This window comes from Callospermophilus lateralis, unplaced genomic scaffold, assembly GCF_048772815.1.
Source record: "Callospermophilus lateralis isolate mCalLat2 unplaced genomic scaffold, mCalLat2.hap1 Scaffold_286, whole genome shotgun sequence".
NCBI lineage: Eukaryota > Metazoa > Chordata > Mammalia > Rodentia > Sciuridae > Callospermophilus > Callospermophilus lateralis.
In genome coordinates this window covers 156,789-445,146 of record NW_027513546.1, presented here as the reverse complement: position 1 = coordinate 445,146, position 288,358 = coordinate 156,789, and the positions used below count along the sequence as shown (strand labels likewise).

The window sequence follows — 288,358 nt, the reverse complement described above, 5'->3', positions numbered from 1 at the left end:
TAATCCCCCTCCGCCTCAGTGGAGCTTCACTGTGCATTTGGGATGGCTGCCTCCTCTTTCCCAACCCCATCTCAAGGTCAAAATTTGAGTTCCAAGTTTTCTCTGAGGAGGTTGGGGTACGACCCTGAAGACAGGTGGCCGTTCTGGGGCAGGAGCGGGGGTGTGAGGGGCTTCACTTTCTCCCCCCACCACCGTGGTGTTTTAGGGCTACGATGCTGGCCAGCTGACCCCAGCCCTGTGGGCTCTGGGCTCAGGGTCAGGTACTGCACCTTTTAGGATCTGCTTCCCCAAGTCTTTTATTTTTTTTAAATTTCTTAGTTGTAGATGGACACAATATCTTTATTTTTTTATTTATTTAATGTGGTTCTGAGGATTGAACCCAGGGCCTCATGTGTGTGAGGCAAGCGCTTTGCCACTGAGCCAACCTCAGCCCCGCTACCTCCCCCCACCCCATTTTATGCAGTGCTTGGGTTGAACCCAGTTGGAGTCATGATGCGAGGCCAGTGCTCTCCCACTGAGCTAATCCCCTGATCGCTGTCATGATGCCAGGTCAGCCTCCCTGCCTCCAGAAGCCCTGGGAGCCCCGCCCACCTTGGACCCTCCCCAAGTGGGCACTTGGGATAGCAGGGCGTAAGCCACTCACGTCGTTGAACAATTTGTCCAGTTCCTTGGGGTCCATAATGAAGTCGGGGTAGCCTATCATGTTGTAGATGGCGTCCGCCTGGATGGGAGGGACACAGAGGACTGAGCACCCGCGATGCTGACCAGCTGGCCCCAGCTTTGTGGGCTCTGGGCTCAGGGTCACGCCAAGGGGCGGGGGATCAGGCTCCTCCCCACTTAGGGCTTTCACATCTTTTTGGAAACATTCCCCCCTTGCCTAACTTATCTTTTTTTTAATATTTATTTTTTAGTTATAGGTGGACACAATATCTTTTTTTTTTTTTTTTTACTTTTATGTGGTGCTGAGGATCGAACCCAGTGCCTCACATAGGCTAGGCGAGCGCTCTACGGCTGAGCCACCACCCCAGCCCCCAGTTAATCTTTTGGGTTTCTGATTAAATGTTGCTTCCCCAAGGGAAGCTGCTATGGTCCAAATGTGTCCCCAAAGTTCAAGTTTTGGAACCTTTGGGAGGTGATGAGGTTCTGAGATTCTGAGGCTCTGTCCCCTACTGCTGGGGGACTGGGAGCTGTGGAGGGAGCAAGCACCACAGTGGCTTGGTCCACCTCTCTTGTGCGTGCTCTCCTGCCTGTCCACCTTCAGCCAAGAGATGTGTGACACTGGGCTTCAGGCTGTCCCCCTAGCCTGCTAGACTGGTCACAAGGCAGGACAGCATCCATGCGTGCCCAGGGGACAGGCTGGCCTCTCCTAGCCCTGCTCTCTCTCTGTTGCTCTTGCCCGGTGCAGGAAGCCTGGGTGGCCCGAGCTCCCGGGCGGCCTCACCTTCTCCTTGGCTGATTTCCGGGTGTCCTCATCCATCCACTTCAGCATGCTCAGGCTCTCCTCAAAGGCCTTCTTGATCTCCAGGATTATCTTGCTGGCCTGAGGAGACAGATGTTGCATCCTCAGCTCTGGGCACTGGCCCCCTGGATGCAACCAGTGCCCCAGGCAGGATGACACTGGACCCGAGGTCAAACTGAGGTTGGCTCAAGGCCTCAGGTTCTGCAGAGTGGGCTAAGAGGGTGGCCATGGCTGTGCTTCCAGACCATGTTCCTAACATGGACAGACATCCCTCGAGACGAGACGGGCCTTCCATGCACTGGTCTCTGTGGCCGAATGAGCTTGGACGTGCCTTGGGGAAGCGGAAAGGTCTGCAGGAGGACTTTTCGGAGCCTTTAGAGTGGTAGAGTGCTCTTTTGGAGCCGTCCAGAAGACATGGCCTCTCCCAGGCTGATGGGATCCTTTTTGATGGAATAGAGCTTTAACACCCAGAGAACTTGATCTGAGGGGCACTCAGAAAGGTCTCAGGGCACAAATGGCAGCTGTTGAGGGTGACGATGCAGGGCAGACCCGGGGGCCAAAGATAGAAGATGGAAGATTCTAGGGAAGGGGAAGGCAAGAGCCATGGGGCTGGGGCCAGACAGACCTGGACTCAGATTCTGCCTCAACAGATTAAAAAAACAAAACAAAACAAACAAACAAACAAACAAACAAAATATATATATATATAAGTTGTAGTTGGACACAATACTTTTATTTTACTTATTTTTATGTGGTGCTGAGGATTGAACCCAGGGCCTCGCATGTGCTAGGCGAGGGCTCTACCGCTGAGCCACCACCCCAGCCCCTGCCTCAGCAGACTGGAAGTGCAATGCTGCCCCTTGACTACAGATACTAGTTACGCAAACAATACCATTAGTGATAAACTATCGCTGCCATTGACTGTAGCTTATTTTGGGCCAGGTGTTCTTTATGTGTAGCATCTCATTTTGTTATGGTCAGGCTGTGTGGGCAATGACCACACAGATTCCATTTTGCCCTGAGACCCCACATCATGTAAGAAAATCTTCTCCCGTGGGAAATCCCCGTCTCTGCACCCATCAGTGAGCGGTTGCCTAGCACGGCATGTTAGGCGACACAGATGGCAATTCTTATACAACGTAAAAGTGTCCCCTCTTCAGTTCCCATTTTTCTTGGACAAGCTACCTTGTCAGAGGTGTAGATGTTAGTAGCCATTCTTTAACTTGTTCTCAACTAGGGACGTTTTGGCCCACCCTCTTTAGTGCTTATGATTTTAGATCTTATGATGTTTGCTTATGGATCTGAATCATAGCAACAGCCACTTATATGTTAATATGGTTTTGGACTACAAAAGGTGTGCTCGAACCCTGGGAGTGGTCAAAGGGTGTGGACTAGCAGCCTGGCCCTTGGCCCGCCAGCTGGTGGATCCAGACATCAACTGGTGAATAAAGGTTCCATCTCTTGCTTTAAGATCGACTTGGTGGTTTATTGCTGTCTCACCTTAACACCCCTCTGCAGAAGGGACAGCCCCACTTTCATGTCCCAGGTGAGGGGAGAACACCGCTCAAGTCACCCAGCCAAGTGACAGAGCCAGAATCTGAGCTGGGGGCTGGCTGTCTCCCTAGCACTCAGCCATGATGATCCTCTACCTGCTTGAATAATTCTGTCACCCTCAGAGTAAGAAAAATGTCACTTCCAGGTCAACATTACCTGGTGGGGTCCTTCGCAGCCCCAGGAAGTGGAGATGGCTGTGGTAGCCTCATGGGGTCACTGGGAAGATCAAATTAAATAACACAAACAACTGGCCTGGCCTCAACCACGGAAGTCATTTAGCAAGTCACGCCCTGCAGCCTGAGGGAACGGCCTCTGAGTTAAAGAAGGCCTGGGATCCTGTGGCCTGGAGCAGGAAAGGACCAGGGCAGAGCAGAGTGTGGGCTGTCAGGCTGGGGTGGGGGGCGCCCAGTAGATGCGATGCCCACTCTGTCCACAGGGGAGGTACTTACTATGTTCTTGCTGTCCTCGGCGAAGGTCGCTTTGACAAACATGGGGCCCAGGGCAAAGCCCAGGTTGTTTTCCGTGTCACTCACGCAAAATTTCCAGTGAGGAAGGCAGGTCTGGAAAACACGAGCGCAGAGGGTCACTGGGCACAGTCCTCCTTCTCCCAAGGCCTGCCTGGGAGGTGGCGCCATCGGGGGCCTGTGCTTCCCCCCAGAACTCCAGGGAGACAGACCTCTTCTGACCGCAGAAGTTACTTTAGGCCACCGACACCCCTCATGGCCACCACCTACTGTCTCCTGAGTGCCAGTCTCCATGATTGGCACTTCACGAAGGTCTGCCACTGAGCACCCGTAGCGGGCAGGGATGAGCCACTGGATAGACGGGAAGCAGAAATTTAGTAAGGGCAGTCACTGGTCCAGCAGGTGACAGTAGGTGACAGGGGTGCCACAGGGATGGGAACTCTGACATGCCTGGCCCTCCATCCAGGGCTCCCGCCAACTCCACCTGGTCCTGCTTCCTGGAGGACACAAGGAATCTTGGAGGCGCAGAACCTCGGGAAGCTGCCCATCCACCTGAGCAATGGGAACCTTCCTAGAAGGCCAGGGGCCCAGCCCCATTTACAGCCTCCTAGAGACAGAAGGCCACAGTGACATTGCAAAACTTCAATGTCGGCTTTTTTTTTTTTTTAATGTGCTAAGGATGCCAGGCAGTGCCTCACCACTGAGCCGCACGCCCACCCCAACCCCAGCTCTTTCCTTATATTTTATTTTGAGACAGGGTCTCTCAATGCTCACTGCGCAGACTGGCCTTGAATTTGCAATCCTCCTGCCTCAGCCTCCCCAGCAGCTTGGACCACAGGTGTGTCACTGCGCGGGGCTTAAATTGGTTCTTCCTCAGTCTCACCCACAAGCAGTGCTAGCCCACAGGATGCCTCAGTATGAACCAGAAATGGTCTTGGGCTGCAGCTCCCCAGATAAAGAGCTGATAAAGAGCACTGGGAGGGTTTCAGCCCACTGGCCCCCTGCCTGGCCATCCCCCCATGGAGAGTGTGAATGACCAGGTGTGATGACCCTGCTTATGGAAACCGGTCCAGCTGCAGGGTCCTCTTAACCCTGAGGAACAGGCGTGACAACCAGCTTGGGGCAGCCTGCTTTACACCAGCCCTACTGCGAACAACCCAAATGCACATCGGCAGACAGATAAATAAACAAAATGTGGTGTTTTTCTACAGCGACATACCACTTGGCAGCACGGAGGAACCAGCTACTCAGAGATGCCACAACATGATGAATTCCACAGACTCACTGAGCCAGGCAGCCAGGCAGGCAGCGTAGGACTCGGCTGCCCATCTGTAGCACCTCGGGGAGACGCAGGGAGGGGCCCGAGGGCATGCCGGGTAACTGGGCCATGGAAACCTTCTCTGTCCTGACTGGGCTGGTGGTCACACACACGACTTCATTGTCACAAATCAACCAACTGTATCCTTCACCCACACTCTATGCATATGTGTGTGCATATTGTTTTTAAGCGCCGGGGGTTGAACCCAGGGCTTCACACATGCTAGGCGGGCTTTCTTTCTTTTTTTCTTAATGGGGTGCTACGGATGGAACCCAGGGCCACCCTAGCATCACACTAAACTGGTCTATGTCTCAAATTTTTATTTTGAGACAGGGTCTCCCTGGAATTACAGAGTGTGCCACCATGGCCAGGTATATTGAATACTCTATTGTATGTAAATTATGACTTAAATTTTTTTTTCTAGTCAAGAAGGAAGGGAAGGCCATTCTAGTCTAAGTGTAGCCCCTGGATTCTGCTTAGCTGTCGCAACCTGTGTCCGTTTCCAATGGCTGCTTTCTGCTCCCCTCTCCCTCCTGCCCGCTGCCCTGCCAGTCATTGGGCAGCCCACAGCTGGACACAGACTTGGCCTGGATATGCTGAGGCCGAGCACATAGTGGGTCACAGCTAGGGAGCCTCCAACTTTGACGATGGGCAGAGGCTCTGACGGCTGGATCACGGGCAGATTCTTACTCATCTTCTGCCCGCGTCTCTGGAGAAGCCCATTCACTTTACACACATGCATTTGTCCCCTGAGTGACTCCCCTGCTCGGGGACTGTGCCAGTTCTCAGGAATTAGAGCTGAATCAAACGCAGGCCTGCCCTTGAGGACTCTGTGGAAATGCCCAGAACATCCAGCAGGAGACAGAGGCGCAGTAATGATGTCAACAGCCGTGACAGCACTAAGCGCCTGAGTGCCCAGGGTGTGTAGGCCCCACGCCTAGAATGGTCCATGGAGACTAAGGGAGAGAAATGAAGCACAGAGAGGTTAAGTCACTGGCCCAAAAGGAGCACTCAGGGAGCAAGTGGCTGTGGTGGGTTTGAGCCCAGAGAGTCTGGCTCCAGTGACTTCCCGCAAAAAGGCCACTCTGACTGGCTACGACAAAGGTTTTGGAATGAGGAGAAAACTCTTTGAAAAAAGAAAGGGTCAGGCAGCATTCATCTGACATGGGGGCCACCTCCAGGCAGAAAAGGAGGGGCCAAGAGGCCCCTGAAGAGGCTGTGCGACTTGTAACTTCTTCACTGTAACCGGAGGAGCCCAGCAGGGAGTGGAGAGGGGTCCCTCCTCCCAACAAGAACTGTAGACTGTAGGCAGGTAGCACGAGGACAGCCGGCCAGGCACCCAGCAGAAGCTTCCACCTTTGGAACCGACTTTACGGCCTGAGGAAAAGGAGCCCAGGGATCAGTCACCCCTTTTCACAGATGGGAAGACCGAGTCCCTGGCCCATTTAAGTGACCCGCCCAAGGCTGTGTGATAAGAAGCAGAACCTCCCATTCAAATCTCTGCCCAGCCTCCCCTGCTCTGCAGCCGGGGCACACCCAGCCATTCTCTGGGCCTTTGGTACATGAGGGAGGTCAGCCCTGGCACCTCCCAGGCAGGCAGGGCTCCTGGGCACAGACCCACCCCACCCATCTTGGTATTCCCACACTGGGCTTGGGGCCTGGCCCATGTGACAGTGCAGGAGTAACTGTTTGCTGGATGCATAAAAGAGAGGTGACGGCCTCATTCTTGGCATCAGAATTCCTACGGGAGGCAAGCTTCCCCGGCGGGAAGGAGGGAGGCCTGGGGCCTCCTACAGAAGGACCCGCAGAGGTTTGGGGGCACTCAAGATGGGTGGAGCTTACTGGGTCTGGGGCCTGGGACTCCTGCCCCGAAGAGAACCTGAGGCCTGGATCTGGACTGGGGTTCCCCCGACTACAAACAGGGAGGATAATAATCAGGGAACCCTCGTGAGCAGGTGTTTGATGTGTTTGATGCTTCTGAGGAAGAAGTCCCCACCTTTAGAGTCACAGTTACATAAGGAGAGTGCTGACATCTCCACAGCTGGAGTGTCAGAACAGAGACTACCTTCTCTGCAAACCAGCTGAGTTGCTAAGACTCCTCTTTGTGCTTGGCTTAACCACCTCCTTCCAGAAGCCTCTAAGCCACCTAAGTCCCCATCAGTGTTCCCATGACCCCAAATGGACCCTTCAGTGGCCTCTTCATTCTCCTCCTAGACTCAGCCCTCGTAAGTGCCACAGCCCTGAGGGTACAGTGGTCTTTCCAGCCCCCAACCCAGGGCAGAGCACACAGTAGGTGCTCAGCATGAACCTGGGAATCACTGTCACAGCTCACCTTCTTGGTCCCGTACATGACTTCCATGAACTTCTCATCGGCGTCCTAAAAGCGCTGGTCGAGGAAGGAGCTTGTTTTCCGCACCAGGTTCCAGATCATGTAGTTGTTCAGCAGGCTGGGGTGAGAGGACCGCTGGCTCAGAAATGCCCGGGGCTCCCGAACAGCCTCACCCCAGCCTCCTTCCTAGCCTATCTGGGTGCTCGGCTGGCGGCTGCCTTCCAAGCACATGGAATGTAACTCTCCGAGGAACGCCTGGCGCTCCACCTAGAACCCCCCAGTGTCCAGTGCAATCACTTGCATACCAGCAGTGCTCAACACATGCTGCTGCTTAGCTGCTTTGTGTCTGAACCTGTGAAGCTGCTGCCTAGAGACTTGCCTGGTGGTGTATGCTACAGTGGGGAGGAGGCTGCCATTCCCTGCTGAAGGCCAGACAGGAAGTAGAGGCCTTAGAGCAGCAGGGGCAGGAAAGGAAGCTCTGGCCACCAGGTTTCCATGAATGACCGTTCCCATGTCCCCCACCCACAGGGCACAGGAACCTATCTGTGGCTGAGTCATGTTTGCAAAGATGTTACCTTAGTACAAAGATGTTCACTATATTGAACATCTAACCTCAACCGGAATCACCCTAAAAGCCTGACTACGGGGAGAGTGTGGCAAATATTGTATGAACAGTTGACGGAATACTATGCAACTATAAAAATGATCCTCACAGAGGGTTTGGGATGGCACTGGGAAATATTCATAATGAAAGTCAAGGCAAGGCTTGGAGCGGTGGCACATGCCTGTAATCCCAGTAGCTCAGGAGGCTAAGGCAGGAGGACAGTGAGTTCAAAGCCAGCCTCAACAACAGCAAGGCCCTAAGCAACTCAGTGAGACCCTGTCTCTAAATAAAATACAAAAAGTTTGGGGATACGGCTCGGTGGTTAAGTGCCCCTGGGTTCAATCATCAGTACTCCTACTACTAAAATAAAAATGAAAAGTCAAGGGAAAAGTAGATCATCCATCTAGTCACGTTAATGAGAAAGAAGAGCTATGGATTGGAAACCTCCCTTCCCTCACACCTTCTCTCCCTGATATGCACACACACAAACACCCCCCAAAATGACCAAGAGTAATATTTTGAATAATTTTACATTTTTCCTATTTTTCTGTAATTTTCAACATTTTTATAAGCCTTTGAAATAAAAAAATAAAATAAAATAAAAAACCCGTAAGTATTAACCAAAAATTATGGGTGGTATTGGCGGAGTCCTGTTCCATGACAGGCACGGTGTTAAAACATGAATCATTTTGTGTGACTCTCACGAATCCCCTGCTTGGTAGGTGCTATCTGATCCCCATCTTATGGGTGACAGTATGACCCCGACAAAGGACAAGGGACATGCCACAGCTACACAGCTGGCTGAGGGCAGCAGGATTTGAAGCTGCCCAGGGGACCAGCACCCTCTGCTGCCTCTCAGGGAAGCCCACCAGGGTGCAGCACCCTGCGTCCGGCCGCCCTGCCGCCTCCTGCCCCTCCTGCCCAACAGGGCTGCCGGCCTCACCATCTGTCCGTGGCATTGATGAGCGCGGAGGCCTGCTCCAGGTAGTCCTTGTCATAGACCACGATGGGCTCGGACGCGTTGATCTCCACGGGGTGGAAGATGGCGTTGAGGAAGGGCAGCCAGTTGATGGCCGGTGCCAAGGTCTGCAAGGGAAGGGGACAGCGTGAGGCTGGAGGGTGGCTTCTCCTCAGCCCCGTCTTTGGGTGTCCCTCAGAAGGTGTCATTGTGCCTCTCCCTGGGACCATGGTGCTGATGGAGCTCCAGGCAGAGGCAGCGTCCCCAGGAGCCAGAGGCAAACCTCATCTGAAGCGGAACCAGGGTGGGAGGAGAGGCTGCAGCAGCAGCAGGCACAGCAGCCGCCACCGTCACCATGCCCTTCCCATGTGGCATGTGCCACTGCCCAACTGACCAAGCAGTGGCCACAATTATCCCCATTTACAGAGGAAGAATGGAGCCTCAGACCCCTAACAGTTAAGAATCAGGAGCTGGACTGGGCTCCTGGTCTAGCTTCCTTGCTTATAAGCTGTGCAACCTTTAATAAGTTAATGTGCCCATCTGTGCCTCAGCACCTCATATGAAAAACAGGGATCATCATGACAATGAGTCCCGTGTATCTGGTAACTGGGAGGGTCACACACAGAAGCCAGCACTGTCCCACTCAACAAGAGTATCAGCAGCAGCAGTCTGCTGCAGAGGATCCAACATTCAGGAAGGCCAGCATTGCGGGGGTAAATTGTGGTCCACAAGAGAGGCTGCCGAGTGGGGAGCTGGGACAGCAAAGTTGGTGATGACTGCAACAAGAAGGGAGAGGCCTGCAGCTCAGCCCTGCACACACCAGGCCCCCGGCTATTTGCACTTGTTTGTTTTGGGGAGTTATTGGGGTCTGAACTCAGGGCCACTTTACCACTGAGCCACACCCCCAGCCCTTTGTATTTTGAGGCAGCTAAGTTGCTTGGGGCCTCACTAAGTTGCTGAGGCTGGCCTTGAACTCTTGATTCTCCTGCCTCAGCCTCCTAAGCTTCTGGGATTATAGGCATGCACCAGCATGCGCCTGCTCTGTTTTTTTTTTTTTTTAAGTATTTTTTGAGTTGTGGGTGGACAGGATGCCTTTGTTTTTATTTATGTATCTTTATGTGGTGCTGAGGATTGAACCCAGTGCCTCACCCACGTTAGGAGAGCGCTCCACCACTGAACCACAACCTCAGCCCCAGCAGCTCTGTTTTTAAGGTGACCCAAAAAAGACCCTGTACCCAAGGGCTTTCCAAAGAGAGACTTGGCTTTTCATAACTGTCAGCTCCCAACAGATCTCGCTTTCCCTTTGGCACCCCAAGGTGCCCTGCGCAGAGGTTTCTCCCCCAACACCTCCACGTCACGGCCAGCATCTCCTGCAGCAGCAGCCTCCAGCCATGCGAGCTATTCCTCTTGAGGTTGCAGATTTTTGTTATAAAGTCCTACAACATTTTAAAAATAAATTGTGGTAAAATATCTTGCACATTTATAATCCCAGAAACCCAGGAGGCTGAGGCAGGAGGATCTCGAATTCAAGGCCAGCCTCAGCAACCTAGTGGGACCCTGTCTCAAAATGAAAAATAAAAAGGCCTGGGGATGTGGCTCACCCAGCTGCAGATGACTTTTGCAAGACTTGAACTCTGTGCTTTCCACTTCCTACCCCCACCTGTCTCTGTGAGTCTGACGCCGGCCCAAGCGGCCCAACTTACGTGCAAACACATAGGATTCGGGCTTCAATGCTGGCATGTGTCCCTTGGTGTCACCTCCTCAAGCAGAGCTGCACAATGTGTCTGCTCTGGCCCTGTATTCCCCACACGCTCAGTTATTTTTAGTGTGCAGTTTTACAGAACATGAGGCTTTGGGCTGCATATCTCGTCTTTTAGCAAAGACGCCTCTATATGTCAGTCACTTGGATGGGCACCTGACTTAGCTAGCAATCCCAGAAATTACGATCATCGCTTAAGACCCACCAAAAGTGACCCTGGGCCTGGCAGATTTCAAACCCCATTCTCTATTCTCTTGAAAGGGTGAAATGTAAGACAAAAACGGGAAGTGAGAAATGCATTCCCTTCATACAGGAAAACCGTACCCATAAAGCCACCTAAGATCCACCCCGCCTGCTGGGACAGGCAGTCAGCCACAAGACCCCCAATTCACAGAGGCTGAGTTTGCTGATCAGGGAAGGTGACTTTCCTGAGGTTATATGGCTTACTGTGGGTGTATTTGGCGGGGTGCTGGGGATTGATCTCAGGGCCTTGAGCAGGTAAGCACAGGCTTTACCACTGGGCTCCACCCCAAGGCCATTGTTCCTGGGTTTGTTTGTTTATTTATTCATTTATTTTTATTTATTATTATTTCTTACATACATGACAAGGTTTATTTATTTTTATTTTTTAATTTTTTTTGGTTGTAGATGGACATAATACCTTCATCTATTTATATGTGGTGCTGAGACTTGAACCCAGTGCCTCACACGTGCAAGGCAAGCGCTCCACCACTGAGCCACAACCCCAGCCCCTGCTCCTGGGTTTAAGTGGACATCGTATCTATTGGGGAACAAAGATCTCAAAGGACAAATGAGGCTGGGGATGGAGCGGGGGCAGCTCCCAAAGGCGGTATTGTGCTGGTACAAGTCATAGACCAGGTCTCAGTAGGGGGCTGATTGGCATCATCCCTGGGTGAATGTTCCCACCAACACTGATGGCAAACCCCCACAGGGCTGGGAAGAGAAGCACACAGTGGGCCCTGAGCCAGCAAGCGCCAGCACAGCCCTGTCGCCCAGCTGTGACATGAGCTGGTGACATGAGCTGGGCATTAGGAGGCCTAGATCAGAGTCCCCAGCAGGAACCAGCTCTGGGCACTGTCTATCCTTTTCCTAAGATGGGGTCAGCGACCCTGCCCCCAGAGCTGACTGCTGTAGGCCTCTCTGCCTGGCCTCCCCTGTGGCCCAGAGCCTCCCCTCTCCCTAGCAGGAGACTCTCAGGCCAATATCTACATTTCTGTGGCCACAGAATTCAGAGGTGTGTGATGAGACCTTCAAACTGGGTCCAACAATCAGGGTCACCTGACTGCATGGCCTGGGGCAAAGACCTGGGAAAGTGGGTTAGTTTCCTGAATGTCACCAGTTACAGGGCTCACGAGAGCTTCATGAACTGAGGTGGCGGATCCTGGCACAGGGTGAAGCATCAGGTGGGGAAAGCCCAGGATCTGCTGCATCTGGGGCCAGGTGGCGCCCTCACCCCCGGGGCCCAGCAGCCTCCCCGCTGGACCATGTAGTTCAGGTATCCGGTCAGCCCTGGGACTCAACACTCCCAAACTGCTGTCCACTAGGCCAGGGTGGAGCAGGGCTGGTTGTAGTCCTTTGTCTGGGGCCAGAGGGACACACACTTCACCCAGGAAACCCAGTGGAAGCACGACTTCTGGAATGAAGCCTACGAGGCCCTGCACACACCAAGGTCCCCGCGGGGCAGGTGTACACTCAGCTTCCCCAGCCCCTCCCCACCGGGCCCCAGCGTCCTGCTTCTCTCGCCCACAGCACTAGGTAGGGAGACTGGGATTGTTTCTTAGTGTCCCCACTAGACCAGAAGCACAGGAAAGCAGGGCCCAAGGTGGCTCCTGATACATCTGTCAGATGGAGGAGGAAAAAAGGGCAGGAACTTCCTCCTCGAAGGAAGAAGGAATGGATGGGTGAGGAGCGGGGAGAAGACCGGCCAGTGGAACCCACTGCAGGCGCAGGGTCCACCCCAGCAGAACAGCAAGGGCCACCAGGTGCTCCTGCCTGAGGGCAAGGAACTGGGAGATACGTGGGACCACTCTGCTCATTCCTCGGAGACCAACAGGGCCCAGGACAAGCGGGTCAGCAACAGCACACGGGCCAGAAAGAAGGAAGCAGTAGAAAGTCCACCCCAGGCCCTGGAGGCCTGAGCAGCCACCAGGGGGCAGCCTCGGCAAGGCTGACCTTCAGAGGGGACAGCAGGTCTCTGGTGAGTCACACAGTTTCACAGAAAGTGCAGGTCTGACTCCCCGTTACGCTTCTGGATATTGCCTAGGTACATGGTCAAGAGCTGAGCCAAGCCTGAGTCCAAGGGCCAGCACCCCTGCCCTCAGGAGCCTCCGGGACGTGACCATGTCTCTCCATCTCCTGTTCAGCAAAGGGAGAAGCAACGTAGGAATCCACACCCCACCTTTACTTAGTGCTCTGTGCTGGATGACTGGGAATGCCCCGGTCCGTGTGAGCCTTACATCACAACCATGGAGCTGCTAGGGAAACGCTGTCACACGAAGCAGCCCGGCGAGGGAAGAAGCCTGGCTCTGGAGTCCCTTTGCACTCTGTGGTCACTAGCAGGTAATCTTACTTGTCTGAGCCCCAGTTTATCTGTAACCTGGGCATAAACACCTCCTCCCAAGGGTGGCTTTATGGTCATGATGAAGTTGGTATGACCCCTCCCCCCAAGAGCCCTGTCCGACTCCAGTGGCCCTGCACCTGCAGTAGCCGGTGCACAGGGTACCTGCAGCTCGGCGGCCGTCACTTTGTGGTAAATGAGCTCCTCGTCCCGACGCTTCTCCTGGGGAATGGTGATATTGGCCACCGCCGTCTCAAAGTCCAGGATCTGCTGCATCTGGGGCTGGATGGCGTCCTCATCCCCGCCGCCCAGCAGCTTCCCCAGCTGGACCATGTAGTTCAGGTATCCAGTCAGCACCTGTAGGGCCCAGCACCCCCAAACTGTTTGTCTGTGGCTGTCACCTGCCACCCAGTGGGCCAGGTGAGGCCGGCCTAGCTGCGGCCCTGTGCACGGGGCCCAGGAAACATGCTGGAAAATAGCTCTGGGGAGGATTCTGGCGCTGTGTGTCTTCACTGGTGTCCGTGGCGCTCCTGGTAAAGCCCACCGCCTCTGCACACACACAGGTCCCTGAGGCTGGCCCCTGCTGCTCTGGCCCTGCCTTCAGGGCTCATCCTCAGCCATCTTCCTGTTCTGGAAATGCACCTTTTCTCAACCACCCTCTGCCACCACGTCCCTAGAGCTGAATCAAGTTCTTTGTCGGCTCCCTCTGCCCTGATCACAATGTATACAGTTGGCATCTAGTTGGGTGGTCCGTTAAGTAATGTCTCCCTCTCCTACTGGACCTCAAGCCCCGTGGACAGGTGAGTGAACCTCAGTGGGCCGGGCAGGGGAAGGGAGAGCTGTGAGCGGTTGGAGGTGATCTGGTTGTGGCTCTGGATCTCCCCACTTACTGGCTGTGTGACCTTGAAGAGGTCACTTCTGTGTCTGAGACTTATTTCTTCCTCTGTATAGGGCAAGGTAAAATGAATATCCATTTGACAGATGAAGAAAATGATGTTCAGAGAAGCTGAGTGACTTTGGGGTGACTGGGAGGGTTAGAGGTGAGGTATATATAAGGTCTGAGACCCTCAAATGGTGGGGGCTGCTACTGCCACCTCTCTACAATGGGGACAAATGACACCTAACCCCTGCCCTTTGTGCCCACAGTGCCTGCATATGAACTAGCAAGCCTGGGGGCATCCCTCCCCTGCCTGGGCTGCCCGTTGCCCATCAGGAAAGTGATACCCCTGTGTTCCCCCAGCTTCTAAGACCTGCCCAGGTATGCTGTGGAGGACACGGTGGGAGAACCACCGCAAAGACGCACTCACCTTCTCGTTTTCAGTCTTGTTCAGGCAGTAATCTCTGGAGGGCAGGCCCAGGCCAGACTGGTCCACCTAAAGAGGGAGGCAGAGTGAGAGGAAGGCCCTGCTTGTGTGTCTCCTGCGGCCTCTGCCTGCCCCAGGACTTCTCACACCAGGCACCGAGGACCAGCTCATGTTCCAGCAGGAGCACAAGCTGGTAGCCGAAGTCACAGATGGGATCACTCAGTGATAAGACAGACACGTTCCTGCCCACCTGTGGGGTCAGCTGCAGGGACCTGGGCCTTTCTGAGGGCTGGACAGAGCCTCCTTCCTCTTTAAACACCCCTTGGCTTCAGCAATGCACCCTACTTCTCTAAACCCTTCCCAAGTGGCGAGGAGCCAACACAGGTGACTTAACCTTAACCCAAGTTACTTAACCTTTCTGATCCCCAGGTTCCTTGCCCAGAAAGTTAGGGAGATAATACCTAACCTTCGGAGCTGGAATGAGGATTCGAGAGGACGGTGTCAGTACAGGGTTTCCTGAGAGTGGGGCAGGCAGAGGAGGGTCAATTCCTGATGGCTACCATTGGAACCTTCTGGCTATACCTTGACGCACCTTGGGTAGCTGCTATTATATAGTTCATTAGGGTGAAAAGGGAAGTGTAGCTCAGTGAGGTTGAGCCTCTTGCTAAGGTCACACAGTGAGTGTGTGGCACATTTGGGGGCTGAGAACTAAGCCTTTATGACCCCTAATCTGGGGGCTCTCCTGGGCGTGCTGTTCCTCAGCCTTGGGCAGGCTCTGGTGGGAGAGATGGACCAAAAGCATTCCAAGCAGCACCACAGAGCCAGAGGCTAAGGGAGGGGACAAAGAGGTGGCTACAGCTGTGCACAGAAGTTGATATCACTCGTCACTTCTGAGGCCCACGATGAGCTGCCCACCAAGATGGGTAGTCTGCCCTCTCATAGTCTCTTGCCTATAAAAATCTCACTGTTTGGGGCTGCCAGAAATAACCCCGGCTTAGAAACCAGAGCCTGCTGCCTCGGCCCAGGGCAGGTCTCCCTCCACCCCAGGAGGCCACACCCTTTCCTTGGCCCAGGCCTGCTCACCTGGATCACATTGCTGTTGGAGTTCTTAGAGTCTGCACTGACGTAGACAGAGAAGAAGGGTGAGGTTCAGTAGTGGGCAGTGACCACCTGCAGGGTGTCCTGGAAGTTGTCCTTGGACCAGGGACTTGTGATATTCCAGCCTCCGAGCTGGGAGAAGGCAGAGCAGAATAGGGAGGGGAAGGTGGTAAGGAGACTGTATGCAAATTCTGGTCCCGCAGCTGACTTGCTCTGTGACCCTGGAGCAGTCATCTGACCTCTGGGAGCGTCCAGGGCAAATTAAAGGGCTTCTGACCTGTGACCTGGAGACCCAGGGAGGGAGCAAAGACTCATCCTTGACAACTGAGCTGTGAATCCCAGAGACTTTGCCCCATGTGCTGTTCATTTGTTGGACAATCAATCACACAAACGTGATTACTATTAAGACATAAATCCAATTGTGACTACGGGAAATAAGGCTCTGTATTTTTAAAAAGGCTGATAAGCTATGGTCTACCTTGGTCTCTCTCCAAGTTGGAATTTAAAAAAAAATCTCTTTGGTCCTCCAGGATTGGCACACACTGGCACATGGGGCCTGTGCCAGAGAGGAGGGACTGGGAGAGTCCCCATGCCTGCAGCAATACCTTCCACGAACTGAGATAGGATGGCAAGCCCTTGAGCAAGCAAGGGGTGGCCAGAAAAGCCACAGCCATCTCCGTCTGTGCCAGGCAGCCTGGCCCAGAGGGAAGATTTCTCCTGGGCTCAGGAGCAAGGTGAGGCCTCCAGCCAGCAGGTCTGGCTCTGTTGCTGGCCTAAGACTCCCTGTGGGTTTCTCTGGAACAACACACACCTCTTGCACACTCACACCCACCTCCTGAAGAAAATGAAGTGGCAATCCAGAGGAAGAGATTCCCAGTGAATACTGTCCCCAAGACCCATGCAGATGCACTGAGACACTTAGATGTCCTCAACAGATGCTGACACACAACCCCACACATTACAACAGACAGTCCCCCCACACACAGACGTGCATGTACATGCAGTGGCAGACAGACAGGCTGCATGTTCCAGCTGGGTGTGGAGGCTGGAGGTGTGGGGGTGGCTGAGCACCAGTGGGCCTGAGAGCTGCAGCCAGAGGGGCTGGCAGGAGGCACGGCAGGAGGAGGAGGAGAGAGTGTGTCCCAGGGACTCACCTTCTCAATCAGCTCCATCAGGGGGTTGGCCCTGAGCTCCTCGATCCTGGTTTCATCCATACATGCGCAGTAGTATACTTGGGCCTTCCTCTTCACTCTTTTCTAGAAGGATAAGAGATAGCAGATATTGAATAAGCCCCCATTTACCTGCTGGGGATCCCCAGGCAAGTTTCTTTTGGAGCCTCGGTGCTCCCCACTGTGAAGCCGTCAGGGCAGCTGCTGTCAGGCAGGAGCAGCCAGCCCCAGTGGGTATGAGTGCCCCCATCCTAGCTGGGTGCAGATCAGGAGGGCATGCCCTGTCTCTGCCCATCTGCTGATTGGGCCTGAGGACCTGTCCCTGGCATGGCAGCCCAGGCCCACCCAGCAGGACAGTTGGCATCCCTGCCAGCCAACACGGGGCAGGAATTCCCCTGCCTGGTGCTGGGACAGAGCCATGTCTTGGCTTTCAGATCCCAGCTGACCTTCCTTGTGAGAAACACTGGGGTTGAGTGAAGCCTGAAAGGCCTCATTCACTGTGAATTGACTTTCCGCTTCCTCCTCGGGGGGCCAGGTGCAGTCAACAGACCTGCAGATGACTGCAAGGGCTCTTTTCCCCATCCCTCCCCAGCTCAGGCAAGCAGCACCTCATCCTCTTTGGTTCTCAGACCCCCACCCACCCACCCACCCAGAGACTTTCTTCCCATCCTCCCTTTCCTTAGCCCCTGGTCCAGAGCCGCCTGCTAAAGGCCACCCTCCTGTGTGAGCACAGCACAGAAGGTCCCCATCTGTACCTGGTGAGTTTGAGTACTCAGGTCCCCAGGACCTACTATGTGCTGGGGTTTCTGGGCCTGCATGTCTGTCTCAGAGCTCCACTCCAGACCATGCCAGATTCTTGGCCCCTGCGTTCATCTGGCCACTTGTCCTTCTCTCAGATTAGTTGTTCTCTGACCTTAAACCTCTTCCTTTGCTTTCTCCCAAGATCTCTCCAAACCCACCTCCTCCACAGGCACCTTTCTCGTGGGGCTCTATCAACCCACCCATCCATCCATCCATCCATGGGACGCAGATCAAAGGGCTGCTCTGTGCCAGGTACTGTGGGTACTCTGGGACCAGACAACAATGTCTTCAACCCCAGGAGGCTTCGGCATGGGACCCAGCTAAAACCCCACTTGCTTCCATCCTTTCTCAGACTATTTTTTTTTACCCAGAGCCTCTCCTATGATACTCCTTCCAGAACATTCTCAGCACTCTGGGCACAAAATTAAGACCTGTTCTCTATCCCCAAAGAGCTTACGGTCTAGCGGGGACAAAGATGTGCGAAGGAAGGAATACAGTACACAAAAGTGCTTTAACACTGCAGAGGCTCTGGAACACATAGAAGCACCCCGCTCTGCCTGGGGGTGGGGGGGCCTCCAGAGGAGGTTCTATTGGAGCTGGGTCTCAAAGAGAAACAAAGGCGGTCTCCAGGTAGAAACAAGGGGAAAGGGCACTGGGTGGAGGGAGTGGACAGCGTGGGGCCAAGGAAGGAAGCAGGAAGGGCCTGCTGCTGGAAGAAAAGGAAAGAGTGTGGCATTTGCTGGGTGCCAAGGGCATGAGTCACTTCCTGGCCAGTCTCTAATCAGCTTATCCAGTCCTCACCCCAGAAGGCTCCCTGTCCCTCCATTCTGGCATAAATAGCACCATGGTTATCATTGGTCAGAGGGCATCAAGCCCAGTCTAGCTGAGGTCTGGAAGGTAGCCCCGGAAAGGGGATGGGCATGCGGGGGGCTGGACTGAAGGCAGATCAGAGCCAGAAGGCCCTGAGCGAGAGACGGAGGTTGGGGGCTTGAACAGGGAGGGGCAAACCCTGCCCTGGAGACCAAGGGCTGCCACTGGGCTCTGGAGACACCTGTGTGAGGCTTCCTGGGGACAAAGGAGGGAAAGTGGGCGGAGCTAGGGTTGCTGCCACACCTCAGACTCAGGAACCAGAGCATGGGGGGGCAGGGGGGAGTCCCTCACCCCAGGGGCCTCAGCTCTGTGGTAATACTTCTCCCTTCCCAGCAGCTAGGCTCTTGGAAGGACAAGCAGGAGAACTGTCATCATTTGCCAGGCCCAGAAGCTGCGCCTCACCATCCACATCTGGCTCCAGTCATGACCCTGAATGCCAGGGCCACTGTTAGGGGAGGTGCTCTGTGCACAGCTAGAGGGCCTGGCATCTCCCTCCTCCAGAGCCCAAGGCCACCCAGATAAGAGGCCCATGGAAGGCTCACCAGGAACAGCCTGGCTGTGCTATCACAGCACATTCTGAGTTCCAGCTTGAGGCTGCTTGGCCCTTCCTTCCCTAGCACCTGGAGGTCAAGGACACCACCTTCAAGCATGGCCTCCCTCTCTCCTTTGTTGAGAGGCTCCCCAACCAAGCTCAAAGTTCCTCAAGCAACCTGGGGTCCTGCTCACTGACTTTCCCACAGCTGTGTGTTTTTGGCGTTTGGTGGCTGCCAGGCTGGGTATGGAGATGCATGGACCCGTCCGCGGAAGCTGGCAGCCCAGTGGTGAACAGATGGCAACTAAAGTCACAAGAGTGTTTGATTCCACACAGGGGAGTGTGAAGAGAAGGTGCCGGATGCCATGAGAGGATGGTGGGAGAGGCCTGGGAAGGCGGCCAGAGGAAGCCCTGCTTGGGCAGGAGGAGGCTGACGTGGAGCAGGAGTGGGGCTGCGTGGGCTGCCTCGCCCCACATTGTGTCTTAGTCATCCCTGTGTCCCCAGAACCTGAAAAGGCACAAAGTAGGCCTTCAGCAACATGTGCTCAAAGAAGAGAGCTCAGTGTCCGTGGTTAACAAGGCAGGATGTCACCTCAGGGGAGGAGGGTGAGGGGCTGGTGCCACCCAGCATTTGCATGGAGAGGAAATGCAGGTGTGTGCTGTGCTACGCCCCCTCCAGGGGTACCACACCTGGACCCTGCTTCCAGCTCTGGCTGGGGCAGGAGCCCTGGTGGAAGTTCAAGTGCCTCTTCCCACCTCTGCTTCCTGGAGACCCCGGGATTCTCCCACCTCCTCTCCTTCCTCACTCAAGGGCTCCAGGGACAAGTGCTGAAGCAAGATGGCCAGGTGAAGGCCACTGGAGTAGATCAGATGGGCCAAGATGGGGGCATGGGCCAGCAGAGGAGGGGTGAGAGTGTCAGGAATGGTGCCAGGCTTCCTCAGCCTGGGCAAGAAGCTGCCTTTACCAGGATATGGAGCCCAGGGAACCAGTGGCAAGTGAAGAGTGTCGGTCTGAAGTTCAGGTTCAGACACTTGGGGATCTCTACCAGACCCCCGAGTGGACCTCTGCCCTGGGCCTCAGCCACTGACTCCACTGACTCGTGCGACCTCCAGTAAGTTACCCAACCTCTCACCTATAAATTGGGTATGGTACTAGTAAGAGCCGCAGTGGGAACTGTTAGGATGAGATGTACACACATGGCCACACCGACACAGGGGTGGCCGGTCCCCAGAGAGGCCTAAGCGGCCTGAGTCCAAATTCCAGCAAGCCCAAGCCGCTGTGGGCTCTGCCCTCCGAGGCAGGTGCCTCCCCTCCCCTCCCTGGGCCTAACCTTCTCCCAGTCTCTGAAATGCGAGGATGATGCTGAATCCCCATGGGGTGTCCATGAGATCTCGGTGCAGGGCCTGGCCTGCAGTAGGCACCAGGAATGGCAATGACACATGGTATCCTTATTTTTTTTTTTCTCCTGCAGAACAAGTCGCCTTCTTTATCAGCTCCCCCTTTCCCCAGCAGGATGGGGCTCCGGAGGCCTGTGACTGTTGGAACTGAGTCTGTGGTTTTTATCTAAAACAAACACAGGTCCTGCCCTGATGGCCAAGTGGGGGCCCCACACGTCCCTGGCCAGGCAGTCCTGCTGCAGCCAGGGAGACCATGGAATTCCCAGCTCCCCCCCTCCCTGTCCCACAGCCCCCCGGGTCACCGCCCTGCCCCCCTGGGTCACCGCTCTGCCTGCCTGGGCTCGCGCAGGCTCCTGAGGAGTGATGTGGGAAAGGGCGTTCCAATAAAAACTCCCAGAGGAAGAAGTGGCCCGATTAAATGGGATGCTGTCTTTCCTCTCCGGGACTTTGGGGAAGTGACTGGGGAAGTTCCTGGAACTCAGGGCCCCAAGAAGGAAGTATCCAGGCAGTTGGAAACTCTGTGGTCTGGTCTCAGGTTGCCAAACAACTTCTATGCCCTTGGGACCCCAGAGTGACCCCATCCTCAGAATGTGCCCCGCACAGAGCCAGCATTTCAGAGGCACAGCCTGTCCACAGAGGGCAGGAAGATGAAACAGCAAATGTGGGAAACATAAAAAAAAACAAAACCATGAGCGATGACACAGGGTGACCTGATTCATTGCCAGATCAGTGACGTGGACACATCTCATGCTGCTGGAGTAGCGTGCATGTGTATATTGTGTTTGAGATAGAAGGAAGGAGGCTGTAAACTTTTCCTTATTGTCCTGGTAATGCTTGAATTGTTACAAGCTTGCATTACGTTTTTTTGTTATGATTTATGATATATATGTATATATATATATATGTGTATATATATATATATATGATATTGTAGAGTAAACCTGGCAGCACCATGATGCACGTGTAGCTCAAGCCCTAAGAAGCCCTTGGAAAACACAATAGAGGCAGTGGGTCGATGGGGTCTTGAAGGGCTGGGTGGGGGCACTCTAGAGGCTGGAATATCTGATCCAAGCACAGTGGGAAAGCCTCAGGCAAGGGCCAGGCTAAGGAGTGAGGGGCCTGTCTCTTGGCTTCCCCGATGATGTGAGGCCACACTTTTATTTTTTTTTTTGGTACCTGGGACTGAACCCAGGGTCGCTTAACCACTGAGCCTCATCCGCAGCCCGTTTTCTTTTTCATTTCGAGACAAGGTCTCACTAAGTCGCTTAGGGCCTTGCTAAGGTGCTGAGGCTGGCCTTGAACTTGTGAACCTCCTGCTTTGGTTTCCCAAGTGGCTGGGATTACAGGCCTGCACCCCTGTACCTGGTGAGGCCACACTCTTGTCTCCCTTAAGTCCACAAGGTAGTGCTTGTATGTCTCTTGGGAGAGTGGCAGAGTGCAGTGAGGCGCCTGTGTTCTGAACAGCTGAGGTCGCTCCCTCCAGCCAGCAGGCTGCAAGGAGGACACCCACAATCCTAGTTCAGCCCACCTGTTCCAGGTCTCTGGATTTCCTGAGGGCCTGGGATGAATTCACCCATGAAAGAAATGCACAGCTTGCCCAAGCTCACTTGGCACATGGATGGTAATTGCTGTCCTCTGGACCAGTGGACGCCGTCCTTGCCGGCACTGCAAATATCCTTTTCCTCTGTCCATCTAGAAAGAAGTCTGCTCTGGGTGACCTCAGAGGAACCTGAGCACTCTCGTTCCGGTGTCCACCCAGGTATCGAGGCCCACAGGTGAGGGGCTGTTGTACACTAATCCCCAGGAGTAACCCTGATGGGGATGGGACCCCAGGATGTGCCTTCCAAGCCTCTGGTCAGTGTGATGCGAAGGTGACCCCAGTACTGAGTCAGGCCTAGGCCAGGGCTTGGCTGGCCTGCAAAGCTAGACCAAGCAGCCACTGCAGATGGGAGCCGTGAGGCCAGAGGCGCTGCCCAGCCAATCTCTTGAGCAGCGACACTCAGGGCCTGTCTATGGGAATCTGACTTCAGGAGAGCCAGGAAACAAAGGACAGAAGTTTTGAGGCCCCATAGCTGATCCCAGCTCCACCTTTTCCTGGGAAATACATTTCTTTTGTCTTTGTGAGTCTCATCTGTAAAATGGGAATATACTGGTGCCTACTTGAATGCACCACAGGAATAAAATGAAGTAACCCAAGAGCCTCGGTGGCGCGGAAGTGCCTGTACTGCCTGCTCTGGAACCAGGTCCGCGTCAGTGCTTCCCTGAGAAATAAAATAAGCAGTGATCCTTTCCCTTAGAGTATCCTTATTAACCATGTGAGTTAGATGCCACTTTACAGGTGGAGAGCTGAGGCCTGAGAGGCTGGTGGCTCTCTGCAGTCACACAGCTTGTCAGGATGAAGTCAGGATGAAGGTGGGGTGGAACCCACCCCACCAAGAAGGGCGCCTATGCCCTGCTGAGCCCTCGGTGGGTGCCAGGCCCTGTGTGTGGCCCTCTGAACCACACGTGCCAGTCAGTGTCACAGCAGCCTCACTCTCGGTGGCACTGGCTCCTCCATTTCACAGAGACTGGGGCTCCGGTGGAGAGAAGCAGGTCACTTGGCAGCGGCCAAGCTTATGCCAAGGCCACCAGAATTCGCAGCTCTCTGGTCTGCCTCCTGATACCATCAGCCCCTGGCCCTGGGGTCAAGGGTTTGATCGCCTGGTGCTGGCTGTTCTGTGCCCGGCTCAGAGCAGCTTTCCATGTCCAATGGGACTCTCAGGGACATGGTGATGTAAGGCTACAGCCCAGGCCTGGAGGCCACTCCTCATGAGCCCTGCCAATGTACAGGGAACAGGACAGGATGGATCCAGTCTTGGCACAGGTCTAAGGTCCTCCCAGTAAGAATCAGCTCCAGGCCAGTGGGAGGCCAGCCCCCTTGACCACAAAGCAAAAGGACTGGTTCTGGGCCTAATTGTCCATCTTTCTTCCTCCCCCCCTCGATGCTCTCTGCCTCCAGAGCACGAGCCCCTTCCATTATCTCACATTTCTGAGCCTCAGTTTCCTCATCTATAAAATGGGAACGATAATCCCTAAGTCCCAGGATGCTAATGAGAATTAAAGAGGCAGTGGATATAAACAACCTAAAACATAATAGACACTCAAAAGATGCCAGTGTCCTTCCCACTCTCCTCCAGCCCTCAGTGTTCTGTGCTCCCTTCAACGCAGTGACAAGGGAGCTATGTCTGTCCCTCATACCTGAGGAGAGGGCATGGGACAGGGGAAAGGGCACATGACCAGGAATCAGGCCAACTATGAGCCTATCTTGAGGACCTCTCTGAACCTCAGTTTTTTCATCTATCAAATGAGGTGAATGATACCTCCCCAGCTCCCACCCTACAGGATAAAATGGGATGACAGTTCAAAAGCATTCTGTGAACCATACAGTCCTGTGCGGGGATTAATGTGAGGAATGAGAGTACTACCACTGCAAAGAGCAACCATCATGTGCAGACTGAGAAGAGCTCTTTATACATATTTTCCCATTGAATTTTACAACTTGGAGGAGCGCAGTTGCCAGTGTGTCAATGAACAACCAGGCTCCAGGACTGGCCCAGACCCCTCAGTGAGAGTCGGCACTGAACCCAGCTCCTGCGGCTACCGCAGGGGGCCAGCCCACCTTGCTACATGTCTGGACACCCGCAGCTTCGTTATGGTCCTGCCAAGGCCCCGGCTGTGTCACTGGGCTCTAGGGAAGGGACTGTCCTGAGTTGTAGCCTTGAAACCACAGACATATTTGCCACTTGAGCTTCCAGATCTGAAACAAAAGGCAGCACCCCCTTTGGAAGACACCTTTGGTGGCCTCAGATGGCCGGGGGCCATCTCAGGCTGGGGCTTGGCCGTTTTGGCCTGCAGAATTCCTTTACTCTCAGTTCGCGTACCACCCTGCTCCATCCCTGGGGGACCAGCAGGAGGCTGTCACTGCACTGGGTGCTGAGGGACATCCCACCCAGGAACTGCCCGGGTCAAGGAGAAAGGACAGGTAGGTTTACCTGGTGGCAGCTGTGCCCCAGCATGAGGCACGAGCGAGTCAAGGACTCCTTCACCACCTTCACCAAGAGCCCCAGCTGCCTTGATTTCATAATTGTCAAATTAGAATCATTTCCTGTCTCATAAAGAGATGACTGTCCTTTTGAGAAGATTTGTCCCCTCTCAGGTAGCTTCTTCCATTTTACCTATATTGGGTGACTTGAGTGGTTTTCAAAAAGTTAATGAGTATTGTCAAACCCAAGGTCTGTCCAGCATGGTTGCATGGATTGTTTTTTTCATAATCTGGCCCTTCCCAGCATTTAGGGTCCCAGGACAGGGGACAGCAGGGGGCAGCAGGAAAAGGTCCCTACTGCCAAGGGGTTTGAGTCAGGACTGGGGTGCAGCCTGGCGCTGGAATTCCCTCTGGGTTCCGTGGGGCTGATGGGAATTCAACAAACATGAACCAGAAATATAGCTGCACACAAGGCAGGCGGGGGATTGGAATCTGAGGATGAAACCATCAACCCCAAAGTCAAAAGTACTTTGGAGAGTCTGTGAGGTCACGGAAGACCCCTGCCTACGTGGACAACTTAACTCTCCGATAAGCTGTTACAACTTTCGTTGGGCCGTAGCCTTAAAGTCTGATGTGGTATGTCCAGCCTTGACTCCATTTGCTCACAGCTTTCAAAACTCAGTCAATGCTAGCCAAGGACGATGCTGCATCCTGAAGCCACAACATAAACTGACCACAGCTACCAGCTCCTGTGTACCTGGTATAAGTCACACACGGGCTGACGCATCACAGTGTGTTCTGTAGTGCTCAAATCTGCAGTTTGGGCTGAGCGCAATGGTGCCTGATTGTAATCTCAGCTCCTTTGGAGGCTGAGGCAGGAGGATTGCAAATTTGAAGCCACCCTGGCCAATGTTGCAAGTACCCTGTTTCAAAACTTTGACAAAGCACCTGCCTAACATATGCAAGGCCCTGAGTTTGATTCCCAGCACCTCTACGGTTTGGATGTTATTAGTGCTGTTTCACAAAGAAACTGAGACTAGAGATGAATAACTCACACAGCAGGGCCCCACAGCAAGTGACAGGGCAATGCCCCTCCTCTGACCAGGCCTAGCTGGCAGGTGCAGTAGGTGGCGCCCCCTGCAGCCCATTCCTTAGTGTCCGCATTGGTGCTTACCCAGCAGGTACTTGATGATGGCTTGATTGTGTTCCTAGAGGTTGCTGAAGGTCCCCCAGCGTGAGTGGCCATCAGGCACAGGGTTGGCCTTGATCCAGCCCCCACAGGCATAGCTGAAGAAGTCCTGGCAGGGGTCCACCGTGGGGTCCATGGAGTTCAAGATGGAGCTGGTCACCGAAACGCAGGCCTCGCTCAGGCACACTGGGGGTGTTCCTGGAGGGGTAAGGGAAAAAAGTCAGTGATGGGCAGGGAAGAGGGTTGGGGAGGGCAGTGCAGGTGGCCTAGGGCCCCAGCACACGAGCTCCACCCTTGCCCTGACCGAACAGATTTGGAACTGGATCGTCACTAGACCCCAAACAAGAAAGGGTTCTAGTAGCTTCATGATCTTCTGCTTTGTAAAATAAGACTTCTGCCCGTTGCCTAAAGTCCCTTCTGTGGCTTAAAAGTACCTGGAGCCCAGGTGCTTTTTTCTCCTTCTAGGGATTGAATCCAGGAACTCATCACCCCGGGGCTACATCCCCAGCCTTTTTTACTTTGAGACAGTTTTGCTAAACTGAGGGTGACTTCAAATGTCCTATCCTTTTACCTCAGCCTCCGACGTAATCTGGGATTACAGGCGGGCACCAGCACACCCAGGGGTGGTTTTCTCTTAATCAACCCTTCCCTCCACAAAGATTCTCTGACTTCTTATTATTCCCCTATGCTCAACACACTTATCCACTCACTCACGCACTCATCTACTCCACAAAATCAATACTGGGGCCCTCTGCGGAGTTCAGAGTGTGTGTGAGGCGGGGAGACAGGAGGCTGTCCTTCACTTCAGGAGCCGACCCTTCTGCTGGGGACACACGTGTTACAAAAGCAAAGTCAAAACACCAGGAGAAACTGCCACTTATTTATAAAACTAAACTGAACCTTGACTAGGAGCCAACTGGGTGATGTGGACATATGGTACCAGGACTCAGGGACAGGGAAAGGACTGGGAGAAGCCATTCCCTCACCAGGCAGGAGAGCTGGTTGTCCCAACTGAGGGTGGGGGGCAGTGGCTGAACAACCCTAAACCAAAACAATAAATAAATAAACAGAAACAACCTGAGAGGCTGGTTTGCCAAAGGCGTGAGCAAAGGCCGGACCCTGCCTCAAAGCTGTCTGATGAGCTCTCGCAAGGGACCAACCTAGCAGGTCCCCAGAGGCTCCTTGAGGCCACAGGACGAATGAACCTGCCCACCTCATGGCCTTCCCACAGGAGCCACCCAGGCCACAGGGGGGACTGCTTCCTGAACAGGCTGGGCACCAGGACCACCACCCACGTTCACGGTCTTCCAACCCTCGCTCCAGCGTCAGATATGGGTGGAATATCCCTGAGGAAATTGAGGCTCTGAGAGAGCGACCAGATCAAGTTCATCCAGCCACACGGGAGAGCTGAGAGCCAACGCTGCCCTGTCCTGGCCCAGCAGCCCCAAGGTCGTGTTTTCCTGCTGTTCGTCTCTTCTTTGGTGGCCACAGCAGGGGCTGGAGTGGCCTGACGGGCAGGATTGTTTCCTTCACCACACAGGGAGGCAGTGAGGCTGGGTAGATTTGGAGACTGGTAGATCTGGGTTCAAATCTCAACTTTCCGCTTCTGCCTGTGCGGTCTGGTGCAGAGACCTCCTTTAAGAGCCTGGATTGGGGGCGCAGCTCGGCAGTATGCACTCTGCCACCGAAGGCCCTGGGTTCAACCCCCAGCACTGCCAAAGAAAACCAAAAACAAAACCTCTGAGCCTCAGTTTTTCCAGGGTCCATTTCACTGTGACGACAGGAAGACCTCCCATGATCCCATCACACAGGGTACATCAGACAGGTCTGAGATTCCAGACTAATCTCTAGAGAGGAGGAAAGACACAGCCTTCAGCTCACTCAGAAACAATACCAGCAGGGCTGGGGGTCTTGAACAGGTCCCCCAGGGTCTTATCCCCCTCAGCTGACAAACACCAAGTCCTTCAGGTGGATGAAGGGCTCAGAGGAGTCACACAACAGCAAGAAAATCAGGGTGACTTAATTTTGAGATTAGGCAGTAATTTAAAATGACAGAGCTACTGTGCGTGAACCCAGAGCATCTCTTCTACGGCAGGACTGAAGCTGCCATTTTCAATATTTCCGAATGAGCTCCTCATGAGTTTCAGAGTTGCATGTCCCCGTGAACAGCCACAGCGACGACAGGACTCTTTATGGGGGAAGGCAGAGGAGAACTTGTGTGTGGCTTGACAAGGCCTATTCATTATTATGATAAAACTTCATATTTGGGAAAGAAAAAGAATACCTATTGTTGTTACAACCAAACTACAGGAAGTAAAGCTTGGTATGATCCTGGCTGGTGGAAAGACCCAGAAGGCAGAGTGCTGAGGGGCTCAGGGTTGAAGACAAAAGCAGAAACCAGCACCTAGAGTCGGTCCTGCAGGTGGCATCTTCAGCGGGTGCCTCCTCTGCAGACACTGCCCTGGGTTCCTGGCTGGGTCCGGGGAGTGACTGTTGGGTTATCTAACTATTCTAGGGTTGACGATCTTTAAACAAATAGTCTTGGCCAAGCAGGTGCTTAATGTAAATTTGGTTAGTTAATTAATGGTTTCCCACCCTGCTCATCCAAGGCTTCCGTTCCTTAGGGAAACCTTTCCAGACTCTCTTCCCCTCTGGGTCCCTTGCTGTCTGGGTGTTTGCCATCTCAGTGTGGGCTGCACTGGGTCACGACCGTATCTCCCTGTCCACCTCCTGCACTAGAATATGAGCTTCAGGGTGGGTCTGCTATCTCCCTTGCTCCTCTATGTCCTCTTCTTGTCACTGTGCTTGGCATCCGGCAGCTCTTCAATACATGTCTGTGGAACGAACAAGTGACTGAATGAAAGTGCCTTGCCCAGCGCCTGTCACCACCTGCAGCAGGGCTCATATTTCTTCCCTTTAGGATGTGTGGTCAGCTGAGAAGCAGGAACCAGACCCACGTCAAAAGCATTCATCTGGATAGTGCCATCAAAGATGCTTTGAAATATTTCCTGGGAGAACTTATTGTTTGTTTGGCGGCTGCTGTTTGCAAAGCATCTGAGAGTTTCTGGGAGGGAGGGCATAGCAGGAGGGTGGACGGGAATGCACTTCACTGGCCAGACATCACTCACTGGCGGGTCTTGTAGAATCACCAGAGGATCTGCCTTGACTGGCCTGATGTTTGCGCATTCGTGGCCAATGTCAGCACCTACTGCTGTGTAACGAGGTTACTGTCAACATCCGAGGTGGCCACTGCTTTCTCAGGTGGCCCAGGGTCACTGATCCTCTGCCAGGCTCATTCCTCTCCTGGGTCCAGGCCAGGGAAAATCTGAGGCCCTGAGAGCCACGAACTCAAGGTCGAAGCAGGATACTTCCGTGTGGGCCCCACTTGGCAGAAGTGTTTTGGGTTTGATTGCTAGGAGCTGACCCTGGGGGTTCCCTTTTGGTTCCCAGTGAAGAAACTTCCTGGGCAGGAACTCCTAGGGATGGTCGAAGGCAACACTGGCTGCTGAATCTGCCCACTCCCCGTGTCCTGGGCCATGAGCTGAGCAACGGGGCTGGCCAGCTCCACACTGACTTGCCAGTTGTTCTGGACTGACTTCGGTGAGGTCAAGGTAAGGTGGCAGCTTCAGGGTGAGGAAGATCTGCTTGTGCCCTGTTGACAGAGAGGTGCATGCACACACTCGCAACTCACACCTGCACAGTCAGGTACACACGCACATTCGGCAGAGAAACGCTGTCCCCAGCTTAATCCTCCTACTCTGTGGTTCACTCCAACTTCCAGTTCCTAGGCCAACATGATGGAGATTAGGTGCAGGATCTCTAAGAAAATTTCGTCTATTCAATTTACTGCTTGCACAGTTAAGATATGCAGGCACGATGCCAGGCACATATGGTTAAAAGTCTGGAGATTAGTAATTAATGAATCAAATAGGCATTAAGCACCTGCTGGGCCAAGCACATTTGGTAAAAAGCCCATAAACCATTAAAGAGTTAAATAATCAAGTGATTATTTCTTAAGTATTACACAGGTCCTTAGCTCAGTGCCTGTACACAGATTAAGCACCCGTCATGTTTATGGAATGAATGAATGATATGGGTCTCATACAAGAGGGATGCAGGGGTGACTCAGATGAAGTCTCTGCCCTCTCCTCAGGCCCCCAAGGGCCCTCCCCACCCCAGCCCAACATGGCAACCCTCACAGGTCAGCAACTTCACAGTGGCAAAGGCTCAACACAGCCATGAGCTCTCTGGTGGAGTGAGTGACCAAGTTGGTGGATGGAACCCCTGGGGCTGCTCACCAGGTGGACCAGCAGAAAGCAGGATGTGGGGGTACAGGAGAGTGGGCCCCTGGCTTTGGTTATAACCTGAATCTACCCTATTGGGTTGCATAAGGGCTGAGCAATGAGGCACTGACTGGATCTACACAGCTGGACATGAGATCCAGCCTCGGACCCCTGACCGCAGGACCTGAGAGGCCCCATGGCATCACCATGTGGGATGGAACAGACACACCCACTTACAGAGCGGTGCGAAGGCCTTGAGTCACAGAGCTGAGCTCCTCTGGGGTCCTGGTGTGCTCCGGAGTGCATCCTGATTACAAAGCAGGTGGGCAGGGCCTCAGAGCCCTCAGGAACCCGCAGCCTGTGCAAACTTCTCCACTCAACCTGCCACTCGACCCCCACTGACTGCGTAAGCTTGGCCAAGTTACTTGGTCTATGCCCATTTCCTCATATGGAAAAGGACCCAAAGCAACCACGCCTTGCAGGGGTGCTCCGAGGAGGACAGGAGGCAACAGCCTTAAATGACAGGCGTTTGGCCCACGGGTGGTGTACAGTAAACAGAAGCCTTTGTTGCTAGTCTGTTGGGACTGAGGACAGCAGGCAGTGGCAGCCTGTCTAACCGTCCCACGTCCTAACAACAGCAGTGCCCAGAACTGAGCTGAGGAAGTCCTCTCAGGCACCAGGTACATCCTCAGAGCCATCTCCAAATTGGGCACTGCTTACCCATTTAAAGTAGAGAAGACGAAGGCTCTGGGAAGTGACATGGCCTGTCCAGGTCACACAGTTGAGAACGTGCCAGTCCTTCTGGTTCCAAGAAGTCCTTCTGCCTTCCCTTTGAATTCCAAACCTGTAGATTTCAAAGATTTCAAAGCAAACAAGAAGCATGTATTTTTTGCATTAATTTCCACCAAACCTACCCAGTCATCTACAGTGAACCTAACCAGAGCTGTGTGCTGAGAGCTATTCCACACCCTGCCCCAGTCTCTGGGGCCTCTTTCCAAAGGACTTGAAAGCCCCCTTTGTTTTCCAACACAAGTTCTGCCTTCAAGGTTGTGAAAAGGAGTGAAGAAAAACTGAGAGCCTCCAGGACAAAAGAACTTTGTGTCTGGGATATTCTTCCTTCCTTAAGACTAATCAGTTTGCTGAAAGGTTCAGGTACAAGTTCCAGAACTGTCTCAAAGCCACGGCGAGTTTGCACAACTTTCAGTCTCCCCATCCTGAAAAAAATTCTTCTTTCCTGTACATTTATTCTGACTGGCCAAGGTTTTAATTGAAGCTCTACTAGGAGCCACGCACTGAAGCAATGAGTGCACACAGAGCAATTGGCATCCCAGTTGTCCATCCCCAAATTCCCTCTGTGGGCAAAAGAATCCCTTTCCCTGTGAGTTCTGAGGGAGCTGCCCTGCCATGTGACTCAGGTCAGCCAGTTAACACACTTGTTCTGGCCACAGTCACTGGGCCCAGTGATCCCAGGATCCACACGGGGCCACCAGAAGACTCTTAGCCCAGAGCTGAGGAGTCTCTCCTACTGGAATCTCTCTGAAGAGAGGATGACTTTGGTCATCAGTGGCCACCTGCCTGTCTGCAAGAGACCAAGTGAGCCCTGACCTAGAAGGCCCTGAGACAGTAGACCTACCCTAACCTGAAGCCAAAATCAGACCCGCTCCTAAGATTTGACATCAGCCCACTTTTTTCTCTTAAGCTAGTTGGAACAGCGTGCTCCCATCTGAAGCCCCAGCTGCCTCAGTCTACAAGCCTGACTGTCTCAGATGGAGCTTTGGCTCCTGTCTCCTTCGGGGCACATCCCATATGCTGAAAAACAGCTGATTCCTCAGAGACACCCTAGTTACAGGGACAAACTCCAGACCTTGGTACCTAAAGCTGTCTTCCCAACAGACTCCCCTTATCAAACTCCCCAAATGCTCTGTTCCCCTGATTCTGCTGACTGAGATGTGGTCTAACCAGAGAGAGGCCACCATGTGCTGGTTTGCTTGGGGCTGTCCTGGTTGATAAATTGAAAACTTCCTGTGTCCCAGACAATTGGGATGGGTGGTCACCCCGTCTAGCAATCAACTCTAGCAAGCAGATCTCCCTTTACAAGGCAGTATACTCATGCAGCTTAAAGGCTCAACTCTCACAGCAGATGCACATGTTTTTCTATTAAATAATTAACTGTTAATTCTTTGGCCCATTGTTCACTAGCTCAATGACCACAGTAAATGAGAGCAATCTTGTGATCTCATCTTCAGTTGGATCTGGCCTGTGTCTGGATGACACCCGGTGCTTGATGGATACATGGCTTCCGTCTTGGAGCGAAAGGCCTTCCCTCGCTTGGTGCCATTGTTACGGAACACTGCTATATGACTCTGCTTCTCCATGGCTGTTTCTCAAGGACCTAATGAATGAGATGTCTGGACAGAGAATGGCAGGTCAGCTCACGCTCCCTGCCTCGACTCCAATTCTGCACAGGGCCTGACTTTTAATGGGCATCAGGAAGGTGCAGTTCACCGTACAGTGACATCATGGCCAAGGGTTCCTGTGAACCAACAGAGGCTTTGTATTAGGACCACCCTGCGGCCTGCGCAGTCCCAGGCCACCCTGACACCCACCTCCGTGAACTCTGAGGGCAAATGCTGGAGTACAAACACAGCACTGACGCCTCACATGAGGGCCAGCGTCAGAAGCTGCTTGTCAACAGAAACCCAAACTCTTCATAACCAGATGGCCTTGGAGACGTCTGTGAGGACCCTGAGGGGCTGCAGGTTCTGCCTTTGAGAACCGTCAGAGAAAGTCTGCTCTTATCACGTGTGTGTCACAAATGCTCCCGTGTACTGGTGACATGCTAATTCTTAGGAAGTGGTGGGGCCTCTACTCAGCACAGCATCTCAGCTCCCAGCCCGCCATCCAGCAAGGAGGCCCAGAATCCAGCAGGAGGGCTGTAATTATTCCCCTGCTTCCTTTCTGCACTGGAAGGTAATTACCCTGCTAATGACAGATATTTGCAACACATTAATGACCTACAATATCACAACTCAGCTCCTCTCATGAAGCCCTAACATGCACTTACTGTTTGTTGTGACTCCCCTTTCCTCATCAACCACAGGCGAGACGGCAGTTTAGAATGGTCCCATTCATTTAGCAAAGCAAACCTTCACTATGCCTCTGCCATACGTCAATTATTGGTCCAGGGAACAGGGACATAAAAGTGAACAATGTGTGAAGCCCTGTCCTCTGGTTGGCAGATGAATTAGTCTACTCATACTGCCATCTTCAAATTAGCCATCACACAGAGCTCTGGCTCTGAGGTCCCCCTACCTGGCCGGCCAGGAATCCTAACTTGGCCACTGAAATGCAGTAGGCCCCAACTTGAGCCTTGGTTTCTCCCTCTGTCGGTATGGAAGCAATGATCATTTTTCCCTGAGGATGTTGGTTGTGTTTACAACTGGGTCTGGCACATAGGGTGAGCTCAGAGTTTGTACTCCATAAACATTACTTATCAAAATATTTAAAGCAGTGTAATTCAGTTAGCCCTGGCAAAATGTGGAAATGTGGATGGTTTATGAATTTTCTCAAGTTTCACAAAATTCCAGGGAATTCTGCAACTAATTCCAGTTAACTTCTGTCATATTTTCTACAACTTCAAACACCCAGAACAGAATTATACAGAACTTGAAGAAAAAGGAGACCCATAACATTAAAGTCCTTCACAGGAGTCCAATGCTGCCCCTCTGGGGTGTTTGGAAATGTCTGGAATCATTTTTGACTGTCCCTACTGGGAGTGGGGGTGTCCCTGCCTCCACTGGGTAGAAGCCAGGGATGCTTGTTGGACATTCCACAGTCACATCCTACAGTGCACAGGAAAACTGCCACCATGCTAAACAGCCTGGCCTAAATGTCCAGGAGGCCAAGGTTGTATAATCCTGGCCTAAGGCAAAGTCAACTAGCACAGAGCCGCCCTGTGGCTTGAGATGTTTACAATATGGAATCCCAGAAGCCTGGATGGAAGAGCTATCCTCAGCTATTAAATCAACATCTACTGAACAGGATTTGCAATTAAATTTAAGGTTCCTGGTTTGCTAGCTAGGAGATTTTGCCTCCGCTGCCAGTTTCAGTTCTTTCTGAAGACACCAGTCAATTAAATGCAGTTCAGTGTCAGGGGAATGGAGAGCCCTGCCTGAAGATGACTCATTGCAAGGTGACAGCCACCTCCTTAAAAATCAATTACTGAACTTAAAGGACAAGCACCTGATAGAATTTAGTGAAAGAGGAGGTACCAGCCTCAGAGATGTCACCAAATTGTGCCACACTGCAACATGCAATATTTATAAGATGCCTGTGAGGAACCAGGAAGACAGCACATTTGTCCCTTTCTGGTTAATAATACAGGAAAATACTTGAAAAATTTAGGAGAAATTTTAATTGAGAGTTGTTGAAATAAAAAGTTAGATTCTTAAATGTATGATTTAACACTGTAAGATTCATTCTACTATAGCAGCAAATTAACTGAGGATTAATGTAATTTTCTCAAGGTGATGAAGTTATGTGCATCATTTCTTTACCTTAAAGAATTAATGCACCTAACAGAGTAAGTTTTATGAAAGATAAATGTGGCAGTCACTAAGACTATAACAAAGAGAAAACCTGACATTATCTATTTAAGATCAACCAAATAGAATTTCTCCGCTTCGAGAGGATGGAGGAAATATCTTATTTTTTTTCCGTGTTCTTTTCTCGATTTTCCTCGCAAAGAAAAAAAGATATAGAAATAGAACTTCAAACTCTGGCAAAATAGAAGGCATTTATAATCCCTAAATTACACTACATAAATATCTGAGATCAAATGGAAGAATCCTGGATGACTCCAGAGGAGAAGGAATGCAAACCTCTAAGCAGCACATGGAGAAGCAAGCCACCTAAACTTTAGAAAAGCTCAGAACTTACATTTCAAGGTGTCTTTCGAAGGTGACCTGGGACTGAAACAGGGGATTGCTTTCTAATGCATGTCAGAAAACAATTAGAGCCCTACATCCTTACCCTCACTCCACAAAGAATTTAAATTCTTTTTTTAATCTTTCTAATAAAAAGCAAACCAAAGAGCCTCTGGATTTGTGTCTACTAGGCACAGGGGAAGGCAGGGAATCTGTGAAGGTCTCAGGGGTTATCAGCAAAATGAGAGTAAAATGCACCAGCTCCCTCTCTCAATTCAGCTAGAAAACTATGCAGTCATGCTTATAACAAAAATAAACAAACAAACAAACAAAACTATGACAGAGGATAGAAGAAAACGTCAGATAAACTGTTCTTCACGTCTCCAGAAAGAACATCTTGCCTGCCTAAAACAAGAACAGAGAAAGAAAAAGCAATAAACAAGAAGGGGTCTTGGAAATTAGGATTGGAAAGGTTAAAATTTGTAAAAGCCATAAAGAGAAAATTGGAAAAATCTCACAAAAAGATAAGCACAGAAATAGACAATAGGAAAGAAAGAAAAGCAGTGAGAAAAAAAATCAAGAAGAATCTTGGGGGGGGGGGGTGTGCCAAATAAAAAACTATAAGATCATTCCCATATCTGAAAGATTTAAGTCTCCAAAATGCTAACAAAAGAACACAGCATGTCATTATGAAACTTCAAAATATCAGAAATAAAGAGGAGATTTTAAAAGCTACCAAAGAAGAAATAAGTAGCAAAGCAAATGCATATAAAACTAAAGAGGAATAAAGATGGTACCAGAATTCCCAACAGCAGCATCTGAAGCTGCAAGATTAGAGAGACCAGGCCTTCAAAATTCTGAATTCTCAAAAAGATTTTTCACCCTAGAATTTTATGCTCAGCAAAACCAATCAGTTGTGATAGTAAAATAGATTCATGCACCACTTCCATGAAGCTACTCAAGGATGCACTCCACAAAAATAAGGCAGAAAACAAGAAAGAGGAATCAATGGGATCCAGAAATCAAGAGTTTCAACATAGGAGAGTTCTCAGAATGATGGTGAAGGAAGTCCCAAGGCAGTAGCTATCTATGCAGAAGACCCAAGAGGAATCTGCTCAGAATGCAGCAGGCAAGGGCTCCTCGGGGGATGTCTACAGAAACATAAAAAAATAAAAGCAGAACTAAAAATTATTCAACAGTTTTGACCTTGTAGAAAATTATATTGCCAGGTGTTTACAGGACCCAGTCATTATAAAGGTATGGAGAGATTTTTTTAAAAAAATTGAGGTAGTCCTAGGAAAACAAAATGTCTAGAAATACGAAATGACTTTTTCTAGGCTCAAAAGTATGATACTTCTTGATTAAGTTAAAAAAGTCATATTTATACTATTATAATAATAAATACCTTGAATGTGGATCAACTCAAATACTAAGATAGAATTTGATTGGCAGCATTAAAGAGGGGCAAGAGAATGATTAAAAAATGAACTGACAGCCTCATTCTGCATGGTAAGAATCCAAAAGACATAGTCAAAAATTCACAAATGATTACATGGCACTCTGCTCATATTATTTAAAAATAAAGATTAAATTTCCCAAAGAAATAAAAAGTTTAAAGAAGTTGTCCCATCCATAGAGCTTAAGGACTGTCACTGATGGTATGGAATGGGGAGCGCATTGGACAGGAACCCAGTTTTTTGTTATAATTATTTCAACACTTGGATTTTCTACTTTCTAACAAAACTGTTAAACATACTTTTTAACTTCAAAAAGCAAAACGAAGGGATATGTAGCTATCCAGAGTGGCAGGCAGGAAGGCTTTTGTTTTTCTTTGATGTTCCAGGTGTCTACAGAGAACCTACTGTGTGCTAGGCATTACTCAAGGTGTTTTGCTGTATTGTCTGTACAGAAAATGGTACATTCCCAAATCCTCTGCTTCAGTGAAGCCATTGGTCTGCACTGTTCCTGTCTCATTTTCATGAGAAGCAATGCAAAAACATCTGGAAGCAAATTAAAAAGTCATATCCAAGTGAATGTAACTATTTAGCAGTTCTAAGATAATTGACTTACAGCTGTTCCTCTGCAGATGTAGCCCAGGGCTATCCAGACAGAAAATAAAATGTTGCTTATTTTAAAATATTTTTGAGAAAAAAAAAATAGAAGCAATGGCTGAAACTTTACAGGTTACTGACAAGCTACCACTTTGGGGGATGGTGGTAGGGTTACTTAAAAAAGTTAGATGTGACATCTGATTAGTACAGTTGAGTAACTAATCTGCCATCAAATGGCCATAATGCCATCTGAATTGTCTGCCTTCCATAAATCTCTGTGATAAACCTATAAAACTGACCAGGTACAAATCAGTTGATCCTTCTGCAAATTAGCAAAACACCTTGTCCCAATTCAGACCTCAATCATCAGTCAAGTCAGATAAAAAGAAATACTTACAGGTTTTATAGATGTTTTTTAAACCTCAAAACAATTATGTTAATTATTTCCTTGCATTGGCCCAGAAAACCAGTATAGAACGAGAGCTTGAAATTAAAAATGCTGAAAAACGAAATCTATTAAATACACCATAAACCATTTGTTAATTGTTTTATAAAAGGAAACATAAGGACAGAAATATACTAATTGAAAAAAAACTAAAGAATATTTTTACATCAACATTCTAACTCAATTCAACTAAAATCAGAGAAACACTTAGCCCATTAAGATTGGATAACTGTGGGATAAGTTGAATTCTCAGAACAAATCATCAATGGTTCACTTCCCAGCAATTCATGGAAAGAAAGGCCAGGCTCCCTGCACTCCAGGGAGGCGGCTCCACATGGAATGCCCCTTGCCGTCCATGCTGTCCCAGTTCAAGTCCTGGTTCAACAGTTCACGTCTGAGTGTCTCCCATTGCATTTACCTGTCCCTCAACTAGGGTCAGCAATGGAATCTACATGATAGAACCGTTGGGCTGGAGATACCAATCACAGGTAAAAACTTCTCACAGTCCTGGCACGAATAAGCACCCAAGAAATGGAAGCCCTTGTGGGTACAGGCATGATTCATCTTTTCTGAGGTCCACTTCTACTGTGGCCTGGGGTCACATTCATTTGATGACAAATCAGTTTCCTTCTATTACTAGGTGAATTTAGTCCATTGACAGATATTCACTAAGTCATCAATTTTTCTTGTCTATTTTTATTGTTGCTTTTAGCTTTTGGTTTTTTAAAATACATAATTATATTATATATTATGTATAAATAATATATAGATATTTTAGTTTTTATTTTATTTTAGCAATTGACATGTTTTCTTTGCTCGATGTGCAAATTGCCTCTGGAAATTTTAAAGGTTTAATCTTTTAGTGGTTGATTTAGTAGCCATGCCTTTTATGTAGCATAGTTATTTCTGTATTTTTTTTAGAAACTTTCTTTTAACTTCTTACTACAGACAGTGAAATCGTGATTTCTACTTCCTGTAGCCTCTTCCTTTACCCCCTTCATCATCTCACCTCATTTATTACATTATTCTTACATTCATTTTATATACTTTTTAATTTTAATTGACTGGTTTTTAATTTAATTATGATATATGTATAATGTAGTAATTATACATCTATTTATGGGGTCCAGAGTGACATGTTAGTATCTATATACAATGTACAAGGATCAGATCATGGTAATTGGCAAATCTAAAACTTCACATACCGTTTCTTTGTACCAGGAGCGTTAAAATCCTCTCAAGAAGCTATTTTGAAATAATCAATTAATTGGTGAAAACCACAGGCATCTTTCAGTGCTACAGATCATCAGAAGTGATTCTCCCATTCGACAGCACACCTGCACCCGTTCACCATCCTCGCTCCATCTCTCTCTTCCCCACTCCCTTGCCAGCCTCTGGTAACCACTATTCTACTCTCTACTTCTTCAACCTCAACTTTTTAGCTTCCAAGACCATGCAGTATGTGTCTGTGGAATTTTCTTCGAGTGGTTTCACAGTGCCAGGCCTTACATTTAAGCTTTTGAGCCTTTTCAGTTGATTTTTGTACATGGTAAAAGATAAAGGTCTACTTACTGTCTTCTGTATATGCATATCCCACTTTCCCAGCACCACTTATTAAAGAGGCTTTCCTTCAGTATTTGTCTATTTGAAATGAATGCCTGATTCATTTCACTTAACACACATCCTCCAGTTCTATCCATGTTTCTGGAAACAACATCCTTTTATGGCTGAATAATATTCCACTGAGTATATACCACACTTCTTTATCCATTCACCTGTAGATGGTCACTCAGGTTGATTCCATCTCCTTGGCTGTGATAAACAGTGCCACAATAAGCAGGAGAGCGCAAATATCTCTTAGACGTGCTGACTTCGGTGCCTTCGGCATGCATATCCAGCAGTAAGACCGCTAGGTCATGTGGTTGTTTTTGGAGGAATCTCCATGCTACTTTCCTTAACACCTGCACCAATTTACATTCCTGCCAACAGCGATGAGAACTCCCCTTCTCTGCAAGCTCACCAGCATCTGTTAATGCTCACCTTTTTGAATAACAACCCCTCTAACTGAGGTGAGATAGTATCTCTTTGCAGTTTTGACTTGCATTTCCCTGTTGATTAGTGATGCTGACTGAGCATGTTTCATGTATGGTGCTGGTCATTTATGTCTCTTCTTTGGAGAAATAGCTATTGAGGCCATTCACTCCATTTTTAATTGGGTTATTTGTTTTTTTGTGGGGGTTGTTTGTTGTTTTTGTTTTTGTTTTGCTATTGAGTTACTTGAGATCCTTATATATTCTGGAAATCAATCCTGTTTGGGATGAATAGTTTGCAATTGTTTTCTCCCATTCTGCAGATGAACTCTTCCCTCTTGATGGATCCCTGTACAGAAGATTTTTAGTTTGATATAAACCCATTTGTCAATTTTTGCTTTTGTTGCCTATGCTATTGGGGGTCATAGCCCAAAACATCTCTGCCCAGACTAATGTCCTTAAATATTTCCCCTTCCTTCTAGTGGTGTCACGGTGCCAGGCCTCACATTTAAGCTCTTGAGCCTTTTGGGTTGATTTTTGTATATGGTAAAAGATAGAGGTCTACTTTCTTTCTTCTGTATATGCATATCCCGCTTTCCCAGCACCACTTACTAAAGAGGCTTTCCTTCAATACATACATTCTTGCTGTTTCAAAAATCAGTTGGTTATAAATATGTGAAGCTAGAGGGACTGCATTCCATCCCAGGGGTCTTGGTGTTGAGTCTCAGCTCTGCACTTAGTGGCTGTGGAAGAGGGCGGCTCCTCAGCCTCTGACTTGGGCTTCCGCATCTCTAAAGCAGGGCTTTCCCTCTGGGGATATTGAAGGCTATACGAAGTACTAATTTCAAGACATTCAGTGACATACTAAAGAAAAACTCCCGTGGTAAGCAGAATAGGGGCTACGCCTGGGCCAGGTACCTGTGGTTCCTTCACAGTCCATGACCACAGGTCAAGGCTCTGGGCTCTGGGCCCTTGAACCTCCACTGTAAGAAACAAGAGCAGCACACTGTCATCATTTCGGTAAACACACATTTTTAGTTTTCTGGGGCAGTCCAATTTTAAGCATTTGGTGCTGCTATTTTCATAAAAATCCAAATATCAAAAATTCCAGGGTTTTGGCACCCAAACTGTCTCCTAAGACTGTTGCTTGAAGCCAGATGTAGAACAAAGGCCCTTTATCAGAAAAGATGCAACATTCCCAGACTCAAAAACGACAAGCGCCGCTTTGCCTCCGCAGCCCTGCCCCTACTAGCCCCTCAGAAGGACTTGCTGAGTCACAGTGAGATCTGTGCAGGCAGAAACCAAAAGGAGGCTGAGCTTAGAGACTCAGGAAGGTCGAAGGTCCGGGCAGGCTTTAGGGTCCAGGACTTGGTGGAGGGTCCAGCGTCGGCAGGCACAGGACCTGCAGGGGCAAAGCTGAGAAAATGACTCCAGGTTCTTCCCACCAGATGAGGCATGGTCGCCACTTTGGCCAGGGGGCCCCAGGTACAGCCGGGCCGAGTGTGGGCTGTGCCCAGGCACATGAACTCCAACCGCAGGATAAAACTCTGTTGGTTCCCTATTCTAAAGCTGAGTTCCTGTCGTCAGGAACAGAAGGCACCCAGGAAGCCACAGGCATGGGCTACATTCAAGGCTTACCCTTCATTTCAGGTGAAAAGAGATCAGAGTGCTGGAATTGGGTCCCAACACCAGCATCCAGGTGTTCTGGAGATGTCCCTTAAAGGACCAGAGAGAAGCCATGCTGATACCAGGGTGGAGGGAGAGAGAGGTTCTATTATATCCAGACAGTTCAGGAAAAAGGAACAACGTGAGGCCAAACTGAGCGTTCTCTAACACTCAAGATGGGGGCCACCAAGTGTCCGACATGGCAGCCAGACCATCACAGAGACAACGGGAGGTGTGAATGTGGTGCCACCTTCCATCTCGGGACTCTAAGCACTGGCCCCTCCCTCCCAGCTCTGGTCTGAGCACCAGCTTTCTTACATTCTCAGCTGTAGGCAGGAACCTAGGGATACCTGCCCCGGGCACTTGTTCAGGGTTCCTTTGCTCCTGGGTTGGGTTCTCCCAACCATAACCTTGAAGACTTACAAGGGAGATAGAAACCAGCCCTTCAAAACAGCCAAGGCAGGAAGCTCAGAAATCTCCAGCTAAGGAAGCCCCAGCACCCTGGCAGTTGTGAGACACCTCACTGAGCAGGGGGCGCTACCTCCGAACCCCCTGCCTTAGAGTACAAGCATGGAAAGTGGGTCCTCAGAGGATGCTCTGGGAAGGGAACAGGTGAAGAGCTGCCATTAGACAACCCATCTAACTACCGGGCTACCTCTGCACAGTGACTGCAAGCAATTCAGAGGCAATTGTCAACGTGCTCTCCTGGAGACTCGGAATGTCAATTTCCAATCTGCGGCTTCCAGAGCAGGAGAGCCCACTGATGCTTTCTACATGAGATCAAGCCTCCTCTCAGGACTGAGTATAGATGGTCCTGTGCACACTGGAAGAGTAATCAGAGGGAGAGGACAGCCTTCACTTTCCGCCTGCCTGACTCTCTCCTGAAATTCCTGGAAAATCTATCTTGTGCTGGTGTCCTCTCTGAGCTTATATTATTAAATTAACACAAGTAAAAGTCTACTTGGAAAAAAAGGAAGCTGTAAGCTGAGCTAGGAAGATTCTTTCAAAGTCCTCTGCTTAAAATGAGGGCAGAAGAGGGAGGTGCTTCTGCTACACCTTGGCAGATGCTTTCCAGTAAAAGGTCACAGTCTGCAATATCTTGCACCACAAAAACCAAGTACATGGAGAAAACCAGGTAATAGCCAGACCTTCCAAAAATCCACGCAGCTCCATAATCAGAAGACTCAAAAACAATCAATTATAACAATATTAGCACAGTTTAGACAGGTAGAATGCAGCAATCATGATAGGATTCGGCTTTAGAGAAGCAAACAAACAGCACAGGCAGGTGAGGGAAGGGGCAGAAGGCAGAGTGGAGCTGCTGAGCTGCAGGGACAAGGACAATGCTTACAAAGGATCAGAACACAAGGCAGCACATGGCCACTCTGGGTCAGAGGAACAGGAGGTGAGAGGATCCTGAAGGACCTTGTTCCCTGCAGACTCTGCACTCGCCCAGGCTAGTGCACTCCACGCTCAGGGGCTGGGACTTGATCCCACCAACATTACTGCACACTGGGCCTTCTGGCCGATTCCACCAACCATGAATCAAAACCTTTCCAAATCAGGATTTGTGTTTGTGCTGAACACATACATGTTTCTTATCATTACTCCTTAAAAAATGCAGAATAACAACCATGGAGCCTGCATTTACACTGTATTGGGTATTGCAAGTCATCTAGAGAGGATTTAAAATATATGGGAGGATATGGTGGGTTGCATGCAAACACAGCCGTTATTTAAGGGACTTGAGTAGCTATGGATTTTGGAATCCAAAGAGTGGGGGGCTGGAACCAAACCCCCACAACATCAAACGATAGCTATAGTAGCAAAAATCACACATGAACCAATGCTACTTGTGTGTGTCATGATGACATCATTCCTGCGTCTGCCAATCACATAGAAGAAAGTGTGTCAATGACAGCAGACCCTCCTTCAGGACAGCTCCACTGTCGCTATGGAACCCATATGCATGGCAGCAACTGTCCCAAAGCCCGTGTGAAGCACGTGTGCAGACACTGCATGGACACTGTGCAGGAGGACCCAAGAAAGCAGGATGCACATGATTGGCAAGGGGCTCATCACCTGGCCAGGGGACAGATGAGTACATCTACATGTGCTCCCTGTCAGAAAAGAGAGGAACACAGACAAGCCATCATTCCAGATGTTGTAGCTGGAACACCCCAGCTGCCACCGTGGGAAGCAGCTTTATGGCACTGGCTGGGCAACAAATGGAGGTTTCAAGCTGCTGGGATTCATAATCTACCCCTCCTGGGAAATCCTAGCTGAGTCACTTGAGCACCCTGTCCCTCCTGTTGAGAAATAAATGAAGCCACATATGCTAGGTACTGAGCACAGTGTGGACACCTCTCAGGGCCCTCCTGTCACTGATCAAAGCCTCTGGAAGGTGGGCAGTCAGCAGGAGCTTTCTGTGCCTGGCCAGAGGAGGCACTCTGCAAGGTCCCCTGAGAGTATGAACAAGGCCTCGGAGGGACAAATCTCCTTCTTTACTCCTCTTTGTCCTCACACTACCAGGACAGAGTCAGAGGTGGGACTCGTGCTTTCCTGATGGTGACACTGAGTCTCCAAGGAGGTGGGCATCTCACTAAAGCCACTCAGCTAACTGGAGCCTCCCAGCCTGTGCCTCTGTGTGCTTCAGCCTGGACTGTGGCCACTGTGTGCCCAGAGAGCCCTGAGCCCATGCAGGGCTTCACTCAACATGCTCACGTCCCACGAGCGCTACAGAATATGTATTTAAAATACGACTTCTAATTCTGACACGTTGCTGTTTCTCGCACTTAAAATCCCATTAGCTTGACACGCCTACAAAATACTCATATGTGAGACAAGATGTAGTTATTTTTAAGTTGCATTTGAAACCGTGATGTGTGGGGAGAAGTATTTTTGGATTGACTTTAATTGTGCACCTGCGGCAGCGGAATCACGAAGCTTATGGAGCTGACGGGGAGGTACAAACCCCAGTGGGGGCCCGACCTAGTCTACTTGCTGTGGGGGTTGGAATCGAGCCTGCTGCTGGCCCATCTCCACACTCTGGGGCCAACACCAGGTAGCACAGGTGGTGTCCAGAGGCTGAGGGATGGGTGGCCTCACCCTGGCCATTAAAGCAGCACATTCACACTCTAAGAGCAGGTCTCAAGATGTTCTTGTGAGGGGACATCAGGGCAAAGAATCTACCACTGAAGAGAAAAATCCCCATAAAGACAAATGTGACTTCCATCCACCCTGACGGAGGGCAGGGGAGTGGGCTCTGCTGACTCACTCATGGTGGGGAGCCTGGTTGCTCCCTGCACTCTGTCTCTCATGGGTAAAGGACAAAGGAGGAGGTAAGATGGCCAGGAAGTGAGCACAGGACACATCCACCAGGGGCCTGCTGCACAGCCCAGTGAGGCAGGCCATGAGCACTCTGTCCACGTCAGCCAGTTCTCTGGCCACATTCTCTGTGTGCTTCAGGGAATATTTTGGGGCATCCGGGGAGAGAGGAGCTGAAGACCAGGCCCCTCTCATGGAGGATGGCTCAGATAACACCATAAAGAAACATTCAGAGACAGGTACACACACAGAGACCGAGAGGGCTCGGGCACCCAGGGACTAACTGGGGGTTTGTTCAAAGAACAGCTGGGAGCCACCAGGCGTGTTCAGCAGAGGAACGAGGTAACCCAGCAAATGCTTCAGAATTGTTGTCCCTGCTCAATCAACCCTGTGGACACTCAGGAGGCTCATTTTTCTGATGAGGCAACTGAGGCTCAGAGACATGAGGTAATCATCCCAAGACAAGCTCAAACATAGCATGTCTGACCCCGGCACTCTTGCTGCTATGCTCTGCCCATCTAGCCTGCTGGTTGGCAGTCCTTCCAGGTCAGCACCCCACCTTCTCACTCCAGGCCCTACAAGTTTAGGGTCAACAGGGCCTTGCCATTGATGGCAGACAGCATGAATAAATATAGGCTCCTTTATTTAAAAGATAACTTCATTTGTAGAGAAAGCATCGAAGGCATCAGATGAGCCCCCCTTGTCGATGCACAAAACAGCCCCACGCTCCCATGTGGATCTAACCCCTTGGGTCTGACTCTGGTTCCCCTTTGGAGGCCCCCAGGTGCCTGGGGCACTCAGGGATTGACAGCAGGAACTTCTGGTCAAACTCCTTTCAGAGTTCCTGTGTAAAATACAGGAGTTTTTTGTTGTTGTTGTTTTTATTTTTATTTTATTCATTTTTTTCTGAAGTTTCCAGTTGTATAAAACCAAATGTTTCTTCACAGTTTTTTTTAAAGGAGTATTTCTAAACCAATCTGGATGGGCTCAAGTCTTAGAAAACCCTGAGCCCCTGCACTCCCTGGGAAGGGGCCTCTGGCACAGCACACTTAAAATGACCGCAGGGTTCCACACTGCCACTTAGAAGTCACTAGCCTGAGTGTAGCACGGTTGGAAGGACCTGAGCAAGATGGCACTTGTGCATAAGGCTTTGGAACCTGCATCCGCTTTACAGAGTGGATGGGGAAAAAGAAATGAAATGTGGAACAGGAGAAAGCAACACAGGGCAGGACAGATCAGACGTTTCATTGAGAAGAACTGACCAGCGGGAGCCAGGGTCGGGGAACGGCACCCGAGAGAGGTGGGCAAAATCGTGTCCCCCAAGAGACCCATGTCCCGTGCACATGTCAGGCTACATGGCAAGGAGGAATGGAGACTACAGATAGGATCTGGGTTGCAGAAGGGGAGGGAGAGGGTCCTGGAGCATCTGGACAGGCCCAGCATAATCGACAAGGTCCTCAAAAGTGAATAGAAGAGAGAAGCAGAGAGACAGCTGCTCCCAAGGACTCGGCCCGCCCTGCAGGCTCCCAAGAAAGAAAGGCCGCAAATCAGGAGCAGGTCGGCCTCGGGGTGCTGGGACAGGGAAGGAAACACATGCTCCGAAGCCTCCAGAAGGAACCAGCCCACCCACACCTTGACCTCACCCAGTGAGACCTCCAACTGCCACACTGTGAGGGAATACATGTGGGCTGACTTAAGAGGCCAAAAGAGTTGTTGGAGCAGGGACAGCAGGGATCAGCGGGGATTTCTACTGTGAGAGGCAAAGAGGTTCCATGCAGAGAAACCCACCTGAGGAAAGGTGTGGAGTCAAGAACCATGTGGTGTGTAGAGTGTGTGGAGCCATCACTTGAGAGGGACACTTGACAGTATGGAGGGCCAAGGTCACAGTGGCCCTGGAGCCTCAGGGAAGAAAGAAAGGCGGGATGCACCCAGCCCCAGAAAGCACTAAGGATTCGACCTTGAGGGACCTTTGAGGTCACTGAACAGCCTGGAGGAGGTGGGCACAGTGGAGATGAGAAGAGAATAAGATTGGCAGGGAGCCAAGGAGGAGCAGGGCCACCACCTCTCTGTCCCACGCCTCAGCCACAAGCAGGTCCCTAGGCCTGTTTCGCTTTGCTCCAGCTCCTCCCAGACAGAGGGCCTGTGGAGGGACAAGCTCAAGAGGGAGGCAGACCCACCTGGTCTAGGTGCCAGGGACCTTACTTCTACCAAAGGCCATCTTTGAAGAAGACACGCCCTCTCTGCATCTCAGCGTGCTCTCTGCACAGTGAGATTTTCGCAGCGATGCCACATTTGTCGTGAGAGCCCGGACCAACAGATTTTAAATGCCATGCATGGCATCCAACCCGAGCTCAGTGAACCCTGGCCGCATCTGTACCTGGATGTTGAGTCTCCCTCGATGCGCTCCCAGGCCATAGCGCTTCACCGTGGAGGCATGGAGCTGGAAGTCTGTGATCTTTAGGGTCTCCTGACCAAGAGGCGGGCAACCTGGAAGAGCAAGGCGCATTATAAACAAGGCCAGCTGCTGCAAGAAACCTTCCTGGTTTTCTAAAGGTGGTCATGTGCTTTTCCTTTCCCTCTGAGCCCTGGCCTCCGGCACACGTGTTTCTAGACAGATAGGGTCACCGTGACTGTCAGTGCTCTCGTCTCTTGCTGCCACCTGCTTTCTGGTGCTTCGGCCCTGGTATTCCTTCTCTGTAGCTGTCCCTGCTGCTGTCTGAGCCTGTTCCCAATTAAGGGCCCTTCCACAAGGTGACTCAGTCAGGCAGCAGCACTGGGTAACAATTTCAGAAGGATCCCATGGTTGAGCTCTGCAAATTAATCAGAAGTTGTTGATTTTGCTTCAGTAACTCTGGCCTCCGCATTGTGCATGCTAATGAAGAGGACGCCAAAATAGAAAGACTCTATTGTTGTCTGCTCTGACAACTTTGAAAACAGCTACTAGTTCACTTTGCCCCTGGAATAAAATGCCAGTGCTTAGGCAGACCCTGGGGATTCCAAATTCAGCCCATCATCCCTACACATGGGAGTACTAACAGCAGCCGGGGCTGAGCCATAGGCCTCCCCCATTGGAGCTGTCATTCTTACCTATAGAGCACTGGGTGGCCGTCATCTTGCCAGGCTCTCCAGCCCCCTGAGACCAGCAGGTCTTTTCCAATGGGACTCCTCCTGGATATACAGATGCCCCACATCCTCTGGACTGCCCTGAGATCCCAGGGCACTTCCTGCCCAGTTGTGACACACACAACTGCTTGCACCTGGTGTGCTCACCTGCAGACCTGCCACTGTGCTGGAATCCAAGTCTCCAGTGGCACCTTCACCTTAGCACCTGACTTGGCGAAGCCCACAAAACTCCCAACTAGGAGTGAACCAACCCATCCCTACCAGAAGTTAGACAGCTCCAAACGTAATAGGGTAAATGCAAATAGTCATGTGGGTCACCACTGAGAAGGTGTCCCAGGATCCCAGGGCCCCCAGGAGATGTGGGGCACCTGAACATCCCGGATGACTCCCCTCAGGGAAAAGCCTGCTGGTCCCAGGGGGCTGCAGGACTGGCAAGCGGACAGCCAGCAGGCCTTCTGTAGGCACTTGACGGCCAGGACCCAAGACACCACCAGGCCTTCCTTGAGTTCTCAGAAAAGGAAACCAAGGCCCTGAGAGCTGAGGCTGGTCACCAGAGACAAGCCTGCTGGCCTCAGAGCTCCGGCTGACACATGATGCCACTCGGCTCCCTGGCCCTGCTGACACCCACTGGGAGGAGGCATCCTGGACCAGGAACTGTTCATTTGCCATCTGCACTGTGCGTGGGAGGCAGAGGCACAGGGTCCTGCCATGATGAGGAGCAGGAGCTCGCAGGTGAGGTGTGGCTGTCCACCTACTGGGCACTGCAAGAAGACAGGGAAGCTTCCGGTGAGCACTAGTGCTCTAAAGAGGTTCTCTGAAAGTATCCTGCAGCAAGGGGGGGATGGAATGGGGGAGATGTGAGTGGGGCAACACGTGAACGGGGGTCCTGCCATGTGCCTGGAGAGAGGCATATAGGAAGTAAAGGGGCCACGGGATGGGGCCACACAGCAAATGGGAGCCATGCAGTGAGCCAGAGAGAGGCTGTGCAATAAGGGATGACCATGCAGCAAGTACCCAGAACCACCAGAGGCTGATATGCACTACCAGGAGGGGCACAAACTTCAGGTGAGAGCTGGTGGAAGGAAGTGGGTCCTTGGAGGCATGTCCTTGGGGATTATGTCTGACCCCTGATTCTTCCTCCCTCTTTTTCTTCCAAGCAGCCAGGAGGAAAGCCTCTTCCACACACCCTCCCACCCAGATGCCCTGCCTTGCCTCAGGCCCAGACACAGCAAAGCCAAAGATGGGCTGCACTCTGGACCCCAGGCCCCAGACACAGTGGGTGACAGCTGCTAACAGCACAGCTGCAAAGCCTGCTTCTCTGGAGCAAGAGCAGCCTCGCCAAATCCACAGCAAGGATGAATGGCTCCAAGGACACCTCCATGTCTCAGAACCAGAAATCCAGGAGGACAGGGGAGACCAACGGCATCCCCAGCTGGTCCTCCTGTGACTCCTGGAGAGGACAAAGTGCAGTCATCAAACCAACAAGACTCCTCGTTGGCAGTTCCTGCATCGAAGGCTTGAAAACAAATGAATTGGAATCTGGGCTCCATTACCAACAAACTACCCGTCCACAATCAAGACAATTAAGGGCATTTTAAACATATGAGTACTCGGAAAATGACCCTCCCATCATAAGCATAGACCTTCCTGAGATAGTGTGCTGGGATAACGTGCCAGGGACAAGAAGATAAACCCTGGGGACAGCAAGAAGTGAGGACCCTGCCAGCCAAAGGACTCCAAACACAACACAGAATTGGAACAAGAACTTAGAATTCCTTTAGTTTAAATTCTCAAAGAAACATCTGTCCTTGGCCAAGGACATGCCAATCACAACACTGCCTTTCAACAAGGAGGCCTTTCCTTCAACCTTCAGGACACAAAGCGGAGGAAGACAGGTGCATTAATGATCAAGCAGAATGAAGGAGGAAAAAAGGGGTTTCAAAGCAATTTAAACATCTATAAGCAGAAAGCAAAAGACAAATCTTGGATGAACTATAACATATTTCTATTATTATGTCAAGCCATGAGAGAATTGTTGTGCTTAAAGAATGCTTGAAATAAATGGGAGTCTCATTCACAGCAATTCAGCCCTCGTCAGTGTTCTGCTAAGCTCCCAGCCAGGCTGAGGGAGAGCCCCTTCCCTGGCACCAGGACCCGGCTCCCCAGCGGATCTGGGCCAGCAGTGCCATCCACTTCCTCAGGCAAGCTCCCCCACCATCTAGAAAAACAAGAAGTCATGTATTTTACCATCAAATTACGTTTCCATTGCTTCTAGGAAGAAAAAGGCTCTAATCCTGAGAAGCATGTGGGTGAGCAGAAAGGTGTGAACAAACATTTCAGGAATATATTATTTAAGATCTGAGATGTGTCACAATTTGGAGAAAGGAGAGTGACAGTCATCAAGGATGAACATACTTTCTCTTAAAGCAAGCGGGGCTGTCTCCCAACACCTCTATTGAGTAGGGTGCCTGCTGTCTCCCAGCCCTGGGCTCTGTTCCTTGGGAGGTGAAGATGGGCCCCTGCCTCACCCCACCCTGTTCACCCCATGCTTCATTAGGTCTGTCCCTTGCTAGCACCCTCTGCACTGCAGACACTTTGCAGTGGTCCCTACTACCACCTAAATCACCCCATGGGTACATCAGCCCTTGAGCCAACTGCGTGTGTGCATCATCTTTAATACCAAAGAGGTCTTTGTGACCCATAAGCTACAGGGCACAGTCAGAACATGGCATGTGAGTCCTGAATCAGGGGCACCAGTCCCAACACTCCACTCCCAATATCCCAACTCTGCTAGGGTATACACAGGTTGGAGGGAAAGCTATTATATGAAGGTTGAGTCATAAGAAATAGCTGAAAGGGTAGTGATTTGGAGGCCATTAGGAATGTGCAAACAACCTCCAGGCCCTCTGGAAGTTTCTTCACTAATTCATAAGAATAAATCTTCATAATTACCATAAGACATGGGCATATCATTCCATTCCCCACAGGAACAAATGGAAACTCAGGGAGACTAAACTGAGCTTAGCAGCTACTAAGTGTCTGAGTTAGAACCTGAAAATCAAGTGCAACGCGGATCCCATATAGCCTTATGCCTTCTGTTTGACTTGAAAACTCCAAACTATACTACAAATGCTAATTGCTTGTTGTTGTTGGGTCACACCAGGAAAAGCGCACTGGAGCTAAGACAATTGTCACCAAATTGGCAGAGGGGACCTCAGGGTCCTTGTCCTTGTGGCCTGCGGTGGCTGCCTGCTGGAAATGGAACTGGAAATTTCTAGGGGCAAGGGACAGGCGCCTAGTTATAATTCCCAGCCCTCCTGAACTTTTTGCTTCCATTGTTGCCTATAAGTGGAAGAACTGTGATTTATGGAATGCCTTCCTTCCCCTTTCTGAACTTGACATTCCCTTTGACAAATGAGGTGCACGAAGGCAGCTTCCTGGTGCGTGGGATGTCCTTTGAGTGGCTCCTGCCCGACAGACACCACTGACTCCAGCAGGGCATAGGCCTCTCAGGGTGTTGGGAAATCTCTGAGCTGGTCTTTGTTTAATGTTAATGGAAACACAGGAATGTAAAAGGAAATTTTATCACCAGAAGGTGACTTAGGAAAAGTCCTCAAGATGTTGGGGGAGGCAAGAAATACTTAAATAAAGAAAAAGCACTAATCATAAAACCTTTATGATTTTTTAAATTTAAAATTCACATTTTAAATTTAAGAACATCTTTTATTTAAAAGATGCCATTGCTGGAGCGATAAGATAAGCCGAGGAGTGGGAGAAGATACTTGCAATGCACATATCCAACAAGGAACTCATATCTGCAGCATTTTTAGGGAAAGCAAATAAACAGAAAACCCTCCTATAAATGAGTAAATGAGCAAAAGACTTGGATGAGTAGTCACAAAAGAAGTCAGCCTGATGGCAAGTCATCAAGAAAATACCAATTAAGACCACTGTGGCATAGCAGTACACAGCTCTAGTACACAGCTCTCAGTACAAATAAAATCTTAAAAACTGATAATGCCAAAGGTGGGCCTCTAAAGAAAAGAAGCAACTGGATTCTCATTCACTGCTGGTAGGAGTGTTAACTGGTCTAATCAATCAGAAAAAAATTTCTAGCAATACTAACTAAAGGTAATACTCACACCCTAGGACCCAGCAATTCCACTGAATGCATTCACACATGCACCTGAAGGCGGGCACAAGAATGACCCTGACCTCATCACGTGTAATAGCCCGACACTGAAAACAACCCCAATGTCCATCAATATGAAAATGAATGACAAGGTCAGTCTTGCAAGAGAATACTGTAAATCAATGCGCCACAGTAGGGCGAATCTCCAAAACACAAAGCTGAGCAAAAGCAGTCTGGTTCAAGAGTTTATGATGAAAACTGCCAAGTTCACCCAGGCAGGTCATCTCTAATTGTGGGGATCTCTGAGGAGAAGCTGGGGAGTGCCAAGCTGGGGCAGCGGGAGACCCCAGAGGTATTGCTGGTTCCTCCTCCTTCTAAGCCATAGTTTAATGGCTCATTCACACAGTGTGCAAGTGGAGTCTACGACAATTCATTTCTATGACGATTCCTTATGATTTCTATAATCTTCTGTATACATGTTACACTTCAACAAATTTTAAAAAGGCCTCAGCTTTTCCTAACTCAAACACCATACTGATTACAGACTAAACCCATTTTTCCAATTCAGAAGGCATAAAAGAGAATTATGTTGAATGTTAAAAAAAGGCTATTTCAAAAGTTACATACTTATGATTCCATATATCTAATTGTCTAAGAACAAAAAAATTATAGAGAAGAAAACAGATAAGTGGTTGCAGGAGTTAGGAACAGGGTGAGGGACATGCGGCTACCAAGCAGCAGCACAAGGGTGCTTTGGTGGGACAGTGGTCTTTCCACAAACCTGCACAGGACTGCACTCAGGCACACCGGCACACGCACAGCTGATGAAGTCAGATCATGCTCCATGGCTTGTACCAACACCAATGTCTCAATTGTGTTATTGTACCACAGTTGTGCAAAATGTCAGTGCTAAAGGGGGAGAGTGAAGGCTGTACGCGATTCTTCTCCCCAAAATCTTTTTGCAAATTCCCGTGGTTCTGTAATTATTTCAGGAGGACAAAAATTTGCATTTTTTAAAGAGAATTTAAAAGGAAAAACTCTCTTACACTATGTTCAAGACTATTTAATATATCTCATAAAACCACTGGTTGTTCACAGACTTTGGGGAATTCTCATTTAAAATTTTGCAACCTCCCCCAAACTTGCCCAAAAACACATGAAAAAATAAAATAGGAAAGTCTCCCGACAGGGCTTCAACCTAATGCCAGATGTGCATTCACATGACAATCTGTCATAAAAATTTAGAAACAAAAAAGGAAGCTTAAAAAAAAGAAATCAGCCAGGCACAGTGGCGCACACCTGTAATCCCAAAGGCTGGGGCAGTGAAGACAAAAGGATTGGGAGTTCAAAGCCAGCCTCAGCAACAGAAAGGCGCTAAGCAACTTAGTGAGATCCTGTCTTTAAATAAAATACAAAATCGGTCAGGGGATGTGGCTCAGTGGTGCCCCTAAATTCAATCCCTGTTACCCACCCCCCAAATATCTAAAATAAAACAATGATGTCAAGCAATCTAAGTAAATTTTCAAGAATGAGTGAAATAATTATTATTATTTTTAAAAGGAGTATTATCTTTAAGGACAGACTACAAAGATTAAGGTGAAATCCTAAAAGTGACGAGAAGAACTCTGCTTTCAATATGGTCCAGAAAGCTCCTACAAATAGCTTCAATAAATCCTGGAGGGCAGGGAGGGGGGAGAGGGAGGGAAGGAGGAAAGGAGGGAGGGAGGGAGGAACACAGTTAATCCTCAGTATATATGGGGTACCAGGATGAGTGAGTTGCTCTTTTTAATAGGTCTTAGAGACCAGAACAGGTGAGTTTCCCATTCCAAAAGCTTTGTCCAGCAGGCAAGCATCCATAACCTCAAGCTATTACACTTACAACAGGAAACCCATTATCTTCCTGGCCTGAAGAAAAAGAGGACCCAGCCAGGACAGCCACAATCACCAAAAAGTCAGGACAGAATTCCAAAAGGAAAAAGACACCCCCACCAAAAAAAAGCCAAATTTCTGGTATATATTTTCCCCAGTCTTTAAGCCCACATTAAAGGACAGGCCCAAGCCAGTTTGCAGCTGAGGACAGACAGACAGACAGAGATCTGAGCAGGTGCTATCCTCAGCCAAGTTAGAATTTGAGTTTAACAAAATTAAAGGCTCACTAAAACAAAGAAATAAAAAAAACCCTTGAAAACAACCTTTGAAAGAAACCAAAATTTCCACAAATAACACTGATAATATGTAAAATTCCTTGGTAAAAAATGTGATTCAATCTCAAGGGAAAAGATAGTCAACAGAGGGTAAGTTCAAAATGATAGGTTAAGATTTTTAAACAAGGACATAAAAACAGATACTATAAATGTGCTCAATGAGGAAAGGACACAGGAAGGTAATGAATGAAAAGAACAGTAATCTAAAAGAAAACAAAAACATTTTTTAAACAGCAAATTAAATATCTAAAATAAAATTTCCTAGAAGAGACACAACAGGGAAAAGAATAAGTGAATTTGATGACAGATAAACAGAAATTATTCAACTGAAGAAAAGATTAAAATAACCAGGGCTTCAGAGACCTAAGGGGAAGATATTAAAAAGCTAGCCATAGATAGTAATGACAGAACAGAGAAAACAGAGTAGGAAAAATATTTTCATAATGACCCCCCAGAAAATTTACAAATGTGACAAACTTGCCCATTAAAGACTCTACTCAGTCCAACTCATACAGGTCAAATACAAAGAAAACCAAACACAGGCATATCATAATCAAATTGCTGACAACCAAAATTAAAGAGAAAACTCAAAAATTACTAGGAAGGGATATATTTCATAGAGAGGAACAATTCAAATTACTGTAGACTTGTTTTCAGAAACTGTGGATGCTAACAGATGTGGCAAAACCATCCTTAAAGTGCTTGGAGATCGGGTTGGGCATGGACAGAAGAACAGGGAGAGCAAAAGTATCCTTCAAGAATAAAGGTGAAATAATGACAATTTCAAGTAAAAGAATACTTAAGAATTCATTCCCAACTAACTTCAGTACAAAAAACACTAAAAGAAGTTCTTCAGGCTGTCAGAAAATGTTATCGGAGGGAAACCTGGATCTTGAGTAAGGAAAAAAAAAAGCATCAATAAGTAAAAAGACTTTCTCCTTTTAATGTCTTTAAAACACAGCTGTTTAAAGGGAAAATAACATTATCTCATAGGAGTCACAATGCTTTTAAATATAATACACAAGGCAATAACAGCATAGAGATGAGCAACTGGACCCATAAGGTAAACAGACACGTAGGTCAAAAGATTTCTGCATTTTATGTGAAGTTGTACAATATTAACTCTCAATAGTCTATGAAAAGTTAATGATGTATTTTAAAATCTAAAGAAGCTAACCAAAACAAAAGACAGAGGCATTGTTAAAAAGTCAGTAAAAAACCTAAAATGGAGTCCAAAGAAAATCCAAATGTCAGAAAAAGGATGGAAATATAGTCAAACAAAATACACTTACATGAAACAAACAAAAAACAAATAAATTAGAAAGACCTAAATCCAGTCACACAAATAAAATATTCCATTTTTATCTAGAAGGAAGACAGAAAAGCAATCAAACATATTCCTCCTTTCAGTAAGAGTACACCTCATTGCTCTGTGAGCTCATAAAGTTCTTGCTGCTGTTCTTCTTGAACAAGGCAATTATATTTGGGTTTGGTGGTTAGAAAAAAAGGTGAAAATATTACAATTGCACTTACACATTAAACAAAAAAAGATACAATGCTATACCAGTGTGAAAACTGCATACAAAGGGTTTTTGTTTGTTTGTTTGTTTTTATAATACCCATTACGACCATAAGTCAGTACCAATAAAGCAGTTTCTGTATAACTATCAAGTACATTTTAGTGAATTTTTGCTGATTACCTAACACAATTTGCTATTTAAAAACAGCTATGTGAGCAATCTCTATTCTTAACTTAATTCCACAAACAATTCTATTCATTTCCCGTAATGAGGCCCATGTACTCCCTGTGTTCAAGTCTTAGACCATTAATTCCTATAATGGCAACACACTCTGCCTCTCCAGAGAAACTCTGTAAAAATATTCCTTTCATATTTTTCCTACATTTAAAAAAATTTCTTCCTTATATACACTTTGAATTACTAATCATTTATTTCTGGATTCATAAAATAAAATTCTACATTCACCATTTCCATTTTTGACCATTTACATACTGGTTAATTAATTTTCTGCTACCCAGCCTCTTCCTAGATTATACCAGCAAAACCCAGTGTCAGACACAAAGCACATTCTCAGTGGATATTTGTCCACAGGATAAATATTTCCGGTTACCAAAAGCATCATATATATATATATATATATATATATATATATATATATATATATATATTATATATATATATATATATATATATATAAAATAAAGGCTATGCTCTTGTTCTTCATTTCTTACGTTTCTATAGCAGAGGTCAGCAAACTTTTGCTGTAAAGGACCACACAGCAAATATTTTAGGCAATCAGAATTCAATTGCTCTCCATACCAACTCCTCAATTCTACTACTATACCACAAAAGCAACCATAGACAATATGTAAACAAGTAGGAGTGGCAGTGTTCAATAAGTTTTATTTATGAAAATAGACAATGAACCATGGGCTATATTTCCCCCATCCCTGCACTAAGACATCAAACCTTATGAACCACTTGGCCTCCCTCAGATTTAAACTTTGGGTCTCTCTTTTATATACTTTCACTTCTGTTTCCAAAAAAAACCTTAAAAACTGAAAGCACCTGCCTTTCATTATGTGCTCTGATTTTATGTTGTAACCCCTGAATGGCTCGTTTAGTTTTGTGATTTTGTCCTCTATGGATAATAAATTTCCAAATGCACATTCCCAGTTTTAAATTCAATTCTGCATTTTGGATCCTGAGCCTCCAAATTTCTACTGAAAGCATTTATTTTTAGTAATTTGCCATCACTTAAAATACACAATATCTAAAGCCAAATTCATCAAATAACTTTCATTTATTCCTCCTATGCCTATGGACAATATCAATCCTTATTAATATTTCTAACACCACAAGTAGTACTATAATCATCCAAGTCAACCAGATTTGTAAACTAGCAGCATCTTTGATTCCCCTTTGCTTCTTTCTCCACCATCCTTATAATTATTTTTTTTTCTTATATCTCCTGAGTTACTTTTTACATTGGGCTTTTGTGACATATCTATTTAACTCCTGAGCAAGAGTCACTCTTAATCATCCTAAAACACAATTCCATAATACATCACCTGCTTATAATGTAATCTTCCTAAAATACTTCTCCAAAAACCCATTACTCCCAGATTTAAGAGGTAAATGAGCATTTTCAGTACTTCACTGTCAACAGAATCTCAAATTCTTCAATCTGAAAAGGAATGTTTATTCTAATCTGTTCCACAAGTGTTTATTGTAAACAGTGTTTCTAACCCTAAAAAAAAGTATATTAATTTTCTTACAATGGCACATGTTAGTGTCATCATCTAGCGAGGATTATAGGCACTAGGGTCAGAGATGCACAAGAATCACAGACCTTGCATTCAAGGAGTGAACTCTGGTGCCTTACCATTCAAACACTCTTGGTTACATCCAACTGTAATCACAAGGCAGATTAATACTCCTACATGGTTTCAGTCATAAATATTTTATGGTTCTTTAGTGTTTCTACCTTTTGTCCATTTAATCAAATCTCATTAATACAATGCTCACCTTCAATTCCATATTTTTTGTACAACTTGCTCAGCTTCCCTAACCTTACTAACTTCACCTTAATACTAGTATTGTATTTATAAATCTGTGTCATATGGAATGGAAGTTACATTGTTTCTTGAATCAACACCAAATAATATGTCGCCTCAAATTAAGAATACAGACCACACTTTCAGCTCTTAAACTGTTATCACCTATAATACTGAACGCATAAAAGCAGCAATAAAAAAGTTTTTATGTACACAATGACACTGCTACTCAATATAAAAACTTGTTTCCTAGTAGCAGATTTAAACTTTTACTTAACCTACTTACATTCATTCCAGTCCTGATAAACAGCATGATTTTGCAAGGCAGCCTTTATAAAGGAAACAACTGATGACCAAGAATCAGAACAAAAATAAACAAACCAAAAGGGACTCAGCTGAACCCCTGACATTAGCACAGTGCTCTATGGAATAAATTAAAGCACTCATGCATATGTATTATTGTAACTTGTAAGCAAAAATTGCTGCTGTGAACAGATTTCTAAATTTTGAACTTAGTCTAAACCTTAAAAAAAGTAAAGTATTTTAAGAATGTTCACACTTTAGAAGTCAATAATTTTATCAATAAGCTATCCCAAAATTCATTTTATTTTAGAATAAGTTAAAATTAGTTGGAAAATTTGGCCATTATCTATGTAAATAAAGCCTCAATAATAAATTTACCAAACTATTAATCAAAGCAGAAACTAAACTCTGCAGAAATTAACAGAAAGCAAAACTTTACAACAGATTTTCTACATTTACAACATGAAATTAAAAATTACTAGATACATGGAGAAATAAAAATATAACCGTTAGGAATAAAGCATGCCATACAAACATACAGAGATGACACCAATGTTGACATAAGAAGAAAAGAATTTTAAAAGAGTTATAAATATTCAAACACTATAAGCAAAATATGGTTAAATAATAAATGAACAGAAACTCACTGTACAGCAAACTATTTAAAAATGGGATTCTAGAATCAAAAAATACAATACTTGAAAATTTCACTGAGTAAGCTTAACAATGGACTAGAACAGAAAATATGATAAGTGAAACTGAACACATCTCAATAAAAAGTTTTCAGTAGGAAAGAAGAAAATACTGCAAAACATGAATAGACCATCAGCTAAAAGGTCCAAAACATGGAGTATCAGAAGTAGATGGGAGTGAATAAACTGTCAAAACTTTCTCCAAAATCAGTGAAAAACATCAACTTGCAGATCTAATTTGCTGAACAATCTCTATGCGGAACCATAAAGCAAATCTCACCAATTTGCACAATTGTCAAAATGCTAAACTACTTGTGTAAAGAAAGAAATTCTAAATTTCATCAGAAAGAAAAAAGACAATTTACAGTAAGGGGAAAATGATACCAAGAAACACTACTTCTCATCAGAAATAACGAAGGCTAGAAGGTAATAGGATGACAGACACCCTTAAAGGGAGAGGAGGAAAAACAAAAGTCATCTCAGAATCACAGACCATAAATGTAAACTGCAACATATACCAACTGAAGATTTTAGACTGAAGGAAAATGATATGAGATGAAATTTGGATTCACACAAAGAAAAGAAAAATACGAACAGCAAATATGTGAGTAAGGATAAAAGACTATTTCCTTTCATCTTTAAAATGCATGTGATTGTTTAAATTGAAAATCATAAAATCCTTTTGAAACCTCTATGGTATTTTTAGGACAAAGAACATAAAAGAGTTAATGGAACAATACCTGTTTAGATACTTAATTTTATAATAATGACATAATATAAACACCGAGTACACTGTGATAAGAGTATATATTATAATCCCTATCAAAATCCCTGAAAATAAAGCAAGTATAACTAAAAATCCATTAGAAGGATTAAACCTGAATACAAAAACTATTTGATTAATCAAAAAGAACAGAGGTACCAAAATATTACTATGATGGAACTAAATATAACACACCAATGAGTACAAAATGATAGACTGTAGAGCAACTAGAACTCTCATATATTTGGAAAATTCTTTGGCACGTTTTCAGGAAGTTAAACATACTTCTACAATATGACCTAGAAATTCTACTCACAGTATTTACCCAGAAGAAATGAACACAAACAGAATTACACAGAACTATTTATAGAGCTTTATTCAAAATAGTCAAATCCATAAAATAATCTTAATGCCTAGACACACCTAAATGGATAAATAAATGGTTTATCAGCACAATGCAATACTACCATTTAGCTACAAAAAGAAAAACTACTAACAAACACAACTTAGTGGGTCTTTTCAATAAAAGAAACCAGACACAAAAGATATCCTGTATCATTCTACTTTTATAACATTGTAGAAGTGGCAAAACCAATCTAAATATGATTTAGATAGCAAAAACATCAAATCAGTGGTTGCTTGGGATGGGTAGGAACTGGCCGAAAGGGACATGAAAGATTTTTCTTTTTTAATATTTTTCAGTTGTTGATAGACCTATATTTATTTATATGTGCCTGGGCTTTTTCACCCCAGCGATGGAGGATCCTCTTACCAGATGGAGTTCTTGACCTTGTGTTGCAGCGCGTTGGCCTCTGTCCCTGGCAGCCTGGGCACAAGGGCTGGCAGAGCCACCCCCGAGTTGGGGGCGCTGGGGGGAAGCTGCTGATGGGCATCAGGCTGCTGTGGTGGCGGCTGTTGTTGTTCCTCTGCCATCGCTGCTGTAGGGGTGGGGGAGAGGAAAGGAGGGAAGATGGCGGCTCGGGGAAGGGTGAGGGAAGAGAGGGGGAGGGGAGGACGAAAGGGGGTGGAGGGGGTGGAGGGGTGGAGGGGGTGGAGGGGTGGAGGGGGAGGGGGAGGGGTGGAGGGGGGAGGGGTGGAGGGGGAGGGGGAGGGGTGGAGGGGGGTGGAGGGGGAGGGGGGAGGGGTGGGGGAGAGGAAAGGAGGGAAGATGGCGGCCCAGGGAAGGGTGAGGGAAGAGAGGGGGAGGGGAGGACGAAGGGGGGGAGGGGTGGAGGAGGAGGAGGAGGAAGGAAGCTGGATAAGCTAGGCCTATACCCCAGGGCTCCAGTAAGTCGCTTTCGCCTGCCGCCTGGGCGACATCACCGGGGAGACCGAGTGGCTCCTCACGGCCGGGCGCTTCACCGCGGCAGAGGCATGGCGGCGCCCCTCAGCCCCCCGCCGCCTCCTCCCGTCAGCGCCCGGGGCTGGGGGGTGAGGAGGGGGACGTCTGAAGACGAGGTGTTGGGGCAGGCTCACCCAGATCCGAGGAGAACGGCCGCTTGGAGACTTGGCGGCCCGGCCTTCCTTCCTTGTCCCCGGGGCTTTCTATTCCGAGGTCCCCACGCTGCTGCAGCCCCAGGCTCCGCTCCACGCCACTCCCCACGCCACCGCCGCCGCCGCTCGCTCCCGGCCCCGCCCCCGCCGCTGCCCGGCCAGCCCCGGAGCAGCCCAGTGCGCGCAGCCGCACTGCGGCCCAGCGCAGACTGCACTACACCTACCGCTGGGCTGGGGGGGGTGTGGACTAGTGTGTGCGGTGCATGGGGCAGGGGGCCCGGGAGGGGGGCGCACGGGCGCGGAGCACGCGGCTGCGGAGGGTGGGCTGCGGAGGGTGGGCGCGGGCCGGTGGGCCTGGGGACCGCACCGCTATGGGCCGGTGGGCCTGGGGATAAATCTGCTATCTCTGTTTTAAGTGATAATCTTTAGTTGGAAGAACTGAATTTTATTTACTAAAGTTATTCCTGTGTAGTGTACTCAGGAAATCTGTATCCTATTTTCAGAATTTGCTGTTCTAAAATTTTATTTTTTCTTCCTATAAATGCCATATATGCTGATTGCAGAAAATTTTTTAAAGTGTGGAAATCTATAAAGAAGATAGTAAAAGGGCTTATAATTCTCAACATGTTAATGTCTTTCTTCCAGTGTTTTTATAAGCATTTACTTTACTTCATAGCTTACACAGAAGATACAGTTTTGCTTCTTGCTTTTTTTCCCCCTTGCTCATATATATTATGGGCCTTTTCCCACATCATTACAACTTATAATTTGCCAGAGAATGTTTTTGTGTGTAGCTTTCTGGAGGTCAGCTTGACTGATGTGGGTTAATATTTTAAAATTGCCCTTTATATTTTGTGATCTCTGTTATCATTTTTCTATGTAGTTTTAATATTTACATAGTATTTAATGACGTTTTGTATAACACCCACACTGCTTCTTTTCCCCCTTTTTTATGGTATGAGGAGTTGAACCCAGAGGTACACTATTCCTGAGCTTCATTCCAGTCCTATCATATTTTAATTTTTTTTGAGATAGAGTCTCACTAAGTTGCTGAGAACCTCTATAAGTTGCTGAGGCTGGCCTTGACTTTGCGATCCTCTTGTGTCAGTTTCCAGAGTAGCTGGGATTTTGGGCATGTCTTGCCACGTCAGGCCTTACCTCACTTTTCAGAACAGGTTTCTTTTTCCACTTGTTTGATATGCCACTTTTATGCTTTTTTAATCATAAAACTCAATTCTTATTTCTACTTGGTTAATTTCTGAGATAAGAATATTTTTAATGCTTCTTATTAGATACTGCCAAATTGCTTCTCAGGTTGAATCTATTTCTTAATATTTAATTAGTATGGTTTATGATTCAATTTCTGGATTCCTGAAAAAAATGTAAAATTAGTGCTTTAGTATACTGGTTTTCCCCAAACATACTTCAGTTAGAAAATAGAATAACATTTATTTGGAAAGTTAATAGAATTTTATGTAAGAAATGAAATGTACCTGGCCAAGGTGGTGCACTCCTGGAATCCCAGTGACTCCAGAGGTTGAGGCAGGAGAATCAGAGGTTCAAAGCCAGCCTCAGCAATTTAGCAAAACCCTAAGTAGATTAGTGAGACCCTGTCTAAAAATTTTAAAAAGTTCAGGGAGAACTAGGAATATAGCTCAGTGGTTAAGCACCTCTGGAATCAATCTTTGGTACCAAAAAATAAGAAGTCGAATAGTGTGAGAAACTTAGGACACTGGAATAATTTTTTTGTTCAATTCAGGCTGTGAAAAAAAATCTCTTGAAATGAGAACAATAGACTTGATGGGAGCTGTTTGGATTATTGACAGTTCAGAAATAGTCCTAATATTCTGTTTATGTGTTTCAGAGATGTCTCTGAGATAACTGGATTTCCTGAAATGTTAGGGGGGCCTGTGAAAACCTTGCATACTGCAGTCCATGCAGGTAAGTGATATTTTCAGTTTAAAACAATCAATGGTTTACAAGAATATTTAAAACTTTATAGAAAAAAGGAGAAAGAAAGCAAGTCATAAGCTGAAAAAAAATTACTGCTTGTTAGATTATATTGGTTTTGTCACATCAACTGTCAAATTTCATACTGCATTAGAACCTGTTTAAAATCTGCCTTACCTTATTACATTATTAATTCAGATTATTTACTTTTGCTTGCTCTTACTCTTGTCTTAGTAACTACAAATTTAGAGTGTTGTACTTCCTATTGGAGTTACTGAAAATATTTAGTTTTTATAGTATAAAGTATAGACTTTTAAAATCAGAAGATACCTGATTTTTTTTAAATATTTTTTTAGTTGTAGATGGATCTTTATTTTATTTATTTATTCTTATGGGGTGTTGAGGATAGAACCCAGTGCTTCACACATGCTAGGCAAATGCTGTACCACTGAGTTACAACCCCAGCCCCCAAAATACCTGATTTTTAAAGGATATTTCTTGGAGTGCTTTATTCATTTGCCTGACACAGTTAATTGCAAATAAACAAAAATGGTAATAAATAGTATATTGCTACCTTGTCAGTTGCAGTAAAATTGGGCAAACAAAAACTGGAAGGCTAATGATCATCAGAAAAGCCGTTGACTTAGGGAGCACCTGGACTGTGATGGATTTGACACTATTGGTATAAAATTTGTTTTGCAATTTTTACATTTGTTACTCAAGAACCGTATATTAGGTACTGATCCAAGAGATTTTTAAATATACTCACTATTATTTTTTGCTCAATAACTCTTAAACTGCATTTTGTCTTTATATAATTAAGAGCATTAAAGGATTTAACTTGATTGATGGGACTTCATTAAATTAAGTACCTTCTTGTTTTCTGAACTTAATCTTTCTTTAACTTTGTTGAATTAGGAATCCTGGCTCGTAATATCCCAGAAGATAATGCTGACATGGCCAGACTTGATTTTAATCTTATAAGGTAAAAATCTGAAGTTGAACTTTTAACACATCAAGAAACAAAGACAAAGAATATGCCAAACCTGATGTTCTTCACTCTATTTTTCCTTCACTGTAAGCCTTGCAGAGTCCATCTTTCTCTCCCCTCCTCTCTTCCCCCGGTTCCTTTCCTCTACTAATACCTCTTCAGTTTTCCTGAGATCCCCTCACCTTTCTTTTTCTTTTTCCTCTTTACCTTTCACATATGAGAGAAAACAACCCTACACTCAACCTTTGACTTTTCACATTTCAGCCCCTGTATATTTTCTTTACAGGGTTTTTAGTTTAGGTATAAACTTAGGTCATTGATTCATTTTAAATTAATTTTTATACATAGGTGTGAGGTAGGGGTTCAGCTTTACTTTTTTGCATGTGACTGTCCAGTTGTCCTGCATTATTTGTTGAATAGATTTTTTAAATCGTCATTGGGTGGGCTTGGTCTGCTGTGTTTCTATGTTCCATTATGCCAACACTACTTCACTACTGTAGCTCTGTCTTATGTTTTGAAATAAGCAGCTGAGTTTTCCAACTTTGTTTTTTTTTCTCAAGATTATTTTGGGCTCTGTGTAGTGGCCCACACCTGTAATCCCAGAGACTCAAGATGCTAAGGGAAGAGGACTGCAAGTTCCACTCCAGCCTTGGGCAATTCAGCCAGTTCCTGTCTCAAATAAATAAATAAATAAATGAAACCAGGCTAGAGATACAGTTTAGAGCACTTGCAGGTTCAATCCCCAGTTCTAGAAAGAAAAAAAAATGATTGCCCATTCAGGGACACTTGCATTTCCACATAGTTTTTTAGGAACACTTGTCCATTTCTACAAAAAAAAGGTAGTTGTAATGGGATTGTGTTCAATCAATCAATAGGTGATTTGGGAAATGTTGCCATTTCAGGAGTATATTAAGTCTTCCAACCCATGAACATGGGATGTCTTTTCATTCATTTCTGTTTTTCTTCACTTTGTTTCATCATTATTTTGTACCTTTCAGTATGCAAGTTTTATATGTTAAATTTATTCTTAAATATTTTTATTCTTTTTGATGCTATTGTAAGTAGGTTTGTTTTTTGAATTTCAGTTTCTGATTGGTCCTTGCTAATGTATACAGTTGCTTTTTGTCTATTAATCGTATATCCTGCAACCTCCATGCATTTTTTTTTATTGGTGCTAGTAGGTTTTCTTGTGAGTTTCTTGGGATTTTCTGTATATATAAAACATCATGGCATCTGTGTGTGGGGATAACTTCACTTTTTTTTTTCTAATTCTGAGGATGCCTTTTTTTTTGGTGAGTTTTCCTGACGGAAACCTCTAGCACAATTTTGAATATTAATGATAAGAAAGGCTTTTCTTTTTAAGTATTGGGGCTCGAGCTCAGGAGCACTTAACCAATGAGCCACATCCCCTTGTCATTTTTTTTTTTTGAGACAGTTCTGGCTAAGTTGTTGAGATTGGCTTTGAACTCTAAATTCTCCTGCCTCATCCTCCTGAGCTTCTGGGATTACAGGTATGCACACTGCTCCTGGCTTGCCAGGTGCTTTTTTTGTGCATCTATTGAGATGATCAGATTTTTTTTCTTTATTCTGTTAGCATTATATTAACTGTTTTTTCTGTTTTAAGAATATTTTTTAGTTGTAGCTGGACACAATATCTTTATTTATTTTTATGTGATGCTGAAGATCAAACCCAGTACCTCACAGTGTAAGGCAAGTGCTCTACCACTGAGCTACAGCGCCAGCCCTTAACTCTTTTTTTTTTTTAAACTTACCCCAACTCCACATTATTGGGATAAACTCAGCTTGCCATGATGTATAATTTTTTTCTATTTTTGTGGATTCAGTTTGTTAGGATTTTTTGTGTCAACATATATAAGAGGTAGTGGTCTGTAGTTTTCTTGGGACACGTTTACCTGGTTTGGTATCAGGAAATAGACTTAATAGAATGAACTGGGGGATTCAATCTCCTATTTTCCCAGAGTTTTTGATCATTTTCACTACTTAAACATGTTTGACTCAGGAGCCTGCCCACAGGAATTTGAAGTCCAGAGAGTGGAAGTCTACTTCATTAGTCATTTTAAAATTATTTCTGCATTTTAAGTTATTCTTTTGGCCTTCCTGTTAACATCATTTTTGTGACCACTCTGAAGGCAAAACAAGTATTTCACCTTTAGAATGTTCTATTGTTTTTCATCATCGTGAACAGTCCATTGGTAAGTAAATCTAAATTTGAACATCCTAGATAAAAGTGATCACAGTCTAAAATGAGGGTGTTATTTGTAGTTTGGTGTTTTCCATTTCTGTTGAAGTGTTTTAAGTTTCTGATGGCCTGATGAGGTTACCCAAGTGGTTCCTTGGAGGGACCACTGTGTGACCAGCTGGACAAGTAGACCTTTTAGCACAACTTTTTAGAACTTTTTAGAACTCTGAATGTCAGGCTCACAGTTTGTAATTTAGATCTTTTTGGCTTTGATCACGTTTCTAGTACTGACCTCTTCCTAGATAAGCTGTAAACCACATAAGCTGAGTCTTCAGTGACGCTCGCTTCTCTCCTTTCTAGAGTTGTTGCCTGTAATCTGTACCCCTTTGTGAAGACAGTGGCTTCTCCAGATGTAACTGTTGAGGAGGCTGTTGAGCAAATTGATATTGGTAAGTTAGAGAAACCATTTTGAGGACTGACTGAGGAAGGGATTATTTGAATTCTAATGAGATTTTCTTTCCATTATTAGTGAAACAAAGATAGTTACTTCTCCAAGATTATCTTCTGGGATAATTATAACTTTTCTGTTTTATTATCTATTTGTGGTATGGAGTTTTATTTAGGTATTTTTTTCCTTATTTGTTTTCCTTTTTAAGTCAAGAATTAAAGAGAATTTTGTGTACAGTGAGTATAAAGATATTTTTTTGTTGTTGTTCTTGAAAGGTGGAGTGACCTTACTGAGGGCCGCAGCCAAAAATCATGCTTGAGTGACAGTTGTGTGTGAACCAGAGGACTATGTGACAGTGTCCACAGAGATGCAGAGCTCCGATAGTAAGGACACCTCTTTGGAGACGAGACGCCAGTTGGCCTTGAAGGTGGGGGATGCACTAAAGTTACATCTGAGCCAGGCATGGTGGTGCAAGCCTGTGATCCCAGTGACTTGGGAGGCTAAGTCAGGAGGATTGATGGCAAGTTCCAGGGTAGCCTCAATAATTTAATGAGGCCCTAAGCAACTTAGTGAGACCCTGTCTCAAAATGGAAAATAAACAGGGCTAAGGATATGACTTAGTGGTTAAGACCCCTTGGTTCAATCTCTGATACCCCCAAAAAAGTGATGTTTATCGAGTACAGTGTTTGCCAACCAAATTTATTCAGTTCTTGCTTAGATATATCACCTAACAAGGCTTTGTTTGGAACTGCTATCCTTTTGTTAAAAATAGAATCTACCAAAAAGAATGAAAGACAACAGGAAGGGATCATTTGTAGAGTTATTCGTTGTTTGTGTCATGTTTGTCTCTTGCACAGGAACCAGGTATGCAGTTTGCTGTGTGCCTAAAACTCTCTTATCCCTGCTGCTAGTGTCTCACAAAGCTTACACCTTTTGTAGGCATTTACTCACACAGCACAATATGATGAAGCAATTTCAGATTACTTCAGGAAGCAGTACAGTAAAGGAGTGTCTCAGATGCCCTTGAGGTATGGAATGAACCCTCATCAGACTCCTGCCCAGCTCTACACACTGAAGCCCTGGCTTCCCATCACAGGTAAAGCTTAGTGTTGTGTGACTGTGCTGTGTATGGATACTTGTGTGACTTTCTCTGCATTGTACTGATATGAGTCACATTTAGAAAATAAGATAAATTATATAATACCTCTTGCAACTATCCAAAATTGGGATACCAGTTGGACTTGTGAAATGTTGAAGAAATCTGGGGTAGCAAAGAGGTCAAGTTGGAGATGCAGATTAGAATGTCCTTCGTATGTGGATGGATAGTTGTAAAGATGTGGGATAGGATGGGATGCCTGGGTTTCACAGGGGAGGATCAAGACCAAGCCTTGGGGTGCTTCTCCACTTGGTAGCAAAGCAGTGGAGGGACCAGTGGAGGAAAACCTACACATTTCGATGAGGTGGAATGCTTTAGAATAGAGGAAGGAGCAGTTTCCTTGGAATGATAGCTTTAGAATCCATTTGAAGTGGGCCAGAACACAAATTTGAGGTTTGGAAATAATGATACATAATTCTTCAAACAAATTAGGATTTCCATTGGTTTCTAGAGTGAAAAGAGGGTTTTCAGTGTTTGTTCTTGATGTGGACTGTTGGAACAAGTCCTTGGTTAGGGAGAGTGGAGAACAGGCAGAGAGAATTATAAGTGTGGCAGCTTCGGAGACCAAGCACTGATAGAGCAAGAACAGCCTTGTTCACAATACAAGGGCACGCCCAGAGCCCACCGGCTGGCATCTTTGCTGGTGGGAAGGAGCAGGCCTTCCTGTCAGCTTTCTTTGTTGGCCTCAACAGCTTGGGGAGAGGTGAAGGGGAGCAGGATAAGATGTCTGTTAACTTAAAATGCTCTTCTCCTTCCCCTTCACATTCTTTCACTATCTGTTTTTATTCTACCTCAGGTACATTATGTGTCTAACAATACTCATGTCTCCATTAACTCCATAACAGACACGACTGTCTTAACTAATCTCTGCTTTCTTTCTTGGCCTTCTTGTTTCAACAACAGAGAATCTTAAAAATGTGCAGCAGATGATGTCACACCTGCTTGAAACCCCTTTCAGCCTTTCCTCTTCAAGCACCTGCCCAGATCTATTTTCTCTGCAGTGTCCTCACCCCGCTCCCTAAAAAATACTAAAAAATGCCATGGGCATTTAAGTTCATCCATGTCTTTTCATGGCTTAATAGCTTGTTTCCTTTCATTGCTTAGTTTTTTTGCCTCCCTCATTAGCTTACTGAAGACAATGATATGGGGGAGAGGTAAGAAGGGGTCCTTTATTCACTGATGTATCCCAAGTGCCTGAGAAGCCACTAATGTGGTAGGCAGTTAGCAAACATTTTGTGCAAGGTTTTTACTTTTTTCAAAAAGTCTCTACTATTCAAGATAACATGTGGGAAATGAAATCATGCAGATTTGTTTTTAGTTAGTGCTGGCTCACTGTTTGCTTATGTGCACATCTTATGTTTATTCATGAGAGATGCTAGCTCATGCCAAAGGTAGGAAAATAGTTAATGCTAGACTCTGAAGTTGCAGGCTCTTCCTAATTCTCCTTTCCTCCCACCCGCACCTCTTGCTTTAGCTTGTAGTATAATTTTTTCAATTGACAAATTGTAAAATTGTCAATATGTACTCTTTATCTATAATTACAACAATTATCTCAATTCTGAATTTACATGGATCTCTGACTGATTTCCAGTCTTGTCCCGATTCCTCCTGTACCTGAAACTCTATTGTTGATTGATGTCTAGTCTGGCTGGATCTGGTCCTCCAGCAGTGTGTGTGCCTAGCACCTGTGTATGAGTTCACGCTCAGCTGCTTTGTTTTTCTTTGTCAAGTTCCTATATGTTAGTGTCTCCTTGCTCTTAATTGTACTTTACTTGAAACATTTGTGTAGACTTGATAAGTTTTATTTTTTAAGGACTGTAAAGTGTGTGTGTGTGTGTGTGTGTGTGTGTGTGTGTGTGTGTTGTATACAGTGCTCAACGGAGTGCCTGGATTCATAAACCTGTGTGATGATTTGAATGCATGGCAACTGGTGAAGGAACTCAGAGAAGCTTTAGACATTCCAGCCGCGGCCCAGCAGGTAAAGCACTGTGTTCCTGAATGCTCTGGAGCTGCTCACCATGTGTTTCCTTTAAAATCCTTTTATATGCTTTTGTATACTTGACACGCTGTAATGTGAATCTAGGTGTTCTGTGAAGGTTTCAGTGAGTCTAGTGATAATAGTATCAATATAATAATATCATAAAATACGATAACACATATAATTATTTGACTGTATTATGAGATAGGAAAATCAGGCCTTTTTTGCTGTGTAAGCATGATTTTATCAGTCAAATGTTTTTCTATGTTTAAAAATGAATCTTAATAAAAGATGAAGAAGTTGTTCTTATGACACTTCATCTGTTGCTCCCCCCGCCCCCCTGCCCCAATACTGGGGATTGAACCCAGGGGCACTCTACCACTGGGCTACATCCCCAACCCTTTTACTTAAATGTTATTTTGAGACAGAGTCTTACTAAGATGCTAAGGCTGTCCTGGAACTTGCAATCCTCCTGCCTTAGTCTCACAAATTGCTGGGATTACAGGCCTGCATTACTACAACTTTTTATAGCCATGTATGAGATACCCTTTTGCTTCTGAATTTAAACCCTAATTCATATATACATATATATACATACATATATATATATATATATATATATATATATATATACACACACACACACACACACACGCACATATGTTATAGAATTAAGAATATACATATGGATACACACACATATCACCAACTTTGCTGACAGTACAACATATAATTATTTCTCAGTATTTATTACTTGTTAAAGCAATAGGAGCAGGGAAGAAATAATTGGTGTGTGTTACCAAGCAAAACAGAAACAGTCAATAAGGAAGTAGCCCAGCTTCCTATACACTGGGTGCTATCAAGTTTCAGTGACTCTGTTTGCAGAGGCTAGAGAGGAGATTAAAGCCCCAACCCTACCCTCCTGCTGCCTTGGTTCCCCCAGCAACTCTATTTTTGGTGTTCAATTTTGTGGATAAGTAGGATTTTATTTGGCACAGGTGGTAAAAAATGTGCTGCATAGACTAGACATTTAAAAGAGTCTTGATTTAGGAGTTGACTACTAGCAACTTGAGGCTTTAAGTTTATTGATTATTTTGTGGTTTTTGCTATAGGAGCTGCGATTGGAATTCCACTCAGTGAAGATGAGACCAAAGTCTGCATGGTCTATGACATGTATAAAACCCTTACACCCATATCAACTGCATATGCAATAGCAAGAGGTGAGAATAATAGGATTTTTATTTTGGGGGGAGAAAAAGCAATATTTTATCTTAAACAGAATAAAATAGTGATGTCGTTGTTTCAGTATAAAATTTCAAGTTATATTTGTTTTTATTAATACTTAAGAATGAGTATGAGTACCTTGGAACAAACTTGTTCATAAAATTATGTTAGATTTTAATGTGATAAATGGAATTTTGTACATATAATTTGACATTGAATGCATTTTGATTATTATATGATAAAACTATATATTACTTTAACTATAAAACTATATTGTTTTATATACTTCAGAAATATCTAATTCTTGAGTTTATTAACATGGATTTCATTGTAATTGTATAAAAGATTATTGAGAAACCTATTGTAGTTTATCATCTATAGCAGAGTCAACAAACTATAACCTTCAGACTGAATCCAGCCTGTTTCCTATATTTATAATGTTTGATTAGATCCCGGCCACATGCATTTTTGTGTATTTTTAGTGGCTGATTTTGAACTCCAGCTGCAGATCTGAGTAGTTGCAATAGAGACCACTAAATGCAAAGCTTAAAGAATGTTTACTGTCTGGCCCTTCACAGAAAAATTGTTCAGTGCCATTCTAGAAGGTAAAATTGATGAAAGCTTGCTGATTGCTTCAGTTAAATGACATTGATGGATCTGTTAATTGTCTTATGTAAACAATAAGAAAAACGGATTTTTATATGATCATATAGGCATGGTTTAAATGTCATTTTCTGTTCGAGTTTGAGTGAATACCTTATTTTTATTTTTATTTACAGGGGATGATAGGATGTCTTCTTTTGGTGATTTTGTTGCATTATCTGATGTTTGTGATGTCCCAACTGCAAAAATTATCTCCAGAGAAGTAAGTGGACATTCATGTATTTTGATCTGTGTGTAACTGAGTAAAGAATTATTCATTCATAGTGTTTTTTGAAGCTATAACCTATATAGTATTTATATTTGTACCTGCTATAAATTAGCGAAGTATATCATGTAGAATGTTCATATATTTTATGTAGTGCATGAATGCTTATTTTTCTAATTTTTAGATGTAGTAAATTGATTTTAAATGGATATCTGATGTTTGGGTAGTTTTTCTTTATATATGTAATTCTTTTAAGTTCTCTAGTGAGTATTATTGCCGAAGTTGCTGTTTCTGCAGAGCCGGGCCATCTTGGTTGCTAATGAAATAATGAAATACCTTTGGAGATCCTGAAAGAGACCATAATTGGCAAAAATATAAATTGATTTGAATACCTAACAAACATTCAATAAAGGTGATGTTGCCATTGGTGTTGGGGAAACAGAAAAGGAAAATGTTATATCTCTGGTTGCATCTGGTCTGTTTGTCTTGCTGTGGAAGAGCAGGCTTTACCTGATGCTCTTGAACCAGGTCCTGACAGAGCCTGGGCTAGAACCTGTGTCACCTAGTGCAGAACATCACCTTGTGAAAAGAATAATAAGAATTGGGTTTTCTTCCTGTGGTATATGTAGTAGAGCAAACCCTCATGTTCTTAGTTAAAACTGAAGAAAACTAGCCAACAACAACAACAAAATTACAAGAAAAGCAAGGAGATAGGGTCAGTTGTAGAAAATAATTCTATTAAAATAAAGTTTAAAGAATTTTAGTATCAGCATTATCTGTTGGTAGAAACTTGTAAATGCTATAATATTTAAGACAAATAATTTTTGCTAGACTTTTCAGTCATTTTTTTTTAAATATAGAAACTAACATTTAATGTACTTCTAGGTGTCTGATGGTATTGTTGCCCCAGGATACGAAGAAGAAGCCTTGAAAATACTTTGTAAAAAGAAAAATGGAAACTACTGTGTTCTCCAGGTTAGTGTTAGTGAAATTAGTTGGAAACATTTATTTGCTCTTATTTTGTGTTTCTCTTTCCCCTTGTTTAATCTTTCCTTTATGCAGACACCTTAATTTATCCCTCTCCACTGTGACATCTTTATCCTTAATTCTGCAGTTTCTTATTAATTTGGGGGTTTAAGGTAAGGATATAACTTCCTTTGGTAAGGATATAACTCCCTTTCTATTCATGATTTTTTTTAAGAATTTGATGTGGTTTCCTGTTCAAAGGGTGTGTTGTTGCATGAGAAAATCTCCTCATCCTTTTCTGCTATTCTATTTTCTTTTTTAAGAAGTAACTTTCTTGCTATCTTTCTTGAAATAGCATATACATATTTATCAAACAATAGCACTTGCATTTCTTTTTTTCTGTTTTCTTACTGAGACAGGTATACCCTGCTTCTGAGTTAGGAGTTTTTCCCATTCTATACATCTTAACTTACTAGCTAGTCACCAGTCACCTCTGCACACACCTCTTCAGTGAATAACTTGAAAAAGTCCTAGAAGTTGAAATAGGACTGAATCACAGGCTGTATATATTGATGATTCTGATAGATCCTACCCCTCTTAGAGGTCACACAACCAATTCATATGTTTATTTTTTTGATTGAACTTAGGGGTGCTTACCACTAAGCCATATCTGCAGCCCTTTTTATTTTTTATTTTGAGATAGTTTCACTACACTCCTTAAAGCTTTGCTAAGTTGCTGAGGCTGGCTTTGAACTTGCAATCCTCCTGCTTCAGCCTTTTGAGCTTTGCTGTATAACCAATTTAATGTGCTAATGGGCATTGTAAGAGTGCCTGTTTTCTCAGTATATCGACAACATTGTATGTTTTTAACTTTTTCCTCTTCACAGATAGGTGAATGTAGCATCTCATTGCAGTTTAAATTTCTCATTATGTTTGGAGTAACTGTCTTCATATTTAAGAGTATTTTTACTTTTTTTAATAAACTATTTTCTATCTGTTTTTCTGTGAGGTTCTTGAGGTCTTTCCTTACTGATTTTATGAATTCTTCTGTATCAGTATGATCAGCCTATGAAAGTAAAAACTCATAATACAATTTCCCACAAGGTCTTATTAGAAAATCTGTAGAATTCCCAACTTTACATGCTGGAAGTTGCTAAGTGTACAGTTTATTGTTCCTGAGTATCTTAGGGGGATTGGTTTCAGTTCAAGGATGCTCAACTCCCTTTACAAAGGGTTCAAAATTTGAGAGAAGATCACAGTAAATAACAAATTCCCTTCCAGAATGCCAGTTCTATTTTCTCCAACTTAACTTCTAATTCCAATGTTAGCTAGGTATTTTGTAATAGATTTTTAGAAAGAAAGAAAAACTAGAATGTAATTCCCCGCCCCCTTGGTTACTGGGGATTTAACTCAAGGGTACTCGACCACTGAGCCACATCCCCAGCCCTATTTTGTATTTTATTCAGATACCGGGTCTGACTGAGTTGGTTGTGCCTCAGCCTCCTGAGCCACCGGGATTGCAGGCATGTGCCACTGTGCCTGCTTAGAATGTAATATTTTTGCTATAGTAGTTAATGTAACTGAGCACATACGCTTCCTGGAATAATTGGTTTTATTTTAATTTTTTTTTCTTATTTATATATTCCCCACACTTTTTTAATTGGTGCTGTACAGTTATGCAAAATAATGATTTCATTAACATTTGTATGTGCACATAATATAACAATATAATTTGGTCAGTTTTGTTCCCTAGTACTTCTCCTTTCCTCCTCCCACTCTCCTTTTCTCTCTCCCTGTGCCCTTTCTTTATTCTATTGGTCTCCCATCCATTTTGGAATAATTACTTTTCATATATTGTATATAAGTTGTAACTTAATACCTAAACATTTTGGAACAAAATATTGATGCCTGGGTGTAGTATTATATCTATATTAAAACAATCTCATGTTTGCATTAGGAAAATGAATGTAATTTTATGTAGGATGAAATCTTTTAAACATAAATGAAATGCAAAAATTTAAAAATGTGGACCTAATACTTTTAACTTTTTAAATTTATGTCTTAGATGGATCAGTCTTACAAACCAGATGAGAATGAAGTTCGAACTCTCTTTGGTCTTCGTTTAAGCCAGAAGAGAAATAGTGGTGTCATCGACAAGTCATTATTTAGTAATGTTGTTACCAAGAATAAAGAGGTAAGTTTGAAAATATCTCAACTGAATGCTAGTAACTTTAGTAGGTCTGTTTTTAGCATTTATAAATTAACATTAAGGGCCATATCTGCAACTATATGCAAATGGATATAATCTTTGTACTGAGATGGATATTTAGGTTGCTTCTCAGTGCTTGTTCTCAGTGCTGTGATCAGTGTCATTGTGTAGATAGTTTGTATACTTGTACGGCTTGTTTCTTTGAAGGAGGAATGTATTAGGGTAATGGTGATTTGGGGAGGCTTATGTATTTTATCTCATTTAATCTCAGGGCACTAGGGGCAATGTCTGTCATCTCTTGTAAATATCACATAATTGTGACATTAGGTTCAGTTTGAAAATGTGCTTAAGTGAGCATGCTAAGTGACATGCACCTGTAATTCTAACAACTTGGAAGGCTGAGGTGGGAGGATTCCAAGTTCAAAGACAACTTCATTAACTTAGTGAGGACTAGGAATGTAGCTCAGTGGAATTGCCCGAGTGCAATTTCTAGTACCCCCCACCAAAAAAATATTGCCCAGCGTACACATTAGGAAAGTGGATGAACTATTTTTTATTTTCTGAAATAACTTCTTTTTCAATATTAGTTTTAGGTGGAAACAGTATCTTTATTTTATTTTTATGTGGTGCTAAGGATCAAACCCAGGGCCTCATGCATGCTAGGTGAGCACTCTACCACTAAACCACAACCCTAGCCCATGAAATAAGTTTTTCTCTTTTTTTGGTGATGGGAATTGAACCCAGAACTACACCCCCTGGACACTAAAAATCTTTATTTGGCTTTCAATTTGGAAGGATATTTTTCTGTATCTAAAATTGTGTGTACTGCTTTTTTTCCAGTGATTTGTTTTCTTTCTTTATTTTTGTGTTATTAAAAAATTGAATGTAGGGATGATTTGCCACTGAGTTAGATTCCCAGGCCTTTTTATATTATTGTTTTACTTTGAGAGAAGGTCTCACTAAGTTGCTGAGGCAAGCCTAGAACTTGGGGGTCCTTGTCCCTCAGCCTCCTGAGTTGCTGGGATCCTCAGTATGTGTGTACCACAGTGCCTGGCTTTTCTAGTGCTTTAAAGGTACCACTGCTTTGTTTTCTGGTTTGATTTGGTATGAAAACCTGGAGAGAGATTTTGAGGGTCTCGATGGTGGCATTTTGCTCCAGAAGGCCAAGTTATACTTCTGGCAGGCAAGTAAAAGGTGTCAGTCAAGAGTTGAGCTGATTGGAATGTGGGCTTCAGTTTGTGAGGACTGGTCTGTTGATGGGTCAGCTGTGCTCTGCAGAAGCCATGGGCATCCATTAGTATCCTCTCCTCTGGACTCCAAGTGTGTCCTTAGCTCTGAAGTTGGCAGCATCTATGCCCAGCTTATTGGAAAGTGCCTTGAGGGGAAACCATAGGTTGTCAGGCTTATATTTTCCTGCTCCAGTCTCTAGAATCTTTCCTGTCAGTATTTGCTGTTGTCTGAGCTCTGGGTCCATCTTTTTGTCATTCCTGGAAAAGAACTGGTCTTTTTGCAAGCGGTTTATTTACTAAGGAAGAAAAAGAAGTTCTCATTCAAGAAGTTGCACCTAGAATGAAAATAAGCTTTAAAGTGTTTATCAGGATAGTTCTGTCTATTAAGCATGGGGTGAATAAGATATCTTTCTTGTTTTTCTTTATTGATTTAATGTATATTTTTTCCTTTTATTATTAGCATTGCTTCAATGCAAAGAAACATGTAGACATTGTACATAGGGATATCTTTGAGCCCTTGGGAGTTCATTCTTTATCAGGTCTGTGAGGTTCTGAAATTTCCACATAGAAACAGTATTTTGCATTAGCATTAGAGGATCACATTTTTTTTTAATTTGAATCACTTTATTGACCTGGTTGGTTAATTTTTTTGAAGAAATTTATTTATTTTGCAATGCTGGGAATGGAACCCAGGGCGTCCTGCATGCTAGGCAAGTGCTTGTATCCTAATCCAATGTATTTTTTAAAACATTGAGTGGGTATGGACCTAGATTCCATGGTAGTTATGTTGGCAGTTGTTCCTGTTGAGAGTGTCACTTTTTCAAGTTTTGGGTTTTTTTTTATAGGTCCAGATGTATTGGACTGATTAATAATTCAGCAATTTTTGATAGGTTTTGTGTCTGAGTATTTTTTATAAGGGTGGAGGGTATGATCTTAATTTCTTAACCATTTTTTTCTTTTTCCAAAGTATTCTTAGTAGAAATTTGGAAATTTAAGGATGAGAGTGATAGTTTCATTTTTCTTTATATTCTGATTCCTCTGTCCCTCTTATTTTACAGCAAATTTTGTTAACATTTGTGCTTCAAAATCATTAGTTTTTATTACTAAATCTGGAACAGGTTCAGTCCTGCAATAGCTGGACAGTGGAATGAGTGTGTAGTAATATTGAACATGTTTGAATTATTTTCTCTTTTCCCATTTTTTTTGAAGTGCTTCAGTTTATTAGATTCTCTCACTCTTACCACTTTTTCTCATTTCCTCATATTCCTGGCTCTAACTCAGAAAAGCAGTTTTATATTTGAAGGTAGACACCTCGGTGGCTGGCTCTCATTATTAATCTTTCCTGGAACCTAAAGAATCAAATTTGTAGTTGGTGACTCAGATAGCAGATAGAGATAAGAAAGTACATATAACATTAGTAATCTTAGAATAATAAATCTTTTATAAATTCTAAAAATGTTTTTAATCAAATTTTTAATTTTGAGATTTAAAAACAAAATTGTAGGTCCACACGTGGTTGTAAGCGTTCCTATGTCCCTTTTGTCCCCTTTGCCCTAGTGATAACTTCTTGCAGAACTACATGTAGTCCAGACCTATAGCCATAAAGTTGAGATACAGAACATTGCCATTACCACCAGGGTCCCTCCTGCTGCTCCTCTGTAGCCAGACTCACTTTCCTGCTGCATCCACCCCTCCTTAACCTTGGACAACTGTTAATCTGTTTTCCCTTTGTATAATTTTCATTCGTTGTACGCTTGTGTGCTGGGTTTCCCGTACACTTAATTTTCATTTTGTTGGTTAATTTCTTTGTGGCATGGTAATTGTAGGTTTAGTTTTTAAAAACAGGCCAAGCATTTCTCAGAGTGACTATACCATTTCACCTTCCTACCCACAACAGATGAATGATTCAGCTTCTACCAACTTTTGGTGTCACTTTTTACCACTGACTTTAAGTTTAATGTACATTTCCTGATAACTCATGATGTTAAACGTTTTTTTATGTGCTCATTTACCATCTGTATACCTTTTTGGCAAAATGTCTTTTGTATCATTTGCCCATTTTCTAATCAAATTGGCTTATTGTTTTTGTTACTTTGAAAATTTTTTTAATATTTTACAGTTCTTAACCAGTTATATAGTTTGCAGGTACTTTCTCCGAGTTTTTAGTTTTTCTTTTCATCTTCTTAATGGTCTTTCACAAAAGAGAATCTGTGACTTTGGTGAAATCAAACTCTCCATTTTTCAGTCACTAACATTTCAGTAAGCTGCAGCCATATCTTGTGTCCACTTAGCCTACCAGTGTGGATCACTGTCCTTTTTTTCAGTTCATGTTCACTCTTTCTATTAAAGATGGTGGCATTTTTGACTGTGGTACATATTGTTGTATTAGGGCGGATAGTTCTGCTCACCATATTCTCAGCAAAGCAGAAAAGGATCCTATTTGATTTTCCTGGAACAGCTTTGGCTGTTGCACCACAAAGGTCTGTAATAGCTGTGAAAATTAATCTCAACCATATTCCTCAACATAAATTTTACCATGTCTTCAGAGAGTGAAAGGTATTCTTGTCAAGAAGATATCATTCGTCAGTTTGGGAGTGCAGTATTTCATATCTCACATGATGTACATGAGCTTAATCCAGAGTTGCCACAAAATGGCATTAGTTTACATCTGTGACACCTTGGGCTTGTGCCAAGTTCTGCCATGAATATGTTAAATAGTTGATCCTTTTAGTAAAACATGGTAGTGGATAGCCAGGACAATTAATTTCACTCTGCCATTTGAGTGGCATAACTACATTAAAGGTCTGTTACTTTAACTGGCATGGAAGAAGCTTAACATTAAGTTCTAAAAGCCTGATGTGACTTCTCCATCCTGTGTTTGTCTCAGGTGCTGGAGTCTGCCCTCAGAGACCTCATCGTGGCCACCGTTGCTGTCAAGTACACTCAGTCTAACTCCGTGTGCTATGCCAAGAACGAGCAGGTAACCAGGCTATCAGATTCACCTCAGGGGAACTGTTGTTTTACAAAATGATATTCAAATATCCATCTGCCTCTGGTACTGGACAGCTTGAAAGGGAACGCTTGCCAAGTTTTTTTTCTTCTGGATTTGTCAGTATTTACTCCGCGCCTTGGTGTAGACTGTTAAAACTAATGATGATTAAGAAGGAGTTTTGGAACCAAGTAATAAAATTAGTTGTGGTGCTTCTTGCCTGGAATGTGTTGGATCAGTGAGCTGTTGAAAATCTGGTTCCTTCACTTCCCTTCCCCCACTGTAATACTTCCAGTGGAGAGGAAGGAAGGTCTGGGACCCTGCAGGCTCTATTTTTTGCAGCTTTCTGGGTATTTTCACATTCTTATTTTTGTTTGTTTGTTTGTTTTTGCAGTAATGGGGACGAAACCCAGGGTCTTACATATACAAGGCAAGCGCTCTGCCACGGAGTGATATCCTCAGCCTTTTATAATATCTTCCTTCAAATCTGTTGTATAGAAACACTTCTAGAGAGGAGTTCCTCCACGCTTTTAAAATCAGGTCTATTGGGGTGTGATCTGTACACAGTAAAACTCAATCCTTTTAAAATGTAGTTAGACCAGTTTTCCCAAGGTGTACCATTGTGTGACCACTGCCCTAGTCAAGATGCAGATGGTCCCAGACATTTAGGATTTGGGGGCTTGATGAGGGTGTTAAGCATGCCCAGATTACCATTCTGTTTTTCACTCTCAATACAAACTAAGATATTCAGTACTTCAGTATAGAATAGGCTTCAGGTATATGATGTTGCACATTATAGCTAATGTAAGTCTTCTGAGAGTGTGAGGTAGCCATGCTGTGCCATGGTTTTCAGTAGGGTAGGTGTACTTAGGGGCTTACTTTGTTCTTGTTGTTGTTGTTGTTGTTTTGGTACAGGGGCATGAATCCAGGGCTGCTTAACCACTTTATACCCCCAGTTTCTTTTTAATTTTTATTTCTGAGAGAGAGTCTTGCTAAGTTGCTGAGGCTGGTCTCAAACTTGGAATCCTTCTGCCTCAGCCTCTGCATTTTTGGCTTAAGATCTTTTCAGCTTCCTGAGGGTTTATTGGGATATAAGCCCACTATAAGTTGAAGAGCATCTGTGTTGAACATTTCTTATTTATTTATTTTTAAAGGATCGAACAGAGAGAGAGAGACAGACTCTTCTACAGAGGAGGGGGGCCAAGTTGCTGCCCGAGGGAGTAGGGATGTCCTGCCCTTTATAGATTTTAGATTTGCCTTGTTCTCATGCCCTGTCTTCCCATCCTGCCTAAATGACCCAAAATGTGGAGTGATCTGAGGGCCTGAATGAAGCCTCTAGGGGCTGCTCACTAACATCTCCTTGAAGGGAGGAACAGTTCCCTAGTGGCAGATAACCTTGTCAACAGATTGGGGGAAGGGAAAGTGCTTTGGAGGTATTATTTCCTTCTGAATCAGCCCTCATTTTCCTGACCCAATCATCCATTACTGAAGCTGACTGTCCTTTTGCCCCTCACCCCCCAACTACCACAGTCTCCCTTTTGGTTAGGGAACCCTTTACTCCTACAAGGGGAAGTGGACCATGACCACTCTGGCTGCTTGGGGCTGAGAGGGGGCAACATGGGCAAGCAGTCTGAGTTTCCCTTTTAGGAATGTTTTGGGGGTAGTCAGGGGGGGTCCCTGGTAAAAGCCTGGTTTGGAAGCAACAGGTTGTAAAGTTATCTGGGAAGTGGGTACTTCTCTGAGAGAAACAAAAACACATGAATGCTTGAAAGAGATTAATACATAATAAATGTTGGAGCATCCAGAACATGTCAGTGAATATCATGATGATGACAGAAACCCGTAATCTCTCACCAGGAGGTGCAAGAGCTAAGAAGCTCTTCCCATAACAAGGCCAGTGAGGACACAGCCTCTATTTGTGAATGTGAATCTTTAATATTAGTCACATTATCAGAGTTATCAGGAGTGTAAATGTAACAGTTTTTATAATGTCATAGATGCCCTTATAATAGTAGTTAAGAAATATAATGCCCTTTGACTTTTGTAAAATATCTCTCTATTGGCATAACCTCTGTGTAGGAAAGATCTGTTACTTAGGGCTAGATGATCATAATAGCAGACACAGTTCAAGCCTGAATAGGAGAACATTTCTTACTATTAAAATAAACTTCCCTGCATCCAAACCACAGAATGCAAGATTGAACTGGTTTATCATTAAGATCTCTCCTAACTCGAGGGTGAACTTGATTTTGCTGTAGCTTCAGCTCTATGGGGAGCCCTTTCTTTTCAGAGTGTCTTCAGCTTGGCTCTTGACATTTGTTAAATTATTTGGTCCATAAATTCAGGGGAGGGTATAAGCAAGAGAATATAATTAGCATGTGACCTAAAAGATCCTTTAGTGGTTGCCAGAGGTTAAGATTGCCAGTCTCTGGTAACAATTTTGGAAGGTGTGGCTCTTGATGTCTTGGACTCAGATTCTGATAAAATCCAGTAAGGCCATGTAGAATGATTGCTTCACTGCTGACATCCTTTGAGAAGTAAGGTTTGTTTCACTAGGTACTCATTTTAATGTGTATCTTCCCAGGTTGTCGGCATCGGAGCAGGACAGCAGTCGCGGATACACTGTACACGCCTGGCAGGGGATAAAGCGAACTATTGGTGGCTTAGACACCATCCACAAGTGCTCTCAATGAAATTTAAAACAGGCATGAAGAGAGCAGAAATTTCCAATGCCATCGATCAGTATGTGACTGGCACTGTTGGCGAGGTAAAAGGATTGTCATTGGGTTCTGATCAGACTGTTGTTTACCCTTTTATGTGTAATAGACTTCAATTTCATCACTAGAGAGAAGACATTTTTCTTGAAATTCTGTATTGTTTACAACTGAAGCTTTTTACCAATTTTTTGTACTCCCTCTTACCTGTTTTATCCCCCCTCCCCTCACACCAGTCCCTTTTGTTTTTTATTTTGAGACAGGGTCTCACTAAGTATCTCCTGTCTCAGCTTCCAGAGGTTCTGGGATTGCAGGTGTGCTGTTCTTGGCTCACTTCATTGTTTTTTATCCTTTTTTGAAACCCCAGAGCTACTGTTTTTTTTGTTTGTTTGTTTGTTTTTTAAGTTATAACCACTGGTTTAACTCTGGATGATTGTACTTCCTTTGTGTACAAGCTTTTCATGACCAGGATTGTTTTTCATCCATCGTGAGGTGCTGAGCATGAGGCTTCCTGCATGATAGGTGTGTATCCAGCAATAAATACAATTACCTGATAGCAGGTAACTAGTGGCTTTCTTCTTGTCCCAGCACCTTTCTAACAAGCAGCATTAACAGCTCCATATAGTTTTGTTGTCTTTCCTGTTTTTTAATGCCTTCTGTTTTGAAGAAGGCATGTGGGAGGTTTTAAATTGCAAACATCAGGTAGCCTGCCAGAGGAAAGGATTTTAGCCGAGTTTCTGGACACAGCAAGTGCTTAACAAAATATCGGATAGAAAATGGATCTGGTAATCAAAAACCAGGTGTTCTTTTGAATGGGTGAATTGACTATGCTAAAGTGTCCATTCAGGACCAGGAAGCAATTCAAGTGTCATTGAAGAGTGAGGTTGCACACTGTGCCCCAAGTACTTAAAACACTCTTCTTTTTCACTTTGATACTTGGAATTTTCAGTTTGCTATTACCCAGCAAACACCTACTAACAGTCCTGGAAGAATCTTTATGTAGGAATAAGAAGAAAAATATGCTAATGTCAAAACGGAAGTACTCTTTAAAATTTGAATAACTGTCATGTCTGTGCTGCTACAATGTTATCACAGACTGGCTAATTTATACCATAGAAACTTACTTCTTATAGTTTTGGGTGTTGAGAATTCTAATGTTAAATTGCTGACAGACTTGGTGTCTTGTGAGGGCTAATCTGTGCTTCAGTGATGACACCTTTTGGTGCATCGCTGGCAGTGGTGGGACAGATACTGTGTCCTCACAGACGAAAGAGGTGGACTTGCCCCCTGAAGCCATTTCACAAGGTACTAATTCATGACTGCCTTCATGGCATAATGGTCCCACTTCTTAGTACCACTGTATTGGGGACTAATAAATTTGGGGTTAATACAAACATTTAAGCAACGTGAATGGTGTTTTGATTTGTCTATATCTGACTTTATACCTGAGTCTAAAATTGTGTGGAAATGTAGTGCTAGACTGTTACCTGTTTCGTAGATTAGATATGGAGGATTGCTTTGGAAACCCTTTGGCAAATGAATTTCTATTTGCTTTAGTACAGGGATAAAAAGTAGTGGGTTTAACTTAAGAGATTTGAGAGCAAATATTTGGAATAAACTGATTTAGAAAGTAAAAATGATATAGTCTATATTTGGTAAACTTAGAATCACTTTTCTTCCTTAATGAAAATGTTTTTAAAAACATCAAAGAACTCCTTAAAATATGTCTAGTTGTGTCATTAAAATGCCCAAGTGCGTTTCTGTCCTTGTTGCTTTGCTCTTCTTCAGTTAGAACTAAAGATGGTGTTGGACTAACTTGTCCTCACTCCCACCAGGGTGAAGATTTGCTGAAGTGGCAGGCGCTATTCGAGGAAGTCCCTGAGTTACTAACTGAGGCAGAGAAGAAAGAGTGGGTGGACAAACTAAAGGAGGTTTCGCTCAGCTCCGATGCCTTCTTCCCTTTCAGGGATAATGTTGACAGAGCTAAAAGGGTAAGTAGGAATTGTGCATTTGCATTGGATTGAGCATCATGTAGAAATGATTTCCAAAGTCCTGCTTCTGATTTTTAAATTTCTTGGAGTTACATATGATATGTGATATAAACCAGTACTACCTAGAGGATTATTTGACTTCATCATTTGATGTGTGAATCATCCAAATGCTGTTCTTTGGCCTGTATGAATGAGATTTCATTGGCTTACGCTCTGTGGAGGGGGATTTTGTTTTTTGCATAAACTGGTTTTGAAAATCAATACCAATTTTTCCTTCAGAGTGGTGTGGCATACATTGCAGCCCCTTCTGGTTCCGCTGCTGACAAGGTTGTGATTGAGGCTTGTGATGAACTGGGAATCCTCTTGGCTCATACGGATCTTTGACTCTTCCATCATTGATTGTGTCACACCTCGGTGGTGTGCTCGTGTGTAAGGGAATAATCGTGTGAAACTTTGAAAATACCTTTTTAGAAAATAAAATATTTTAATGATTAGATCTGTGGTTTTAGATGGTTGGGTTTTATTTACCTGAAATCTACTCTAACACTGGCACTTTATGCATGGGGGTTTTTGGGCAGAGCACAGGAGCATCCCTACCTGTTGGAGCTTGGCTCATCCACAGCGTTCCCTGAATGAAACAAATCTGCCAGTGAGCCACAGAGGCTGAGCATGTGAGCAGATGATACCATCCTTGCTCCTCAAGCTTCCCTGGGGGGTTCCTCTCAGGCACGGGTTTTTTTTGTTGTTGTTGTTGTTTTTGTGTTTATTTTTTAGTTGTAGTTGGACACAGTACCTTTATTTTTTTATTATGTGGTGCTGAGGATGGAACCCAGGGCCTCACACATACTAGATGAGCATTCTCCCGCTGAGCCACAGTCTTCCGACATGGGTTTTTACCATACTTCTAGGTGGCATGGTGTTCTACTTCCTAAACAATCAGCAAATTATCCCCGATGAACTGGACCCTTAGAGGGGATTCATTACTAAGTTATGTTGACTCTCTTTGTGGATAATGCTAGTGCATACTTTTCTTTTATGTGGGATGGCCATAATTTTAGGAGCCCAAGATCTCTTCCTTTTGGTATTTTTTGCTTTGTTTTGTGGGGTTTGGTTTTTGTTTTGTTTTGTTTTTTGGTGCTAGGGATTGAAGCCAGGGCTTCTTGACTACTAAGCCACATCCCTAACCCTTTTTATTTTTACTTTGAGACAGATCTTGCTAAATTTCTTCGGTCCTTGCTATGTTGCTGAGGCTGGCCTTGAACTTATGATCCTCCTTACTCAGTCTCTGGAGTCACTGGGGTTGCTGGTGTGCATTTCTGTGCCTATCAACCTCTGTCCTTTGGAACGACATAGAAAACAAAAGAGAGCTGGGCTGAGTGATGCAAGCCTGTAATCCCAGCAGCTTAGGAGGCCCAGGCAGGAGGATAATGAGTTCAAAGCAAGCCTCAGCAAAAGTGAGGTGCTAAGCAACTCAGTGAGAACCTGCCTCTAAATAAAATACAAAAAATAGGTCCAGGGATGTGACTCAGTGGTCGAGTGCCCCTGAGTTCAATCGTTAGTTCCCTCTTCCCCCACAAAAAAAATGAAAAATAGAAGTCTAAGGGTGTGGCTCAGTGATAGAGTGTATTCTTAGTGTACATGAGACCCCGGATTCAATCCCTAGCATCAAAAATAAACTTTCCACGTAGTCCATATTTTGGTTCCCAGATAGACCCAACATTCTCCTTTTGTACTGAAGGTTAGGGCTATGAGAGGGCAATGCCTCCCTGAAGCAGGCAGGATGGTGTGTGCACGTGTCCTGCAAGTGGTCATGACTGCTTACTTACATCATACATCTGGTCTTCTAAAACCTTTTGGCATTGTTCCCCTTTATAGATAAATCCTACCCATTTCTCATGTCTTTAATCTATTCCCTTAGAACTTTTCAAATATTCTTCAAGGTCATCTTTTTGAGTCATTTATATATTAACACACCTTCCATCCGTTAGTAGTACTCTGCCCCATTGACCCAGGCTAAAAGTATTGCAGAAAAAAATACATAACTTCAGCAGGTAGGTCATAAGACATTGCAGCCTCAGCCTTAGTGTCTTGGATGACCTGCCACTCTGGGATGGGCCCAGGCCTTGTTGTAAGGAGGTCTCAGCGACCTGCTTGAGAAAAGAACCTTCCTTGGTTCCACTGGCTGCCAGCATTGTGAAGGAGTCACCCCGAAAGGAGAGTTTCCAGCTCCAGGTTCTGGCAACACCTGGCTTCTACCTCTTGGGATGTCTGAGCCACAGTTGCTCACTGGAGCATTCCATGAATTCCTGCCAACAAATAGAGAGACACCTACCTGTTGGAAGTCATGGAGTTTTGGAATAATATGCTATATAGCAATAAATAGTTAATAGATTTGTGCTGAGGGCCATTATAAATTATTAAGTATATTTTTTGTCTTTCCCAAGCTACTGAGTATTTTTTTATCTTGTCCAAAGGTTAATATTAAGGACATCATTTTGGGGGGGCAAGTGTAGCATAGTAAGGCATCTGTATAGCATATGTAGTATTAGGTTCAGTCCCTAATAATACACACACACACACACACACACACACAGAAGATATAATTATTGAAACAGTTTTTGCTCTATTTAACACTATATTGCCTAATCATGCTTACACATGTAATTCCACCAACTATTAATATTTTGAGTTTAAAAATTATGTATTGTGCCTCCAGCCTAGGAAGTAATATGAATGGTAATGATGAAATTTCAGTTCTTACACAGTCCTCTTTTCTGCAAATGTAAAATAGCAAGAAGAAATGGATTAACTTGGAAGAGTTATACAACAGTGTTTGTGTTTTGTAGTACTATTTTAAGAATATTTGTGTAAGCATGGTTAGGCAATAAATATTCAAAAAGTATTAAAAGACCAGTCATAATTTTTAAATTCTGCAACATTGCAAAAAAGATGAATTCAGTAGGAACCATACACACTGCAATACTCAAGCTGGGAAACAACAGCAATCTGTAGCTTCCAGCCATTGATCTTGGCTCCAAACTACTGACCTCTGCAGCATATTGTGCTGGTAAGCTGCGGTGTTCAGTAGGTATATGAAGTGCATCTTCAATGTGCGATAGTTTCAACTTAGAATGGGTTTACTGGGATGTGACTTCACCGTACACTGAGAAGCAGCTGCACACTCAATACATGATCTTCATTACTTTTTTTTTAAATATGCTGTTTGTCTCATCTATGGAGCTGATCATTTCCAGATTTACATTTTTCACATCAATGAATATTTCTGTGAATCTGTAATCTACTGTTATTTTTCATTTAGCCACTTTATCTTGAAAGGTCTTGGTGCGTTGGTTCCTGCACTCATATTGCCCCTGGGTGCTGGCTGCTCTGGCTGGAGCTTGAGTCAGAGTGACTGGTGCTTCCTCATCCTGGTCAGCAAGAGTTCAGGAAGGGGACTGAGGGTTGGGTGCACCTGGTGAGAAAACTGGAACCCATTAGCCTAGTCTTTCTACTGCTATTCACACATCAAAAACCTTGAACACATCTCTGTAATCCAGCAGTTTGGGAGTCTGAGGTAAGAAGGTTGCAGGTTTAAAACCAGCTTCAGCATTTTAACTAAACCCTATCTCAAAATAGAAACCAAAATGGACTGGGAATGTGGCTCAGTGGTTAAGTGTCTCTGGGTTTAATCCCTGGTACAAAAACAATAACAACAACCCCAAACAAACAAAACCTCAAGACTGGCCAATTATGGTGGTGCAAGCATTAATTCCAGTGACTCGGGAACCTGAGGATGGTGGATTACACATTCAAGGCCAGCCTGGGCAACCTGGTCAGGCCTGTCCCAAAATAAAATGGCTGGGGATACCCCTGGGTTGAATTCTGCAGCATGGGAGAGGGGATGAATAAAAACAAACCCCTCAAGACTGATGTTTAAATGAAAAGCATAAAGACCTCATGCCTGTTATTTCAGTGGTAAAGAGGGGCAGAAGACCCATAAAATAAACCTAGATCAATAAACTTTAAATTGGGGAGTACTGGGGCACAGGGAGAAGCATCCCTTATTGTTTGTATTATCCATTGGAGCCGCTCTTCACTCAGTCTGTTGCCTGGTTCTATGACACCAGGAGCACCTTCTTTTTGAAGCCTAGTCAGTTTCTCAGCACAAAAACCTGAAGGGCTCTAAGCTCCCCAGTGACTTCCATTCTTAGATATTCTTTTTAAAAATCTAAAACAATTTTTTAGTTATACATGAGAGTAGAATGTATTTTGACATATTTTTCATACACGGAGTATAATTGCCCATTTTTGTGATTAAAAGTGATGTAGAGTTACACTGGTCATGTAGCCACGGGAAAGTTAGGTCCGGTTCATTCTACTGCCTTTCTTATTTAGATATTCTTAAACCTTATTGTTGCTGAACATTGCAAGGCACAAATTTATCTAAAACAAAGCAAAACAAAACAAATTGTAAGCAATCATGGAAAAAGTGCATGAAAAATCTATAAAGAGTACCTTTTAAACATCCATTCATGGGGCTGGGGATGTGGCTCAAGCGGTAGCGTGCTCGCCTTGGCATGCGTGCGGCCCGGGTTCGATCCTCAGCACCACATACAGTCAAAGATGTTGTGTCCACCAAATACTAAAAAATAAATATTAAAAAATTCTCTCATTAAAAAAATAAAAAATAAAAAAAAAATAAACATCCATTCATCATCAGTGAGGTCATGAAATAGAACTTTGCCAGCAGCCCTGTACATTTTTGTTCTTGATCACACCTCTTTTTCCAGAAAATCAGCTGTGTGTCTTTTATGATAAATGCCACCTTGTTTTCCACTTAGCAGCTGGGTGATCATGGGTGGGTGCCTTAGCCTCTTGGAGTTTGCTGCTTTTGTACAATGGAGATAGATTCACTCCTTGCAGAGACTGAAGAGCTTCTGGTTAAAAGCATGTGCCCTGGAGCTAATCTATCAGCTTGGAGTCCCAGCTCTATGACTCACAAGCCATGGGGACCTTAGGCAATTCATTTAGCCTTTCCTACTTTCTACTTATAGGATGATGGTAACTATAATATTCACTTTATAGGGTTGCTCCAAAGAGGGAATAAAAAAAATACTAAGGACACTTGGAACATCACCTGGGACATGATAAAAGCTGTTTTTCATATTATTTTTATGTATATGGAGGCATAGGGAGTAATGGGAGATGATATTAATTTATGGGTATCACTATCAAAAATAGTGTGTATTTTTGGATATTTTTACTTACATTTCAGATTGGTAACCAGAAAGTTCCTGAGTTCTTTCAACCTTCATCTATTCTGTTTTTTACTTCTTAGAAATAAGCAGAGGGATATAAAAGATACTTTCTGTAAAGTATATTTTTCTTTATCAAGATAAAATCACATGAAGTTTACCATTTTAACCATTTTGAAGTATATAATTCAGTGATTTTAAGTATATTCACAAAGCTGTGCAGCCATCACCACTATCTAGTCCCATAATATCTTCTCTGTCCTAAAAAGAAGCTTTGTTTCTATTACTCATACTCTCCCATTTTCTCTTTCCCCCAGCCTTAGGCCACCACTTATCTGTTTTCTGTTTTTATGGGTTTGACCTATGTTGGGCATTTTCAAATGGGGTCACTTAGCATAATGTTTTTGCATCTAACTTTTACTTTGCATAATGTTTTGAAACTTGGAGTTGCAGAGTGTACCAATACTTTATTCCTTTTCATAGACAAATATCCCATCACATGGATACACCACATTTTGTTTATCCATTCAGTTGATAGACATTTGGGTTGTTTCTACTTTTTGGCTGATATGAATAATGTTACTGTGAGCATTTGTGTACAAGTTTTGATCCGAACTTATATTTTCATTTCTCTTGGGTATTTGGAGTGGAAATGCAAGATCATATGGTAAGTCTATATTTAGCTTTTTTAGATGCCACCAGACTGTTTTCCAGAGCAGCAGCACCATTTTCCTTTCTACCAGCAATGTAGGAGGGTTTCAATTCCTCCACCAGAGCAAGGATGCTTTTGAGTCAAAATAGCTGTTCAGTGTGTGTTAGTCAGTTTTTCATTGCTGTGATCAAATACCTAACAAGAATGATTTAGGGGAGGAAAAGTTTATTTTGGTTCATGGTTTCAAAGAATTCAGTCCATCCAGGGCTGACTCTATTTCTCTGGACCCAAGGTGAGGCAGAATGTCATGGTGGAAGGGTACGGTAGAACAGCCCTGCTTGGTTTATGGCAGCCAGGAAGCAGAGGGAGAAGGGGCAAGGGGCCACAGAGAAGATTAACTCTTCAATGGCACACCATAGAGATCCACTTCTCCAGCCATGTCCCACCTGCCCACAGTTACCACCTAGGACAGTATTCCTTTCAAATTACTAATCCACCAAATGGATTAATCCACTGATTAGGTTTCAGCTCTCACAGTCTATAATCGTTTTATCTGAAGATCCCTGCATTGATACAGGAGCTCTTGGTGGACACCGCCTAGCCAAGCCATAACACAGTATTTGGTTGTTGAGCATTTTGCAACCAATGCTGAGACAGAGACTGGCAGTTTACATTTAAAGTCCTGATTAGTGGTCACCTGGCAAAGGTAGTGCCTCCTTTCTGGAAGGAAATGGCAATTTCCAAAGTACTGTCATACAATGAGCTCCTTGGAAGAATTCCTGATCTTCAATTTGTTTGACCTAAGGGAGCCCACTGTGGTGCACAGCACACAGGACAGGTGACTCCAACCCTGGAGTGCAGAGTGCTTCCTGTGACTTCCTGCCATCCCCAACCAATGCTAATTTCAAAGCCTTTGGGAGACCCCACATAAAAACTGTTTTAGAGATAAACTTAGCTTCTAGAATTGTTAAAATCCGTATGTCTCTAAAGAGTAAGTAAAAAAAGAATTCAAGGTAATGTAAAACACACTTTAATATCTATATCCGGCTTTACTGAGGAATGTTAAAAAAGGAATTTTCCATTTGGGGCTTTTAGCTTCTGAAGCACCATTTCTCTTGCTTTTTTATTACACACGGCATTTTCTTTCCCTTATTTGTATTTTATATAGATTTTTGTTTGCAATTCAAATTGAATCTTATTTTAATGAGATTATGGAATGGGACAACATGATCATGAAAACAATTCGCATTGCAAACCTAAGTGCCATCACTCTTGAAAAGAACTTTCTTAGTCTAAGGTCATCTGTACGTGCTTCTGCTTTGCTGTCCTGGGGACAATCTTAAAATATCCCCAAACATGAGGAGTCCCAACAGGAAACTTTAAAAAAAAAAAACAGCATTGTATTCCCTGAAAATGAGACTTTTAAAATTGTAGCCTGCCACTTTCCCTACCACAGTAATGGGAACTTACTGAATAGGAAGCAATTTCAGCACTTAAATGTGCTGATGTGATGTTTCTTAATCACTTTAATGAGTTTCATACAACTAGAAATGGAATAGAATTTTCAATGGAAATATAATTAAATAGAAAAAGTCATTTCCTAAACTTGTAGTATCCACCTGATTATTTCTCTATTCACCTCCCCAGAAAGTGTGCCTTACATACACAGTGATATTATTATAGGTAATTGGCATAATTCTTTTAGGTCATTAGATCTGAAAACAATATTAATACACAACAAATTTTACTACAAATCAAGCACAGCAAGGCACTGTAAAACTTAAAAACCTTTATTTTTCTTTTTAAAACCTGATAATATTTATTACTTTTACTTTCACCTGGTTTTTCTTCCCATTTGTTGCCTAAATCCAGATCGGTCTTTTAATTATGTCTTTTTGATCTGCCTTGCTTAGAGAATTCTCAGTGGGAACAGTCACATGAGTCAATTAAAAACTGTAATAGATCTTTGGAAATACTTAGTTTTTATTTTGAATGATTTTGCCGAGAAATGGTTAATAAAAAAAGATTATTATACATGTCTTGCATTGTAATGCCCAGACAGAACAGAGCATTTATATTTACTTGATTTGTTCTGAGTTTAATTCATAAGTTTACTATACTGCTTTTGAAAATCCAGTAGATTGTTTTTTAAAATAATTTATATTTGTTTATTCTTTTTAGATACATGACAGTAGAGTGTATTTTGACATATTATACATACATGGAGTATAACTTGTTTTAATTAAGATCCCATTCTTGTGGTTGTACATGATGTGGAGTTTCACTGATGGTGTATTCATATGTGAACATAGGAAAGTTATGTCAGAGAAGATCCAGTAGACTTTATTTTCAGATATAAATACCTTTTAAGCTTAAGCTGAGGTGCTGCTTGGTCCCTCACCTATGAGGGTTTGCTTTCTCTTGGGCAGACGTCTTTGATAGAATTACCTACTGTATACTGTGTAGGTTGGCCCTAGGTCCTAGTCTTCTCTTCCATGAGCAGGGGTAACCCACTTATGTCTGAGAGTCATTTAATATCACTTTGATCTGTGTTTTTTGTGTTGTTTTAATAGACATGGAACAGCTAGGCTGTAACTGATAGACTGGTAAAGCTGAAAGATTAGTGATATTAAATAGATATCTGGGAGGCTGGGGATGTGGCTCAAGCGGTAGCGCGCTCGCCTGGCATGCGTGTGGCCCGGGTTCGATCCTCAGCACCACATACAAACAAAGATGTTGTGTCCGCCGATAACTAAAAAATTAAATAAATAAATATTTAAGAATAAATAAATAAATAAAAGACGATTGTAAAATAAATAAATAAATAGATAGATAGATATCTGGAGTCTGGGTCTGTATATTGCTAAGGAAAACTCATCTGACCTGTAGTCTCTATAAAATCTCCCCCAAATGAGATACTAAATGTCAAAGCATTTTATAAACTAAATCAATTCAAATGTGTATATAATATAAAAACATGCTTCCTGAATTTTTATTAATTATTAATCAACTATTTCCTATGCCATGATTTACTATTCTGAAAGTGAGATTTTTAAAGGGTTTCTCCCTCCCTCCTTCCTTCCCTCTCTCTCTCTCGCTCTCTCTCTCCTGGAGATTCAACCCAGAGGTGCTTTACCATGAAGCTTTACATCCCTAGCACCTAGCACTTTTGTTTTGAGAGAGAATCTCACTAAATTGCTGAAGCTGGACTTGAACTTGATCTTTGTGCCTCAGATTCTGAAGCCACTGGGATTGGAGGCATGCCCAGCTTCTTTTCTTTTCTTTATTTCTTTTTTTTTCATGGTACTAAGCATCAAACTCAGGGCCTCATGCAGTCTAGGCAAGCATTCTGCCGCTGAGCTATACCCCCACCCCTGAATGTCATATTTAATCTCAGAGTTTTGTTGCTTCCCCAAGGTGAAATTGAAAAGGAAATGATCTTTGCAGACCATGAGTAAGGCAACTGTTGAGATGGTAGTTTATCAAGTCATGCTAAAGTGTCAGTCGACATGAATTAAGACAGATTGGATGAGGTTATTATACCGTGGGGATTCCCTAAGACAAAGCTACTTGAATAGTATAGTGCAGGGAAGTACTAACAGCTCAGCTATCCTTTTATTTTCCTCACAAGTAATCTATTTGAAAAGATGTTTATTCAATGAAGGAAGGAAAGGAGGAGGAGGGAGGGAGGGAGGGAAGAATAATAATGCCTAGAAAAAAGCAACTAAAGGTTGTTTCAATTATGCTTCTGAAGTGCTAGCTGGCATGTTTCATAAAGATGAGAGGCTACTTAAATCTGTTAAGGGAAAAAACATAAATCTCTCTGCTCTTGAAGAGTGGAGAAATGACAAAAGTGAAGCTGTTTTTGAAGCAAAAAGCAGAAAGCCTTGTACAGAAGTAACCCAAGAATTAAAGAGCCTTGCATGTCAGAGCTATCTAAATGTTTGATGAATTGAAAAGAAAAAGAACATTCATGGTGATTATTATTTTCTCCCCAAATACCTGATATAAAAAGAAGTGGCCTCCAAGTTGTGGAATGTAAATCTTTTATTAAAACAGTTGTCTTTCCACAGTAGTAAAGCTTTGGCACATACAGTATAAAAAATAATCACCAACCATAATTATACCAAATTTCTCTTGTCAACCGCATACCAAGTGTCTTCAATACAATTTTTTATCTGTATAAAAATACTGAGAAAAATTGATAAATAACAGGTAAGAGAAAGACACTTCTAAGCAACTGTTAGAATCATTTGGAAGAAGTGAATACTGTGGATATTTTAAATATCACAGTAGCAAGGACACGCCATTCCTATAGTATTGTGGGCCAGACAATTAAATGAAAGCAGAAGTGTTTGGGCAACTTTTCTATTTAAACTTTTGGTAACATTATTCAATACATTATGCAAACCAAATCACACAGAGAATCATTTCATTTAAAATACTGAGCAGTATTGACTATTCTGAAGCAGAATAGGCAACATACTGCCCTCATTTATGAGAAAAGTCTCAAAACACTTCCCAGGGTGATGCTTGGAGAAGCTGTGAGTTGAGCTGAAGCTGGAGTCTCCAGAGCAAAAGGCTAAGAAAAGAAACAAACATTCAAAGATGGGATCTGCTAACATCACTCGACTTCGGATAGACCATGGCAGACACAGATGCTTGTTCCGTTGGGTTGCAAATATTACTCTCTGGAATCTTCTTTGTCACCCTGCACATCTAAAGGCATGAAGCATTCGATTGGGCAATCAACATTCTGTTAATGGAAGAAGAAGAGAATCAGTAGCAAATACTCTATAAAGTATATGGGGGTGTGGGTTGGAAGGGGAGACTTGTGACAACTGTTCATAGAAAAGAAACTTTCTAGTTTGAAGATCCCAGCCATATACTGAGCAATGAGAGATGTTCAAAAATTCAATGATGCTTTAGGATACAGTATTCCACACAAGTCACTTAAGAGATCTTTAAAACAACAACAACAACAACAACAAATATTTGGTTCATTCAGAAGAAAGGAATCTGCAGAAAGAGATTCCCTGTCATGCACCCAATTACATTTAGGGAGAGTCTACAGGGGCAAATTGACTTATAGTGTTTGTTCTCTGATGATATCTCGGTGTATACTGGTTGGGGGAGTGACCTGAGGAGGGGCCTTCAGGAACAGTTGAACCACCTGGTCTGTAACAGTTGTCACAGAGCCAACCCTGGAGGAGAGAGATGAAACAAATGGAGCTTATGACACACATCCCAAGGGCATCATAATTAGTGCTTGAGTTAAGAATTTCAGCTCTTGTGCATTGGTCAAATATAAGCAGTTAATCACTAAAGAAGCACTGATGAGAATCTCATGCATTTGCAACTCTTGGAATACATTTTGGTTTATCACCAAAGCTCACACTGGCCTCTGCATTCACTTTGTCTTTCTCCTGGAATTTCCTCTCTTCTCTTCCTATCTAAATCCCACTCAGTCTGCTAAGTTTGATTGCAGTCCCAACATCCTCAGCAATGTTTTTTTTTTTTTAATACTAGATGATGGAAGAGATTGTTTCGAAGAATCCTAGAGCTTTTAAAAGAGACTTGAGACCACATAGACACATACCTTCATTATACAGCAAAGGAAATAGAGATCCAGGGGAGAGGAGTGGCTTGCTGAGAGAGAGAGGGAAGTCACACAATGGGCCATGGTTTGGGGCTGCCACCATGGAGTTGGGCTGATGCTAGTCATGGTCTTTCCAGCATTGTATGGCTACTCCCTTCCTAAACCACCCTGGCCAGTAACATGGAAGTCTTGTCTCTGGCCAGCAATGGAGTGGAGCATAGGAACAGACCACGCTACACCAATAAAGCTCTCTCAGATTTTTGCCTGAAGTGTGAGGAAATGAGAGTTCTCTTTCTCTGTTCCTAAATTGGGAGACGGTAAATTTGAAGCTGTTCATGGATGTTACCATAAGCAGGGAATCTACTAGAAAAGAAAAGGTAGCCCAAGAGCAACAGACTCCATATGCCATGGTGGGAGCTGCCCCTCAAGCTGGTAGATACAGAACTTTTCAGTTATGGGAGACATTTTTGCCCACTTAACTTGAACAGGACTTTCCTCTTGCAACCCAAAGAACAATAATATATTCTTTCTTATTTTTTTAAATATATTTTATACATTATTTCATATCTTTTATATATTCTAGACATTTTCCATTTTGTAGCCTACTTCCCATAACACCTAACATAATACAGGTCAATGTCTACCTACAGAATCAGGAATGTTCCTACTCCTGTCATAAGTGGTTCATTGAGCACTTTGGAACAGAATAGGGGTCACAGGGGAAAGGTTTCATGTTCATTAAGTAACAAAGTGACTGAAGTGTGACCAATGTCTACTTCCCAATAAATTCTCCTTTACACATTTTTATACCAAGATGACTGAGTTCTATGATCGGTCTTTATGAGAGAAAGAGGGGGGGGTTTGAAAGAAAGAGACCAACTTCACACTCTAGGGATGGAATCAGATCAGTTTCCTTGGACTGTGTCCCTTGGTAAGGTGATGCAGAGAGAACCCTGAAGAAGCTTCCCTGTTGCCAGATGAATCTCCCCAAAGTACATTTTCCATCACGATCATTTTCTTCTTGTGCATCTGTAACTGGTTAATGCCAAATATATCATACTGTGGACCTCGCCTGGGGTGGAAGCATGTTTCCTTCCCATGGATCAGAATTTGGAGTGTTGTTAGGAAAGGCATGTCTCCATTGAAAACGAAGGACGATGACCTTCCATTACTTTCCAGTTACAAGAGTCATTTCCCTTTGAAATTTTACTTATTTGGGAGAGGCACAGCATTCTGTTGTTACAATGAAGGAGGGCATATATTAGAAATAGCTGAGGAGTACTGGCTTAAATAGTGGATTTTTTTGCCATCTAATTTTTGACAAGAAGACACTTAGGCAGAGGTTTGGTTCATGGAGCCCACCTGGGCCAGTTCATCCTGTCCCTGGGGGTGTGCTTACTGTCCTTCTGCTCCCTCAACCAAATCTGAGACACCCCAAGTCCAGCCAGTTTATTCTTCTCTTTTCCATAAACCCTTTCTTGCTGACTCCAGTATAGTCAGAACTGTATTTGTCAGACTCAACTCAAAAACCTTCCTTAATTAACTTGATTTTAAATACATACTAATTTAATTTCTGACTATATCATTAAGTAGAGCCATGACCACTTCTCATTTCCTGTTTGTCCCATTTACTTAGCATATTAGTAGAGCTAGTACAAGGATATATATTTGGACTAAGAGAGGGCACAAAGTGGAATTTTCTTAGACCCAAAGTATTATTTGAAATATTTCACAACAAGGCCACAGGGAAATTGTCCATCAGCATAGAGCTGGCTACTCAGTGCTCCATAGCAGGTAACACTTCCAGTGCTGAAGAACAGAACAGCCTGAGAAGAGCAGGCATGGGGAGGGGCTGTCTGCCATTCTCAGGGAGGATGCTCCAGAGTCTTATCAACTCTTCATAAGAGGCATGGAGGCACCTTGCACACAGCATGTAAATACAGGAGCCTCCCCTGTGTCATATCTAAATTGCAGGGAACCTGGCACATCCCATCTTACCTGCTGGCCTCCAAAGCATGTGCAGGAACAAATGGCACCTAAAAATTCCTTCTACCACCGTTCTCCCACCTGGTAAACCTTCCCATCATCGTAGCATGTTGTTCCATCTACATGTAGGCACAAATCAGAAGCACATGTAAGACCAAGAACAGCAATGCAGACTCAGCTTGATACAAGGGTGGGTTCTATTTTATCCTAAATTTGTATCATCAAAGTCCAAATTACTCAAATTTATATGAATCATCATAAGAGAGGTACTACTTCTCAGATCTTAAGGCAGCATTTCCACAAACTAGATCTAATAGGTTCAATGGAAATCATATTTTAAAAGTTGAATTGACAGACCAATAGAGACTTCTTCCACCATTTTCACTGCAGATAATGATCAAAATACTCAGAAAAGTGCTAAAGTGGCCTGTAATAACATTCCATCATGACTCCTTTTTGAGGCTCACCTCCACTTTTCCAAATCAAAAGATGAACAAAGCCTCTGTTCAAACCTCAAGGGCACCTAAAGTATCCAGTCCATCCTGTGAATGGGCGTTACAGCCCCTAATGGAAGTGGGTGTGCCAATAGAGCTCCGGAAACCATTCTCAATGATGTACCGGGATTGCACTTGAATTCTCCTTTCCCATTGCCCAGACACGTGCAGCTCAGCATCTCGCCGTTGTCTGCCCTGCGAGTCCACTTCTCCCCAATCTTGTAGTTCACATCATTGTCGTAGCACCATTCTATGTGGGTGGGAAAATCACAGGCAGAGTTTTTTGTGTTCTGACTCTCAAGAGAAAAGCACACTGGGATATAGGATTTTAAAATCCACATATCTGGAAAGAATTACAAGTTAAAGGTCACAATCCCTACTGTGAACTGATTCTTCAGTTGAACTTAAAAATACAGTTTCTACTATTTATTATTTTCTAGGCCATTTTAAGGCACTCCGCAGTAATCATGTCATAGCACTTGGTCAATGATTTCCATTTAAATTTTCATTAAGGTTTAAAATTGTGGTGAATGAAAGCAGGATCAGAGTAGTCTTTTAGGAATATATATATATGTATGTATATATATATATATATATATATATATATATATATATATATATATATATATATATATATATATATTTTTTTTAAAGTCAGTTTTGGATTTGCAGAGACCTTAGATACAAAGAAGTGCAATGAAACAGATCAGCATTTTCTTTCTGCCATGACCTCTTGCATGTAAGTTGAAAGAAAGAATAAACATAGATGACAAAACAATGATAAACCCTGGCTATCATCCCTACAAATAGAGACCTGGTGCTGAAGAGGATCCACAAGTTCTATGCCTTTACCATATGTAAAAGATGACTTTTAGTCTCTGAGATTTATACTAAATAGAACACACTTAGGAAGTTTACATCAGAATGCATTTTTTCTTCTAATTTATAAAATCAACAATTCAGTCTTCTCAAATTGGAAGAAAAGGCATTAAACAACTATGACATTCAAGCAAAGAATATGTAAGTTGATCTAAAGACACTCATAAACAACCCTAGACTTCTGCTCCCACAATTGCACCTAATACTTATGCAGGCAAAAAAACAGGCAGACTTTAAGAAAGTAGTTCATTTTCAGAAGTTAAAAACCAACCACCTCATTGCTGCCACATGTTAGCACACCCAACTCTACCGCAGTGCACACCCATACTTCTGCTCAGCCTCCCAATTTTATACACCATTTTCAGGTGGCCAAGCTCAGAAGTCTACACTGTAAAAATCAGTTGGCTTTTGAATTTCAATCTGGATTAAGCCATTTCATGTATACAAGTCAACTAACAACTTTTAAGAAATCTTTAAAAATCTGTTCTGTTTTACTTCCATGAATATGATTTCTGTAAAAGTTGATAAAAGGGTTGTTTATATGGTATAATGGTTAACACCTGTAAAAATGAACCATTGGTCAATAATGATTATATCTCCTAAAATCAAAGGATAAGTGAAAGGTTATAAATTCTAATAGTAACTCTCAAAGCACAATAGATAATCCTAGGATCACTGTAATTTGAAACATTAAGATCTCTATAATTTGAAAATCAAATATATTTTGGTGAAGTGGCTTTTAAATTATGGACAAGTAGTATATCTGTACATTTTCCTTTACATTACTAGCAATATTCAAACTATGTGGCTGGTGTGTGTGTGTGTTTGTGTGTGTGTGCGCACACACATATTCAATGTGTATTTGTGATGTGTGTATATAATGTGAGAGTGTGTGTGTACATGTGTATGTTTGATTTGTGCTAAATGAGTATGAATATGAATCATCATCTTGAACCACATTTAACACTAAAGATTAAAAGAGAATTGGGGTTTCTCTGACTGGTACTCTCAATGAGAACTGACTCCACTGAGTTTGACTTAACAGAAAATTTCAAAAGCATCACCAACAACTTGCTTTAATCAGTAGTTGTATTAGCATACGACTTGAAATGAAGCAATATTCAACAAGTAAATTTTCCCATCATTTTTCAATGATGCAAAATGTTACTTTGAGTCCAACAGTTTTCTCAAATATTTGGAAGAGCTTGTGTCTACCAAACATGACTCCTTGGTACGTTAATGCGAATGTATGGAACTGGGGGAGATGGAGGAAGAGTGGATGGTCAGAGCAAGCTACTCTACTCACTAGATGAATCGCATCTGAAATGCCCACTGCCAAAGCCCAAGCACTGGCACGTGAGTTTAAAACCAGTTTCAGATATTCGCTCCCATTCATCTCCAATGTCATAATGGGAAGCCGAGTAGGGGTCAAAGCAGGTGTCATCAATAGGTTGGTTTGGGCCTATGAGCAAAAGGAAGAAAAAGCAAAAGAGACCTATTATTTGTGGTTTGGAAGAAGAAGAAGAAACCAGAACATTATATACAATGACTTAATCTAACAGAAAAATTCCGGTAGCTCTAAAATTCCATCTGCTCCATGGATGTATCAGCCACTCTCATAAATGATGTAAAGGTGTAGCCAATGGACACTTGCCACCAGCATCTGAAAAGGAGACCATCTTTCACTTTTGTCTTCAATTCTAAAAATGATCAAATCTGGTAAATCTACTTTATAGAACATGGAATCGACCTTGAGGCAATTTAAGCCAGGTAAGAACAAGGGTAGCAATGCCTCTCCATCAGGACCTGAGTGACCTTGAGTTAATTATTTAACATCTCTCTCACGAGGCCAAGAAGCCAATGTATTGTCCTTTTGCCAACCTGTAGAAAGTGCTCACTAAACTAAGAAATATTATCAGAGGCTACCTTCTGCTTATGATGCAAAGGTCTTAGCATTTTTATATACTGTTATAATGCAGTCTTCACTTTTATTATTGCATCTTTTTGCATAATAGTTTGGAAATCCTAGATTTTGCAAAATAGTTATTATGATAGTAAAACTGATTTTATTAATAAAACCAACTGTTTCAAATAGGAGAAATCAAATGGGAAGTACATGAGTTAGGACTAAGTAACAGTCTCATCATGTGACCGAAGATCTTGTCTCTTTATGTTTTAGAAAAACTTGTTTTAAAATAATTTGTGTAAGCCAGGCATGCTGGGTACACACCTGGAATCACAGCGACTCAAGAGGCTGAGGTAGAAGGATTGAAAGTTTATGGCCAGCCTCAGAAAAATAGCAAGGCCCTGTCTCAAAATAAAAACTTTTAAAAAGGACTGGGGATGTGGCTCAGTGGTTGAATGCCCCTGAGTTCAGTCCCTGATACCAATAGCCAAAGTCAAGAGACCCTGGCTATCATGAAGAACACCACTGCCAGGAATACGGAGTAGGAAAGAAAAACAGAAAGAACTTAAGACTGTTAAATGGGGATTCATTATTCCAAAAATATTCAGGAGTTAAAATTCTATCGTAACTAATGTTATGGAGATGGAATCTTTTAAAGAAGATAAAAAGATGTGGAAAAGCACAAAAACCTTTATGCTCTCAAAAATTCCTTTCACACAACAATTTTGCCATTAAAGCCACAAAATGCAATACCTAATAACAAAGACAAAAGAACCTCCCCCCAGCCTGCCAGCAGTTAGCTGCTATAATTCACCAAAGTTTACACATATAAAATAGTAGTCTTTTGTCAGATGAAGAATAAGGCTGAAATTATATAACTGGACCCTAGGATGGAATTCTGTCACATGGCATAGACATGAGTTACCACTCCTTTTTGGTGTGGAGAGAGACCCTTCCAATGGGAAGATTCAGGATTCAGGATTCATGATTTTGATTTTTTCCTATCTCATGTTCCTGGGTGAATAACATCAGCTGCTGCAAAGTAAAAGCCAGGTGGCATGCTACTGGCTTGAAAGGACTTGCAAAGTGCTACAAAGAAGAGTGAGTGGTTGCCGGGCACAGTGGCACATGCCTGGAAACTCAAGCTACTTAGGAGGCTATGGTAGGCCAGCTTCAGCAATTTAGCAAGGCCCTAAGCAACTTAGCAAGCTCCTATCTCAAAATAAAAAATAAAAAGGGCAGGGGATGTAACTCAATCCCCAATACCCATTCCCCACCCCACAATAAAGTCAATGGTCATTTAACCTTTATGATGGTTTTACACCTATATCATCAGGAGAAAAAAAGTGAAATAACTTTAGAATTAGGAATCTCTTTGGATAAAAATGGGTTGCAGAGGAGAATTTCCCATTAGTATTGGTACTAAGAATCACTCTAGGGGACCACAGCATGGTGAGAAGGAAGGGGTACGGGAAAGTATACCAGGAAACCAGTGCCTCATATCAACTCAAGACACTGGGAAGGATTCAATACTTTTGGGCTAAAAAACTGGCCTGTCATCCTAACACTGCATGTGTGTTGGTGAGGACACTTAAAGTTAAATGAACTTAAGGTTGCTCATGTACTTCATATTGATGGTAGGCACACTTCCCACAGTTGCAAGGCAACAAGCAACAAAGGAACAGTCACTAGGAAAAGCCTTCTCTGGTGCAGTCCAACAAGGAGCATGTGCCTAAACCACATGTGAATTTACATACCAGGGTTGCCCACAGTCACAACCTCCTCCAGAACCTTGTGCCTCTTCAGGTTTTTCATTGCCTCCACTAGGATGATGTAGGTGGCCCCTCGGGTAAGGCCTGTCAGAGTGGTACTGGTGGAAGTTCCAGGAACTCGGAACTGCAATTATTGGTACAGCCAAAATGGGGAGAGAGCATTATAGTAAAGAACAGATGCGGGCTCCCCTGGTCCCTTATCATTAACCCTCACTGTTTAAACAAATCAAAGGGAAACTAATAAAGACCAGGGGTATATAGGAGTCCCAACTGGCCAAGGAGAGAAATGGAATGAGCATGGAATAGTCACTTCTCTCAGATTTTCCTACCCAAAGTCTGCCTATGTGCTCCATAGTTAGCAGGAGCCCTCAACGACACTAGCCGCCTCTTAATCCTACTAGATGTGGCTCTGTAGAAGCCCATGGAAGCCCTGCATGATCCTTTCACATCAAGCATAGACACTGCTCTCTGTGGAGACAGGCAGGCCATGCACAGTGGGCAGTAGACCACAACACAATACAGAGTCCTTAAAACAATGGCACATCCTCAAACTCAGGTTTCTAAGCTCAGGAATCTCCCACAACATAGTCATTTTAAAAAACTGTGCCAGTGGGACAAATTAAAGGATGGGGTTTTAGTAAGAGAATCCGTTACTTCTAACAGCTGACATGCACATCTCCTCTTACATTCTTTTTCCTTGTTTATACTACAGATAATGGGATTCTTCAAGGACAAACTAAGAATGGTGCACAAATGTAAATTCAGTGGAATATCTTTCTTCTTTTCTAAGATCATCTCTTTGTTCATCTTACTATGGAGCCTCCAATGTGTGAAGATAATACAAATGATTTCATTCTCTACTGAATAAAAGCTAATGACGCTCTCTGGTACATCCTCCCAAGTAGAGCCATATGGACTTTTAATAAATGATCAGTGCTTAAATGTGCCATCTCTCTAAAAGTTCTAGAAGTAGCCATTTTACATCAGAGCCTCTTAATCCTACTAGTAAGAAGCCCATGGGAATTGATAACCATTACCAATTAATAACCATTATCAATTCAAGCAATGAAGACTATTTATCAACCTGATCAAAGCCCCTGGGGAAATCAGCAATTCTCAGATTACAAAACACTTTCCCAGAAGGAAAACTTTGTCACTTCTTTCCTCTAATTTATTCCTTTCTGAGCTTCCCAGCCACAGGCAGGGAGGGAGCTGATTACCTGTAAGGTTTCTTCTGTCGTGCCAATGGGCTGACATGAAATGATATACTCAGAACTGTCCTGGAATGGAGTCCAAGAGATGGTTGTCTGAGAGAGAACGTCTTGTCCTGTAGAGGCATTTGGATTGAGCTCCCTAATGTGAGGGTAGAGGTGGTAGTCTACTTCTTCCCTGGGGACATGAATCTCATCTATATTCGGCGAGTATGGTCTTGGCCTTACGGGAGTGACTGCTGTGGGTGGTGTGGTTCTCCTAAAACCATGTTCCTCATGACCATTTGTTGCCCCAAACTGGGCTGCCAATGGCTTGTGCCAGGAAGCTGAATACTGTTTCCATTGTCAACCCCAGGGCTGGTGATGAATGGGGTCTTTGGTACTGTGGAGGGAACATCCAAGATCTCTGGTCCTTGAAGTTTGGGGTGAGGAAGGGTTACCAGTTGGGGAAGCTCATCTAGCCAAGAGAGGTTATAGCAAAAAAAGCAAAGTGCGTTAAGTTTCAGTAAGTAGCAACCATTATCAATTCAGGCAATGAAGATTGTTTATCAACCTGATCAAAGCCCCTGGAAAACCAGCAGTTCTCAGATTACAAAAAAAAACACTTTTTCCCAGAAAGAAAACTTTATGATTTTTCTCAAAGGTTTCTTTATAGTTTAGAAAAAAAAAGTGTTAGCATGAATTTGTTAGAGACACAAAGCTTTGAACCATTGAGCACCACAGAAGCTGCCTCTGTTCAAATTAAGCCTAATGAAACTGCAATGTGTAGTGCCTCCCCACCCCATTCTCTTCTCTCTTTAAACCTGAGAAACAAATTATAGGAACTAGAATCCACAGCGATCATGTCAGTATCAGAAGTATGAGAATTACAGAGGTTTAAATCAGAAGTATGAGCATTGCAGAGGTTTAAATCAATAGTTTTCATGGTTGGAAATGGTAAAAAGAGGTAAGAACACATATTTGTTTTGAAAGCTTTCCTATTGCCATATGTACAGCATTTTCTCCAAATTGAACTAAGACTGAATGACAAAGTAAAACATTATTTAGTTCCAAATTTCAGAAATCAAATAATAAGACAATGGGAGGGGTTTCTATCCCTCCTTTTTTAAAAAAAAAATAGTCAACACAAAGTATAGAAGAAAAGCAATAACAACTTGGTTTTATATTTTATATCAGATATGAATTTTTGAAAGGTAATAACAAGGTTTTATATTGACTGGCCTTTTAATAAATAAATAAATAAAATGGAATTCTACAGAGGATGTTCAGTTATTCCTCCTGCCAGAGAGTACAAAATATACACTGGGCAATTAGAAAAAACATCCAAGAGATACGCATCAAAACATGGAGAAACCCTTTTCACAATGCAAAATCCATCATTCATTAGTTTAGTCTTAACGTTCCTCTCATTACCTGGAAAGTGCTTTTTACCTGTCTTTTTCCTCCCAATCAGGGGCTCACTCTTCTGGTTGTTCTTCAGGGCAATGATGTAGATTGTGTACTCGGTTCCAGGTTCTAGGCCTGATGGGCAGAATAGAACGTCATGTCATATGGAGGGTACTGTGTGGAGAATGTCTTTTGAAGTGCAGGGCTTCCCGTTCTCATGATATAGCATCAAAGATACAGATGGAGTTTCAAGACTTAGACTGTCAGAGGGAGTAAAGAGGAAAGGGAGGGAGCACAATACCAGTAATAGTGGCCTCTGTGACACCAGGTTGGGGCCGAGGGACCACTTCTCTGGGAGGGGACCCAGGCTTCTCATATTTGATGATGTAGCCAGTGATCTTGGCATGGGGTGGTTGCCATGCTACCAGCAAGGAGTTGGGGGTGGTAGTCAGAAAGCACTGGTTGGATGGTGCATCAATGGCTAAAAGAAAGCAAAACTAAGTCTCAGAAAATAAAAGCCAAGAAAATGCTCCCATATCCCCCCCCAGCCCTTTTAATCAGACTTAAGAGAGTGAAATTCTGTAAGCTCTTCCCATGGTTCACAGGGAGTCATATTACAAAGACTCTTCATTTGTTTCTTAAGTTCATGTGTCTGATTATACTACAAGCCAGTGGTGTCCCTCAGTACAAAGCAGTTACCAGTGGAGGCATCGATGACCACGGGGGAGCTGTGGGCATTGTCGTTCAGGGTATACAGGTAGATCTTGTAGTCCGTGCCGGGTTCCAAACCTGGGATGTGAGAGGAGATGGTTTCTATGTGTTCTTCTTTACTAGGAAAGTTTTCAAGCACACACCTGCAATTTTCTTGGCTCATCTACCCACCCATGTTTATACAGACCATGGAAGTGGTCTACCTTTGAACAATAAAGTAGAACATAATGTGGATATTAACTGTTATTGTGGAGCATACTTAAAAGCAAATCACTAATGCAGAGAAGGACCTCCGACTAAAATAAATTTTTAAATGCAAAAACGCTACTTTAGAAGCAGTCCTCTTGGAGAATGAGGGGTGCCCCACTGAGTGTGTACTTTCTCTATAGGGTAATTAGGTGGTCATTATTTGGTACTTGGAATCAGAATTGTACAGCACAAAAAGACCTAAATTGATCTATTTTATCAAATTCCCTCTGAACTTTGACCTTTATTAAGTAATGTTGTTTGTCTTTATTAATTATGTCTTTTTAAAATCTATATTAATGCTAAGAACTATACACCACCATTTCGTTTTTTTTCTTTTCTATTTTCATTTTTTTGTGCTTCTGGGGATGGAAGCCAGAGCTTCACCAAGTGCTTTACCATTGAACCGAATCCTCAGACCCTATTTCTTTTGGTTTTACATTATTTTACTTTTTTTTTTAAATAAGAAAGGGCATAGGGATGAAAGAACAAATCTGATAAAAAGCCATTTCTCTGAGACCACACACTAGACCAAAATCAGAGATTTAAAGGACAAAACTATTTTGGTTATGGTATGAGAATAACTGTTTCAAGCTTTTTTATCATAAAAAATTGGAAATAAATTGAATCATATAAGACATAGAATAACTAAGAAGCTGGTTTACATTGTGAATGTTGATTGACTGTCACTTGTGGTGAAGGTGGTGGGTCCCCTCACCTGTGATGGTATAGCTTCTGACATCTGGGCCGATGGTTCTCTGAACTGGGGTCTGGCCATTGGCTGGGACAGCATCAACTTGGAAACCAGTGATCATCTCGGTCTTGGTTCGCCAGTTAATGGTGATGGTGGTCTCAGTAGCATCTGTTACACGAGCCCTTCTGGGAGGGCTGACATCTGCATGGGATTATAGCTAGAGATTAGTGCCTGCCTGGCCCATATAGGTGAGATTTCGATCTTTTAAAACATTTCTTTATGTTTTAAAAATACATCCTCTTCAGAAAATACATTGATTAAATAATTTGTAGATTATCTCCCTTGGCATTCAAAGAATGTTCAACAGTAATTAGGAAATATGGAAATAGTTACATTGGGTGCCTTTTTCTTTGAAGAACTGAAAAGCTTTATAAATACTACCAGTGGTTCCCAGGTCTGACTTTATAGTACCTACAAATACTTCAGTAAGTATTAAAATGATTAATTTACTGTACTGTAAAAGTGTGTGGTAGGAATTATAATAGCATGGCCAGCTAGCAATTATATGTATATATAGCCAGTATTATTGCTAGTATTTTGTCGTTTTTATGGGGCTTCATATCTTTTCTCTCAACAGAAAAGATTCTATTTTATCTCTATTTTATAGATGATGGAACTTTTGACACTTTATGTGACGGCTGAAAGAGCGCACAGCAAGTTATTGATGGAGCAGAAACTAAAATCTGGGCCAAATTTGATCCCATACTTATGGTGCTGTTAAGATACAGTAGAAGTCAACATGTCCTCCCCAGACCTAACTCCAGGAAAACAAATTCTAACAAGCGGAGCATAAAGTAGCTGTTAGTCCTAATCTTTAACACCAATGTTATACCATTATGAAAGGATTTCATTTTAGGTATCAGTGGAATACTTTCTGAAGGGGCAAAAAAGGTAACAGTCAAAAAGTTAGGGAATCCCAGCAATTTCCACATTGGGATTCATTCCACTTTTAACTTAGTGACCAGAGAGATCATTTATCATTCTTTGTTTATACAGAAAATTTTGAAACTAGAAAATTGGATTACTTACTCTCGAGAGTGGTGATGATCCCCTGAGCTGGTCTGCTGGTCAGTGTGTCCTTAAGACCATAGACACTCACTTCATATTTGGTAGCCACCTAGAAATAAGGGCTTGGTGAGCTTTAGCAGTGTCATTGCAAGAAGCCCCGGGAGTTTCACCATGGCTTAGATAATTCAGTGGTTATTAGTAAAAAAGAAATAAACTAACAAATTTCACAACACTGTCAATTCCTAGATTAATTTCATCTCTACACTACAGATGACCAGCAACAGACTGAAATTAAATGAATTTTAAAATGCTCTTATGGGCTTATGCCCAAGTAAGCTATAACTCACATTTTCATGTAAAACTGGTGATGAAAAAATAAGAAAAATGGGTAATAGCCTGTTTTTTTTTCTTTTATGATATGACAGGTGTAAATCAAGAATTTTTATGGTAACAGACAAAGATAATTTTATTTTCTGTCTCTGAAACCCTTTTCTGTAGTTTCCCTGTAACTGGTCTTAAGATATATATTAATTCTCTGGTACTCTAGCTAGTTTTCCATATATAAGTCTAGAAGGATTTAAAAATTTTTTAATGAGGGTAGGGTCAAGTTGGTTGGTACAATCTGGAGAACATTTCTTGCCAAGATGACATCACTCAAAAAATGTATAACTAAATGAATTTATGTACTCAGCCTACTGATATGCAAATTGCCCCCACATATATAGAATACTTCCAAAAGAGCTGCACAAAATCTAAAGCTATTTATAAAATTCTGTTCCAATAGTCATCTGGAAAAGCTTAGGTCAACAAAAAGCAATTCTCTTGATACAAAAATCACAATAAAATTATTTGACAGGAGAGGAAAAGATCAGTTGGATCAAGCATGAGATTATGTTTCTACCACCTAATAAACTATGTAAGAGAGGCTCTACTTTATTCCAATGACAGAAGTCACTTCTTACCATGAGTCCTGATACAACCACAGAGGTGCTGTCAGGAGCAAGGTTGATTTCTTTCATTGGTCCAGTCTTCTTTTCTTTGGGGGTCACTCGTACTCGATATTCAGTGAGCTGGACATTGGGTGGTGTCCACTGGGCACTAAAGCTTGTTGGTGTAATCTGAGTAAACCTCAGGTTGGTTGGAGCAGGGATGGCTGTTGAGATGGTCATTGGTCAAAGGTTATCTTACAGGAAGTGGGGAGAAGGGAACATAGAGTGAATTCCAGGAAGTAGAAGGGATAGCTCTTGTTGGATTAGAGGATTCCCTGGTCCAGAAAAGATTCAGAAGGAGAACGTAACAAGAAGGGATACAAAAGGAAGAAAGTTTGCTGAAATGTGTGTTCTATATCTGCCAATTCTCAAATCCTGAAAACACTTTAAATACTTGAGCTCAGTAGTCTCTGTATCACATTTGAAGACCAGTGTTTAAAATACTGTGGGAAGTAATATTTTCAAGTGTTTCAATGTTCAAATAGTCCAGTTCCATCCTGTATCTCTCAAAGTAAGACAAGGTCTGCCCACTGTCAAGTTAAAGAAGATACCAAAGAAGCTTTCTGTGCCCAAGAAGAGACTAATTTGTCAACAGAGTTAGTGGTGATGATGCTGGACATAAACTTTCTAAAACTGAAGACATTATCCTGGACAGATCCAATGCAGGTAATTCTTTATGAATTGAGAACTTTTGAAAATTAATAAGAATTCAGTGTTCATTTTATTTAACCCAGATTCAAATTATTTAACCCTTCTGGGACTTCCAGCAAATTTTTATTTGAGTTGAAATATTCACTAATTCTATTTAATAATATACTCAAACAAAATTGTGATATATCAACTTCCTTTTGGGAAGTCCTTTTTGGACTATGAAGAACTAAACACACTAAAATAGGCTTTTTTAAGGGAAAAATTAAAAGCATTCATATTTAAGAAAGAACATACTGTCTCATGAAAAGAAATGTCCAGCAACTCTAAAATAATAAAGTTTTTGAGATATTCTTCTTGGGAGTTTCATTTTGTTGTTTTGTTTTTGTTTTTCTGTTTTTTAAAGCATAGACAGCAAAGTTTCTGAACTAATTTCAGTCCACTGTGGAAGCAGGAGTAGAATGTCACTGACTGAATTGCTAATTATAAATTACTAATTGTTGAGTGAGATGTCTTTTAATTTTCAAGACCACTGAAGAAAAAGTAATGACAAGGCTTCCCACACCATCATCACCACAAAAGACAAGGTGTATATTTAGAAGTAGTGTTTCATTTTGTTTTTTAAAATCGGTAGGCAAGGGCTACTTGATAAGCATGTTGCTCCAAGACTCACGTGTTTTCTGTCTTCCTTTAAGAGGTATGCTCTCATGGTGTTCGTAGACACTGGAAACACTGACTAAATATTCAGTCCCAGGCAAGGGGTCTGAAGAGGCAAGTGAGACTCATTTTACACTTGTGCTTGAAGGTAGGAAAAACCAAAGTACTCCTGGGACTATTTCAACTGATACCATATACAAGCTTTCAGTCCTGCAAACAACTTACAACTATGTAAACATGGATACCTGGAGACGGTCTGTAAGCAGGTGATGATGAAGGGTCACCTTGCCCTGAGTCCTCTCCAAGCCCTGTCCTAAGTTCTTCCTCTGTATGACTTAGTTCTATCTGCACCTATAACCAGTACCTCTGGATGTTTGGTTGGTGACAACCGCCCCCCACTTTACAAAGAAGAAAGCTGAGGCAAACAGAAATGATCATTTTTAAATGACTTGCCCAGGATCATTCAGTGATTGACCCAGGTCAGGACCAATTGTCTTAATAAGCTTTATTGGAAAAGGGTCACATGATAAAGGCATAGCAATCAATTGAGCCATATTAATATATTTTAAAAGTTTAGCCTACATCCATGAGTAACCCTTTCTCCCATTTTGATATAACCAACGGGTACAGAGGAAGCTTTCCAACCTTTGAACTTCTGCTCACTATACCCACATTCCCCTATATACTGTTGACTCTTCAGTCTTTCTGCAGAGGGTCCTGCAAGGTTTGGAAAAGGACCAGAAGGGAGGGCTAGATGCTGGAACTTCACATCTTCCTTCCTAGTTGCCAGAGGCAATGTAACTTAACAACTGGGGACCTCAGTTGTTTCATCTTTAAAACAGGATAATAATAATTCTCTAAGGGGGAAATGGCTACCTTGAGGTCATAGCATTAGGACCAGAAGGTCTTAGAACACATGAACATGTAATAGGTATTGGTTGAGCAGGAACCAACATGCAATGCAGGGTTTAGTGTATATCAGGTGATGAGGTCACCAATGGTTCCAGAATGCTCTACAACAAAAATAGTGCTGTGGACGCTATCATGCAAATATAAGGATGTTCTCTGTCACCAGCCAGCAAGTAAGAAATCAAGATCATGGTCACACATAGCTGCCTTTCTTTGTGTTTTGCTTTCTAGAACATGTTGGAAAGGAAGAGGATGTTTTGAGACCATCATTTAGGAATGTCCCTAAATGTAAGCCATTTCTGCTTATGTGGAATCTTTGATGTTCTCACACATTGTATCACAATAGTGAAATATAATAAGAAATGTTTATGTGAAACACAGCACCTCATTGCAGCCTACTCTTATTTTCTTTAAAAAAATATTCTGTTTCAAAATGGCAGGGACTAGAAAGAGACAATTTCCATAACCTGTTTAATGTCAGTTGTTTTCTAAGACCTCAGCCTTCTGAGAAATCCTGCCAACAGATGCTTTTTGAAGTACAAATTAAACTTCTGTCCTCACAATATCCTGATCTATCCCAAGCAATCAGTCACTGTTTTTAAGTTTTCAAATGTTAAGTAGATTATCTACTGATACTTTAACAAGAAAAAATGTCAACACAACAGATATGGGGACACTATTTTCAATCTTCATTTTTTTCTCTTCTAAACACTTAGATTTAGTCAAATAATTTCTCTTGAAATTCACTTATTTTATGTGTTTAGTTGAAAGCAGAATGTGTTTGAAGTCTTGGAACATTACTTTTAGGGTTTTCCACTAAAGTTGTAGATATCAACAGTATATTGAGATAGCAATAAGTATTACGTCTTTCAGAATTTACAGAAGTGGACTTGGGACTTTAGTTTGGAGCTCGTCTGCAGCTCTTCTGCGTTAATTCTCTTTGAGAATTAATACATCTGCTCCAGGCTAGTGTTTATTCAACAGATGTACCCGACTGCTTACTTGTTAAGACCACTGCATTGTCTGATGGAGAAATCGACAACTCTGCAACATCGTCCTCGTTTTTCACAGGTGAGTAGTGCACCAACAGGTTGCTCAGCTCAATAGATGAAGGGGGTGCCCAGGTGACGCGCATAGTGTCTGGACCAACATTGGTGAATCTCAGGTCCGTGGGAGGAGGGACAGCTGGTTTCAAATAAAAAGGAAGATTATATTAATATGATTTTTAAAGTCAAAGCTCACAAATCCACTGAAAAGGTAAAAAAAATCAATATTTCATGCATAAAGGAAACAGAGTCATAATCATGCAAATAGTCTAATCTAAATCTAATGATTACTGTTAAAAAATCAAACACTACATTCAGTACTGTTAGGCTCCTTTAACCTTTCTGCCATCATCGGTGTGTTCTGAAGAATCATTTTAATCTACTTTTAAATAGGTTGATTTTTACATACATGATGAATACCACTTAAAATTCTTTTATCCCAGGCCAAAGAGGCTTAAGTTGCCACACAGCAAAAAGAAACATAGCGGGTATGTTCCAAAAAAAACAAACACACATGCACACAGACAAAAGACAAGAAGGTCCTAAATGTCCCCCAGACATGAAATATCTATGATCTAATGGCATAGCCACAATTTCATTCCATGAATTCTACTTACAAGTGAGAAGGGTTCATGCAAATTGGTTCTCAGTATGTTTCTTACCATGCAGGGCAGAGAACCTTTAAGATGTTGCATGCTGGTCCCCAGACTGTGGTTAAAGAGGAGTTCCTTTACCTTATGATAGCAACAAAATCTAGCATATGTTGAAGTTTATTTTTCTTGTACATCAAAACAACCCCTTCCATTCTACTGTAAATTTTGATGGCTTTATAGTCAGCTACAAAAAAGGAACATGGTGGAGTTTATCCAGAGGTAGAAGGAAGAGTGTAATGGCATATTCTGGAAGTACCTTTCAGCATGAATTGGTGTTCATCCTAAAATTTGGTATTTATGTTAGGAATTTAAAAAAAAAATGCTAGGTCTACAAATTTAACTCACCTCTGCTGCTTTGTATTTACTAGATCTGACATCTAGATTCCTCTAGTTTTATGCATACTTGCAGTTTAAATGAAAGTGCACTTAAGACTCTTTGCATACGACTTCAATTAGTCAGGCATATGCTTTAGATTCCTTAGGCTCAATCCCTCCCATCTTCATCTCTGTGGCCAATTGCTGGCTTCTCCCTTGAAACATCCATATTTAACCAGAGTGGCTGTTGGCAGCATGCAACACCATCCATGTGTCAAACACAGAAGTTTTTAAAATTCACCCGTTTGCTGTGTCAGTGTAGTAGGGGCACTCTCTCCGCCATTAATGAGAGTGATAACGCTAATGTCATAGTCAATGCCGGGTTCCAGCCCTGTAACTGTGTAGTACCCTACTGAGGAGTCCACAAAATCTTCAAAAATAGGGATCCCTTCTCCTGCTGCAACCACTGTGATGCGGTACCCAATAATGGTGGAAGAGTTTAGCGGGGTCCACCTCAGGCCGATGCTTGAATCGGTTATATCAACAAAGCTTAGGTCAGTGAGTTGGGCACCTCTATTTAGTTACAAAGCGAAGAGGGGGCAACAGGAAAATAGAAGCAAAAAAAAAAAGAGGAAAAAATAAAGCAGTGTATATCAGGTTATCTATAGTCAAATTGATAGACTGGTAAAGCAATGATGGTAATATGCAATCTATTTCAAATGATCTGAAAAGATGTCCTAAGTATCCTGAATAGTTTGCTTTCCTGGGAAAATAAAACAGGTTACAATATTCTTTTAGGGATTTTCTTGCATTTTGAAAATGTCCCTAAACAGTAAAGTTTGACTTCTCAGATTCCTAAAAATCATAGGCCAGTTTAGGATGTCAAAACCATGAACCCAGACACAATATCCACATTAAGTATCAGCAATGATTTAAAAAAAATTTCAAGCTGTCTCAGTAGGAAAATCAAAGCTTGCATGAAGGTTTTAAAAAACTGGCTGATAAATTGGTTTTTGCCTCATACAAAACTCATGTCAACATCATGGTGATAATACTAATTCATTATGGATGTACGGTGTGAAATGTGCCTTTCCCAAAAAAGCACATTCAGGCCAAGGACAGACAGGCTTGCGTCCAAGGCCACTGCCAATCTTTTAATTCATAATCAAAGTTATTTAATTAGCATTAGTAAACACATACCAAACAGTGCCAAAGAGGACACAGTCTGTGCAGTAATTTCATTCTGTCATCATCCAATTTTGGACAAACAACGAATGTATCCCTAGATAGGTCTTTTCTTTCAATTCATAAGAAGGAATGCCCTGTGGGCATGGCCTTGATTTCCTTCTTCATTCTCTTTTCCCTCCTCCAATTTAAAAAAAAAAACTTTGAAGTTGCAAGATAAGGAACTGATATTGTCAACCATACATTACATCTGTGCTCACACATGGAGACAAAAAAATATTTTATAGATGGCTGCTAAAAGCAGAAACTGACTGTAAAATCAGGCACAGATGTCACGATGGGATGCATTTACCATATTACTTTTAGGCCATCAGTACTGAGAACAGACACATGACGTTTTAGTAATTTCCACGTGAGCAAACAGTAGAGAGTTCATGCCACGGTTGCCACTCCATTACATACTCATAGCAACAAAGAGCATCCCAGTGAAGCACAGACAGTGAAGCAGTGTTATCAGCAAGCCTTTGTCCAAACAGTCATTTTGACTGCGTAGTTTTGGAAAGTGCGGTTGGGAGGTTGACATTAAATCCCAAACACACTTGACACACTCAGCCATCTGGGGATTAAGATTCCAATCCCTACTTATTGAAACTGCCACTCTGAGGAGAACAGCTTATTTTTCTATTACCTGGGATGATGGTATCAGAGATAGGGACACTTTCCTTGTCATCTTTGACAGTGTAAACACTGACATTGTATTCCAGGCTGGGACTCAGATTTTCAAAAGTGCAAGAACTCTGATCCGCACGAACCATTTCTTCCAAAGCATTACCCTGCTGTCCACTTGTAGGGGTGGTGGTGATTCTATAGCCAGTGATACCTGGAAAGAACAGAAAGGAGGAAGTTACCACAGAGCATTGATGACCCACAGAGGATTAAACAAGACTCCATGGTGAACTGACGAAGGAGATTGAATGTTTATTAAGGATTCTACTGCTATTCAACCCTTTGAGGTTGACCAAGAGTTTGATTACAGTCAAGAAAATCTTGTGTTAAATAAAATAAGCTCAGGACAGAAAGACAAAACTGTGTATTCTCATTCATTTGTGGAAATTATAATGTTGATCTTATAGAAGAAGAGAGTAGAATGGAGATCACTAAAGACTAGGAAGAGTAGCAAGGAAGGGAGATACAGAAAGGTTAGATAATGGGCCGGGCACAGTGACAGCCAGTTTGGGAGGCTGGAGGATCTTAAGTTTGAGGCCAGCCTTAGCAATTAAATGAGGCCCTAAGCAGCTTAGTGAGACCCTGTCTCAAGATGAAAATTTTTTAAAAAGGGGGCTGATGATGTGGCTCAGTGGTTAAGCACCCCGTGCTTAATTCCTGTTACCAAAAACAGAAAGAAAAAAGGCAGGAAGGAAGAAACAAGGAGGGAAGGAAGAAAAATAAAAAGGTAGGTAGGTAAGAAAATGGTACCAGAATACAGGTAGATAGGAGGGATTCGTTTTAGCGTTCTACAGCCCAGCAGGGTGACTATAGTCTATAATGATTTATAATATATTTTGAACTAACTAGAAGAGACTGAAGATGCCCAACACACAGGAATAATAAGAGGAGATGGAGAAGCTTATTTGATCATTACAGACTGTATCTATGTATTCAATTATTTTACTGTACACCCAAAATACGTACAAATTTTGTGGGTCAACTACAAAAAATAAAGCTACCTTTCAGTAACAACAGAAAAGAAAGGAAATCTTGGAAAAAGGGGAAATGATGACCAAATTCCTCTCCTCCTACCACTCTCCCCAGCTTTCTCTTAATGATCAAGTCTCGGTAGGACTGTTGAGGGCCATCCCATTTTACCTGCATGGTACAAAACACTCTCTCGACCTATGGGATTATCAGGAAGAGAAACCAAGGTGATGCCATTGATTCTAGAAAAAGTCTATAAATTATTTAAGACTTCAGGAATCATGGAAATTGGGCAGTAAAAGAATTGAGGGAGAGAAGGGAGAGATTCAAGTAGATGGTGACAACTAGAGATCTTCAGGACCCGAAGATAAGAGGTGGAAGAGTGATGATGTTAAACTTTCCAAAGGACAAGGAAACAAGGGTCTATTTTATCATTAGGAACAAGGTGAACACTAAAGTGTTATACAAGGAAATCCAGCTGGATGGGAAAAAATATTTAGGTCATTGCATTGGCTTGTGATCATCTGATGAGACCATTGAGACTGGAGATTAATGACTAGCTGCCAGCCAGCATGAAACTCCCCAGCAGAAAGTTTCAAAACCAGAGTAACTCAGTTGGAAACTGGGTAGCTTTGGCTTAAACTATATATTTAAAAACAAACAAAAAAACACCAAAATCATTCTAGACTTCAGAGGGAGATTAGAAAGGATATTTTGAGCTTATTTTACCTTGTGTGATTGTATAAACTGATCAGACTTAGAGATAATTACCTCAGTTTTATACCCACATAGCAGTAGAGGTGTGCAAAAAATACTTCTTTCAGGTTTTTATTTTTGTACCAGGGATTGAACCTAGGGGCAATTAGGGGCAATGTACCCCTGAGCCACATCTGCAGCCTGTATTTTATTTTTTTCTTTGTGATCCTTGGGATTGAACCCAGGGCCTTATGCATGTGAGGCAAGCACTCTATCAATTGAGCTATATCCCAGCCTCTTTATTTTGTTTTTAATATTATATTTTATTTTAGAGACAGGGTCTTATTGAATTTCTAAGGGCCTCACCAAGTTGCTGAAGCTGGCTTTGAACTCACAATCCTCCTGCCTCAGTCTCCTAAGTCACTGGGATTGCAGGCATGTGCCACTGCACCCAGCTACTTCTTACAAAAATTTTAACAGTAAAATAAGTACGAGTTAAGTAATAAACTAGATATATTCCTCAAGTTAAGTATAGCAGGTATGGATGCAACCAACATTAGCTGAAACTTTGGTTTAGTATAAAATCTTGGTTTTGGAAACCCTCCGACTGGTCCCAGACCTTCCTGGGGTGGTGCTCCTCTCCCAGGACACAGTAAGCTTGCCAGTATCAGGGTTGGCCTCCAGGTGCAAGTTGGTTGGTGGAGACAGTGCTATGCAAAAAGAAAATGTTAAATTAAAAATGAGAGCTCACACAAAGTACTTGGCCAGAGGAATGTTTCTTCCCCTTCTTTCTTTTCCCTTTATCCCTCCCAGCCTTCCTTCCAGAATTGGTGAAATTATAGAAGTCATAGTATGAAAACATGGTGCACGATTATTTTTTACTACTAACGGAATTATTTCCAACTTTCCAGTTTGCAAATACTCTTGACATGAAAAGAACACATCTTATGCCCCAAAATACCTGGCATGAGTTGGATCCGCTCTTCCAAATTTCTAAATAGTAAGTCGGAATAAGATTTTCCCCCATACTATTCTTATAAATAGTGCTATTGACAGATTTTTAAAAGTAGAACAGTTTGAAAAGCTAAAAGAAAAGAAAAAAACACAAGAACTCTCCCTACGTGTCACCACTCTGTTGACAATCGGCTGTTCGATTTCTTTCCCATATCTCAGGACTTGGACGCTGTAATCATATTCCACTCCTGGAGTCAAGCCAGACACGACAATGCTTCCTGAGTCTGAAGTCACTTCTCGTGGGGCCTCACCTCCCTGGCTTGGTCGCACACCCAGCTAGAGGGAGGAGAGCACATAAACACAAAGGACAAGCATTTCTGGTTAAATAATAGTTAAATTATAATCTAGATACATGTTGAGAGGTTGTGGTTAGACTTTATATATCATGGCTCCTCAGAAACACACAATGTACTTTCACTGGGGAGGCATTGGGGACATGCCGTAGCTCTATTTCCAACCTCAGCTGGAAATTCCCTAGATTGGAGCCAGGGTGGAAGAGGTATCTTCCAAATGGCACTAAGGTATCTTCCAAATGGCACTAAGGTAGTTTGTGATGGATGGTTCCAGAGAAATGCCTGGAACCTTCTATTAAAAATGCTGATTTGCTTGATAAAGGACCTTCTGGTATAAACAGGGGGCTTTGGGCCACATGATATAGTTCACTTCTATTTTCTTTTGTGTGAGAGGAAATTCCCTAGGCACTCTATTAAATGAGTTATTTATATCTAGTTCACTTTTCAGTTGCCATTTCAGGGCACCAGCATCTGTAGCACCTCTTATTAAAACACACACACACACACACACACACACACACACAAAAAAAACCCTCCTGTTGAAGACATTATGTTCATAGTTTCAGCTGCAGGATATGTTCCAAAAGAAGAATTAAAATAAATGTGCCCATAGTTATGGTGTTATGAAATGGTGTTAGACCTCAGAAAAATCCTTCATATGCTACGCAGCATCTGAAGGTTAAATTGATGCCATTAAAGGAAATCCACAAGGTACGGCACACTTCAAAAAGGAGTCTCAATAAGTGGCCTAATCATCAATATGGCCATTACATACTCAAAAAGGAAATTACCTCTGGCTTATTTTTAAAATAATCCTGGGGGTTTAGTCTTAATTTCCAGTCTTGATAAATTATTTCTTCCTCCATTCTCTACATAAACAACAAAAGTAATTCAAGCATATTCATTTGTATTCATCATTTCCCTAATATCATTACTTAAAAGAACATGAATCCAGATATCTACAGGGGAGACCTCAATCTTAATCTCTATTAAAGAGATTTACCCATGGGGCTTTGAACAAGTCAAAAGGAAACTGATTGGATGAAAGTGTGATTTTTAAATGACTCTGAGTTTAATTGTTCTCCCCAAATTGGCTTTTGTGAACTGCTTGGCACCCATTTAGAACAACATATCAAATGGAGTTCTCCTACATTTTTCTTACATGTAGTTCCCTGGGGGAAAGGATAGAGAAAATAAAAAGAGCAACAACTAACAGGTCCATGCTAATGTTTTCTCCTTTGCAAAGCACACACACACCCTCAGTCCATCCTTGCAGCAACTGAACAAGGTAAGCAAGGGGATCCTCCAGGTGTGAACAGAGGCAGGTGACAACACCCAGGTCTCCTCTCCTGAACAGCTTCTATCTACTGCATGAAAAAATAGGATGGCTCTATCAAGCCTGCATCACAAGAATTTAGGAACATTTGCAGTTTACCTTAAACCCAATCCTTGGAACAGGGATCCATGTGATCACAATGGTGGTCTCAGTGACCTCTGTGTTGAAAGGTGGAATGGAGCTCGATGGCTGCACTGTGAAATGAACCAACACATGTGTTCAACACCTTCAACTTGTAAACGATGGTAGAAAATGTAAAAAAACAAGTATCTTTATCTAGAACTTGAGTTTAATGAACCAGTAGATGGAGAAGGAGTTACTTCATCAGGTGGGAAGAGCAGTGCTTCTCAATGATCAATGTGCCACACAAATAACCTGGTGAAAATCCAGGTGCTAATTCTGGAGGTCCAGCATGGGGTTTGAGGAGCTAGCTTTTCAAACCGGCCAACGATGCCAACTCTGGTCTGTGAATCACACTTGAGTATAACAGGTGGCTAGACAACACTTTCAACTCCTTAGATTCTGTGATTTGTGGCTTTTCATTAATGTTGGGATTTGAGTTTGGTGACAATAAATTTTCTTATAACAGAATAAAGTCCCTTATAAAATATGTAACTGGTCACTGCAAACAGAGAATCATTTGGTTTCTTAAACATTACGAACAATGGTAAAATTACAGATGTGATCTAAAAATAGCCTTTTGCTGAATTTTCCACAATGGTGACTATATTTTTGGTTGTGGTAAGTGATGCCATATAAAAGTTAAAAAATTCTGAAATCATGAATGCATTTTAATTGTAAAAATTCATCCTTTTAATATATGATTGTTCATTCATAAGAACTCTATAGAAGTTTAGTATCCTACCACTAGAATTAGAAATCATAACAAAGGTTTATTTTGCATCTCCTAGCATCCTAGCACCAGTTATTTCTCTTAGTGAAAATATTTTTTAAAGCAAGGGATTAGACAAAGGGGAATGAAGGGAAGGGAATGGGGGTGGGAATAGGAAAGACAGCAGAATGAATTGGACATAACTTTTCTATGTTCATATATGAATACCACCAGTGAAACTCCATATCCTGAACAACCTCAAAAACCGGAATTGAATTAGAATAAGTTATACTCCATATGTATATAATATGTCAAAATACACTCTATATCATGTATATCTAAAAAGGACAAAATTTTTAAATGTCTTCAAAAAAGCGAGGAGGAGAAAGAGCATGTGTACACAGTTAAGGCAGGCACTCCCAACAGCCTTGCAAATTTTTGTTATAAACTTAGAAAGATGAGGCTTTGGAAGCCAAGAAGTTTGAGTTGGGTGAATTAAGTTCAAGGGTTTGGAGCACATTAGTAGCCCTGGGTTATGCCTTCACAGTTCCTTCCATTTTATGTCCCAACCAAACTCTGTTCTCACTGGGAAAAATAACTACTGAAAACATTTATTCTAAATCATGAATGGCTAGTGAGACAAAGAGTTATCCTCCAGAATTACACCAACAGAGATTAAAAAGTCTTCAGACTCTAGTCTATATAGCTCAAATCAAATGTTGTATTTTGTTTTTTCTGTGCCATGTGCGAATTTAGACTCAACACTGCAATTCTTCCTTTTTTTCCCCCTCAGTCTGGATTTTATTGTCTTACTTCTTATTTTTATTTTTAAAATACTGTGTGGGAAAAAGTCAAATATCTGTGTGGGCCATTTTGCAGAGACTGCTATAATGACTGAACTGAACTAAGGTTTAGTGAGCTATTTTGTTAAGTATATTATTCTGGTGGCATTTGGGGAAACGGGGGTGGGTGATCCTTGGTGCTCTCCAGCACCTCTGAAATCATACATTACGTGGCTGTGGCTCACTTTGCCAAAATACCAGGGCCAGCAGGGGGTCACCATTTTTAATGACCCACAAGAAACAATTTAGAGAACAGTCAATTTCTTTTATTGAACATCTGTGAAAGCCACAACTTTTTCACAAATTACGTTCTCTCCAACAGTCCTGGACTTTAGAACTGGGTATTTTCTATTGCTTGAGCTAGCCAGGGAAAATCTTCCCAAGTTTAAGATGATCCTCTCTGTCTGGGAAGACCATTACAGGAAAATCACCAAACCACAACCCCACAAACTGATGTCAAACAACGGATGTGACTGTTAAGTATGAGTTACAGATTCTGGAAGGTCTTGTTAGGTGAAGAACTGCCTGGCTGTTAAAGAAATAAAATATGCCCTATCAATAAAGGAATGAGCCATATTTTCCCCAGAAATAGCTGCTTCTTCCCACTTTTCTCACATTTGCTCTTAAGAATTCAGCACAAGTTATAAAACTCAGGAAAGTTATTCCCAGAATTCAGCTTAGTAAGACAGTAAAAAAGCTACAGAAAGTTACAAGTAATTTCAAAAACAGCAAGCTCTGCAGATGTTTACAGCCACAGGAGTATTTGAGGTTTAAATGAAGTTGTATAACTACTTGTTTACATTGGTTTATTTAAATATAAGCTGGCCTGAGTGGTTCTCATTATCATTTCTTTCTCAATCAATCATCTCAACAAATGGTTTTAGAAAGTATACTCTGCAATGTACTATTTTAACCTTTACATAATAAATATTAATTTTGCTATTAGCATTTTAATTCAAATATAATTATATTTAAGTAAATATATATATATATATATATAAACATATTCAAGAAAGCAAAAAATAGCATTTCCAATAAGTATATCAAAGTTCCCCCCGCCAAAAAGTTTCTGTACTGATCCCCTCACTCCACTTAATTATTGTTATCTTCACTAAAAATTCTCTTTCATTTCATAGGCACTCTACTCTATCCAGCAAAAAAAGAAAAGTACATAAAATGTCTCATGCTAATGAAAAAGACAACTATATAATTCTACATTTCAGTAAAAAAGGCTGTCTGTTGAAAGGAAGCAGGCACAGGACTTTCCATGCTAACTCAGTGAAGGCCTTTCTTAAGAAAATACAAAGACAGTTTCATGAGAATAGATTTTAGGCTCTCTCAGAACCAGATGACATAAAAGAGTGAAATTTGAAGGTGAACTTTCTTTCAAATTAAAAGCAAATTTCATTTGCCTGTGATTAACAATCATTTAGGAAAAAGCCTTCATTGGCCAGCCACCAAATTTAAATGGAAATAAGTTTTTGGTGAAGTAGGGATTCTTATGGGGAAACATTTATAGAGAGATTTCTTTGGGAAATAAATTCCAGAGTTATGTACAAACTAAGGGTTGTCTTGACTTTTTTTTGACCGCTTTTGAATGTCTATATTTTTAAATTAGTAAAAGAGGAAGATTTGTGGAAAGCTTTTGGGAAATTGAAAACTAGTACATGGTTGCAATATATGCTTAAAAAAGTGCTTATGTTAGATGTGTTCATAATTCAAAATGTCAAGTTGAAAATAACAAATAATATTCGGCTAGCAATAAGGCGTCTCATAATTCTTTGTAATATAAATGGAATGTACTTAGTGGAAATCAGTTTGTGAATAAACGCCTTTATTGTGATGTGTATATATAGAAGATTTAAGACCATTTACTCTAAAATGTTGAGCAAAAGTAGAAACATGACCAAAATTTATTAGAATTTTCACCCTCTGTGGAACTTCAAGAGTTTTTTAAGGAAAAGGAAAAAAACAAAAAAAATGAATGAAAGAAAAGAAAGTTCGTTTCTGTGTGCTATAGAAGTACTTAACGCTTTGCTGTCAACAACACTTGGGAGAAAAAATTTCCTCAGCTTCTTGGTCTATTGGCTGGTTTCCACTCAGTCCCTAGATATTTTTTATTCTGCTTGTATGGCTATCATTTGATACCCACTGTAATAAACTATAGGTAGAGATGCTGATTTATTTTGTCTTAACTATTTGGTAAATTTATTTTGTCTGATACAATTTAATTTTTCTAATTGCAGGGTCATTATGCTACTCAAAGTGCTAGCCTAGGAGGAAATAAGGAACTTGGCAATGTATGCAAAAAAAAAATTTTTTTTCCTTTTTTTGAGCTACTATAGATCAAACCCAGGGCTTTGGGCATGCTAGGCATGTGTTTTGCTGATGCAGTCACATCACCAGCCCTCATAGAGAAGATCTTTCTTCAAAAATTGTATCAGCTAAATGAAATAGCATGCTTTTGAATTACATTCTGGCACAAGCTCCTTGTCTTGTAGCAGATGAATAATAAACAATTTATGGCCCAGCAGCCAATCCATAGAGCACATTTTTAGTAGCATTGCTTTAAATGATGTACTAAGTTTTTAAAGTTAACCTTTAAAAATGGAAGAACAGAGACTGCAAAAATACAGTAAAGAACCTATGATACGGCTGGGGATACAGCTCAGTTGGTAGAGTGCTTGCCTTACATGCACAAGGCCTTAGGTTTAATCCCCAGTACCATTTAAAAAAAAAAAGAACTAAATTTTGGCTTACATGTAGTGAAGACTCCAGTGGCTTTGGGGCTCTCTTGGTCGCCTTGGATACCTACGAGGGCGACAGTGTACTCAGATGCAGGCTGCAGGTTCCTTAGGGGGTACTTGGAGACAGAGGCCCCTATGTTGTAATGCTTGGGCCGGCCCCCTCGGTTCAGGCCCAGCGTCAGTCGGTACCCTGAGATCCGGGCCCAAGGTGGGGTCCAAGTTACCAGGACAGTTGTGTCACTTTCATTGACAAATTGGAGGTTAGTGGGAGCATCCAGTTCTAGAAAAAAAAGATGAAACATGTGAAGAAATATTTAGATCAGTAATTATATCATTGGAATCTTAAAGCTTGACTAAACAGTGGTGCGTTTCTTCTACTCAAGGTAGAAAAAGGAAAAGTCAAAACTCTGGAGAAAATGAGCCTTTAAGAGACAGAGCACTTTGTACAACTGTGCCTAAACACTGTGTCAGCCATGAGAAACCCTTGACCTTTTCCCCTTGAGGGTTATCTTTTGGACAGTCTCATTTTCAGCAAGATCTCCCATCACACTCAGAAATTACAACTACATTAAAGTGATGGCATTTTCTTAAAAAAGCAAAACAAATACTTGTGAACCCCACAATTTGCTCAGAGCCAGAAAGGTTATGGGAAGAGAGATAAACTCAACAGAAAGGACAGCAAGACAGAAGTTCCCTATGGATCAAAGGAAGAGTCTATGCATTTATTAAATGAATAGTCCTTTGCTGGAGAAATAAATGTTATTTTCGCATGGTTCTGAGTAGACAATAATTATAGTTATTAGAATAGGCTCAGAACCTCAGATTCTCAGTAGGACATGGGTGACTTTGTACTATCTGAAAGACTAGTACATCCATTGGAATGGAAACATCCATTGTGGGTTTTCTTCTTGAGTATGACAACTAGCAGTTTCCCCTCAGAATTCTAGAACACATTTCAGATACAAGAAATCTTTAGGAGGTGGCTGGGTATAATTGAAAACAGGGAGTCCAGAATCAAAAAGTCAGGTTTTAGAACCAGTTCTATCTCTTCTTAGCTCTATGACCTTAAAACTTGCAGAACTTCAAAAATGTTTAAGTTTCTTTCTGAATCCAGTAGAGATAATAATATTTTCCTTTATAAGATTAAAATGAAGATTAAATATGAGTAGAGTACTTCGCTAGAACTGAGCAGACAACTCAGTGTTCAAAATAGTAGACACTTATTCATTTCCACATTTTTTTTGCAGTGTTGGAAATTGAACATATTAGGTAAGTGTTCCACCACTGAGCTACATCCCTAGCCCAGCAACTACAATTCTAAAATTCTACTATAAAAGTGTTAGTAGTTTACATTTTAACTTAGATCTAGATATATTTATTAAATGAAAAATGCACTCAAATTACTCAACCATGTTTCCATTAGCAAAGGAAATTAGGTTCTCTTAGTGCCATCCCCCTGAGTATTGGAAATGGATTACCATTTACCATCCACAGAGCTTATCTGAATTTTCATTCCAAGTTTAGTGAGCTTTACATTCAATACACAGTCTCCCTGTTGGGCATTTTTCTACTGCTAAGCTGTAAACCCAGGAGGTTAATAGAAGAGCAAGGTTGCACTTCCACATAGGTCAGATGTGAGGGAAGAGCAAGGTTGCACTTCCACATAGGTCAGATGTGAGGGTGGAGAAGCTGGGGGGTGGGGCAGACACAGGTAGGAAGAGTACATACTGGTTGTCTGTTGTGCAGTCAGAGGCTTGCTCTCCCTCCCCTGGTTCACAGCAAAGACCTTGAAGTAATAGGTGGCCCCGGGGGACAACCCCATGACTTCTGCAAAAGTGTTTCTGTTAATGGGCAGCCTCTGCCCATGCTCCCCAGGCAAGTTGACGGGGATCACATCCACACGATAGCCGGTCACTGCACTGTCAGGGGTGTCCACATGATGGTGACCTTCACATCTGTCAGGTCCACAAACTACAGGTCTTTAGGAGGGGGAACTTTATCTAACAGACAAGAAACAGCAAGTCATTCACAATTCCAACTTTTTTTTTTTGTACTGGGAATTTAAGCCAGGGAAACTTTACCATTAAGCCACATCCCCAGCCCTTTTAATTTTTTTTATTTTGAGACAGGGTCTCACTATGTGGCTTAGGGCCTGGATAAGTTGCTGAGGCTGGCCTTGAATTTGAAATCCTGCCTCAGTCTCTCAGGTTGCTGGGATTACAGATGTGCACCACCATGGCCAGCTGAAAACTGTCTTTAAGGCCATTTTCCTGGACATGTTAGGCACTTCATGGGGCTACCCTCCAGAGCACTGCTAAATTTTGTCTCTTAACCAGATAATTGGCTTTTTTGCATAGATTTTCACAGTTCAGTCATACTGCTTACATTATGAAATTTGAAGTTTTGTGTCTAAAATACATAGGTAAATGTATGAGTTTACAACATAAGAGGTATCAATTTGGAGAGAGAAGTTAAACATAAAAAAATAGAGTTTAAGGTAACTGCCCAAAAGATAAGATGGTCTTATCTTACTGAACTATTTTATAATAATGAAGAGCAACAGATAAAATGACCCTAGGCTTCCGAGAAAAAAAAATAAGAAAAATTGATGATAAAATTGTTTTTTGACTAGTCGTTCCAATAGCTGTCTTTGATAAGCTCCCTAACTTGTATTGTGGGCACTTCAGCGGAATATCCTTAGTTTCAGATGATTTGAATGTAGGAACTTCTGACAGAGAGAAAACAACCCTCTCTCAGGGACAATCAACCCTTAGTCTGTGTACTCCAGTTCTCCCCAGGAGGCTAATGGAATGAACTTGATCCCAGGAGGTCTACCTGTTATCTAGCTGCCCCAGGGGAGAAGACACAAGGGAGCATTACCTGACAGTGGGGTGCCCTTGGTTTCTTGCTGGATGAAGACAGGAGTACTCTCCTGGTTTTCTTCCACCGCATAGATGGTGATGTTGTACTGAACTCCAGGCTGCAAGTCACTGAGGGTGACAGAGTTGGCAGTCTCAGGGAGGTTGAGCTCAGTGCTACCACCCACTTCTGATGGTGCATAGACTATTCTGTACCCTGCAAGGTCCGGAGAAAAGTATGAAGGGCTGTTTTATAAAACAGAGGCTAAGAAAATCATAAATCATCCCCTCTCTAGTCACCCTTACACCTTGCTTGATTAGTTAAGAATCAGCAAGATTCTTTTTGATTCTTTCAATGCTACCACTTCTAATGACTATTCAGCACAAAGATAAAATAAGAAGAGCCATACAAACTTTTTAATAATAAATATCATCCTTGAAGACATGAGATACTTAATAGCTGTCAATTAGAAAAGCCAGTAGGTGGAAATATTCATGCTAGGCTGATTTCTCTTCTTTGAGCTCTGGATTATGGAAGTAATTAATGAACCAGCCTGAACACAGAGCTCTCAAGCCCTGTCTGTGTCTTTGAGGAACCTCTATTATGAGGCTGAATAGGCAACTTAGCTCTTCTTTAAGTCTTAGTGTAAGGTTTTCAGAAATGCCACACCTCTGCAGCCCTGGAAATGCTTGCTGTAATGGCCAATGAGCTGCCTTTGCAGGGGTGTGTGTGTGTGTGTATGTGTGTGTAAGGAGTTAGTAAAATGGAACGTTACACTTATCCGCAGTATGAATCTGCTCTTGCCACACTTAGCCATAAAGATTAACAAAGAAGCCAAAGAACAAGACTAAGCCCACCTGTGATTGGTGCCTAGGGTCTGCTCCAGCGAACAACAATGGAGGTGTCATCAACTTGGCCCACAGTAGGGTCAGGAGGGGCATCAGGAGCTAACAAAGAAAGGAAGGAGGAAGTAAGGCAGCTGGGCAACTTTGCTGTAGTCCTGCTTGTACAAAAGGATTCCTTGAACACCACGTAGCACACCTGTTGTCTGTGAGGTAGACAGGATCAAACTTTGCTCCCCGTCTTCGGCTATCTGATAGACATTTACAATGTACTTTCAGCCAGGAAGCAGGTCAGGGATGCTCACAGAAGTGGCCGTGCTCGGGAGTTCTTTGGAATAAAAAAGGAAAGGTCACTGATCATAGCAAACCAATGCCTCCACAGCTGATAAAAGAAGAACGAACGACATATCACAGGGGGGAAAAGACTAGAAGGAGATGTAGTAAAAGATTATCAGTGATTATTAATGTACCATGGGATATTTCTTCTTTCATTTTTCCAAAATCTTCTCCTAAAGATGCATAGTCTTAATAATGCACCCCCAAATTTTTGAAAATAGCTCTGTGTGGTTATAAGTCCTAGTAGCAGCAATGTGCAGAAAGTGATGGGAGTTGGGGTGGGAGGGATATTCTTTGTCTTGACCTGGATGCTGGTCCCATGAATGAGTTCAACAAGCTTTGTAAAAGATCTCTAACCAGGGGAATCTAGAAAGCATAAGCAAAGGACCTGAGCACTCTTCAAAGCTACAATCTTCAGAGGTAGTCCTCATATACAATCACTGCCATGAGAAAATAGCTTCTGTTGGGCAAACCTATGTCCAGGCAAATACTTGGTGCTCAGTGAAGCTCACATCAGGGACCAGGACAAAGTGTCTTTGCTCATAGGAACCCAGCCAGTTCTGTAAAGGGTTAGCCCCTCCCTGAATTTTATCAGAAGGGAGAGTGTTCAGACCACATGCGATGCCCTGTCCCCAGGGGGTCTAACCATCACCCCTCCAAACCTGTCCTGAGACAACGTGTTTAGCTTACCCAGGTACCGTGGCTCATCTCCCTCCTCACTCAGCTCATACTCCACCCGGAATTCAGAAACAGTATCGGAAGCTGAGACCCATGAGACCACAAAGCTGCTGGCAGTGATTTCAGTCACAGATTCAGACGTGGCCACTACCGGTGACAAAGGTGTCATCTCTCCTGTCACAGTGTTGCCTAGAGTGCCACAGAAAGGGAGAGAGCAGTCCTTGAGTTTTCTAGAATGTTCACCCTTCTTGTCTGAAGAATATTGTAATTTAAAAAATGTAGGTGCCATTCACAGAAGGAATTGAACTGAGAATGAAGCAGGTCCTGCAGGGAGCCCGAGTCTGGGATACCCAGATGTAGACACGAGGATGCTAGTTACGTACTGGTCCCTTTGGGGGTGCTGCTGCTGGTGGTGGTGAAGTCAAAGCGTGTCACTTCTCTGTGGCCATACTGCTGAATACTGATGAGCTGCCCCTCATATATCACTCCTGGGGTCCGGCCTTTAATGACGTAGGAGTTTAAGTGACCAGGAATGGTAGCTTCTTTCCAACGGCCCACAGAATTTTTCTGAAAATTTAAATGAAATTTAAAAAAAGAAAAAAATCACACAAGAGTTTGCAAGGATGCACATTCAGAGATGAGGGTGAGCAATCTTCAAAGACAAATGAGGAGATTTTCAGCTCCACTCTGGAGGACGATCGTGGAAAACTGAATTCAGAACAGGGGCTAGTAGTAAAGTTTTTGATGTTAATAATTGTATTATAAGTATTATTTATTGGGAGTTTATAGCTCTGTGCTGTTTTGCTTGTTTTCTCCCACTGATCTTCACCTCCCTGCATCCTACTCAGTAGTGTTGGTATCACTGCTCTCATTTTACAGGTGGAAAAACCAAGAGTTATGTGACATGCTGGAGGTTATGAATTTGCAAGCGCTGAACACCTTTGCTTTGGTCAGAGCAATTACTTAATATTGGTGAATACAATTATGATATCCTAAATGTTCATCTTGCCCACTTTTTTTTTCCACTTTTACAATAAGCAGAGATAGCTTCCTTTCTAAAATGGGAAATATGTTCTATCATCTTTTAAGTTGGTGGAATACAATTCAAGTTTCTTGCCCTGCAGAAGTGTCCAAAGGCACCATACTCTTTTTGTGATTCAGATTCTGGGGACAGCACAAACAAGATTCAACTGGTCTGGTTTTGTGACTCATTCTTGGATACAAACTATCCCATCAAAAGTGGTCAGCCAACTTTGGGCAAGACTATAGAAGAATGTAATTTCAGTTTATTTAATCTTTTGCTCCTGGTTTACATTTTCACATTCTGTTCGACTTCATTAATATGTCATAGATCACAAAGCTCACTGCAATAGAATGTGTGGAAAAGAAACACCCTAACTTCAAACAAGACAAAATCCTTTTAAGTATAAATATTCAAAGTAGTATGAGTATCAAAATACATTTTGTATCCCCAGTGATTTTTCTTTTTAATTGCCCAATCAACCAGTTTACAGATTTAATTCAAATGCTCAAGTGCCCATTTATATTTTGGGGATAAATGAAAGTGATCTTAGTATCCTTTGAATTTAAATTTTAACTTAAATACACTGTGAAAAATTTTGAAATTAGTCATTAAAATTAGCTCCAAATTGGTAGTAAACTTGTATTCAATGTGAGCTTTTAAAATTAGCTATCAGAAGAAAAGATTAGAAAATATACTCATAGGAAACAATCGAAAAGTTTTCATTTTAATAGACATTTTCTCCTGTATGTAAAGTACTGTTCCTCAAATCATGTTATGAACTTAAAAGTTTTATTGGGGTAGGTTTGAGAGGGTAAGAAAAACTAAAGCTTAATGGACATTATCTTCCTTGGTATGGTTTCTTCAGTTTCTAGATGTTTAGAAAATCACAGGGCTCATTCTTTAAATAAACCAACTATCATCCCTCATCTACACCTTCCTCTCATCATCTCTTTCTCTTCTATCTAAATAACCTTAGGAGATAAAATTAATGCTTGAAACAATGAATCTTAGGCTGGAGATGTGGTTCAGTGGTAGAGCACTTGCCTGGCATGCAGGATGCCTGGGGTTTGATCCTCAGTACCACACACAAAACAAACCAAAACACAAAAATATGGTTTGAAAAGTGAATCAAAAAAGAAAGGAATTAATTTGCAGGACAGATTCCAATAAGTTCTTCCTTTAATAGAGTTGAAAGACATGCAAAAAAATTAGATTATCTTCCCACATTGGGCAAGATTAAGTTTATGCTATCATTTCTAATTCCTTGCAAAGATCATTTGCAACATAAATTTCTAAATTCTAAATACAAAAAAAAAAAAAACAGTCAATTTGATTGACCACATATTCTCACTAAGAAAACACATTGACAGTTAATCAGATCTGTTGACTCAAAAGCTAGAAACAAACAAAAGAAACATATCAGAATTTGGTGAGGTCGGGATAGTCGATGTTCAGGGTTTCTGGATGGATACTCACAGGTCTCCACCTGAGAATGTACTTGGTGATGTGAGATGGTTCTGGTGCATTCCAATGGATGGGGTGAGAGTTGGGCTGACGGGGGTTCTCAATGATAATTACTTGGACAGGACCAGATGTACCTAAAAATTTTAAAAGATGAGATTTGGTTATATAGAGTAATCACTCCAATTTAAAATTTAATGTTCATGGATTCCTGACACTGGAAATCAATGCAACAAATTCTTTCTTAGATGATTATTATTGTTCTTCAAATGAGAAACACAAATGTTTATAATAAACATTTTTTTAAAAAAATCTCCTTAATCTGTTTTCTTCTTTATTTTCAAAGGAAAATTGTGAAACAATTGTGAAATTGCTTTAACACAGACAATGTAATTCAGAATACAAACTTCATTTACTGATTATATTGTTTCCTTTAAAGAAAATTCTAATTTGTGAAAGTTTCATTACCAAAGACTCTGCTATCTGAGAAGAAAACAACATTCCAAAGGCCATATGACATGATGTAAAACAAACACATTACTAAATGGTGTCGAATCTTAGGCAAATAGACAAAGGTAATAATTAAAAACCCAGTTTTATTTCTCATCAGCCTAAGCATTCTGTCAGTTTGGAAAAAGAAATCTAGCTTTATTTCTATTCAAAAAGTATAATCTAAAATCACACCACTGGCCAAATTATTAAAAGATCAAAAATTTTTTTTCAAAAGGAGTTAACAACTAAAATGACATTATGAAGTACATAATAAATTCAATGTTTCCACATCTTGGCATGTGTGACTGTTATGGACTTGGTTCTTTTGTTTAAGAAAAAGGAAAAATAAGGAAAAAGAATCAATTTATTAATACAATAGACTCCACTTAGGATAAAACAAAACAGTCCTGAAATATTTAGGTTTATAGAACAGAAAACTATCTTTCTCTTAAACTCTGTATTCTCTATAATGTCAGCCAATGTTCAATTTTCTAGAAATAAAAAAAGTTCTTTGTAATAAATAACCTTTCCAAGAATTTTGTATGTTTAATAAAGCACTTCACCAGATTATTAACAGATTTAAGTTTCCTGAAAAGTCTCAGGAAAAAGTATATTTATTTTCAAATATATAGAAACTTATTTATAAATGTATTTAGTATCTTAGCCATTAAATTATCTTTGAAAATAAAGTATTCTCTAGCAGAATAATTATCTAACTTGTAAATCTAGGTATACTTAAAAGTCCTAGAATAATACACTGACTCTCATGCGGGTAAAAATTCAAAGTTGGTTGGAAATCCAAATATTCTTTGAATCTTAATTTCATTGAGGGTACATATTTCCTGGCCACATGGCTATCAAAGTTTATGTATAAAATTCACAGTTTTCCATTCTAAAGTGACATATATTTCACAGAACATGCAGGATGTTTGCTTTAATCAATTGGCAAAAGTTACATGACCCTCTTTGAAACATTCATCTGTTCATGGAGATTCTCATAAATATGAATATGTTTTTAAAGATAAATATTTAAGAAAAGTTTTAGAGATGTAAGTTTTTAAAGTACTTTCATATAAGTCCGTAAATAGAGGAATATCAGATCCTTAAGTTATTTATGATCATTGGCATTAGGTTGTATAAATATTGATCCTTGAAAGAAATCCTACTACAAACTCTTCAGAGAAAGAGACACTAGGTATACATTTTATTTAGGGTGTCAATCATGACTTTGAGGTGGGGGAAGTGTATGAAGAATGAACGTATATGAAGATAGTTTTTAAAAAGACAATACAAGTCACCTTTAAGAATAATTATACTGCCATGTCCACAAGGACACTAGGAGGAGGCTGACAAAGGGAAATGAAGGGATATGGGAAAAGGTTACCATGATGGTTTGACCCTAGCCAAAGAGAAGCACACTAGAGTTGCACTTTTTCCTTCATTGTTCTGAAATTCTAGGTTTTAATGTTGAGGCTTATGCCGTGGCACACCTTTAATGGAACTGCACTGAATAACAAATGGGGACTTTGCATATTTTTGCTCAAGAAGCAAAGAAACTGTGTCAGTTATTTGTGAAGTCAATTAAATTCCTTTTAATCACCACACTCTACTTTATACTACATACAATTCAGATACCATTGACAATTTCTAATTTTTGACCTTTATCTATTAATTTTTTTGGTGATGCTGGATTGAATCCAGGGACTCCCATGTGCTAATAAGCAAGCTCTCTACCAATGAGCTACATCACCAGCCATTTTTAAATTTTATTTTGAAACAAGGTCTCACAAAATTTCCCAGACTGGCCTTGAACTTGAGATTCTCCTACCTCACCCTTTACAGTAGCTAGGATTACAGTGTGCATAGCCACGCTGGATTTGCTCATTCTTTTAATATTGGCTGGTTGGTAGAAATTCTCCAATTAACCTCTCTGGCATATAGTAGCAATATACTGCCAATAATTCACCACCAAAATCTTTATTCCCTTTCTTCTTTAGTATGATCAAAAAAATAATAAAGTAGTTAAGATAGACACCAGGTCTACCCTTATAAAAACAGCTTAAAATAAGGTCAAAATGAATAATTTCCAGTAACGGTGACCCTGTAGAAGTTAAACATTCATGATTTTTAGACTCAGTCACTTTTTCCTCTATTTAATTTGCTAAACTCTGTGTTCTCCTAGTTGCTTATTAACAAACCAAAAGCCATGTATCTTTTGCTAGTTTGAACAACTCTAACAGTCCTCTGTAGGAGGAACAAACACAACAGGGCTCAGAGACTATCTGTTGGTGATCTGTTGTCCCTTTATTCTTTCCACACTCTTAAAGCACCACATGCTTCACATGAGCCATTGAGCAAAGAGATAAACACCTAAGAATAAGACTGAGCCCCTTTCCCCAAGGTCTCCCCTGCGCAATGGATACCTGACCCTCCTCTTTTTCAGATAACAGAAACAAAGGCATCAGGTAAAACTACAACCAAAAGACTCCTTTCCACCCCAATTACATCTCTAACAGATCCACCTAAATGCAAGCAAGCAGGTGTGTGGACAGGTTTATTAAAAAAAAAAAAAAAAAAAAAAGAGGAAAGATTTCTGTAAATCACTCAGGAAAAAATAGTTTCCAACAATTGCCACATCAATTTCAGTAATCATAAACATAAAAACAAGAATATTTCTTTACAAGGTTCTATCCTCTGGTTGCATCATTTAAAATAAACCCAATGCATATTTTCCGAACCTATAGTGCTTTTGTAATCAGATGTAAAACTATATTAATTTTTTTTTACTTTTTTTTGATACCAGGGATTGAACCAAGAGGTTCTTAACCACAGAGTCATATCCCCAGCCCTTTTTTATTTTTTAGATTGAAACAAGGTCTCACTAAATTGCTGAGGCTGCTTTGAATTTGAAATCCTCCTGCCTCAGCCTCCTGATCCACTGGGATTACAGATGTATGCCACAGTGCCTAGCTAAATTTAAAAAAAAATTAAGGTGATTCTTTAGCCTAAATCTACCAAGAAACACAACTTAAAGGGCAGGTGGGTCTGTGCCCTGAGCATATGCAGTCACCTTCTCCAGACCTGATAATGTCTGAAGATTGGCAAGAGCTAAATCTCCCAGGGTCATAGAAAGGATGCAATGGTGAGTGTTATTTAGGATCACAAACTGTCAGATTATTAGTGTGGAAGGAATTTTGAAGGTAATTAGCTGCAATCCCCCCAGTTTACAGATGAGGAAATGGAGAACAGAAGCTTGACTGCTATCCCTTTGGTAACACATAGAGTTTAGACCCAAGGTTTGGCTAATGCTGCCTTTGGCCAAATGGCTCCCATAGCTCATTCCCTGTGAGAGAGACTCTGTTATCATGTTCCACAGAAAGGAAATCAATTAAATTTTAATTTCTGTCATATACAGATTCTGACACCCCTAAAATATTTTTCTTTCTGATGTGGGCCATATTCTCTCTAAAATTAATAGAGATTTGGGAGATTTTATACCTCAGATTTTGCTCACAAAACTGATGCTGAATAAGTAGACTTTCATAATTGAATGTTTTATTATAATCACTCAGCAAATTTTAAAAATTTTAAATTTCCCCCAAATGAATTCATAACACCTATAGTTAGGCATCATGTCTTTGTGTCCTGAAAAAAACCAGCAACAACATTTGAGGGTGTTTGAACTGTGTAGGCAAATATGACCAAGTTACTCAACTCTTGGCCCAGGATACTTTGTTCTACATTCTAACTGATCAAACAAATGAAAGCTTTACACCAAGAGGGCCTAGGTGACATGGGGAGCGAACACATGCCCGTGTTGCACTTCATCCCCTCTCTAGGCAACTTCTCTGTCAAGAACCAGGATAGAAAGCCCCAAACCCCCAGCACCACTCACTCCATGGTTTCTGTTTCCATGTATGGGTATGAAGATAAAATGAGTCAGTGTTATAACCTAGAGGAGCGTTCTACTATATAAAAAAGAAAATTACATATATATGCCTGTTCAGAGTCTTCGTACCTTTCACTGGATAGATTGGGTGGGGGAGAAAGGAAAATCATTTTATTCAAAAATTTAATCCATTTTTAGACGATGATATGAGAAATGGATGGAAAAGAGAGAAGCCCGTGCCTTGGACCTCAGACTATGATGAGCACTAGTGCTGCCTGCAGTTTTATAACAACTGACAGTTCCCACTGACAGTTACAGAGCTGCTTACCTGGATAGGCCTGCAAGGGCTGGCAGTGCCACTCCCCAATGCCACAGCCATAGCAGTAGCACTGGTACCTGATACCATGCACATGTTTCTCCCATGAGTCTCCAATTTGATAAAATGTCTGGGTTTCTGAATCCTGGCAATGATCTAGAATACAAGCAAGGAAAAGATAAATAGCCTTGAAGATTTAAGTCTACCAAGTAAATTTCAGGGTGCTAGAGCATACATTCTTGGAAATTTGAATAAAAATGTCCAACTCTCCTTATAAGTATATGCAGTTAAAAAACACTTCGTTCACATTCTTTGCCTTACAGGATTATTAGTTTAAAAAATATCCATTGGAAGGAATATTTAGTTTTTTTAAAATGGATATGTTTCTGAGTAAAAATGAAAAGAATAAGATCAGTATCAGTCTGAGCATTAATTTTTTTTAAAGAGTGAGAGAGAGTGAGAAAGAGGGAGAGAGAGAGAGAATTTTTTAATATTTATTTTTCAGTTTTCGGCAGACACAACATCTTTGTTTGTATGTGGTGCTGAGGATCGAACCCGGGCCGCACGCATTCCAGGCGAGCGTGCTACCACTTGAGCCACATCCCCAGCCCCTGAGCATTAATTTTTTTAAAATTACATATTTTATTTTAATGATATCAATGTAACTGGCTTGCCATTTGAATAGCTAGGGAAAATTTGCAATAATTTCACTTTATATACTTCCTTAAAATCTGGGGGAACTACATTTTAACTACGAGTACCCACTGAGCAGCTTCTAAGAAAACCTTCCCAGCTTGGTCAATCTTAGTTTGTTTTCATGGTGAGCAACTTGCTTCTTTCACTAAAGAAGTATTAATGAATTACCCTAAACTTTGGAGCACTAGGAACACAGCTCTTTTAAGATCCAACCTTTCCTCTTTGCTCAGTGCTACTTTAAAAGAAAGCCAAAAAATGGAGTGTTCTAGAAGGAGGTAGCGCTGGCATACTTCTTTGCCCATATTAATGCACGTTCAGCAAATAAAAGTGCCTTTTCCTAACATGAGTCAGAACTAAAGAACTAAATTTATTGAATTAAAACAGATGATTACCACTATTGAGACAGAGAAGAGTTTGCAAAGCTCTGTAAACAGCTGGGCAAACTCTGGATCAACTTCCGTCATGTAGCATTGAATAGCTTTCCTTTATCTAAAACTGACTGGCCATGCTTCATACCCAAAACCATCCCAGGAGAAGGGCTACTCACCAATGGGATCACACTGCCATTGGCCTCGGCCCTGACCAAAGCAGGTACAGTTCAGCATGTGTCCCTCTTCATGTCGCTTGTGGAATGTGTCATTCATGTTGTAAGTGATGTCATCAACAATGCACTGATCTGTTTAGAGAATAGTTAGATGGGTGAGGAACTTTCAAAATCTCACTGACAAAACAAAATGAATTAAACTTTTCAAAGCATATTCCCCCCTCTTGATTATTAACAGATTGCATGAGAAGAATTTTCTACTGGTATAGAATAAACTTTTTTTCAAAGCTTAGTCAGTACTATAATTTTTGCCCTCCCCCAATTTTCTCTTATAGACATAAATGTTCAAGTTTATAGCATATACAACTAAATCCAATTTTTAAACAAATACGTGTCTTAGTTTCTGAAAAGAAACTTGCTCAGGTGATAATTTTCTTTAAATCTCTGCTTGCCATAAGAAGATGATTTAACATAATATATAGTACACAGCACAGTGTTGTGATCTGGTCTCTGGAATGGGGAGAAGGGAGGAGACATTGGATTAGGGAAATAAAATTACATCAATGAATCTTTGTAAATTAAATTAAATCAACTCTGTGTCTCACTCTGTGAGAGATCCTGAGAAAATCACTTGATCCTGAGAAAATCACTTTGCTTCTTTGGGTCTCAGCGTCTGCATTTGTAAAAGGAAGACTTGGTTTGCACACCATACTAAGTAAGTAAGGCTCCTTTTGGCTCTGCCATATCATATGCAATTACTATTATTCCTGGATTGTGTATCCATTCAACACCACAAAAGGAATAAGCTCAAGCCAATATCTACTCACTAGCTACTATTATGACTATTTATTAGCTCAGAGTTCTACCTAAATATTACTTTTCAAATCAAAGAAGTGGAAAACTGAAAATCTGAATGAATCAACACCTCCTCATATTGAATCTTTGGGTTCAAAGCGGGGAAAGTAATCTGAACACGTATTCTTAAATTATTCTTAAATTCAAATCTACAAGAGTCTGATTTTAGAATGGCAGTGTTTGTTCTTTGTAGAAATAATTCAATCTCTTTTAGACACAAATGCTGTGGTATCATGTAAAGTTCGGAGGATCAAATGTGTTCTTGCTTTTGAAGCCACCCTTTTGGCTCAGCCTAAGTTCTTCCATCCTTGGAATGCTTCAGAGTCTTAGAATTACTGTGCCGGATCTTACCAGTTCATAAACCACACAGGCATTTTGATTCCAAAGTTAGAGCAAGGCCCAAGCCCAGTCTGACTCTACTGGGTTTTATCTTCTTGGGGGAGATCTAGAGAGTTGGTGCATGTCCTCTATTCTGAGCTGATATCACCCCATGTACCTCTTTCAAGAATCAATTATCGGCCAGGTACATGGTGCACACCTATAATCCCAGAAGCTCAGGAGGCTGAGACAGGAGGATCACAAGTTCAAAGCTAGCCTCAGCAAAATTGAGATGCTAAGGAAGTAAGTGAGAACCTGTCTCTAAATAAAATACAAAATAGGGCTGGGGATGAGACTCAGTGGTTGAGTGACCCTGAGTTCAATCCCTGGTATTCCCCCCACAAATAGAATCAATTTTCCCCTCCTCTGTCCTTCAGTGACACAGACATTCCACTTTACTGTGCTTTTTCTCATTGCTACTGAGACGAAGAAAGAGAAATATTAAAAAATGGAAAAATCACAAAGATCTATAAAGTTTTTCCAAAATCTTCCTAAAATCTTTTCACTGTGATAATGTCCCATCAAATGTAATAAATGGAAATCTCTTTGAGAAAAGAAAAGAATCATCATGCCAGCTTTTACTAACTGGCTGCCCCCCAAAATGAACTTCTTCAGCATAGCAGACTGACTAATGGAGTGGCATTGGGGGCTGCTCTGCTTTAGGCAAAGTACAAGTTTTCACATTAAAGTCTCTCTGTGTACCCTTTGTTCTCTCAAATGCTTTGGTTAATAAGGCGACATACCTCGGAGCTTGGAGTAGGCGACACATGTCCATTCTCCACGGCCATTCCCAATACACGTGCACCTCATCATGTGGCCCATATCATGCTGCTTATCCCACTGATCTCCAATGCTATACATGACTCCTTCGTTGGTTGTGCAGATTTCCTCATGGGCTGTTTTGAAATGGAGAAGCAATGCATTTGATAAACAATCACAGGTTCAAGGCAGGTGTGCAAACACCATTATCAGTTCAGTCTAGTCTTCCTAAGAATTCTCACTTGGAAAGACTTGTGTGCCTCAAAAATACCTACAGCTCTAAGGCAGAGGCAGAGTGTTCTGAGCTCTGGAGAGAGGATGCATCATCCAAAGGGAAAGTGTGATTTTTTGTTCGCTTGTTTTTTTATTTTTAATTTATTATTGTTGGTGTATTAAAATATATATAATAGTGGGATTCACGATACCATATTCATACATGCACAGAATACAATTTGGTCCCTTGGTGGAGGTTGTTAAATTAAGATGATACCTGAATGTTCACTCATCTACCAGGCTTTAGTTAGAAGCCTGGATTGAGTACTGCTTTTAATTTTCCTAATTCCAGTTTATTCTAGTTCAAAGGAAAATTGTGTTTGGGTGTTGAATTGTAAGCAAAAGTGAGTTTTCCTTTTAAACTCAATATGATCTTTTGTTGCAAAGAAAGCAATAAATGCATGGGTGGTTTCCTTGAGTCTTGTTCATGGTTAATGCTGCAGAGTATACAAGTTCTTGGTTCTACAACCAGAAAAATCAAATGTACAGTTTGGAACTCTTGAAATTTGAAAACAAATAAAAGATACTGGTTCCCCTTTCTCCATATAAACTGGAGATTTGATAAATAATTCCCGATTGTCAAAAACAAATTTTCAGATTTGTCTCTATCACTTTGGTATTTAATAAGTGTTAAAGCTAATTCCAGCCAAACAGTCACGTGTCAATACTACAGCTCTGTGACTACAGCAGTCAAGTTGTTTTAAGTGACTCAAGCACACCAAAGTGTGATCTTGACAAAAGTCAAACCTTTGCAACTTTATATTTTCAGATTTCTAAAAAAAAAAAAAAAAAAAAACATTTTCAATTGTCTTTGTGTATTTTGGACATTAAAACATGTCAATGAGATTTTTAAAGGATTCAGATAATTATACAAATCATATTTTTTTCAATTTGAATGTATATGATGTAACATGTGTACACATATATCACATAGATTTTTCTTCTCCAAATTGTCTTATTGGGTGAAGTACGAGTAAACAGGACACTCATCTGTCTCTGCTCTCTGAATGGTTGTCCACATGGGCAGCCCAGAGGGCTTCCTCTTACCAGCCATGGGGCAGAATCCAAACTTCTGGTCAGCATCATAGTTCTGTGTGGTTCCACACCATTTCATAGGTTCTCTGAACCTATAAAGTAGAGGCAATAGACATTCAATGTGATCTATATAAATGTCCAATTAAGACAATTTAGACCTAAATACTTTTCCTGCTCAAATGCTATTTCATTAATTTGATCTATGAAGACTGCTTTGATAAGCACAGAAGCATATATTCTTCATTTCTACATATGGCATAAAGCAGAAGAAGAAATGAGACTCATGACCTTTTCTCAAAACTAATTAAATCTATTTTTGTTATAATTCCACAAATAGGCACAATTTAAGGCCTAATTCCAGAGACAATGAATAATTTTGAATGATGATATGAAAAGATACAAATATCAAGGCAGGTGGAATATAAGGTCATAATAGATTCTGCTAGATAAAAGAAGTAGTTTTTTTTATTTTTGTTTTTCTTTTTTATTCATGAGATTTGGAAACAGGAAAATTTAGAGCAATTACTGTTCAAAGTCAACATAATAATAAAGCTAAATAGATCTATACAAAGTATAGCTATTAAAATAATCTGTTGTTATAATAAATATTCTGATATTTAATCCTAGTTAATCTCAAAATTGAATGAAGAACATTTGAAAACACAGAAATTAGATGAAAGAAATCTCAAACAGATAGAACAATTTTTCCAAAAAGAGAGTAAGAAATGCAGGAAACATCAAATTTAAGATGAATTTTATGGGATTCCAAGGGTTATTTAAAGGACTTAAAAGAAGTATTAATATTATATCACTTCGTGTACAAAACGTAAAGCAGTATACCTTTAGTCCCATAAATTGTTACTACCAATCATTTTAGTTCTGTACATTGCCAATAAAATCCAACATCTACTTTGCCACTTTGAAGTAAGTAGTGAGATATCATTTAAATCCCGTTCTAAATGAATTCCCACAACTCACCAGATGAAGCGTTCTTCTTTTTTCTCTGGTAGATCAGTTTCCACCTGAAATCATTTACTCTCTGCCTATATAACATCTTTTAGTAACCCTTGCCATGTTTTTAAAATTTCAGATCTCTTGTATTCTACTTTCTATCCATTTTAGGAGGACATTTTGTATAGAGAAAGAATTCTCACTGGTACTTTTTTTCCCAGAAGAAAATAGGTCATTCTGTTGTCTCTGAAAGACATTTCTGGGAGAGGAGTTCACATAATCTTTATTTTTTGTCCCTATGTATAATGGATTACGTTCCTCTCTAGATACTGGCATGGTTCCTTTCCTTATAATTTTTGGTTATTTGACTACGATGTGCTTTCTATAGTTTTCTGAAAATGTGGAAGAAGTTTGGTCATTATTTCTGCAATTTTTTTCCCTCCCCAGCTCCCTTATATTGCTAAAAGTTTTATTGTTCGTATATTGAAAAGCTTGATGTTTTCTCATATATGTCTTCTTTTTTACTTATTTTCCCCTCCATGTTTCAGTTTGAAAAGTTTGCATTGCTGTGTTCTACACTGTTCAACCCCATAGAATTTTTTTAACTGCAGATATTTTATTTTATTTTTCTTTTTACAAAATATTTTTGATTTTCTTTAAAGATTCATCCATTCTGTTATGCTCAGAATATCTATTGAGTGATCTAAAGTCTTTACAATTGACATTTTTAAAAATTCTTATCTGATTATTCCTTTTTCTTTTTACTTCTATCTTTCTATTGAATTTTTTTTTCTCTTGGTCATGTATTTCTGCTTCTTCCTCAAGATGAGTAATATTTGATAGAATGCTAGATATTGCAAGTATTTTGTTTTGAAGAACATTTAGATTTTTGTTTAAAGATTGTTAGATCATTTCTTTTTAAACCAGATAGTTAATTTGCTAGAAGATTAAAGTGATCATTTAAAGCTGTTTTTTGGGTTTAAATGAGCTTCTAGTCTACATGCCAGGGTTAGTTAAACCCTGCTTTTAAGACATGGCTTTATTAGTGTATCTACTCAACGTAGTCCCTAAAGACTCCATTATCTGTCAGAAATCAAATAACTTACCTTGTGCCAACTCCCCAGTAGCAATTATTTCTCTGGTAGCTGTTTTGATCTCAAGTCTCCCCATACACATGCTCATCCTGGTACCAGCTAAAGACACAAAAGGAACACTTAAACAGATTTTTGAAGTTTTTTTTTGTGAATAGATCCCTTCTCCCTCCAGGTCTATTCCATAAATTCTTACAACCTGAATCTCTCCCTCTTAGGTTTAAATCTAATTAGTTCTGAAAGTTGTACTATGCTTTAATTTCCCCCCTGTTGCTAGGATCTTCTAAACTTTTAACTAAAAAGCCTAGACAACTATGGGGGCTTACTTTATTTATTTTCTCTTTTTCAGAAGTCAGTTCTTTGCTGCCAGTTGACCGGATTCTAGAAACATTTCTTAACATACTTTCTCCTGTTTACTAGCTGCTTACAATTAAAAAAAATTAGTTTGCAGCAGTTATTTATGGTCAGAGGCAGAATTTCAGGTTATATGAATAAGAATAAATTAAAGTTTTATGCAAACATAAAGAATTATATGACCATTGGTTGGAAAGTTTGGAAGTTAAATTTTGTTGTTCTTGCCTCAATGAGAAGCACCACACAGTGTTTTATTATTAATAACTTATCAGTATAAATAATTTTCATATAACAAAATCTTTCAAATGTAGTCTTGCAAACCAGACAATACTCCATCAAGGAATAGTGAGAGCTATGCTTATGAAAATGAAGAAATTGTTAGAAAAGAGACATCCCGGTTTTACTAACAAGAGCAACAACAGTAAAAACAAATACATTATCTTCAATAATACCAATGTTATCCAAAAGATGAAATGATTCATTTATCTGAAAATAACTTTGAGAATCTATTTCAATTGCAGCTTGTATAGACAAATTCATGAAGTGGAAAATTGCTAAAAGGAATAGGATATAGATAAGGGATATCCTCTGGTTTAATTAAATCAAGAAAAGAGGCACATGGGAAGAAGAAAAGAGGTGCAGAAAAGAAAATAAGTAGTCATAGAAAAGGAGATGGTGCCCATCTTTACATGAAATTTTAACCCTTTAAGTAGTACATTAGTTTCCTACAGTTTTCACCATACTGAATATGTTAAACAAAAGTATTTTATTTTTACAGTTCTGTAGACGAGAAACCTGAAATCAAAACTTCAATAGGATTCATTTTATTTCTTTTGTGTGTACAATCCTTGGAATGCCAGAGGCCCTCTTCTCCTTGTCCCTTCATGTGGTTTTCTTTCTCTGTATGTCTTCATCACATTATTTTATAAGGACCTGAGTCATATTGGATTAGAGCTCACACTACTGACCTCATTTTAACTTAATTACCCCTTGAAATGTTCTACATTGTCAAACACAGTCCCAGTCTGAGGTCCTACAATTTAGGAGTTCACCATATGAATTTCGGAAAGGGGCAATTTGAACCATAACAAGAACAAATTTGTGAGCCTAAAGTTCCCACGTCCTAAAGTTTCAATAGCTTCTGTGGTGCCAATCAAGAGGCCTTTTTTTTCATGGAAGTATTGCTGATTATGATGATTTATTTGTTATCATCTTTTAAAAATGATAGATCTTTAAAGATATGCCTTTAAATATTTTATGCAATATCTAGTCTCTTTAATCTGTTTTCCCTGAAAAAAAAAAAACAGATGAAAGTAGAAAATTACTATCATGAACTCATTTTTGACAAATGAAATATGATGGCTTATAAAAAATGCCATTTCAATAGCATGATTTATCACATATTTCTCATGCTCTATGATAGGTTTAGTGAATTTCATAAATGCAGCTCAGTTTAAGATTTATAGGTCTGTTTGTGATAGACAGCATGAAAAGGAAAGTAAGTTGCAGTAGAAATTTGGAATTAACTAAATTTTCATTTAAAATATTCATGATGTTTTTCTACTTCAGAGTCACCTTAAAAGATGTCAATGGAATAATTAATAATTTCATTTATGCAAATGTTCAAAACAAAAGCTTCAAATTATCATAATTTAATTTAATCTAGAAAATAAAATTAGTTTTATTTTTTAATATTAATATGTTCATTTCTACATCATTTTAAATAATGGTTAGCTTGCTGAATAATATCTGTGATTATAACTAAAGTACTTTGAGGTAGGCCCTACCAAATTAATAGCAAAATTTAAAATTCTGCATACTGTTCCAAAATACATGGTATGTTTGCTATTCTTAACTATTTTTTTTGTTCTGACATTTTATAGATAAAAATACAAACTCAAAACATCTGAATTGCTTATTTAAGATCCTATTAGTTATAAGTGAAAAAATTTAGACATTATAAAACAAATTAATATTCTTACACCATTTGTTTCCACAAAATTATTATATAATGAAAAAGAGGGGATTCTTGTTTATTAAATAGTTCTACTTACTTATCTTAATAGGAAATGTATTTCCAATTTAGATTTGTGTAGTGTAATCTTCAAAGTTGTTTAAGATATGTGATCTCCTTTTTATATTTATAAGCACATAATTTACCAATACTTGTTTTTATTTATTTAACAAACACATACTATACATCCAAATCATGGAATAGATATTGTTGCTTTCCACATTGTCTTTACTTTTTTTTTTTTCCTTTTTAGAACCTAGGGGCATCTAACCACTGAACCACAGCCTCAGCCCTTTAAGTTTTATTTTAAGACAGGATCTCAATAAGTTGCTGAGCCTGGTCTTGAACTTATGATCCTCCTGCCTCTATCTCCGGAGTTGCTGGGATTGCAGGCTGTCACCACTTTGACCTGCACTACCCACACTTCAACAGGAGTAAACTGAGGAATGGAAACATAGGTATCTCCCTAAGGTAGGTTGTCGCAAGAGTCGGAGTGCCTTTCAGTGTAATGTATATATTAACATCACACAGTAATAATTTTAATACAGATATTAAATATGATGAACATTTCAAGTAAAAATTAAACTCAATTCTAAGGACAACCACAAGTCCCAGAATTCCTCCAAGGCCATATGACATCTCTTAACCAAAAGGCAAATGTAGTCTGGTGGTTTTTTCCAGCCAACTCAGATGACAGGTTGGTGGGTCAGTGTCCTTGAATGATGACAGGGTGGTCAGTTTCTGGGAGGTGTCCTGGGATGCAGCCATGGTGGGCTTTTGCTCTCGGTTTAAATTGGTGCTGAACTCAACATTCACTAGTTATGCCTATGGCTGTGTTGGGTTATTCCCAGGGGTGTTTCTGGTTACCCCTAAACTGTATGTTCTCTACTGATAGCTACAGGGCATACTGCGCACTGAAATAAGTCCTCCAAATATGTTCTTTACAGAGGTGATAAAGTTGTAAAGTGGCATGAAAACATAGTTATTTGTCTAAGGGAAGTAATAAAGTTGTAAAGTAGTAAGGATAGCATTTGATTCAATGTAGTCTGTTTTTAATGTAAATAAGTTTAACTTCTATACTATGCAAATATAAATTCTCAGTCAATCAAAACAGGTACATAAATACTTACGTGTACTTTCTTATGGAAGGGAAAGATGAATAATAAATGGAGTGAGCCACTATCTAAAAATTTCCCTAGATCAATAAATGGGTGTTGGCCATTCAAGGAGAGTATCACAGGCATACTTCAGTGTCCTTCAAAGGATTAATTCAAAACTTCTCTTTAAAATGTATTGAACTGTATCTATAAAAATATGTGTTTTGTCTAATACTTTTGATTTTCTTGCTAAGAATTATGGATATTTATACTTGGTAGGTGCTTTTCCTAAAACGCCTAAATAAAATACCTAAAATATAATTTTTCCCTATATGGTTATTTTAAATATTTACCTTTTTTGTTCTAGACCTTGTTTTTCTGATCATTGTTTTAGGGAAATTTTGACTTTTAAATTAGTTTTCCACATTTATGTCCCTTACTAGCTAACCTATATCTTATTTATCAATAGGATAATAAAGTACATTTAAATTTCTCAAATCTTATTTCTGGACAATTTAAATTGAACAAGTATTGAAGCATATCATACATTTGTAAAAGACATATTTCAACATCTTATTTGTGATTTGGAAAGTTAATGAATGCTATTGTACATCATGTTTACAAATTGTAGTGCTTCTTTGATGGAATTAAGAATTAAAGCCTTTACCTTTTTTTTTTTTTCCAAACAGAAAACTTTAGATTGGGAGAGTGTTGTAGGAGCAGTGAACTTGGATCATTTTGTTAATTTTGTGACAAGTATAAATCTAGGTATATAAATCTAGATAGATTTGTAAAATCTAGTTATTTTTCTTATTTTATATTATTCAAATTCACAAAAACTTTTCTAATTTCCACCTGTTGTTTATGATTATTTTTAGATGTACGTTCAACTTTAGTTTTTCTCATTATTCTGTCATTTTAAATTTTCAGTCACTACTGTTGCCTAATATCTTGGCTTCTTTATCAACTTCCTGTTATTTCAGATGGGCATAAGTGTTATATTAAGTCATGAGGTTTTAGGGAAAAACTTACTAGGATAAAAATTAATTTAATATTCTATCATATAATCCTGTTGTTCTAATTCTGAAATCAAGTATGTAAATTGCATTTTTCACAAAGTGAACATAGTATATGTTACACCTCCTACTTCAATTTTAATTTCAGAACCATTGATATTCTTTGAAATATTAGTACCAATAGCATTGAAAGTTTTTTAAAATAAACTTGCCAATATATCCTATCATAAAATTGGAATAATTAAGTGCATAGTTTATGTGCACATATCTTAAAATCATAATCTGCAGATTATTTAAAAAATGTCATTTGAGAATGTATATGACAGAAGTTTGCTCATAATTTTTACTTTTTTTTAAGCAAATCTCTGAATTAGAAAAGTCTGTGACTCGGTGCTGTGTGGCCCCTTTTCGTCCAAGTAACCCACTAATTCTGTCTCTGCTTCAATGCTGTTTGCCCCGCCTAGATCACTGCCTTTTCTTTCAAATTTTCAATAACCAGCTTTCAAAAAAAAGGTTCATGGGATAATGTTGTTCAAATGGTGATGTGTAAGATTAAGAGGTACAAAGACTTTCTAGAACATATCTCGGAAAGCTGATTCTTACCTCTCAGGATCAGCTGTTAATTAACAAAGATGTCTGAATTGCTTTTTCCTGGATAAAGATTATCAGTGAAATTTTCTTCAAGTAACTTCTTTGAGGAACTTCTCTTTTATCAATTTGCCTTCATTATTTCTCCTGAACAATGATTAAAAATCATGCATAAGTAGTCTTCAGTTGAAAATGAATTTTTTATCTCAACTAATCATATTGAAGGCAGACAGTGTTAGTTAAATTTATTTAGTGACACTATCACATATTCTGGGATGGTAAGCCATAAATATAATTTGATATGATTGTACACAAATATCAAAGCTGTGCACAATTATCAGCCATTATAGGAATAGCCATATTAACATCCTAATAGCAGAGTCTTGTATTGAAAAAATTATAAAGTGAGACCCTTTAAGTCATTAAGTTCTTCAAACTAATTTAATAAAATTACTTTTCCTATGTCCTATGCTATCTTTATTCAGTTGTTGCTTTGAATAATTTAAGAAAAAGAAAGAAAGCCCAAAGTTAACTGACCTGTTCTTTCTCTTTTTCCTATTTTTTTAACTACAATCGTAATTACATGTACCACAAAAATCTACCCATAAAAAAGTAAATTCACCAGTGAATTCATTTAAATGACTTCTCAGAACCAATTGTTCAGGAAATTATTGTTTCTCTTTCCTCATAATGTAGTCATTCTACATGTAAATTGTCTGGAAATGTGCTTTTCTCTGAGAAAAGGTAATGTTAAATTTTTTTAAAAAGATTTTTGTGTGGAATTATGATCTTGGAATGTCCTTAATGAATATCACATTTCTGAACATAAATCCATAAGAACCATTCTTTGAGGATCATCTGGATAAAATACTCAAATTGCAAATTAAGTTTATCTTTACATAACATGACTAAAAGTTTGAAAGTTAAAATCTTAGAAAAAAGTGTTTTGAGCATGCTGGGAAGAATTGAAGAAAGATCAAAAGTAGGTGAATTCAGTCATATGGAGGAATTAGTAGACACCTAGTTGTTAACTGGTAACTCAACATATTTTAATACAATGAACAATAGCAGATAACCTCAATAATCTCACATTACTTTGCATGCATAAGTAACCACATTGTATGATAACTAACTCCCATGTTTAAATAGAGTCTGTGATGAGATAAAGACATGTAAATTCCCATACTGCATAAGAACATTTTAGTCAACTGTGGACAGAATATACAATGGTGGTCTCATAATATTATTATGTAGCCTAAGTACATATTAGGTTATATTATCTAGGTTTGTGTAAGTACAGTCTATGATGTTCACCTAATGGCAAAATTACCTAATGACCATTCTCAGAATGAGAAATATTCCTGTCATTGAGTGATTCATGATTTTATATACAACTTACTTTTGATGAGACGAATTAAATGCAAACAGAATTGTTAGCAAGAGTTCACAATATTAGGTCAGTACTTCATTTGAAAAACATTTCTATTTATTCTTCTGTATTTCTATAAGATACTTATCAATGAAAAATGAGATGAAAGAAATCCATATTTTCATATGATTAGATCTTAACCCTTGCCTTAAAAAAATAAAATTGTCATTCCTACAGATAGCAGGAGGGAGAGAATTAGAGGAAACAATTGATTTTTATAAAAGAATTCAAAGAAATATTTGACTCAAATTTTATTTTTTAATAATTAATTAGTAAATATTGCCTCAGACAAGTAGTGACAAAAGGTATATTGTATCTAAGATTCTCCTAAACATATTATAAATATAAAAAAAAGAAAAGAAAATTATTTTTTTAATTGAGTTGGGATTAGACTGGAAAATGTAATGATAAAGATCAAAATATGGGATTTTTCACTTATTTTATCTGAGTTATTAGAATAATTTTACTTAACTTCAATAAAATTTGTCAATTGAATCGGTTTATTTACACCAGCTTTATCACAAGCACATGAACAACATGCTGTACCATGACACTAATGTCACTTTTACTTGGAATTAGGAATTTTTTAGTTCCATTGCAATCCTAAGGAAATACTGTCATATGTGTAGTACAATGTTGAACAAAATGTTGTTACATGGCACATGACTGTAATTTATTATTTTAGCTTAAATTTCAAAATGGTTTTATACCTGAAACCAAAAAAGTAATACATTTGAATTCAAAATGATGACTGGCTAAAAATGGAAAGCCAATGATTTTAATTCTTGGTTTAAAAACGTGGCAGGTTTAGGTATAAGAAATCCTGGGTAACAAGAGATTCCCATATACTGTCAGGGTTTGAAAGTAGAATGTCAGAAACATAATCACATAGAGTGTAATATGCATTCACTCCTCTTCAGAAAATGGCTGTTTGTATATAAGAAATAGTTCTACTCTTCGAAGAGAGTAAACAATATTGCTGGATATCAATAGTTCAGACAAACAAATCAGAACAAGAGTTTCATGGCACACAGGTACACTGGTGTTACTTTTTAGAAAGCTGTGCTGGACATGGCCCATTGACATGAACCATTCCAACTAACTTCCAATGTGTTTGTCTGTACTGCAAGGTAAGAAAGCTAAAGACTTTATTTCATAAATTTCCTTGCAAGTATTGGATGCAAATGTAGTACTAATAACTAAATAATTTATATCAGAGATTTGAAGGAGAAATTTAGGAAGTAGATATCTTCACTGATTTGGGCTGTGCTTTGAAGGGAAGCAAGTTGTGATGGCATGATTTATTTTGTGTCTGTGTTTCAGTGTGCAGTCTCCAGCTAGACTGGTATGCATGTGTAGTTCTAAGTTGTCAGCTACCTCCTGATTCATTAAGAACAGAATGTCAAACCCAGTGATCCAGTAGTAGATTCCTGATTTTCCACTTTCCTGAATATGTCAGAGGTTGAATCTCCCTTGGCTGGCCAATTCAATATGTGATGTACTGAAGTATAGCTAAGAGCCTACTTTTTAATAATTCTGTGGGTTAAATCCTCTTATACTCATATTTAGTGTTATTTCTGACTGTTAGAGAAACCAAGAAGAAATTTTCAATTTTCTGTATGAAAGTAATATTATTGGCTTGTGAAAAAGCAGTGTGTAATCTAGATACTGAATTTGATTTATTAGAAAATGTTCACAATTGCAACCCATGATATCTCCAATTGTAAACATGAGTAGATGAACTTAACTTCCCCTTAAATATGAAAATGATTCTAATTTTACATGTGGCATTTCTTTTCTTAAATCACAAATATAGTTATTATTCTGCATCACTCAAAGCCCACTTACAAGATGGCATACATATACTGAACTGGTGATAATAACTTATAGTAGAAATCCTATTTTGTCACCAAAGGGATAAACTTGGTTTCATCATCAATTGATTACAAAGTTGAGTGATAACATATTCAGGCATATTCACAAAAGATATTGAATTTCATCTTCTCATCTCTAGGAACAATAGGAAGAGTTTGTGAAAAATAAAGTTATTTTATGCCCTCAGTCTTAAGTTCAATTTAAATATTTCTTGTCTAGCTTATAGACTAAAACTGCACTGAAATACAAACATGTCTTTTCATATCCTTAAGAATCTTTGGCAGAGTTTTACCTGAAAAAGCTTTAAAAGACATCTCTTTAAATTATTTTATCTAATGAAAACCTAACTGGGAGGGGAGAATGTTTGAGTTCTCATGTTTTTTCTTTTCCCGCAGCCATTAGCTAGTGGAAGACACATCATTAAATCCCACTGGGACTTAGGTACCAATATAATTAAAAGTCAGAGGTGACCTAAATGATCTCTACAATTCTCTTTAGGTCTATGATACCAAGCTTGTCTTCTGCTTAATCTGTACCAGGAAGGAATATTTAAAGAGAGTATTTAAAATGGCCTATTAGTTGATGCAGTGAAATGCTAAATTAAAACATATTAATTAAATATGGCAGAAATAAAGGAAGAAAAAAGTCACTTCCCAAAAGAGAATCTATAATGTAATGCATATTTTTATTAATATATCACAAATTTTCAGTAAATACTATGAAAGATGCTTTCTGTTTCCATTGTGCTTATTTACCTTCCTTATGTTGGAATACCTTGCCTTGAGGGAAATGCAGGCATTTATCTTTTAAAACCTCAAAAATATACTTGTCTATAAAGTTGCATGTATGTGTTGTTTTTCTACGTTAAAAGAAAACATTGAAAAATATCAGAAAGTCATAATTTTCAAAGTGATTTTTAGAGAGGCACAATGGTGAGGAAATTGTGGCTGTTAAAAGGACATAATGTTGTAAGAGCAAATTACCCCCAGGATATTTACTTTTATTAAGTCCTGTGGCTTCACTTTCTTAATATCTTCAGGGCTAAGATTGCTTAGATATTAGGAGGAGAGAGCAGAGGCAACAACCTTTTAGAATTCATCATGATTCTATCTAAAATATCAGTGCTTTCCTTGAGTTTATTGCCTACATGAAAAAATAAACAGAGGTCTATGAGAAAAGTCAGATTTAATTATAAAATTTATAAATTAATTACCTAAATGCATGCAATATCATGAATTGGTTCTCTCAAGTGCATGGTAATGTATGCTGCCAATCGATTATATAAGGCACTTTCTTTGAGCTGTTATATACAAATTTTTCATTAAGACAACTTGAAAAAGATGGTTCTTTAAGCATTGTTTATTCTGAACAATCAGTTTGGCCATTTGCCTAAGCATACTAGTCAGCTGATTAATGCAATGAGTTGACCAGCTGTGTAACTGAACTAATCCAATAATGCAATCTGTTTAATGTGAAATATGGGCACTCTGACTGCAGTATAATTCATTAGTTCCATTTTTCTGTTCATGCCCTGGGAGCTCACTGACCTTCTCTGCTCTGAGAATAGCACCCTCAACAACTAAACAGGCTGGAGGCTACATGATCATGGAAGTTTCAGATATATGAATACATTGTCAATGCCAAAAAATACTCCCAGAGAATTAGAACTGATGAATCCAGCTTTTCCTTTAATTTTCTTTATTGAAAACTGGGGAATTTCCAGGGATGTTTAATTTTAGGTTAATGTAGTTTGTAGGTTAATGATTCCCTGTTAGTGATTTTCTTTAGGCAAAGATTATTGACATAATAGTACTTTTGAACATTGGAGAGCAGAAAGAGATTCTAAGCCAGAAAGGGTTTTCTATACAAGGATTATGAATGTGACACTAGATGGCTTTATTGGTAGCTGCCTGTACACAGATAAGTGCCCCCACACCCTCTGTAGCAAAGTGGAAAGAACATGGGCTTTGAATCTCACGGAGGTAATCAGCACATTTCAACCAATTTAATTTCATTTGAATTCACAACACGTGCTATGAAGTATAACATAAGGTGTCTTTCTCACACGAGATAAGGAAATTCATATTCATTATGCATTAGTGAATTGCCAATGAACACATAAATAATAAATATCAGAGGCAGAAATAACACCCAGATAATTTTATTATTTTTTTCAAATACAATATTACAAATCTTACATATTTCACTTTCAAATAATCAAAATGTTAATTTTAACAAAAAAATAAGCACCTTTCCCAAAATGTAGGTGAATGGAGATTTCCTTGATTTTCACAATCAGGAAGTCTACAAGTGGAGGTGATTTCTGGTATTTCTTGCATGCAAAAATTCAAACAATGAGCAACTTAGTTACTTGATCTTCCTCCCTCTCTCAACATACATGTTTACCTTCCTTCTCCTTTCTCTCCTTCTCTGTGTTGACCTTATATTATTTTGTACAAGTTCTCTTTACTTGTCAACAATGATGACAATTTCAAATCAATATTTATTCTTTTCAGGCTGGTGCACACTCCCTTTCTCCTCCTTTATCCTTGCTTCTCCTTGCTGACTTAGATCACAGGTGAATCTGTAGACTCACCAATGCTCCCAGACTCTTAAGTTATCTTTATTTTTCATATCTGAGTCACATATAATCTGCCAGGCAAGAATGATTCGGCTAGAGTCCTTACAAAAATTGTGTGTCAAGGTGTGGTGATTTAGTCCAGATACAAACATAAAACGTGTTGATTGTATCATGTTGTCTAATAAAGAATGGCTGTAGGATATTTAGGGACTTAACATGATATACTAGGGCCTTAAAGACTAGCAGTGTAATAAAAGGAAACAGACTGGGAACAAAAGGATTCTAATGTATACAGTCGATGTATTAAATGTATGAAGGTCATCTAGCGCCTATCATGCCTCCAGGAGGGCCTGGAGATATCCAGACTGATTTTATTGATCTGAAACATACATTCTAGATAGTGGCAGACTTCAGAAGACTTAAGAAGTGGCAGAACTAGAAACTGGATGAAAATAGTAGAAACAATCAAAGTATCATGACTTAAATGCCATGGATAAAGAAATATTTTATTGTTCAGAAGGAGCTGTTGGAGTAGCATGATCCCTGGAACACAGATTCTTAGACTCAGGCCAATAGTAGAGTTCTATTTATAACTTTTACAGCTGTAAATTTATAGCTTCATACCATAAGTAAAGTTAGCAGAAAAATGTAAGTTATTTTAGTTCGGTCTGACTTCTATCTTTTTGATTCAGAACCGAAGAATATTTTATATTGTCTGTTAGTATTTTGCTTTTTTATTTTTTTTAAATTTGAGAAAGATTCTGAAAGTCTGTCTTCTGTGTAGACACTGTGATTGTCTTCTCAGTATTTTTCTTTCTCATGTGAAAGAGGGACATTCAAGAAGAATAAAAGAAAAACATAGCATGCCTTTTGCAACTATAAATGCAAATCTGTTCCTAATTTAACCAACCTGTTCTTCTATAGCAGAGAGATGGTTAAGATCAAAATTGTGTAGTGTTCCCAAAGACTCAGTCACAATAAATTATTTTTTCAAGCATAAAATAGACACTTTCTATTCTCAAAGGACATAGGCTTTTTTCCCATTCCCAAGAGAAATCTAGCTGTTAAGTAGTGCTTACAAATTATTCAAATAAGAGTTTTCCTTAGTAACTGAAGTTAAGTCCTGGCCACAAGCATTTTTACAGGCAAACCCTTAACAAAAACAGACTCTCAGATAAGATTTAACCTATAAGAAGATTCGCACTACCCTTAGATTTGTATAGATTATCCTTGTCTAGGAATTGGTGGCAATGTTGCCAGAGGAAGTAATACATAGTAAAAACTCAAGACTAAAAATTTTAAGGCATAGATTCCATGATTTCATGAAGTACTACTGACATCATGATTTTTGACATCATGAAAATAGTAGAAATAGTCAAAGTATCATGACTTAAATGCCATGGATAAAGAAATATTTTATTGTTCAGAAGGAGCTGTTGGAGTAGCATGATCCCCGGAACACAGATTCTTAGACTCAGGCCAATAGAAGAGTTCTATTTATAACTTAAATAATGAAGACTTGTTACAGTTCACTTATACAAATACAATCTGCCACTAATTTTAAAAACTAACCAAAGACTTGTATCACATATTGTGTTAAAGGTATTAGGTAAAGGACAATCACTGAAAGATATCTGCCTTATATGTAAATAAATTTGACCTCTACTTATTACTTGGGTCATAGGTTAGCCATAGGTAAGTTTATGTCCTCTTAAATAAAAATCTGGGTAAATAATTATTGCAGGTTTTTAAATGCTTTATTTAAACATGACAAAAATAAAATCCTAAATTCTTATTTCCAGAAACATTTTTTATCTCATTTACATGTGTTTACCATTTGTAAATTTTACAATCACAACATAACGCTTGAGTATTATAAAAAAAAATGTTCATCTAAGTTAATGCAAATGAGTTATATGAAACTTCATTTGGAGAAAAATATTTAAAACTTCAAATTGCCAATTCAAATTCATGCAAGCAACTCTAAGTGTGGTCAATTCAAATATCAACTTGATTCAAGTCCATTTTATTTATTTTCTATATCTCCTGGCTTCTTAGGGGTTTTCTGAGTCTGCAATCGGTAGTGGTGCTTATGTGTCATTCTGGAATTGGAAAGCAATTGCTAGGCTGAGTCTTATATTCTGACACTTGCCATAGTACATTTTTATTTTATGATATCTCATTAGGTTCTATAAATATTGTGACTTTTGTCTGTGGACCTACCGAAATGACCATCAGCCTCACAGTCAACCACAAACTTTGAAGTCTCCTTGCTTCAAACAGTACTACTTAGGACCACCAGCTCACAGGAAATCTTTATTTACTCCATTACCATATAGATGTGTGTGAGATTCTCAGCAATTTCTGACATATATGCATCTATACATTTTTCATATATTTAAAATGGAGTTTTGGAAATAATCTTTTGTTATCTTAAACTATGCCTAGATTGTCACAAATCAGACTGATAAAATTTGTCTAATAAACCTGCTACTGATGCAGACAGTCTTTTGACCAACCTATAGTCAGGCTCCTCAGAGTCTCCAATAGGCATCAATTTAGTTCTCTCATTGTCCTGGCCATGCATGTCTAAGCAAACAAAAGAACATTGTCCTTCTTCAACCTTGATACCTTGTCAAGTTCCTTATCCTCTACATTTGATGTTTAATTTTTAGATTCACTTTTAGCAAGAATCCTGTTAGTCCATTTTATAAAAAATCACCCTACCCATGATTCTACCTCTTAGACACCAATTTTCCAAGCACTGAAGTTCCACTTTGCTCTTCAGTTGTATATCTCTCTTCATATTTACAATATTCACAATGGAGCCTGGTGTCTCTCCCTTCTTCAATAAATGACACCTCTAATTGAAAATTCAGATATAAAAGGTGGAGGATGAAGAACTTTGTCAGATATCTAGAGGGAGTTGATATCAAGAGTAAGTAAAAGGGATAACGTGCAAAGATTCTTTGCTCACTGGGTTGGGCAAAACCAAGACCAGACCAAGATAGAAACCTAATTGATGTCCATTGTAGTAGTCTTAATAAAGTCTTTTTTTTTATCATTTTAATGAGTTTCAGATTATTTTTTTTCTTTAACACCATCCTATTCCCGATCATTCACACCAGCCATAAAATCTGCTCCTTCATAAAAACTCACTTCTATTATTTTACTTTAATTTTTTAAAATACTTTTCCCAAGCCAGGGTTATTTATGTACATCTTGTCTTTTATAATGTAGTAAACTGCTCTTATACCATGATCCTGAATCTTTTGTTCTCCTACTTTGCCCAAGTAGGAGCATTCCCCCCATCTTACACTGTAATCTTTGAGCTCCCTGCTTTGTGGGACAATATATGTTGAAGTCCAAGGTTTGGAATGCACCAATTATTTTTTTATATATGTATCTTTACTAGCTCTACTGTGTACATTTACTTTTTTTAGTCACTGTGTGTCTACTATCCTAGAAAAATACTGAACAGGAAATATTTTGGTTTCCATGCAGTGTCGTAGCCAGTCCTCACCACAAATAAACCACAGTAGCTTGGAATACAGAGAGACAGGAAGAAATATTTCTTAGGCAATTATTCTTTTTCAAGTAGTCTAGCTATTATGTTAGGGGAGCACTGGGTTAAGGAGAAATGAAAATGCACCTAACACTAGAATGTGAGAAAGAATTGTATCCCTCAGACTACCATATACCCTAAGTTTGTAAGGTAATCTAAAGAGAACCACATGGTAAAGCAACCACAACATCACCAATCACACTTGAGTACCTATTATGTAACACACTGTTTTCTAGGTGCCTGGGATACATCAGCAACTAAAACAGATTCAACAGTCTATTTTCACAAAGTTTTCATTTTTTTGCATTGACTTTCAATCTTAAATCTGGTTTCCTCCTTTTTCCTGCTGAAAGAATCCAAATTCTATTTAGGTATCTAGCTTTTTCATAGTGGCTATGTGCTTTAGAAAAAGTACATATTATTCCAATCCTGGGATAAATTGTAGCATAAAAGTAAATGTTGAAGGATAAGGTAAGACTTGTGGAAAATAATGGAAGAAAGGCAAGTGTTATTGTTAGTTCTAGTGCTACTAATACCACTAATAATGATATGCTGAAGTACCTAATAGCTAAATATATTTTATGTAAAATAAAGAGGACCCACACTTACCCATTTTGGGTTGCCATATTAAAAAAAATCATACACATAATTACCTGTATATATAAATTCCTAGAACTACATAAGTTAAAGAAGTTACCTTCAAATATTGAGAAGTTGATAAATATTTATTAATTGATGCTTATGTGCTTAATCTTGAGCTTTATGGTTTGGAAAGAGTATGGGCCAAATGACACATTTCTTTATGTCAGGGAACATAGTGCAGTAAAAGCCAGGACAGCAGCAATGGGCAGTTAGTGACCTGTGTTATAGACCTAACAAGAGCTCACAGGTAACTTTTCTAAAAAAAGTGATGGTATACAGGGTTCTGAAGAAGTATGATTTACTTTTAAAAAGACTTGGGCACAGTGGCACATATCTGAAACCCCAGCAGCTCAGGAGGTTGAGGCAGTAGGGTGCCAAGTTCAATGCCACCCTCAACAACTTATCTGAGACCTTGTCTTTAAACAAAATTAAAAAAAAAACAAATAAATAAAAGTGCTGGGGATGTGGCTCAGTGATTAAGTGCTCCGGGTTTTAATTCCTGGTATGAGAGAGAGAGAGGGTGAGAGAGAAAGAGAGAGAGAGAGAGAGAGAGAGAGAGAGAGAGAGAGAGAGAGAGAAGGGGAAGAACATTCTAATGAGCATGTCCAACACCTTGCCTGGCACAGCACTCAGAGCAGCTCCTACAAAGTAATCAACAGAATGGTCCTGTCAATAATAGTCAGAATGGCTTCTGCAACAATAAGTACTAGAAAACAATGAAGCATGTCTGGAAAGCATGAACCGACTGAGGTTTTGTTCCCAGCTGTTTTTTTTTAATGTTCCCAATAAATTTTGTTTAATCATTGACTCAAGCAACAAAATATTGATCCTATGAGATATCTATTCTACTCTGGACCAACAACCATATATAAAACTAAGCTATTGTCCTCAAGGAGCTTACATCATAGAAAAGGTGATTGGAGATAAATGAACAAATGCATGCTATATTGTCAAGTGATATGGACAAATAAAGCAGGTTAGTGGGAGGATACTGAGAGTGCTATTTTAGCTGGGACAAACTGAGACAATCTTTGTAGAAAAATGACATATAAGCAGCAATCTGGATACAGAGAGCAAATAATATATTACAGGAAGGCAAGTGAGTACTCCACAAGCCCAAAAAGCTGCAAGAATGCCCAAGTGGGCAGAGTGAAGTCTGAAAGGATAGGATTAGGGATGAGAAAAGAGAGTTACAGAAGTAACAGTGCAAGGTCTAATGGAAGAAGAACTTTTGACCTTCAGTCTAAATGTTTTATGAGACTATTAGTAAGTAGAATGTTTGGGGCTTTCTTGAACTCACATATTCTGCCCACCATGCTGCATCCCTGTGGTGTATGAACTAGAGCGGCACTGCAGTAGTTACACTAGGTCACATTCAAGATTTAAAAAATATAGAACCGATAGTATTAGTTGATTGGATGAAAGGCACACAGTGTAGAGTTTAAATATGATTCCAGATTTTGCTTTATTGCTTTTTGTTTTGTTTTGTGGTGATGCAAAGGACCTTGTGTGTACTAAGCAAGCACTCTGCCACTAAGCCACATCTTCAGCCTTGATTCCAAGTTTGATTGGAATAACTATATATAACATGGACTCACTCGCTAAGATGGCAAAGACTGGAAGAGGAACAGATTTTGCAAAAACAAGTCAAAATTAAGAAAACATAAAATCATGTTATTTTCTTTAAAGAAATCACTTTATATATATGCCTTCATGTGTGAATTATAGCACTGCAGTGATTTTTTTAAAGTTTCAGTTCCACAATCTCACTCTCCAAGCTTAGCACCAAAAGACCTACTGAATTTCAATCCCCACAGATCTCTTTATCTGAGCTCTTTGATCTGAGGTGCATGACCACTGCATGATCACATGAAATAATCCCATATGTCTGCATAAATTGGCATATTTGAAAAATTAATTTGTCATTCAATTTTATAAAAATGAGTGTCTATCAGTTAAGTGATATAGTACTCTTTGAAGGAAAATGATACATGTTTGCAAAGAGGAAAACTGGAAGTTAACCTGTTTGGTGGCAAATACTACATTGTACTTACTCTGGAGTATGAAGCATTTGTTCAGAATTTTTGCTTATATAGATATTTATTAATTACTGCTCTCTTAGGAAAATCTTGAATTCATAGAATACTCAGAACAATAATCTGCTCAGTAATAAAAAATGTTTAAAAATTACATAAAAATTGGTATATCTTTATGACCTATGATTTAAAAAGAAAAAAGCAATATTCTCCTGTGATGCATGTAATAAATTTAACAGATTTATGTAAGTATGAAAAGTATGCAATCATTTGGAAAATTGTACCTTTCTTAAGCTTTTAATAAATTTTGAAAGCATAAAATAACATTTTCTGTTTACTTGAACTATCTCAGTACACACATATGTACATGTTTCTTTATTATTTAGCTCAGCCAAATAAATTTTAATTGTGGGTGATCATTTTGGGGAAGTATTTTATTTTTTAAAAGTAAACTTTTAAAAATTCTACTGCAATATGTAGGTGTATTTAAAAAATTAGAACATGCATAATATCTAAAAATAAATAGAAAACTTTTCCTGCAGATGTTTTGATAATGAAACTATTTATTTCCATTTGGAAGATTGTAAATTAGAAGAATTTTATTTTTCCCCTAAGTTCATAGAAGAGTGTATAAAATGAATTTATGGTACAGTAAATTTCATGTTTAGGTGGCCTTACTATATAAAGTAGGAGATCAAGATTTATGGGATTTTATATAGCATAACCAGAAAGAGCTTCATTCTAGGCAACAAATGCTAACAACAAAAAACATGTTAGTCACTAGCTTCGCTATATTGTTGCTGCACCAATATAGGAGGAGCTAATTCACTTCTGATGTGTTGACTTTGTGTACAGCATCTTCTGTAAAGCTGAATCACTTGAAAGAACAATTTAAAAGATTACAGGATTATGTAAGACCACAATTTTGTTGTAATTAATATGCTTTCAGAGGCAACTTGGTTCTTAGTTTCTCTGCAACAAGACAGATAGATGATATATACAGAGAGAGAGAGAGATGGAAGTTAGGTAGACAGATGATACATAGATAAAGAAATTAAATCAAGGGTTCTATCATTTCTTCGGAAAAAGCTACTAATTTAAGTTACTAAGAGAATATTCAATTTCTTTTAAAGAGAAAGCTTTGACAGATTTGTAGTTCTGCCGGAGGCCCAGAGTGGGAGGGCACAGTTGGTAAGTAGCGGTGATTAGGTTGATGGTCTGTAAGTATTGTTGACATTAATTCCTTATCTGTCCTCTTCAGTAAATAGATTTCTTTCCTAAGGAAATAGTTGCATATAGATGTTAATGTGAACTTTCCATGAATAGAGGAAAAGGATTAAAATGCATTGACTACCATAATCCACTGCCTTTGTTTCTCTGGTTAGCTAAGGACTTGCCTATGAAAACAATTATCAACATAATTTTAAGTATAGGCCTAACTTTGATTCATATCTGTAGAATTTACTGGCTACAAAATGTTGAGAAAAACTTAATCTCCTTAAACCTATGTAATTTTAAAATTAAGACAACTTTATTTCTTTGGTTTAATATAACACTTGTCATATAGCAGACTTGTCTTATTCATTCTTTTTTTTTAAATTAGAACTTTATCGTGATGCACAGTAATGGCAAGCATCCAAACAAACACATATACATACGGGATTCAATTTCAGTTCATAATCCCCCCACTTTCTCTCCCCCTTTTCTCTCCCAATCTCCTTCCCTTTCTCCTTCCTCTACTCTATTAGACTTCCTTTCAATCATCTATTTATTTATATTAGATTAGTTCTTTTTACTTACACAAATGGTGAAATTCCCTGTAGTATATTTATGTATGCACATGACATGATGTTTTAAGAATTCATTTGTCCAACCGCTTTGCCTTATCTAGAGTTCATCTCTTCCTCCCGTGCTCATTCTCCCTATCCCACTGTGTCAGCCTCTTTATATCAGAGAAAACATTCTGCATTTGTTTTGGGGGGATTGGCTAACTTGTTGGAGGGGAAGATAAGGGGTGTGAGGTTAGAAATGATGATAGAATGTGATTGTCATTATTATCCAAAGTATGTGTATAAAGACACGAATTGGTGTGAATATACTTTGTATACAACCAGAGATATGAAAAATTGTGCTCTATATGTGTAATAAGAATTGTAATGCATTCCACTGTCATATATAAATAATAAACAAACAAACAAATAAAAAGAATTCATTCATAATTGCCTCCCCCTTCCCAATCCTGTACTCTGCCTCTTGATCACCTTCTTCTACATTACTGATCTTTCCTTTATCCGTATGATGTCCTATCTTTCCCTCTTCCTTTCCTTTACTTAACTCTAGAGTTTGCATAGGAAAGAAAACATAAGACTGTTGAGTTTCTGAGTTTGACTAATTTCACTTAGCATGATATTCTCCATTTCTATCCATTTACCAGCAAATGAAATGATTTTATTTTTCTTTATGGCTGAATAGACCTCCATTGGTTTACATTCCACAATCTGTTCATTCAACTATTGACAGGTCCCTGGGCTGATTCCATAACTTAGCTATTTAGAATTGTGCTTATATTCTGCAATCTGTATTTGGGGTAAAAATGGGAGTTCATAACCCACTTGAATCTAATGTATGAAATATGATATGTCAAGAGCTTTGTAATGTTTTGAACAACCAATAAAAAAAAAGGAAAAAAAATAAACATTGTGGTGGCTATATTGCCAAAAAAAAAAAAAAAAAAACAGAGGGGGGAAAGACTATACTCTGTTCAATCCTTTAATACTATAAATTAGGACTTGACAGTCCATTTAAGATGCCATATATTCTTAATCTTCAGTCTTTTCATGATTTTCACATTTTTTGAAGAGTACCTGTCCTTTGTTTCATAGACTGTCTAACATTTTAGATCAATTGAACCTTTCTTATCAGTAGGTTAAGACTGTGTATTGTGTGTCATGGAAGCCATGGAATTGATGCTGTGTTCTTAATGCATCATAACTTAATACATGGTATCAATAGATGTTATTGAAGGTTTATCAACATCATTCATTGGATTAAGGTGAAGTTAGAAATTTGTCCTCTTTCCTCTTATTATTTTGAGGCTGTAAATATTCTATTCCTCAAATTTTTGGTCCATCAAATACCCTTCTCCTGAAACTAAATGGCAACAAAATTCAATAAATTGAGTTTCTAGGGAGGACAAAGTTTTGAATATAAAATTCTTTCTGTGCAAACAATAGATTAGTTTTGCTCCTTTCCAACCTAGACAGCTATAGGTTGTCAGGAGAATATACATTCAGATAAAGCAAGGGTAATGTAAAGAGAGTGAGGTGTTGGTCTCAGGTACCAGATTTAAGGAAGAAACAAAAATTCTCCTCAGTTCAGTAACTGAGATAAATAATATTTTAATGCAACAGAACTAAAGGTTCCTTTGCTTCAGGTGAAAATATGTTTAATCAATTCAGTTTTGTTGATCCAGTCTGGATCTAAAATTTCAATATTTTGTTCATCATGACTTATTTGGGATTAATGTTTATTTTAAAATTTTATATTTAATATTACTTATCTTGCTTATTAACTTTTGGAAGTTCTCCCTCAAAATTTGTCCCTGAGGTAAGATTCTCACCCACCTCACTCTCTCACATCACTGTAGCACAGCCCTGCTCAGAGTCTCCCTTTCATTTTAGTACTTGATATTGTAAATGTTAACATTAGTCATAAAATAATTCAGAGTGCATGTATCTATAAACAGATAATCTAAAATGTGCATATACATATAGGTACATATAAAACTAATGAGGAATGATAACAATGTAGACAATAGAGTTTTTCTCCTAACAATCTAGTTCCTCTTTGAGACTATGTCAAAATATTAAATATTTACAAAATAGTTGAGTCAGATCCTTCCTACAATGGCAAATAGCAAAATCACAGTATCCCAAATCGAATGAAGATTACAAAAGAAAATGTATAAGGCTTTTATAACTTAGTTGACAGAAACATATGAGAATTCTATTATAAAAGTGAAGACATTAATTATAGATTTCTTGTCAGGAGAGATGAATGCATGCCTAACCACGATGTAAGAGGAGTTCTGCACTACACAGTTCTCTTATACTATTAGGTATTTTCTTTTAAGTTTTACATTCTTAATGACAAAAGAAATACAAATCCCTGGCTGCACAGATTGTTAAATCTTACTTTAAACGCCACCCAGACATGTTGAAATCTCAAGGGTCTTATGATTAATATCTTTGGCAGAGTAAATTAAGAAATAGATACTGATACCTTTAGGTCTTTGTTGTCCCAGATTCTCTCTCCATGATCCAACAATCTTGGCTTAAATAAAAGCACATGAGACCCTGCTAAGTGGATTGCCTCAAAATTTCTGCAAGAAAATAATCTTTTTTTTTTTTTTTTGGTTCCTGTTGTCAATCTTGTTTTAGGCAGCTAGGATAGCATTTCCTCTGAAAGTTTGCAGTCCAAACTGTAAGATTTCTGTTTTCAATTAAAATTAAAACAAAAAGCAAAATGTTGCTTTGAAAAGTGTTTCTAAAAATAAAATATGTAGTAATTCAATATCAACATCATGTGATAACTAAACATCAGAGAAGATATAGTAGAAAGCCTTTGGTGTGGTCTCTCCACTGAGATACTATTGGAAAGACAAGTACTGTCTGAAGCAAGTACTTTTTAATTTTAGACTCTACTTGAATTCTTACAGCATTCATAGGAGTGTTTAATGAAGAAATGCTCATAAATATTATTAAATTTTGAGTTCCCCATTGTCCCTAACGTTCTCCAAGGAGGCCTAGGGGAATGTAAGGCCAAATCCTGCCATGAATCGCTGGTCCTAGAAAGGTAAATATGAATCTTCTCCAGAAATTCAGGTTCTGCATTTTGATTGCTTGTATTGATTACTAAGGATCAGGCACAGAAACAGACCATGAAGGGATCAATGATAAAAGAGTTTAAAGCTACAACACTTGATGAACCCAGCCTAATTCTATACTAAGATTGGGAACCATCTCATCACAAAGTTATGAAAAGTTCATTTCTGTTTTACTAAAATTTCTATTTTCCCTGACCATGTTCTTGTTTGGAATTCCTGCCTGTGCTCTAAACTCACCCAAGCCTAGCTCTCCTTGACGAGATAACAACCCTTCCTAAAACCTTAGTAGTCCCTCATAAATTCTGATGTTGGAATCTCAATTTACTCCCTACCTTGAAATGTTAAGCCAAGTAGATCGTTAATCTGCTATCTGCCTTTGTATTATGTTTGCCAGAACCCTGTTAGCTGTAAGTCCCAAGATACCTTTATTTGTAACTTTTTGTGCTATAAAACCTTTTTCCTCAAAAGCTGGAGTGTTGTACTCAGGCCCTGCATTTTGGGTGAGGCAGCCACTGGCCAATGCTCCTATGTACACAGTATAAGCTTGCTTTAATTTGGTTTAAAATTGAAGCCGGTGATCATTTCTTTGCATCATGGTTCAATACACTCTTAATTGTTTTTAATTTTTTTTATTATTAGTTAAGTGTATAAAGAAATTCTATCAACTTATTATCTGACCAAAGTCATACAAGAAAAGAGAATTCAGTGGCCACGCTCAACAGTTAATAAAGCTTTTCCCATTTTTTTTTCAAAAGTTCCTATACAAACAGCTGTGGCATTCATCAAATACCTACATCAATCCAAGGACACAGGGGAAATCTGGTGTCCAGAATTACTTCATTAGAATATTCAAAATGTCCCAGGCTTCAACAACAACAAAAACAGCAATCATACAAGGAAACATGAAAGTATGGCAAATCATAAGAAAAAAGTAAATCACTAGAAATCATATAGATGAATCCCAGATACAGAACCTAATGAAGACTTTAAAATAACTGTCTTAAATATGCTCAAAGCTATGAAGTAAACTATGGATAAAGATGTAAATAAAAAAACACAGTAAATAGGTAATTAGGGAATGGTAATATATGTACATAAAGGAATCAAATGGAAGTTCTGGAGCTGAAGATTATAATAGTTTGGGGGAAAATGTTCAGAAGTTGTTCAAAAATAGGCTTAAGCAGGCACAAAAGAAAAGCAGAGAACTTGAAGATAAAACATATGAAATAGCCAGTCTCAGAATCAGAGAGGAAATAAATAATAAAGATAACTAACAAAAGCTCAAAGGAAATACAGAACACTATGAAATGTGCCAAAATATTCACTATGGGAGTCTCAGGATGAGATGAGAAAGAGAAATGACCAAGAAAAATATCTGAAGAAATAATGAATGAAAACTCCACAGACTTGATGAAGAATGAATCTGCATATCCAAGAAGCATAAAAAATTCCTAGAAAGATAAACCCATTCACACTTAAAATGAAAATGAAATGAAGGATAAAATAAAATAAAATAAATGATAAACACATTCACACTTAAAATGCAAAACACACAGAGAATCTTGGAAACAGCAAGAGAGAAGCAATTCTTCACATAGAAGAAATCCTCATTGAGAATAATGGTGATTTCTCAACAGGTTTTTGAAGAATAGAAAGCACCCACAGGATATTCAGGCATCTCTTTGTTTCTTTGTGAAATTTGTTATGGGTTTCTCAACAGAAACAGAAGAAATCTGTGGATAATAAATTTCAAAATGTAAAATGATAATGTACTTGCATTTAACTTCTGCATATCCTCTTTTATACTTTAAATTATCTCTAGATTATTTATAATTTCTACTATATTGTACTTGCTATGTAAAGAGTCATTTTTTCTGTTATTTTTAATGCAATGATAGCAAAGCAAAAAGTCAGTACATGTTCAATACTAGTCCCTTTATTCTGAATATTTTTGATGTATGTTTGATGGAATCCAGGATTGTGTAACCTGTGGACATAAAAAGCTGATTACATGTAAAGTGATGAAAGAAAACTCTAATCCTGACAAAGTTTCTCTATCTGCTGAAATAGTCAATCAAAAATTAAACAAAAATGTTTTAAGATAAACAAATATATCATAGCTCACCACTAGTAGAGATGTTCCACAAAAAGATATTAAATGGAATATTTTAAGCAGAAAAAAGTGGGCTAAGAGTTAAATCAGATTGCCTGACTTTCAGTACCTCATATTAGGATTGAGTTGTACTACCAATTCTACTGGTTTTCCAGTTTGCAGAGGGCATATTATGGAACTTCTCAACTTCCACAATCGCATGAACAATTCCCATAATAAATCTATCCTATCTATGTATCTAGCATATCAAAACCTTTATATTCTCTAAATTCTGTTTTACTGCACAACCCCAATGTCGATGTCAATACTTCCCAAAGCAATCTACACCTTCAATGTGACCCTTCTTTTTAGAAATGAAAAAAGTGTATCTTCAAATTAATATGGAAATATGAGAGGTTCAAAGTAGCTAAAATATCTTGAGAAAGAATGAAGTGGAAGGATTCATGTTTTCTTATTTCAAAAATTACCACATAGCTCTGATAATCAAAACAGTGTGATTCTCATATAATAATTGACATACAGTAGAGTAAGAATGAGAAATCAACCCAAATATCTTTGGTTAACTGATTTCAAAAGAGTTCCAGGATCATACAGACAGAATAATTTCAAAAAATGGAAATAGTGTTAGCACCGCTGAATTCCAGATGCAGAGTAATCCATTTGTACACTATCTCTTCTGATGTATCAGTATGTTTGGGTTGCTATAGCAAAATACCAGCAATTAATTGGCTTATAAAATATAGCAATATATTTTCATGATTCTGGAAGTTGAAACCTAGAAGGTCAAGTAACCAGTAGATTTAATATCTAGTGAAGGCCTACTTCTTCAGAGATGTATCCTCTCACTCTAAGCTCCCATGGTGGAAAAAGTGAGAAATCTTTCTGAAGTGCTTTTCCAATGAGGTCTCTGACTTCATTTAATTATTTCTCAAAAGCCACAAATTATATTCTCCTAACTCCATCACATTCAGGGTGATTATTCCATCAGAGAAATTTGTGACAGGGATAACAATATTCAAACCATCACACTTCAATAGATAAAAATTAACTTGAAATTCATTACTTATTTAGATCTCGAACCTTAAAATATAAATCAATTGTAAGAAATGAGGGATAGATCTTTTTGATATTAGATTTGGCAACTTGTTCTCAGATTTAACACCAAAAGCATAAGAACAAAGAGATGAAAATGTAATAAATTGTACTTGGATACCACTACAATCTTTCAATAATCAAATAATACTAACAAGAATGTGGAAATGGAGAAAATGCTTGTAAATTGTATTTCCTAATAAAGTTTATCCAGTGTATATATGAAACACTTATATTTCAGCAAAAATAATCAATTCGGTTAAAATTTTGGCAAAGGAATTAAGTAAATACTTCCCCAAAGAAAATATACAAGTAACCAATAAGCACATGAAAATAAAAAATAATTGGTCATTAAGGAAATAACAAATCACAATGACAATGAGATACTATTACACTTAATAAATATAAATGTAGTAAAAGAAGAGGAAACAGACCTTGCTTATAATTTGGAGATAAAGGAAACTTCAAACTTCTGGAAAACAGAAAAATTTTATGTACTCTTAAAAAGTTAGGAGTGGGATAGCTGGGTCAAATGGTGAATTCATTCCCAGTTTTCCAAGAATTCTCCATATTGCTTTCCATATTGACTACACCAATTTGCAGTCCCACCAGCAATGAATGAGAGAGCCTTTTTCCCCACATCCTTGACAACACTTATTATGTTTGTATTATATATATATATATATATATATATATATATATATATATATATATATATATATATATATATATATATATACACATACATATATAGTTTAAGTTGTATTTGGACACAATACCTTCATTTTTCTTTTATGTGGTGATAAGGATTGAACCCAGTATGCCCTGTATGTGCTATCTGAGAGCTCTACCGCAGAGACACAACCCCAGACCCTTGTTTGTATTCTTAATAGCTGCCATTCTGACTGGAGTGAGATAAAATATTATAGTAGTTTTGATTTGCATTTCTCTAATTGCTAGATATTGGGCATTTTTTCATGCATTTATTGATTGATTGTATATCATCTGAGAAGTGTCTGTTCAGTTCCTTAGCCCATTTATTGATTAAGCATTATTTAAAAATAGCATACTGCAGGGACACAGCCACATCAATATTTATAGCAGCACAATTCACAATAGCTAAACTGTGGAACCAACCTAGATGCCCTTCAGTAAATGAATGGATAAAGAAAATGTGGTATATATACACAAAGGAATATTGTTCAGCATTAGAAGATAATAAAATTATGGCATTTGCAGGTAAATGGATGGAGCTGGAGAAGATAATGCTAAAGTGAAGTAAGCCAATCCCCCTCCCCCCAAAAAAAACCAAATGCTGAATGTTTTCTCTGATTTAAGGATGCTGATTCATACTGTGGTTGAGAGTGGAGGTCATGGGAGGATTAGAGGAACTCCATATAGGGAAAAGGGGAGGGAATGGAAGGGAGGGACATAAGGGTGGGAGAGATGGTGGAATGAGATGGTAACCATTATCCTAAGTACATGTATGATGAATGATGTGACTCTGCTTTGTGTACAATCAGAGATACAAAAAATTATACTCTATATGTGTAATATGAATTACAATTATAATGCATTCTTCTGTCATATATAACAAATAATAATAATAATAATAATAATAATAATAATAATAATAGCTAAACAGAACATTCAGCAATATGAAAACATTTACACACAGAAACTGCTCACAAAAATGTATATTAGTGACTTTATTCATAGAAGACTAAAGGTGGAAATAACTCAAACATTCATCAATGAATAAATGGATAAGCAAAGTCTGATAAATATAGACAATAGAATATTCTTCATCAAAATAAAAGAGGGACAAAGTGCAATACATGGTACAACTTTGGTGAAACTTAAAAATATCCTGTTGAAGGACAGAAGCTCATCACAGAAAATAATATATTTGTATCATTACTTTTACATGATAACACAAATCCATGGAAACAGAAAAATACTAGAGATTATTAGAAGAGAATAGGTAGTAATTACTTAATGGGTATTGGATATTTTTCATAAAAACGATGATGAAAAGTTTTAAAACTATAGAAAACTAGTTTTTGCAAAATGTTGTAAATACACCAAAAAATGCTGAATTTTATACTAAACACTATAAAATGGATGTGCTTCACAAATGATTTCATCTATACAAATTGTTCAATTGATTGTGGAATCAACTGTAAAGTTTTCAGTGAATTAATTTTGCTGAAAAGCAGAATTTTCAAGTGATAAACACAATTCCCAATGCCATCTTTTTAAAAATTCTATAGGCAACTTAAATTATATACCAGAGATACTAAATGTAGTACAAAGCAACAATGGTCACTGAATATTTGCTAGATAGATAGGTTCCTGAAATTCCTAGCTTACTTTTAATAAATTGATAAATGCATTCAAAATGATAATTTTATGAATTTGTTTTAAAATGTAAATGGAATCCAGTGTACTATATCTACCTTTCCATACTCAATAAACTTCATTGAGTTAAAATATAGTAACAGGCACAATAAAATACTTATTTACTCCTTAAAACTGATTTCAGCACTATGAGTAAAAACAGCTAAAAGTATGGAATCATAAAAGTAGATATTTATATATACTTCCCAATAATACATTTTAAAATCACAATGTACAAAAATGAGTATTTTATGTTGATAAGTGCTACCTCTTTTTTCCTAATTAGATCAGAGTTACCAAGTTGTGAAATAATACAGCATATTGAAAGCTGAATAAGCAAAATCCATACACGACTTAAATATTTTTCAGCCAAAAAATAAATTTTATTCAATAAATTGAAATTTCGTGAAAAAACAACTTTTTATCATATAAAATACTCCAAATGTTGTAAAAAATGTTATTTAAGAGGAGTGAAAATAATGTTCATCTAATCTGAATCAGCCCCTTTTAAAATTATTTGCCCAGGAGCAGAAATGAGCCTCATACCCCAAAATGGATGTGCTTCCCAAATGATCTCTATTTATCTATACAAATTGTTTGTTTTTTCCTTCATTTGTTTGTTTTCTTTCTCCCTGCTTCTCTGCTTTGACTCTCATTAATTTGTTCTTGCAAAGTATACCTATCTGTGCATATGTATATAGCAGACTTATATGTGTATATAAAATGTATAATTCTGTTAGGTATAATATATCATTAAATACTATAAACTGTGTATTAGCAATATTACACATACTTACGATGATACAAATGTTGGTATATTTTGTATTAAATTATATACACATATATATGATTTTATGTGGCAAACAAATGTACAGATGCATATAATACCATTCTATTCTCTTTTAATTCTGTTGGTATAATATATATATATATATATATATATAAATGACTACTGTAATGCAGGATTATTTCCAAGTCTTATTTGCTGGCCTTTAGTAATATTTGAGGGTCTGAAAATTGGAATTCAGTCATTAAAACTATTTTGTACATCTTCAGACATTAAAATCTTATCTATGGAGTTTTTCTGACTGTGTATGTCTCCAAATCTGGAGCTCTCACTAAGAAAATTAAATATAACTAATGTTAAAATTTCCGTGTATATGAGGTATTATTCTATATACCATATGCATCTCAGCTTATCTGATCAATAAAAATCCTTTAATAGGAAGTTATGTAATACATTAATTTTAATAATTTTCTTGTATACAATAGGGTAATACATTGCACTTGATACAGTGTATTTGTTAGATAAAGTGGAAAGTAAAGAAGACAATATACAAAGTATTTATTACATTGTTGTGAAATAAAAGAGAATATTTAAAAATATTAAATACATTTTAACATAATTCCAGATTATGGAGGAAGTAGGAACTTCAACAAGTGGTAAAATGATAGAAAGGGACATTAAAAGCTCTTACAGTTAAATACAGATAGAGATCAGGTTGTCTCCATTGAGGCTTTCCTAATTTTACAAACCACAGAGGCCATATTGTAAAATAATTTCAAATGTTTTCACAATCTACTATATATTTATAACATGAATCATAAATATATATGTCCCAATGTGTGTATATATATATACACATATACATTCACACACACACAAATACATGTTTTGTCAAGATACATTAATTAATAAAGAATATTTTAAAAAAAGAAAATCAAATTAAAATAATATTACATCAACATTGATAATAGTGAGAAGAACATTGGTGATAGTTTTCATTGATGAATCTTGAGAAAGAGCTAACTTTTGGGCGGAGGAAGAGAGGGAAAGAGATGGAGAGTCGTACAGAGAAGACAGAAAAGAGAACAGAGGAAAAAAGAGAGAAGGGGGATAGAGGAAGGAGGAGGAAAGAAGGAAGAAAGAGTGAAGGGACGGAAGGAAAGAAGAGGGAGGGACGAACTTTAAGTATTAACTTCAATTTGGAATAAGGGGAGGACAGCGCAGGGACCGCTTTTAGAAGACAGGCCTGGCTGTGAACAAAGCTAAAATTGGTTCCCTGGCTTTACTGCACCTTCTCGGCCTTTGGCTTTCTTCACCTTGAACATATTTTGTGATGTTGTTAATGGACTTTGATCTCATCTGAAAAAAGATGATCGCGGAGGCATCATTTTCCTCGGTTCTAGTAGACACTTGACAGCAAAAGCTATCAATTTCTCATATGAAGTATTGGAGTATCCTTTTCTGGGAAGCTTAACAATTGACTGGTCAAATCATAAGAAATTATTGTAGGAAAAATTGAAAGAAACAGTTCTGTGCCTTTGGGAAATAGACTGACAGCAGTGGCAGACCTTTGAGGCTTATTATATTCTTTGTTTTAGTAGTGCTACAAATTTTAACACATTTTTTTCTTTTAAAAAATGTGTATCCCATTTTAAAATAATTTGAAAGAAACAGCATCTGTTACTTTCCTCAGAAACCTATCCTTCCAAATTTATAGTTCACACTGTGATTTTTTTTCTTTTTTCTTCTTCATGAACAGCCACTTTTCTTAGATTTCTTGTAAGCTTTTATGAGCACCAGCAATTCAGTTTCTTTGGGGTTCTGATCTGAATTTTCACTCTTTTGTGCTATACTGAATCCTATAGACACATACTGTGAAAATTTGTGTGTGTGTGTGTGTGTGTGTGTGTGTGAGAGAGAGAGAGAGAGAGAGAGAGAGAGAGAGAGAGATCAAATATTTTACATTGTAATTCCTATACATTTTATGAGGCTGAGAATTTCCATAACCAAATTGAGTGCCTTGTATATTTTAACATTAATCCAGAATTAATATTTTGTAAGGAAGATTATAGAATGTTGTGGGAAAAATATATATTTTGTGGCTAAACATGATTTATTCCTCGTAGTTCAAAGATATTGATATGCCTATTTTGGGGGAAATTAAAACCTTGCTTCTGCTTATTTGAATAAATGAACAGAGGAAAATTCTCAAAATTTTTTCATTTATTTGACAGTATTTCAATGAATACATTCTCCTCATTATAATTTCAACATGATCAGATATAGAAACTGTGAAATCCTAGGAAAAAAAGAAAATATTTTTAAAATAGGTTAGAAAGAAATTCATTTTTTATGAAAAAAATCATCTCCTGATATGAAAACTAATATGATGTTTAATGTCTGTCTTAATCTCTTTAATTTGCATAATCTGAAAATATTTTGCTGAGTGTTTTTTTTAATTTATATATGACAGCAGAATGCATTACAATTCTTATTACATATATAGAGCACAATTTTTCATATCTCTGGTTGTACACATTAGTATATTCATACCAATTTGTGTCTTCATACCTGTACTTTGGATAATAATGATCATCATATTCCACCATCATTGTGCTTTTTTAATAATAAAGATTATCAATTTAAATAAAAATTCGGTCATATTAGGAGTTTCTGAAAATGATGTTATGTCTTTTTGATGAAAGAATTGTAAGTCCCCAAAGTTCTCTATCAAAATGATCAGCATTAGAATTTTGTGCCCTCTTTACATAAAAAAGAACAATTTATTTATAAAATATACATGTTGTTATAAAAAAATGCAAGTGACAGTAGTAAATTAAAATATTCAATTTTATATAAAATTTTCAATATGTAACCATAAATCCTATGAATGTAAATGCAATTTATATAAACACTTTAAAAACAGTAGAAAAAATTAGTATACTGTTCTACATATCTCAATGTATTCAAACATGACAATGTCAAATATGTAGTATTTTTATATTTACAAATATTGCATCAGTCCTGCAATATTTCTCAAGAGTTACAAGGATTAATTTTATGTGTCAAATTAAAGGGTGTTTTGGATGAGATTATTATTTAAAGTGGTAAACTCTGGGTAAAGTAAATTGCCCTCCACAGTGTGAGTAGGACTCATACAATCAATTCAAGGTCTAAATTCCACAAAAAGCTTGCTTGCCAGAGTGCAAGAGAATTCTCCCACAGACTGCTTACAAAATTCACCTGCACCATCACTTTCCCTTGGTTGTCTTCTTCTGGCTTCTGGACTGGAACTGAAACAGCAGCTTTCCTGGGTCTTCAGGCTGCTGATTCATACAGCAGATTAGGGATATGCGAGCCTACAAAATCACATGAGCTAATTTCTTATGTTAAATTCCTTACACAGAGAAAGAAAGATGGAAGGGGCAGGGAGAGAGATTTTTTATAAATATATCATTGTTATGGTTTGGATATGAGATTTCCCCTGAAAACTTCATGTGACAAAGCAGGAATTATGATCTAAATTTTGGCCTCATTCACAGGCAAAATGTAGATTATGAGAATCTTTTTAACCTAATCAGTGGATTACTCCATTATATGGATTTATTTATTTATATGGATTTTTTCCTTTAATATATTTCATGGATTAATCCATTTTGCAAATTAATAATTTGAAAGAACTACTCTATTAGGTGTGTAACTCTACATGGGTGGGGCATATCTGGAGGAATTAGGCCTGGGGCATGTTCTCTGTGATTACATTTTTTCCCTGGCCTCTCATTCTCTCTTTCTATTTCTTGTCTAGGAGGTGCTGAACAGCTTTCCTTGGCCATGTGCTGCCCCCATGGTGTTCTGTCTGACCCAGAGCAATGGAGCCAGTAGGCCATGGACTGAAACCTCTGAAACTGTGAAATTAAGTAAACTTTTTCTCCTCTAAGTTGTTCTTGTCAGGTATTTTGGTAATGACCAGAAAAATCTGGCCAACATGTACTGTTCTGTTTTTCTTGAGAACTTTTACTAATGTAATGGCTAAATCAATCCAGCACGATTTTGAATGCTATTGGTTATTTTAGAAGATTGATCTGGGGAGAGAGAGCTGGTGTTCTTTGCATAAGGCCACATTGTTGTGACTTTTAATGAAAGAAATATCTTATTGCTAGATAGAGATTGGAAGAAAAAATCCTAAGAAATTGTTATAAACACAGGGCAATAGAGTCACTTCCATTTCCCTGTATCCTCAACACTTCTTAGGAGAAGAATATTCTCTTAAAGTTCTCCTTTCAGACAAGAAGAGCTCTTAGAACAAAGGAAAAGCACTTCAGTCCAGAGCTAGTGTGACATATTAAAGCCGGCCAAAGAGGCCAGGTCAGGCAACAGGAGTAATGAGTATAAGTAGAGCATGCTTGAGCTAAAATAAAGGAAGCGGGGAGAGATTTATTACATTGACCTGTGTGGGTCACAGAGAAAGAAACAGGATTTGCTTATATGCTTGTTTGTTTCAAAGATTGGTTATTTTCTCCAAATCAATTTAAACCTTCAGAATTAAGAGTAGTAACAGCCTGTAAAAGAGAGTAACTTTGGAATTGAGCCAGAATAAACTTAAATGCTGTAAAAATATGTACAAGACAATTTTACAACAGCATCCTGAAGTAGGAAAAATCTACATCTGTTGAGGACCACACACATGATCTCTGTGGTGTGGGTTTTATTGAGAATGAAGGGTGATGGATCTACAGAAGGAATAAACCCAGGAGCCAAAATCATTGGAGGTCTTAAGCAGGTTAATTAGCTTTTATTATGATTTTTTAATTGAAGAGTAACATATAAAAAAAGAGACTGTAAGAATCCTGTGTGAAGACTAAATGAAACACCATTAAAAGAAACATATGAAGAATCATCACCCAGATTAAAAAAAAAAGTGAAATTATCATTGAGTGTGTTTCAGAAGTCTGTACATGCCACATCCCAGTGTTCCTCTCCCTTCCTATTACTTCTAACACTATAGAGTAGTTTTCGTATTTTAAACAGTGCTGTAGTGTGTGTGTGTGTGTATTACAATATAAGTTATTTTATGTCCAAAATACTTTTCTCAATACTTCTGGCTTCTTTTTGTTCCTTAATTTGTGAAGTTCACCCACTGTGTGGTTATAATAGTAGTTACATTTTCATTACTGAATAGTATACCACTGGAAGAATATATTACAAAAAAATCCACATATTCTTCTGAAGGACACTTAAAGGACATTTAGACTAATTTAGTTAGTTAGTTAGTTAGTTAGTCAGTTTGTTTTGGGATATTACTAATAATGCTACTGTGAACATTCCTGTACATGTTAGTCCCCCTAAGTAGTTTTGTTATGTATATACCTTGTAGTTAAACTGCTCAGTCATAGGGAAAGCTTGTGTTCAGGAGAGCAGATGAATAAAAATGGCTCTCCCAAATACTTGCAACATTTTGCCTACTTATGAGTGAGTTTTCTTTTTTTCCACATCCTCTCTAACACTCAATATTTTCAGTCTTTAAAATTCTGACATGCTGGCTGTATACCAATATCACAATGCAGTTTGAATTGCACTTTCTAAAGAGAATGTTATTGGTTATTTTGGCTGTTTTCTTTTGTAAAATTCCTGTTCAAATTCTGTTGTTCATTTTTGAAGTGGGTAGGGGTATTTGATTATCTTTTTCTCAATGAATGAGTTCAGTTAACAAATTCTGGATATAAGTATTTTTAAAAAATATTTTTTAGTTATACTTAGACAAAATACCTTTATTTTATTTATTTATTTTTATGTGGTGCTGAGGATCAAATCCAGTGCCTTGCACATGCTAGGAGAGCACTCTACCGCTGAGCCATAGCAGCCCCAGGATATAAGCATTTTAGATAACATCATTGCAAATATTTTCAGATTTTTCATTATTTTATATTTAAATAAATCAATCTGCAGTTCATTTCTGTGTAAGCTACGAGATAAGAGTGATGATTCACTCCTCCCTCACTGATATATCAAAATAGCCTATAACTGACCCACTATTAATTAATTACTGAACAACTTCTCTCTCTTGTCTTTCATGCCATATTTTATGAATTTAATCGAACTTCATCTTTTTTGCAAAATAAGAAATGAATAACAGGGAGTCAAGAATGGAAAAATGCTGAACAAGTCAAGGCAGCAGCAAATGTTGGTTTTCAGGGAAGATGAAAATAATGGGATTTCAAACAGGCTTTGGATGTTGAAGTAATAGGCTAGTTGACATGTTGAACAAGAACTTCTGAGGGAAAGAGAAAATTCCAAGATGACACTTAGTTTAGGCTTCAGTGCCTGATTATACCTCTATACCTCATGCTATTTATGAATTGGAGAATGTGAAAATTTTACATGGATTTTAGGTTCACTATATGGGGATATTATCAATATTTAATAGAAAAAAAGACAGCTATGATTTTCACAAATTTCTGAAATTTATTCATACCTTCAAATATCCAGATTAAAACTAATTAATTCAGAACTTCCAGGAATGTTCAAATTTTGATCTTTTTAGTAATATAGTGATGAACCTTGGAAAGAAAAAATCATGAGTTACATTTTCAACAAAGTAAACAAATAGTAAATGTTACTATTTATTTTAAGAATATTCTGCTTTTCTAGGATTAACTTCCCTATTGCTCAAACCTACATAATTTATTCATGACAAAAAAATTGTACTGATAATGATTGAGGTAACATTTCCACTCATTTTTAGTATTGAAAAAAGCCACACAGAATTTTATGTAGAATTTTATAAATTTCTATGTCTATATTTAATATTAAATTTTATTTTAATTAGTGCTTATAATTTAATTATGGTTGGACACACATGCATGCATGTGAATGCTTGGAAAAATCTCTTGAGAAAATGAGAAAATGTGATGAATATCATACTTATTTATGTTGATTATAAAGTCTTTTCCTGTCAAAATAATTGCCCTTTACTCACAAAATCAATCCCTGGCATGGTAAATCGAGTTATTTATAAAAGCAGCTATTTAAGTTAAGTCGGCCTTTAAGTCCACACTTCTAAATTCCATTCTGATTTGAAAAAGTTTTAGAAGAATGAAAAAGTGTTTCTTAAGGAAAAAAAAAAGAAAGGTAGAAACTGATTTTTTTAACCATTTTATTGCTTAAGAAATCAAAACATACCAATATTCTTATCTTTGAAACAAAATGATTTCTACATGAAGCTTTTTTAAAAAATGAATTGGGGAATGAAGTTCTGTCTGCTAACTCATCCTTTTGACATACATAGTGTTTGGTATAACCCTAACAAATAGATTCAAAACAACTTGTAGATAAAATGAATGAAATAATATAAAATCAATTCCATTTTTATTCCAAAAAAAGATCAAAAGTAAGGAAACATGAATCTCACATTGGTTGAGAAAAAGATAACTGCTGTATATAAATTTGAGATTTTTTGGAGAAATCCCATTAAAAATAGCAGTAATCCAGTCTCATCCTTAAAAATAGATTACTTTCACATTAGTACACTACAGTTTTCATGAAAATGATTCAGAAGATAATAAAAAGCTTAGAGACAATAAACGTATACTTGTTAAAGAGATGAGAAATAATATTTTCTTTTCAAATTATGGAAACTTCCTCCAACCAAAGTAACATGAGCACTAACTGAATATATCTTTTTTCATGTTTCTGTTTTGATTCATAAAGTGCATTTATTTATATATTTTAATGAATAAGGAACCTAAAATTTCTCAGACTCAATATTTTTTTATATTAAAGACTTTTTTAAAAATATTCTAATTAGTTATATATAACAGAATTTCAACTAATTGTACACAAATGGAATACAACTTCTCATTTCTCAGGCTGTACATGTTGTAGAATCACACCATTTGTGCAATCTTACAAGTACATGGGATAATAATTTCGGTCTCATTCCACTGTCCTTCCCACCCACGTCTGTCCCCTTCCCCTCACTCCACTCTGTGCAATTCAAATTCCCATCACTCTTTCCTAGTGCCTGCCCCGATTATGGGTCAGCATCCATGCTTAGCATGATAATCTCCAACTCCATCAATTTATCTGCAAATGCCATAATTTCATTCTTCTTTAAGGCTGAGTATATATACCATACTTTCTTTATCCATTCATCTACTGAAGGGTATGTGCACTGTCCCCAGACTCTTGGCTATTGTGAATTGTGCTGTGCTGGAAAAATCTCTTGAGAAAATGGGAAATAGTGATAAATACACACTTATTTATGTTGATTATAAAGTCTTTTCCAGTCAAAATAATTTCCCTTTACTCACAAAATCAATCCCTGGCATGGTAAATTGAGGCATTTATATAAAATAGCTTTTTAAGTTAAGTCAGCCTTAATGTCCACACTTCAAAATTCCATAAACATTGATGTATCTGTGTCCCTGTAGTATGCTATTTTTAAGTCCTTTGGTTATAGACTGAGAAGAGGGATAACTGGGTCAAATTATGATTCCATTCCCAATTTTCCAAGAAATCTTCATACTTCTTTCCATATTGGCTGCACCAATTTCAGTTATCACCACCAGCGTGTGAGTGTACCCTTTTCCGCACATCCTTGACAACACTTATTGTTGTAGTATGCTTATTTTAGATCTTTTGGGAAAATACGAAGGAAAGCCATAACTGGATCATATAGTACTTATCATACCTAGTTTGAGGAATCTTTATACTGCTTTCAAGAGTGGTTGTATTATTCTGCAGTTCCGCCAACAGTATATAAGTCTACCTTTCCCCCCATAACTTCTCTAGCATTTATTATTGTTTGTATTCATGATCATTGCCATTCTGACTGGAGTAAGATGAAATATTAGTGTAGTATTGATTTGAATTTCCCTGATTGCTAGAGATCTTGAACATGTTTTCATATATTTGTTGGCTATTTGCATTTCTCCTTTTGAGAACTTCCTGTTTGGTTCTTTTGCCATTTATTAGTTGGGTTGTTGCTTTAGTTTTTAAGTTTATTTGTTTGTTTTTAGTTCTTTATATATTTTGAATGATAATCTACTATTGGAGGAATAGCTGGCCAAGATTTTCTCCCATTGTGTAGGCTCTTTCTTCATGCTTTTAATCATTTCCTTTGCTGTGCAGAGGTTCTCAGTTTGATGGCATCCCAATTATTGATTCTTGGTTTTAATTTTTGCCCTTTGGGGTTCTTATTAAGAAAGTAGGTGCCAGCAGCTAGATAATAGAGTGTTAATCCTCTATTTTCTTCTTGCTGTTGCAAGTTTTTGGTCTGATTCTTAAGTGTCTGATTCACTTAAATTTGAGTTTTGTGCAGGGTGAAAGATCAGGGTCTAGTTTCATTTTTCTACACAAAGCTATTCAGTTTTCCTAGCACCATTTGTTTAAAAGGGTGTGTTTTCTCCAAATACATTTTTGGCCATTTTGTGAAGTACCAGATGGCTCTAGGTATGTGCATTCGTCTCTTGTGTCTTTTATTCTGTTCCACTGGTGTTCTTAATGTCTATTTTAATGTCAAGACCATGCTGTTTTTCTTACTACAGTTCTGTAATATAATTTTTGATCAGTTATTATTCCTATTTTATTTTTACTGCTTCATATTGCTTGTACTATTCTTCTAAGTTAATTTAAAAATTGTTTCTTTCTAATTCTATGAATAATGTCCTTGGTATTTTGATAGGGATTGCACTGAATCTGTGTACCACTTTTGCTAGTTTGGGCATTTTAACAATACAGCAACTTACTGCTAAGTGCAAGCACTTTGCTGAAAGCATAAATATTTATCCTACTCTGAGTGAGTAAGTTAAAATGTTTCAATTTTACATGGACACAATTTATTTTATAGAACTAACTAATCTGTTAGAAAATATGGGCAAAATTTATAGTTATTTTCAAGGTGTTGCCATCATCGTCATCATCATCTTTACAAGAGATTTTAAGTACCATATGATCCAGTTATGGCTCTCCTCAGTATTTACAAGTACTATTTCAACTCTAACTCACATTAAATTTAGCCTGCTAATATTAATAATATATTCCCAATAATAAATATTTTTAATAATAAATAAAACATATTTCAAGAGCATATATGGATCCAAAACTAAATGACCAATTTGATATATATATATATATATATATATATATATATATATATATATATATATGACACTATTCCCATTTCCTAGTGATTCTAGGACCCTTTCTATGAAAGGATGTATATTACATTATGTTTTTCCATGAATAATTCTGACAATCTATACTGGCCAACATGGATAAAATACGTGCCATTCCAGAAGAAATGCCTCAAAATCATTAGATCAAATGGCTTCAATACTATTGTTTGTCATTAATTCTTTGTCATCTGTGCTCTACTAATTATGAATATGGTAACATTTTTTCTCTCTTCTCATTTCTACATTTATGACTCAAAAATCTTAATGGTGTGGGTTCTCTTTGAAACAAAAAGAACAAGCTTATTCTGTCAAAACATGAAACACCTCACTATATTGTCATATTTCTAAGGAAGAAATGTTTTGCTATCATTTAAATGAAGGGAAAAATTCTTAATCCTGACAACACCAAGCAAAAACAAAACAACATTAGTTGCTATGGTTCATTTTATTAGTGTCCACAGCATAAATATAATGAGACATTTCTTGAAGATTATTAGCATGTGGTCTCACTGCACAGAAAACTATGACTTGTCTAAACCGACATCTAGATATATCTCTTCTCACTTATATAAACATATATTCTATTACAGATTGAATTATAGGTAAAAGGTACATGAGAATATTTTATAAAAATAATATTTTGAGGTAATACTGCAAGAATTTATAAAAGTAAAAGGAATTATCAAGGCATGCCTTATCACAAGAATATGTTCTCAATTATATTTTTTGTTAAATGCTAATATTGAAATATATTTTCCAGACATAACAATGTTTATTCATGATTTTTGGTGTTGCCTAAAATTGGAAGTCTGAACCACATTCTGAAAGCAGTGGTTCTGGTTCATTAAGTGGCAGAATAGCAGAACTTCTAATTCATTAGTATTCAAAACAATCCTGTAAAATAATATGCCAATGTAGCATCATCCTTATTACTCCTATAAAGAAAACATTTTAAAATGTGAGTCAATGCAAGCAATGATGATTTTAAATGAATCATGTAAATTTTGCATTATAGGTACCTCCATTTTTTTTTTACTTTACTCCAATTTACTAATAAAATCAATTTTTGTTTCCTAAACACACATTATATGGTGCAGGCAGAAAAAGGACAAGTAATTCATGGAAGAAGTTTTCCAAGAAGTAAAACTAAACTGAAGTAGATCATTGCAGTCAAATTCTTTTTTATGGATAATAAAAAATGGACACAATGTATACCACACAATAAAAAAATCATATAAGAAGTCATTTACATGTGGATTGTTTTCTAGTTCAAGCCAATAATGATAACAGTAATGATAAAAATCACATTATTACTTTCAACTGCTACTGAATGATTGCTATATGCCAGGCACTGAACTATCCACTTTATGGATATGATCTCATTTACTTCTCATAATATTCTTGCTTTTATCATAATTACTATTTAAAATGAGAGAAATTCAATTTCAGAAATATTCAGATATTTTTTCCTGGGTGATACATTTATTCTATAGCAAAGCTAGGATCATGCATTGGCTCTGTAAATCCAGCATCCACTCTTAGAGACTACACAATGACACATGGTGCTAGAAGCCAGGATTCTTTTGAAAGCCCATTTGATGATTTTTCTTGTTGTCATTTTCTTGCTTTTGTGTATGTGATACATTAGAAGTAGTAGTTCATGTCTATCAAGTAAAGACTTAGATTTTGAAGTCTATTTTCCAACTACCCCAAAGAAATTACATTTGTTAAAAAATCCTATTTTATTTAATCTTAGTCTTTCAGGAAGACACTGGTCAAGAGACACTTCATATGCCCATATCCAGGTTAACACATTCCATTTGGCCTCACTTAGGAGTGAAGATTGTAGATTTGTCAGGTTCTTCAAAGAGACAAAAACAACAGATGACAGACAGCCAGATAAAAAGACAGACAGACACATAGTTTTGTTTTGTTTTTTTCTATTTTTCTCTCTTTAAGCCCCCAGCTATTTGGATGGTGCCTGCTCACACTGAGGAAAGTTCTTTCCCCATCTAAGCTCCTTTAATAACACTTTCAGAGCTACACTAAAAAAATAAAGCTTTATCAGGTTTCCGTGTATTCCCTAGACCAGTCAAGTTGATACCTAATTTAGCCATCATACATGGCTATATGAACAAATTGCCGTGGGTTTGGAATGGTGGATATAATGAATCCATTCAGACAAAACCATCTCAGGAGCAACATAAATCTTAAATTCATCTTTACTGAAACAATTTTATAAGAAATCTTGAAACAATGAGAACTTATTGACACAATTTTACAAAGAGCTTAGCCAGTCATTGTACATTATTATACACACAATACTTAAGAAATATTTAACTTCCAGAAATAGTTGGATATTTGTTTTATAGGTCTTATGTATCAAAGCTTCATAGAATCACATTTATACTTTTATTTGACTATATAAAGGATAAAGAGGTTTCCCATGTTTTGTGAAGAATTGGTAGAACTTTTAGATGAACCATTGTCTTTTAATCTTGAAAATAAAAATATTTGTATTTAAGTGTTGTTGAAAGAAAGAGTATCTATTCATTTAAAGTAGTAAGTTATGTTCAGTAAACTACATTCAACACAGAAAGTAAATGTTACCCATTGCCAGAGTATGATATAACATCATCACCTCATTTATAGAGGAACTGATTTGATGATAACACAAACAGATAAAACTGAGTGGTAAAAGGAAGCTCATGCAAATATTAAAAATAATATTTTTATTAGCATAAACTGGACTACAAATGTTTTTATTAACACATACTGAAGAGAGGACTGCTGCTTCACAAAAGTTCTAATACATCATAGTAAAGAAATGCAACATCTGGAAAAAAATATTTTAAAAGGCAAAGAATACCTTTGGAAGCAATACGGATATATTAAACTAAAATTGTGAAGTGGAGAAAACTCTTCTATTATAAGTAAAAGATGGTCATCTGAATCCACTTCCTTATTAATTTCAGATGCTGATTTTGTAGCAAGCCTAGATATTTGGTCTGGTCCAGAGAAACTCAAAGGGAGAAATTGAAACCAGCAGAAAAGTAGCAGTTGAATAGAGGGAATTCTTGAATGATAGGTTGAAAATTAGACAAGCCTCAAACTTAGCTGTTTTCTTGTGAGATATTTGCTGAGTACTAGAGCTGGAATGTTGCTGGGCCTCTTGAGAAAATATTTCTAAGTGAAAAACTGAAAAATGAAAGAGCCCCATGATGTTATAATATAAAGTCCTGATGGAGTGTATTGGCCTGTTTCAAAAATTTGGTCAATATGCCATCAGAACTTTTCCCAAATATTAAAAATGTGAAATGTAAGAAATATACAGAGCTATGCTGAAAATGCCTTGAGGGAAAAACTGAATTTCTCATAGGGTTCTTGTACTCGAATGGTTAAAATTAAAAACCACCATATTTTGAACAAATGCAATGGAAGGCCACAAACATGGCAGAGAGGAATCAAAGGTGCTTCATCTTTAAACTGCATCACAACCTAACGCAGTTGTTGATTGGACTAATGATACTCACACTCACAAACCGTCTAATATGGGAAAGGACAAATATTTCTGGTGAAATAATGCATTATATGGATCTACACAATTGTCTTATTCATAATAAAATGAATGTAATTTTTCAAATACACAAGTTAGGGGAAAGCAAAAGAAAATGTGACTGGGAGGGTATAAAGAGCACTGAAAAGAACAAATACATGGGTAAAATGCAAGGGAACGTTGATTAAACAACAAAACCAATAATGTCTCATAGAGTTTATAATATATGCCAAAATAACTTATGTAACAAATAGATACTTATTATAAGTATGCAAAAACATTTTAATTTTCAGCAGCACATCACTTAATATTCTTTTTTTATTTTTTTATTTTATTTATTTATTTTTTTTTTGAGAGAGAGAGAGAGAGAGAGAGAGAGAGTGAGAATTTTAATATTTATTTTTTAGTTTTCAGCAGACACAACATCTTTGTTTGTATGGGGTGCTGAGGATCGAACCTGGGCCGCACGCATGCCAAGCGAGCACACTACCACTTGAGCCACATCCCCAGCCCTTAATATTCTTTTATAATAAAAGAACCTTAGTAAAGGTTATTATTTTATTAGTCCATTAATGATTACTATTTTTTAAAAAAACTTAACTCTATATTATTGCTTTATTTTGTTCTAATTAGATACATGACAGTAGAATGCATTTTGACACATCATACATAAATGGAGTATAACTTTTCATTCTTCTGGTTGTAAATGATGTAGAGTTTCACCAGTCATGTAATCATATATGCACATAGGGTAATAATGTCAGATTAATTTCAGTATCATGATTACTATTACTGTTGAGTTTATTCTCACAATTACTTGATGGTTTGGCAAGGCATGGAAATTTACATAATAATTTCTGTTGACATATGAAATCATTCTAACCTTTTAATGAGAAAAGAATTGTATTTTTCGGAAAACTTATCTCTTCAGATTTCTTTATATTGTGATAACTTGATTCTTCATTGTAAATTTTCTTATGGTTTCTTTTTTTAAATTTTTTTATTCTTTTTATTTTTATGGATTTTTTATCTTTTTAATTTTGATATATCCTTTGCATATATGTGTGTGTGTATGTGTGTATGTGTGTGTATGGTTGTGATCCTACTTCTTATATATTCTGCCCACTATGAGGTGGGACATTGTGTCTATAAATGTGTCTTTTTTAACTTTCACAAATTCTATCTTATCATTTATTTTCCTTTTCATTTAAGAGGAATCCTTTACAAAGTGTAAAAAATGGGAATATAGCCACATGCCACCTTAAAAACTTCCTCAGAGATTGAATTCTCATTCTATTATCTATTAGGCTATGAGGAGATTCCAACTTGTGTAATAGCTATTTGTATTCCTTTTTCTATCTGATACTACATATACAGTCAACTCCTTAAGGATAAATCTTGCTTTTAATTCAACGCTCTGTAATGTCTTTGCCTAAGTTGTTACTCAATATATAATAAACTAAAACATTTACCAAAAAAATGTAGCTGTTATTATGGAAAGATTTTGGATCTATTTTGCCTGAACATAAAAACTTTTATATATTTTTTATTAGTTCTAATCAGTTATACAAGGAAGCAGAAAGCTTTTCCATTTATTGTACACAAATGGAGCACAACTTTTCATTTCTCTGGTTGTACACGATGTAGAGTCACACCACATGTGCAGTCATACATGTACCTAGGGTAATGATGTTCATCTCATTCCACCATCTTTCCATTATGGATCAGCATCCATTTATAGAGAGAACATTCAGCATTTGTTTTGGGGGGATTGGCTTTTTTCAATTGCATGATATCCTCCAACTTCATCCATTTACCTGCAAATGCCATAATTTTATTCTCTTAATAATACTGACTAATATTCCATTGTGTGTGTGCGCGCGTGTGTGTGTGTGTGTGTGTGTGTGTGTGTGTGTGTGTGTGTGTATCACAGTTTCTTTATCCATTCATCCGCTGAAGGGCATCTATTTTGATTCCACTATTTAGCAATTATGAACTGTGCTGTTATAAACATTGATGTGGCTGTGTCTCTGTATTATGCTGTTACTAAGTCCTTTGGGTATAGAGTGGGAAAACTGGGTTGAAAGATTGTTCCATTCCAAGCTTTCCAGGAATCTCCATACTGATTTCCAGATTGGTTTTACCAATTTGCAGTCCCACCAGCAATATATGGATGTGCCTTTTCCCCCACAACTTTGCCAAATTTATTGATGTTTGTATTCTTGATAACTGCTATTCTGACTGACATGAGATGAAATTGGTATGGGGAGTCACTCCAGAAATCACTCAAAGTCCACTTTTCAAATCAAAAGAGAGTTTTAATTGCCTGGCCAGGGACTGTCACCCACCACAGAGACTCAAGCTCTGTGGGAGGACAGCAGCTTCCTAGTCCATCGAAAGAGAATATAAGCACAAAACCCACAACTCAGTGACTTGCTAATCATCATGTAAGCTAGCTAATCATAGAAATTAAAACATTAATAAGTGGAACCTGTGGGCTCTAGGTGGGACTGGAATTTTCCAGTCAGCAAGCAAACAATAAACAGAAGCAGAAAAAGCATGAACTTTGTAATTCAGTTGACCACAGTCCCGTGTTCAAGCACATGCTAGACAGTGGCATCCTGAATTTGGGTGGGGTTTGGCAGGGTGAGAATCTACTTCAAAGTCATGTAAACCTACAAGAGCATTCAAACCCAGGATGTAGCTCACCACAATCTCTGCTGCATCCTGAGTAGGGTACAAATTGTGGAGTATAAAGTACAAAAAGACAATTTAAAAAAAAAAATTAAAAAAAAAACTTTCATTTCAGTTTCTCAGAAACAGTTCTGTAACATTTTTTTATAGAAGGCAGTGAAAAACCAGCCTCTATTTCAGAGCAAATCCTGTCCAAGGAAGGGACATGACCTTTGTCCTTGGAAAGACCCACAGAGCACTCCTAGGCACATTCCCACCCTGCTAAGTTGTTTATCTACAGGAGAGATCTGCTGCGCCAGGTGTCCCTGATTCAGTCAGGCTAGGTGGGGACCCATAGCAGCCCCCTAGCAGCCACCAATCAGCATGAGACAGGAAAATACCTGGGATGCCAGATGTCCCTCCCAGTAGTTTATGGTGTTGGGAAACCATGTAGTTCAACATGAACACCCCTCTTGGCTTAAACCAATCAGTTCAAACGAATACCTCCTTTGTACTGACCAATCACCCCTAGACAACTTGTTCCCGCCAGTGAATGTGCTAATCATGTTTTAGAGTTGTTATTTGATTTTCCCGCGGTGTGTGATGATTTGCTAAAAGAGGCTATGATGTATGTGAAGTCCCTGCCCTCTCCAAAGAATGTATAAAAATGCTGCAAACCCTGGGTTCAGGGCCTCTCAGCGTCACCAGTTGCTGTGTGTGTGCGCGGAGGACCGAGCTAGCTCGCAACAAACACCTCTTTGCTGCTTACATCGATCTTGGGTTTCTGGTGGTCTTTGGGGGTCCCGAATTCGAGCATAACAGCAGCAAAATGAAGTCTTAGATCTATGACAGTTCTTGCTTTATAATTGTCTTATCTGACTTATCAAAATCTTACATCTATAATCTATATTGTTTACTAATCTGTAACCTATAACTTACACTCCTATTGATTGTATTTATCAGTTCACACCACAACAAAATCTTAGAGTAGTTTTTATTTGCATTTCTCTAATTACTAGAGGTGTTAAACAGTTTTTTACATATTTGTTGATGGATTGTATATCTTCTTCTGAGAAGTGTCTGTTTAGCTCCTTAGCCCATTTATTGATTGGTTTGTTTTTTTCTTTGGTGTTAAGTTTTATGAGTTCTTTGTATATTCTGGAGATCAGTAGTTATCTGATGTGCGTGTAGCAAAAATTTGCTCCCAAAATATAGGTTCTATTTTCACCTCATTGATTGTTTTTTTTTTTTTTTGCTGAGAAGAAGCTTTTTAGTTTCAATCCATCTCATTCATTGATGCTTAATTTTATTTCTTGTGCTTTATGAGTCCTGTTAAGGAAGTCAAGGCCTAATGTAACATGATGAAGATTTGGGCCTAATTTTTCCTCTATTAGGTGCAGGGTCTCTGGTCTAATTCCTAGGTTCTTGATCTACTTTGGGTTGAGTTTTGTGCAAGGTGAGAGGTAGGGGTGTAGTTTCATTTTCTGCATGCAGATTTATAGTTTTCCCAGCACCATTTGTTAATGAGGCTCTTTTCTCCAATGTATGTTTTTGGTGCCTTTGTCTAGTATGAGATAACTGTATTTATGTGGGTTTGTAACTGTGTCTTCTATTCAGTAACATTGGTCTACATGGCTATTTTGGTCCCAATATCATGCCATTTTTGTTAATATAGCTTTATAATATAGTTTAAGGTCTGGTATTGTGATGCCTCTTGCTTCATTCTTTGTGCTAAGGATTGCTTTGGCTATTCTGGGTCTCTTATTTTTCCAAATGTACCGCAGTCTCTGGCTGGGCACAAATCACGAGTCTCCACACAGCTTGTAGATTCAAACAGCAATTCTTTATTCCCGATCTCACACCGGCCGTCTACAAACACGTTCTGGGGAAATCCACGTTCTCTGCCCAAATCCACTTCTCCCAAATCCACTACTCTGCCCAAATCCACTCCGCATGGGCTTCTGTCTCCCAAAATATACTGTCTGACCCTAAGCACTCAAGAGGAACTCAGCAGCAGGATATGCCCTATTCTAAAGGGGGAACACCCTAATCTCCTATTATGCTAAACTGCCCTATTCTAAAGGGGGAACACCCTAATCTCCTATTATGCTAAACCGCCCTATTCTAAAGGGGGAACACCCTAAACACGGATCCTGCCCTGGTCCTTGAGCAAGGTCACCTTTCAGAAATCCTTCCACTAGACAGCATGGGAGTAAGCTGGCAAGGAATTTGTCATACCTACTTGGCTGATGGCTCCCAGCACAAATGAATTTCATGATTACATTTTCTATTTCTATAAGGAATGCCATTGAGATATTGTTTGGAATTGCATTGAATCCATATAGAGCTTTGAGTAGTATGACCATTTAAATAATATAAATTCTTCCTATGCAAGAGCATGGGAGATCTTTGTATATTTCAAGGTCCGCTTCAATTTTTTTCTTTAGTGTTCTGTAGTTTTCATTTTAGAAGTATTTCACCTTTTTTGTTAAGTTGATTCCCAAGTATTTTTTTTTTCTTGAGGCTATTGTGAATAGGGTAGTTTTCCTAATTTCTCTTTTGGAGTATTTATCACTAATGTATAGAAATTTTATTTTGGATATTGATTTTATATCCTGCTCCTTTGCCAAATTCATTTATTAGTTCTAGAAGTTTTCTGAAAGAGCTTTTTAGATTCTCTCAGTATAGAATCATGTCAGCAGCAAATAATAAGAGTTTGAGTTCTTCTTTTCCTATTCATGTCCATTTAATTTATTTTGTCTCTCTAATTGCTCTGGCTAGAGCTTCAAGGACTATGTTGAATAGAAGTGGTGAAATAAGGCATCCTTGTCCTGTTTCAATTTTTAGAGGGAATGCTTCCAATTTTTCCCCATTTAGAATGATGTTGGCCCTGGGTTTAGCATAGATATTTTTTACAATGTTGACATATGTTCCTACTATCCCTAATTTTTCTACTCTTTTGAACATGATATTGTGCTGTATTTTGTCAAATGCTTTCTTTGCATCAATTGATATAATCATATGATTAATATCTTCAAGCCTATTGATATGATGAATTATGTTTATTGATTTCCATAAGTTGAACCAACCTTGCATCCCTGGAATGAACAGCACTCAATCATTGTGTACTGTTTTTTAAAAATATATTTTTGTACATAATTTGCCCAAATTTTATTGAGAATTGTTGCATCTATTTATTAAGAATATTGATCAAAAATTTTCTTTCCTTGATTTGTCTCTGCCTGATTTGGGTATCAGGATAATATAAGCCTTATAGAATGAGTTTAGAAGGGTTTCCTCATTTTGTATTCCATGGAATACTTTGAGGACTGTTGGTATTAATTGTTCTTTGTAGGTCTTGTAGAACTTGGCTGAATCCATCTTGAATTGGGCTTTTCTTGGTTGTTAGGCTTTTGACAGTGTCTTCTATTTCCTTACTTAAATTTTATCTGTTTAAATTGTGTGTGTTCCCTTGACTCAGTTTGGGTTCTTCATATGCCTCTAGAAATTTGTCGATGTCTTTGGGATATAAATTTTCAAAATAGTTTTTAACTGTCTTCTCTATTTCAATAATGCCTGTTGTGATATTTCCTTTTCCATCACATATTTCAGTAATTTGAGGTTTTGCTCTCTTTTCAATAGGTTGGCTAAGGGTTTGTCAATTTTATTTACTTTTCCAAGAACTAGCTTTTTGTTTTTGTCAATTTTTTGAATCGTTTCTTTTGTTTCAATTTCATTGATTTCTTCCATGATTTTCTTTATTTCCTGTCTTCTATACTTTTGGTGTTAGTTTGTTCTTCTTTTTCTCACACTTTGAGATGTAAAAATGTCAGGTCGTTTATTTGTTGTCTTTGTATTCTTCTAAGAAATAATCTTAATGCAATTAACTTTCCTCTTAGCCTTCATAGTGTCCCAGAGATTTTGATATGTTGTATTGAAGTTCCCATTTACCTCTAAGAATATTTTTATCTGCTCCATGATATCTTGTATTATCCATGCATCATTCAATAATGTATTATTTAGTCTGCAGATATTAGAGTAACTTCTATTTTTTTATTTTATCATTGATTTCTAATTTGTTCCATTATGAATAGATAGAATGTAGGGTAATAGCTCTATTTTTTAAAATTTTGTATGAGTTGCTTTGTGGCATAAGATATGGCCTATTTTGGAAAAGGATTCATGTGCAGCTGAGAAGAAAGCGTATTCTCTCATTCATGGATGTAATATTTTATATATGCCTATTAAGACTAAATTATAGATTTTTTTATTGAGTTCTATTCTTTGTTTAGTTTTTATTTGGAAAATCTATCCAGTGGTGAGGGATATTTGTTAAAGTCACCCACTGTTATCGTGTTGTGGTCTATTTGATTCTAGTATTTGAGAAGGTTTTTTCTGATATACATAGATACCCCATTTGGGGGGGCATAGATATTTATGATTGTTTTGTCTTACTGATGTATGATTCCCTTAAGCAATATGAAATGTCTTTCTTTATCCTTCTTGATTAATTTTGTTTTGAAGCCCTTCTTATCTGATAGGATGGAAACCCCATCTTGTTTACACAGTCCATGTGAGTGATGTTTTATCCAACCCTTTCAGGTTCAGTCTGTGAATATTTTTTCCTGTGAGATGAGTCTCTTGGAGGCAGCATATTATTGAGTCTTTTTTGAAAATCCAATCTGTCAGTCTATGTCTTTTAACTGATGAGTTTAGGTCATTCACATTCAGGGTTATTATTGAAATATGATTTGTATTCCCAGTCATTTTGGTTTATTATAGATTTTAACTTAATTTGTTTTCTCCTTTGATTGGCCTTTCCTTTAATGTAATTCCTCCTTTTGCTGATTTTCATTGTTGTTTTTCATTTGCTCCTCATGGGTATTTTGCCGAGAATGCACTGCAGTGCAGGTTTTCTCACTGTAAATTCTTCTAACTTTTCTTTATCATGAAATGTTCTTATGTCATCATCAAATATGAAGCTTAATTTTTGATGGATATAAGATTCTTGTTTGGCATTCATTTTCTTTTAGAGCTTAGTATATGCTGTTCCAGGATCTCCTGGGTTTGAGGATCTGTATTGAAAAATCTGCTGAGATCCAAATTGGTCTCCCCCTAAAAGTAAACTGATTCCTCTCTCTTGTGACCTTTAAAATTCTATCTTTATTCTTTACTCCTGGCATTTTCATTATAATATGCCTTGCTGTAGATCTGTTGTAATTTTGTACATTTGGAGTCCTATAAGCCTCTTGTATTTGATTTTCCAATTCATTCTTCATGTTTGGGAAATTTTCTGATATTATTTCATTGAAGAGATTGTGTATTCCTTTGGTTTGAAACTCTGGGTGTCCTCTATCCAGATTAATCTTATATTTGGTCTTTTGATGTTACCCCGTAATTCTTGGATGTTCTCTTCATGGTTTCTTATCATCTTCACTGTATGGATACCTCTATTTTACTGATTATACATTTTGTCTTATTGTTTGAGGTTCTGTCTTCCAAATGATCTTGTCTCTAAGCAATGCTTTGTATTGGGTTTTTAATTTGATTTATTGTTTCCTTCATTTCAAGGATTTCTGACTTATTTTTTCACAATCTTTATCTCTTTTTAAAGTGGTTATTTGTTATCTGTATTTGCTCCCATAGCTCTTTCTTGGTGTGACCAATGGTTGCTTGTATTTTCTCTCTTATTGGAGTGATCAATTTTTGCCTGTATGTCACTCTTTAATTCACAGATCATTTATATTATGTACATTCTGAGCTCCTTCTCTAGCATTTCATTAACTGTGCTGTTAATGAATTATATTATTGTTGTTTATTGGGTTTTCTCGGAGAACTTTCTTTCCTTGTTTTTTATCATATTCTCTATGTGTCTTCCTTTCTTGCAATGCAGATCTGAGGTATCCCAGTCTCTACCCTATAATCTGTAATGTCCCTGCAGTTTACCTGTGCCTCACCTTGGTTTTGGACCTCCAGTCTCTGAACGGTGTCCCCAGATGGATGTTACTGCAACTAAAATATTGGTGGCAGTAGTGGAGGTAACACAAGATAGCTGTGGGGATGTTCCAAGATGGAAGTAACCACTTTCAGAGATGGGGCTGGAAGGCGGGCCTTACAATGGCTTTGGTCTTCCTGTTTGAAGATGAATGCTGTGGTGAGCTGTGCTGCAACAGGCAGCTGTCTCCAGGCCCTGTTTGTTGTCCCAAGCTGGAGGTTAATGTGTGGAAGGCTATGGTGATGGCTACAGTGTCCCAACATGGAAGCAGGCTGGAGGAGGTATGCGTTGGTAAATGGGGAGCCACATGGTGGTCCTCCACTCTGCACTGGGAGGGGAGAGGGTCCTGGGTCTCCGCTCTCGCACAGGTTAGTAGAGGGGCGGTCCTGGGCCTGGTCTAGACCTGTGAACATAAAAACTTGAAAAGTGTTAGTCAAGAATACTATATTAAGGTGTAGTTGACAATTAGACCCCGAATTTTGGTCATTTGACATTGAATTGCTTAACAATCACTTCTATTTTTTATTCTCTGTGTTCCAAATAACTGTGCTTTAGTTGTGGGGTCCAGACACTATGAGTAAACTATGATATTTCCTATTTATTTTTATAGCGTGGAATAGTTTATACAAAATTGGAATCAGGTCATCTAATAGCCAGCAAAAACTAATATAGTTTAGGTCTTATAAACATGTTTAGATCTTTCTATTTCAATTGATCTTTTCAAGTTTTCTGCTTCTTGGATCAATTTAAGTAATTTGCATTTGTTAGAGACAATTCAACCCTTGAAGTTTTACAAATATATGTGCTACAAAGTTTCATGTGTAATGATGTTTACTGCTTTTAATTTTTTATTATATGTGTTGTAATTTCTCTTTTCTCACTCCCATTCATCTACAAGTTTATTTTCTCTCATTTTAATGAATTTTATTAGACTTGGTAAAATTTGAGCTTTTTTTTCCCCTTAGTATTAGCTTTCATTCTGCCTTTAAGCTTATCTTCCTATTTCCTTTGGTTTATTTTGCTAAGGTTTGGTGTTCATTTTATAATTACTTTAAAGACATAAACCAAGTAAAATAAACAGTCACTTAAAAAATAATGGTAGTATTTAAACTTATAAACTTCCTCTTAGTATATAATATTTATCCCATGGGTCTTGATATGATGTGTTCTCATATATATCATTTTCTGTATAGGTTTTAATTTCCTTTTGGATTTAATGTGACTTTAATGAAATTCCAGAACTGATTCTAGATTCAAAATCCTTTTGTTGTTGTTGTTTCAGTCATCAAATTTTTTAGTTCTACTCTTTTAGATGGTAAACCAAAAATGGGACCCAAAACATTCAACTTTATGCAATTTGTGAAGATTAATTTTATGAGTTTACTTATAAGTTCACTACATGAGCTGTTTTACAAATTTTCCACATAAAAAATATATGCATTATATATATCTATAATTCTATGTATTCCTACTACATTGACTTTATTAATTGTGTCTTGTTCTGTGTTGATGCATATCATTGCACTTAACTGAAACTTTAAAGAGATTATTGAAATATAAAGCTCTAATCATTTTCTTTTGGTGTTTCTTGTATTTCTAAAATTTTGTACATTGGCTTTTACTTGTTGTATAAATATTTTAAACTATTTTATCATCCTTGTAATTTTGAATCAAAAATATCCTTTTTATTCGCCTAAATGCTTTAGCATGTCTAGTATATTTCTTAGACATTTTTACTGTGTATATTTGTCCCATGTCTCCTTATTCATTCTATATAATTTCAATCTCCTTTTATTTTATACATAAATTTTTTTGTACTCTTCTTAAGAGCATATACAGCAGTAGTATTTTTGACCCACCTAGTCACCTAATTTTTTTAATGAAAGAATTACATTGTTTACATTAAGGGTTGTGATATAATTATATTTCTTCTCACCTAACCTTTTTTTCCTTTGTTGATTTTTCATTTTCTTTTTCCATATTTTTGCTGCTGTTTTGAGGTTTCTTTCAGTATTCTCACTTGCATTTTATTCAACTATTTTTGGTTAGAGGAGGGGGCAGTTAGAAGCTAAAAACCCCATGCTACCAAACAACAACTTAAAAAGTTTAGAATCTTGTCACATTCCGTGTTCTTAGTTCTCTTCCCTAAACTCTTTTGTCCATTGAAAGCATTTAATAAAAGCCATATTAATCCATTCAGTTGATTTTCCAAAGGAGCAATGGGTTATTTGTATTCCACTTCATGTTTATATAAGCAACAGCCTATAAATATATAGGAGTGAATAAGATGAGTAATTGTTTTCTAGCCTCACATAATAAGTTAATTGCCACCTCCAATGTTTTATGTTTAGATATAGATAATATACATATACATATATATACATATGAATGTATATATGTTTTAATTTTTAGAAACAATTCTGTTTTATTCAGCTTGCTGCAACTATAATCTTAAAAATCAGTGTCCTCAAAAAAACATTTATTTATCATTCACAACCTATCTTCCTGTGTTATCACCCAAGAGGAAAACACCACCTGCATTTGGAATAAGGAAAAGAGAAAAAAAGAATTATGTGAACACACCCTTCCACTTAGCAGTTTTGTTCAAAGAAGACTGCATTATATCTACTCTATTCTATTGGCCAGTACTAGTAAATTAGTGAGTGAACTATCAGCATAAGGGGGATACAAATATCCACCCAGAAGGCACTGAAAGGAGTGAGAATAAAATGATAGCATATTGAAGCACAGAACTGTGCTACGTATGCCTGTTCTTGCCCTTATTGGTTTTGAATTCCTACTTTCTTTCACCTTTACTTCAGTGGCTCCCTCTCTTTCTATACATACTTAGTTAAATACGTATTTTAATAATATTTTATTTAAAAATTATCTCTCCCTCCTCATTTCCAGTACTGACACCAATAAGATAAAATTCTATAATAAAATCATTGAATTACTTTGTTTTGCTCTGATATGGGAATACTATCCGGATGGGGTTTTAGTAGCTTTTTCTAAGATGTAGGTAAACATTACAGGACATTGATGCTTGTTCTTACATTTTGCACTGAGTATAGGATGATTCTTTTTCATGTATAGTTAACTCATTTCTTTTGAGCAGCTTATTAGTAATCATCTGTATCTTTCAAATGAATATTTTTATCACTATGTGCTCTGCTTCATTGCTTCATTTTCATCAATCACTCCTAAAATTCAGGAAGTCACTTATTCTGTAGGTTTGAATATTTCTTTATATGAAGGTAATTTTCTTTTAGTATATTTTATCAAATACTTCTCCTTTTCTATCTGTATCTTTTGCCATTCTTATGACTAGTATAACTATGTATTCCCATTTGCCAAGCACATCCCCATTTTATTCGTGTGGTTCCAGCAAATTTTTTAATGCCCTTCACCTTTTACTATCAAAAGTGTCCAATTATGATAGTAAATCACATGGTCACTCTACATACAGGAACTACTATTCACATTATTCAAAGAGATATCAGAAATACTGAATCAAATGTATAATTTTTTAATTTGAATCTAAATTCAGATGATTCTTACTGATATTAGTGAGTCCCAGGTAACTGACAGATTTTTGAATATGAATAAATATCAACAAAGCTAAGAGAGGCAGAGGTATATTTTATCCATGTAATCTAAGATATATATTCCATCTGATATTTCAAATCAATAATTGTGTTTTCCCCAGCAATCATCATCCTCACTTGTTGTTATTTATTTTTATTTTGTAAAATCATGCTTATTAAGAATGAGAAATATTTTTCCAAAAAGAACATTATTTTCTATCAGTTCTATGTCACTAGGGATGTTCTCTCCTTTTTGCTAATTTCTAAACTTTAACTTTTGACTTTTTAAAAAGTGTATGCTATTTTTCTAACTCTGCTCATTTGAGTTATTTCATTGATACTGTCAGTTCCCAATTGTTAAACATGAAATTATTTTTTTTCCTATGTGCTAAAGTTGTAGAAGCAAGAAAGATGAATATTAGTCTTTTGAGCCACCTGGAACAAATCCACAGGCATAGTTGTCTCCTTTGTACTCCTACAATCAGTTTTAAGAAACTTCTAGCCAAACTCATTTCATCAGTAAATCTACTCTTTTTCTTCTTTAGGCTCAAAGAAACTAAATACAGTCCACAATTTCTAATGTTAGAATTCAGCAAGGAGTACAAAGGTTCCGATGGGCCAGCATTTTCTCAGTACTGATTATTTATTATTTAATTTGACTATTCAACACTGTGCTTAATGAGATGTATGCAAAAATATAAAAGTCCCAATTGACTTGCTCCAGGGGACTCTCATAAAACTCAAGTAACTTTTTTTTTTTAACTAGGACCCCTAGAGTCTAGTACCCATTCTAGAGACAGATAAAACAACTTTTTCTTTGTTTGTTTTAAATAGGGGGGAAAAGCCATGTATAAATCATCATTTATCTCTTCATGGGTGATCACATCTGTATAACTCCCTTAGAAGATCCATCTCACACTTCTTCATGCCCTTTAAATCTACTCTTCTCAAAAGCATATTTCTTGAAATTGCTTTGTTGCTAATTATCTCTAATCATTCCCTCTTGTTGACCTTTGCTTATCAATCTTCTCCACTTGAGCTTCACACTGGTCACTTCACAAAATCATCTGTCCATAAACCACTTCAAAGTACTCAGCTTGGTGACTGCCTCAGTATTCTGGGTGGAGAAAAAGCAAGTGGATCTCAGGAAACTTCCTGCATTGGTGGAGCCATTCACTCACTCATTACATGTCAGTTTCCAGAGTGAGAGGAATTAATTGCAGGCCAAGGTGAGGAGGGGTGATGATGGAATGGGAAACTGTTATTTTCCTCATCAGTGAACTTTTTCTCAGATTTTTCCTTCAACAATGAGTTAGAAATTCTCAACTCGACATCCATCAAGCTACTGTTGTCCATAAGTAGTTGTCAAAATCAATACTTCTTTAGAGGTTGGTAGAAAGTTCGAAATTGCTCAGGTCATTCTCCCAGGCTCAATTTCTGAAAAAAAAAATACAGATGAGAATTTATTGAAATTAAAGAAACTATTGTGTGGTCATGTAAAAAACATGGTCAAACAAAATTAATTTTTCTTACATTGTGTATATATTTTAACTTGTTTAATTTTCCATATTTCTCAGGGTCATTTTAAGATTAAAAATGAGAAATTTTGCCAGACGTATTCTTCCAATGAAATATTTTATTTATTTATTTATTTTTTTGAGAGAGAACTTTCAACATTTATTTTTTAGTTTTTGGCTGACACAACATCTTTGTATGTGGTGCTGAGGATCGAACCCGGGCTGCACGCATGCCAGGCGAGCGTGCTACCGCTTGAGCCACATCCCCAGCCCTATTTTATCTCTTAAGTAAAAGAATACTTACCTCATGCCAGAATTGAAAGAATTCGAAAGCATATAAAAATATAAAATTCAGGGGCTTGGGTTGTGGCTCAGCTGTAGAATGCTTGCCTAGCTCCTGCAAGGCCCTGGTTTCAATTCTCAGCACCACATATAAAATAAAAGTATTAAAAAAGAAAAAAGTTAATATATATATATATATATATATATATATATATATATATATATATATCTCTTATTACATATATATATATATATCTTATTATATCATCAATATTAACTTTTATTATTTATTAATCTTAGTCTTACACAAACATAGGATTAAAATCATAGATCTCTTTTTTGAGAAAGAGAGAGAGAGAGAGAGAGAGAGAGAGAAGAGAGAGAGAATTTTTTTAATATTTATTTTTCAGTTTTCTGTGGGAACAGCATCTTTATTTATTTATTTATTATGTGGTGCTGAGGATCGAACCCAGTGCCCCACGCATGCCAGGCGAGTGAGTTACCGCTTGAGCCACATGCCCAGCCCTAAAATCATAGATCTTTACTTAACATAATGCAACTAAATGTAAGACAAATAATTGTTGCTACTTTTCCTAAAATTGATTTTTGTTCTCCTACATAATTAGGACCTAGAAAATACAGGTTACACTGATGGACACTAGTGTCATGCTATGAAACTTTAGTCAGAGTTCTTTTATCATAAATTAGAATATATTTGGATGACAGAATACGCAAACTAGGGACTCTAGTTGGTTACAGCTAAATTTTACCATCATTGTAAATCTATTGAAAAAAAACACAATAACACTGCTGGACAACAGAACTAGCAAAATTAGAGCTCTATTTTTTTAGTGTCTGTTTTAAAAATTGTCGTTTAATTAGCATTTTTAGAAAAACATACTTTCCCTCAGGATCCTAATTTAGGAACTGACACTCCAGAGCCGGACCTGCCACCAGTATTTAAATCTATTTTTACTATTTTTCTATTATTATATTTTAATGGCCAAATCCCCATGCACTCTGATTATGCAGGTAAGCTCTGAGACACAAAGTGCTTGGAAGTTTATGGCAAATTGAGCCTCTGCACAGCACAAGTTGTTTGTAGAACAAGAATAATAATAGGATCAATATACACTTGCTTCAGCAATGAACTGAGCATTCAAAACCTGCGTGATTCTATCTCCTTAGATATTTACTTGTTGTTTTATCAAGATGAGGAAACAGTTTTAATATTGACAAATTATACTTCGCTGTGCATAGAATATTTGAAAGTAGATGTATGACTTTTTACTATTCCCAGTGGAAAAATAGACTAAAAAATTAAGTATCCACTTGGTATCTCATTTAAGACATTCCAAATGTTTTCAGAGTAACATATACTAAAATGCAAGTAATTAAAATTATTCCTTGTGAGATAAACTAAAATTGTCAAAGAATTTTAATGGCATGAATTTCAAGCCCATCTTTAATATATTCATTTCCAAAATGTGGAAGGTTGTTAGAGAAATGTAGATGGTAATCAAACTGTCTTTGAGCTCTTAAATTTCATCAACTACAGCAGAAAAAAAATAAATATACTATTTCTGAACTTTTTCTTAGTAAAAAATGAATTATTTTGTTTTCACTTACAATCATGTATACATAATTTCAATCTGCTTATTGTTTTACTTAGAAATATGCACAAGAACACTAAAGCCATTGCTGAGCTCTGAGAAGCATGTCAGCATAACTATCCACTACTGTTGCATGGTAGAACACAAACAACAATACCATATTCCTAGTCTCAAACAGCCTTTCTCTGAAATAAAAATGGTTCAGCAGCCTTTCAAGACAGCTTATGAATTTGTTTTCAAAGTAAAATGAAAATTTATAAAATGTAAATAATACTAATACAATTGTTGTTGAAAAAGGAGAAAACAATTAATACAACTGCTTTCATAAGAAGTTCTAACGGAAAGAGGGTAATCACCAAACAACAAAGTGTATTTAAATGTATTCTAAAAAGTTCATTACAATAAACAGATACAAACAAAAATGTGCAAAAATAATCTAAATAATTCTAATGTCAAGATTCATATAATTACATATAAATTTTATAAAATACTATGAGTGTGTGTGTGTTTTGCATTATATACCCAGAGGTATACCATGAAGCTGCAAGATAATAGGCCCTTGCTATCTGATTTACTTGTATTGCACTGCATAAAAAAATGCATTCAATTTTAGAAACCACATTTTTAACAGAATATAAAAAGCCCAGACAGATTTCTGAGAAGACAAACAATAATGGGCAGGGATCTGGAAAGGGTATATTTAATAAGATAATGCTCACAGCAGTGTTTTTCTCACATCTCCAGAACATGATTAGATGTATGTTCATCATGGATTCTGTGTAAGCACAAATTTATTCTTTAACAAAAAAGGAAATTTGCCTAAGAAAAAATCATTTTCATAGAATTTTCAAACCAGAAAAAAGTAATAAGGATCACTTACACAATGCTGTCATTTACAAATAAGGTTTTGGGTCCAAAGTTATTTTTCCCAAAAGAACTGGCAGCTTGTTAGTGTTAGATACAACTTTAGAACACACATTCCTGACAACATAAAGCCTTTTTTCTAATATGCCACACATTTCTGATATTTCTAGCTATCATTATTTTACTTGATTTAAAGTATCACCATACCAATAGTTACAATAAACCTTGGACTTTCTTACTATTAGTAAAGATGGGAATTGGTGTCAAACTGATTTCACTTCTTGCTCTGTGCCCTATATGTTCAACATTGGTCTAATTAATTGATTTTTAAGTTCTCTTTTCTATAACATGGGATTATCAACAGCAAAGAAATTCCCAGTTTTGTCTAGAATATCAGAAGAAAAACCTTGAAATAATATGCTTAACTCAGCACTTGTCACATGGTATGTATTTCATCATTTCTACTATAATTATGAACTGTAGAGAGGCATACATAGATGAACATAAAATATTATTTATATCTTCCAGAATTTCTCAATTGAATGAATAAAAAAGGAAGAAAGGAACCATAATTTAGAAACTCAAATAAAAGTCATTAAAAAACATCACAAGAAAGAAAGAAAAGAAAATTAGTAATCAAATTAACACATTGCCTTCAAGTGATTGGCAAGAATACTGGCAAATGATTTCACAAATAGACATCATGGAAACCAGATAACATTGGGTGTGATTATTTATTTATTTATTATTTAATTATTTATTTTGGTACCAAGGATTGAACCCAGGAGTGCTTAATCACTGAGCCAATCTTCCCTCCCCCTTTTTTGTTGTTTTTACTATATTTTATTTAGAGACAGGATATCATTAAGTTGTCTATCTAGGACGTCACTAATTTTCTGAGGCTGGATTTGAACTTACAATCTTCTTGCCTTACCCTGCAGAGACATTGGAATTACAGGTATGTGCCATTGCACCTTCCTGGGGATGATATTTTTTAAAGTATAGGAATATGATTGGTAACTAGAATTCTATATTCCTCCAAATTTTTTTTCAAAATAAAGTGAATTGAATGAATTTTCAGACAAGTAAAAATGAAAACATCCTTCCTTTAGTGCTGAACAAAGAAGAAATGGGTGGGATGTGAAATTGGGGGATTTTCTCAGGTAAAAGAAATCATGGAAAGAAGCAAAGTAATGCACTAAGCAATAAATTAAATGTGCAACTATGTTAGTAAATGAATATTAATGTTGATTGTTTAAATTTATAACAATATTTGTGTGGTTTTAAAGGTATTTAAAATTGAATATATTATGATATTAATATAGATGGTGGAAGACTAATAACTAATATTTAAATATGGACTGTGTGTATGAGGAAAGAAATTATTATTAAGAAAACATTTTGTAATATTCATAATTGTCACTAATAATCACAAACATAGGCATAACTAGAAAGCTAACAGATGAGTAAAGAGAAAAATGGAATAAGAAAGCAGAAAAATGAGTTATGTAAAAGGTTCAAAATCATTTAGAAAAATAATTTAAGTATGGAAAGCAAGTGAAATGAATGAATAGATCCAGTAAAAAGTCCGATTGTGTCCAAAATATGAGTCAAGTTTTGCTCCTTGCATTTAGTATAAGGAATTATAAAATTTGAGAGTAAAGGTACAAAAAAACATAAAACATGCAAAAAGTTGTAAGAGAGCTAGCATTGTTAGATTTATAAAGAAATCTAGAGTTAAAGGCAACATATCTTAGTATGTATATAGAAGAATATTTCACAATTATACAAAGGTTCACTCAACAGTAATTACACATTTGCATAGCTTCAACATAAATAAACACTGACATATCATAAAAAATAAGGAGGTAAAACTCTAGTCAAATTAAAATTTTCACAAAATTTCCTCAGTGCTGGATAGAGCAAGCAGATAAAAACATCAGTAAAGAATTAGAAACTAAGCAGTATGAATAGCAAATTTGGTTGAATTAAGATTCAAAAATATGTTTCATTTACATTATTTATAAATGTACTTGAATCATTTTCCAAACATACCTTTATTTTGAGCCATAAACCAAGTTCTAACCCATTTTAAATTAAGGAAATTTTTGTTTGTTCTCTAAATTCAGAAGATTTAGGCTAGATACCATTAAAAGAATTTTTTTTAAAAAACTGAGAATACTATTATGTTTATAAACAGTCCATAGTCAAAATCAAAACAGCACAAAGGAAATTTTCTGCATTACATGATAATAAAATAAACCAAAAAGCATATGATGGAATGTTTTGAATAAAATGTATAGCCAAATCTTACAGGATGAAAAATAATTTATCTCAGAATCTATCTTAATGAACCAGAAATAGAATCAATAAAATAAAAAAACAAAATCAATTAAATGCCAAAAGGAAAAAAAACTAGCAAAGCCAAAGTTGGTTGTCTAAAACAAGATTAATTAGGGAAAAGAAATTATTATGAATGATCAATAAAAAATTATAAATCACTAATATACATGAAAAACAAACCTTCTCCATATTGTATTGCTAGTATAAAGATATTAAAGGAATAACATCAACAACATTGAAAGCTGATTTAAATGTATGATGAGATGGGCAATGATTTTGAAACACACAACTTCATAAATCTGATATAAGAACAAATGTGAAAATCTTAATTAAAAATTAAATCTCTAACTGAAACTCAAACAGAAAGAAAATTCCAGGCTCAAATAACTTTCTCTGTGAATTACTTCAAATGTTGCACAAAAATTTTTACCAATATGAAATGTTTCCAGGTAGAAAGAAATGGGGAAAATCAACAATTTTTTGTATAAGGCCAGTATAAATTCTATAACGATGTCTGACAGATAATACAAAAAGCAGACCAACAAAGGATGTCCACATGGAGAAAAAATAATATTTCATCCATCTATATGACATATAGTACAAAACAATTCCATATTTATTAGAAATAAAAGTATAAAAGATAAAATAATAAAAGAGGATAATATCTTTTTCTATTTGGAAAAAAATAGAGTTCTTAATTAAGACTTCTGAATTTTAAAAGATATTACTGAGAAAGTGAAAATTTTGTAGGTTGATGAAAGACATTTGTAATATCAATTCTGAATGAATGACAGACTCAGAGCCAGATTTGAAAAAAAAAATCCCACACATCACTGGAAAAGACAACTCAGTAAAAAAGCAACAACAACAACAACAACAACAACAACAAAAAAAAAAACACTTTCAGCAGGTAAAAGGAGGTTCAAATGGTCAACAGACATCTGAAATTATATAAAATATGTGAGTGATAAAAGCGATGTGAATTGAATCCTATCTGATACAAATACATAGGCACCAAAATGGCTAAAAGAAAATTGCATCACTTTGAAACAGTGAGATATAGGCAATTAGAAATCCAGTGCATTTCTGTGAGAGTATCAATTATTTTAACTATTTTGGAAATGTGTTTGGCAGCACCTACTAAAAGTGAACATAAATCATGCTACTGAGACAGTCTCTTATTTGCATCATGAGCTGTATACAGTAGTGATTTGTTTGCAGAGGTATTATTCCTATTAGCTAAAAAGTGAAAAATATCCCAAATGTCCAGCAATGGCAGAATGGATTAGCTTTAATATATTCATAAGACAGAATTTCACACAACAGGAAAAATATTACTTGATTCTAAATATAAAACCTATTTTAATCATTGACACAATGTCGAAAGTGCGCGCACATACACACACACACACACACACACTATCATTTCTATCTGGTTTTATTTGTTTAAGTTGTAAAACATGATTCTTGAGCAGGATTCAGGGTCCCAACCACCTCTGGAGAGGAGTTTCAAGGGACCTTGCAGTGATGGTACTGTTCTAAATTTGACACAAGTTGTGGGTGCACCCTGGTATTCACATTTGGTGAACTCAGGGCCTTAGGCTTTGTAATATATTCATTTTGTTACATGTGGGATATATTTTGACACAGAGTGTAAAATATGTGAATGCAAGTGTATGTTATCCTCTTGAATAATTCTTGGATTTTTGCTTTCTAAAAAGTTTGTCATTTTCAGGGTTCTTTTTTGGCCTTATGATACCCCACTTCTCATTGGTTCGGTTACAGTTTTGAGTGTCTCTCTGCCAACTTTTTAGAAAGCACTTAAAATATCTGTTCAAAGGCTATTGCCAAAGAATTTCTGCTCATGATATTCTACTGAAAACATGACTCTTTTCATTTTTCTCTGAAGATCACATCTCCATCTCATCTACTCAAAAGCTTTTTAAAAATGCTTTTCCAAGAAACTGATGACTAACATCATTATTTTGATATGAAAACAAGTAACATCTGTGGCTTAGGAAAAAATAATAAAGCATGCTGCCGAAAGAACTTCTTCCATGTACTATACAAGTTCTATTATATCAGTGCTAGTAGTTAGAAATAATCTGTTCAAATTATTTTTTCCAGTTTATGCCACAAAGACAGAAAAAGAAAAAAAAAGCATTAACCCTTCATTTTCATAATTTTTTTGTGTTGTTTGTTTATTTTACTTCATTAATGATGACAACTGGCCTTCAGAATTTATACACTAGTTTATTTTGAATTTCCTATCAATTGTTATTGATGTTGTTGATGCTGCTGTTCTTGTTGTTGTCAATATTATTATGATTTTATAAGGTTATGAAGTATCCTGGAGTTTTTTAAAATAAAATATATCTCCTTGAATTTTTCATAATTTTTTCAGATGGATGGATGGATAAAGAAAACAAATTTTCTCTGTTTCTTAAAGAAATCTGTAGTAAAGAAAATATTTCAAACATCTTAGAATAAAATATAAAGACACTAGAGGAATAATTTAATCTATTTTGTTCTATGATCTACTTATTGGTCATTAAGCAATTGTATTAAATATATTATTAACTAGAAAATTTACTATTTTAGCAATAAGTTTAATCCTTCAGAAACATTAGTTATTGGAAATTTAGTTTTTACATGGAGCCCTAAGTTTCTGAGTTTTGAGAACTAGAAGATAAGCTTAAAATTATAGGATTTATTTTTCTTTTCTTTTCTTTTCTTTTCTTTTTTCTGATGTACTTTAAATACCTAAAATAGTCCTTGACATATAGGAGGTAAAAAAAAAAAAGAAAAAAAGAAAAAATGCCAATGTGTTAATGTATCTTCTATAACAGACCACCAGGTATTTAAGGAAAACTCTTAAGTACCTCTTTAGCATTTATGCATATTTACTTCCAAATTTTAGATTTTTCAGACTTTTCTCTGAAAACATTGTTTTCATAGCTTTTACCATCTTCCTAACTGTAAAGGTTAATTTTATGTGTCAGCTTGGAAGGTGTTTTTTCAATGCCATTTGTAGAAGTGATTGAAAGAGCTCTATATTTTCAATTCCATCTAGAGTCCTTACATTACCTGCTCAGAGCTGCAATCCCAGTTCTCTTGTCATTACCAAGACAATATATAAACAATAAATCTTTAAAATTTAATTAAGTAAAAACTGTAGTTTTGAAGAGGGTGCAATCAAAATATCCTTTTGATTTCCATTGAAGTTTCAGATATCTGAAAGACTAGAATCTTCCAAATGATTCTTCAAATCATGTTAAATGCCTACAACATTTATCACCATCAAAACTCTAGCCACTGTGCCAAAGTTCTTGATAGTAAATACACTCATTCATCTATATCCCTATTATTTTTTTCTCTTGTTAATTTGAGACTGTAAATCTGCAGTTAATTATTGTGCTTTTCTGATTCTTTCAACATAATTTCTTCCAAATAATAGATATAGTTATTTTGAAAAAGATATATCCTTCCATTGTCTTATTTTCTAGATCCATATCCTACCATTTTAATGCTATCTATGAAACCATATTTGACTATTAATGTCATCATTCCTCATCCTTCTAAGATCATTTACTTGCTATTTCACAAATATTTACTGAGTTCCAAGAATGTGCCAGGCAATGTTATAGGAGTTGGAGATATAAAGACTGCCTGTGAATTTTACATCTTCAGTACCTGTATCAAGTAGCATATTCTTTGTGCCTAGTACCCAGACTACTATTTTCAGAAATAATTGTTCTATTCTTCCAAATCCAGAATCACTTGATAGATTTTATGTGAATTATGCTATATTTATTTATTTCTCTTTTTAAAACCTGGGCTACTTTATTACTAAGCTGAATCCCAACATTTTTATTATTATTATTATTATTATTATTATTATTATTATTATTATTATTATTTGAAACATGGTCTCTGTAAATTGATGAAGCTGGTCCCAAACATTCAGTCCTCCTGCTTTGGCCTCCCAGTTGCTGAGATGACAATTGTGGGCCAGCTCTCCTGACTCCAATATTTTTTAGTGTTGGATATGTCATTAAGACAGGGGGACGTAATGAATCAGATATAACTCTCCTATGTTCATATATGAATATACCACCAGTGAAATTCCACATCATGTACAGTCTCAAGAATGGGATCATAATTAGAATAAATAACACTCACAGTATGTTGAATATTTCAAAATACATTCTGCTGCTGTATGTGTGTGTGTGTGTGCGTGCATGCAAGACTCTATAAAGAACAAATAAAAATAGACACAATGAAGTTAAAAGATCAGATATCTAGATCAGATATTCATATCCTAAGAAATTCCTAAATTCTTATATTTTTTTGCTCAATATGAGGAAGGCTTAAGTTTTTCTGATCCTATCTGTTTCTTACACTGAATATTTTCATAGGTTATTCTTGTCAACAGTAACATAAAATCAAGACTCTACTTTCCATAGCAACAATAAGGTAATCAAATGCTCAATAGATTTTAGTGGAGTTTTGGAGAAACTGGTTTCCTGTCATGTACCTTATCACCTTTCAAATCTTTTGGTTTGTTCTCTCCTTTCTGCTCATCCTATCCTTTGCAGATTACCACCCAGTGTTTTGTCTTACACTGTCTCATTATCATGAACTTTGACATATTTCCCAAGAAAATTTTAAAAACTAAATGATATGACTTCCAAACATTTCATCAAAATATTTTCCCATTAAAGACAGTTTTTCTCTTTTGAATGAATTCTACTTCAAGCTATAATATTATTTGATTCATCTCTTTAAATGTACTTATATGTTATTAAAAATTCTATGTTGGGAGCACTATAGGAATATAATCTACATTTTACTCAGTTTGAAGGAAGAGTATTTAATAAAAAACAAAATAGTAATTTGTTACATTAGTGAATGAATGAATAATATTAAAGCTTTTCTTACATTTTTAAATTTATGATTTGTATGTTCAATGTATGGAATTTTATGAGGACTTTTGAAATCACATGTTTAATTTTTTTTTCAAATAGTACGATAAACTCAAAAAATAATGATATCTTCCAAAGTCCATTTGAAAATACTCTTTTAATAATGTGTCAGGAATTGAGGGTAATATTTACAACTACAATAGATTGTATCATAGAATCTTATGAATTTACTTACATATAGTTGTACTCTACAGATAGTGTATGTATTATAGTTTAGTTTGATTAAACAACCCACCATATTCAAAGTTCTATTTGTCATGAGCAGTTGGTCCAATAGACAACTTTGAAATTTGAATGACACTTTCTGTTCACAAAGAACTAAATTTACTAATAGTTACAAGATGATTACTCAAATTTTACCTAAATATTTTATAGCTAGTCATGATCCATCTATCGAATGTTCTAAAAAAAATTTAATTATGATCTTAAATATCCTTGAGTAAATGAGATTTTGCTCTCCTGTGTGTAGATAAGAAGGAAGAACAGATTCATCAAAAGTGTAAGAAGAAAATAACTTAAGAAGTTTTTTTATTATGTTAAATAGAGATACTTCATCAAATTTATGGGCCAAAAATGTTATATCTTTTAACTGAACAGAGATAATTCGAATAAGACAGAATAGTATTGCAGAGAATAATAAGAAGCTTCTGATTTGGGATCCTGCTGGAGAAGACTGAGATAAAATGACATACAATGCTAGTTTCTATTTGTTTGATTTAAGGGAATAAAATTTAAAAGAAATAATGTATACAGATATACTTTAATATTTAATATCACTGGAATTCATATTTTACCAAAACTGAAATTTCATATCTTTATGATCAAATAAATTGCCCAGTAGATTAGTATGTTTTTGTTAGCAAATTCGAAGAATATGTAGTTTTAGTTCCAAGTTTGAGCACAGTGAAAATTTCCTATCAAAAAAAAAATCCTAATTTATTTACTAAAAATGAATGATGAATTTTTACTTGTAGTCAGTTACAAGAGACACAAAATATATAAACAGCAAGCTCTGGAGTCAGAGACCTTAGAGTAAAGGGGGAGAAAAAGAAATAGAAAATTGCTTTATGATAACCCAGTAGGATAAGAGAATAATAAGGTTGCAGAGTATAATAGAGAATAGCAGGAAGGAAAAACTATTTTTGTAAATTGAATAATATAGAGCTGTTTCAGATGAAAAAAATTAATGTCAAGTAGAGGAAAAATTACATGTGACAATGGCAGGATGGGGATGTATGGTTTTAGGTAATTATAGACACTTCAGTGTGGACCGAACACATGTTACAGGGGGAGATGGAAGAGACGAAACTTGAGATGGAATCAAAGATGACATAAAATGTCTTTATAAATGCAGTAAAGAGCATAGATTTAATCCTTTTTGCAAACAGGGGGAGGCTTTGAAGAGCTTCAAGAAGAGTAATTTGTGCCAACATTTATATTAGTGTAATTATTCAGGCTAGAACGCAGAAAATAATCTGGATCCAAATAGAATCAGAGTGGTAAGGCAGCTGGTCAGAAAATCAAGTAAGATATTTCAAAAGCCTAGAATAAAATAGTGGCAGTGGGAAATAGTATGATCATCCACATGAAAGGATTACAATAATCAGGATCTTGTGATTATTTAGATGTGTGCAGTGGGATAATCCATGGGTGTACTGAAATTGATAGTTAACCCAGGTGTGGGCACAGTGGTAACATCCACCAAGAAAGGGGAGTTCATTAGATTAGACAAAGGGGAATGAAAGAAAGGGAGAGGGAATGGGAATAGGAAAGACAGTAGAATTAATAGGATATAACTTTCCTATGTTTGTATATGAAACTCCACGTCATGTACAACCACAAAAATGGGATCCTAATTAGAATAAGTTATACTTCCTGTATGAAGAATATGTCAAAATATACTCTACTGATATGTATGACCAAAAAAGAACAAATAAAATAAGGGAAATTAAAGGGAAAAACATTACATGGAAATAGGTTTACTTTGGACATAGTGAAAATGAGAGGTAAGTGGTGTTATTCAGGGGACAGTGGCCATAGTTCTCTGGAACTCAATAAAATAATCTGGACTAGAGATGTATGTATTACCCATAAATTGCAAATGGTTGACATCTTTGATATTAAGTGCTTTCCCTAGAAGTGTGTTGAAATAAATTCCTTTGAATTTTAGGTGAATACAACTTAAAAGGTATAAAGTAGAAGAGAAGATTTATAAACAACCCAAGAGAATGTGTGAGATACACAGAAATGTTGTCTCAGAATCCCAGGGAAAGATAAAATTTAGGTCATAAAATTTAATAAAATAATGATGCATCTGTATCAATATGGGATTGGCTAAAATGCCTCCACTGAATATAACTAAATCAGTGCTTGGTGAAGTTAATAGCACAGTTACTGCTGTGCGAGCAACGGAAGTCGGAGTTCAGGGAAAATGTAAAAATATGGAAACAGCACTCATAAATTAACTTTTTCAAAAATGTAGAAAGGAAAGAAAAACACAAGATAGAAAATGTAGCCATCAGAATGTGCTAAGTTATGCTGCAATAACAAACAACCATATTTTATACTGCTTAAACACCATGTTTTTGTTTGTTTGATTTATTCTGTTTTGTTTTTCTTATTTGGATTTGATATCCTTTTCAAATCAGCAGAGGATCCTAGCCCACATTTTTCTTGCTTATTATCCAAACTGATGGAACTTCATCATGGCAGACAAGGGAAAGAAATATAAAAAATTGTGCACTAGGTACTAAGGACTTCTCCTGAGAGGTGACACATGTCAATTCTGCTAATGTTTCATGACTAAAGCAATTCATGCCTGCATTCAAGGGGTTAGAAATGCATTTCTAAGAATGACATATAATTCGGTAATATTTTGAAAAATATAAAAACTGCTGTGGTCTATTCTGCTCACCAAATATTTTATTTACTCTTCCTTCTGACCTTGGGGCTAATTTATCTTAGTCATAAGTCCCATTCAATTATGGTGTGGAAGTTTCTGGTTTAAAAAAAAAATCCTTCTGTTAAAAGGATAAATCACCATGTCTGGGTCAACGATGGTTATGGCTACTTGTAATTTGGAGTTTAAATGAATTTATAAAGATACATTATCTTTCACCCAAAACATATTCCAATAAAAAATTGGCAAAGAAGACATGTAAAACCACAATGAACTATAAATCATAAGCCCATCTGGAAATCAGAAGAGTGCAACCCACATCAGGAACTAAGTTTCATTGCTTCTCTCCTCCATGGTCATTAATGAAGTGGACATCACAGAACATGTTCTCCTAGGATGCTGTATATTTTTCTTAGGTTACTTTCCATCCATAGACAGTGGGGGTCATGAAGCATTTCAAGTCTCAAATAACAACAGCCCCTTATCACCCAAGCTGATAGCATACTTTTGATAGTATATTTTCTTTAAAACACTTAGTTGGACTCCTATCAGTTTGATTCTAGTCAGTTTCAATTCAATCTGTCAACAGTCACACAAGTATTTCTTTTTAAAGCACACATTTCATATATGCAATATTTCATTGCCCTTTCCCATTCTGTCTCTTTAATGAACTTTAAATAACTGGACCTTATCAGGCTTGTTATGTCAACATTCTTAGTCTCTGTTCCTTCAACTTTTTTTTCATTTGAAAATAATTTACTGGATTTCATAATCTTAATTAGGAAGTTTTTTCTCTAATATATCTTATCTAGTCCAGGTTTTGAAATATGACTGTCATGTTGAGTTCTTTAATTTTATTATAGTTCTGAGACAATTTAGTTGTTTGTAAATGGTTCACTTTTTTTTATTTTTAAAGGCTTACTTTTGATGGACATTTCATTTGATCTTCTAATGTTTCCCTAATATTTTTTTCTACTGATTAATCAAAAAAATTTTTTAACATTATGAACCTCCAATGTGTGGAAATAGTTTATTCCCTTTCATTTGTTCTTGAGAACTAATATATTTCGAAGTCTGGATTTTCTGGTAACACTTTGTAAATGTGGTGAAGAGTAACAATATACTCCATTTCCTTCTGCTTTGGATGACTTTCTTTAATTCTATGGATCTATTATATGCATGATCTACCTTCCAAGTCATAAACAACAATATTTCATCAAAAGTTTTGCCAATGTATTATGTAAATCATTCTCATTTCAACCTTAAATAACAGTTCACTCTTTGCTACACATATGAACAGTGAGACTGTCTGTATATCATGTTAGAATTTTGTTATAGTAGTGCCCAAGTTCTAGGAATACATTTTTATATTAACCAGGATGAAGAAGATTATGCTTTGGCAAAAAACAATCCCAAAATTTTAGACCTTAAAAATAAAGAGCCTCATTTTCTACTCACATCTCACTATTTTTATCTCAAGGCAGTAGAAATGTTTATTGAACATTATAATCACTAAGAGACTTAGTCAAACATCTGTTTACTGGAATACCTATTGCCTGGTGGGAGCATGAAAAAATGGAGAATCTTTTACTGGCCCAAAAAAGCTTGAGCTCAAGCGAGAGATACCTCATATTCACTGGCAATCCTACAATTCTCCTCTGTGCCTAGAAAACAGGAAAAGCTTGGTATTGGTGAAATTGTCCTATTAGCTACCATTGGCAAGATTTGAAGAAGCTGGGGAGAATAAATATCATTTTCACTTTTACTTGTAAGGCAGATGTGATTGAATATATTTGCTAAGAAGAACTACCCAAAGGAGTGAAAAATCATGACCAGGAAGGAACGGTAACAGTATATTGGTGCACTTGTGCTGAGGTGCATGAACACAAGGCCTGTGTACACATGATATTTTTATCCCTGAAAAAAGAAATGGACATTCTTTCATTTGATATAAGGAAAATGAAGTCAAATTGATAGATAAGAATAATTTTAAAGTTGAAGAAAATCACATCAGAGATCAAGAACTTTCCCAGAGAAGTAGAAAGTCTATGGAAAGATATGGGGCAGATGCAGTCTAGGTTAATCCAAAAATATACTATCAGAAACAATTTTACCTGAAATAGTTTATGTTTTATTATACCAGCAGGTATTTCACTTCACAGGTAAAACTGTGAAGATATATAAGGAGATACACACACACACACACACACAAACACACACACACACACAGTATAAGGAGATACACACACACACACACACACACACACACACACACACACACACACGCAGTGTAGGACTTCTTCATCCAAACAGGTTTCTATTCAGCAGCAATCCATTTGCTAAACTGAATAAGGGAACTAAGCTACACTAATTATGTTATAGCAGAGAAGGAGGAAATTAGATGTAGATGGCAAACAAAGAACAAAGTTTGCATGTGAGCCACCAAATTCCTCTGTGATCCTTCTCTACCTTCATGGCGATAATACTTATAAAAACTTGAATATATCCACAGAGAACAGCAAAAAGCAGCACAGTACTCTCATTATTTATGTTGGATGCTGAATATATTTTATTTCCTAACACATTCATCTTAGTTTTATTTTAGCAAGGAAGATGATAGACTAGGATCACGTTAAACTGTAGTACCACAAAAAGATTTCTAAGATTCAAATGATAATGTTAAAAAGCAAACTTAGAACTCATTTCCTAAAGAATTTGAATTGATCATTTATAAAGTCACATTTAGAAAAATGGACTGGGAAGATGGCAGGGTTTTTTTAGGAGAATTTACAGTCTAGAAAAGAAGATGAGACATACACTTATGTAACTTATCACCTGCATCTGGATTTTGAAATCTAGACACACTGTTACATGTCTTACAAACATGTTCCCACACATTAAATAGCAAAAGTCCACTGTAATCATTCTCAGTATCTCCTCCCCCAAACAAGGTATCTAAAAATAACAAGGATCACTCATAACAAAATGATCATTCCTTTTTTAAATAAAAACAAAAATAAAGGAAACATAGAATCTGCTCTCAGAAAGAAAAATGAAAGCTCTGTTCACTTTACTAGATGGCTTCCATTCTCCTGCAATTTCTCCTGCCAATCTGACTTGGTTTCTGAGATATATGCACATAATTCCTCTTTGTTGGAATAGTGAACCTACTGTTGACCTAGCAATATGTTCTTTGGATATAGTGAAAAGAGGCCACAATCTTTCATCCGAGAATCATTCTCAGCTGTTGTCACTTTCAAGAGTTTTATCGGTTACAACTATTTAATCACTGATGATAGTATATGTACTGAGAATTATCTACATTTCAGTTAAAGGCACTTCCTGTGTATTCTGTAGCTTATACTAGTATGTTCTGAAATTATCTGCAAGCACACATTCTTTTATGTCAGTCGTTATTTTGAACCATCTAAATCTGTCAGGATAGTTCAGATCACACGAAAGCTCATACTGAAGTAAGTCTTTCATTCAAATTGAATTTGCTGCCAGGAAACTTCTTGGTTCACATTCAAAGTCCCATACCTTTTGTTGACAGCAAGCTCATATTCCAAGTGTTATTAGAACTTGAGTTCTTTATTAAGCCACCAATAAAAATAAATCCACTGCTCTTATTATTTCTGAAAAAAAATGTGCATTACTTATAAGTGTATGACCAGAAGATTCATTCAGATTTTCCCCAAAACAAAGACATCTGATGAGATTATTTACTACAGCTTACACCTAGGAAACTTTAAAATGCAAAAATGAATGTTTCAAATTAATAAATTAGATGATATATAGGCAGACAGATAACAAAAAAAAGATAGATATAAAGATGATAAAATAATGAAATCTAGCTCTGTATTTTGGATATTTTACTGTTCCATCTCTGTTCTACCCTTTAAATCCAATAAAAATTCCAAGTAAAGTTTTTTTTTCCTGCTCTGCCAAACAATATTCAGATGCACTTGGTAGCTTCTCTGCTCTCCTCAGAAAGTCTCATTATGTAAGCAATAAATCTCTGTGTACCCTGTTGTCTGTGTGTGCTAGCACTGGTCTTGACATCCAATCAAGTTGCGAGTGGGGAGCATCCTGTTCTGAGAAGAAGTCCCCACAACAGGTACAGTGAGCGGGATCTCCAGAGCACAATCACCACACCGTTAGCAGAGTTCTTCATTCACTTGCTTTCACTCACTTACTCTGCCGTGTGCACACAGCTTGTTTTTGAACAGTGCTGCTTTGAGCTGCCTTTACTGAGTTCTATAAAGCCACCATTACAGATTTAACTGACATAATTTGGAAGTTTGAAGACTGGCATATAGGAATAGGAGTATGATATTGGGGCCCTCCTTAAAGTGACCATGGGTCATGTGTCTTGGCCTGGGCCTGTGTCTCAGAATGAATATCTCTGTTCCTACATAAGCTGACCAATGGCAGCTACAAGGAATGACTCAAGAGGAGGATGCCTGGGGGAGAGAAACATCATGCAAGGTGTGATACCACTGGGAGGTCACTCATGAAAGATCAGTCATTGAAATGTGAACAAGCAGTCATAAGACAGAGAGAGATGTTGTCATTGTGCATTATGTGAGGTCATTTATACCCTCCAAGATAATATTTTCCTGTTACTGCTGCCTGTGCCTGTCATCAAAAAGATCCTTATGCTCATGATTACAGGGAAAGCATTACAACTCCCTGTGTGATAGCCAAGAGGCTAATTCAAGCATCACATGGGAGATGACTTTAACCCTGATGGCAATTATTTGATGCTCTCTGGAAGAAAAAAATGAAAATATGAATAGGAAAAGTAATCTCCCAAAGAGTATCTAGTAACTATGGAAGGAAGGAAGAAAGAAAGGAAGGGAGAGAGGGGAAGGAGGGGAATCCAGATATAGGGTGCTGTTGACTATGTTGTGTCCCACTGAAATTCGTGTATGAGACATGACCCAAAACATTTTTTATACCCTCTTATTTCTAGATGCACTATATTCCTAATTTTAAAATTTACTTAAGCCTATGGTTATTACTTACACATTGTCTCATCTTGAGTGGGAAAATTCTGCATTCAAAAGTCTCTCTAAATCTGTTTAAATTGTATTACATAAAGCTTCTTCATTAGGGCCTTCCTATAAGCGATTTCTTCATTGTAGAGACTTTTACTACCTACTTTCATGCCTAGTGGGACATTTACGATGGCCATGAGTTCTTCTCGGGTGTTTAACTCATCTAACTGCTCTTCTCAGTCCCACTTAATGTCATCAGAGTTGCGTGTGCTAGCCACATACTGTACTTTCCTGGAAACAGAATCTCAGTTCAGCCTGTGACCCTCCATATCCGTAATGCTTTGGGTCATGGAAGTAATTTTATGTAAATTAGGCAAAGCTACTCTCTGCCTCTTAAGGGATAGAGCCAAACCTGGTCTTTCATGTATAAACACCTGTTGATGAGGGAGTAGCCTACGTACCTTGCCACATTAGTGGAAAGAGTCTCCAAGGATCCTCCTGAACTTATTGGCTCCTTGGAAGTTCCTTATGCTCAATAGCATGATCAATAATGAGGATCTGCATTTTATAAAATCACCTTCATCACATGTGTTGGACATCAGTGGGGTGAACTTTTCATCTCTTTTCCAGGATAATCTAAAAAATGATTAGACTCTAGACTGACACAATTGGCTGGACACCAGGTAGCCATCTTAGCACTGGGTTCCTTGGCCAACAATCGTCCCTCCTGCCACTACCCACACGGCCAGAGAATCAGTAAACCCTATGGAAGTGTGGGCCATCTGGAAAAAAAGGCTGAAAAACTAGTATTAAAAAATAAAGTGCCACAAAATATATAGTTTAAGCATGGGCTTGACAAGGGTGGGTGGGGGCCAGGGAGACCTGATGGGTCTGATCCTAACTAAGGGAGAAAGCCTGAAAAACCTTATTTTATGGGGGAACACAACAAAGGAATTTATTGTTAGGAAGGGTTCTTTAAGATAAACAAGAGGCTCTCCTTGGAGCATGCTTATAATCCCAGCGGCTCAGGAGGCTAAGGCAGGAGGATAGGGAGTTCAAAACCAACCTCAGCAATTTCGAGAAGCCCTAAGCAACTCGCTAAACTTAAGAAAATATTTTAAAAGGGCTGGGGATGTGATTCAGTGGTTAAGGGAGCCTGGGTTCAATCCCCCGTATATGTGTGTGTATATTTGTGTATATATATATACAAGAGGGAAGAGGCTGTGGGAAATTGGCCTGGTCTAGGACTTATCACTTACACAGTAATTTTTCCCCCTCCAGGCAGCAGGCGCCTCAAGGTTGTTTGGACACACTGGTATCTCTTTCACCCAAGGCTAGCAAGCATCTAAATTCAAAGTTATTGAACTCTTAGATTCCATGACAGGCACAGAATTGTCCCCATTAAAGCAACCACCTGCAAATGGGCGTGTCTTTCTACACCTTCCCAGGGAAAGATGCCTGGAAGCCACAGTCAAGCTGTCCAGGACTATGGAGTTCAAAGGAATAATTTATTTTCTGCTGCAGACACTTTCCCATTTGCATGTCCTTTGGGGCTCTTGGATCATTATGAATGGATTGACCATCTGATTCAGCCCATGAGAGTATCAACATTTGTTTTTCCAAGTCTGTCTTTTGGAATAAAGAACTCTGGAAATTTCCTTCCTCATAGGAACTCAAAATATATAACTCAAGGTCAAACATGTCTCTATACCCATTGAAGTCACAATGCAAGACCTAATCAAGACATTTCTAACCGAATCTCAGAATCCTGATATTAACCATTGCAAACTCACTTCTCAGAATACATAGTTCTGGCCTCTTTCCAGAGATATTGAACAAAACTTTTAACTCACATGCCAGTGTGAGACTGCTGCCTATGTATAGCACCATGATAGTTTACATACACACCTTTGAATTTAATTAAATGAAAAATAGCAAACTTCAGTTGCTAAACATCAGCAGTGAATTGTAATGATGAGTGTCTCCAATTTTTGGCATATATTACTGACAAATTTTAGGCCTGACCACTATCTTCCCCTTATTTCCTATCTCTAGCAAAGTTAAGAAATCCCTGACTCACCCTCCTTTATACCACTGCCAGCTTTAAACCACAGAAGCAAGTTCCCTTGCTGGGATCCCTCAACCCATCTGGAATCTCTGACTACAATAACAACCTGGAGTTTAACTCTTCCTCTTCTCTCACGTTGTCTCCAAGCCTGCTTTGGAGCTTCCTATTCTCTCCCTTGAGAGATTCATTCACTGATAAATCTTTTCATACCCTCTTATTTATGTGTGTGGCATCATTGGTCTCAAAATCGGGACTAAATTTCAAATGGCATTCTCACAAGCATTTAGAAGGATAGTCACAAAAGAGCTAAAGATAGGTATGCAGCCTGGTAGATGGATGACAAAGACTAAAGTGGAAGCTAATCCACAGGCTTCTAAAGATATTGAAGCTATTTCAGCATCAACTTCAAAATGTTTGTTGTAAAATTTAGGAGCTAGGATGCACTGGCCTACTATAGACCAGCCCCTGTCAAGGCTAATGTGCATATTCATCACCTAGAGATGTGTTAAAGTGTGGGTGTTTATTCAGCAGCAAAGGTGGGGAATAAGATTCTACATCAGATTCCATACCTTGATTAGTGGAGCACAACTCACAGACTGTTAATTCATAGACTAACAACATGTATATTGATAGAAAAGTATTTCCTTCCAAAAACTGGGAATTGTGACTCAGGTAAAAGGAAAATCACATATAGAGATGGAGATAAAGATGGGATAGAACAATAGATTCTGTTCACAAAATTACTAACACCCATTCCATTTGGAAAATGAGTTTCTTCAACTGAGTAATGCTTTGGTGAACTGATTTATTTCTCCCTGAAATTCTCCATTGTCTTCAGATGCTAACAGTCACACAAAATCTCAAAGTCCATGCTTATTACAACTACCTTTGAGAAAAAAAAAAAAAAAACAGACCATAGGATCCAGACTGTCCAATGCGACAAAGCTTGTCTCTATTTTCATGCCACACAGTTGATTCAAGGAATAATATGGTTTATTGTTTTGGTGGCTGCCAGCTTTAGTCTTTTTTTTTTTTGCTGACCTTTCCTTAAAATTTTCAGTTTCTATTTGGCTCAGCCTATGTTTCTTGTCAAACTCTTCAATATTCCAAAGTCCATAATTATGATCTTCAGGAAAATGATCACAGATACACATACAAGATACACAATAGTATGCAGGCACAGGATTTATTTTTGTTTACAACCCTCTATGCAGCATCAGTAAAAACTATATGATTTTTCTAATAGTTACTTAATTTTCTCTTCTTAACTTACCGAAAAGGTGCAAAACATGTGGGGGGGTTTTCCCCAACATTTCTTTCTATGCAATGCATCTCATTATTTTTTTCTGATGTGACCATTGTTGGTGTTTTTATTATTCTTTGTTTAGGTTTCCCATTTTGATCCACAGTAGGAACAAGTTGTCTATTCCTAGATCAGGCTTTAGCTCTCTGCTGTGCACAGATTGGGAGTGTGGAATTTCTAATGAAGTTTCTTTATGTTTACTTTTACTGTATGCCAAATGATGAGGCTTTATTATAGCAATTCCCTTGCCTGCTTTAAATCCTGTAATTCTGCACAGCTTGAATGCCTGTTGGACCACAAGACCTTCACCAATTGTCACAAACTTAAAATTAGATGGTTTGTTTATTAAAAGCACTTGGTCGTTGTTAATCATTGAACCTATTTCTGGCTATTTGTTTTACTCATTCTGTTGGAGCTCTTCAGATGTACACATTTTTTTAAGCTTTTCAATTGTCCTTAACATACTGATAATATTAAGAAAACATTATTTTTATTTACTTTGTGACTTCCACTTTTTCACTGAAGCACATTTTCTTTCTACTACCTGAAATTGATCACTAATAAACAGTCTTACTTGGTGACAAAATACATGTATAAATATCAGGTGGACTTCACTAATTGCCTCTCCCTATACTGATTCAAAGTTACATAAACATTCAATGATGTCAATGTTTCTTTTTATTGTTGCTGCTTTTGGTTTTGGTTTTGGTATTACTGTTTCTTACCATACTCATTGCAAAGGATGCCAGCAATTCTTATTTCAGTCAAAATGGATTTCTTTGTTGTGGTGTCTCTTCACAAATGTCATCTGAACCTGGATATTATACATTCACCTAAAGAAATTTTCTTGATATTCTTTATCTTAAATATTATATCCAGGTCACTGTAACTCACACTGCAAAATAAAAATACACTAAATCTAGAATTTTGTCTTTTTATCTTTCATATTTTTGTATCCTGGCCTTTAATTCTTTCTGCCCCATTTGAGAAGCATATTTAATGTAATCTTTTGTGTAGTCAATTAAATGAGAGTATAGAGATGTAGCTTGAGATCGTATATTGGTTAATCTTATGCATGCTGATGTGAACAATGATCATAGATCTTTACTTACTCTGTCTTCAGAGAAAAAGAAAAACAATGAAAAAATGTTTACAAGAGAAAAATATATTTATTTAAAGTAATCCCATTTTAATAATCCCATTCTCTATTCAAAAGAGGAGAAAGGTCTACATTCTTGAGTTAAAGCATTCACTATAGAGACTTGGATTCATCCTGTGTCTCAACCTGCAGACATGTAAGGTATATATCTCATGAATGTTGTTCTGAAATAAGGCTTGGCGCATAATAAAACTAATTAGACATCTTGGATGTCCTCTCCTCCACGATCTAACAGTCGAAAATTTTGAATATTCAAAGTAATTAAAATATCTGTTTAATTAGTAGCATGAACTTAATAACCAATATGCAGGACTCCCTAAAAATTTCTGCATGAACAAACACAGTTTGTTTACAGTTTAGCCTGTTCTCTCCTATTGTACTCTGCATACAACCAGGAACTCAGTGGTCTGCCTCTTTTACCTACCTATGTGAAATGGCATAATTTTTTCCTGCTGAAATAAATTCTGCCTAATGCTCTTTTCATAGGAAAACGGGAATTATAAGAATACAAACTGCTTGGGTTCAAGCAGGTCCCGTAGAAATCAGAGCTAAAGTGGTGAAGAACTAAAGTCAATACATCTTGTCAATGCATGAATGTTGACCTTTCACTCATGAACTCAACTTAGTAAAGAATGATGGCCAAGAATATGTCAGTTTTCCAATAATTTGGGAAAAAATTAATCATTATTTCTCCCTTTGAGTCCTATGAAATATAGGTGAGTCAAAACATTGGAAAATTTTTCATTCTTATACCAAGGTGGACACATCAGTAACATAGAAAAAGGTTCACCCCCAAGCATTGTTTTCTTTCTAAATCTAAAGGTACAACTGAAAGCTTATTTGAGTTTCCTTCTCAGTTTCATTTCAAACTAGATAATGTTCACTATGCACAAGGCACCCTTCTAGGTGATGTCAACTGTACAAATGAAACAGAGAAGTAAGAACATATCTTTCTACAGCTTATCTATCAGTACCTTGTATGCCACGTTTTTAGTCTCTCAGAATGCTAGGGCCTCGGATTAGAAAAATGATGAAGCCATGACCTTAAAAACGATCAGTTATTTAATTGAAGAAATAAAATAAAATAAAGTCATAAACTACTAGTTGAGTGCTTTCTTTTGTTCAGTATGTTTTTGTTATGTAGTATGAAAGTCTCACAACCTCAAGGGCTGCAACCTCACATCTTTGTTCTGAAAAACCCCCACAGCATTTTGTACCAATTCACAGTACACTAATGACGTTAATATAACATTGACTTGAATCAGCTTTTCAAGCCAAAAAGAATTAACACTCAGGTGAAATAATTGCTACAGGTTCTTGGACCATACTAGCAAGATTTTAAAGCTCAAATGAAGGCATTGATGAATTAGAAGTAAGACTGGTGTGAATAAAAACGTGATTAGACATGAAATAGTACATATTCTAAGCAGAGTAAGATTTCATTTGCTGTTGATATTCACTAATTTGCAGAACAGTCAGCCTCAGTCAATTGATTTGCTGCATCAGTTCGCTGATGTTTCCCTTTAGGAATGAAGAAACAGATTTTTGTTGTTGTTGTTGTTGTTTTAAGTATGTATGCTCCAGAAAGCAGGAGGGTAGTGAAGTGAGAGTGCTAGATGAAGCAATGAAATAATAATGCAAACTGCATGAGCAAAAATGAAGACAAATGAGCTACAGGATTCTCTTGAAATCAAATAATTGTAGAAGTGGAAGCGTAGCAGTAGAGAAATAAGATTAAAAATTTGAGGCAAACACCATATGTTTTATTTGTTTTGACATCTATTGTTTGGGGCATAGTTCCAAGTATTGAGAAAATTCTTTTTTAAAAAAGTTTAATTTCAACTAACCATTAAGAAATGCATTTAAACAAAAAGTTTAATTACTGTGCATCTTGAATCACATCTATATTCTTATTATAGATGAAACGTGGATGAGCACTAATTACTAATATTTTTATTTCTGCAACTAGTGCCCCAAAATAGCTAATTCATAATAATAAGCTTTTGTAGGGTATTACCTAGTTTTTCCCAGAGAAACAGAATTAACAGAATATAAAGAAAGAGATTCATTGTAAGATAATGGGCTCACAAGATTATGAAGGCTGGAAGACTTATAGTCTACCATCTGCAAACTGAAACTCAGGAAAGCTGGTGATATAGTTCAAGTCCAAGACCAAAAGCTTAAGAACCAGGGAAGATGTCTGTGTAAATCATAGTCTGAAGACCTAACAACACTAGTACCATGTTCATGGGCAGAGAAGTTGAAAGTTCCAGCCTAAGTAGAGAAATACCATGCACCCTTCCTCCATGTTTGTTACCTTGGGAAGTCAACATATTGGATGATGCCCTACTTCTACCACATTGATGAGGATAATTCTCTCTACATGGTCTATGCACTGAAATGCTAATCTCTTCTGTAGAAGAGAAACATCCAGAAACATCCTCATAGACTCACACAGAAAGAGTATTTTACTAACTGAGCATCCCTAGCCCAGTCAGATTGATACATAGAAATAAACATTGTATGTAGTAATAGCTAAGAGTTTACAAATATTTTCCAAGTAATTTTGGAATTCCTAATTCTTTCAAAACATCATCTTCTTTAACCTTATACATTCATTGAAACATATTTTTCAGTACTAATCTGTGTCAGATACACTTCTTAGTGTGAGCACTGATAGCTCTTTTGATTTTCATATGAAAACATAAATTCAGATAATTTTAAGTTTTGATTCATATTACACAAGTAGGTGGTTTGTACCATGCCATAATGGAGCCACTTGGTACCATTGTTGTTACTCGGGACATAAATATACTTTTTAATGGTTCATTTACTTTATGTGTTTATCTATTTTATATTCTTTATTCTTTTCATGGACTGCTATTTGAATATGTCATTGTAAAACTTTTTTTTTCTTGCCTTATCTGACATACACATGTAATAACATTAAAGAGATCTAAGTAAAATAATAAGATAGTCTTCTTCCTTGGAAATAACTTCAGCAACATCCAACTTTCTATAAACTATGTGCCCATAGTTCTATTTTTTTCTGGTCAATGTTCTTACTTCACAATTCTCTTTCATAGAGAGACAGAGGTAAGTTAAAATCAATCCATTTGAATTACAAACACACTAAGAAAGTAAAGGTTTGCTCAAAAAATGACCCAAATAAATTTTAACAAAATTTCTAGCAGTCCTCTTAATGATATAAACACAGGATTTTGTTGTTGTTTCATTTATGAGGGAAAAAAGCCACTGGAATGTCCAACAGTAAAGGACTACTTGAAAACTATTACAGTCAAAATAGGAAATACTGAACTTAAAAATTAGTATCTCTATATGTTGATAGAGAATAATGTCTATGATAGAACAAAATAATCTATAAGAATTTTTGCAATTACATTGTCAAAGTGAACCTCAATATGATGTGCCTGGACATGCAACCAAGTCATTCAGTGTCACTGCAGGTGAATTTGGGTTGCCATGAAATAACCACACAGAGACAGAGAAAGTACCTTTTCCTGGGATTCTTCAGCCATGGCTCCTCTGCTCCAGCTCCCACAAGGGAGGCAGACAATAAAGAGAGGGAGGAAGTTCTGAAGCCCCTTTTTATTGAGGGGAAGTCACTGGACAAAGTTCCACCCCAATGAGGGAGTCAGGTTTCAGGGGGTTGAGTCCAGCTCCTGGTGTCTTGCAGTTAACAGACTAACTGACATCTTGGAAGACCACACGCATCTCAGGTGCTGTGTGGAATCAAAAGGCAGAGTGAGCAAAAAAGACACGTAGGTGCACAGCACAGACAGAGCAGCCATGGCAGTCCAGTCTGCTCCTGCGCTCTTGCTCATAGCTCACACACACAGCCCAAGGCTGGCTCGCCATAATGTTGTACAATTATGGACAGTTTAAAAGGATGTATCTGTTAGAAAACTTGTCAATAACATCGAGGGAAGGGAATGAGAAAAAAGGAATACAACATTCAATGCACATGTTGATTGCAAAATAAACATACAATTTTCTCTATTTCCGGCCCCAGACCTTCTCTTTCCCTCTACTCCTCCCTCTCCTGTTCCTGTGTAAACCTCCATTGGGTATATACATTACATTTTCATTATACATTCATCTGTTCACCAGTACCTGGGCTACTTTCATAATTTGGCTATTGTATGAATTGGATGGAAAATACAAAAAATTATCTGTCATCCCTAAAATCCACTGGAGGATTGGTCTTGAAACTGTTCCTTGCAATGGTTATCAAAAGTCATGTGTGCTTAACTATCATAAAAATGAGGTAACATTTACATAAAGCCTATGCACATCTTCCATATACTTTAAATTATTTATAATTCACAGTACTTTGTAAATTACATGTAAATAGTTATAGAACTGCATTTTCAGAGAATAATAAGAAGGAAAAAAGTATATATATTGTATAAAAAATCAAGTTTTTAAGTATTTTTAATCCATGGTTACAGAGTATGCCCACAGATATAGAACCCACATATATGGAAGGACAAGTATATCTACAAAATACAAAATACTCATATTTGAGATCAGCCAGACTTAAATTTGAATTCACATCCTACTATTATCATAATGGTTATTAGCTAATTTTTATCAAATAACAGCAATCTCAGTTTTGATTGCCTCCCTTATAAAATTTTAAAATAATAATAAAATACATGAGACTAAATATGTAATGTCTTCAGGATAAAGCCTGAAACATGGTAATAAAACTCTCTAGCAACTATAGACTGCTGACTTGTACCAGGCAATGTTCTAAGTACTTTTCACACATATATTTATTTTGCCCTTATAATAGGTATGATTGTCATTCTCATTTTACAGATAAGGGAGCTAAGAAACATAAATGAGTCTACGTTATAAATCCAGGATATTCTAAATTGTCTAAGAACTCAGAGATCAGCAATTTACAAAATAAAAAGGTAACCTATAGAATAGGAAACAATGATTTGCAAACTATACATTTGACAAGGGGTCAATATTTTAAATGTATAAGGAATTTACAGAACTCAATAGCCAATTTTTAAAATTAAGAAATTGAAAAAAGACCCAAATAGAAGAATACAAATGACCAATAGGTATATGAAAAGGAATTCAACATCACTAACAACCAGAAAAATGCATGTAAAAACCACAGTGAAATATATCAAGCCTGCTAGGAGGGCTATTATGAAAAATAATTGCTGATGAGGGTGTGGACAAAAGAAAAACTTTGTACAATGTTGATAGGAATGCAAATAGGTACAACAATTATGGAAAATTGTATGCATGTTCCTCAAAAATTAAAAATAGAATTATTATCTATCTAATGTTCAAAGGAAACAAAAAGAGCATCTCAAAGTGATATCTTCACTCCCTGGTTCTTTGCAGCATTACAAGAGCTAAGATATTGAGTCAACATAAATGTCCACTATGAGATGAGTTAAAGAACAAACTGTGGGGTCTGGGGATGTGGCTCAACCGGTAACGCGCTTGCCTGGCATGAGTGAGGCCCAGGTTCAATCCTCAGCGCCACATACAAACAAAGATGTTGTGTCCGCTGATAACTAAAAAAATAAATATTAAAAATCTCTCTCTCTCTCTCTCTCTCTCTCTCTCTCTCTCTCTCTCTCACACACACACACACACACACACACACACACACACTATCTCTCTCTCTCTCTTAAAAAAAGTACAAACTGTGGGATATTCATCCATGGAATATTATTCAGCTGTAAAGAAAATAAGAAAATCTTTTTTATTTGTGATAATACAGTTGAAAGTTCAGGACATTATGTTAAATGAATTAAGCCTGACATGGAAGGATAAATATCACATGATGTCACATATGCATGGGAAAAAAGTGAATCTATAGAAACAGAATAGTCACCAGAGGCTCATGATTGGGAAAATGTGGGTGGTGATGGAAGCATTATTTCATTTGAAGATGACAGTCATCACACACATGTCAAATCATCACAATATATACCTTGAATACATGCAATCTTCTTTGTTTCTTAAGTCTTTTAATAACAGAATTCAATGATTAGTACCCATATTTGCTTTGATACAATAAAATAATATCTTCTTTAGAATTAATCACAAATTATAATGTTAAAAAGTCATCCATGACTTCTTGTGTCAGATTACACAATCCTGGTTATATAAAAATGCCAAGTAATGACTAATATTTTTATTTCTATCTTGGAAATCAAGACATGTAGTAATTTGTGAAAAATTTGCAACACAAGGTGGAGTGGAGAATCATGAAGTAGATATTAATAATGTCTTCGAATACCTTTGTTTTATAATCCTTCAACTTTACCACCATCTTTTATTTATAGAGTGGTGACATTTTTATATCTTTCAAAAATGCCATTTTAATTAATATACAACTCTATTTTTACTCAGCACACAAAAAAACTATTTTTCTAATTCCAGAGTTTGAACCTGTAAAGACCATTAATTAACTATCCTACAGCCTTTTCTTTTTCAGGATCGAATTCTTCTTCATACTTCTCTCCTTTTCTCTGGTTCCCATTATAAGCGTATTTAATTAATTTCATGCCATTGCTTTGATTTGTTTCCAAGTTTTTGCCAGCAATCATTATTGATTGTGTCCCAGGCTAGATGTTAAACAATGAAAAAGAATGGCCTTGATGGGGAGAATGAAGAGATAACTTCAAGAAGCAAATTTGATTTAATTATTAAAAGATAAAGGCTTCTTTACACTACAAATGCCATCATCTCCATCTGTCATCTCTGCCACAGTATTTCAAGTTCCACAGTTTTTGATATTCTGTATGAATTTTTTTCTCTTGCATATTACTCAGAGCAGAGAGAGAACACATTCTGTATATACAGAACTGTCTTAGATCTGAGGTCACAACCAGTAATTGAAAGCATTCTTAACCTCAATAGAAGAAGAATTCACTGGGAGAGAAAGATGGGTATACAGACTGTTTTGTTTGAGGATATCTAAGCTACATGTTCCTCATCTATAGTCCCCCAAGAGAGTTAATATTATTTGTTTTCTAGGTGCAAATACTCAGTGTAAAAGTAGAGGATGAATAAACACAATAGGAAAGGAAATAATAGTTCAAAGGAATTCAGATTAAAAACATTAAAGTGCCTTTTGATCCTCTCTTTTTGAATAGTTGTATTAATATTATTATTCTGTTGATAGCTTATTTATTGCTTGAATAGAGTAAATTTTATAGCTAACTTTTAAAAATTACCCATCTAATAACTTTTACTTACTAAATAAAATATTCAATTTCTATTGTTTGTTCTAATAGTTTTGGTAAATGGTTCATGACATATACTTTGATAACTTGATAATAGATGAAAGATACATTTGTCATTTTGCTTTTTCTTTTCCTTTTTGAATTATTTACTTGGAGAAAAAATACTGTGATTTATATAAATTTGCCAAGCAAAAGTTTTAGCAGGTAAATACCTGGGTCTGTTTCCAAACACAAATAAAATTGTTTTTTAACCTGGTTATAAGATAAAACTTTTCCACCAAAAATAATATAAATATGTAAATATAATATTACAATATAATATTCCATTATTTGAATATAAGTAGTTTATTATTCAATCCAATTGGTAGGCAATTATTTTATTTTTCAGAATTTCTATGTATAAGTAATATTGTAATATTTACTTTTCTGAAGGGCAAACCTCAGTCATAGAGTTAATTTCAAAATCATTACTATGCATATTACTAAATTTTTTGCTTTAATAGGTAAACCAATTTACAGTTACAAATTCTGTTTACTATTGCTCTTGTCTCTGATTAATAAGGATAGATGTAAATATAGGTACATATGCAAACATACATATGTGTTCAATATCTATTTACACAAGGATTTTTATGTTTGTGAATTATAAATCTCGTAACATTTCACAGAAAATATTCTTTTGTTGTGTCTATCAAATAAAACTTAATAATTTTATGATTTGTCTTTCTGCTGCTTTAATTTAAAAATTTTAAAAAAAGTCTGTCCATTTGTTTTCTATAAAGAAAATGGAGCTTAGTGTACCCATCTTAAATGTGCTGCTTGGGCTGCTATTTGATCTAGACTGTAGACGTTATTTCAAATCACCTTTTAATCCATATTTTTGTATCATTTTATTCAAATCTAAAAGAACACATAGAAAGTAAGAAAGAGACAGTACTTGTAAACAAAAACAAATTCATTAAACTCACTGCTTCAGTCTAAGTACTATTGTTAGGGCAACTAAACTTCTGAAACATTCATGAAATGAAAGGACATCACCTTAAGAAATGATTTAAGTAGTCATAGCAACCACTATTTTAAAACCAAGTATTAGTACCCAATGTTTCCTATCTTCCTCCTGAGTTAAGATTTGTAAAATATTGTTGCCCTCTTTCTACAAGTTTTATTCTCATATGATAAAAATAAAAATTTCAGATGTGGCAAGCTATCTCCAGCAGTATTTTTCTGGCAGGAGATAGATATCAGTAAACATGAGAATGGTGTTGTTTGTATTATTTCCTCACAGACTTTTCAACCATTATGTTTAATATCTACCTGAAACTGAAAAGGTGATTTGTAAACATCAGCAACAACCACAGAAACAGTAAGATATCTTTGAGAAATTCAAGACTTTTAGTAGTTAGATTCTGTTATTTTAAGCCAAAATTATCTCTAATAAGTATGTCACTTGCTTTTCTGAAATTTGGAGGAGAGGAGGATTTTTCTGCCTCTTTTTCCCTTTATTTTTTGCTGCAGTAAAATATTTTAGTTCGTCTCTGAGTTTTTTATTCCTAATCGTGAAACAACAGCTGCCTGTTAGTTACATACTGCACTCTCCAAGGGGATCTTAATCCCTTTCAATCCCCCTGCCTAGGTCTGCAATTAAAGATATAATTTTGGTGCTCTAAAGTAGAAATTTTCTTGGGAGAGTTAAAATATGTTTTAATCTCTCTCTCTCTCTCTCTCTCTCTCTCTCTCTCTCAGTGTTTGGTATCTTATATGCTTCTTTAGATAGCATTCATTGACCCAATATATTGGATCACTTAGGGAAAGTTACCCTCCCACAAAAAAAAATTATGAAGTAGAAAATCACTGTAAATATTCTAGGCCTTAGGAAGAAGGACTCTCTCCATCATTCTCTTTCACAAGATTTGTCTTCCTACATGCATTATAAGCATAGTAGAGTGGATAACAGGTGTGCATTTCTACTTAAGAACAGGTTCCTTTCTTCCATAGTTCCCTATTTTCTGCAGCGAGGTATCGTTCAATAATTAAAAAGAGAAGTGGACATCTAGGCATTTTCTATCTGTCAGCAAAGTTCTAAGACACAGAACCATTTTGTTATAAAATCCCTGGATGATGGTGTCAAGGAGGACAAGTGGTATTTGGTGCTTACTCATATGGTTACAGATGGTCTGAAGTGCTGGCTCAGATTCTTGCCTGAGTGTTTCCTAGTAGAAAATAGACTGTGGTGGGCACAGTCCACAGCCCAGTGCTGTCTCCAGTCCCTTCAGTGTGGTCCTCTAAGTCTAAATCATGTCAGGTTCAACCAACAAATTTATTTTGGGTTCTAACACCTACCTTATCAAATCTTTTTCTTCCTCTTCCTCCTGACAAGGTCACAATATCTAGGTTTCTCTATACTAAAGTTATTTGGTTCTTTCTCTACATAAACTCAGCAGTTTGTTCTGACATTAGAACATTCTTCACCACATAGGAGGCTTTGCTTTTTTGTTTTTGTGCCTTTTTTAAAAGTAAGTCTGAATTCCACAATGCAAATGTTTTGTCTTTCAATATTTCTGTGTCCAGAAAGACATTCAAGATTCCATGGTAGAAGTGTTAAAAAAGTAACAAAGATCCCTCTATCTGATTGGAAGAATGGTCACTGACAGAGAAATGAGAACACAAAAGGTACAAACGTAATAATACAAAATGTCTTTTCTATTCTTTTACTAAGGTGAGAGAAGTTTAAAAAAAAATTGTTTAGAGGGGTAAATGGAATTCTTCCAACTAAATTAATCTAGTTTAATTCACAGTGAAATACTATCATTGAGGTAAAAATATCTAGAGTAGTGTTTTCCTCAAATCTTTTCTTTTCTCAGAATATTGATGTGATATTCAATATGAAAATGAAATAAGATAAAAGAGAGATTTGTGTTCTATGAACCAAAATTTGAGAAATGCAATGTTAAACAAGGCTTAGGTTCCAGTACCAAAGGAAAATAAAACCTCTGATTGCATAAATTTCCATTTCTAGTAGAGTTTCAATTAATATGGTTTTTCAAATATATTTTCTCCAAGAATCCTGTTGTTCAGATCCATACCTCTACACTGATCTCTACTTGCTTTATGCTTACATTGTAGGAAAATTTAAATATTAGAGATAAAACAAAAGTTTTCATTAAAAACACATTGCTGTAAACTAATAAACAATGGACAATTTCAGGTCATTCCTCTTCTTGGGTCCCCTTAGTAATTCACACTCAAGATCTCAGGTCCAGAGCATAGAGATATGGAATCTTTGCAATCTATAATTACTCTACCTATCCCCCACCAATTACTTAATGCTTCTGTGATGGGGAAATGGTGATATTATATACAGATGAAATTCAACATTAAATCATTTTAACTAGGATGTCATCTGAGAAATAGTTATATGAAAATTATATGACTAGATTATGAACTTAAATTATCTGTCAAACTATATATAAATAGATGCTTGAGTTCAGTTTCAGTCTTGAAAAATGAACCCAAAATGTAAGACTATATATAATAAAACTGAATAAACTCTACAAAATGTTCTATTCTCATCTTCTCTCCCTTGCAGGAATGATTTCTCTGTGTTTAACATGCACCTTTCATTTCTACGCATTTACTATAAGATGTCTGTGTTTGTACTATATACAAAAACAGAGTAATGAAGAAATGTCCGATTGCTCTGCTGTATGAAGAGGCCACACCCCTTCATACTTTTATGCTTGGCACTGTGAACCTTTAATTTTGTTAATACACTAATAATTAAGTAACATTATTGTTTTCTTTAATTTCTCTTTCTCTGATTACTAATGATTTGGAACATCACAGCATAATTGATAGCTTTGTGCACTTGTTGATTGAGGTCAATGTATTTTTTTCCTTTTTTTTTTTAAAGAGAAAGAGAGAATTTTTTAATATTTATTTTTTTGTTTTTAGTTTTTGGCAGACACAGCATCTTCGTTTGTATGTGGTGCTGAGGATCGAACCCGGGCCGCATGCATGCCAGGCGAGTGCGCTACCCCTTGAGCCACATCCCCAGCCTCCTCTTTTTTTCCTTTTATTTTCAAGAGTAAATTATTGATTCTAGATAAGAATGCTTTCTTTGTTTCAAACATTGTCAATCTCTTTTTCCATTCGGTAATCTATTATATCTATTATATTTATCTCTGGTGTTCGTTAGGAAAAAAGTCTCATCATATGAGAAAGAATTCTCAATATTTGTTGCTTTATAATTTTTGTGAATTTTAAAAATAATTTCATTCATTCCTTGGTCATAAAGATATTTTATAATACTTTATTAAACTATTACTCTGTTTCACAATTTTGTGTTTAATTCACTATATATTTGGCCATTGTGTGACATTTTATGTAGGAATAGTATATTTTTAATTTAAGTGGCAGTAAGATTCTATTAGAAAGAGGTACTATGTGATTTCTTTCAATTAATTTATACCTAGGGATTTGACACCCAGAGAAGATCTTTTTTAAAGATATTTCTATTAATATATTGAGAATAACAATTATTTTCCTGATTTGTTTATTACTTGAAACAATTAAATAGAAAAAATTGCAAATTTGAAAGTTTATTCAAATTTAGCAAAATATTTAGTGCATGAACTACCTTTTAACTTAAACCAAAATACTATATCCTATATTTTGTATTGTAATGATTAATTTAAATTGTTAACTTGATTGAATTAAGAAAGCCAAGGTTTAAGAGGCTTCAGGTGTGTGTCAATGAGGGTGTGTCTAGGAATGATTGGCATGTGGGATAGCAAACTGAAGTGAACATTCTCCCTATGTATGGGCAGCACCATCCATTAGGGTGGTGTGTTGGATAGAATAAAAGTTGGGAGAATAAGGAAGCAGCAGCTTCTTGAAGGAGTTCTTAATTGCTGCTGCAATTGACTGAGGACATTAGACTCTCACTCCTTCACTCTTCCAAAGCAGCCTCTGCCAGTGATTCTCCAGGGATTTTCCAGAAGCCTTCAGTTGCAGACTGGGGTAGCATCATTGGTTCCTCTTGTTGTGAAGCTTCAAACTCTTGGACTGTGCAGCTACTCTTTCCTCCAACTCTCCAACCTGCCGATGACCATTGAGGACTATCCCGCTTCTTGTCGTGGTAAGCCAATCTAATTAATTCCCTTTTTAATAATCATGGTTCCTCTTGATTCTCTTCCTGTAGAAAACCCTGACTAATACCTATACTCTGTTCCTCCCAGCCCATCCTTTGTGTTAAAATTTAAACAGAAATTAATACTTCAGGTGGTCACACACAATGACAGATGAAAAAGTGACGTTCTGTTTCCTTGTCATTATGCTCGCTTTGCTAACTCTATTTATTTTGAAGCTGCTTCTTAAGCACAGGAATATGGCGTAGCAATGAGACTAGAGACAAGAAATGTACCTAAGACAAATGTGACAAATTTCAAATAACTACTTAATCTTTCAGCAAATGTGTAGAGTGGAACTCAAGTGTGTCAGAGATCAACTAACTGCAGTTTCTCTGGATTAACTTCCATTGTTCATACAATGTTAATTAAAGAATAAGTATAAACAGGCTAATTTTGCATTTACATATATTCTTACAAAATTCACAATTAGCAATTATTTAGAACTTGAGCCAAGAAAGTATTTTTGGAAACATATTTATCACTGACATTATTTAGAATAGATGGTGCATGGTGATGATTAAAAAAAAAAGGAAAAAAAAACAGGCAACTGTCACTGAGTTGGAATTTAGTTTGGAATTCTCTACAGTGTATCTCTGTGTTGCTTACCTGTGCCTTTGGCATAGTAGAGCTTTGGGATCAGAATCTAAAGCTCTAATTCCAGGCCACAGTATTTTTTTTTTGTACTTTCTCTAAGTTGATTGACATATCTTTTGTAAGTTTTTGATCAGCAATCATTTATATTGTGTCTCTAGGAGGAATCTTTCTGCTTCTGAGGACCATGATATCAAATGATCTATACGTTCAGGAAGAGGCGGGGAAAGTGAACACCTTCATTCATCTCCATCTGGCTCGTTAACAGCATGCACCCCAAAATAGGAGTGTCCTTTTGATTTGTGGTGATGCTACAGACTACTATTGCTGCCAAATAAGTTGAAGTGCCATCTGGTGGGACTTTACAAGTTAAAAAGCCACAGTTCGTGTGAGTTGGCTTGGGCATGAACAAACAAGTGGACCCATGTCTAATGGAATGATTAAAAGTTTAAAATGCTGTTTTAATTTAATCAATTAAAAGCATAAACAGCATGGGTTTGATTGAATCAATTTAAAGAATTACACAGTAGTCAATGTGCTTGTCAGCAGGAGTGAAAAATTCATGTATCACCTACACACAGCTTGAAATCTGTATCCTTCAATTAGACATAACAAACAACCTTTCACACATCACAGAAAGGTGACTTTTTGCAGATAGAAAGAGCAGTGCTACAGCAGAGATATATTAGTTACAACTTCTGTCTCTGTCACCCAGTCTGAAATTCTTAACAAATATCTTATCTTGGTTATGAATAATTTTGTGTCTTCTCTATTACTCCAAGTTTGATCCTATATGAAAATATACTTTGCCTCTCATTAAAAACAATTTGTTAATTTTATCAAGATGTAGTCTTGAAACATAATTCAGTGAAATGATTAAGTGTACTAAAACAGTGATAGTTGAAAATAATCATAAAACCATTGAAGAAACCATCATGGGTCTGCATCCATAGAAGAAGTTATAAAAGTAGGTAGTGACAGTTATAGATATATTCAACTTAGACAATAATACTTTAATTTGCTGTAAATTTAATGAATATCTTCAAATTTATAATGTGATTTCTATTTAGCATTCCTTGGATTTATGGTTTATAAAAATGTTTTTTTGAGAAGAGAAGATATTCTATACCATTATCACCATTGTCATTAAGCCAACAAAATAATACATTGTGGGAGAAGGTGAGAAGAAGGTAAGCCAAAAAAGTAAATCATCAAATGTGAAAAATAAAATAAAATAAAATCCACTAACCTGAATATATCTATTTCACCAGTTATTACTTCCAAAATTGTAAGAGTATGTGTTCTTTTAATCATATTGGCTTTAATATTAGAGCTTAGGTATAAATAAACTATAAATAAACAAATGCTCAATTGCTCAATTCTTCCCTCTCTATATCATCTAAAGTGATACTATTCATATCTTTATCTTCATAGCAAATAAAAATACATATAGGAAGTGTGATCCTGTAGGCTAGTCTGTCAATAGAAGAACCTTACCCAGGGTAAATAGTTGGTGTCAAATTAGTTAGAAATAGTATCCTCTGAACCTTATGTTTAATTAATTCAGAATTATTGATTTAATTATGGTAAATTCACAATAATTCGGAGGGAACATGAATGTGTTTACTTCAAACTAACAGGGACTTTGGAATTTAGACACTTTAGAAAAAAATACATATATATATATATATATATATATATATATATATATATATATATGATAAATATTTGTTAATCAAGTACAAAATAAAGTAAAAATCATAGATGTGTGATTTTGCTTATGGTATTCACACACACACACACACACACACACACACTCACATTTATATGTTTCAAACTTAACATTTTAATAAGACAAACATCAGTGAATCTAGGAAATTTTTCTAGGCACTCCCAATAAATAGGCTTTCATAAGGAAGAATGGAATATGAATAGGTATACTATTTATCATTTATATTTTGTTGCCAATGAAGTTAAAATACACATTTTTGATATTTTTGAGATCTTTTTGGATTTCAGAGATGTTGATCTATACACATGAAAAGTCTTTTATTTCCCTGAGAGTTAGGCCTGGAGGTAAGTCACAAATCTAGAATGCAATAGAGCCAGGAGTAAAATCCAAGCCAACTGCTCCAAAGGGGTCCTATTTATTCCTCTTCTACTTTTCCCTCTCTTATTGTAATAAATAAGTATCTTAAAGCATTTCATTTTGAGGTAAGGATGAAACTAATTGCCTGGTGCTTGCCATGAATGTGTGAATTGCTGGGAATCCCTATCACAATCATCATCAACAACAACAAAAATTATCTAACATCTAATTTTATTTCAAATAAGCAATAGGATTCAACATGGTCATGCATACAGATTGTTGCTTCCTAAAATCTTTGGGTTTTTTAAACTCAGGAGGATGAACTGGTTAATAAGATAAGTACGAACCAACAAATAGTTTTGCCTTTGTATTTTCCACATGCCTCAGAACACAGCATATCCTGAAGGTGTTCTTTATGCATATGGTCTAAATGTTTTCATAAAGATCTGCATCCCTCATGTCCCACACATACTATACTACAAACCAATCAGTTGTTAATTATGTATTAAATTTTATTTCTACCAGGAGTGTTATATTTCAAATCCCAGATGTTAGGTTAATGCGTTCATGCTTACTTAAGTCAACAACACTTTTTCTGCATTCACCTGGAGGAGAGGACACAATAAAAGTCACACATAGGTATGGGGCATCAACAATAAGAGGAAGATAGGTGAGGTCTGACAATCCAATGGCTTTGGATTGTCATTTGCCAGATGTACTCAGCAATGCATTTGTACAACCTGTTGTAAAAAGCTTAATAACCAAACAAAATTAGAAACCAACAATCTGTATGCATGACCATGTTGAATCCTATTGCTTATTTGAAATAAAATTATAAAACTACATATAAATCTTCAAGGAAAGAGTATCATGTCATTTAGAAATACTTTGCTTCATAGTTCTCAAGACATTTGGACTCATCTGATGCTACAAATGGTACTTATATATGATGAAGCTGGTAAAAATGATTTTATTTAAGCTGCATGCCACTATGCCCCTTGGTATAAGAAAAAGCACTTCTATCCATGATACATACATTAAAAAAAAACTTTGCATCTTGAAGCATTTTAATTAAGTTTTTTTAGAAAAAGTTTATTGCTGATGTTTGAAGAACTTAACATTTTAATAAGACAAGGAAACATCAATGAATCTAGGAAATGTTTCTAGACACTCTCCATAAATAGGCTTTCATAAGGAAGAATGGATTTTACAAGCACCATTAAATGTCTTACTCTAAAAAACTCTAAAAGCATATTTCACAACAGCACTATGACTTATAGAATTCTCATGAGGATTTTTCTAAGATGATTGTATAACTCTTTAACTTAAAAATTGTTCCTGATATGAGCATGTCATTTCTATTAGAGTGGATGAGAAGAATCACTAAATATTTCATTGAAGACCATGAGTCACTTGAGTTTATGAACAAGAGATAAAACCACATGAATCCAGTTATCTCATACTAGACAAAGGCATCAAAAACATGCATTGGAGAAAAGATTGTATTTTTCAACGAATCATGCAGGGAAAACCGGAAATTCCTACAAAGCAGAATGAAATTTAACACCTCTCTCTCACCCTGCACAAATTCAACTCAAAGTGGATCAAGAATCTAGGAAATAAACCTGAAACCTTGCACCTACTAGAACAAAATTTAGGCCCAACTTTCCAACATGATGGTTCAGGAAATGAATTTCTTAACAAGACTCCTAAAGAACAAGAAGTAAAATTTAAAAATCAATAAATGGAATGCCATGGAACCAAAAAGCTTCTTCACAGAAAAGGAGAACATCAAGAGTGTGAAGAAAGAAACAAGACTACAGAGTGGGAGAAAATGTTTCCCACCTACACCTGAGATAGGGCATTAATTTCCAGGATATATAAAGAACTCAAAAAGCTTAACACTAAAATATATATTAATGTCCCAATGAATAAATGGGCAAATGAACTAAATAGACACTTCTCAAAAAAAGAAATATGAAGGGTAAAAAAATATTTAAAATATTTATAATCTCTAGCAAGTATAGAAATGAAAATTAAAACTACACTGAGAATCCATCTCACTCCAGTCAGAATGGCAATTATTAAGAATACAAGTTATAGGGGATGGAAGATGATGGGCCAGAGGGAGGCAGTATTCTGTGTGGCTCTGTGACCTGGGTCTTAACTAGTGGAAATACTGCTTTGCTGAGAATGATAAAGGACCCCTCCACAGCTGATTCTGCGCAGGAATCACACTGCCATGCCACGCACAGGGCTCCAAGACTCAATTTTAGAACAGGACCTGTTACAACTTACCCATGCAAGACTCCAGGGGATTTAGTGGGATCACCAGCATCAGCACCATCACAGAATTCCCAGACATTGCTCCAATGCAGGACACTCATCACTATCCACACACAGAAACTTGTTTATAGACCCTAACAGGACTTGTTTACAGACCCTAACATTAGGGTCTGTAAACAAATCAAGATGGCGCCTGGCATTTTGCCAGAGGGAGTGGTTTGTGAAGTGATGCCAGCGAGCCATTAAGTGAGGAGATTCCTTATTGGTTGACTGCTGTATCTAGTTTATGTTAATTAAGATAAGCTGTGTGTAATGTATATATACCCTTCCTGTCCTACAATAATCGGCTCCCCTACATCCTGGGAACAAATCTTTACTCCTCACACTTCAGATAGAGCCCTAATTTCCAGAATATACAAAGAACTCAAAAAATTAAACAATAAGATAACAAATAACCTAATCAACAAATGGGCCAAGGACCTGAACAGACACTTCTCAGAAGAGGACATACAATCAATCAATAAGTACATGAAAAAATGCTCACCATCTCTAGCAGTCAGAGAAATGCAAATCAAAACCACCCTAAGATACCATCTCACTCCAGTAAGATTGGCAGCCATTAGGAAGTCAAACAACAATAAGTGCTGGCGAGGATGTGGGGAAAAGGGTACACTTGTACATTGCTGGTGGGACTGCAAATTGGTGCGGCCAGTATGGAAAGCAGTATGGAGATTCCTGGGAAAGCTGGGAATGGAACCACCATTTGATCCAGCTATTGCCCTCCTTGGACTATTCCCTGAGGACCTTAAAAGAGCATACTATAGGGATACTGCCACATCAATGATCATAGCAGCACAATTCACAATAACTAGACTGTGGAACCAACCTAGATGCCCTTCAATAGATGAATGGATAAAAAAAATGTGGCATCTATACACAATGGAGTATTATTCAGCACTAAAAAATGACAAAATCATGGAATTTGCAGGGAAATGGATAGCATTAGAGCAGATTATGCTAAGTGAAGCTAGCCAATCCTTAAAAAACAAATGCCAAATGTCTTCTTTGATTTAAGGAGAGCAACTAAGAACTGAGCAGGGGGAAAGAGCATCAGGAAAAGATTAACATTAAACTGAGATGATTGATGGGAGGGAAAGGGAGAGAGAAGGGAAATTGCATAGAAACGGAAGGAAACCCTCATCGTTATACGAAATCACATATATGAGGTTGTGAGGGGAAAGGGGGGGAGGGAGAGAAATGAACAACAACAGATGAGGTAGAGAGGGACGATGGGAGGGGAGGGGAGGGGGGATAGTAGGGGATAGGAAAGGCAGCAGAATACAACAGTCACTAATATGGCATTATGTAAACATTGTGAATGTGTAACTGATGTGATTCTGCAATTTGTATTTGGGGTAAAAATGGAAGTGCACTACTCACTTGAATCAAATGTATGAAAGATGAAAAAAATAAAATAAAATAAAATAAAAAATAATCGACTCCCACTCCTGCTGTATCAATGTACACAAGTTGCTCGTCACCCCCACCCCCCAGTTATTTTGCTACAGCCGGACTGTGGCAAACAGCCACAGCACTGCACACCACAGAGCTTGTCTCTGCGTGTATTGCCCAACGCTATTACCCCCCCAACCCACACCCACCCCTGTCTCCATCTTGGGTCATCTCTATTACCATCTTAAGTTGGGCAACTCTGTGGAACACCAGATATCCAGGTACCCATGGTTTTCTAGTTCCCCCCAATCCCCAGCAGCTGCTAACTCAACAGAGTGACTGCCAATTCAAAATGGCCATACTACCAAAAGCCCCATATAGATTTAATGAAATCCCAATCAAAATCCCAATGACATTCCTCATATAAATAGAAAAAGCAGTCATGAAATTCATCTGGAAAAATAAGAGATCCAGAATAGATAAAGAAATCCTTAGCAAGAAGAGTAAAGCAGGTTGCATCACTATACATACCAGACCTTAAACTATACTACAGAGTAATAGTTAAAAAAAAAACAGCATGGTATTAGCACCAAAAGAGAATGGTAGACCAATGGTACAGAACAGAGGACACAAAGACTAACTCACATAATTACAGTTATCTTATATTAGAAAAAGGCGCCAAAAACATACATTGGAGAAAGGAAAGCCTCTTCAACAAATGGTGTTGGAAAAACTAAAAATCCATATGCAACAAAATGAAATTATCTCTCACCCTGCAAAAAACTCATCTCAAAGTGGATCAAAGACCTAGGAATTAAATCAGAGACAATGTGGTAATTAGAAGAAAATGTAGGCCCAAATCTCCATCATGTCACATTAGGCCCCAATAGCACCTATTATACCCCTATTAGACTCTATTAGAAACTATTAAACTCTTATAGGCCTATTAGGTACCTATTAGATTATTAGGTGCCTATTAGAATCCTAAAGCATAAGAATTAAAATCAAGAATGAATAAATTGGATGCATACAAACTCAAAACCTTCTTCTTAACAAAAGACACAATCAGTGAGGTGAATAGAGAGCCAACAGAATTCAAGCAAATTTTTACCACATGCACATCAGATAGAGTACTAATCTCTAGAATACATAAAGAATTCAAAAATCTTAATACAAAGATAACAAATAACCCAATCAATAAATGAACTCAGGAACTGGACACTTCTCAGAATATAATAGATAATCAATAAAATATGAAAAAAATGTTCAACATCTGTAGCAATTAGAGCAATGCAAATCAAAACTACTGTAAGATTTCATCTCACTGCATTCTTGGCAGCTATTAAGAATACAAACAACAATAAGTGTTGGCAAGGATGTGGGGAAAAATTCACACTCATACATTCCTGGTATGACTGCAAATTGTTGCAGTCAGTATGGAAAGCAGTATGTAGATTCCTTGGAAAGTTGGGAATGGACTCACAATTTGAACCGGGTATCCCACTTCTCAGTCCATACCCAAAGGACTTAAAAACTGCATACTACAGGGACGCAGCCACATCAATGTTTATAGCAGCACAATTCACAATAGCTAAACTGTGGAACAAATTAGATACCCTTCAGGAAATGAGTGGATAAAGAAAATGTGATATATATACACAATTGGATATTACTCAGCAATAAAAGAGAATAAAATCATGGCATTTGCAGGTAAATGGATAGAGTTGTAGAATATAATTCTAAGGGAAGTTAGCCGATCCCCCAAAACCAAATGCTGAATGTTAGTTATCTTTGATATAAGGAGGGTTCTTCAAAGTGGGGTTGGAAGGGGGAGCATGGGAGGATTAGATGAACTCTAGATAGGTAAAAGGAGTGGGAGGAGAAGGGAAAGAGCATGAGGGTAGAAAGATGGTGGAATAAGATGGGTATCATTACCCTAAATACATGTATGAAGACACGCATGGTGTGAATCTACTTTATATACAACCAGAGATATGAAAAAGTGTGCTCTATATTTGTATTATAAATTGTAAGGCATTCTGTTGTCATATATAACTAATTAGAATAACAATAAATTTAAAAAGGTAAGAATACAAGTACCTATAAATATTGGTGATGATGATGATGTTGCACAAATTGGTGCCACCAGTATGAAAAGAAGCATGGCGATTTCTTAAAAATCTAAAAACAGAACCACCAGTTGACCCAGTTACTCCACTCTTTATTATATATCCAAAGGATTTAAAATCTATATACTAGAGTGGCACAGCCACATTAATGTATATGGCAGCACAATTCACAATAGCTAAGCTATGGAGTCATCTAGGTGCCCTTCAACTGATAAAAGAATAAAATATGTAGTGTATATATATAATGGAGCATTACTCACCATCCAAAAGAATGATTTCATGATATTTTCTGGTAAATAAATGGCTCTGGAAACTACCATTCTAAGTGAAATAAGTAAATACAAAAAACCAAAGCTCAAAATTTTTCTCTGATTGGTGGAAGCTAACTCACAATAAGGATAGGGGAAAAGGGGATAGAAGTTCAGTGGATTAGACACATGGGAATGAAGGGCAGGGAGGTTAGGAAAAAGAAAAACAGTAGAATGAATCAAACACAACTTTCCTATGTGCATATATGTATATAACACAGTGAATCTCACCATTGTGTGCAACTGCAAGAAATTAAGTTAAATAACTAACTAGATAAAAATAAGTATGGGAAAAAGAAGAAAAGGAAAATTATATTTTTACAAAAAATAATTACATGGGTTATAACTTTCTGTATTTAAACCCTCTAATTTCTGTGTACACTTTTTTTTCCACAAAAACTTAGCAGTCATTGTTGTGAGTAAATTCTACCACCTGTGAAAACTCTTCACATTTGCTTTCAAAGAACAATTCATTTAGGAATTCTGGATTTTTTTTCTAAGAGATAATGTAATACCATTCGATGCTTATTAAAAGAACAACAAAGAGTGACAATGAAAATAAGAACAGCTCAACAATAGAACACTTGATTACTATTGGCAAGTAGTGGAATTCTTGATTTTTTTGTCTTCTCAAGGACAAAGAGTTGTTTATATCTCATAAAAATAACATTTTCTCCAATAAGAAAAATAAACTTAAATCAAGACTCTTGCCATATAAAGGAAGTTAAAAAAGCTTTGATACTCAACCCACTCCCATTTCCCATGTTCTTTACTACAAGAATTTCTGAAACTAACAAAGTCAAGTTTGTTTAAATTACAGTTAAGATACTTTTTTCCCATTCCAAATATTTTATAAAAACTGTACTCTGTGACACCTGTATTTGAATATGCTTGTATGCTATTTATCATATTATATGAATTTCAGTTATTTATTCTTCTGCCTCTTTTGTTAAAAGAATATGCTCCCATACACACCTTGATTGAGTTAAAAAAAGGATTTTAGCAGTTTCTTTATTCTTAAAGATTTTATTATAGACTGACAATTTATAACTGTACATATTTATGATGTAAAAAGTGATATCATGATTCATGAATACAGAGTGAAATAACTAAATCAACCTATTTAACGTATCTATCACATAGAATACTTGCCATTTTGTGGTGAGAATATTCAAAAATATATTCTTTGAGGTCTCAAGGATACCTTCTAAGAACTCTATTTGATCATCAACTCCCCATCTTCAATCTCTATACAAACCATTTTACTCTCTGCTTCTATGACTTTGGTTATTTTAGATCCCGTATACATGTGATAAGATGTGGTATTTGTCTTACTGCAATTGGCTAATTCCATCGAGCATAAATAATGAACAGATTATCTTATATAACTAAGGCACACTGAGGGTAAAGTGGAGAACAGAGAGGCAGAGTGAAAGAAAGGGATGAGAGTCTTGCTAAAGGACCAGGTTATACAGTGTCTTGCAAATAAAGTTCAGGGTTTTTGTTTGTTTGTTGTTTTGTTGTTTGTTTTTCTACTTTATCCTGAAGTTTTAGCTGAGTGATGTGATAAAAATCAACCTATTTAAAATATTACTTAGTCATTGTGCATAGATTAGATTAAAGGAAAGAATAAATGAAAAGAGCTCATTTAGGATGTATTATGGACTGAATGTTTGCAATTCCCCAACTTTGTAAGTCAAAATTGTAATGTCCAATTCAACACTATTATAACATGGCGCTTTGGGAAGATTATTTAGTTTAAGTGAGGTCCTGAGGAAATAACCTCTATAACATTATGGGTATCCTTATAAGAAAATTAAGAGAGATGAGATCTCAATTTCTCCCCACAATTTGAGGACATTCCAAGAAGGTGAACTTCTGAAAGCTACAAAGAGAGAATTCATCAACAATAAAACCTTCTGACAGCTAGGTCTTGGACTTCTTGGTCTCTAGAACTGTGAGAAATAAGTATCTTGCTACCTAAGGCACCCAATATTTTGTATTTGTAATAGAAGTCTATAATAAGAAAAGAGATTTCAAGCAAAAGACGTGCTAAACCTGGACCATAATAATAACAATAACAATAACAAGAGGTGATCAAATGGGAGAATATTTTTTAGGAGTAATAGTTACATAATCAAAAGTCAAAACAGGGTAGTTAAGTTCTTGGACACTCAAACCAGTCCCTCTGTGTTCAGATCCTGACCACAAATGACATCTACAAACTGCAAAACTTTTCACAAGTTTTGAAATTATATTATATTACCTTATCTCTGTATTATACTATCGTACTGTCAGAAGTGAGAGTATTCTTACCTCTCAGAGTATTTGTAGAAATTAAATTAATTAATACATGGCAATCACATGTAAACGTACCTTGCACTTAGCAAATATTATTTCCAGTAATTGGTGAGCAGCCAGGTAGTTGAGGTAACACATACCTGTGATACAGGAGAATTGCAAGTACTAGGCCAACCTTGGGAACTTAGCAAGGCCTAAGCATTTTAGCAAAATCCTGTCAAAAAAAAAATTAAAAGGGGCTGGGGATATAGCTCAGTGTTAAAGTGTCTTTGGGTTTAATACCTAGATTCAAATAACAAAACAACAACAACAAAAGTTATTGATGATTAATAGAATTGTAAAAGAGAGGGTGTCATCAAGTAAGCGTTAGGTTTTTCTTTATAGTGTCAAAAGGTAAAATTTAATCATAATAATTGTTTCCCTTTTACCTATGTTTTTTTAAGAGAGAGAGAGAGAGAGAGAGAGACAGAGAATTTTAATATTAATTTTTTTTTAGTTTTCGGCGGATACAACATCTTTGTTTGTATGTGGTGCTGAGGATCGAGCCCGGGCCGCACGCATGCCAGGCAAGCATGTTACCACATGAGCCACACCCCCAGTCCTCCCTTTTACCTATTAATAAAGCTTTGGTTAGATGATTTTAGAATATAAACAATAATATATTAACATAATATGAAATATTATGATTTTTAATGAAAAAATGGGAAAGTAGCCACAGATTTTTAATTTACTCAAATTTCTCTTCTAAAGGAAGTATTATATTAAATTTAAAAATGGCCACTATTATACATGAAATAAATGCAAATATTAAACTAGGGAGGAAATTCAATTTCATACTAACATATGCATGAGATGCCTAATCACTAAAATTGAGAAGTCAATAAATAACTATGTTTTCTACAGAGTTTAACATTATTTATCTTTCTAAGAGTAAATCAATAAAAATGTATAAGTAGCATTCTTTTCATCTACACTTTGCATGTAATCACATAAGAATTAAGCAAGCTTTTATCTTACATAATAGTTAGACTTAACTTTATCCTACAAAACAAAATAGATTTATACAATGAAAAATTCTCCCAGAGTATATGTTACATGAATAGTACATGTTAATCTTTGCTCTCTTTCTCCTGTTTAAAAACAAAAACTTGTCAAAAATTATAATAATTTTATCAGTAATGAATCCTAATTTTGTGGACTCTGAAATTTTTCTCATTTTGTTTACTTCTTTAAAGAAAATAACCCAATATTACATTCACCCAAATAACTTATTATGATGAGAAAATATGTAACACATTTTATCTTTTTTCAAAAGCTAAAAATGACCACACACCAAAATTCAGAAAGAGGCCATACCTCTGTTATCAACTTGTTGTCTTATTATTTTAGAAAACCCTCAGATTTGCAAACCACTAATTACTAGGAATATTTGGGGAAAAACTCAATTAGCATAGATACACTATGAATTTGGAAGTGTTTTTCAAAACTGAGCTTTCCTCTTAGTGCATTGTAAACTTTGTATCCACTTATTTGCCCATAAACTCCCAGTTCAAACAGCAGTATGAATTTGAGTGCTGTATCTGCATGTGAAGTTATCAACTGAGCCAAGATAATGAGCTCAAAATATTCCTAGATATCATATATTTGCTCAGATGGGTAATAATAATTTAACTTTATACTTAATGTAACATTTAGCCTCAAAAATATATATTCAACTCAGCACAAACTAAATGTATACCTCACTTATTTTCTATTCATCTGCTCTCAAGAATGCTAATGTTGCATAAAAAGCTGGAATGGAAATAGCTTAGAATATGAACTAATTGTAGTTGATGTATCTTACTTTTTCAAACTGTACCAAACCATGTGGTTCTTTGGACACATTGCAAAACCTTCTTCAAGGTCCTTGAATTAGGTCTGTGATGAATTTCAGACAATGAAACCTCAGCTTTAATCACTGACATATAAAATCAGCAGAGTTTTAAAAATATGAAACAACTATCTATTAAAAATAATAAAAGACAAGATTAAGCTATGATGTCTTAAAATTTTTGCTAAGTTTATTATGATAGGGGGATAGAGTAAGAAAAGTGGCAAGACAGGTTGAAAATCTTACCAAAAGGTAATTTTAATCAAATTTGATATTATCTCTTCACTTAGGATACAGTGCATCCCTGTTTTCAAAGATGGTAACAATGAATTTCTTGAAAAAGCACACATTGAAGCACTTAATGTAAAAAATTCGTAAAGAATACAAGTAACAACTTGTAAAAGAGTGTTGAAATCTATAATTGCTTATGAGCCTAAAAAGATCAGTAGTGATCAATAGTTGTTTTTTTTTTTTTCTGGTCAAGCACACATAAGTACTCCTCTAGTTTTACTGTAATTGCTAATTACTACAGAAATTACAAATACAGCCACTCAAAGACAAACTAGGAGTAGAGTATGGGAGCATGTAATAAGTGTTCATGTGTGTGTATGTGTAAACAACAATGCATAGCTGTTCATTTCTTTATTGAAAAAGTATTGAGCATACATGATGCACCATGGTCCTATTCCAAAAAGTGGACTAAAGCATTGAAATCCAACAAAGTCATTGACATTGTATTTCATGGAGAATGAGGCTATAAAAATCAAGTCAGTGAGTTTTTGAGAATTTGCTATGTGTTCTATTTTTGCTGTCTCAAATTGTGAATGACAGATTTTTTAAGAGTCATCTATACAATAGATCAAATCCCTTCAATGCAAGGATGCCTTTACAGGACTTTATGTACATTTGACCTTCAATAAGTCACTGATGTTCGACCAAGGATGACTACATATTTCAGTTTTATATTCCAAACTAGATTAAAGAATTTTTTATTGCCACTATGTTGGGCATTTGATATATAACTGGTTAATTCATTATTGAATAGGATTATATTCTCAGTACGTTTTTGCTCAGTGATGTCATAACATCAAAGAATGAAAACATAGACTATTCAAAAAAAAGTAAAGAAAATGTTAATTGAACATAATATGAATTATACACATAGAAATATAAAATTTTTTACACTATAGTCAACATAAGTGAATTTATTCAAAATGAACACATTAATTTTCTAAAGTATGTTTCTTTACTATTTACCAAGATGCAATGCAGGCTTAAGTATTCATTCATTTTATTTTATAATTAAAGGGAATTGCCTCATGTTATGGTATATTGAGAGGCCAGAAGACTCATTTAGAGAAGATGTAAATGAACTGTTGTCTGCATTTTCTACTGTGCAAACTGAACTAAGTGTAAGTAAACATGATAGATCCTAGTTTTCATTGGTACCTAATCATCAAAGAAATACAAAAATTATAACTACCTATTTCCCACTACTTTAATATTATGATATCTTGAAAGAACAACATTTTTTTTACAAATAGTAAATCTGGCACAAAATAAAGTATAGAATGTGTTCTATGAAATTCCAGTTCTCTGAACATTTAAGTTCCAACTATACTTTGAATGGAAGTGTCACTTGAGGCAGAAACTATAGAGTTTTGTCTGGAGGATATTGTGTCTTCTAGTCTGTGTAATGCAATAAAAATTTGTCCAAACAAATGGATGGGTTTCTATTTAGTGAGGTAATAAGTCTTGTGTGACATTCCTAAGACTAAAATAGACCTTTTCAACCCTTCTCATGTAGGACTGATGAGAACATTTGAACCACAACCTCTTTCCTACATCAGCCTCCACAATTCAGTGTGAAAAAGTTCTACTAAAGTGATGAACTAAGAAGATAGCAATGTATTTTCCCTATTCCCAGCCTTGCATGATTTTCTTACTGCAAAGGACAAGTTCCTGCCTTCTTATTGCCTTAACCTCAAGTTGTAGAAGCTCTATTAAAAGCAGAGATCTGGGACTCCTGTATTCTAACCAGTTCCCACTTACAGGTGGAAGGTCCAGCCCAACCATGGCAGGACAACAATTGTAGGTACAAATCTTTTTCCTCCAAATTATTCATAAAGTAGATATTTCATGCTGGATGCCAAGAAGACATGGGGCTATCATCCCCACTTATGGCCCTACTTGTAGAGCAAAGGTGGAATTCCAGGAAAATCAGGTTTCTATCCAGATCACTAGCTCTAGTATACTGGCATGGGGTTTCTGCCAAGGAAGGAAGCCAATTGCAAGAATGAAGAATTCTATAGTTCTACCCAAAAGGGTTGACTTTATTTTGGAAGATAGTATGAAAAAAATGTTCTAGCCCAAGAGATCTCTAAAACAATGACATTTTTTGGTGTTGAAGCAATTCATAGGAGACTTGTAGCACTAGAAAAACAAGAAGTGACTCACTAAAAAAATAATAGGAGGAAGAAAAGAGAGTTAAGAAACCTGTGTTCAGAGAAAATCACAAAAGTACCACCATTGCTGGAAATAATAGAACAATCAGCTGTCAATTAGTGTATGTTAATGTCTTGGTGTGATATCAAGGAAAATTAACCAGCCAGAAACTCAACAAAGAAATCAAAGAAAGAATTAAAGAAGTTGATCCACAAAAAAAGTCTTGTATTCCTTGGGTGAGGGTGGGTAAATGTGGTTAGGTTGACTCTGTGTGTATACCTAGCTGTGCTTTGTGGGAAGTGATATCTGTGGCTGGACATTGCAGTAGACACAAATTGCACTAAGTAATTCTAGCCAAGTTACTATATGAAAAGCAAGAAAAACAAACAAAAGCATGCAAGTCCGAGAGAGCCCCCCAAATCAGTATCTGAAGTTAAAATAATGCATCAAAACTAGCTTTAAATATTAATGATATATAAAGAAAGTAATAGTAACCAATGTACTAGAAAAACAGCATACAGAGGAAAAGTACCTTTGAGAAAAGCCATGTATAGAGTTAGCAAAAAAAATAATTCAAAGAAACTATGATAATTATTAGTTTAGTTATCTAAAATAATTGATTATTTTTTAAAATAGAAAGAAAATTATTAACAATGTCACATCAAATAGAGAATAAACTGAAGAGATATAAATTATTAAAAAATTCTGGAAGTATAATGTATAATAAAACAAATGAAGAATTAAGAAGGAAACTGAACAGTGATTTCTAACTGGCAGAACAAAGAGTTGTACAATTTGAAGATATATGGGTATTATGCAATCTAAAGAATGGCAAGAAGAAGAAGAATGAACAAACCTCAGAAAAATGTAGGTCACAATCAAGTGCACCATTATGCAGATATTGGGATTAGCAGAAGAGGGGACAAAGGAGCAGAGAAAATGTTTTGAAAAATAAATGCCAAAAATTTCTCAAATATGATGAAATACATTGATCCCCTCATGAAAGCAGCACAGTGAACTCTAAGTAGAATGAAAACGAATATATCTATACCCACCCACATCATGATCAAATGTCAAAAGAGAAAGGCCAAAAGATATTCTTGATAGCAGGGAAAAAAATAATGGTAAGAGAGGAAATGGTATATTGCAAACAGTAGCCATAAAGTAAGCATAGGTATGCTAATATTAGACCAAATACAATTTAAAATGAAATTAAAAGGATCAATTCATTCAACAGATATAACATGTATGAATATAAATTATACACCTAAATCCCCAAATTAATGAAATAAAGCTGAATTTAAGTGATAGGTAAATAATTCAAAATAAAAGTCTGTGCTAAATGTGATCCCCAAAATTCATCTGGAAATATAAGAAACCTAGAATAACTAAAGCAATTCTTAGCACGAAGAGTGAAGCAGGCAGCATCACTATACCAGACCTTAAAATATACTGCAGAGCAATAGTAACAAAATCAGCATAGTATTGGCACCAAAACAGAATGGAAGACGAATGGTACAGAATAGAGGACACAGAGACTAACCCACAAAGTTACAGTTATCTTATATCAGACAAAAGCACCAAAAACAGGCATTGGAGAAAAGATAGCCTCTTCAACAAATGGGGCTGGGAAAACTGGAAATCCATAGGCAACAAAATGAAACTAAACCCCTATCTCTCACCATGCACAGAACTCAACTCAAAGTGGATCAAGGACCTAGAAATTAAACCACAGACTCTGCATCTAATAGAAGAAAAAGTAGACCCAGATCTCCATCATGTGGGATTAGGCCCCAACTTCCTTAATAAGACTCATTTGTGCAAGAATTAAAACCAAGAATTAATAAATGGGATGGATTCAAATGAGAAAGTTTCTTCTCAGCAAAAAAAAAAAAAAAAAAAATCTGTGAGGTGAATAGAAAGCCTCCGTCTTGGGAGCAAATTTTTTCCCCTCACTCATCAGATAGAGCACTAATCTTTAGGAGATATAAAGAACTCAAAATCTAAGCATCAAAAACCAAATAACCCAATCTATAAATGGGCAAAGGACCTGGACAGACACTTCTCAGAAAAGGATATACAATCAATCAACAAATATAAGAAAAAATGTTCATCATCACTAGCAGTTGCATCTCACTCCAGTCAGAATGGCAGCTATTATGAAGATAAATAACAAAAAGTGTTGGAGAGGATGTGGGGGGAAAGGCACACTCATACATTGCTGCTGTGACTGCAAATTGTTGGAGCCAACAAGGAAAGTAATGTGGAGATTCCTTGGAAAACTGGGAATGGAACCACAATTTGACCCAGCTATCCCCTGCTCGGTCTATACCCAAAGGACTTAAAAAGAGCATACTACAGGGACACAGCCACATCAATATTTATAGCAGCACAATTCACAATAGCTAAACTGTGGAACCAACCTAGATGCCCTTCAGTAGATTAATGAATTAAAAAATGTGGCGTATATACACAATGAAATATTACTTAGCAATAAAAGAGAATAAAATCATGGCATTCACAGGAAAGTGGATGGAGTTGTAGAATATAAATCTAAGTGTAGTTAGCCAATCCCCAACAGACAAATGTTGAATGTTTTTTCCAATATAAGTTAACTGACTCCTAGTTCTAACCTAGTTCAAGCAGAACAAAGAATTTCAGTTTCTCTCAAAGTTAAATAACATTATTATATGACCCACAAATTTCACTCCATTCCCTAGTGACTCCTAGTTGAGTAGGAAGGGAGAGTATGGGAGAAATAGGCATACTCTAGATAGGCCAGAGGGGTAGGAGGGGAAGAGAGGGGGCAGGGGGTTAGCAATGAGGGTGGAATGTTATGGACATCATTATCCAAAATACATATATGACGACATGAAATGATTTGAACATATTTTATATACAAACAGAGATATGAAAAATTGTGCTCTCTCTACATAATAAGAATTGTAGTGCATTCAAAAAATAAAATCAATTAAAAAATAAAAATAAATATGATCCTCATAATATCATAATGTCTCTTGTACCCATTTTTATTTAATATTGTTAGAAAATACAAGCAAGGAAATTAATATAATCAAGAAGAACACAAGGAATCATATTTAAACAGAAGAGCAAAATTACACTTGCATGTTAAATGTAGAATAATGAATTTACTAAAAATATATTAAAACTAATTTAATTTTTATTAATGCATACAAGAAAAATATGCAATATTTAACTTCATTTCAATCACTTACCAACAAATTTTAAATATGATTTTAAAATTCTATATTATTTTATGTAAGATCCATATGTAAGATTTAACTCTTTAGGTCATATAACACTAATCTAAAATATAATTAAGAAATCTATTCCATTTAGAATAAGATAAAAACAAATAAGATATTTAGGTACAATTTCAGCAAAAGATGTACATATCTGTACTACAAAAACCATAAAATATTGCTGACAGAAATTATGGCTCTGAATAGATTTTTTAAAAATCTTCATTTTGATGGTTGAAAGGCTTAAAATTGTTCAGATGGCAATATCACCTATATTACGCTTCTGACTGAATGCAATGTTTATCAATAACTCATATGCCATTTTTACATCATTGAGAAATTAATCTTGAAATCCATATGTAAAACTGAGGGGAAACAGAGTTTTTAAAAAAGTTGTAAAGGATTAACAAAATTGGAAGACTTCTGTGAAGATACAGTGATGGAGACAGACTTTAGACACATAGAGAGAAATTGAATTGATGGAATAGAAATGAGAGTATAAAAATAATTATGATCAGAGAATTTTCAACAAAAATGCCAACAAAATTCAAGGGGGAAAATCTTTTTTTTTCTGCAAGTGGATATATATATATATATATATATATATATATATATATGCATATATTTATATATATATATGCAAAAGAAAGAGTTTGTATCCCTTCATTTTACCATACACACAATATTAATTAAAAAATGATGGCAACCGTAAACCTCAAAGTTAAATCTATGAAGACAAGAGAAGGTCATTTCAGTCTTTAAGTAAAGCCTTCCCAGTTAAAGCATCATAACAAACAACAGAAGAGTAAAACACATATGTTAGAATTCTTCAAAATTAAAAATATTTTACTGACAATGATACAATTATAAAAGGGAAAAGGCAGAGGTATAGAATGGGAGAAAACATTTGAATTTATATGTTTGGAACAAATTTCTGAAGGACTTTTTCATTTTAATGATAAAATGAAAGAAAAACTAAGTTCATTTATTTTTTTCAATTGAGAAAAAAGTCTGATAGACATTTACCCAGGAAAAATACACCAAGGGACAAGTTCATGAAAAGATTCTCAATATTATTATCCTTTAGGAAAACGTAGAAATAAAACATTATTTTAAAAGCAAGACACATGAAGAGGACATAGGGAAACCAGAACCCACATATATTGCTAATGGGAAATCATGTTGCAACAGCTTCAATAAAAAGTTCAGCAGTTCCTCTCAAAGTTAAATAAAATTATCATATGACCCACAAATTACACTCCAAGAACATACCCATAAAAATGAAGAAAAGAAAATGTGCATTGCACAAACTTGTACACGAATATACATAAATCATTCAAAATAACCCAACATGGGAAAAACCTACATGTTCTTCAACTGATGGACGTAAAAGTGTATATTGTACCAAAGAATACTGTCCAACAGTAACAAGTGATTAAGCACCAATACATGTTTCAATAAGGATGAATCATTTAAAAATTTCATTTAGTGAATGAAATCAGACATAAAAGCTCACATATCCTCACATATCCACATATTCTCATGATCCCTCTATCTGAACTGTTCAGAATAGTCAAATATAGAAACACCAAAAGCAGTTGGTATTTCCATAAAGGGGTTGGAGGTATCGGAGGAAAGGGAAGAGACTGTTCAAGGACAGTGGAGGTAAAAATACTCTAAACTTTTGTTGTTACACAGATGGCTGTCCCACTCTGTATACATGTTAAATTGTACATTTTAAATGGATGTATTGCATTGTATATGAATTGTATCTCAATTAAAATAATAGTAAAGATTCTAGAATCCTTGGGAATGTGTAATAACTGTGAACCTTCTGCATGTAACTTTTGAGCTGCTTGGTTTTGATATATAAAATAATAAGAAGAATATAAGATCTACCTCCCTTTTTTGTTAAAAGGGTTTAATATAATCATACTCCCCCAAACTACTCCCAAACAGAATCTGATATATTTTAAATATTTGATTCATATTAGTTATTATTGTTGAATAAAACATTCATACAACCAAGCACTTCAGTTTCCTAGGTCTAATGTAACCAAAAAATTAAATTAAGTTGTAAAAGCCCACAAACTTAGTAGCTTAATAGAAACTCACCGTGTTACAGTTCTTGAGATCAGAAATCTGAGATCTAGGTGCCAGCAATTTATTTGTTTTCCTTTGGGGGCTGTGAAAACTTATAAAGTTCATAAACTGATGAAAGACTGACCTATAGCTACAGCAAAAATAAAATTGAGTAGTTTTAATTAAAATGATCATCAAAGGGCTGCATATGAATTACCAAAACTAGTCCTGTCAAAATTCCTGAGTTTTGCAAAACTGTATCAATTTTATAGGATGAAGAAATTTCAATGAAATCCTCAATTGCAGATTTCCTACTATACTGTACAATCATTGTTTTAGCAGCTTAACACTGAACACATTGATTAGCTCACAGTTTCTCTGTGTCAAGAATCCTTGTAAAATTTACTTTGCAAGTCTTTGATTAACACCAGCCAGGACTTTGGTCTCATCTGGAGACTTGAACTGGGAAAGGTCTACTTCAAGATTATCTTTCAGATGTGACACCAGAGTTCATAATCCTGTGGCTGCATGATTCATAACTTACTCTTCAGTGCCGGCAAGAAAAAAAAGACTCTAGAGAAAGCCCTCATTCCTCCAACAATGGCAGCTGTTCACTTCAATGTCCACCACAGTGGGAGACAGAGAAGAACCGGTCTAATGTCATGCAGCAGTATAATTGTTTTATTTCATTTCATGTTTCTAACATCTTACTGTGGAAATGTTCAACCATACTTAAAAAAGAGATAATATTATAAGACTTATAATCCTTTTTAAATGATGTACTTCATTGTATGAACAGTTTTAAGTTTATTAAAAACATGGAACACAAAGAAAAGAGGGTTCCCATGTAATTGCTCTTCCTAGCACAATTTCTCTTATTAGCATCTTGCATTCATATGGTCCTTTCCTTACAACTGATGAGCTGATATTGATAAACTATGATTGACTAAAGTCCATAGTTCATATTAGGGTTTACTTTTCATGTTGTGCAGTTGATGGGTTTTCAGAAATACATGACATCCATTTTTACAGTCTCATACAGTCTTGCTGCCTTAAAATGAACTCTACCCCATCTATTCACCCTCTCTCCCTCTCAACAGAACTCTCATAACTGTTCATATTTTTATCCTTTATTAGAATGCCTTTTCAGAATCTATGTACAGTTTTTTTTTGTACATTTTCACTTCATTTAGCTATACAACAGACAATACAATTAATGTTCTAAACTAACTGGCTGCACAATTTTGCATTCTCCACAGCAATGAATGAGAGTTCTTGTTGTTCCATATCCTCTCTAACATTTGGTGTTGCCAAAGTTTGGATTTTAGTAATTCTAAATAGGTTGGTCCATAGGATGATTTTATCTTCTTCATTTGGTTTTGGTATCTTATTAGGCAGACAGTTCTAAAACTCTAGGGCAAAATAGGTAGTCTTGTCTTAATCAATACAAAGCTTCAAGCACTGGCGTATATGTTGAACATATTCATCCCTGGAGAAATTATCTGGGATTTCCCTTGGCGTTTCATTCTGAAGTTTAAAAATTTTATTACAAGAAAAAAAATAGTATATACAAAAATCCTGAAAATTTTTGTTAAAAGCAATATTTTCCTCTCATCACTAAAAACAAGAGTATTGATTTTGTTTTCATTTTCCATATGCTTTCAATTTTCAAGACCATTGAAGAGAGCCCATAACATAATGCTTCACTATCTTCTCCTCTGTTTTTTTTTTGTTTGAGAACTAATAAAGGTGAATGACTCTAGCACTTCTATAAATATTTGCATTCTTTAACATGTTTTCCTTCGGGCAAATAACATTTTTTCTGACTCTCCAAAGGAGTTTTCATCTGACATGTAGGAGTTACACTAAGAAAAATTTGGGGTTGGGGGGTTGTGGCTTAGTGGTAAAGAACTTGCTATGCATGTGTGGGGCACTGGGTTGGATCCTCAGCATCACATAAATAAATAAAATAAAGGTATTATGTCCATTTACAACTAAAAAATTTTTTAAAAGTAAAAATAAAAATTTTGGTGTCTGATTTTAAGCTTACAATTTATAATATTTTAATTTAATTATTTAATAAATAATGATGTACTATATATACATATATACATACATATATATGTGTGTGTGTATACACACACACATACACACACACACAATAAAAACTTCCCAATAAAAACTATGTTTGATATGACACATTTTCAAGTGTCATATCAAACATAATAATGATTTTTTTTTAATACTTCAAGATGCCATAACTTTCATGGTTTATTGGCAAAAAAATATTGACTGAATTTATTGTTCTATCCTAGTTTTGAACATGTATGTGTATATGCATACATACATACATACATATGTCAATTGTTCTTGAAAACTTAAAAATTCCATAAATGTGGCAGTATATTATTTAATTATGTTCAGGATAAGAAAATTCGGATTTTGTAACAACTATTACCCAAATATCATTCTTGTGTTATTCCTTGAGAGTAATCACCAGACACCTATTTATTCTCTAAGTATGACAGGTCAGTTTATAGACTTGGTCTGGGGTAATTTGCTTTTTGTTTCTGTTTTTCGCAGGGGCCAGACAACAAATATTGCTAACATTCAGATATATTTTAAATGAATGTGGAGATATTAGCTACATATGTGAATATACATAGATACAAGCAAATGGTTAATATTTATCAATATTTGTGTAGGTAAATAAACATATATATTTTTATAGAGACACTATTTAAAAAACAAATGCAGATATTCCTCAACCTAACTGTCTTTTAAATACTAGGAAAACATAATTATTTATTGTAGTGAATGATTTTGCTTCTTGAATTGAAGTGTCTGATCGATCTGAAAAAACTCCATAATGAGTTTAAAGATCCTGTCCTAAAAGGTGAGGGGTTAAGTACAAATGAAGAAGAGATCGCCTCAAACTGATAAATTCAGTGATTAACATATTTTTAATACTCTATAGTAAAATGAAGAGAAGTGGGATGTATTTTATAACTCTTGAAATTAAAGGGCTAAAATGTTCAAACAGTCCAACAAAACCAAACAACTTTATGTGCCACATTCTATGGTGAGGAAATGGACTCCATCAGACTGTAGGAGCCACTTCAGCATACCAAATTAGATACGGACAGGTGTAAGTAGGCCATTCTCACAGATGGAAGAATTCAAACACGGAAGGATTAAGAAACTTGTTCAGAGATACACAGCTGTTCACATTAGTGCAGCCATGGCAGGAACCCAGTATCAATGGGGTCTTATTCTGGGGTTTTCTCCCTTGATTGACCTTCCTGTTGTTTAATTGCATTATGCTAAGACTTAATTTAATAACATGCTATAAATAATTTGGTATATATTCATGTAGAATTTTTATTAAATTAATAAGTATCTACAAAGTCAAGATCTCTACTATATTTATCTTTGTTTTCATAGGTGATCACTGACTAGGCTCTCAAATCATTTTATCTACTTAGAAATAAATATCATTATTATACACAAATCTCCATCTTGTTGCTCTGGCCATACATCTGGCCTTGGAGTGGCAGTCTCCCTGCTCATGCCTAACTAATTCAAGGTGAACTGAGATAGTGGTGTGTTTTTGTAGAGACTTTGCCTAGAACCCTCTTCCTATGACTTAAAATGTAACACTGTCCACTGTTCTTCTACTTTAGCTTGTAATGGTTTTACAATTACAATGTTGGGATTTGTTTCATAAATTCGTTTCATAAATGCCCTCTTCTGATAAATTTACTGGCCAGAAGAACGTGGTCTGCTTTCTCCACAAACTGGTACAATACTTGTCATCAAATAAACCAAATTATCTAAATTCAGTGCTCCATTTTCTCCTCTCTTGGCCTTCTCTCTTGTTCCTCTCCAATCCAAAAAGGATTGGAGAGAGACAAGGAAGACTACTGTTTTGTTTTAGAAAGCTGGCTAGTGGAAGAAAGGGAATTATATAATCGAACTACAGTACTTAGATTTATTCCAAAAAAAATACAAGGTTATTTGTCAAATACTATGATAGCCTAGGCAGGTGCTTCCAAATAATAGATATCTGGATCAAATCATGATGGAATTTTTTATGTATAACTACTTGAATATTCTGAGTTGGTTTCTAATTATTCTAAAATGTGTATAATTTTACTATTCTTTTAAGGTATAATATACATTTCACTTGTCTCCTAGAGATAATCAAGTATTGATAATTATCTGCCTTTGGACTTCAGGTGATTCACACCAAGTTTTGGAACTTATTGGCTTTATTGGGATTTATTTTCACTAGATTTATATATATATGTATGTATATGATATTGAACCTAATTGAATAATAGATTTAAATTTTCTTTGTGAGTATAATACAGAGATTTTTTGGAGTCTGTTACACTATGAAAATTAATTTACTACTAATTTTAATAGTAAATTAATTGAAAATTAATTTACTATTAATCCCTGTTACTTTTTCAATTGAGTTTCTTCCCTTGGAATTTGGCATTGCTGTGAAAATACAAATCAAAATCATATACTTCTTAGTTGAAACAAAAATAACAAAAAATAAGCATTTGAGATATCAAGAATATACAAAGGATGTGTATAATTACTCTCTGGATAAGCAAACACAGTAGAGGGGTATGGATAAGAGAGCTTTAAGTTTGGCTGATATACTTAATATATAATATTTGGGGGGTATTTTAGAATCCTAGACACATGTGTGTTTGTGCGCACACATACACCACACACATGCACATTAATCATTTCAGATTGCTCTGAGAGATACCATAGACTGGGTATCAAAAACAACGAAGTATAATTTTAATGGTTATGGAAGCAGGGAAGAACAAGATTCAAGTACTAGCAGGTCTGTTGTATAAGGAGAAATCTATTTTTTGATTGATGTCCATCTTCATATTGTACCTTACACAGTGATAGCAGAGGATGGGCTTCTCTCTGGTGTCTTTTCTTATAAAGGCAATAATTTCATCCAGGAGGAGTATACCCATATAAATTAATTTAATCCCAAAGTATCTCACAAATGTCATCAAGCTGGGGGTTTATGATTCAATTAAGACCTTTCAGGATTCACAAAATTCAGTCTGTTGCAGGCTGCTGACATGAGACACCAAACACTGGGTGATTTGAACAACTGAAATATATTTTTTTTCATTTCTGAAGGCAGGGAAGTCCAAGGTCAAGGTTCTTGCCAGGTATTTTTTTTATTCTAGGACATCTTTTATCTCTTAAGCAGCTGCCAGCTTGCCTGTGTTCACACAACGACTTCATACACACTGGGATGGGCACTCTCTGATATATATATATATATATATATATATATATATATATATATATATATATAATATATATATATATATATATATATATATATATATATATATATATATATATATATATATATATATATATATATATATATATATATATATATATATATATATATAATATATATAAATATATATATATATATATATATATATATATATTAAATATATATATATATATATATATATATATATATATATATATATATTATATATATATATATATAAATATATATATATATATATATATATATATATATAATATATATATATATATATATATATATATATATATATATATATATATATATATATATATATATATATATATATATATATATATATATATATATATAATATATATATATATATATATATATATATATATATATAATATATATATATATATATATATATATATATATATATATATATATATATATATATATATATATATATATATATATATATATATATATATATATATATATATTATATATATATATATATATATATATATATATATATATATATATATATAATAATATAATAAATATTATATATATATATATATATATATATATATTATTATATATATATATAAATATATATATATATATATATATATATATATATATATATATATATATATATATATACACATATATCAGTTATAACCTAGCTAAAAGGTTGAGTGAAACTATGTATGAACACTTTTAAGTATCTTCTCTCTAGAGCTGTTTATTATGTGTAAATCCTCTAATAGAGTGACATAATATAGAAGACTCTTCTTTCTAAGGGTTCCTAGACTAGCCAGGGGGCAGTAGAAGGGTTTTTTAAATTATTATTATTATTTGTTTGCATTGTTTTTCTTAGAACAGGAAAGGAAAGGAAAAGTACTACTATGGCTAGTAAAATAGTAATAATAGTAGTCTCTTCCCTAAACTGTTTACTGAGGAAGTTTTAGAGAATAACCCTTGGGTCAAGAATAGGCTAGACAATCAATTGTATACATGGGAAATCCTACCATTTTTCAGAAAACAGAAAATTTTAAATGTGAAAAATTAAACGATGAGAGAGAAATGTAACAGTTGAAAAAATAAGTGATAGTTTAAATGGAATGAGATTAAAAGATTCTCATTTCTCTTTTCAGGAATATTCAACCCACACATTTTAGTCTTAGGAGAAAGACAAAATTAATTTCATAATCATAAAAATATGGTGACTGGAATTAGGATTTCATAAAATTAATTTGATTAAAATGTACAGAAATTGAAGTTCTATGTAAGTTCACCTGAACTTTAGAGATAAAAAAGAAAAAAAAAGTAATAGAAGTGGGAATCTCAGCTGAGATGAGGAGTTTAAATAAGTGTTTTTGCTTTTTCTTACTATGACCACTTTGCCCCTAATTCAGTAGCTTGGGAAAGTAGAAGCATTTTAGAAATGGTAAAGAAAAACATTATGGCATAAAAATCTGCTTCTCTTTCAAGCCAGTCGGTATGTTTCCAACCATCTGTGGAGAGATTCCCCATCACAATTTAGGATTATGTCCCATCTAATAGAAGAAGGAGAATAATAGAAAAATACCATTTTCCCACTTTGGAAAAAAAAGTCTCATGAAGACAAGATTCATATTTTGTCATTATATGTAATCTCAACCCCTTACACTGACTGCAGATCTCAATAAATACTGACTAAATAGTTAATAAATTTTTATATCTGGCCATCTAGTTTCCATGGTACACTTGAGCATGGGTATAGATACACAGGCTTTACTTACCGGGCCCCCTGGGCAGTTCCTATGATTATCCTGAGAGCAATGCAAATGTTCCATCTGATTCTTGGCTCACAATTTCTGCCCCTCCTTATTGTGCTGCTGCTTTTAAAAATATATTTTTATTTTATTAATTTTTTTGTGGTGCTGATGATGGAACCCAGTGCCACTCATGCAAGCACTCCACCACTGAGCTATATGACCCAAGCCCCTGCTGCTTCTTTTGGCACTGGGCTTTTTGGCTATAAGAATGACTGAGGTTGAAAGGATCCATTTTCTTATCACAGGTGCCATCCCTACTTGCTCTGCTACTGCTCAGCAGAGTCTATTATAAACATTATTTTCAGGAGTCCACCCTGCCATGCTTCAAACCACAGGAATCCAGAAATGATATAACCACCAAATCCCTTCCCTTCATGATTTCCCTATCTGTGTGTGTCTACCTAAGAAAAAGATTTCAGAGAGTAGGGTTGGGGGGGAGGAAAGACAGTGAAATGTGATGGACATCATTACCCTAAGTATGTATGACTGCACATATGGTGCAATGCTATGTCGTATAGAAGTAGAGAAAGAAAAAGTTGTGCTGCAGTCATGTACAATGAATCAAAATGCATTCTGCTGTCATATATGCCTAATTAAAATAAATAAATTTATTTTTAAAAAGAGAGAAAAATATTTTACATCTCATTTTCTACAGCAATGTGTTGTGCATAATTGTTATTTCATAGACTAAACGATTTCAGTAAGTGATTTTTTTTTCAGAGCCATAGAAAAAGTAAGTGAAGAACTCTATTCTATAATTTCTGACTTCCACCTTGTGGGTTCTTTTTTACTTCACAACTAATGACTTTGTGAAACTCCACAATATAAAAATACCAAAAAAAAAGAAATATTTTAAAATATTAAATTTATTCTTTAAATTCAATGTGACTTTAGCCATCAATATTAAGAAATTAATTGCCATGTGAGATCAAGGAACCAGAAAAATTATATAGGCAGTGTTATGCTTTAGACATTAGGTGTAACCCAAAAGCTCATTCATGAGACAATGCAAAAAGGTTTAGAGAAGGAATGTTTGGGTTATGAAAACCTTAACCTAATCAATGCATTGATCCCCTGATGAATTAACTGCTAGGGAACTGAAAGTGGGTAGGGTGTGGTTGGGGAGGTGGGTCATTAGGGGAATGCCTTTGGGGTATATATTTTATATTTGGCAAGTGGAGTCACACTCTCTCTGCTGTCTGATCATCATGTGAGCAGTCCCCCCCCCACACACACTTTTCTGCCATGATTGATGTTCAGCCTCACTTCGAGCCCTAAGGAATGGAGGCTGCTGTCTATGGATTGGGACCTCTGAAACCCTGGGGTCCCAAATAAGCTTTTCCGCTTCTACAATTGTTCTAGTCAGGTCTTTTAGTCCCAGGAGTGAAAAGCCAACTAAAACAACTAGGAAGAGTGACCGAATCCATCAATGAGAAGAGATATAGCTACACAGGTAGATTGGTAGTGAAATGAGAAGCATCCAAGGATACTAAGAAGAATTAATTGTATCTTTATTCTTAGGTGGGCAAATGATATTTTCAATGACCCAACATTTCAAAGGCTGAAACCATAGCTTCATTAATTCTTTGCCAAGAAAAACATCTAGTGCAGAGTCTATTCTGAAAAAGAAGGAGGAAAGTTTTATTTTTATAAACAGGAAATACAGATTGGGATATCTCAACATTCACCAAGGCATATGAGTTGTATAATGCTTCATTTCAAGTTCCCTGGGAAGCAGATTCTGAGGCAGAAATTAGTATGCAAGATCGCTGCCAGGATTAATACTTGGAAGTGAGGGTAAAAGAAGCAGCATTGGGCATATGGAATGGTTGGGCTACACTACAGACACAACAAGGCCTCAGATATCCCTGCATTTGAAGTTGGGAATGGTCTTTTAGAATTGTTCTAAGTTGGGATAATGGAATTGATGTTATATATCCTCACATGGCTTGGGAAATTAGTATAGATGCTTCCGGGAAACAGTATAAAAGAATGTGACTTTAGAAATGGTGATTCTACAGCCAGTGGCAGGTTTTGGAGAGGATTGACAACTGAGACCTGCCATTTGGCGGTCCTTTAAGGCTGAGAAAGAAATCCTTCAGTTACTGAGGAGGGATATGGAAGTGGAACACGGTGTCTATATTAATTTCCCAATGACATATGGCTAATAAAAGTCCAGTTGATGGTCTGGCACAAAACTGTTTGAAAAAAAAATCTAGATTTTTTTCCATTATATTTCTCCAAGTATTCAAGAAGTTATAAGCCATAAAAATTCACTCAAAAACAGCTAACATAAAAAAATACAAATGTTTCATCCAAATGTACAAAAAAATGGAACATGGACAAGGGCTCATCAAGTTTAATGCAATATACCAAACAAAAACAAAAATAAATTCTACTAAAGTAAAGGGCTAGTTATCACATTCTGGTTCTCTCAACTCAGTGTTTTTTTCACTTATTTTACCTTGAATGAATATTCTATCTGCACCATCTTTGCTTCCTGAGTGTGATGGTTATTTGCATGCTTGGGCGTTGTTGAGCCATGGGTGCCCAGATTAAGCCTTGCTGCTGGATGTCTTTGAGGGTGTTTCCAGATGAGATTAGCATTTGAGCCAATAGACTCAGTAAGTGGCTGAAATGCTCAAAGGTGGTTGGGTAGCAACGAATCTATGAAGGACCTTGATAGAACAAAAAGTTGAAGGAGGAATTTGCTTCTTTTCTTCTCACTTCATGAAGTAGACATTTCATCTCATCTTCTTCCCTCAGTCTGGGATTAATATCATTTGCCCAATGGTTTTCAAGACAAAATGACAATGCTGGCTTTTCTTCATCTCTAGAAGTGTGTGGACTATAGGTTTTAGAACTTCCCATCCTACATGTTCACATGAGCCAATGTCTGTAAGTGTGGTGTGTGTGCATGCATGCATATGTGTCCTACCAGTATCCCACTCCCTTCTGGAGAACCATGACTAATACATATTTTGACATAAAAGGGAGGTTCTAGAGGAGTAGAATTTTAAGATGAGTTTTCTGATTTGTTTTTGGGTCTCGGGAATTCACTCTCTAATATGATTAAATATTAAGACAATAATAACTGGGAGGCAGGGAGTGGTGTGGGACCTGTGGCTAGGGTAAGGAGAGGTGGCCCTGGAATGGACAAGCCAGGGATGAGCCTGAACCTCAGCAGCAGCATGGGGTGGTGATAGCAGCGTGGGGCTGCCCCTACCTGGAGGTGGCAGGAGAGGCTGGGCCTTTGTCACACTGTGCAAGTAGCCAGGGACTGAGCCTCAGACCAGAAAGGAATTGTGGAGAACTCCAGTGAAGAAATGGATGAGTGTAATCATGGAATCTCCTTGCAGAGCCTCACCACCTGCTCTCCTTAATAACTAGAGAGCAGATTATGGGAGGAAGAAAAGATGTCACCATGAAGCTTAAACAGTGAGTTGTGCTGTTAGCAATATTCATTGTCATCCTTATCTTCACGAAAGTTTTCCTGTTTGACAATTTAGATACATGAGCTGACAACCAGGAGGACCAGAGGCCTTTTCACGGAATGATGACTGGCTTGCATGTAGAGTTGTCACCCAAGCTGGACCACACCTTGCAAACTCCATGGGAGATTGCAGCCCAGTGGGTGGTGCCTCTAGAAGTGTACCCTGAAGAGACACTGGAGCTGGGAACAATCATGCACACCATGGCCACCAAAAAAACCATTAAAGCCATGTGGGTTATAAAGGGACAAAGCTGAAAGCCTTACTGGTACTTGAAGAAGGACAAAAAATGGTCTTCAAACCTAAGTGGAAGAGCTGACACTATGTGATGAAAGGGAAGCCATATGCTGGTTTGGAAGACACAATGCAGAGGTAAAGGCCTTTCATTTGGACAAGATTTGGGGTTTCCATTGATTCTGGGTTTTCCCTTAGTTGTTGGCAGGTTTGTTAATTTGTGGACAGAGATCAAGCCTGTTGCTTTGGAGCAGCTGTTGAGGACCTTCCTAGCTGTAGGAAATAATACTTGTTTCTATGGGAAGTGCTATTACTGCCAAGAAATAGATACAGCTTGTGTGGATGAAGACTCAGGGAGGGAACTATCACACTTTGGCATCCAGAGGTGTGGCCTCTGGAGAAACACTGAGACCCCTGGGGCAGGACTTATCCAGAAGGCAAATTGGCCAGATGGAAGTATGCTGAGAGCTACTGTGACTCTTGTGAAGAAAACATCCTCATATGACTCAGGCCCACACATTGACACCTCCGTATTCGTTTACCTGATTGACAAGGCTGAGTGCCATCACTATGAGAACTTTCAAGATGATGAAGATGATAGTGTGTTCATCATTCTTTATAAAGCTGAAAGCTTTGGGCACCCCTCATTGGTTGAGAGAAGCATCCTTGCCTCTTTCTATCAGAGTTGCATCATTAGGTTTTCTACTTGGAACAGACTGAACTACCTAATGATTGGAGTGTTAAAGTCTGAATTAAAATCAGCCATGGCCTATGATCCCATCTCTTATGTGATCTCTGAATCTCACCTGGATGCTGTGGACCAGCAACTCCTGAGTGTCCTGGCTACTGTGCAGCAGTGCCATGACCAGTTTGGGATGGACACTGTACTGATAGAAGTCAGGATGCCTCTCTCCCACTTGTAACTCTCAACATGAAATAAGTAAAACATTTTTACAAAGGTAGGAAAATAGAAAAATCAATTCCAAATGGTAGAAGATGGCTTGGAAGTGGCCAGTAGCAAGTATTGGAGGTAGAAGACATGGTGGCCTTGGGTGTCTTTGTTTTTATTTTTGTTGTTTATTTGTTTATTTTTTTTTTTCCTGTCGTGGAAGCTAAAGCAAAGTCCTCAAGTGTCAGAGTATGGGATGTTCCTATGGAAATATCTTTCTGGCTCTTTAGCAGTTGCCCATTTGTTGCAGATTTCATCAGCATTGATCAGTCTGTATTCCGATACCATAGGACAAACAAGTGGGACATTTGTATAAGTGAATTCTGGAAATGGTTCCAGAGTGTGTGTTTTGAGGTGAATCTTTCAGTCCTTTCTCCACACCTGTGAATTTTGGGACAATAGTTTACAATATCTTGTGTATATATATATATTTTTTTACCAAAACTAGTCTAATTTGAAAGCTTACTGACTCCTATGAAGTAGCACAGATAAAACTTTGTATTCTATTTTTAAAGACACTAATAATATTTCTACTAATAAAGAGAGGACCCATATTCTATAACAAGAACTGTTTATAAAGATATGTAAAATGCCTGCATTGAGTAATCTTAATTATAAGAAGCAAGGAAGTAGGTGAGTTTCTATGTACTTTCACATATTTTTGAGAAATTAAAATTATTATGACATTGGATGATTGTTCCCAATATCCCTGAGCATAAAGATGAAATAAAAGAAGAAACTTATGGTTCAAATTCCCAGCTTAAGAGCTGCATATGTAATGGAAAGCTTCCATCTATTCTCTGAAGTAGACTCTCTTGTAGCTGCAGGGCTTAAATTCCTAAAAATCATATGCAGAATCTTATCTTGTTTCTGGATGAATAACAATGGAAATTGAAATCCCAGCCTCCCAGGATATTTACTATTAAAAATAAGATCTTATAAATTGGGGTGGAGGAATTTGGGGAGATTTTGATGCGGCTGGACATAATGAGTCCTCAAATTCTGATGAATCTTCTTTTCCTTTGTAAGAGGTTTATTTATTCACATTAGATGTGACTCTCCCACCTCTAGTAGAATGGATCTCCCATCCCCATAAGAAGCTTCCTCCCTAGCCCCAGTGCAGTTAAACTTACTACTCATAGATGATGACATCTTCACTTACAAAGTTGGTAGCCTCTCCATCCACATGGAAAAACAAACAAACAAACAAACAACAAAAAAAACCCTTGCACTTCTGTGCATTGGAAAACTTTTGTGGTCTTCCCTGAGGCAATTGCCATGCAAGGTAATGCTAATACCCAGGGCCCAGTCTCAACATCATTCTTTGCTTTTAATATTATAGCCATAGTCAAATTCCAACAAGTCTCTAAAGTATAACTCATGAAGAGATCCATTACACTAACAAAAAAAATTCTCAAATAAATTCTAGCAACATGTATAGAAATGGATACTAAGAAATTAAGATAATGTGTGGAAGGAGCATAGTGTGGAATGAGGTTTAATATATTGATATGGGTTTATTATTCAAAAATTTTGCATTTGCTATTGCAGCAGCTTGGGGAGTTAGAAAGGCTTTAACTGTTTCTTTCATGGGCTAAATCATGAACTTAAATGTGGTCCAGAGATAATTAAGTGGATATGATTGACTTGTCTTGGTTTAAAATACAGGAAAGTATTCAAAGGGAAAAACAAAGGGAGATTGAAATGTTACAGTGGAGTTATCCTTTAAGACATATTCATCTACACTGAGAGATTTTAGTATGAATAACTTTAACCAATACAATGAGAAAGAAAGTTGTGATGGGAACCCCAGCATCCTTAAAGAGTTCTCTGATTACTCCTCTCTTTAAACTAGACCTATAATAAAACTGCTGTCAATAAATTACTGAACGTAACTGTAATTAGAGGAATACTATCCTAGGACAACAGAGACCAAGTGACCATACTCAACTGCCAAAAGTAAGGTGGGTATAATTACCATAATGAATAACAAAGTCAAACTAGCAATCAGAACAGTTTGACTCACACAGACTCAAAGTATTGTCTAGTTGATTATAATGTTCCTAGATGTGACATGATAGGAACTCTCATAAATCCTTACCTGATCTGCATAAGCATAAAAGTTCTAGTTCAAGTGAACATAAGTCTAACCTAAATCATAAAACCATCATGGTTCTTCATCAGTTTTCAGATTTGAACCAATTTACTGATGCATAATGTCTTGAATGAAGATGAGACCAGGTCCTCCTCTTCAGAAAGGATCCTAGTAACTTTACTGAAAATTTTGCTGATGACATTTCTCCTAGCCTTCCCTAAAGATACTTATAGTAACTTTCCAGGAGAATTGTGCATTGGGGCAAAGGAAATAATCATATTTGGCAGGGAGGGGGGACTGTTCTATGCCAACTCTGAACTGATATTAATTCAAGAAACCCAAAGTCACTGTGGTCCACCAATCAGTGTGGGAGATTTGGGGGACCAGCTTGGATCTATCTCAGATGGAGGTTTCCAATCTCATCCTATGATCTCCCTAGAAATCATAACTTGAATATACATACTTAGTAGGTGGCAGAATTCCCACATTTGTTCCCTGGCCTGTGGAATTAGGGCTATTATGGTGGGAAAGGTAAAACAAAAGGCATTAGAACTCCCTCTATCTAGGGAAATAATAAGTTAAAGTTAATAAAATATTCCTGTAGATATTTCGGAGACTAGTGCCACCTTCAAGGACTTAAGATAAAGGGGTAGTAATTATCACTATATCCTCATTCAGTTCTCCTATTTGAGCCATGTAGAAGACAGATCTTGCAGAATAATAGTGGAATTTTTTATACGCTCAACTAAGTCATGATAATAATTGTAGCTGATGTTACTAGATGCATGAGCAAATTTACCATCCTCTGGTCACTGTTTCATAGCTATTCTGATCTAACCCTTGCTTTTTTTCTGCACACCTGTCCATAAAGCACACCAGAAATGTTTATCTCTCAACTAGCAAGTCCATAAAAAAAAAACATTTACTTCAGGGAATATCAACCCTCCATCTCTTTGTAACAGTGAATTCACATGGATCTTGATTGTCTTTATTTTCTATGTAATATCACAATGATCCATGATATTGATGAATTTTGATTTATTGAATCTAGTGACCAAAGAATAGTATCTGTGGGGACCAGTGCATGGAGTGCTGCATACATGGAATACGTTAAGGGCATGTGAGTGGCAAATCACTTCCTCATGCTAGGTGTGTGAGTGGCAAACTGCTTACCCTGTATGCACAGCCCTGGGATGAGGCCACGTGTGGCAGTACCTGCGCTTGCTCCATGGCCCACTCCTCCATTGGTCACTGCAAGGACATTTAGTAGAAATTGCATTAGTGACTGCCTGTAATCTGTTTAGCTATTGCTTGAATATATATATACATGGTAACTGCACAATAAAATCAGACCTGCTTCCTGTTTGGTCTCTGGAAGTCTTGATTAGTGACTCTGCAGCCACACTCTCCTCTACCCTGTTCTGTGGACCTCCTCGCTGGAGGAGAGAGAGCCCACACAAGTATCTATTATAGAAATATTGGTAAGACATATATCGCAGATTGGAAAATAAATCTGACTAAAACTTGGAGGCCTGCTTACAGTGAATTTTCTAGGAATCCAGTGGGATGTGGGGACATTTCAAGATATTCCTTCTAAAGTAAAAGGTAGATAGTTGCTTTGGCTCTTCCTGCAATTAAAAAAAAAGTGTTAGGTCTAGTGGGCTGTTTTTCCTGTGTGTGTGTGTGTGTGTGTGTGTGTGTGTGTGTGTGTTTATGGTACTGGATATTCAACCCAGTGGTACTCCAACACTCAGCCAAATTACCAGCCCTTTGTATTTGTTTTTGTTTGTTTGTGTAGACAGGGTCTCACTAAGTTGAGCCTGGCCTTGAAATTGTACTCCTCCTGCCTCAGGTTCCTGAGTCACTGGGATTACCAGTATATGCCACTGTGCCTGGCCCTCTTTGGATTTTCAAGGCAAAATATACCCCATTTCTTTGTGTTGTTACAGTCTATTTACCCACTGCTTGGAAGGGCTGCAAAATTTGAGTAGGACTGTTGTGAATAATTAGCAAAATTTTTCCTTCCTGTTCCCACAAACTTATGATCTGTAAGACTAAAGGTCTTAGTTCCAAAGAAAGAAGTGCTTAACTCAGGAGACACAAAAATGATTTCACTGTACTGGAAGACTTAATCAGGCCACTTTGAACTTCTCATACATCTGAATCAATAGGAAAAGGAGGGACTTTACTGCTTAGAATGACTGATCCTGACAACAAAGGAAAATTGAACTACTACTCTATAAAGAAGAGAAGAAAAAATATTTCTAGAACACAAAATCAGTTAGGGCCTCTTTTAGAACTACCATGTTTGATGATTAGGGATAATGGAAAACTATAATGATCAAATCTAGAAAGAACTACTAATAACTCAGACAATCAGGAATAAAGGTTCAGGTCACCCCTAATGGCAAAGAACCCAAACTGGCTAAGATGCTTTCAGAAGGCAAATACAGAATGGGTAATGGAAGAAGAGAGTTATGAATATCCACTATGATCACATAACCAATTAAAGAAAATGAGAACTATTATTCTCAGGATTAGTTCTCCTTAAGTTTGTTACATTTGGAATGTTTTTTTCCTCACTTCTCATATTCCTTATCATGTAATATAAGATGTCTTGATTTTATATTGTAGTATCTAAGTATTGCTAATTTATTTCATAATATTTAAGTTATAGAATACATTAAAAGAGTGACTATCACCCAACTAATTTCTCTTTTTTTTCTAGCAATGAGATTAGTAACTTTTTATTGTATATACAATAGTTGTATTGAGCTAGGTGGAATTATTACCTTGTTAATGTCTTTATTTGGGGATTGTATGTCCTTTAAGGAGATGGTTAATTTTATGTATCAGGTAGATTGGACCATGATGTAATCAGATAACTAACAAAATATTACGATGTGGTGTGTCTGTCTGGGTGCTTCCATAAGAGATTACCATTTGAATGGAAGTGGACTGAATAAAGCAGATGATCCTCCCCAATGTATGTGAGCATCATTTAATAAGTACTCTGAGGGCCTGAATAGAAGTAAAGAAGTTTGTGTTCACCCTCTCTCTGCCTAAGGGCTTAAACTGGAATGAATATTGCAGTTATCTTCCTCTTAGCAGACATTGTTCTAGACCTTGAAACAAGAACTGGAATCTACAACTACAGCCCTTTTGTCTCACAGGTATTGCAACTTCAACACTGTTCTTCCTAGATCTACATATTGAAAATTGCAGATGGTGGAATTTCTCAGCCTCCATAATAATGCGAGCCAATACTTTATAATAAATTTCTTTATATATGATATGAGATATGTATACATATCTATATATATCTATATATATATATATATCTATATATATATATAGATATATATATATATACAGACACACACTCTTTCTCTGGAGAACTCTGACTAATACATATGGAAAAGAGGAGAAACAAGAGGCCATATGTGGGCTGCAAGAAATAGATCTTTTTGGAAGGAAATAAAGAATCAGGGATATGTTATGGGACACAGCTACCATCCATTAAAAAGCAGTAAGAAATATTTTTAATGCATTTAATGATCCACTGAATATATAGTATGTTCTTTAATCAGCATCACTTTGATTAAATATTTTGCTGAAGCCCAAAATATTGGAACTGTTTTTACATATACATGTATACACACACACACACACACACACACACACACACACACACACACAACTTTTTAGTCTATCAGAACATTATTCCTTTTTTTGTACCAATAATCACTACTACTTTTTATAGACCAAACAGATGCTGGAAAAGTCATACTCCTAATTGTATTTGTGTTAAAAAAGAAAATTTGAAAATCAACATAAGCAATTAACTTAGTACCTGGATTAATATAATAATACACACAGAATAGAGTCTTTTCTTCATAATTCTAGAGATATTTTAAGTACATAAAATAAATTACATATATGTTTTTCTTCTTTTTTATACAAATGATTGCATTTTATAAACCATGCTTTTCTAGCTTACTACTTTTTCAGTGAAGTTAGCCTTACAGTAGGGTCATATGAGTTTACAATCAGTTTATTTGTTTTTTTATGGTTATAAAATATTGTTTACTAACATATTATTTACATAATTTCCTATTAGTAAATATGTATATTATTTCCAATTTGTTGTTGTATGGAAGATAGCTAGGAGCCTAACCAAATACATGCACATACCACATAATGATTCTTTAGTCAATGGTGGACCACATATATGATAATGGTCTTAAAGACTGTAATAGAACTAAAAATTTTCTATTCTCTTAGCTATTGTATCATCTTAACATAAGGCATAATTCACATGTTTGTGATGTCGGTGTAAACAAACCAACTGTGTTGCCAATTGTAAAGAAGTATAGCTCACATAATTATGTATAATACATAATACTTGGTAATAATAATAAATGTGTTCCAGTTTATGTATTTATTATACTACATTGTTATCATCATTTTAGAGTGTACTCTTTATGAAAGGCAAAGTTTGTTGTACAACAGTGTGACATGGTGATCCAACAACCACTCCATACATCTCATACTTAATCCATCTCTTGATTGCATAGTCATTTTTGTTTTTTATTTAATCTCATGTTATATTGCATAGAAGCAAAAGGCTACATACAATTTATATTAAAATTACACGGTCTAGATGTGTAGTAAGCCATACCATCTACTTTTGTAGAGGCATCCTCTATGGTGTTTACACAAGGATGGGATTTACTAATGAGGCATTTCTCAGAATATATTTCCGTTGTTAAGTGGTGCATGGTTGTGTGTGCTTTCCTCTTACACACAGAGTTACTACTTGGAAGAAGATGGTGGAGCTGAGATTATATGTCCAAGATATCTTGAATGCATTGGTTATGTGATAGATCTCATCAATATGATTGAGCACAGGTTATAGCTCTTTTCAAGGACAGAGCCTTTACAAAGCAGGTTTGCCTATTTCACCAGCTCATTCTCCCTGCTCCTGGCTGAATGCAGAGTGTAACAAGTGGTTCTGTTTTAACTTTTGTCCCAATATTTTCTAAATGTAAAAGTTTAAATTTGTAGTCTTTAATGCCCTTTCATATCTTTCTGGATAGAGTGGGAGAAAATGTTTTTGAGATTTGGCATATATTAAAAATATAGATTTTCTATCTTCCAATTTGAGTGATATTATAACTCATTGTAAAATAGTAGATAGAAACAGTTTTTGTTCAGTATTTTAAAACTGTTATTACATTGTCTTTTAGCATTGAGTATTGATGTTAATAAATATGAAGTAATCTGGTCCTACTCCATTGCATACATTCAATACTTTGTTACATTGTTTTTCTTACACTTTGAAAGATGTTATGGGATTATGTTCATCTTGTGAACTGGGCATTTGATGACACCTTTCAAACTATAAACTGTCAAATTTTCTTTAATTATTTAATTGATAAATTTGTTTCTCCCTTTTTTTTTCCTAGGATTCTCAATCAGATAAACATATAAGAGGGAGAGAATGAGTGAGTTTAGAGATAGGTTTAGGATAGACAAATAGATATATTGATTGATTTTACTTTTCTTTTTCTTTTTTTAGAGAAAAAGAGAGAAGAGAGAGAGACAGAGAATTTTTAATATTTATTTTTCAGTTTTCGGTGGACACAACATCTTTATTTTATTTTTATGTGGTGCTGAGGATCGAACCCAGCGCCCCGAGCATGCCAGGCGAGCACGCTACGGCTTGAACCACATCCCCAGCCCCTGATTTTATTTTTCTTTTGAGTTATTCCTTCAATTGTTTATCTTCCAGTGGCTCTTTGGATAACAGTAAACATTTCTTTTTTATATATTTTTTATTTTAATTTGTTATATATGGCAACAGAATGCATTACAATTCATATTCAACATATAGCGAACAAATTTTCATACCTCTAGTTGTACACAAAGTAGAGTCACACTATTTGTGTCTTCATACATGTGGTTAGGGTAACTATGTCCATCTCATTTCATCATTCATCATCTTTCCTACCCCATGCTCTCTCCCTTTTGCCCTATCTAGAGTTCTTCTAATTCTCCCATGTTCCCCTCAACTATATTATGAATCAGCATAGTTGAATCAGAGAAAACATTCAGCATTTGTTTTGGGGGGATTGGCTAACATCACTTAGCATTATCTTCTCTAACTCCATCTATTTGCATGCAAATGCCATGATTTTATTCTCTTTTATTGCTGAATAATATTACCATATGTATGTGGTAATATTATATGTATATATATCAGATTTTCTTTATCCATTCATCTATTGAAGGGTAACTAGGTTGGTTCCATAGTTTAGTTATTGTGAATTATGCTGCTATAAACATTGATGTGGTTGTGTCCCCGTAGTATGCTGTTTTTAAGTCCTTTGGGTATAGACTTAAGAGTAGGATAGCTGGGGCAAATGACGGCTGCATTCCCAGTTTTCTAGGGATTCTTCATACTGCTTTCCATGTTGGCTACACCAATTTGCAGTCCCAATAGCAACGTACATTTTTTCTCCACATCCTTGCCAACACTATTGTTGTTTGTATTCTTAATGGAGTGAGGTGAAATCTTATAGTAGTTTTGATTTGCATTGCTCTAATTTCTACAGATGTTGAACATTTTTTCATATATTTGTTGGTTGATTGTATATCAAATTCTGAGAAGTGTCTGCTGAATTCTTTGACCCACTTATTGATTGGATTATTTGTGTTTTTGTTGTTAAGATATTTGAGTTCTTTATATATCCTAGAGATTAATGCTCTAACTGATGTGCATGTGGTAAAATTTGTTCCCAAATTGTGGGCTCTCTATTCACCTCACTAATTGTTTCTTTTGCTGAGAAGAAGCTTTTGAGTTTGAATCCATCCCATTTAGTGATTCTTGATTTTAATTCTTGCAGTATAGAAGTCTCATTAAGGAAGTTGGGGCCTAATCCAACATGATGGAGATTTGGGGCTACTTTTTCTTCTAATAGGTGCAGTGTCTCTGGTTTAATTCCTAGGTCTTTGATCCACTTTGAGATAAGTTTTGTGCATGGTGAGAGATAGATGTTTAATTTAATTTTGTTGCATGTGGATTTCCAGTTTTCCCAGCACCATTTGTTGAGGAGATTATCTTTTCTCCAATGTACTTTTCGGGCACCTTTGTCTAATATAAGATAATTGTAGTTTTCTGGGTTAGCCTCTGTGTCCTGTATTCCGTACCATTGGTCTACAAGTCTTCAATGAACATTTCATCATTTTTTTATTATATACTTAACTTCCAAGTAAATTATTTAATATTTAAAATGTTTCTGTTCTTAACACACTCTTATTTCATACATGTAATGTTCTGTTTTTCTTTTTGACTCTTTCTTAACCTCCAAATTATGTTTTCTTCTTTACTGCTTTTGAATTCAAATTTCCATATTAAATGTGAATTGCTTATTTGTTAATTCAAGGTTAATACTGATTATTGAGAATGTAGGACTAATTGTAATTCTAAGTATATGGGAGTTTTCAAATTCTAATTTCCATACAGTATGATTCAGATAACTAGGTTACTGGGTACCTTTGATTGCAAAAATCTTGAACCTTTCTTCTTGGTCTAGTTAGATGTCCAAGAAAAAAAAAATCTAAAAGAAAAAGTTTCTTGCCTGGAAGTCAAAGTGCCAATATTTGGAAATAAATGAGGGAGGAGAGAAGATGATCTGTTGTTCAGCATAAGTTTAAACAAATTTGTGTATGAATTGAGGATAGATTCTCCTTCCAAGACTATTCTTCCAGATTTCTGCTATAGTGACAAGAAGCTTTCAGATGCATGTAGTGGAGATGTAATATAAAATTTTTGCTTTTTATTATCCTCCTTATTATAAATTCCACAACTCCTTACCCTGCCTTGATGTCCATTTATAGGGATACTTGAAAGTCATTGTCATGAGGATTAAGCTTTGTGAGATATGCTAAGTCAATAACATTCATCCATCTGCTTTATGATTTAAGAATTATATTGCTATTATTTCTCCTTCTTGATCTCTGAAAACTATTATTCTTAAATATATATATATATATATATATATATATACACATATATATGTATGTATATATATATTTAATTTAGTAAGTTAAATATGTATGTTTTGTCAGATATTATAATGTAGAATCTCTTGCCCGTGACTTAAACAAATGAGAATTCTGAGGAATAAATTATTAAAAATATGATTCTAGTACCTAATATATAGTAAGTGCTGAACATATTCAATAATTATGATAATTGCCCTAGACTCAAGTCTCAATGCAGTATAATTATGTGAAATGCTTTTTTCTCAAGCCCTGAGCACAACCTGGAACATAAAAGTCCACAGACTTGAAGTTTAATGATATGTTAAATAAGCTAATAAATGAGTGACCATAAAGGTAGAAAAAAAAATCTAACATGATTGGATATGAAAGATACCCTGGCCAACAGTTTTGTACTCTGGGTGTCGCCCACATTCCATGTGGGCAATGGATTCGGGGTTACTCCATGTGTATTGAGCTGGCAACAGAAATATCATACAAACCCCAAATACCTTTTTGAGGGGTCAGGGATGGCTCTGCAACCTCAGGGGTAAGCTCCCGTGTTGGAAGTCAAGAGGAGCAAGGGAGGCAAGAAGCAAGAGAGTAAGCATACCCAACTCCCCTCCATTTATCGGGGAGAAGACATTTGATAGAATATTCCACCAAAATAAGGCAAGAGGTAGGTTTTTGAATGTGAAGTCTTGCTTTGTGATGTCTTGAGTTCAACAAATTGATTGACACCATGGCAAGTTACACCCATCTCAGGTGCTATGTAGGATCACAGGTAGAACCAAAGAAGGCACACTTGTGTCGCACAGCCCAATCAATGCGCAGACTAGTCCCCTCATACACTCAAATGTGCATAGTTCACACACACAGCCCATGGACAGCTCGTGACACCTGACAGTAGCAATCTTTATAGCTCTTCTGATCTACTTTTAAAAAATGGCTTCCAATATGGAATAATGCCCAAAGACGAAACCCATGACTTTAACAATGAGTAGCCACTGCCTTTATGTATCCTTCTGGAAGTCCAAGGCTATTCCATTTGAAACTGTCCTCTCTATTAGCAATCTATGATTCAAACCCCCCACACACACTTCCTGCTATTTCATAAGGAGAAAAGAGGAAGTTACAATGACAGCAGCTATCCTCAATAGAGTCCTCTCTTCTTTTTCCTTTTTCAGCCCTCCAAACGGGGGCAGTTTAAGAGGGATAATAAACTGTATCACATAGAGGAAAATTGAATCCAGGTAAAATTATGAGGAACAAAGAAAACAGAAAATGCTGAAATTGCAAGATAAAAATCATTTTGCCTGATAAGAAATTATTTAAAAAGTGAAGATAAACATTATTTGGAAATCTTCCATGTACTTTGTATCAAAATGTCTGTTTTGGACGGTGACACCAGCAAATATTTTGGAAGACAATAGTAGTTTTCCCCTTGCTATTGAACTCAAATGCTTAGAGAGGAACATCTAGAATTTTTTTTTAATGATCTGCTATCTTTTAGCTTGCCAAAACACTTTTTATGGCTTTAGCTAAACCAACAGTGTTGAAAATCCATTTCAATCACATGAAATATGTCCTATGCAACTAACAGTAGAAAAGGGTTATTGCTAACAACTTAGAATACCAAAGGGAGCACCAATCTCATATCATGTGATTCTTATTACTGTACCAGCTTTGTTACTACTTAATTGAACTGGAGCAGGTAACACATATATATATTTTTTGTGTTCATTATGTCGCCAGTCTATATCATAAGATTACCTCATCCAATAAAATAATTTACATAAAACAAGGTGATTATTATAAAATTCTTTTAAAATCATTTGATAAGTAATAGTCCCAGGGAGTTTTCCAATTGCCTATCACTTATCAATTTCTTTGTAACTTATGAAAATCAGCATTGTGTCTTCTACACATCTCAGAGAAATTAAGCATTCAAATAATAAATTCTGGAACAGGCTGGCTGCAAATGAATGTTATTAGTAATATTTTCTTGAAAAAGTTACATAACTTCTCTATGTTAGTTTTCTTTGCTTTAAAAGGAGGAACTGCCTCACAGAGTTATTGTAAGCTTGATAAATTAAACAAATATATATATATGAATGTAGTATCCACGGCGGATCTAAGATGGTGAAGTAGAAGGAGGCTGCATTTCTTGTTGGTCTGTGACTGAGGATTCAAGCACAGGAAATACTCTTTCTTTCTGAAACAGCCCTCACTATCTTTCCCCCATCCCTTGCTCTTTGCCTCACTTTTGTCCACCAAGATCACCAGCCCTTTGTCACTGTATCATCACCTGTCTTTTGCATGCAGATCACTGGCTGATGGTGGCCTACCACCCAATGGTTGTTCATTTGCCTGCCCATCACCCATCACCCACCAACCACCAACCTGTGTCCACCCACCAAGTGCCCACCATTTGCTTGCAGACCACCCAGAGACCAGCCACATAGCACCCTCTGTTCATTGCTTCTGGGAATTTCATTGTCAGGATACTCGCAGGTTTGGTTACAGGCTGCTGTGGCCATCTTGGGAAACTGGCCAGGGCCTGAGAGTTCAGGGCCAAGGGGCCTACACGTTTGCTGCCACCACCCCGGGCATGGCTGCCTCAGACTGGAAACACTGGCAAGGGCCTGGAGATATATTGTTAAGGTACCTTCAGTCTGGTTGCACCTATGGTTTTTCTGCTGGGTGTGTCAGTGGTAGCCATCTGGCTGTCTCTTTGCAAGTCAGTTCTTTGTGTGAACACATTCCTGTTGGTCTCTCTGCAAGATGGAATGGTATTGAGATTATGGGACTGCAGCAAGGCAGAGCCTGGACAATCTGAAGCCAAAGTTCATCACATTGCAACTGAGACTACATGGGCCAGTCTGGGCCTGGCCAGCCTGTGGAAAGCCAGAGACTGGGGGCAATACCCCTGGGAGAGTATATATTAGAAAGATAGTGTACCACAATCAAGTGAGCTTCATTGCATGAATGCTAGGTTGGTTCAGCATATGAAAAGCAATAAATATAATACATTATATTATATAATATAAATATAATCAGATCAATAGACACAAAGACAGGAATCTTATGATCATCTCAATAGATGCAGAAAAAGCATTTGGCAAAACACCACTTCATGTTCAAAACACTAGAAAAACTAGTGATAGTAGGAGCATACCTCAGTGTTTAAAAGCTGTCTATGCTAAACCCAAGGCAAACATCATTCTAAATGGAGAAAAATTGAAAGCATTCCCTCTAAAAACTGGAACAAGATGTGGATGCCATCTTTCACCACTTCTTCATAGTCTCTGAAAGCCAGAAAAATCAGACAGACAAAAGAAATTATAGAAATTATGAATAGGAAAAGAAGAACTCACACTATCACTATTTGCTGACAACATGATTCTGTATTTAGAAGATACAAAAAATTCCACAGGAAAACTTCCAAAACTAATAAATGAATTCAGCAAAGTAGCAGATTATAAATCAATACCCACAAATCAAATGCATTTCTATACATAAGCAATGAATCCAATGAAAGAGAAATTATGAAAACTATCCCAATTGCAATAGCCACAAAAAAAGATAACATACTTGGAAATCAATCTAACAAAATAGGTAAGATTTCTATGATGAAAGCCACAGAACACTAAAGAAATTGAGGAAGACCTTAGAAGATGGGAAGCTCTCCCATGTTCTTGGAAAGGCAGAATTAATATTGTCAAAGTGGTCATACTATCAAAATTTCTATACAGATTTAACATAATTCCTATTAAAATCCCAATGATATTTTTCACAGAACTATAAAAAGCAATCATGAAATTTATTTGGAAAAATAAAAGACCCAGAATAGCCAAAATAATTCTTAGGAAGAAGAGTGAAACAGGAGGCATCAAAATACAGACTTTAAATTGTTATTACAGACCCATAGTAACAAAAACAGCATTGTACTGGCACCAAAATAGACATGTAGACCAATGGTGTAGAATAGAAGATACAGAGAAAAACTCACATAAATATTATTATCTCATACTAAACAATGGTGCCAAAACTTACATTGGCGAAAAGATAGCCTTTTCAACAAATGGGGCTGGGAAAACTGGAAATCATCTGTAGCAAAATGAAATTAAACCTCTATCTCTCACCCTGCACAAAAATCAACTCAAAGTGGAACAAACACTTAGACATTACAATGGAGACATTGTGTTTAACAGAAGAAACAGTAGGAGAAAATCTCCATCATGTTGGATTAAGCCCTTCCTTCCTTAACAAGACTCCTAAAGCACAACAAGTAAAATAAAGAATCAATAAATGGGATATACTCAAACTCAAAATCTTCTTCTCATCAAAGGAAACAATCAATAACACAAAGAGGTAACCTACAGGATGGGAGAAAATCTTTACCACATGCACCTCATTGTAAAGCACAAATCTCAAGGATATAGAAAGAACTCAAAAAACATATAACACCAAAAAAACAAATAACCTGATCAATAAATGTGCTAAGGAACCTAACAGACACTTCACAGAAGAAGAAATACAATTTATCAACAAATATGAAAAAAATGTTCATAATTTCTAGCTATTATAGAAATACAAATCAAAACTACTCTAAGATTTCATCTCACTTCAATCAGAATGCCAATTATCAAGAATACAAGCAACAGTAAGTGTTGGCAAGGATGAGTTGCATCAATGTTTATTACAACTCAATTTACAATAATAAACTATAGAACCAACCTAGGTGCCCTTCAATAGGTGAATGGATAAAGAGAATGTGGTACATATACACAATGAAATATTACTCAGCCTTAAAGAAGAATAAATTTATGGCATTTGCAGGTAAATGGACAGAGCTGAAGAATATCATGCTAAGCAAAATAAGCCAATCCTAAAGAACCAATGGCAAAATGTTTTCTCTTATAAATGGATGCTAATCCATAATGTGGGGTGGGGTGGAGAATGAAGAAACTTTCGATTGTACAGAGGGAAGAGAGGAGAAGAAAAGGGGTGTGGTGATGGAAAGGACAGTGAAATGAGACAGACATTATCACCCTATATACATGTATGATTACACTACTAGTGTGACTTTAAACCATGTTCAGCTAGAAAAGAAGAAGGTGTGCTCCTTTTGTGTATGATGTATCAAAATGAATTCTTCTGTTCTGTATAATTAATTAGAAAAAAACTTTTTTAAAAAAAGAATGTAGTCTACAATTCATATGAATTCAATGAAATGTTACTTATTATTATTACTATATTGCATACATATCTTAAACACGTAGAGACTTTGTGCAGCATTTGGGTATTTAAGTTTCTAGTTAAACTCTTATTTATCAGAGTTAAATTTTCATGTTATTGATAACATTGATAAATACAATTTTGAGTGCCAGATGACACCTAGAAGATACCAGCTTTATATTTGTTTTGTATTTCTATTCTTTGCATAGCATTACACAGAGTTTCTCTCATTAATTATTTTAGAATTTGTGAGGATCCAAATGTCATTTTAAACTTACAGAGGTTGGTAAAAATAAAATAAGAATAAAAGAAACATGATAAAAATATGGGTAAAAACATAAGAAATCAAGTATGACCAATTAAGAAAAATAACCAGAAATAAAGGAGAATACATATTTTTATACTTTCTTATTTTGTTTAGAAATTATTTAATTAAAATTAATAGACTTCAGTTGTAAATTGAAGGTAATTGTACCCATTTGCAATTTAAAATATCAATATTGCATCAGAATTTTAAACACATCATATTTTTATTTGTTCTCTTTAGTTATGCATAGCAGTAGAGGGTATTTTGACATATTATACACACATGAAGTATAACTTATTATAATTAGGATCCCAATCTTGGGGATGTAAATGATGGGGAATTTCACTAGTGGTGTATTCACATGCAAACATAGGAAAGTTATATCCTGTGCATTCTAGGTTCTTTCTTATTCCTATTCCTCCTCTTTTCACTTCATTCCTCTTTGTCTAATCCAATGAATTTTATTTTCCCTCCCCTGCTCTTATTGTGTGCTAGTATCCACATATCTGAGAAAACACAGGTTGTAATGCAAAGTTTATTCAAGTTTTCAGAACTCTGTCATGCTTGGACTTCACAACCTCCAGATCCATGAATTGAATATAATTCTATTATGTGTAATATACTCCATCTGTGGCATTCTGTTACAATAGCAGAAAAGAGAATATCATTTAAGGAGTGAATTTTTGGAAATCCAAATCTAATTAAATAGATGTTTGGTAGAGAGCATTTTAAAATCAACTTAGATTGTGTTTTTTATTTTTTCCACAGTATGAGTATCTCCATACAGCTCTGCAAATCTACATGGAGTAATGTTGCCTACTACTGGGACAGAAATGATTGAGACAGTTGATGACAGCTGAAATGACATCCAGTGGTGGCACTGTCCAACACCAGTAACTTGATCCATGTGTCACGTCCCTTGTGTGGAAAGATACTCTTTGCACTTTCTTTTCGTTGTCCTGTTCAGAGGCTCCAATTCTTCAAGAATTTTAAAATCTGATTTCCTAGGGAGCTAATTATTTGTCAGGTACTGTTTTTCTTCCATTATCTTTTTAGATAATAACAATCAGTTTCTCTTGCTTACAATCAAAAATTCTAAGTGACATAGTAATTGAAATATCAGACCACAGTGGAATGAGATTAAGATTTGAAGTTAGCCAAAATGATGCATTGTGCCATTTCCCACCTAGGAATGGTATCACATTACCTCTCTATACTTTATTTTTCATTGATAAAACCAAATGAATATTAGTCTGGAGGGTTGTTTTAGAGATGGAATAATGCTAGTTTCTAACAGTGTCTGGAAAATAGGCTTAAAAATGGTAAAGAATAGTGAAAAACAAGCCCATTGGTCATTTATCTTTACATTTAACCCATCTTTGGTCTCTGGAATAACCTTTGGAGGAATTAATCCTCAAATATATTCCAGAAACTTATTTGACAGCATGCATTTTGGTGCAGAATCTGAAGCTTGCTAAAGTAAAGTTAAATTATTTGCATTGTTTTCATTTTTCATACTTTGAGAAAACTTGAACTTACAAAGTATGAACTGGAACCTGGACCCAGGGTGAAATATAACCAACTTAATAATCAAAAACATTACCCTTTGCTGTATTTCTGACTTCCATGATGAGGCATTCCTTAATCCTTCTTTATCTACTTAATACATTTCCTGTTCTTCTGCCTAGAGGGAACACACATTGCCCGGCCATTAACATCACCACCCACAGTAAATGTCGGTCTAAGGACAGCATTGGTAAGAATTCAATGAGCAGAGTAGAGCCCAGGCAGGCCCAGGACAGCCCCACCGATGCCCGTGGAGCCCACACTGGGTCTGAGCTGCATCTTTGAACACATTGTCCATCACCACCCCTAGCCCACCCCCACTTGTCCTGCCACTCCATCCCTGAAAGTAGCCACCTCCATCTTGGGAATCTTGGGACACCATCATTGCCTTCTTTAGTTGTGGCAAATCCCAGCTTGGAACACATGCTGGGCAGGAGAGGTACTGGAATCCTGTAGGGGCAAGATAAGACTAAAGCATTAATAATAATAATGATAATAATAATAATAATAATAATATTGTGGATCCTCAGTGCTAGAAGAAAAGAAACTAGAATATCATGAAAAAAAAAAAAACCAAGGGGAAAAGGTGCCCCCAAAAAATCAAAATACTACATTATTAGAATCCAAGGCCAGCACAACAGAAGAAATTACAGAGAAGGAGTTCAGGATGTATAGAATTAAAATGTTCTATGAAATAAAGGATAATATAAAAGAATAACAGCAGGCAGCAAAAGATAATACTGTTAAAGAGATACAATATCAAATACAGGAAGCAAAATACTACTTCAATAAGGAGATGGAAATTCTGAAAAAAAAAATGAAATCCTTGAAATGAAAGATACAATAAACCAAAATAACCTAAATTTGAAACATCATCAACAGATTAGACCACTTGGAAGATAGCACCTCAGACAATGAAGACAAAATATATAATCTCAAACAGAATGTAGATCACAGAGTGAAAATGGTAAGAAATCAAGAGTAGAACATTCAAGAAATATGGGAAAACAAAAAAAAATTTAAGAGTAATTGTGATAGAGGAAGACATAGAGTTCCAAACTAAAGGAATGAGCAATCTATTCAATGAACTAATATCAGAACTATTTTTTAAACATGAAGAATAAATTGAAAAATAAAATACAAGAGGCTTACAGAACGCTAAATGTACAAAATCACAACAGATCTACATCAAGGCACATTATAATGAAGATGTCTAGCATAGAGAATAAGGAAAGAATTTTATAAGCCCAGAGAGAAAGGAATCAGATTACTTATAGGAGAAAACCAGTTAGGATATCTGCAGGATTTTCAACCCAGATCCTGAATGTTAAAAGAGCCTGGAATAACATATACCAAGCTGTGAAAGAAAATGAATGTCAACCAAGAACCTTATATCAAGCAAAAATAAGCTTTAGATTTGATGATAAAATAAAAACCTTCCATGATAAACAAAAGTTAAAAGAATTCACAGCTAGAAAGCCAGCACTACAGAACATCCTCAATAAAATATTCCACAAGGGGAAAATAAAAAACAACAATGAAAATTAGCAGAGGGAGGTATTACACTAAAAGAAAAACTAATCAAAGGAGAAACCAAGTCAATTAAATACAAAAATAAACAAGAATGGCTAGAAATACAAATCATGTCTCAATAATAACTCTGAATGTTAATGACCTAAACTCACCAATCAAAAGACAAAGACTGGCAAATTGGATTTTACAAAAAAAAAACAAACAAACAAACAAACAAAAATATGCTGCCTCCAAAAGACTCATCTCTTAGGAAAAGACATCCAGAGACTGAAGGTGAAAGATTGGGAAAACACATACCATTAACATGGACTGTGGAAGCCAGCAGGGGTTTTCATTTTCATATTAAATAAAGTAGACTTTAAGACAAAGTTAATCAAAAGGGATAAAGAAGGATGCTACATATTGCTTAAGGGAACCATACATCAACAAGACATAACAATTATAAATATATATGCCACAAATAATGGAGCATCTATGTTCATCTAACAAAATCTTGTCAAGTTCAAGAGTCAAATACTCAACACAATAATTTTAGGTGACTATAACACACTGCTTTCACCACTGGATAGATCTTCTGAACAAAAGCTGAACAAAGAAACTATAGAACTCAATCAAACAATCAATAACTTAGACTTAACTGACATATATAGAATATTTACTGCTCCAACGAGTGAATACACTTTCTTCTCAGCCCCACATGGATCCTTCTCTAAAATAGACCATATATTATGCCAAAAGTGACTCTTAACAAATACAAAGAAAAGTAGAGATACTACCCTGCATTCTATCAGATCATAATGGAATGAAATGAGAAATCAATGATAAAATAAAAAAATAAAAACTACTCCACCACCTGGAGACTAAATAATATGCTAACGAATGAACAATGGTTGCAAAAGACATCAAGGAAGAGATTAAAAAAATTCTTAGAGGGAAATGAGAACATTGATATAACAAATCAAAATTTCTGGGACACTATGAAGGCAGTATTAATAGGAAAGTTCATTGCATGGAGTTCATTCCTTAAAAGAAAAAAAAAAGCCAACAAATAAATGACCTAACATTAAATCTCAAACCCTAGATAAAGAAGAACAAATCAACCACAAAAGCAGTAGAAGACAGGAAATAATTAAAATTAGAGCTGAAATCAATGAAACTGAAACAAAAGAAACAATTGAAAATGTTGACAAAAATTTGGTTCTTTGAATAAATGAATAAAATCGATAAACCTATAGCAATGCAAATGAAGAGATGGACAAAGAAAATTCAAATTACTAACATATGTAATGAAAAAGAAAATATCACAATAGACACTACAGAAATTATTTTGAAAAATTTGTACTACAATAAAATAGAAAATACCAAAGGCATTGACATATTTCTAGAGTCACATGATTGGCCCAAACTGAACCAGGATGATATACATGATTTAAATGGATCAATTTCAAGCAATGAAATAGAAGATGCCATCAAAACATTACCAACCAAGAAAAGTCCAGGACCTTGGATACACAATTGAGCTCTAAAAGACCTTTAATGAAGAACTAATACCAATACTCCTCAAATTATTTCATGAAATAGAAGCAGAGCAAACACTTCCAAACTCATTCTATGAGAACAATATTACCCTGATTCCAAAACCAGGCAAGGAAACAACAAAGAAAGAAAACGTGAGACCAGTATCTCTAATAAACATGGATGCAAAAATTGTGAATAAAATCCTGGCAAAAACAAAAACGTCAAAAAGATAGTGCATCATGATTAAATGGGGTTCATCCCAGGGATACAAGGTTGGTTCAATATAAGAAAATTAATAAATGTAATTCATTGCATCAATAGACTCGTGGTCATCTCAATAGATTCAGAAAACTTATTCAACAAAATATAGCAACCCTTCATACTCAAAACATTAGAAAAACTAGGGATAATAGGTACTTATCTCAAAATTGTAAAAACTGTCTATGCTAAGCTCCAAGCCAACATCATTCTAAATGGAAAAATAATGAGAACATTCCATCTAAAAACTGGAACAAGACAGGGATTCCCTTGTTCACCACTTCTATTTAATATAGTTCTTGAAACACTTGTCAGAGCAATCATAAAAACAAAAGAAATTAAAGTAATATTGACAAATCCTCTGAAAGAGAAACGAGAAAAATTACCCCATTTACAATAGCCTCAGATAGATAGGTAGATAGATAGATAGATAGATAGAAAAAAAGAAAGAAAGAAACAACTTAATGGAAGAAGTGAAAGACCTGTATAGTGAAAACCATAGAATGCTAAAGAAAGAAATTAATAAGAACTTAGAAGATAAAAAAATATCCCTTGTTCTTGGATAGGCAGAATTAATATTGTCAAAATGACCATACTACCAAAAGCACTATACAGATTAAATGCAATTCCAATCAAAATCCCAATGGCATTCCCCAGAGATATAGAAAAAACAATCATGAAATTCATTGGAAAAATAAGAGACCCAGAATAACTAATGCAATCCTTAGCAAGAAGAGTGAGGCAAGTGGCATCACTGTACCAGACTTTAAACTATACTACAGAGCCATAGTATCTAAAAGGGCATAGTATTTCACCAAAATAGACTTGTAGAGCAATGGTATAGAATAGAGGTAACAGAGACTAACCCATATAATTACAGTTATTTTATATTAGACAAAGGTGCCAAAAACATACATTGGAGAAAATATAGCCTCTTCAACAAATTGTGCTAGGAAAACTGAATGTTCATATGCAATAAAATAAATTACATCCATACCTCTCACCATGCACAAAACTTCTCAGCAAAAGAAGCAATCGGTGAAGTGAATAGAGAGCCTACATTTTGGAAGCAAATTTTTATCACAGGCACATCAGACAGAGCACTAATCTCTAGGATATATAAAGTACTCAAAAATCTTAACACCAAAAACACAAATAATCCAATTAATAAATGGGCCAAGGAACTGAACAAACACTTCTCAGAAGAAAATATACAATCAATCAACAAACATATGAAACAAAAGTTCAACATCTCTAGCAATTAGAGAAATGTAAATCAAAACTACTCTAAGATTTCATTTCACTCCAGTCAGAATGGCAGCTATTAAGAAGACAAACAACAATAAGTGTTGGTGAGGATGTGAACAAAAGGGCACATTCTTACATTGCATTTGGGACTGCAAAGTGGTGTAACCAATCTGGAAAACAATGTGGAGATTCCTTGGAAAGCTGGGAATGGAAACCATTTGACCCAGCTCTCCCACTCCTCAGTCTATACCCAAAGGACTTAAAAACAGAATACGACAGAAACCCATATGTATTTTTTTGACATTTATTTCTGTACTTTTAAGATTGTAGGTTGGATTGTTAATGGCAACTTTCTACTTGAGACAGATGGTCCACAGCTAGCCACGGCTCCCACTGGAGAAGTCTAAATTCTCATTTTGGCCACCACACTTGTCTTAGCACTTGGCCTTGGGCAAATGATCTGACTCCCCAGGTAAAGGGGTGGTGGCAAGGACATGGGTCTAACTCAATGGGGTGTGGCATAGATTAACTCACAAGTGCCTATTGACAAAAATGCTGAATTCTACAATGGGAGCTTCCCGGCTCCCAAGGAAGCCTAGGGAAACATGTTAACAGGAGGGGGCTTCCATTCTCCAATGCTATGTACACTCCGGAAAACTATTACCTGTTCAGCCTGCTTAATTTTTAGTCACCCAGCCTACACCCAAGTGGAAGCTTCTTCAACCGAGGCTGACAATGATGAGCCAGTTTGGGGTTGCAAAGCATATGAAGTCACCACAGGACATGGCTCCTGTCACAGAAAAGAATCAAGTTCCTCTCCTCGGTAGTTTTGAGCTTTCAGATCAAAATGTAGAGACTGGTTGGGAAAGGACAAAGGAGGAAGCCACCTAGATTGACTCCTAAACAATATTTTGACCTGGTGGTTCTGTTTGTTATACACTGGAAATCTATTGTGCTTTCCTTGAGCTACAACACAAAAGTTCACCATGACAGATTTCTCTTAGAACCCAGGGAAGACTGTAAGGAAGGAAGGCTCATAGGAAGGATGCTACTATGAAAAGGCACTGCCACACCTAAAAGACACATCTGTGAACATGTGGATACAAATTCTGCCATCTTTGCTCAAGTGATGAAAAATTTCGATATTTGAAATTTAGTCACTCCCTGTTCTTCCATTTCCTTTAAATTAATTGGTAAACATTTGATTACGGAGATCTAAATTAAAATTCAACTGTACATTGGAAGGTACAAAATAAGACCTATAGACCCGCAGAGATCCATTGGAGGCTGATTGTATGTGGTACTGGATATCGACTTATAGATTCCAAAATACCTCGAAAAGGACCATTCTCATCCTGACCAGGAAATTCCCCAAGTTGGATGATTCCTCCACCAAAAAAACTCAGTGATGAAATGCTTGTCACTGAAGGAGTCTTACA

At 37.7% G+C, this 288,358-nt stretch overlaps 2 protein-coding genes and 2 pseudogenes across 2 annotated transcripts in view; 2 read left to right on the top strand and 2 right to left on the bottom strand.

The window, feature by feature from the left end:
• LOC143387449 (endothelin-converting enzyme 1-like) overlaps window positions 1-59,858 on the bottom strand; it is a 68,224-nt gene extending 8,366 nt beyond the window's left edge. The window contains 13 exon segments of the mRNA XM_076841859.1: window positions 644-721; window positions 1,442-1,540; window positions 3,463-3,573; window positions 7,128-7,242; window positions 8,672-8,814; window positions 13,189-13,380; window positions 14,331-14,396; window positions 15,411-15,557; window positions 16,580-16,674; window positions 24,598-24,624; window positions 25,391-25,603; window positions 28,980-29,098; window positions 59,698-59,858. Coding sequence (XP_076697974.1) covers window positions 644-721; window positions 1,442-1,540; window positions 3,463-3,573; window positions 7,128-7,242; window positions 8,672-8,814; window positions 13,189-13,380; window positions 14,331-14,396; window positions 15,411-15,557; window positions 16,580-16,674; window positions 24,598-24,624; window positions 25,391-25,603; window positions 28,980-29,098; window positions 59,698-59,858 — 1,566 coding nt within the window.
• Window positions 59,859-60,682: 824 nt separating this feature from the next.
• LOC143387448 (bifunctional purine biosynthesis protein ATIC-like) lies at window positions 60,683-83,731 on the top strand (annotated as a pseudogene).
• Window positions 83,732-93,923: 10,192 nt separating this feature from the next.
• LOC143387447 (fibronectin-like) lies at window positions 93,924-237,501 on the bottom strand. Its single transcript, XM_077108255.1, is given in 37 exon segments — window positions 93,924-93,995; window positions 94,312-94,443; window positions 96,837-96,943; window positions 97,443-97,568; window positions 99,504-99,659; window positions 101,861-101,999; window positions 103,096-103,364; window positions 103,367-103,543; window positions 104,518-104,607; window positions 104,774-104,953; window positions 105,172-105,261; window positions 106,148-106,324; window positions 107,213-107,300; window positions 108,154-108,350; window positions 109,502-109,591; window positions 111,397-111,579; window positions 112,710-112,979; window positions 114,282-114,473; window positions 116,593-116,694; window positions 117,106-117,274; window positions 118,727-118,821; window positions 123,062-123,328; window positions 124,777-124,977; window positions 124,980-125,048; window positions 125,929-126,123; window positions 126,765-126,854; window positions 126,949-127,077; window positions 127,776-127,952; window positions 128,147-128,330; window positions 130,264-130,385; window positions 134,958-135,101; window positions 136,189-136,317; window positions 138,162-138,314; window positions 139,498-139,611; window positions 141,543-141,629; window positions 192,522-192,803; window positions 237,435-237,501. Coding segments are annotated over 37 exon segments (5,511 nt in total).
• A 26,356-nt stretch (window positions 237,502-263,857) lies between these two features.
• LOC143388138 (glycosaminoglycan xylosylkinase pseudogene) lies at window positions 263,858-265,081 on the top strand (annotated as a pseudogene).
• The last annotated feature ends 23,277 nt before the right edge of the window (window positions 265,082-288,358 follow it).